Source organism: Cygnus atratus, chromosome Z (genome assembly GCF_013377495.2).
Source record: "Cygnus atratus isolate AKBS03 ecotype Queensland, Australia chromosome Z, CAtr_DNAZoo_HiC_assembly, whole genome shotgun sequence".
Classification (NCBI taxonomy): domain Eukaryota; kingdom Metazoa; phylum Chordata; class Aves; order Anseriformes; family Anatidae; genus Cygnus; species Cygnus atratus.
Genome location: NC_066396.1, coordinates 36,872,574 through 37,144,346, shown reverse-complemented (window position 1 = coordinate 37,144,346; position 271,773 = coordinate 36,872,574). Strand labels below are relative to the sequence as shown.

The 271,773-nt window shown below is 40.4% G+C and overlaps 5 protein-coding genes across 13 annotated transcripts; 4 read left to right on the top strand and 1 right to left on the bottom strand.

Annotated features, from left to right (window-relative positions):
• The first annotated feature begins 3,197 nt into the window (after nt 1–3,197).
• FXN (frataxin) lies at nt 3,198–15,023 on the top strand. 4 transcript variants are annotated; one of them, XM_050716292.1, is made up of 6 exons: nt 3,198–3,341; nt 4,435–4,517; nt 5,918–6,038; nt 9,505–9,602; nt 9,999–10,107; nt 12,243–12,260. In XM_050716292.1, exons 1-5 carry the CDS (start codon nt 3,225–3,227, stop codon nt 10,105–10,107), a joined length of 528 nt encoding a protein of 175 aa, XP_050572249.1. In that variant the 5' UTR covers nt 3,198–3,224; the 3' UTR covers nt 12,243–12,260. The 4 variants fall into 4 exon arrangements, with proteins under 4 accessions (XP_050572249.1, XP_035414414.1, XP_035414413.1 ...); XM_035558521.2 differs by lacking the exon at nt 12,243–12,260 and adding an exon at nt 12,921–13,062 and having other exon boundaries at nt 3,199–3,341; XM_035558520.2 differs by lacking the exons at nt 9,999–10,107; nt 12,243–12,260 and adding an exon at nt 10,153–11,361 and having other exon boundaries at nt 3,203–3,341.
• A 3,019-nt stretch (nt 15,024–18,042) lies between these two features.
• Nucleotides 18,043–83,186, top strand: TJP2 (tight junction protein 2). 5 transcript variants are annotated; one of them, XM_050716289.1, is made up of 24 exons: nt 18,043–18,150; nt 31,250–31,370; nt 59,495–59,548; nt 61,563–61,687; nt 63,821–63,923; nt 64,666–65,239; nt 66,682–66,785; nt 66,941–67,094; nt 68,118–68,226; nt 68,323–68,462; nt 69,131–69,197; nt 71,229–71,379; nt 72,126–72,234; nt 72,929–73,139; nt 74,351–74,538; nt 75,629–75,724; nt 75,832–75,911; nt 77,060–77,270; nt 77,695–77,795; nt 78,170–78,382; nt 78,751–78,861; nt 79,852–80,187; nt 80,633–80,718; nt 82,268–83,186. In XM_050716289.1, exons 3-24 carry the CDS (start codon nt 59,504–59,506, stop codon nt 82,434–82,436), a joined length of 3,483 nt encoding a protein of 1,160 aa, XP_050572246.1. In that variant the 5' UTR covers nt 18,043–18,150; nt 31,250–31,370; nt 59,495–59,503; the 3' UTR covers nt 82,437–83,186. The 5 variants fall into 5 exon arrangements, with proteins under 5 accessions (XP_050572246.1, XP_050572247.1, XP_035414416.1 ...); XM_050716290.1 differs by lacking the exon at nt 18,043–18,150 and adding an exon at nt 18,332–18,710 and having other exon boundaries at nt 79,852–80,139; XM_035558523.2 differs by lacking the exon at nt 18,043–18,150 and adding an exon at nt 18,332–18,710.
• A 21,497-nt stretch (nt 83,187–104,683) lies between these two features.
• Nucleotides 104,684–106,899, top strand: LOC118253811 (interferon kappa-like). Its single transcript, XM_035558599.2, has 2 exons — nt 104,684–105,254; nt 106,697–106,899. The coding sequence occupies exon 1, from the start codon at nt 104,699–104,701 to the stop codon at nt 105,251–105,253; it is 555 nt and encodes a 184-aa protein (XP_035414492.1). The 5' UTR covers nt 104,684–104,698; the 3' UTR covers nt 105,254; nt 106,697–106,899.
• An 8,422-nt stretch (nt 106,900–115,321) lies between these two features.
• HACD4 (3-hydroxyacyl-CoA dehydratase 4) lies at nt 115,322–135,419 on the top strand. Of its 2 annotated transcripts, none has more exons than XM_035558603.1 (7): nt 115,322–115,478; nt 119,582–119,685; nt 120,616–120,743; nt 128,312–128,424; nt 131,002–131,108; nt 131,907–132,038; nt 132,776–135,419. In XM_035558603.1, the coding sequence occupies exons 2-7, from the start codon at nt 119,589–119,591 to the stop codon at nt 132,841–132,843; spliced, it is 645 nt and encodes a 214-aa protein (XP_035414496.1). In that variant the 5' UTR covers nt 115,322–115,478; nt 119,582–119,588; the 3' UTR covers nt 132,844–135,419. The 2 variants fall into 2 exon arrangements, with proteins under 2 accessions (XP_035414496.1, XP_035414495.1); XM_035558602.2 differs by having other exon boundaries at nt 132,756–135,419.
• A 2,519-nt stretch (nt 135,420–137,938) lies between these two features.
• On the bottom strand, nt 137,939–254,821 carry FOCAD (focadhesin). Its single transcript, XM_050716575.1, is given in 46 exon segments — nt 137,939–138,404; nt 139,929–140,004; nt 141,144–141,395; nt 142,208–142,305; nt 143,739–143,916; nt 144,999–145,088; nt 145,698–145,958; nt 147,593–147,708; nt 150,441–150,569; nt 151,701–151,781; nt 153,019–153,121; nt 153,289–153,360; nt 154,336–154,413; nt 154,929–155,051; nt 156,035–156,154; nt 159,586–159,733; nt 162,752–162,841; nt 163,542–163,780; nt 165,503–165,597; nt 165,600–165,618; nt 166,707–166,815; nt 169,286–169,327; nt 170,313–170,401; nt 172,541–172,633; nt 184,885–185,006; nt 185,275–185,463; nt 187,323–187,455; nt 188,944–189,027; nt 189,779–189,829; nt 190,205–190,339; nt 200,357–200,483; nt 202,129–202,259; nt 202,788–202,889; nt 203,325–203,429; nt 221,255–221,512; nt 223,660–223,862; nt 224,522–224,609; nt 225,064–225,270; nt 227,709–227,913; nt 230,005–230,106; nt 238,361–238,465; nt 243,634–243,788; nt 245,253–245,327; nt 248,461–248,549; nt 248,986–249,094; nt 254,715–254,821. Coding segments are annotated over 44 exon segments (5,409 nt in total). The 5' UTR covers nt 248,518–248,549; nt 248,986–249,094; nt 254,715–254,821; the 3' UTR covers nt 137,939–138,330.
• Between the last annotated feature and the right edge of the window lie 16,952 nt (nt 254,822–271,773).

The following is a 271,773-nucleotide window of genomic DNA, read 5'->3' as shown; positions in this document are numbered from 1 at the left end:
AAGTGATTTTCTTTTCCAAAAATGTAGAGTCTCTGGATTAACCTAGAGCCTATGTCCCATGGCTACACCCTTTCCAGGCTTTAAAATTAGATTGCTTCATCTTAGCAAGATAATTCTGCAGCATTCCTCTTAGAAATGCAAGAGACAAATCTGCATGCCCTACGGGCAAAAAAATTTGTACATCTACGTAAAGTGTCTGCTCAACTATGTACGGTGTATAGTATATTTAAAAGGTGTCTGTGTGCAAAGTAGATATTTCTGATCAGTTTTATTTGTGGAGGAAAAAAAAAAGTTCCTAGTTTAAGTACCAGAAGGCAAATATATGTCACTTTCTCCCCAGTTATCTAGCAGGCTGTAGTGTCCAAATCATTTGTCCTTTGGAAGACTCCAAAGGAGACACAGCTTAAATGTAACCATTCTGACCCAAAACAGAATGTCTGTATTCCTGTACTAAATGATTCAGAACATGAACTACCCTTTGTGTACAGTCTCTTTTAACAGTCATTTATAAATGAAAACGGTAATTAATACTTGCAAAAAGTAATCCTATATAGACTATGGAGCGTACTGGGAAAACCTTCTCCAAAGCACATGGACTTAGAACTCTGTGGTTGCACTGAGGGGGAAGAGAGATTACAGCTATGCAATGTTAATGATCAATAACTTGGAATCCATTTCTTTCTCTAACACATGAAATGGTGTAAAACTTTAAACATCAAAGATTACAAAAGGCTTTTAGGATGTGTATATTTAATGCCTGGGTATTTGATTTCTCTTCTTTTTGCATTGGTAGTACTTTGATAAAAAAATCGAAGATGTTTATCTATGAAGAGGATATGGCAATACATGTCAAGTAAAAATAAAATATGTACAGAAGGCATAGGCATAAATAGTCAGCTTCCTGGGGTATTAAATTGATATATTGGACTATTTATCCAGGTCTAAACAGATGGAACTCACCACGGGGAGCAAAATTTGAAGAATGAGGGCACAAATGTGGTGCAGTGCTATCTGAATGCTCTGGCCCTGTAAACTGCCCAGAAAGAAAAAGCACAGGTTGATGCCTGCTTATTGATACATAGAGAATAACTCCAGATACGTGTATTTGATGTTGTAACTTAATCATATAGTATTCAGAGATTGAGCTCTGCCTTTACCAGTAGCATTGAACAGTCATCCTCAGTTATTAAAAAAAGAGTACTTTGTGTCCTTGCACTAGAATTCAGCAGTTTGAAAACACTAACTCCTATCCCCTGTTTTCCTGTTGCCTTTCCTTACGCTTCAGGTAAGTTCATTTCATATAACTCAATATTACTTGCCCAAACCCAGAACGCTAGACAGTGATAAAGGTCGTATAAAAGAGGTCATACACTCCAGCTATACTACACAGAGGCCATTTGCTGACCCCTTTTTGCCACGGTGCATGCAATAGCTCACAGAAAGACACTGACTCTTTGCAGACTAAAGGCACAAGGCCTGACCCTGCAGCCACTTTGCATTTGGAAATGCTTGGCAGGTGTTTTATGCCAGCCTAAAAAGGTACTGGTAGCAACGTGCTGTGGTATGAACATTAATCTAAGGAACAAGGATCATGACAAGAAACGAATCATTGCAAAAATCACATTCTTCATACCCTTTCAAAGTTGTGGAAACAATCGTCTCTGGTAGTAGTGCACTGTGAAGTTCATTAACGTGAACATTGTTATCAATTTCTTGATAGTTTTGAGAGTGAGATTGCTAATAATGAAGATAATGCTCCATCTACTCTAATTCATTGACTTGTTATTAACTTAGCAACAAGAGATGAGCATTTCCTACTGAGAGTTGCATATGACCTTTGACCATTAAAGAAAAATCACTGAAACTACCTGGAAACTACCAGAAAATGTTTTATAGAAATGGCAAACTATATAGGATGCTGTATAGGAATGGCAAAGTATAAGCAAGCACTATCTTTTACTAAAACAAACAAACATAAGCGTTCTTCCAGCTGCTTTACCCTCTCCCCACCAACGTACGAAAAAGGAACTGTTTGCTTTACTAACGTATTTTTTTGACTGATAAAAGCTATTTCTCCCTGCAAGCCTTATCTCAACATTTAGACCACTATAGCTGCAAAAACACAACTAGTTTCTTCCAGTAGTGATAAGCATGTGGGATCAGTCTTCAAGGAACAAGAGAGCATCTTGTGTCTAGATGACATATAAAAACTTCAGTGGCAGAATGCAACAAGGACGCAGGCCCCCATACAGTCTGAGAGAAGGCATTGGCAACTAAACAGCACTCAGGACACTGCTGGAAAGAGATGGGGTGGCAGAGCTAAGTTACTTGGTTTGGTAAAACCACTTTTAACTACACACATCAAAGTCTCAGTTGAAATTTGCACAACCTACTTGAATTCTCTGGGTTTTTGGCTTAAAGGGAAAAAAAAAAAAAAAACAACTTAAGTTTTGCTGAAAAAGCTGACGGCTTATTTCCTAAAGCATTGCAAGGTGCCAGCTGTTTACTCGAGTTAGAGTTTTAGACATGTGAAAATGCAGCACACAGTAATCAAACAGTAGTACTTGTACATTTTATGTATTTATGATTTTACTTGCAATCTGTTGCATCTCACAGTCCTGTTCTGCGGAAAGATCTGAAGTAAAATTTTTCTGTGTTCTCACAGATTTGTTTATTTTTTAATAAACTTTCACATCAGAGTTAATTTTTCTCTCTCATCTCCCTGGTGAGTCTTTTTTTTTTTTTTTAATGTAAGTAACAATAAAAGACGCCTAGCTGCGACTCCTGGCAGCCTCGCACATCATTAATAATGTAATATAATCGGCAACAAAATAACTAAATAGGAAATTGACCAGCCCTTCTGCTCCTTTCTGAAGCAGACCGACAGCTCTCCTCAGACGTGCTGCCAAACACACGCCGGCTGTGGCAAACAGCGTGCTTCGTTTCCCCTTCACAGGACAACGGGTAACATTTTTTTTCCACGTGTAATTTCAGACTCTTTTGCCGGGCCTGCGGCCCGAGCCGGGGCAGCCCCTGGGGGCGGCCGGGCCCAGCCGCGCTGCTCCCCGCGGCGCCGGCGGAGGGCGGTAGCGGCCTCGCGGCCTCCCGTTGGCCGCCGCCGGGCCGAGCCGGGCCGAGCCGGGCCGAGCCGAGCCGAGCCGGGCCGGGCCGGGCCGGGCCGTGCTGGCTCCTCCCCGGCCGCTTCCTCAGCGAACGGCAGCGGCATGTGGAGGTCGGGGGCGGCCGGCGCCGTGCGGGCGGCTCGGCGGGCGGCGGCGCGGCGGCGGAGCGCAGGCCCCGGGGACGCCCCGCTGGAGGGGGCCGCCGTCCGCGGCCGGGCGGTGAGTGCGAGGCCGGGAGGGAGCCAGGGCACGGAGCGGGGCGGCCTCGGGCCTGCCGCGCACCCGGGGGGCTCCTCCGTCCCGGCGGGTTTGGAGCCCGAGGTGCCCGAGTGTGGCTCATGGGCGGGCACGGGGAGCGGCGGCGCGGCTCGGCTCGGCTCGGCTGCGGCGGCCGAGGTGGGTGTCCTCGTACGGAGGGGTGCCGGGGTGCTGTGCCTCCGGGTGCAGGAAGAGCTTCATCAGCTTCATCAGCCGCTCAGGGCGTTGTGGTGGTTGGCAGAGCCCTGTGTGTGTGCACGTGGAAAGTCAACAGGAGTGCTGTCCTAACCGTTCATCCGAAAATACGCACCTTCGTAGCGCGGGCGGAGAAGCAAAGGGCAGGCATGCCGCCTTTGTTTCTTGGCAGGTAGCACGGGTGTTCCCGCTAGTGTGTTGGACTTGGGGATCAGCGTCACTCATACCCACGTTGATGTGTGCCTTCCTCAGCCTCAGGGGGGCTGCCCATCGCTCTCCTTTGTCTCAGGTTGCCAACACGTTGACCCAGCTTTTCCGTCATTTTGATCTTTATTAATTTCCTTTAAACACGAGAGAAATTACGAATGAATCAGCTTGTTGCAGAGAAGAGATCTGGAATATGACAAGTGGTGAAAGTCAGCTCTTAATTCCATAAGCGAGGAGCGCTCGGGGCTTCTGTTTATTTCAGGTGGATGTGCTCGTGGCTGCTAGCAGGGGGACACAAGGTGCTGACGGTGAAGTGTCCGAGTAGTTGATGCTTGTGGAAATCCTGGCCTAAACCAGTTGTCTGAGCCTCCTCTGTAATTCTGTGTTACAGCGATAGAAAATAGCTATTTTATAATTAATTTTTTTTCTCACTAGCTTGTAACAGAAAACAAGGATATTATGGATTGGCTCTGTCATCCAGGGACTAAAGCTGCATAATTCTTTCCGTATTAGCTCTGTAATACAGAATATAAATATTTTACTTGAGGATGGCAAGGTCTTCCAATCTATTTAATTTGTGTGACCAATATATAACTCATAATCTTCATGTTTTAACTTTTAATTCCCTTTTACTTACACATATTTTCAACAGCAGTTACAATGTGCTTCAGAGCTGAAGAGCAGGACTGTTCAGTTTATGAATATAAGAAATGCAGGAACTCTGAATGACAGAAGGTAAATTTTATTCTGAGAATATTCTGAGATAATATTATTCATATGAAAATATTGCCTTTGCGTTTTAAAACAATTGTAGACATGGTACAGCTATCAAATTAATATAATGTTGATATGGTGGTTCACGGGAAAAGTATAGTTCTAGGGAAAATCATTTTGTGTGAGTTTGGGAAGTTACATAGGGAACAACTCCTGTACCTAAAGGTGGGTGTCTAGCACCATTTCATGTATGTCAGGGAACGTGAAATTCGTGCCTTTCACAGACAGGATGTGACATGGTACCCATGACAGACTTCTCCCTGTACAATGCTGCAGTTGGAGGCCCAGTGAAGTATTGTGCAGATGTCTAGAATGGCGCTTACCATTAAGTACCTGAATTGCATCCTGAATCAGAACATAAGTCCTGCCTAATCCTAAGGCCTTCTGTTCTCCAGAACTGTAGGTATTTCTGTGGTATCCCTGACATAAGTGGTGTGGAGTGTGCTTTGGTAATTGACTAATAAGAAGCGTTTTTAAAGAGTACATTCTACATCAGGTGAAAGATACCAAGTCCCCATAGATCACAGTAACTGCTGTTTTGCCATATCTCTTAGCAAAACAAATGATTTCACCAAATTGTCTGTTAATAGAGATACCAACTACACACTCAGTTAAAAGTTGACACTGCTACAGATAGAAAAACCTAAGTGATTTGATTGCATTTCTAGACTGCTCCCACTAACTTTTTTTTACTTACTTTAAGAGGATAACAGAAGCGGTTTCATAAGTGTTGTAAGCTTTATGTAATGACTACCAGGGTGTTTGGAGACGCTGAAGAAGAAGTTAATTGTAAAAGCATTAGTTCATGTGTACATTTTAAATGATATCTAATTACTGGGCTGCATTGGTAATTCCAGGGGAGAAATCACATGCTTCATGTAGATGTGACATTTGACATTGATGTTTCTAAATCTCTGCTTGTAGCTACATTTGGTTCCTTATAGTCAAATTACTTGTGCTTCTAAACAGGAGAGTCTTATGTCTATCCATAGAGTTTCGAACAGTAACTATGGCTTAGTTCTTGCAGAAAGTCCTTTTATGAAGATGCCTTATTTTGACACCTCACTCTATCTTCCTAATATTCAGAGGTCACTTAAAAAAAAGAAGTACACGGTCTTTAATTGGCGTTCTCTACTACCCAAATTTTAAAATTCCACCTCCATTTATAAGGTGTGTTGTTACCTACCTACATCACCTTAAGAAAAACAACTACTTGTTTAATGTGATTGTTTCGTGGTTTCTGTGTCCTCCAGGGACACAGTCTTGGTATTTTTTATTATATGAAAAATTCTGAAAATGAAAAATTATATGAAAAATTCCATGTTTTCCCTCCTAATTATGTGATTGTATGTTGTTTATAGCTCTTTAGATGAGACCACTTACGAAAAACTGGCTGAAGAAACACTGGACTCCTTAGCAGATTTCTTTGAGGACCTAACAGATAAGCCTTTTACCCCAGAAGATTACGATGTCTCTTTAGGGGTATGTTCTAAAGATTCTGTTAATACTTTTAATTACTGTAGATTTTTTTCTTTGAAAGAGAATTTTAAACTAGTCACCTTAGGGACAGAACTTAAAAAGTATTCCTTTTACAGCTTTACTGCTAAAAATATGTCCTCTTACTGACTATTTTGGTAAGAAGTGACATGCAGTTATTTGATTTGACAATTTAAAATGTTTAGTCTGTAGGGAAAGGCATAATATAGCATAATGACTGAGCCCAAGAGGAGATAGAAACTGATTTCTGATTCGACAGTGTCCTCTACATTTTTCTAAACTTACATTGACTTCTGGAATCAGCAACCTGTTCCCTCAAGGTAAATGCTAGGGCAGGCCTATGTGGCGTAGTATGTGTAAATCATGTTACTGGTAGAGCAGTTTCATTGATGGCCATGAGTACTGAGAGGGAGCATGTGCCTTCAACAGCCATGACAGATTATGTTTTATCTGGCGCTGATGAAGATTGAGCCTGTGGGGGAGAGAAGCAACAGAGGATGTCTCAACAGGTTGTTGCACAACTGAGAAGTGAGCGTGCACAGGGAATAGGCTCCGGTCACATGAGACGCTGGGTATGTGATAGCCTGATAGTTGGAGCCTTTAATAGATGACCCACTCAAACTACTTTACAAAGTGACAGATCAGAAATGGCCATTGTATTTCTTTAAGGAGTTTATTAGTTTTATATAAAATTCCTGAAATGGGTTGTATCTTACAGTCTTATACATGACTTGGAGGAAAGTGCATTTCTCCCTACACCGCTGTCTGCAGCATAGGTCTTTCCATAAAGCTTTTTTTAATTATTATTTTGCGTAACTACTGCTCCCTGTTCATATCTTACCATTTGGAGATTGCTTTCTTCCAGCTCTGTCAGTTAAGGTTTTATGCTCAGGACATTGAACCAGATGGTTTGGGTTGTACAGGGGTTGGGGGAAAACAAACAAAAAAAACCACAACTGTAGTTTTTAGACCTTCTCCTGTGTAACTTTGTGTCATCATAATGTTTATTATTTATTTTTCATAGCTAAGATAAAAAGTAACGTGTTGTTAGTTAGATTCTGTTCTTGCACTTAGCAAATATTATTCCTTGCTTTAATCGAATGTGTAATAACATTATGTCTAATTACTTTTCTGGTGAATAGCAATGAATTGTTTAACCATTACTATTCAGTATATTTCAGCATATTATCGTCTATTAGACTGATTTAAAGAGCTTAAGACAAAAATTAGCAAAAAGATTATCATTAACCTCTTTAGTATTTTTAAACAGTTTGTTATCTGAAGGTTATGAATTGTTTTCTGCCATAATTTTATCTCCAGGCACTGCAGAGTGTTTTGTGCTTGACATTCACTCCCTCTGGGGATCTAAAGAGTTGTTTGTACATCCATCCTAACTTTTACGTGTACCCCTTTGTTGCACAGACTGTATGATGACATACTGCCTTGAAAGTTTCTGTTCAGAGCTAAGGGTTAAATAGTGCCAGGTTTACTGAGGATAATTCCAGACAAACAAGGCTAGTGCTGCAGCAAGCCACAAGGTGGCGAACGCGGTGAAGGTCTTCCTATACCCATGAGTTCTTAATGAACTTCATGTCTTCACAAGTTATATATTCATGTCCAGGAGGAGGAAAAAAAAAAGTCTCTTTTGAGGAATATATATGTTTTACCAGCAGCCCCAAAACATTCATATGATAGTAAAAAACACATGCAGTAGAATTTCTTAAAATATGATCAAAGTATCTTGCATTTAAAGTTCCTAACAGCTCAGGTTGTCTTTTCTAGTATTTCAAAAGTACTGCCACATGTATGGTTAAAAGTTTTAAAAACCCAGCACTAGAAGTTAACCTTTACTTAATTTGCAATGACAGAGCAACAGTATTCTGCCACAGCTGACACATAATGTAAACGATAGTATAAAATTTTGTTAACTCTTTGGAAACCAATTTATTTGCAGTGCTTTTGTAGCATACAGCGTAACATCATGCTGAATACTTATATATGGCACTAAGGAATGCACAGAAGAATACTGACACCTTTATATCTGGATTCAGGGCACAACATGCTCTTACTCTGCTGTCTATCTGCAGATCTAAGACTGATGATATATAGAAAAGATTGAACTGATGACAACCAGAGAAGTAGGCTCTTCTTGCCCTTCTAAACCAATTCCGAGTTAACATAACCAGCAAGGCAACCTTATGGCAGTATTAATCAGGGATGTCTTTATTTATATTTTATTGCTCACAGCTGTAAATCTATAATCTAGCAGTACAAGTAAGAGCGTGGAGACTGGAGTAAAGAAAAGTCAGACCTTGAGAGTATTATTTCATTGCTGGTAAACCTCAAGATATGTCAGAAACTAGTAACATTGAATTACTTTGTAAGAGAAGGGGGCTCTAAGCTGCTGCACCAGCTACAAAGTAAGATTGTAGGCAGTCACAAATGAAAATGTTTTTTCCCACAATTAAGTGTTTTTACATAGGTAATAGCCTTAGTAGTGACAGTAGCTCTAGTAATGTATTCTAAGGTGTGAAAAATATGGATGCACCAAAGAAGCTTTTTTGTGCTATAGCGTGTGATGTGTTTGAGGAACTGTAGATTAAATATGGCTAAGCTATTAACTGACTCATAAAATTATGTTCTGCAGGGATGCCATTTTTAACCAGCATAAATTCAGATCATCTGTAGGTTAACTCGAGTCCCAGTGTTGTTATTCTTTTATGCTCCTTCGGACAGAAACATTTTTGTCAGCTGCTTTTCTGAACACACTTGTGAAAATGTCAGAGAAATATGAATCATGTTGTCACTAAGAAATGTGAGTAAGATAGAGAACAGAAATGCTTACTAGGATAATGGTCTGAAGCTGGCATAACTAAAACAAAACAGACCTGGAGTTTAGAAGTGGGACATTTTTTAGGTATGATTCAGGATCTAGGCACTTCATCAGAATTACTGGAGAAAGGGTTGTGTTTATTCACTTGGAAACTGTTACAGTTACTTTAAGAAAAGTTAGGTAAAAGCAGATGGATCAGGAATTTAGTCTCGACAGATAAATCTTCTTGATTTGGAACCACACCAGTTCATGGGTAGAAAAAGTTGGGTTTGAGTGATGTTTTAGTCACTGCAAAATAAACTACCAGTTTCACAATGACAGGTCAAAGCTCAAGAGTATTATTTAAGTAGTGCTATTGTGAATGGTGCAAACACACTAAATCAAACTAACCAGAAGTTTCAAAGTCTAGGTCAGGCTTGAAGATGTGCAGGTTGTCTGAGGTATTGTCACACATTGTTGATTCATAACAATCATTCTTCCAAGCTGTTACTGTTTGGAAAACAGTTGGGAATGTGATACAGATGTGTAAGTTTCTGTTTACAAATTGCAGATCATGTAACTCTTGTCAAGTAACAGGATACAAACTTAAATTTTTCACTATTTTCTTTGTGATTTAAGAGTGGAGTTTTAACAGTTAAATTAGGTGGAGACATGGGAACATATGTAATCAATAAACAAACACCAAACCGGCAGATTTGGCTGTCCTCACCCACTAGGTAAGTTATGTGTAAGGTATGTAACATCTGAAGACTGAGTAGAAATGTACTTCCCTTTTTTCTTAGCTTTGCATGGATTATGTAATGCCATAAATAGCTCTTTTCTCCAGTATATACCCAAAACGTGATTTAGTCTAAATGTTCACTAAGATTTTGTTACTGAGGTGCGTGGCATGGTGTAGTATACTGATATGCCCAAATCCAGGAAATGCTTAACAGAATTTTCATACTCTGTTCCAGTCCAAAGCCACTATCTACAGGAATATAGGCTACTCAGGAAAAAAAAAATAATAATAAAAAAAAAACCACAGCCATGATTAAAAAGGAAAACAAAAACTTCTGTTGGAAAAAGAAATGATGATGTTATAATCTAAACTACTCTTTGTATTTAAACAGGGTGGCTCCTTCCCCTTCAAGCTTGTGGGATTTCCTGCTTTATATGTTTATGTGCTCACCCACTAGTTGTTTTTGTCAAGCTCCTGCACTTCATGGAAGCCTTGGCTAGGTGTGCCCTCTGCCTTCTCTAATGCTATATTTTGATCCATTGTAGGTTTTCTGGTTGGTTTCACCTGCCGGGACAGCCAGATATGTGGGAAAATATTGAAGCTGATTCCCCCTTCAAAAAAAAATGTGTCCTCTGCCACTGTCCCAAGGAGAGAACTGAGGGAGTCAGTCACTGTTACTGGTGAAGGAACCAGCTAGCTGGAAAATATGAGCACACCCAGTAACTACGCAGGCATACTTCTTGAAGGCTGTTCATAAAGAATGTAGTAATTGCAAAACCGGGAATGGTTTTGCAGTAGTAAAATGTCGTAGTAGGGTTTGCATGGAAAAAAAAAATGAGAGAAGCTCAAGGGAATTTAAGATTTCAAGAGAATCAATTTTAATAGATAAAAAAATTACCTAAAGAAAATTTTAACTTCACTTTAGGGTAATTAAGTACTGATTGGTGCACATTTTATTAGTCATTTTTCTCTACTGTTAACCTCCTCTCCAGTCCCAGAATCCTTTTTTGTTAAAAATAATTTATTTAACAGGTATGTGACTTTTTAAGGCACTGGCCTAGCAAGCGTATCATTCAGACAAATGCGGGCTGTGTGTCACTCATTCATTTCATATATTTTGCAACAAACAATTCCTGAATCTGGATTCTGCTTAAGAGGACTTTCGGGTCCCTGACACAAAGTTTTCAACCATTTATGGAAACCAAAATTCAGAGAGTTCTGTGAGCAAAGATGTACAAGCACCAGAACAGGGAATTTGTGAATGAATATATGTTAAAGCGCTAGTATCTTTGGTTGTTCCATTGGTGAATAAAAATACATGCAAGAAACTTGAAAATTTTCTGATGGTGTTTTTCAGCATCTGTTGTGAAAAAGGATTCAGCAACAAGCATTCCATTTTGTGCTTGCTTAACTGGTAATATAGTAAACAGTAGTGTTTCTTGAAATACAATCACATGTTCACTTATTTCCTAACCTCTGAAAATACATGTTGCAACTCCAGCAAATACTGTACGATCTGGAGGGACGTCCTGCTAAAATGCAATATACTAGGAGGGGGAAGAAGCAAATGTTACTCTTAGTGATCACTTGCAGTTGATATTATAATTGTGAAATTTGTACAGTGAATGGAGAATTTTGAGTCTTTGAGAATGTATCCCAAGGGAGACAAATTCTGAAGATATGAGAAATATTTTTTTTGTATCCTTTTGACCTTCTGTTTGCTATCATGTATCATACATGCAGATGAACTTGAGTTTCCATAGCTTAATTTAGTTGACAAATTAAAAAAAAAAAAAAAAAATGCCTCTGTAACTTGCCAGCAGTGCAACTGCAGTAATTTCTTTTAGCTCCCTTGACTGCAATGAATTTTGAACCTTAATAATACCTTTAGGTGATATTTTGGTTCTTCTGTCTTATTTTTTTTAAATGTATGCAGACTTTCCCTGAGAGAGAAATTAATACTTAGCCTTTGAAGGCATTTATTAGTGCTCACAAGATCATTAAATGATAAATGTAAATGAAAAAATCGCATTTCTACAGAATTTTGAAGAGTCAGAGAACTGTGGAGGTGTTTCATATGTCAACCTTATCACTAATACTTACTAAGTAACATTTAAAAATAGTTCAAATGACCAATTTTTTTTCTTTGCCTTTGTTGATTAAACGGTTTGTCTTAGCCTGGTTTTCATGAATGGCTGCATCCCATTCTGTTGCTCTCTGGCTGTAGGGCAGTATAAACATATACTTGTTCTGCAAAGACAAGTGAGAAATGCATGGTAAAGTGACTGGAGGACGTAATCCCAATTCAGAACAGTTCCCAGTTCACATACAGCAAGTGAGACATCAGTGGAAGTCATTCTGATTTCTGTTTGCATCTGTGACTTCATAGTTTGGTTAGTGGTCTGAAAGTTCGTCATTTAAATATGGTGAATAATTCAGGGTATTTGAGGTTCAGGTTAGTGTTTATGTTTGTAGAGAATCTGCAGATTGTCCTCATGTATGTGTAGTCTGTCTTCTTAGCAGACCTTGTATGCAGTCATCTGAGGTCGAAGGCATTTTGTCCTATCAGTTTAAGTTCAAAGATAAGAGTGATGTTTATCCCTGCTGAACATTCCATTCCTTTCTCTTTTCTTAGCTTCTGTAGCTGATGTTAACAGTAGTGAGCACCTGTCAGTCATTGCTCCTGTTTCAGATGTGGAGAATTAGGTGGATACAAAGGTCTGTAATGCAACCCAGGTGTTCAAGTTATTTCCTGATGTTTAATGTAAGGCTGAAGAATCAAGCCAAAAACTATATGATAGCATAGAGGAAAACAGAATTTTCATGTAAATCTCCCACATGGCAATGTGTGTGCTTTCGGATGGTAAATTCTTTTATTGCATCCAAAAAGAAAGTGAGATTGGTGATATGTGTTCTGCTGTGTGTAGAATATCTGCACGTAACTCTGCTGTATCAGCTAATCAACAGCATTAATTCAGCCTCACACAAATATCCTTTGTAATAATTGTGTGCAAGAAGATTATGGGGGTGAGGGAAGAAGGGGAGTAAGGCAGGAAAGTGGGGAGATGAGTGCCAAAAGCAAGAAGGAAAGGAGCATGTGTCTGCTTGTCAATATTGAAAGATCTTGTCACCTTTCAGATACGTCTGTTAGATGGCTCAGGCAGGTCTGGCCTTTGCTGCTCCGCTTCCCCACACAAATCCTTCTCCACTCTCTTTCCTTGTCCTGGGCACTTTCTGGGTTACATTATAAGTACATGCTTCCACCAGCTCCCGGTGAATAATCTGTACTTACAGCATGTGTTTTGCTTTCTAGTGGGCCCAAGCGCTATGACTGGACTGGACGGAATTGGGTCTATTCTCATGATAGAGTATCCCTTCATGAACTACTATCAAAAGAGTTTTCAACAGCATTAAAAACTAAATTGGATTTGTCCTGCTTAATATATTCTGGAAAAGAAGATACTTGATGATATTCTACCTCATGGAACTTTAAAGACTTTAAGCACAAGCCCTTCCTTGTTTTCTGAGTACCTGAGCTTACTGTTTTTCTTGACATCACCATGTTGTGCAGCAATATGAAAATAATACATTTTTCTCAAGTGCTCAGCATTTGGGTTTCTGTGTCAGTGCTTGAATCTATGCCCATGGTTGAACACATGGTTGAGGTCTCCCTTCCTGTCACTGCATTTCTTACTTTCTTACCGCAGAAGCTGTGGATTCTTACTGTCTGTAGTTTTGCTTGGACTGGCCTGCCTGGTGAGTTCTGACAAGCGCACAAGTGTCAAACTTTTTTGTTGAGACATTAGCCCAAAACCAAGAAATGCCTCTGAATTACAATGATGTAAGCTGTGGTACTTTGATGCGTTGAAGTAAAAGTTGCTGCTATTGATGAGATTTTAATGTTACTGCAGGTAAATAAGGCATAGGAGTCAAATTGAACGTGTCATAAAGGAAATGACTGTGGCAGATGGAAACTTTTCATTTTGTGTGATGGATGTAATTTTTTTCTCAGTATTGCAGAACTTGCTCTTTTCTCCAAATTCTCGTTTTTTTTATGTTGGGATATTTTTCTGAGCTAAACTTAAAACTATCAACAGGTCTGTATGGTTGTAAGCATCATATGAACTCAAAAAGGCTAGTGTGTAATGTTTAAGCTGTGCAGCAGTCTTTCTGCAAATACTTTATTCTCTTACTGTGAATTTCTCTTCCTGTTTTTACTCTCCACAGAGTAAAAAGATGTAATTTATTGCCTGTTTTTTAGTTAAGGTAAATGGAGATCCTTGCACGATAGCAAAAATTGCACCACTGCATTTCTTAGGTGAGTGGGCTTGGATTATCTTTTTTAACCATTATATGAGACTTCCCTTAATACCATGTTCATGCAGAAACATTTCCCTTTGGGTTTTCAGATAGGTTTTTAAAAAAAGAAAGAGATAATGAAATAAATTATTATGCTCCAGATCTTACACCAAAAAGTTTTAAAAATGTTGAACCACAAGAACACTAACACTTGCACTGTTGTATTGAGTATCAGTACTATTGCCACTGATTATTCTTGAATTGCCTATGAAATGGGAGCACAAAGTTGTTGTCTGATTCTTGAGATAACTTATACCATATTGTTAACATATTTTTATCATTGGGTGAAAAGATGTTCACTGCAAATTACTTTTCTTCGTGGTTCCTCTGACACTTCTGATTAGTTTGTCATGATTCTCTGGCTAACTGGAATTATTACAGGTGCGATTAATTCCGCTACAGAAGAACAATAGCTAGATAGCATCATTGTCCAGTACTTACATTTAAAATATATGTTGTTACTAGCTATTTCCCACTGTTAATTATAGAACACCATTTCCTTGGAACCAGATCATGATTAAGTGCGCAAACTGTGATCATGTTAATTGTGCAAACTGTTACATGTTTTTCAATCAAAATTTTACATGGTCACTATTATCTGAAATATATACTCTACTGGATGAAGTAAATAAAATGACTAGCAAGTAGTGTAAGAATAAAAGAGGCTTTTTTTTTTCCCTCAAATGAAAGCTAAAAACAGAACATCTTTTTGCTGTTTTGAATTTAGAACGGTAAAAATAATTTACAGCACATGGAAAACAATAGTATTCCAATCAGTCTCCTAGTAACTAAGAAGGTTACTTAGATACATCTGGATAGATGTTAATTATCTGATATTAGAATCAAGGATACTTCCTCTTGCTTCTTTCTTTGCATGATCATATATAACTTGTGTAATTATTTTTTCCTATTGACTATTCCAAAAACTATTTCAAGTAATTTGCATGCAATTGATTCATTAACATGCATCTGATTCATATTTTGGGGTTCATTCTCTGTGCCTTTTCATCTGGTACAGTTGTTCACACCAAAATAAAATTGCATGTAGAGTTCTGAATTCATTGTGTAAAGTTTGATTTCCCACTATGACGATAAAGACCGCGGTCGGGCATATTGTGCTGCTGGATTATTTGTGTTTCTTAAAGCGCTTACTGCAAAGATTCTATTCAGAATTTGGCCAACCAGGGTGGCTTTTTTAAGAGCACTCCAACCTTCATGTTTGAAGTGCCTTCCCTTTCATCCACAATGCTACTTCTATTTATGCAAACAATTTCCTGGTTTTAGCTAGCTGAGTAACGGTTGGATTTATTCCAACTGGGGAAGATGAATAGCATCAGCTTGTTAGAATGAGGGTTTTTTTTATCCCCATATACAAAATGAATCGTAAGACATAATTCATTTGTGCTCTAATACTTGCATGAAATTTTAAGTAAGGATGAGGACTCCGTCAGTCACCATGCTTGTGCAGTGGAGGCACTGGAGGAGTTCAGATCTTGGTGTCAGACTGCATATTGCCCCAAGACAAATAGGGCTTCTGTACTATTTTTTACTTCTGTAACTTACTTGTATTAGCAGATTGCTCCACAGTTACAAACCTGACAGACATCATGTCAATTGCTTCCTGCTTCACTCCTCTCGAAATAGCTGAAGGAAAATCCTCTGATACTCACTATGAACGGTTAATATCAGTGAGAATTGGTGTATTACTGGTGGCTTTTTCCCCACAAGACAGTTGCTCTGTCTTCAGTGAAGGAAAGCACAGAGTGCTTTTGAAAGATGAATATTGACATCTAAAACCATACTCAATACTCAGAGAAAGTGAGCCGTGTTGTTCTTTTTTAAGGTACATCTGAATTTTTACCAATAGCTAATTGCCCTTTCTGCAGTCGGTGATCGTGTTTGTCTGCTGCTGTCCTACAGCTCCAAAGTCCCAGCATTTCTAACCTTGCTAAAATTGTTTCCTGTGTGCCAAGGAGTTCTTTGGAAATCTTGATAGATACATGTAGTTCAGCTAAGCTTACAGCAACTGCTCCCCATCTGTGGTGGTCATGAAATGCTACATGTGTTCAGCAGGAGTTACATGCCTAAGTGCTTGTCTGGTGTTTTTTGGTTCATTTTCCTTCCTGCTTGTGGTAATTCTTAAGCAATGGTATCCCTTCCTTGCAAGGTTGTTTCATATGACAAAATCAGCCTGTCTTGTTTCCTTAAAATTCCCTAAGTCCTTTAGCAGCTTCAGTAAATGGGATTTATTGGCTGGTCTCGAAGAGCTGATAGCTGAGTAAGGGTAGGGGAATTGCAGGGAGTGTTTGATTACTTTTGGCTTCTGGTTAATGGTTGAACTCTGTGATTGTGGTAACCAGTTCTGGAATGTGTGGGAGTCTTGCAGGCATGAGTCCTTGGAAGGCAGAAGCTTGCCAAAATACCTGGAAGAACATTCAAAATAAAAAAGGAAGCATGGGAGGAGCAGAAGAAAAGGCTATCAGGAAGAGATTAACTGTGCACATTGGCTGAAGTTGGTGGCAGGGCAGCGAAGAGACCAGAGGCAAGCGTCATCATGTTGTGGCACCTTAGGGGATGATATTTTAATTTCACACTGCACACCACTGCTTACAAGTGTAACCAATCAAGCAGATGTTCCAGTCCATGTTGCTATTGAGGCTTTTTATTTAACTCCTGTTTAAAGATAAGAAAAAGTTGTCCAGAGTTATGTTCCTCTCTATCCCAAATTGCCTTTTATGTAAACTGTACTCTTGGCCATCGTAAAACAAAGGCAAGATTCATGACCTCTACCAAAGGAGACAGGCATTGGAGACTGTTTTCCTGGGGGAAGAATAAACAGAGCTGTGAACAAACACAGTTTTTCAAACAGTTATTAATTACAAACCTTTTTTGGAGTTCAGTGTAAGGAACGACAGACACAGTTTAGATGAGGAAACAATACATGTTTAAAACAGGCCATATAGCTGCCCTCTCCAATTTGCTGAATTTTTAAAAATTGTGCCATGGTAGTTATCCTACGTGATCAGTATTACAATGAGTACTTTTGTAAACGCTGTTAGTTTCCAGATGTATATTCTTGTGCAAGCCGCCGGTGTTCTCTACTGTCCTGCTAAAAAAAAAAAAAAAAAAAAAAAAAAGGAATACATTAAGTATGATATTATTACTCCTCTTCAGAACATTTCAGAGCCATTAACTAAGTATCATAAAGCCACTGTTAGAAAAGTGTCTTCAGAAAAGGAAAACATTTATAGAACTAACAAATGAAGTTTTTTAAACATTCATTATGGAAGTAGACACCGAGCACAGCGTAAACCAAATAGTCTGACACATACCTGGATATCAGACTAAGTTTCCACTCCTTAAGCCTCGATTCGGGTTGCTTGAACACAATGTTGTAGTACTTACTGATCCCGGATCCTCTCCATAGCTGACAGAAAACATCAAGTTACTGAAGTCTCTTTTTCTATTTTTTTTTTTGTTTAGGGCGTTTAGACTGGAACAGTCAAAGACTACAGCATGCACATGCATGTTAATTATTAACTGTAGCTACAAGCAGGACTTTTCAAAATAACATTTGAACACAGTCTGGTATTTGCTATCAATAAACCGGGCTCTTTCTGCTCGCTGGGCCTGCTTCCAAAGTCCAGCGCCTTCACGAAGAGCGCTGTTTGCCTTCTTTATCTTGGTTTCTGTATGAGGCATGCTGCACAAACATGCTGTTCACCTGCTTAACGAGGAAGAAACTAGGTCGGAACTAAGAATGCTTTGGGAATCTGGAATATTTAGCAACTAGAAAAACCATCTGCCCTTTCTCAAGGGCAGCTAACGCGAAGCCAGAGGAGCGCCGAGCAGGTTTTATTCCTCAGATCTGACACTGAGGGAGAGCATGGCTTAACCTTAGAGAAGCTGGCGTGGGGTTCAACCGCGGAAGAGGGCAGATAAGGAATTCTTTGTGACATTTCGTGCTGCACAACGGAGAAGAAACACGACTCCGAAGAATCCAGTTAGGGCTGTTCAGTCTTGCCTTCCTCGTTCCCGCCGCAGGACACCAGCGATCGCAGAAAGCCGATACCGGCGGCACTGCAGCCCTCAGCGCAGCTCGGACCGGGGCGGTTTGGGAGCAGGACTCGCAGGGTGACGAGTGCCGCCGGGGGACCTCTGCCGAGGCTCTCCTGGGACAAAAGGCAAGGAGCACGCTCAGAGCCACGCGTGGCGGCGCGGCCGCGCCGCCTCCTCGCACAGCTCCCTCAGAGGCCACCAAGCCGGGGAAGTTCGCGGGGCCGGGGGGGGCGCGGCGAGAGGCCGGGGGCGAGGCGGCCGGGGCGGCCCCGCCGCCGTGAGTGACTCAGCGGCGCGGAGCCGGGTTGGGGCCGGTATTTCCTGTTCGCCGCCGCGGGGCCGGCAGGGCGGCAGCGGCACCGCAGCCCCGCCAGGCGCGGGGCGGGGAGCGAAGGGGAGGCGGTGGCCGCAGGTGGGGCCGCGCTTCGCACCCCCCACCCCTTAACACCGGCACGGCTCAGCCTGACCCAGCCCGGTCCCTCCGCCCCACCTGGGGGCGAGGCCGGCACCTGCGGCGGGGTGGGAGCCCGGGAGCCCGCCCCGCGCCCCGGCAGGAAATCGCCCGGCGGGGCGGGAGCGGAGCCGGAGCCGCGCTCCTCGGCGGGCAGGGCACCGGGACGGGACGAGAGGCGGCGTGAGGCGAGGCCGCCCTCTGCCGCTGCACCGGGGCGACCTCCGCGAGCAGGCGAGTAGCCCCGGCGGGCAGGTGCGTCCTGCCGAGCCGAGCCGAGCCGGTCGGGGGAGGTCTGAGGGCGAGGAGCTGCGGGACAAAGGGGCCAGCCCGGGGCTGCCGCGGTACCGGCACCGTTCCCGGTGCCCGCGTCGGGGCGGGTCACCGCCAGCTCGCCCCCGCCTCAGCCCTGCCTCCCCGGGTGTGTTGCTCGGCAGGGAGACAGCTGCGGGCTGCCCGGGCGCGCAGGAGTTTCGGGCCGGGTATCGGAAAACTTTCTCGCTCCCCCCCCCCCCCCCGTGTCGCTTCCCGACTGCAGCTCGCTGCGGGCGCCTGAGTATCGCTGCTGGGAGCGCTGTGCCGGCTGGCGCCGGGTCCGGGTGTGTGAGCGCCCCGCAGCTGTGCTCCAGCAGAGGCCACCCAAGGTCTGCTTGGGTTTGAACTTGGGGTGTGATTACCAGGGTGGGATCGGGGCAAATTGAAGTGACTTAGTCTCTCTTTTATGCAGCAAAATCTGTTTTTTTGTTTTGTTTTGTTTTTTTCGAGGCAGTTGTTCAGGGCTGTGATTCAGCTGTGATTCAGAGGGGGAGGGGAAGAAAAAGCAACAACCACGTATGCAGTGACCGATAAAACTGCTTCTTTTTTTTTCCTGAAGTGTTGGTAGTCCAAGGCTTCGTGTGCGAGCTGTTCCAGGCAACACCGCCTGTCAGGATCCATGGGATCAGGTATTAGGAAGCACAGGAAGCTCGTGTGTGCATATTCATATCAGCCGATAGGACATCAGGGCGATTGAGAACAGTTTGAGCTGCTGCGCGTGGTGCAAGCACGTGTGCCATTTAGAGACAGTCAGTAAGATTGTACTTAGTGTAAACTAGTGCTTAGGAGGGCTTTCATCAGTCTTCTGAGGAAGCTTTCTGCATGTATTTGACTTTTAGGTAAGTTTACGGTTATAATTGCTTACAGGCTGTTGTGTGCAAACACCTTGTTATGCCCTGTGCCTAGTGTTCAAGTAGCGGCAGGGACTCCTCTTCCCTTCTTCAGAGGTGGTGACAGGGCATTGGAGAAGCTGCATCCAACTTCGGTTGCATTCTGCATTGCCCCAAATTACAGTGCCAACAACTGCTGCTGCACTCAGTGCCCCTGCGCAGGGCTTTTGTGAGACTAAAGACAAGTATTTGGAAGTATGCGGTGGCGTTAGAGTGATCCTGATTCTTTTCATGAACTATAATCTCAGTAGAGCTCTTCAGAATGAAGCATCAAAGTAATTAAGTTTCTGATATGTTTTGATTGCTTAGCACACCCCCCCCCCCCCTTTCCTGGTTCAGTGTCTTGTAAGGACAACCAGGAAATCTTTTGTAGTAGTTAAAATAACATACAGGCTCACAAGCTGAGATGTACCTTTACAAAATCTAGATGCATAAAAGTATCTGAAAGTTCCTGAATTTTAGTAATCGTCAAGTGGGGAGTGACAAAATATTCCAGAACTACTTCAAACAAGCGTTCAGCTTGGTACAAATTTTGGCAATAGTAAGCATCTGTGTGTGCACGTGTATGTTGAGTTACCAACATTGTCTGTCTCCAAAACTTCCTTGTACAGCAAAGGAAACTCTTGTTACAAGACTGTTCTCATTTAATTGCTGAAATAACAGCATTTACAGTCTCAAGGACAGTCTAGCTTTTATCAGGCTTTGGCTGTGTTGATTTCATGCTTTTGTAGCAATCCTGGAACTAGTTGTTCCAATAAAGGGGAAAAGAAAGCACTGACATGGTATAGGAGGTACAGCTTGATGAAGTTAGAAACTTTCCGGTCTGGCTTATTTTCAAGCAGGTGTGAAAACACTCATTCCTGGGGGGAAAAAAAAATAATGTATTAAATCTGATAGTTGATCTTGGATAAGATCAGCAGCTTAAGGCCTGTGAGTCATAATCCTGCGTTGCAGTGAATTTCTGTGAATGGCTTCTTGAAAATGAGACAATCGATTTGTAAAACACACATTTACGACAGTGAGACTATCGGGCATAATTTTTAAGTCTGTCTTCTACTGTGGATCTTGCCGTAGTGGAGGATGCCTGGAAGTGGGGAGTTTCCCATAAAGACGGCAGCACCCGAGTGGGTGTTGCTGGTTTTGCATGGCCATGCTGACACAGTGCACCGGTGCATGTCGTCATTCACAGTTAAAGGTTTGGTTTCAGTCCCATGAGCACGTACTCTGAATTGTTTGTCAGTCCTCAGGGAAGTACTGAAGTTTATCGTTTCTGCCCAGGTTTCTCTCCCTGATGCTTTTGCCATAACAGAACTGTTCAACCACTGTCTGCTTTTTCAACTATCTGAACCTACCCTCTTCCTCAGAAAGAGCAGCGTTGTATTAGGCTCTTGTGCCAGTTCCCTTCTCAAGTATGTCTGCTCCTTGTCTGCAGATTCTCCATAGCTGCTTCTCCTTCTCTAATGGCTGGTATATTTCACCAGTACTGAGGATGTCCTTACAGCTAGGTCACACTTCAGAAGTAAATCCTTTTTCTTTTTCTTTTTTTTTTTTTTTTTTTTGGGGGGGGGGGGGGCGGGGCGTGTGAATACGTAAGTTGTGATTTATAACTTGCTTAAGACCACTACAGATCACTTTACAACTTAAACTATTAATGTTTGGGTTGTTTTTTAGTGTGTATTTGCTTGTTTTGAATTAGATAATTGCTTTTTGAAAGTGCATGATGTTAGGTAATATTTTGTATTTCTGTTTCAAATGAGAATGTGGAGTGTGGCTTCTCCTTTCTGTCCAGCATTACATGACTCTTGCAGCTGTGAGCGTACTTGAAATGTTTATGATCTTAAAAATCACAGAGCTGTGGAAGCTCTGGCCTGATATCTTGTATGGCATCTACCCTGCTGTATATTCATGAGCTGCATGCTTTGTTTTAGGGAAACATGAGCTACCCAAGGCTTCCTGAAATTAGGTCAGGTTGTCATTGTGTATCTGAGTGTTGGAACCTCAGAGATAACCACAGTTCCTAATCTGGAGCCGTGGAAAGAATGAAACTCATTAGTGCTGTATTTTCACATGTATAACATCATAAGACAAAAATGCTGTGTGATGCGATATTAAGTGTCAGTAAGAGGTATGTGAGGAAAAATATAAAGTAAGCCTGTCTGAGAATCCCTTTCTGTTCAGATTTTTTTTTCCTAGAGCCTGCTCTCTTTCCATACTGTTGCCTGCATCTCTTTTGGACTAGCAATCCAGAACTGCTTTTGAGAAATTTCATTTTATTTCTTCAAGGCGTGCACGTTATCTCAGGCGTGGTCTATACACACATGAAATTTCAGATTTCAGATCTCTGTTTGGCTATGTTTCCACTAAGCCAGGCATGAGATCAGATATTTTGGACCACTTTGTATTTTTCCTAAGACAGGCTCAGTAATACTTCTCCCAGAATCTTTTTGCTGTCATGCCGAACTAATTCTTTAACATCAGCCCCCCTTGTATTGATAAACTGAGCCTGAGCTCAGCAGTGCTTTGGCTTCATGTAAACCAAGGTTTCATGTGTTTGTTCAACCTATTTGCTGTTTGCTTTGCCCTGCTAGTACTTTTTTTTTTTTGTGAGAGATCATTAGAGAAAACTGATAAATCTCTCCCGTACGTCACTGACAGCACGGCTGTCTATAGTCCAGCGTGCTCTCTCAGTTCTAACATCTGATTCATCATCTAGCTCTGCTTAATAGCTGGCAGATTTGACTGCTGGTGTCTCTAGCCTCCTTAGCACAACTTTGTATAAGCTGATTCTGAGAATCTCCAGGAACATATGGGCTGTTCGGGCAAGGGATGCTCTCCAGGGAGGGGCCAAAAGCAGTTGCAGCCACTGAAGCTGTGTGAAAGAAGCTTCCAAGTCCTCCTCTTCTCTTTCCATGAAACTGTTTCCCCTATGACCCCCTTCCCAAAAAGAAATACAAAATCTGAACCTTGATGTTCCTTTGCCTCAAGGTTGTTTCCACAGATCAGGCTTTACATAGGCATTGACTTGTTTCCCTTGCTGTTTCTTAGCTGTGTAGCCCAAACAAAACACTTGCTCTGGAAGTTTATTGTCTGTTGTTGTTATTCTTGTCACCCAATAAGCGCGTAGGAGAAGACCTTTGGTTTTTTGCTCTCTTCATGACAGAATTCTTCGGTCTGTAGGTGTTGGAGAGATGTTTTGTTGAGGGATGAGGAAAAAAAGAATTTTCTTTCTTTCCAAAGTAATTTTTGGCTTCAGTGGACAACTGTTGTCTCCTTTGGGGTTGGGTCTGAAGTGACTGAAGATATGATCATGCTTCTGTCATCAGTTTTACAAGAAATATGCACTACATCTAATTAAGAGAGCATGACTCGTTTTCATCCATTGTGGATTAGAGTAAAAGGATGCCTTCACTTTGATGTCTTAAGTGTTTCTTCAATGCAGAAAAGAGCTTTCATCTTTCTTTCCCCTTTCCCTGAAATATGTCTTAGTTTCCAAACCATGCACTGCAAAAATTTTAGACTCAGTTCTAACATGAATGAAAATACATTGAACAATACAATGAAAATACTCCGAACTGCTTTTGCAGAAGTCCTCTGTAGAAGTTCACCAGGGTAGAAATCACTGCCCCAGCACATTTATTTTTTCTGCTGCAGCTAAGGAAGCACGGAAGAGAGTAAAGAAGGAGGATAGAAAAGAGTAGGGGACTTTGAAACAGGTATAGGAAAAGCTTAAAGTTTGCATGCGTCCTTGTTTCCTATAGCAGCAAAGCTTGGTAAGACAGTGACGGGTTCCAAGCCTTGATATAGTGCAACAGTGCACTGTGGCACTAAATGTCACTGTATCAATTTGATGGAAGTGCATGTTACTGGACTTTCTTTATGTTGTAAACTGATTAGTAAGTAATTAATGTGGAATCTATGGGGAGAAGGTTGGCAGAGTGCAAATACATTGAGTAAGCAAATAATCTTTTTAGCTGAACTCTGAGGTGGTTTGCTGTTATCTGTGTGGATATAGCTGAGGACCATGAGTTCTTGAAGTTGACACATACTTTTCTTTAACAGCTTAATTCTTAGATTAAGTTTGTACACTTGTATGTTCCCAGTTAGGAAGAATGTGCTATGTTCTTTCAATAAAACTTGATGTTTTTTCCTGAAAAAAAATACTAAACCAGAAGAAGGGGAGTGGATGATAACTCCTCAACAGGAAACAATGGATGAAGGTATATTTTAAAGCTTTTGTTTGCTCTGCAAAAGTAGTCCTTCAATAACAATGGGTGTACTAGTAGCTTTGAATTTCTATTTTCAAACAAAGTTGAAGGAAGTTGATAAGCGGTGAGTCAGTCTTTACTCCCTCTAGATATCTGAAGATTTCATGATACTTTACTTGGAAGAAGCTTGTGGAAGAAGCTTGGAAGAAGCTTGTGCTCCTTGTAGGAGTATGGTTGTGAGCTTTGCACAAGGCTAACCGTGTGGCACCTGTTCTAGTCAGATTTAGTTCCCCAGGGAGTCAAAGAATGGTCCAACGGTGCACTGAATGGTTTCTTAACTTTGCTTATGGCTCTGGCTTTAAAAAAAAACACTTTCAGGAAGTTTTTATAAGGGAAATCTGTTCCTTAGGTCTATAAGGGGAAAAATCTAGGGTCAAAAAAGTGCTGAGGAGGACAGAAAGAAGAAGAAACAGCACTTCAGAGGAGAAATTGCTGTAATACTGATGTTGATGACAAAACTGACTTTGAAGGAAGGTTGGGTTTTATCAAACTGTTTTTGTGTTCTAGTAAAAATTTTCTTGAAAGGTTCTTAAAAAGGTTCTTGAAAAGATGTAATTGCTGCCTCCTTCTTGTCTTTTCCTTTCCTAGTCAATACTGCTTTCACAATAGATCTGACAAAACTATCAAAAGCCAGGATGCATGCAAGCTTAATGATATTAACTGTCCTTAGAGACTTCCAGTAGTACTTCACTTTAAGCTTCTTAATACTTTCTATACAGACGTTTGAAGTTGTAGTTAAGTGCTTTTTTGGGACCTGCAAAAGTTAATTGTTTTCTTAATTTCATTTCTGTGTGCTTAATATGTTAATTATCTTTCTTAATACATCACAAATTTTCAGACTCCATATTTCTTACAAGTCAGCATGCAAGTAGGTAGGTGGAAACTGAATGCTTCCTTTCGTCATTTGTAGTTGTACTCCCTGAATCTAAAAAAGGCTTAGTTTTGTTTTGCTCTTCTAAGATCAGTCCCACAGATAGCCTATTAGTATTCATTTGAGATCACGGAATTATAGAATGGCTTGGGTTGGAAGGGACCTTCAAGATTGTCTAACTCCAACACCCCAGCCATAGATGGGGATGCCACCCACTAAATCAGGCTGGCCAGGGCCCCATCCAGCCTGGCCTTGAACACCTCCAGGGATGGGGCATCCACAGCTTCTCTGGGTGTCGGCCTGTTATCGAAGATAGCTAGTGACAGGACTAGAGGGATTGGGCTCCAGTTGGGCCAGGGGAGGTTTAGGTTGGAAATTAGGAGGAATTTCTTCCCAAAAGGAGTAGTTAGGCATTGGAACAAGTTGCCTAGGGACATGGTGGTGTCACCACCATCCCTGGGGGCGTTTAAGGAGAGGTTGGGCATGGTGCTTAGGGACATGGCTTGGTGGATGATATTGGTGGTAGGGGGTTGGTTGGACCGGATGATCTTGAAGGTCTTTTCCAACCCTAATGATTCTGATTCTTTGGGCAACCTGTGCCAGTGCCTCATTATCCTTACAGTGAAGATTTTCCTTCTCTAATCTAAATCTATCCTCTTTTAGTTTAAGACCATTTCCCTTTGTCCTATCATTATTATCTGAGTGAAGAGTCCCTCTACATCCTTTTGTGTAAGACCCCTTTAAGTATTGAAAGGCTTCAGTGAGGTCTTCCTAGAGCCAGGCTGAACGCGGCTCCCTTCTCCAGGCTGAACATCCCCAGCCCTCTCAACCTTTCTTCATCGGAGAGGTGCTCCAGCCCTCTGAGCATCTTTATGGCCCTCCTCTGGACCCACTCTAACAGCCCCACGTCCTTCTGGTGCTGGGGGCCCCAGACCTGGATGCAGCACTCCAGGTGGGGCCTCACAAGGGCAGAGCAAAGGGACACAATCACCTCCCTCCACCTGCTGCCCACCCCTCTGCTGATGCAGCCCAGGACTTATGGGCTGCAAGCACACACTGCTGGCTCATGTCGAGCTTTTTGTCCACCAGAACCCCCAAGTCCTTCTGTGCACGGCTGCTCTCAGTGAGTTCTCCCAGTCTGTGCTCATGGTGGGGACTGCCCCGACCCAGGTGCAGCACCTTGCACTTGGACTTGTCCAACATCATGAGGTTCACATGGGCCCACTTCTCCAGCCTGCCCAGGTCCCTTTGGATGGCTTCCCTTCCTTCTGTTGTGTCGACTGCACCACTCAGTTTGGTGTCAGCTGCAAACTTGCTGTGGGTGCACTCAGTCATTTATGTCACTGATAAAGATATTAAACAGCTCTGTTGCCAAGACAGACCCTTGAAGGAATAAGAGATTAGAGAATAACTTAGGCAGTGTACAGAGGGAGTTGTTGTAGCTGAAGGCTTTAGAAGAAGTACTTCCTGTCCCATCTGTTCTTGTAACATTTCTGTATAACACTTATGCACCTTTGTAGTAATATAGTTAATACATTAAAATTATATACAAAACATTCATATTTACTCTCTTAGTGTCTGAATAGCATCAAAATAGTTCCTGAGCTGGTCTTCTTGCAACCCACAAAGTCTCCTTAATACTGTCGTTTGGCGGTGCTGCAGCACTTCCAAAACATCGCTATTATTGCAACTTGTATATCCACATCCGCCTTTGTAGTTAGTACCTGAGGCTACCTACCTCATGGCTAAAACAGTTTTGACATAGAAAGTGGCGACAGGCATTGTGTGAGACGCATCTGAATGACTAGTAGGTATTGTAATGGAGTCTTTAGCTTTCTTAACTCTGCAACAAGTAAAGAAAGGGAAGGTTTATCCATGTCTTTTCTGACTGGATATCACTTCTATTGCGTTCTGGTGGCGAGGAGAAAGTTTGAAGAAAAATCTGTTTTTGTCTTCCAGTGTCTAAAAAATGTCCCAAGTTTTCTGTGCAGATCTCTCTCATTCCCTGGATTGATTTGACAGAGAAGTTACCTAGGGCTCCATTAGTACTTGGAAGATTATAGGCAGCAGAGATTTAGCAAAGGATTAGTCAATTGAAGAGTGTGCATTATCCGGCCAGGCTTAGAACCGTGATTGTCTCTTCAATCATTTTCATTAGTGTCTTATTCAAAGATCGAATTATGTAACAATGACGTTTCAGGGGAATCTGGTGGGAGTTTTTCTTTGGTTTTTCTCTCCTGTTAACTCTCCAAGCCTGGGAGAGGGGGGAAAAAGCATTATTTATGTGCTTGAAACTTGCAGCATGTTTTGAAAAACAGCAGTTCAAATAAGTGAAGAGGCATGACTTCAGTTGCAGAAACTGCATTTGGATGATAACTTAGCGTGGTGAAACTCCTGAGAGAGGCAGGATGCGGTACAAGAAATATATAACTATTTTAGAAGCAGCAATAGGAATTACTCCCCTTAACAAGAGGGAGCTGCTTCCTGAGGGTAGACATGCAAACCTGTGGCAACATCCAGGGTAAGTGTTAAAATACTATCAGGGAATAATAATGGGAAAATCTGTGCTTGCCTTGCCGTTCTGAAAACTTTTCATCAGAAAAGAGGTGTATCGTTCATTGAACAGGTAATCTTTTTTTGTAGCTTCTAAGCAATCTGTTTTCTGCAGTTGTAGTTAAACTTTGTGGTTTTGCTTGAGATTTCTGTGTACCTTTTGTCCTTGGCTGGCAGAATAATCAGAAGATGTTATTCCTAAATCAGGAATTTGCTTGAGAACAGAAAAGATAAACAGGTATATACTCATCAGAAAGAAAACAAAATAGTTGTTCAGTGTTTGCTGGGCACTACTAAACCTGCTGTATGGATGTCCGTCTGCTGTCCCCATTCCTCTTTTTTTTTTTTTAAAAAAAGTGTATTTTACTCTTACCTATGGGAGAACTAACAGCTTGTAAAAGTGGAGAAGAACATTTTTCTGCATGTGTGCAACTTTCCTTCTCTGCTAGGAAACAGGAGTTGCTCATACTTAAGAATTCGGTTTTCTGAGGGGGAAGCATTAATTATTAAAAGATATATCGCTTAAGGGTATTAAATATTCCAACTCTGAAATACAGACCATTCTGGTTTTTTTATATAACAGTATAGAATGCTTTCTTGTACAACACAACTTGAGTATTAGACTTGTCTTGTTCATCACTGTTTCTATCAAAAACTAATAGTGTGAAAAGGGTGTTGATTATATTTCACTCCCACTTGCCCCAGTGTAAGTAGCGCCGATGGATGGGCATTGTCACAGCTTTTCTAGCCTCCCATATTCTTGTTCTGCATTAGAAGGCTGTTTCATTTTTTCAGGCACAGTGCAAGATGCAGCAGGCTTTTGTTCAAGACCAATTATTAGATAAGTTTCTACTGTTTTGGGATAGTTCTGTGTAAGCCAGCATTCAAACACAAGTTTGAAGTAAAAATGTGATTATTTGGCTGTGACTGAACTCAGATTTCTCCTGTAATTTTTCCACAAGAGCACTTCCTCTAACGGTAACAGCAGCAGTGAAAGCAATTCAAACACAGAGCACAATATGACTTTTCAGTTGTATCTCCAAACCCACAAAAACTAGTCTAGAAAATACACTGATGCCAACAGTTTCCAGGCTCTTACCAACACAAGAATTCTGCAAGTTTGTCCTAGGGTTTTGGTATTGTATTAATGAGTAGTTGAGCTTTATATATATATATATATATATATATATATATATATATATAAAAATAAATAAAATCTGAAATCTGCCTGGTAAAAGGGATTCTTGGTACAGTGTATTTGGACATGGGACAGTGGAGTGTCCTAGTCCGTGACTTCCTTTGATTGTTTCATGTAAGTTATCTGCATGCCAATCTCTTCGAATTTTTCGGCCTCTCTTTACATGTTGACAAAAGGCTTACATGATTGCTCTCAATGCTGTGAGGAATTGTGTTGGAAGGTAGCGGTACATTCTTGCAGAATTCCTCTTTGTTTTCAAGTGGGCTTGTTTGGCCAGAGTCGCAGCCTGAAACAAGCCGTCCAAAAATGAAACTAGCTAACTTTAGCACCCATTATTTTTTGTTTTGTAACTCAAACATGGGGTTGCTTCTCTTTCATCTGCTACTGACCATCAGTATCAAAGTGCAAAAGACACTAGCCTGTTAATCTTTGTTTTTCTTTCCAGTGTCCTTAATCAGGCATCTCCTCCTTTCACAGAGAGGTTTAGTTGATACAATTGTTATATATGCCTGGAATTCCAAGCTGTTTAAGATGTATCTGGATTACACTTGGATTTGCTATTCCAACTGTTTCACAAAAGCAGAAAAGCTGTTGTCATTGGACTGTAATCGGGATCCCTTTTATGTTTTCATTAAATCTTTTGGGGAACTAAAGGCTAGTGACAAATTATTGCTGCAAAGTGAACTAAGTTCAAGAAAAAAACACTGATCTTTTTGTAGCTGCAGACTGCTTGTTCTATACAACTGGAATAAGGAAATTAATAATTCACTTTGTTAACATCTGCTTCTCATTCAGCTTCTAGAGGTACTCTCAGGTTCATATAAAAATCAAAATAAGCATTTTAAAAGCATATATATGTTTCTAATAATAATATATAATTATTTTATATATAGATTAACATCATGAGATGGCTTCCAAAAGCTAATACTGAATGTAAGGTGCAGAGATCCTCATCTGACTCCTTACTGCACAAATTCATGTGCACTCCTAACTTAAATTTTTCCTTCACTGCTCTTTATTATTCTTAAGACAAAAACTAGCATTAGAATGTGACGCCAGCTCCAGTGCTATCACTTGAAAGCTGTGAAACGGAAATACATTATTTTGCTAAGGTATTCATTTACATTTCCGTGTCAAAGGCATTATAAAGTATGTTTTCCTATTTCCATTTTTTGCTTGGAATGGTGATTTCTGTGGCAGATGGATTTTTTATAAGTTTTGGCATCTTCACAGAGAGGCAAATTATAACATTAATAGTAGTATAGTTTTAGCTTCCTTGTGTAACTTTCCTACTGCTTCCAAAAGAGTATTTATTCTGCATACAGCCTGGAACAATGAAGACTGGAACAGTGAATCTGATGTTTGTTCATAATGTGTAGCTCTTGTTGCTTTTTGGTGATAATAGAAATTAATATTAAGCATTCTCTTTTTCTGTGACTTCAGAAATCCTACCTTGATTGAAAAGAGTAGCATATTACTTTGAGAAAGGTGCTGGAAGAGTCAGCAGAGATGGAAAACAACATTTTAGCTTGACAATGCGACATCTGGCAAGTGCTTGCATTTGTGGGGTTTTGAAGAAGTTAATGAGACCAATTGTAGCTTTTAAGAATGTTAGATGCTTGAAGTGTCCTTTTTTGAATCTGGGACCTCATTATGGTTGTACTCAGGGAAAAGTGGGTGCTGCACAGAAGACACTTCAATAAAACATGGTGTAGACTGTAGTTCTGCAAAATTCCTTCATTATATTTCTTATGGCTTTCCTGCTATACAGAAGTAGCTATGGATTATTAACCAAAAAAAAAAAACACTAACACTTTTTTTGAAATACAATATGCTTCTAAGGAAGTCTGGCTATATCTTTGAAGGTGGGACACTTTGGAAAGATGCTCTTTGAGAGGAATTAAGGCAATCGAAATGTGCCGGGAAAAAGAAATTTCTAACTGCTAGCTTCTGTTTCTATTCCTGTCAAAAGTCTGTCCTTCACTGTAGTTAAACCACTCGTTTTTCAGTTCTCCTACACAGGATAATGAAGGGCTGTGACGAGGGGTGGGGAGAGGTGCAGCCCTCTGGCAGGAATGCTGAGTGGAAGCTGACACACAGCTTGCGCGGCAGAGGGGTAACGGAGGCCTGTTAAGCAGCCCTGGGAGGGGAAGGAGTAGAAAATGAGGTTGCAATTGGCAAGTGGAGCTGTTAAATTATCAACTGAAATAACTTGAGCGTATGCATCTGTTTTTAGTGAGGTTATACTTAGGACAGAGTGCTGTTATTAGCTTAGCTCTGTACAATCTTGTGTGAACAAAGCAATCGGAGTAAAGAATAAATCAAAACAAAAGGCCCAAATGCCTTAAGGAGAAGACAAGTGCAACAAATGGAAAATAAGCATGCTTCCTGTCTGTACCTTATTTAGCTTGCAAGAATGCATTTTTTTCCTTGCGTGCAGGCCTGTGTGGGCGCCTGATGGGGAACAGTGCTTGACTTGAAGTTCATAGTGTTGCTGCAAGTGTAAAATGGATGGACATCTCCCTCATTCGACACTGCTTCAACCTGACTGCCAGGGAAGCTAAAGCATGCCAAACTAACCGGGGAAATGTATCCTCTTTATCTCAAGGACTTTAGTGTCCCAGGCTTTCAGTCTGTTCTTTTGTGATAACACAAAACTAAAATGAGGCTTTGTTTTTCAGGGAGCACAGTGCTGCATTGCCATCTCCTTGCGAGTGGGACTGGGAGCACAGCTGTACATCACACCCGAAGCATCTCACAGCAAGTAGACCAAGACTCTCAAAAATCAACATTCCTCACAAGGTAGTGGTCAAGTTACATCCGTAAGAACCAGTCATTACTTTGAAATGATGGATTCTTGTCATTCTCTGTCTGTCACGTTCATTCTTTAAGCTATGCTTTTAAAAGGTTTTATGAAGCAGTACTCACTAGAGTAAGTAATATATTGAAATCAGAACTAGTTCTTCTGGATTTCCGTAGCAACTTAAAACAAGCACACGCACACTTACTGAAAGCTTGATGATGTACCACAGGCCTCCAGAAGAGGAGAGACTTCTGCAATGAACTCAATATTGTGCTAAAGTTATGCAAATACTAACGCACAGGCCTGGACTAGTTCATCTCTTAGCTAAACATTGGTAAAGAATGGATTTAATCTATGGTGGTGTCTTCAGCAAATATAAATATTTAGCGTGGGTTTGGGAATAAATAAATTACTTTAAGCACAGAGGGTAATATTAATGGGAATTGCTTAGTGACTCAGTAGAGTCCTGGGAAACAGAATAGCCACACACAAAGAGAGTTGTTTTGCTGCATATTTTCTTATAGTACATCATTAAGGTAAATATAATCCTTTTGGCATCTTAATCTTACACTGGAAATGTTTTCTCAAGTGCTTCCAGAGAATATAAAATGCGTACTTAGTTTTTATGTGTCAGTCAAGCACGCTTGGCTTGTTTTTGTAAGTCATTAACAGATGACAATTTTAAGAGAGCAAACGATCTTTATGTTGGTTTTATGAAGCTAAAATTGACTTATCTTTCATTCCTGAGAGATGAATAGCTATTGCTCCTTTAGTTACTTACTTGGAAATGTGGGTATTAATTGGTCTTCCTAATTTGTGATATACTTAAACTAACAGATGAGTGGCTTTGGTTAATGTTCTGGGAGTAAAGGGAGAGGATGCTGGTTAATAAGACTCTAAAGACATGATAGAAAGACCAAACTAAAAAGGAAAAAAAAAAGATAAGATGTTGGCATTATATAAGATAACAAACAAGCAAGCCCTGTTTTGACAGGGAGCTGTGTGGGGGAAAATATGACGTGAAAATGTCACTGAAGCATGGATAGGCAGGAATGTTCTAGCTGGGTTCTGTAGCAGACTCTTTAGCACTGTTCCCTTGAAACGAAAAACTTTCAAGTTGAATGGTAAGCAAGCCTTACAGCAGGGAATTTGGGTACATGTAAGCGCAACTCTGAAAAAGATGCTTCAGAGGTTGCATCCGGCCACCCAGCTTGTGAGCTTCCAGGAGTCACAGGATAGGCAAGCAAATGAGTGGGGTGGCTGTGTCCATCTGCTTTCTCACTGATGGTTCTTCTCTCTCTTTTTCCCTGGACTCTCAGTCTAGGGGGACTGATTTCAAGCTAATTCCAGTCCTTCCTGAAAAGCAGCACCCAGAAAGTGGTCACAATACCTCAGTCTGTGTGCGACCTTGCTATTACTAAATAGGGCTGCAGAACTGCTTTTGTTTCTTAACGAGCTCTTCAGCAGGAGGTTTGCCAGTATAAATAGGATAGGGAGAGGCAGAGCTTTGAAGCAGAGCTTTAGTGCTCTAAAGAACGAACTTGGCTGAAGAGCTGCTGTCTGGAGCTTTGTTTTTTAAATTAACCTCTGTATCAGAAAAAAATGGACAAGAATGTTTTGAGTATGTTATGTCTTGTGCATTCTGCATATTTTTACTTGTTCTTAATAAGTATAATGAGCTGCATGAGAAATGGATCTTTCTTTTCTTTACTGTGCTGTCTTAATTTGTGCCATAAGAATTGATTACCATGGTAAAGTTTTTGATGTTGTAAGGGCTTGACTTCTAGTGAGGGAAGGCAGATAAATTGCTAAAAGCAGAAGATTGTTTCACTGCTTTGCAAGGAGCAGTCAAGGAAAATGGAGGATAGAGGAAGGAAATGAGATGTAAGCAAAATGAGCGTTCAACCAGAATGTGCTCATGTGGTGCCTCCTGTGTAAAATGAGCAAGTTGAGGGCAAAGAAGAGAGATTCTTTTGAGTGTTGATATGCACTTTTGTATGATGTTCGAAGAGAAACACAGTGCATGTTTATGTGGTTTGACTTTGTTTAAACTACTTTGTTTTGTTGTTTTAGAATAACAGTACTAGCTTCTTAAATTAATAGAGGTCGAAATGTATATGCCAGAGGAAGTTGTTTTAATTTTACTTACTCTACTGGTAAACTTATTTTATTATAAAGGATGAGAGAGAAGGTTTGAGATAGTCACTGCTACATCCCGGCATCACGCTCTAGCATTATGTCACAGTAGTTCGTTTGCTTACCAGTATACTTTTGAACACACTGTACAGTTTAAAACATTGCAGAGAAGAAAATGTATTGTGTAAACATGCTTAGGATAAATAGAAACTGTATTTCTTTATTTTCAATGCTATCATTTTTGTTAGTGCCTGTTACCAAATGCCTTTGCTGTTTTGATTTTATTTATCCTGTGAAAGGTGCTATGCATCTATCTACTAATTCACACGTTCTTTTCAAAGACAAAGCAACATAAAACAAGCAGTGTCTTCTGCTGTTTTTCAGCAAAATAAACCTCTGGAATCTTTGTGTGACATCTAGCAGACTTGATGACCAAGATTGCAAAACCGTTGAGAAAAATATACTATAAGTTACAGAAATTATCAGTAAGAAATATTGTAGTACTGTTCCTAGTCCTAGTTGTTGATCATGTAACAGATCTGTCAGAGTACTTTTTTTCCTGTTTTTGTGAACTTGAACTTCATTAGCTCAGAATGACGCTGCATCTTACTCTAAATCTTTACCAAGGTCTTTTAAGCTTTGTTGATTTGAAATTTCTAGGTTGCAAAATGTCTAAATCTGTATGTCTAGGTTGCAAAAAATAAAATCCCACATGAAGGTCAAAAGAGGTGGCTTAGTGAGCCGCGAATAATTTTGTACTGGTTATTACCTCAGAAAAAATACATGTGGAGCATGGGATACAGTTTTAAGTGGGGCAGTGTTTCTTACAAGGACACCTATGCTTTCTAAAATAAGAGCCTCGGAATTACTGCTTTGGAACATGGAGAGCACATATATTTCTGCATCCTTAACAGTAGATCAGAGGTGGCCAACATTCCTGACTCTACAAGCTGCATAGCTTGTAGCTCCAACCTCTCTTGTTTGAGCTTTTGCTCATTGTCTCCTGTCCTCCAGCCATGTGCAATGTTAAGAGCCCGGCTGCATCTCCTCGATCCCCTCTCATCGGTGCTGATGGGCTGCTGCTCGGTGCCCCTGCAGCCATCCTTTCTCCAGGCTGAACAAGCCCTGCTCACACAGCCTCCAGCTTCAGGGTCAGTTCTTCAGCCCCACCACCTTGGTGGCGTGCCACTGGATTCACTCCTACACACAGTAACAAGTGCCAGGGCAGCATTTCTTGCAGCATTCCCATCCCCTCAAGACAGATTAAGATCACTGTGCCATTCATGTAGTTTAACTGCAGTGTAGAGCTGTGTATTTGAACCATATGTATGTCCTGAGCAGGTAGAGAGTCAGAGGTCACCTACCTACACATCCTGTAATCCTGAAGGTTGAATCTGTTAGGGCCTAGCTCGCTATATAAAGAAGCGGGCATAATTGGATTTATGAACCATTTAAGTAGGACTGGGCTGACTGATTTGTGTGATTTTGCAGACTGATGACAAAAAGCAGTCTAAAGAGATTGGAAGGGGGAAAGGCTGTTTGGCAACATGGTGTTTTTAGAAACTTCTACAGTGCCTTTCATTAAAAGATCATGAACACTTGCTTAAAAACAAAAGCAAAACTGATGTCTGTGTTCAGACAGTTCAACAGCTGGACTAGCAGCGTACATTCCCAGTGTCTCTTACTGAAAACAGTTCCCACTTCTTTAAGCTTGCTTATTTGACATGCTGTCTAGCACTGTTAAGTGTTGAACTCTGCTTACAAACAAATGACTAAATATGCATGATTGTCAGAGGGGCCGCTTAAAAGGCTTGATTGGAGGTGTGGAGAGGATGGGAAGGAAGCAGAAAGCACCTATGTCACAACACCATAACCGCTCGTGATTGCTGCAGGCAAATTGCTGGACAGCCTTGCTTGGTTGGCAGGAGTAACTGGGAGGCCGCTGCTTGTTTTAAATTTGCATCCTGTCATGTAATGGTAAAAGGGTGTTCCTTCTGCTGATGGTAGAAGCAGCACAACCACTACATTCACAGTAAAATTAGATAATTTCTGGAATACATCCTAGGTTTTACATGACTCAAGCTGCAGAAGCAATCTCTTTAAATTAGCGCTACACAGACTGTGGATTGAATCTGATCCTAGGCAAACAATGTCTGCCTTGATTACTTAAGCTGAAAGTCTCAGTAGGAAAATGTGGTCATTAAAAGTTATTTCCATGCTTCTCATACAATTAATAATGATTAGTTGTTCCATGGAAGTTCATAGTAAACTCTCTGAACAACTATGTAACATTTCATGAAATCCCTGGAATGTAATACTGCTTTTACAGTTGTTGCACATGCAGAATCGCTGGTCCTAAACACTGCTGAGGACAGAGGTGCACATTGTTAGCCTGATTCATGTAATTTTGACATGGTATTGGTAACCAGCCATTACTTTCCATGAAACAGCATCCTTTCTAGGACTGACTTCAGTTGTACCTAGACATTCTCTTTGAAATAGAAGGAGTGAAAGATGAATGCAGCCCTGCCTCCAGACACTCACTCTTGAGCATGCAGAGACCTGCATAGACAGAACAGACTGTCGTGCTGGGTCTCTGGCTCCTTTTCTGCTTGTGCTGCTGTCCCAAGCTAATTTTGGCTAGATTGCACATATTCTGTGTAGTCACTCATGATCGATGGACAGGGTCTTGTAGCCTTCAGTACAAATAGTCAGGAAGAGAAGGAGTATCTAATTGTACACTTAAAGATGTGCTTGTTTGAGCTGTGATTTAGGTTTGTGTTGTTTTTTTTTCTTCCCTATAGCTTACAAGGGAGGAGAATGGGGATGCTGTCCTCCAGTGGAATAGCTGTTAGGTCAACTGGGTGCCTCGAGTACCTGCTCTCCTTTTCCTGCTGTAGGAGTCCTGTAACTTGTGCCAGAGGAGTAGTTCCTGCAGCTCTTGTCACTGGTTAAACTGTACTGTATCCTTCCATTTCTGGTTTCAGTGGCGGCATCATCTCCTCCTAAGGCCCAACCACATACCCACCTTGGGAGGATAGCTCCATCAAAGGGAAGAAAGTACCCAGGAAGGCCTTGAAGTCTGTTCTCTGTGGACTAACTGTAGGATGAATAGCTTGTAAATTGTGATTGCACTGATTGTCACATCAGTATGGGCATCTGGGCACTTGACCAAGCTCTAGTGTGAGCCTGAGCACTAGGAGTCACTGCTCACTCTTTCAGGCTGTTACAGGACAATTTATCTGCCTGTTGTGGCAGGGTAGCTGTTTGGTTTGAGAAAAGAAATAAAAAATCAGAAAAAGTTACATGCCCACTATACTCTTGTGGACAAACATAGGAAATATTCTTATAAGCCCAAATGAATTGTTTTCCATCTGTTATTGCAGGAAATTGAGTGGAGACAAACTGATAGGCCCTTCCCAGGTGATGATTTGTGGTAAAGGATTAAAAACAAGTCTGTTTTGCTTGCATAACTGTGGTCAGTTCCTGCATTTGTGTTGCACTTACCTCAGGCTAGCGAAGTGTGTTAACCATGGTGGCAACCTTGCAGCTCAGGGAAGTGAAGTCAGATAACCTCACTGTTAGTGTTAACACCATGTTGCTTTGATAGTCACAAAACACGATAAAATGAGGCTTTAGGCCAAGCCATGGCTTTTGCATGGAATGAGAAGTAATCCTCCTTGGTCTTGTCATGGGACAGGCTTACATTGCTCTGCCTGCACCCCCAAGGGGGCTGTGTCAAGGAGGGGGGCTGGCAGAGCTGGCTCTTCATCCCCTGCCAGAGCCTGTGTGGAGGGAGGCAGTTGCAGGTGGCTGGTGCCGTACTTTTTGCTGCCATGAACTTGATATGTGTGTGTTAAGAGAATGCGTTAGTGATCTAGTGGCTTCTCCTTTCCCTGTCCCACTTTGTGCCTGTCAGCTGTTTTCTTTGCAAAAATACATTGCCATCAGGCTGAAACTATACTTGCTTTTAAAGCTGTCTACTTATCTGCAGCAAAATTCTACTGTATTCTATCAAAGTAAAAACTAGCCCATATAATTGTCATCATGTCCAGTCATTTCAGGGAGGTGTGTACTGGGTAGTGGCCTTCCCTGCTGAAGCAGTGGCATAATGTCCTATGCTGATACTGCCAGCCTGTGCTAGCTTTTCAGAAAGCTGTCTTCAATTTCAGAGATATGCAGAAGTGCTCAGCAGTGCCTAGAGCAGGTTTGTCTTGCCCTGCTGCATCTCACGAAGACATTCTTGAGGCCAGATGCTGTTCTCGTATCTCACTCTACCCCATGCTGCTCTTGTATCTCACTCTGCCCCATTTATGTGAGGAGACTGGCCTCTGTGCTTCATTTTCCTAGTGACCTTGATGTTTGCACATATACTGGACTGCTAGTACTTCAACAGAAGTTGGGTGGTGTCAGTTACTTGTAAAACTTGAGGGTAGGAACCAGATGAAAGAAGAGCCAACTTAATGCTTTGGCATTTTCCTGTCTTTTTCTCTCCAAATTTGAGGGTAAGCCACACAGAGTAACATGCTGTTTGCATTCTTTTTTTAAAGTGTTGGCTTAAGAAATCTCTTCCCTGATGGTTTGTCCTCCTTAATTTCTTCCTTCCCAGAGTTGATTCAAATATTGACTCATCCACCCAAAATAATGCAGCCCCAGGATGACAGTAGCACTGGGAAAAGAATCCGTGTCTGTGAATACAACAGTGCGGCTGAACTTCTGCCAGTCTTCTCCTTTTTAATGCCGAGTCATTTCTGAAAGCCCTTGAGAATACTGTTACCTCAAGAGCATGTGGTTTTGTTTTTTTTTAAATGTAATAATGGCCTCAAAAACAACATGGTCAATCCAGCCTCTGAATTAACTGCAGCACTGCTGTATTTGGGACAGATATGGAAAGATTGTTAGGTGATGGGAGGGTACCTGATGGAGGCTGTGGGGTTGGGGATGTCAGCAGGTGTGGGGGGTGCTTTCTTTCAGGAAGCATATGGACCGAAAAGGTAGAAGTGATGGGTGCTTTTCTGCTTGATAAAGCAGGTCTGTGGGTGCCATCCAAAAGCTTTGCACTACTTCCAGAAATCCCACCCAGGCCTGAACCCAGGACATCTCTAGTTTATCCCGTGACACGCGTCAGCTACTGGCAGCTGCCAAGGGCAAGAAGACAAGAAATATTTTTGTAGAGGGAGAATAACAATTCTTTTCATCCCAGGGAGAATGACAATGTCTCTTCGCCTCCCTGGGGCCTCCGCAGGCCGGATTGGCCGGCGGCTGAGGGCGGCTGGGCCCCAGCGGTACAAAGTCTCTCTGTGGCGGGCTCCTCAGTGCCGGCTTTGTCCCTGCCGGGCTCTGGCCACCCCCGCCACCACCTCCCCTCGGCTCCCTCCAGCCCTTCCTGGCGGGGGTGTGCGGGGTGGTGGGCTCGGCCATTATCGCCCGTGGCAGCGGGTGGCCTGGCCATGTCACCATGGGAGCGACGCAGGGCTCCGCCGGGAGAGAGCCACGCGGGCCCGCTGCAGGGGAGGAGCAGGTCGGTAGCCTCCCCTTGCCTGCCGCGCACATAACGGGTGCAGCGGGTGTTCGTAGCTGCTATCGTGGGCCCTGGTGTCCCGCTTAGCAGCACACGTGCAGCCGACGTGGAGGACTTGCACAGGGTGGGCTGGAGGATTGCTGGGTCACTCTTCACCCAAGCTGGCCAGCTGAGGCTGAGAGACCGTGGAAATCCCGTTTTCTGTGTTTTTCCACACACCCCCAGTTAAATCGGAGCTGGGAGGTTCAGGCTGGTGAGCAGAAGTGAAGAGTGTTGGGGGCACGGCTGCGTGTGGCATAGCTGGCATGGGGCGCTGCCTTCTTCCTTGCACTGTGGGAGGGCAGGGGCGGAATTTTGTGTCTCAAATGTTGGTTGTGCTCAGGGGGCGTGGGTCAGCGTTTTAACCAAAAATAATCCTGCTTTTGTGGAGAAGCAAACTCCACAGTGTAAAATAAATCAATCTCCTCTTCTCCCGAGCCCCTACTAATAGTCTTTAGAGGGCTGTGTGCTTTAGTGGGAAAACATGCTTTCTGACACCTGTCTTGTAAGGGAAGCAGTTGATATGCTTGCAAAGCACCCGAGGGTGGTGGAGGCCGCCTGGCAGGATGGCAGACCTGGTATGGTGCGCAGGCAGAAAGCAGAGCTTGCCTGTGGTCAGCCCACCATACACACACGTCCACTCTGCAAAAGTGTGAGTGGAAACCATGGTAAACAACAGGGTTTTTTTGTGGCTTCTGGAACAATTAGTACTGTAAGTAAACTGCTTGTGTATGGTGTTTCTCTGTGTTAACTGTAACACATGCTAGGTGGGATATGGGTATTTATTAGCCTGGAGTGAACTACCTATTAATACTTTGTGTGTTTGTTTGGGGAACAAAAGAAGTCCTACAGAAAGGTTTACCCAGTCAGTCTGGGTAACCGTCCCACTCCTATTCCACCCATCTTGTTCTGTGGTTTTCCTCATCTGCTGTGTTTATCCATTTTGCCTCTTCTGAATCCATCTTGTTGGCTTTTTGATGTGGTTCCCGTGGTGCTTGAACACTTCTGTTGCTGCAGTGCATCTAATAAGTAGCTGTGTGCTGGTGGTTCTGTTGAGAGAAATTTGGCATGAAGTACCCACAGCAGTAGGTTTTGGTGACTTGCTTTGAAGGGGTTTTGCAAGAACGGGTTTGAAGCATGTTGACCCGAGGTGAGCGGAGAGGCTGACACTGTGCAGTTACCGCCTGAGCTACAGCAGAGTTGCTTTTACAGATAAACACTTTAGAGGGCTATTGTTTAAATTATACTCACCATCAATTTATTTCAGTGAATACTTGAAAAATTGAATTGTTTCCAAAGTGGAAGACTTGCAGTGTATTTCAGCACAGGGTGGGTTGGTAGACCTGTTGCCAGTCTCTTTCTCCTTACCTCGAAATGGCTGGTGCTTTTTGGACCTGATTCCGTCAATGTTGGGTGGCAGGGTTGGGGGGGAAAGCTGTAAGCCCTTAAGAGTTTGGAATTAGTCTGTTTGGGCTGTGAATTCAGTGGCAGTGTCTATATTAGCAAAAAAGGGAGCTCTGGCTGATCTTTTCTCCTTCCTATTATTGTTAGAGATTGTGAAAGACCTAAAGTTTCTTAAGTGTACTGAACGTTCGTGGTGAGAAATTGTAAGTGTGGCTCCTCCAATGGTTATATTCTTTATATTATGGTTATTAAAGTCCGTAATTCTGTTTCTTTTATAAAGACAACAATTTTTTCATTATTTTATAGAAGACAGAAAATGATCTAGCGAGATACTACAGCTATGACTTCTAGTTTCTGCTATATTTTTTTAATGAGACTATTCCAACAATATAAAGTTCGAGACTTTATTTCTAGGAATTCTGTTTTTCACAGCTTATGGTTATTAGAAAGGTAAGGCACATGCAGATTTAACTGACACTTGAAATGTTTTAAAGAGCCCTTCATGTAGTAGAAAGTGGTAAGTTACAGTGTTTTCTTGGGAAGCTAATGCCATTGATGCTGCAGAACTCTTTTATGAATGAAGTGAGCTGTATATGGCTTAAAAGCCAAATAATATAGCGGAATTCAAGGCTGTGTTTAAAGTGCAAATGAACTTAAAATCATGTTGTATTTTAAACCTGTATTTGGAATGTATTTCATGTCATCAAAATGAAGAACTTGACAAGAATTTTGTGTGACCCAGGCTGATCACAGACAGGGACTCAAGTATCTGCCTTAAGGCAGAATTATATTCCCAAACACATCTTAGATGGAATGTACAATGGAAACTAATAAATGTATGCAATTACATTTGATGCTATGCAAGAATAAAGTCTCATCTAACTTCCTTAACAGTGAGGGAGATGCCTTCATGAACCCTCCAGGCACCTCTATCCAGTAACTTAAAACTACAATGAAGATGAAAATGCTCCTTAAAGGCCTGCACTTGTAGCAGTTAATTTGGCAGGCAGATGATTGTCAGCAGCTTTCCAGGTGTGTGTGTTTGTGCCTTCTATCACGTCCTGTGAAGCAGAGAGCAGTATCTTTTTACATACTCTTCTGGTGGAGTCTCTAGATTTGATTAACAGTGCTTAGTGTTTTCACTACTGAATTTTCAATATATGATTCTTGTTTAAAGAAACAAAACACAGCACCAAAAAAAGAAAGCTTTGCAGAACCACAGCTCTGATCTAACAACATCCTTATGTATCTACAAGAAATGATACACCTATTATTTATGATTTCCTAATATATCTATTCAGCCTGCTGTATCCTTTCCTTTGCACATGCATACCTAGTAGATGGTAGGAAAGCATTTCAGGTGCTTGCTCCTTAGGATATGTAGCCCGTATGAGCTTTTTGCAGAGAATGCAGTATGTCCAGATAGACTGTCATTCCAGGCTTTGCAAACAGAGTTCTCAGAGACAAACTGTTCGCCTTTGAGCTACAGAGCTTGCTGTCAGGGTCAGCGCTTGGCACCGATTGCACTTATTTCTGCATCCCAGCACTGCAAGAATCTGCTGGATAATGTGCGTTTCTTCTAGTGGCCAGGGCTGATGGTTCTTCTGTACAGTGTTTCAGAGGCTTTTTGAAGAGTTGCAGGACAGAATGAATAACAGTTTACTTTATCAATTGGTTTGTTTTCCTACGTAATTTTATGTTTCATAAGTAGAAAAAATGGTCAGTGGTTTTGATTCTTCTGCTCAAAGAGTTGCGTGGGAACGTTTTTAAACAACCAAAGTGGCAGTAGCATAGCTGATTGGTAATGTGTGCACATGTGTTCCTTAGAGGGTGCCATCAGAACTCCTATTTCTGTGTATATCTGTACTAGCACTGTTTTGCTTGAGGACCTATGTAGTGGTTATGGTTTGGCTGTAAATTTTTATTTTCCAGCACTTCACATTTCCTGGAAATGTTTTGCTGTTCAGCATCAAAGGGGGTGATGTTGTTCCTGACTCTGCTCTTTGTCAGCAACTCCCCTCCAGTTGCTGACCAGCTTGACAAATACTTGTGTGTGCTTTATCTCGGCGTGGCTGGTGTACTACAGTAGGTCAGGCTGCAAAAGGCCTGGGGTCAGACTTTTAATGCAGAGTGTTGACTGCAGATGGATGCCTGCTGGCATTTCCAAAAGCTATCCTTTGGCAGTTGCACTCACCTAGTTATTTGTGGACAGTGCCCAGTGAACTTAAAGTAGAAGGATACAGAAGATGGAGGAAGAAGGTGGGGAGTTTTTCTGTCACATGCCTTGGACACACTTGCCAAGCTACTGATTAAATGTGGAAAAACCCTGTACCAGTGTACTGTTGGTACATCAGCCTCTGCTGTCCCTTGGGCTTATGAGAAATATTTATAATCCAGCCTGACACACAAGGATGCTTCAAGTGCATGGTTTGTTGTTTTCTGTGTAGCTTTTAATTTGACAGGTTATTATGATGCCGTTTTAACAGTATTGTGGTGTTAAACTATGGAATTGCACTCATTAAATTTCATTTACCAACTTCCCACTTCTTGTAATAACTTGACTCCATTTTCCATTCTTTTCTAAGTTTTCCTGCTTTACCTTGTAGAAGCTAGTGAATACTTTCCTTATGTCTTCTGCAGCAGTAAGGATGGACTTAAAAGTCATGGGTCACAATGATTTGAAAATGGATTTAATTCTTCTTGCCTTCTTACAAGGCTTGTTCGTCTATAGACAGGTACGTAATGTTTTTTTCTTAAGAGGGGAGGAACCAGAACACTTCATCATGGTTTGCTCCTGCTCGTTGTGTCAGAAAATCCTTGAGCATAAAATATTCTTTTATGTGGATAAAACTACAAGAAGAAAACTCTTTGTTCTGAATCGTGGTTGAGACTGAAGTTGCTGCTGAACTGAGCTTTGCTGTAGGCAATAACCAAATGGAAGCATTTCTTGATCCTGGTGATTCTGAGCCATGCAATTTCCTTCTAGCCACATGCACAGAAAGATTTTCGCTCTTTCCCGGTTCTTTCAAAGCCTTGTGTGATTTATGAAAGAGACTAGTAGTTGTGAAAGGAGGAATAAAATTTGCTCTGTCACTCAGCTGATTCAGTTCTGGTCAGTTTATCCTTTGTGCACTTCAGTGTGCAGTTCAGTGGAAATGACACTGTTTTGTAGGGGTGAGACAGTTTGGCTTCACTTAACGTTTGGAGAGATGCCTGAAGTTCCTTACATTGACGTTGCATGCATGAGAAGTGTTGACTGGGCAGAAAGATTGCATCAAGGGTTGTAGTTTCAAATTGTTCTGCTGGCATCCTTTCAAGTGAAGCAAGAATGGCTGCAGATAAACTCAGATTAGCACTATGGGAACAAATCAGCCAAGTGGAAGTTACTTGCTTGATATTAAAGAAAAAAGGGGTGGTTGACTTCAGTCCACACTCTTCCTCCCTCCCCACCCTCCTCCTGTGATTGACTGACTACTGTCATGAAATTACTCCGGTATTTTACGTAAGCTGGGAGGGTTCAAATGTTCTTTATGTCAATGTGTTTGGGTGTTAGCAATGTCATGTGCTAGTCCATAACTGCATGTTACACTTCAGCTTCACATCCTCCCTTGCCAAAGGACTGGGGAGAAGGAATGGAAAACACTTGAAACTTTTCCATCCTCATCTTCCCTTCTATTGCTTTCTTATCTTAAAGTATTCTACGAGTATGATCAGGTAAGTGGTGAGGTTCAGTGTAACGCAATTTTGTATGGGATAATAGGATGCTGGAGGAATTGGCCCAGAAATATGCAGAGCTGAGGGGAGTATTTATGCTTAGTTTTACTGTTTGAAAAAACAATTATAGTCCTCAGGAGGCCCCGAGGAGGAAACTTTGCTGTGAGCAAAGGGATTCTGAATGTGGTTTGCTAAGCAGGTGCGTCTGGCTTAACCTATTATCTCATGGTAATTGACGCATTGGGACAAAACTGAGTGATATTTTTGTTTGTTTGCTTGTTCCTCCTCTTCCACATGTACCGGGAGGAGTGTCAGTGTGAGACTTACAACCCTTCAAATGCAATCCCAGGAGACATTGTATGGATGTCAGGAAAAAATGCTGAACTCCTTTTGCAACAGATTTAGGTCTTGTGTTGGATACGAGCAAGATATGTTAAAGTTTAGGAGTGAACTTCAGCAATGTTTTCTGGCGTGGCTGAGTATGCTGTTGAGACACCTTGAGAGGGAGAGGTGGGTTGCTTAAGACATTGGGGGCAGGAGTGAGGTGGCAGAAGGAAAGGAAGGAGGAGAGGTCTGAGCAGTGGGACTAGGAAACAGAACTGTAAAAATTCTTTGAGAGCTGGAATATCAGAGAAGTGGGAATCTGCTTTACAACAAGGGCAGCAGAACAATCAATAATTTTGCTGTGTGGTGATTAAGAAATTTAGTGGCTCTGTAAGAGCTAGATAAGAAACAAGATACACAAGCCATTGTAGTATTTATCTGAGTGATACTGAAAGTACAAATTCACTCAAAACTACTGAATTCATTTTACAGAGATTTGAGTTTTTTAATTGTTAACTTTTAACATTTTTTTAACAAGTCTGAATTATATTCTTAGTATTATGGGCATTCAAATGAAGTTGCAGCTTTTTTTTTTTTAAATCTACCTTGTGTGACAGTGACCTTCTCTTACATTTATGTTGTGGTAGTAGTAGGATGTAGTCTTAAAGCTCAATATACCATCAAAACTTCTGCACTATACAGAACCTTATTCAAGTTTATTTCCGCCAGACAAGAAAAGAAAGCTAATGTGGCCATACATAATTGTACTGCAAAAGGAACGCTTGAACAAAAGCAAAATGCTTGTAAGAATATGGTGTATCACTCTCCTATTAATAGTTAGAACAAAGGAAACTAGAAAACTTAACAGGGAAAGAAAATCTAATGTGGTTTGGGACTGAGCTCAACAGCTAACAATTGTACAATTGTTTGAATTGTCTTGTATTATGACCGGATAATTAAATATAAATGCTGACCTGATTGGATTGTATCCCAGCAATGCATAGATCTTTTAACAAACAAGTTACATGAAGCAGTAGACCAATAACCAGGTTGTTTTTCTCAAATTTGGAAGTTTTCTTGGATAACTAATGACATTCATGCAATCAGAGTCTATAAGGGTCATGGAATAGCAGAAACAGGTTTTTGCAGCAGTAGTTGCTTGATGCTAGAATTGGTTGCTTCTAGGCCTTGATTTCCTGTTCTAATATGGGTGCCAGGAGCAGAAGCATTCAGAAACAGTAGCAGTAGAAGGTCCATCACTGAAGTTGAATAAAAATTGTAAATTGTATCCATCCACAGGATGGATATCTTTGGGTTTTGTTTCTTTCAAATTTTGAAGATGCAAGTGTAAAATGTACACTTCGGCTGCGCAGAATGGCTGATTCCGAAGTGGGACACTTGGGTAATAGCAGCTGTACTGACATTTTTCAGTTAAGCTGATAAAAAAAAACATTTAATTTACCTAGTGTAATGAAAATGGTTGTTTATGCCTACTGAGTTTTACCTCCCCATCCCACAGGTGCATCAGTACAAACAGTTTTTTATGGCTGCTAAGGAAAAAGTGTCCTTCTTAACTTATATTGTGCACAAACTGCTACTGCATTTTGTTTCTCGGACTTTGTTTGCATGAGCATCTTAAAGAGCAGAAAGTACAGCAACAATGTGAACAGAAATAAATGCTTTAGGTTTTACAGTTGAAGTAAGTAGAAGTGATGAAGTCAGACAACCTTTAAAGCCATTTTGGATTAGGGGGACTGTGAGTTTAGCGACCTGTCTGTCGTTACCTTCTTTGTAGAATTCAGAAAAAAATGTGTACAGCACCTTATTCCATACGGTATTACAAGCGAAAGTCCAGGAAAACTTTGGAAAAAGAAACAGTGCATGTGTGTGTATATTATATATACACATATATACATAAACACACACACACCCTGGAAAGTGAAGATGATTTATATGCTGCACACTCAAGTGCTATTGATCTAGCGGCCTTTTACCTAGATTAGTTTTGATCTTCAACTGAAATTGCTCTATTTGCAGCTTCTTATGTCCTGAAGCATTTATTTTGAAAAGAGGTGGTGGGGAAAAACACTTCATTGCAAGATTGAGCACACACTGAGCTGAGAGGTGAGGCTTGTGCTTTCCTTTAGGACCCCTGCAGTGCCTGTGGGAGAGTAAGTGAACGTTCCAGGGCTCTGCTGCTGGAGTGATGCTGCACGTCCCAGAACACTAATGGAAAGCAATTTCTGTTGTTCCTCTGAAACAACATGAACAGAAAAAAAAAAAATTAAATATATTTAAAAAAAAAAAAAAAAAAGAAGAGAAAAAAACTGATGGAAAAAATGTTAGTTTCCAAAGTGTTATTTCTCAAGAGGCAGAAATTACTTTCTGAAAAAATGAAGAAAATAATTTAATACATTTTTGCTCTTCTTTTTTCCCCCTGGAAATGGGATATGTTTTCTCCAAAATGGCAATTTTGTGTTTCAATTGAAGCTGTTCCCTGCACAAATTTTGAACAATTGGTTGTTTCCTGCTGGGGGAAGCACCAGAACAATTGCTGCATAATTTCAGTACGGTAATGACAGAACTGTTATTGGGCAAAAGATACTTGAGGGGACTTGCTCCTGAAATAGGTCTAAGCTGTATTTCTGAGAGTCTTTAAGTTTTTGGTGGGTATGACCTGTGGATCTTACAGCTGTATTCTGGTTACAATCAGTTTTTTCTTCTCTTGAATAGACTTCTGTTTAGTTTGTAATGAGATACTGTACTGTTCTTTGATGCATATGTATGTATCTAAGCTCAACAGAATTCAGCTGTAACAAAAGTAGTCTACTCTGCTCATCCTTTCCACCCCCTCCCAGGCTTTTTAGAACTTTTGCATGTATATTCTTGGTGTAGCATGCCAAGGTTGTAAACTGATCATGAGTTTACATTCTGAATTTGTTACAGTCTACTGGGAATATACCTCTTTTTGCCCTTCACATTGTTTTTTCCTTATGACAGTGCTAAATAAGGACTGCTCTTTGTAGCATGTTCTCAGAAGAGCTCAGGTGGCTGTTTTTGCATTTGTCCTCTTCTAATAGTTACAGAAGGAGCAGTTGTTAAAAGCATAGTTGTGCAATAAACATAGTTTTAAAAAACACCATATAATCCTATGTAGTTTCTAGGTACTGAGTTGGAATGATTGACTCTCATTCTTACTGGCAGAGAAAACAAATACTGTGGAATACAAGTGAATGGACTTCAGAAAGTTCCTGTGTGTGTTTTGTTTGCCTTTTCCAGTTTAACAAGAAATTACACCTTTGTCTGAAGTCCTTTAAGGTGTCGTCATTCTGCTGATGAGAAGTAGGAGCAGGCAAGTGTAAAGGTACTTAACTACTTGCATTCAGGTCCAACAGTAGGCTAGAATAAAAAGCTTTACTCCAAAAACATGACAGTGATTCTTTTTATTGTTAGTACTGAAATGTAGTGTTGCTAACTTTATATGAGTCATTTTGTATTGGTTTAAAATTCTTGTTCAGAATTTTTCTGCTACTCATTTCCATGGGGTCTTGGTAGGATTGATAAGTAATATGCATGGTTTATCTCTAGAGTACTAAATGTTTCTCCATTTTCAGAGCATAAATGTTCTGGGGGGACGTGTCTATTTCCTTTATATAAACTGTGCAATTAATCCATGACATAGTTGTGGAAGAAAGTGACTTAACAAAGCTGATTTAAAAAAAAAAAAAAAAAAAAGCATGGTTGCCTGATAATATAAATATGTGCTCCTAAAAATTGAGATTAAATAAAAAAAATAATAATAATTCTGTTAAAACAAGGTATTAGTATTTTAGAATAACAGAATAAGGTCCCTTCCAACCCAAACCAAAGATCTCCCAGTTCCAACCCCACTGCCATGGGCAGTGACACCTCCCACCAGACCAGGTTGCCCAAAGCTCCATCCAGCCGGGCCTTGAGCACCTCCAGGGATGGGGCATCCACAGCTTCTCCGGGCAACCTGTGCCACTGCCTCACCACCCTCATAGTAAAGAATTTCTTCTTTATATCTAATCTGAACCTACCATCTTTTATTTTAAAACTATTACTTCTATCACTACACCCCCTGACAAAGAGTCCCTCCCCAGCTTTCCTGTAGGCCCCCTTTAGGGACTGGAAGGCTGCTGTAAGGTCTCCCCAGAGCCTTCTCTTCTCCAGGCTGAACAACCCCATCTCCCTCAGCCTGTCTTTGTAGGAGAGGTGCTCCAGCCCTTTGAACATCATTGTAGCCCTCCTCTGGACTAGTTCTAACAGGTCCATGTCCTCCTTGTGCTGTGGGCCCCAGAGCTCAGCGCAGTGCTCCAGGTGGGGCCTCACAAGAGCAGAGCAGAGGGGGAGAATCACTTCCCTCACCCTGCTGGCCACACTGCTTTTGATGCAGCCCAGGATACAGTTGGCTTTTCTGGGCTGCATGTGCACATGCATGTGCACGTTGTCAGCTCATGTTGAGCTTCTCATCCAGCACCACCCTCATGTCCTTCTCCTCAGGGCTGCTCTCAATCCTTTCTCCACCCAACCTATATTTGTGCTTGGGATTGCCGCAGCCCAGCAGTAGGACCTTGCACTTGGCCTTGTTGAACTTCTTGAGTTCCAGAAGTTTCAGAAGAAGGAGTTCAGAGAACCACCTCTCAAGCCTGTCCAGGTTGCTCTGGATGGAATACCTTCCCTTCAGTGTTGACTGCAGCTTGGTGTCGCTGGCAAACGTGGTGAGGGTGCACTTGATCACACTGTCCGTGGCACTGACAAAGATGTTAAATAGCACCGGTTCTAGTACTGACCCTTAAGGAAGACCACTTGTTACTGATCTCCACTCAGACAGTGAGCTGTTGACCGCAACTCTTTAAGTGCGACCATCCAGCCAATTCCTTACCCACTGAGTGGTCCATCTGTCAAACCCATGTCTCTCTAGTTTAAAGACATGGATATCATGGGGACAGTGTCAAATGCTTTGCACGAGTCCGGGTAGATGACATCAGTTGCTCTTTCCCTATCCACCAATTCTGTAACCCTGTCACAGGCCACCAGAACATTCAAGGTAATCCCTGAATATTAACCAGCTTTCTTGGATCCTATTTCCCTTCGGGGCTTTGTTCCACGGTGTTCTAGCAAGAAGATCCCCCAAGAGGATATGTCACCTGTCCCTGCCCTCTCTTTAATCCCGACCCACAAGCTCTCTCAGCGCCTCACACATCCCCAGGCAGGGCTCCACGCACTCCAGCTGCTTTTTTTTTTTTTTTTCCCTGCCTGTCCTTCCTAAAGAGCCTGTATTCCTCCATTCCAACACCCCAGTCACATCTGTGTAATGTCGATGAGGTCATAGCCCTGCAGGCGTGCACACATCTCTAACTCCTTGTTTACTCCCCGTGCTACACGTGTTAGCACTGAGACACCTGAGTCGGCCCCGATGAAGCTGGCCGGAGTGGCTGGAATTCCTTTGTGCCACTCTTCAGGTGCTCTTCTCCTGCGCAATTCTTGTCATTTTTAGTCTGAAATAAAAGTTTCAAAGTAGGATTTCAGCCTAAAAAGATATTGGGCCCTTCTCAAGATTTTTTTTTTATTTATACAGATTGTACTTATGAAAATCGCTCAAATGCCAAACTATTCTGACAAATAAGTTAAGATATTGTATAATAATGAGTCCAGCTCTTCACAGCAATTGCCATTTTGTGTGCGAAAGTGATAGTCTGAAGTTGCGAACTTGAAACAACTGCTGTGCTTAACTTTCTGTGCAGCAAGGGGGACTGCGTGGGCCTCTGTTACAGCATCACCGCACCACCTAGTGGCTCTCTGGATTAATTGTGAATCGTGCACTGAATCTGTGCTCTGCGTTTTCCCAACGTGCATGGATTGTCGACATTTTGAGGAAATAACTTGTCAGCTTGTCTTCTACGAATTTCCCAAAGATGCTCGTTTCTAGAGGCAAAGAAACAAAAACCTTGGTGGGCATGAGTAGAAGAAATCATCTTAAGAAAACAAGCAAACAAATGAACAAAAATATTTGTGGGGGTTTTATTAGCTTTTTCTAAAGTGACCTGAACTCAAAATGCTTTTGGAAATTCTTAATACTCCTCCTTCTTTCTCTCAAAAGGGTTAGTCTGCTTTCTGAGAGTCTTCAATATAATTGGTGAGTGTCAGGCTTTAAAGGTTAGGGAAACAAGTTTCCCATGCAGTATCTTTTTGACAGTGACAGATTAAAAAAAAAGTTCCACGAAAAAACAGTTAATGTTTTTTCCAAATGATATATGCATTGCACAGACAATTATATGCACAGTATATGCAATTATATTGCACAGTACAATTATGTACAGCCTCCCTGGTTTTGTTTAGGAGTTTCTTTAATACGTAATTAAAATCAATAAAACTATTCGGAGATTATGTGCTTTACTCAGTAATCCAGCAAAAGGATTTCTAATACCACATTCTGTAGTGGCTTTTTTGTAGCATCCAGGCTATTTGTTATCCCCTTTATTATAGGGAATTGAAGAGTAATTAAATATCTGCAAAACTCAAATCCTGTGTTTCTATTTTGATCTGGCTTTAACTGTATCCAGGCAAAATTCTGCAAAAAAATCTTTGAGCTGAAGATACAATTTTGATTTCACCACTGTGAACCACTCTAAGAGTTCTAGTGCAGGGACTGCCATAATGGGCAGATCGTGTGATATCCTTCATTGCATTTAAGCTTCATGTGTCACTCACACACCGTGAGCTGGATTAAGTGATACAGTTTGAATTAAAAAGCACACAATTTATCAGAGCTCTGGATCAGTGGAGATGTTGTGTACGTATGCAATTTTTTCATCTCCTTTGGCTTTTAAAAAAATAGTAGTAGTTGTGTACTAGAAGATCTGGAACGTTGCAGTGTGAATTAGTAGCAGGGCTACAATGAAAATGGGACCGGGATGTGTGTTCGTCACTTAGCGTTCCAAGTAGTGTAGTGAACAGTACTGTTGCCATTTGTCTCTTCAGTTCTGCAACGGAATCACAGAATCATTAACGTTGCAAAATACCTCCAAGATCATCTGCTCCAACCATTCCCCTACTACCAATGTCACCCATTAAACCATGTCCCTAAGCACCAGGTCCAACCTTTTCCTTGAACACCCCCAGGGACGGCGACTCTACCACCTCCCTGGGCAGCCCGTCCCAATGCCTGAGTGCTCTCCTGAGAAGAAATGTCTCCTCATTTCCAACCTGAACTTCCCCTGGTGCAACTTGAGGCCATTCCCTCCAGTCCTATCGCTAGTTATCTGCGAGAAGACACCAGCCCTCAGCTCCCCACACCTTCCTTTCAGGTAGTTGTAGAGAGCAATAAGGTCTCCCCTGAGCCTCCTCTTCTCCAGACTAAACAACCCCAGTTCCCTCAGCTGCTCCTCACAGGACTTGTGTTCCAGGCCCTTCACCAGCTTCGTAGCCCTTCTCTGGACACGCTCCAGGGCCTCAGTGTCCTTCTTGTAGTGAGGGGCCCAAGACTGAACACAGTACTTGAGGTGTGGCCGCACCAGAGCATTGTACAGGGGGATGATCACTTCCCTGGTCCTGCTGGCTGCACTATTCCTGATACAGGCCAGGATGCCATTGGCCTTTTCTTGCCACCTGGGCACACTGCCGGCTCATGTTCCTAGTAAAAAAAATCTGATAATATGGGATCAGTCTGCTTGTTACAAGCAAATTACCTTTGCTATGTCCTGTTGCAAAGTATTTGTTTCTGTCAAGTAATCTGGGAAAAAGCAAAGCTATATCCAATGTATAGGCTTTAACTGATAAGGGGAAGATGAGACTGTTGCAGTGCTTCTTTCCACTTGAAAGAATTTTTCTTCTTCAAAGGATGTCATTCCAGTGCTGAGCTGTAGGTATACTTACTTGTACAGTAAGTGACAGGGCTTGTGTTTTCTTTTTTTTTTCTTTTTTAGCTCCTGCATCCTGATACATACCCATCTTGACACTAGCAGCCATCTTGATTTTACTCGAATGTGGGAGTAGGACTGATGTTCCTAAATACAGTGTGTCTTTTAACATGGAGTTACCCCTTACGTGTGTTTCTCTTTCATGACAATACGGGGGAAAAAAAAGGTTTTCTGCCTTGATGAAGAGCAATTTAGTGTTACTCCTAGTGGTTATCTTTTGCAAACCACCTTCCAACACTTCTCTTCCCTTAATCTGAGCTGTTCACTGTTCTGGAGACCCATTTTTTAAGTACAATCCGTTGCTCTTTTGGGAATTGCACTATTCCTACACAAAAAGTAGGAAATATTTCAATTAAGTGTTTTTTTTTTTCTTTTTTTTTTCTTTTGTGAGATGTTGCCTTTATTATAAAGATCCACAGATAAATAATTTTTCTCATCCTCCTAGATCCTACACATACATCTGTATAATATGCAGATACTTAATGAAAACACTTAAGTTGGAGCCTTCTTACTTCAAAGTGGCTTGAGTACCCTTATTTACAACAGGGTGAAAGGCCTGGTGAAGGTGCAGTTCCTCTTCGGTCATTTTTCAGCGTGGTAATCCAGAACGCTTGATAGCTTCTGGATCCACTATTTGTGTTAACTGATTGTCTTTTCATAGTCAACTTTAATTAGCCTAGAACGCTACAGCCTACAAAATTCCTGCTGAAAGAGAGCAAGTGTGAGCCTTTATACCACAAACTGGTACAGAGCTTGCTTCTTTTTTTCACTAAGCCTCTACTGTCTGTTGAGGAAGTCTCATGGGGGTCCTCCAGAAGCTGAAGTGGATCAGAATCTTGGAATGCCCATAAATCTAGTGTAATCCAGTTCTGTATCATATAATTGCCTTGAAACAGGCAGGCAACATGTGGGCAGTTTCTCAATCCTTTGCTGCAGTCTACAGCCTTTGTGGCCAGGAATGCTGCTGACATCTTGAAACAGCTATGGCATATTTCCACTCAGCTGCTCATGTCATTGAAAAGCCTCTATTGCCAGAACATCGTGACATTCTGAGGTTACTCTGCAGTTTTCTTGAAGTTCTGCCTCTCTTCTCAGAGTCCCGGTTTCTAGAACAGATCATCATGGTTAGTTTTTAATTTATTCTCCCCACATGAATCACAAATGCTTTATTGTCTCGATAAACTCTGGATAGACTCTGGATAGACAAAGAACCAAGGTGTGGTTCACTGCTTGGTGTTCAGCTTTTCTTCAAAGGGAGCTTCAATTTCTAACGTTTGTAGATAATTGGGAAATGGATATGAATGTCAAAGGCTTGTAATTACAACTGTAATCTTGTGTTGTGTGTGAAATTAGTCTTTAGATAGTTTCCATTAGTCTTTGCAAAGAGTCAGGCAGGTAAAGTCAAAAGACAGTGGTGGTTGTACCATTAAAAGTAGGTACCATGGATCTACTGGGACAGTGATTTAAAAAGAAAAAAAAAATCCTCCAGGCCACCTCCACCTGCTCCACCGGGGGCTCCTCCACGGGCTGCAGCGTGGAGATCTGCTCCATGTGGGACCCATGGGCTGCAGGAGGACAGCCTGCTCCACCAGGGGCCTCTCCACAGGCTGCAGGGGAACTGCTCTGGAACCTAGAAGGTCTCCTGCCTCTCCTTCTGCACTGTCTGCAGGTGCCTGCAGAGCTGCTTCTCACTCCTCTCTCTTCCAGCTGCTGTTGCACAGCAGGTTTTCTTCTCCCCCTTTCTTAAATCTGCTCTCACAGAAGCGCAAACAACATCACTTACTGGCTGGCTCTGGCCAGTGGCAGGTCCCTTTGGGGCCAGCTGAAACTGGCCCTTATCTGACATGGGGCAGCTGCTGGATTCTTCTCACAAAGGCCACCCCTGGATCCCCCCGCTACCTAAGCCTTACCACGTGAATGCAATACAGCGATGATCTCAACTATTTCCACAAAGCTCCCGGGACAGTATTCCATCAGCACACTTGCTCCAGAGCCAGGGGTCCCCAGCCAGAGGCCGGTGTCAGTGCACTTCCCTGAATAGTGTTTGCCCTCGATAGCTGAGTGCTTGGGTACAAAGCTCTGCACACTCCAGTTCTGCTGGCTTGCTGAAAGTGCAAGAGGTCAATGGGGTCACACTTGAAATGCCAGAAGTTGAATTCGGTTTTTTAATGGAAGAACCTTAAACTCCACATTTTCCACTGTTGTCCATCTTCAGCAGTTAAAACTCCTCTGCTCTTGAAAAAATGTGGTCTGTGGATGGGGTTTTTGCAGGGAGAAGTGTTGTGCACTTGGCATGGCTTCCTGTCTGTTTCACATTTTAAATTGCTTGCTCTGTGCCTTCTTGCTTTCTGGAGCCATGTCACCAGTCTTGCCAATGTTTAAATGTAATTTTACATGTCCAGATGAAGGGATTACTCGCACATTTACACTTATTTCTGCATAAGGACTTCCAGATTCAGCAGTTGAAGTGTTAAGAATTGATAGAGGCTGATAAACACAGTTTAAAATACCCTTCACTCCATTAACTTGAGTAATTTTTACTATGAAATGCTATAGTCAGAATATAAACTTGCGGGTAATCTGCATTGTGCTTCTCCACATGTCTTTCTTGAAATTGCAAGTACCCCGTTTCTTTAAAGTTTCAGATTGGTTTGGGGGGGAGAAGGGGGAGGGCAATATGTGCTTACAAGAAGAATATCTTGCTAACTATTGATCTGTTTCTGACACTTAAAATAGTAATGACTTTTATTATTTTTAAACATAAGGATATGCTCCTGGGTTTCTCTGGGGCCACTGAAAGTGAGAGTTAGTGAAACTCCGAGCAGATTTCCCTGCTGTGTTTTTGATGTGTTTCTGTGTGAAACGGGCAGCAGGATTTGTTTGAGTATGTAGGCCACTATTGTATTAGAATTACATAACCGCGTTGAGTGGTAGAAACAGATGAAAAGACTGAGATGCACGGCGTCCCCTAACAGATTATATCCTGCAACAATGAAGACGGCTCAAGCTCTGCAGAGAATGTGGTCACATGCAGTCAAAAAGTTGAGGATTTTAAGGGGGCACGTGAGTTGCTTTTTGTTGCATCTTGCTCCAGGTCTTTCCTCCCCCCCCCCCCCCCCCCCAGTGCCTTCCTCCTTCCCCCTCCAACTCACTTTCATAGCCAGATGACTGCAGTGGCAGGTCTTCTGGTGGTGTTTTTCTTTCACTGTGAAAGAAGCTGGCTTGGGTCATCTCTCAGTAGCAAGGAGGTGCATAAATAAATCTCTGACGACTGTCAGTGGGAGTTGCAACAGCTGCCTGTTCGTAGCACGCGGGTGATTTTAGCACTTTGCATTGTTTCCTGCCAGAGATTCAGTTAAGCGGTCTGTTCTGGGCACATAGAAAGTACCTATCATTTGGGTATAGGAGAATTAGGCAGATTTAAGCAAATCCTGAGCACAGTGTTCTTATTAGAAGTGGACTGACTTTAGTCACTAATGAATACAGACAAGCTAATTGCAGTAATTTATGTTTGCTGCAGCTAGCTGCTATCTGTGTGAAACCTTGCAAAGCAGTTACTGTTGGTAATTGGAGGTGGGATCCTTACTGTTTAGCCTGTCTTTCTCTCACCAGTGTTTTGATGCACAATCTTGCAGTGAAATGGCAATGCTACAAGGGATATCCAGGCTGCTCAGGATGCCTTTGTGTTTCCCTATCGATGAAGTGTGAAGAAATTGGCAAGGGTGTGGGGGTTTTTGTAACCCACCACTTGATGCCTTCAGAGGAGAGTCATTATTAGATGTGGAATAACAGGAATTTTGTTACTGTGGTGGAGACTTTAATTGTAGTTTTGATGAAGTCCTCAACTGGTGATTTATGACATGTCTCTCCCTCCCTCTCAATCTTCTCCATTAATCTGTCAGTATGGGTTAGTATCGTGGCAATGGCAAGCAGCAGTACTTTTTATGATGTTAAAGAGATTATTGCTTAGAGATTTGAGGGAGTACAGATGTGTTATGTGCCTTACGGGCTTCCAAGGTGACCACTCAGTTCTCTGAACTGTGTTACATAGCCTGCATAGCTTTATCAGTATGGCAGAGCTGGCCCTGTTGTCTTGGTAATTATGTTGCACAAAATCAGCTTGCAAGTACATCCTGTACTTTCCTTCACTAATATAGCACACAGCAACTGGGAGGCAGTTTCCCGAGGAGCAGTTCCTAAAAATGTATTACTTACAAATTACAAAGTGAATTATTTAATTGGCTTTTGTTTGATGCTTACTAACAGCTCCAAGCCAAAAATACACCCCCTCCCCCAAATTTGCAAAGGAAGTACTTGAAGACCATAAATGATACTCTGAGGAACTCCTTCAAGGTACAGATGCGTGATGCTGTCGGCTCAACATCTTGGAGGTTCTTAATCGTAGAGGCAGTAGTTTCCTTTCCTTTCTTTTACTTGTTTTTGTTTCCAGATACCGCAAGACTTGCTTGTCAGACCAAAATAAACTTAAGTACATCAGGTTACAATGCTTTGACTTACTACACAATGAATCTCTTCCATTGTGTAGAAGGTTCTACTTGTGCCACTACGGATGGGAGGTATCATGTTCTTGAAGGAAATTCCTGTCAGCTTAGCCATTTCATACCTATAAATCCATTTTTCAGTATCTTTACTATGCTTTCCTCAGTCCCTTTGCTGCACTGTTGTACTGAATAAGCAGTCATTTCTCTCAGAGTGTCCTTCAGCAGATGGAATATCAAAGACCTGATGTTAGAGTTGCTGGAAGAGCAGGGTGAGGGTGCTGCTCTCCACCCTTAAGGGCAGCAAGTTCTTGCCTGTTGCACCCTGTTTTGTCTGCGCAGAGCTGGTCTCAGTGTGTTGGGTTGGTACGTAGTGTCGGTAAGGTCCGCAGGCAGAGCAAATTGAATACAAGTGAAGTTCTTGTCACACCTGTAAGTTGTTTTGGGCTTGTGTACAGTAAGAAGGATGGAAAAGATTTTGCATCTAACCCGCATCTGCAAAATTTGAACCCAGATGCTTGTCCTTTAAATTTTACCCATCATTTGATCCTTTCATTTCTAAAATTCTCTTCAGTGAAGCCAACTGGAATTTAAATGACACTGAGGCCTTTCTTTAGATCAGACTTTTTCTGCAAAGCTTAAAAATACCATATAGAAAAGTAGGACAGTAATGGTGTAACCAAGGGTCACTAGTAGGCAAACTATCCATTTTCATACATGCAAAACAGGCAATCCAAGTCACTTCTATTTATCACAGTGGCTCAGAATAAGCATGTAGTTAAGGAGGAATTTATTAATTTATTTTTACCTTATTTTTATTTTACCATAGACATCCTCTATGTAAGGGAATGTATGTAGTGAGACAGTTCAGTGTCAGCTAGCTGAAGGGTCAGATATGTCAGCTGCTAACATGGAAATATCAGAGGAAATAATTTCACCATGTGCTTCAGCAAACAGAGTAATTAACATATCCATGGACATGTATGTTTTAATAAGTTGTAAATGCCACTCATTCTTACCTGTTCTAGACAAGTAGAAGTTTAGAAATACTTACTTGTGTCAATTTTAATACGATATCCTCTCTTAACAGCCATGTGAGATGTGTTTTTAATTATACCTGAAGGGTCCTAGAAACTGGAAAGTGTTGTCCATTTTCTGGGCGAAAAGTATTGATGCATATTTAACATCATTCAGTGTTGTTAACTTGCTGATAAGAATGCTGAATATTTTACATTTTCCTTCAGGAACTCTAAGCAGGACTTACACTGATGTTTGGTTTTTAATGTGGTGACCGTGCAATGGAAAACATAAACTTCATTCTGCTTTGGAGTGCTCAAAATCCATTGGGAGAGTACTTTGTGGTGTTCCTTGCATTTGATAAATGGCTTCCATGGCTCGTTAAATAGTTGCTGACTGCCAGGCAACAGTTACTCTTGAAAAATAAGGGATTCTTTAAAACAGAGGCATACTCTTCTTGTGTCACATCTCTTATCTGTTTTTGGTTGTTTGTTTGGTTGGTTGGTTTGTTTGCTTTTTTTTCTTTGGAGTTTAGCTGCCAGTAATCCCTTTAAAGCCTTTATAAAGGCCATTAAGTCAAAAGCAAGCTTCTGTCTGAACTTCTGCTTCCTGACAAAACTCTTACCTTATCAAGAAAGATGTCCTTTTTCAGCAGTAAAAACACATAAATCTATGGCTTGAGTATATGCATGCACATACTCATGCAGTGCTTGGATTTTTCTACTGCAAAAGTGTGCTTTGCTTTGTGAAAGTTTTCAGTGTCAAATACAGTGGTTCCTTTTTTCTCCTGGTTTAAAGGCCAGAAGCTGGCTATGTACTTACTGTATGATGAATCACAGCTGGGTGATTATTCTGTATTGTATTTTAAGCTGTGATGTTGGAAAGATTTCAGGTTATATCATGTAAGATAAACTGGTCAGTTCTGGATCAGTTTTAACTGGAAACGTGGGAGGGGGAAAAAAAAGGATTTTTGAGAAGTGTCATAGAAATGGATATACCAGTGCTATATAGTGATAACTGTTTTTTGTAAAACTGAATTTCAGAAGGGGAATTAAAATATTTAATTGTGTAATTTGGGGTGGATTTAGCATTTGTTAAATCCACATGTACTAAAAGGAAAAGATCCGAAGGCTTATTGGTTTTGAAGATCCCAGTTTCAACTGCTGAATGGTATACTGGTATGGACAGGTCTTCGTTAGGGAGTTCGTGTTATTTAAATCTGGACTATATAATGCTAGTGTGATCTGAATGAATTGCTTACGCTGAATGAAATGTTTCCAGAAAATGAGGATGAACTGTTAAACCAGTGAAATTTGAAGACAGTCTACCAACCTCAGTCTATTAACATTTTTTTCCATTTTAAAATAAATAATCATTAAATACATGCACTTCATACTAACTCTACCAAATGCTTAGAATATATATATTTATTTTTATTATATTTATATCTGTGTTTTAATGGGGTATTTCACAGTTTAGATTGTTGTGTGCTTTGTGTTTTGCTAATTGGTTTCTGTGTGCAACAGGCCCCAGGCATGGAAGAGCTGATATGGGAACAGTACACTGTGACCTTACAAAAGGTGAGCGCCTGTTATATTTTTGGTTTTCAAATATTCAATTACTGCAGTAGTCTAATTATGTTTTACTATAAATGTCATTATCATATATGAGTCAAGAATATAATTAATGTCTTGTGTAAATCAGATATCTTTTCTATTTTAAAGCTTAATTGCTAGTTACTCATACTATAACGTGACTCTAATGGTAAGAGTAAATTAAATTAACCGTTTAAGTGCTACACTTGCTTTTATTTCATGTTGGTTATGACAGTCTAATATACCACATGCCAGCCACATAGCTAAATTCATCAATGAATAACCTTAAAAACAAAGCAGATGGCTTTATCAAGCAGTTGTGTTTAATGTCCAAGCTTTATAATTATCACTAAACACATTTTCTCTGATTTGTTCATATCTTGCATATCTAGCAGTGTAGAATCTAGTGGAAAATTACTGTTATCTAAATTTCTAAAATATGTGGGCTACAGATGCCACCTTAACAGTTACATTAAGAAAAGATGAATTTATACTCAATGTATACTAAGTCCTTTTGAGTTAAAGAAAGTACATCTCTTGCTTCTGAGTTCTGTCATGGCTAGGCCACCATAACACAGTACAGGATGTGTCCTTCAGCAGCAGTGGTGGTCTTCCCAACTGTTTTGATGATCTGGGTTCGATGAGTAGGTTTTCCTGTGCTGTTAACATTTTTTTTGCATTCTGCAATGAAATCACCTTGATGACCACGGCCTGAGGTAAAACAGTCATCTTGCCTACAGAACCTGTCTTATGTGCTGAGATTTTGAGGAAAAATTGTTTTTCATTTTGCAGAGGTAGACAGGAGAAAACACTGCAGAAGGAGACCTTAGTTGTTGTAATTTCAAACTTTTCAGATCTTGAATAACCTGTAAACTACTTCTTTGCTTCAGAGATAACCGTTTGCCACTTACGCATTATGAGCCGATTGGACTTGCTCTGTCAAGTCCAACTCAACTACCGATGAGTTCTACCATTATTTTTAATTCTATATTGCTTTGGCTTGAAGTGTCAGTCTGCTTCCTGTAAAACTAAGGTACAGCAAGTGTGAAGCATTGCTTTTTTACCTTCTCAAATAAATACCCACTTAATATTGAAATTAGTGGAGCACAAGCTAGCATGTGATGACATAAACATGCTGAGTTGTAGGAAAAGTGCTATTTTAACCTGGAGTATTAATTCATCTGTAAGTTAAAAACATTTTTTAAGTGTTAAATGTGGCGTAATTTGTGCTTTTGTTTTTGTTTTGTTTTTAGTGATAGAAGGTCTATATTGAATAGGTAATAACATTAAATCTGTGTTTAAAAAAATGCAGTTTTGTGGACACCTTCTTTTCTGCAGTTCTGTTGTACTAACACTTAAGGTCTAGTGTTACAGGAATGTTTCCTTCACATGTACTTCCTTAATGTTATGAATGCAAAACATAAGAGTTTATAGATCTGACATTTCTGTGAAGGCAGGTTGCACATGAATTACATATTTAAAATGCTTGATTGTGAGAGAGGATAATTACAGACCATTCACAAGTTCACTGCTTGCTTTTTGTAGCCAGCCATGATCTTGATTTTACTGACAGAGGGAGTAAGTAGTTATTAAAGACTAGATAGCAGTTGTAATGAAGGCAAGACACTGAATATGCTTCTCTGGTTTCCCCAAGCATCACAAACACAAAAGAGTCATATATCTAACAATAAATTTGGCATGAATAACCAGTGGGATGATGTAGCAAAATGTAGGCTAAGTTAGTGAGAACTTTGCTTAATTGCTAACCATCACAAGGCTGTAGATTTAGGTTTTGGAACACAAGAACATGTCTTCTTGCTACATAAATCCATTATTTTTTAAATCTAGAGGTATTGCATATTTCTGCAACTCAGCATGTAACTATCATATTTCAAATACTGTCTAGGTAGAATGCCATCACAGAACATTCATGCTGCTCTTCTTTCTCTGTATCAAAATGTCTTCTGTTGGAATTGAATTTTGTTGTTTGTTTTCAAAGGATTCAAAACGAGGATTTGGGATTGCGGTTTCTGGTGGCAGAGATAACCCACATTTTGAAAATGGTGAAACCTCGATAGTCATTTCAGATGTTCTCCCAGGTGGCCCAGCAGATGGATTACTTCAGTAAGCAATTTCTTTTTCGTCTGTCTGACGTATTTTGAGGGTCATGGCTGTAGAATACGTAAAACCTTCATCGGGCTTGGTTGACATCCTGCTGATTTAACCCAATTGAGATGTGATAATTTCTTGAAGACCTAGATGTCTGTTTTAAATGAGAGGAAAAAAAAAAACCTTGGTGGTGTTTCTTTGCTATTTTTAAGCAAATAAATTTCAGTGGTGTTGAAAAGCTTTTGTAGTCAGCTCTGTCTTTCTTAAGATTGTATATCTTCTAAATGAACTGTAGAAATACTTAGCATCTCAAAACATTCTTCCTGTTGTTCCTCCAGGAAACATATTTATTGGTCAGTCATTACTTTTCAAGAGAATGGCGTTAAGTTGGATAGAGAGCCCAACAGTAGGTCTCAACCTTTATCGTGTTGGGCATGATAATGGTGCAGGGAAGAGAAACAGAAGCCTTTGCTAAATGTTTATTTTATAGTTGGAATAAACAAATATGAAAATGCAGGTTATAGGTAGTCCTTCTGATAGTGCATTCATTGGTGAGGCAACATCTATCACAGACAAGTATTTTGAAATCTGTAGGCTGAGATGAACAATTTCTAGTCCTCTGCTGATCAGTTTTTCATCCTGGAATACCTTGATAAGGACTAGACAGTTTGGAAGAATGATGAAATTCCACAGTAATAGTAACTCAAAAGTGTGGGTGGGTTGTGGCCATTTAGCCAAACATAAATTTGGCGTGGTAATGAAAAGACTGACTGAGTAGTTAATGAAGGACTAGATAAGAGATGTGTTGCAGAGCATGTAACAAACCATTCTCAACATAAGCGTGCAAAACCTTCATCTAAAACAGTGACTCCTATACAATACCATGATAATAAATATTGATCCATAATCATCTATGACTGGGGAATAAAATCATGTCCGCAAATTATGTATGATCGTAAGTAAATCGGTGATGACAAGGCAATGCTAAGCAATTTGTGGACATGCAGACACAACACATTCTAAAGAAAACTGAAGGTTAAGCTGTTCCTCCGGCAAACTTCAGGAATGTAGGCCCAACCTTCAAGGTGTGGGGTATTACAGCCCTGCAAGCCTTGCTAGAGTAGAGTGAACCCACATGTGGGCTCTCCATGTAGTGTTGTAACATTATTTAGTGTTATATTTGGGTACACAGACTGTGAAGAGAGCTATTTTAACTTGTATAATGTGCAGATTAAACTGATATTGGAATATAGTGTTCTGGAATACTTTTCCAGTAAGAGGAATTGGAAGGTTATGAAAAGAGGCACAAAAATCAGGAGTTAGAGAAAATGCCTTATAGAGAGAGGCTTAAAATAAGTAATCTTCTTATTTAAAAAGAAGATTGTGATGTGACTTGATTACAGTTAAGAGAAAATAATGGGTACTAAAGATTTCTCTTACCTAGCAGAAAAAGGCACAGTAGCCAGTGTTTGTTCGGACTAATGCTTTAACTGCAAGGTTAGTAACTGAGTTATCACCAAAACAAACTAATATGAGGAGTGGTGGATTTTTTTTTTTTTTTTTTAGTTTCCTCTACTTTGGGGGCAGAAATCCTTTTGGGAAGAAACATTTTTTTGTAATTTATCATGTATTATGGGTTTGTCTCTTAGTGGTGGCTAAGTCTTTCTTAATGGTCTATTAGACATGCAGGAGGTTGGAATAGATGAACCTGTAATCTCTTTTGGTCTGTGTGGTTTGGTGGTTTTTTGTGTTTGTTGTTTGTTTGGGTGGGGTTTTTTGTTTGTTTGTTTTTTAGGTTTTTGTTTTTCTGTTTATTTCATTTTGCTTTGGGGGAGTTTGGTTTTGTTTTGGCCAATCATGTTCTTCCAGTGTAGATGGGGCCTGAATACCAGTCTTTCAGAAGAGTGTGCTGTGTGCTACAGTGGTACTTTGTAGAGATTTGTCTGAATACTATGGTGTGCAGCAATTTGAAGCTCTCTTGAAATCCTTATGCTGCTGTGAAAAATACTACCTAAAGTGAATGAAATCCTTTGGTCTGTCTTCACCCCCATCCCTGAGAAAAAAAAATAAAATTGTATTTTGCTGTTTTCATGAAAGCCTCTCTTAAATACTTTTATTTTTTCTTTTTTCTTCTCTCCCCTCTTTCAGAGAAAATGACCGGGTGGTCATAGTTAATGGGACCCCAATGGAAAATGTTCCACATTCTTTTGCAGTCCAACAGCTTAGGAAAAGTGGAAAAGTGGCCACCATTGTAAGTAAAATACAAATGTATTCACTGTACAGTGGTATGTACCTGTGTAACCAACCAAGATTTTGATTTTCTTCTATGAAATGGACTATAAATGCATAAAGCAAAGCATTTGCCCAATAGAATATACAGAGTAAATAAACTAAAGCAAAGACATACTTCATACAGGTGAAGCAAATGGAAGTTAAATTACAGCATCACAAAGTTATCTTGTTGAAAAACTGAGAATAAAATTTGTCTTCAGTTTTTAATTTTACTGAATGATGAGTGGTAGTTGAAAAAAATGAAATTATTTGAGTAAAATTATGTCCAGCATACACAAACCTTGTCCAAGAATTTGCTGTCCAGACTGGCTTTCTCTGAGAGATGCATCTACATCTCTTTTGGAGGGGGCTGTTACATTTTTAGAAGTCATCTAGAGAAAGAAAAAACATCCATAGTGTATCTGTTGCAGAGGTAAAGTCACATGGTTACTGATCTGTTTTTTTTATTTTTTTTTAGTTCTCCTACTATTATTATTCTCCTAGGTAGTAGGTATTTCTTCTGTACATCTAAATAATCTCATCTACTGGTTGTTCTGTAAATAGACTGGTTTCCAGTGTGATAAGTACACTCCTGCAGTGATTCAGGGTTTTCAGGTTCTCTGTTTTTCCCCATCTCTATATGAAGTGTGAAGAATTTGTCAAATGTCACATTCTGACCATTGGAGGTTTTTTTTTGGTTTGTTTCATCCTGCCTTGAACAGGTAGTGAAAAGACCACGGAAAGTTCAGGCTGCTGCTTCAAGGAGAAGCCCCTCCCTTGACTATGAGGACAGAGCTTTAGATGTAATGGATGACCATGCAGAATTTGATGGCAAAAGTGCTCGAAGTGGCTACAGTGAAAGAAGCTGGCGTAGTGGCAGTGGAGGGCGCAGCCAAAGCTGGGGAAACAGCCTGGATCAGAGCTACAGAGATGATGAAGATAGAGGGCGCAACAAAAGCAGAGACCATAGTAGGGAATACAGCCGTGATCGCAGTCGTGGTAGGAGTGTTGACAGGAGCTTGGATCGAGACTATGGAAGAGATCGGAGCAGGGGAAGGAGCATCGACAGAGATGGTGGCTATGAACGGGACTACAGAGGAGACTACAGCCCACCCAGTTACAGTCATGGATCTCAACCTGATCCTAGATATGCGAGGGAGGTGAGGAGCCGAAGTAGAGACAGGCTTCATTCCCGTAGTCCTTCGCCTGAAATGCACCATCAACATGAGTACCTAGGACCGCAGGATCAGAATGGACCGATCAGTGTTCTCTTAACAAAAGGCAAACACAGTGAAGGTAGGTACAGCAGGGGAATAGAGGAATTGGCTTTTAATGCAGCGTGTTATTTTGCTGGGGGCAGGGATGGCACTGTATGTAAATGTTGGCCTTTTTCACTGGTTGCTTAAGTTGTTCTTTCATTTTCCGTGACTGGTTTTGGGTGCTTTTTTTTTTCCCAGAACTGTGGACTTCACCTTTGAACAACAAACTGCTCACCCACATAATTTCAGTGTTTTCGAGCCTCTGTGTCCTTTGGTTTTCCATTTTCTCCTCCCTATTCTTCTGAATATGGTGAGAAACATGGATCTGATCATGATTCAGATTACACTTGGCACATCTACAAAAGGGGTAATTGTAAAGGGTGAAGAGTAGACTCTGCTTTTAATAGAGCATTTAATTTAATTATACTGAAGGGAAGAAGTGGTTCCAAGGATTGTTTGTTTCTGAATGCTTCAGAATGTAATTAATGGTTACTGAAATAGCAACAACTGAAACAGCCTTTCCTTGCTGAGTGTTGGAGTGTGTAGATGGTGGCCAAAAGTGTGATCTTATAATGTGCTGTGAAAGAAAGACTGTTGTGCTGCAAAGCATATCTGAGATTAGGTTGTTCCACCTTTTCTGTTTTTTCTGAGTGTTGGTGCTGCTGTTTTTCTTTTTTTTATATACCTTTAAAATGTGCCTGTTGTGATTTGGAAGAATTTTCTGCTGGTGTAATCTTTGTATGCAGAAGCTAATCTCTTTTTTTTTAATCAACTCTGGCAAGGATGCTTGTCCCTCCTTCTTGTTCTTCCCCTGCACAGAATGTTTAAAATTGCAAAGATAATGCAGATAAGTATACAAATAAGGAGAAATGTAAAATGTCTTTATTAAAAACATGTAGCCAGTATTTCTGTAATAATTTCTACCATTCATATGGATACTCTGCAGATTCTCTCAAACATGGTGACTTTTTTTTTCAAGTAGGTGACTGTGTTTCTGTCCTTTAATGCTCTAGGGCATGCTTGTTTTAAAACCAATGTTATCTTTCTTTTTTCCTTTTGCCTGAAACAACTGTGACATATTATTGGGTTGTTACAGATAGGAGATGGTCTGCATGAAACAACTGGTAAAAGAACCAGGTCTTCTTTTAGCACTTTCTGACTCTACCATGCCTTTCTACGCCATAGAAAATATGATATGGAGAGAATCTAGTCTAGTGTGTTTATGAGCACCTCTGCAACAAAGGCATTGTTTTGCTGTTGACTGTGTAGGCTAATCATCTGTGTGTGATTGTTTCTGGGCTGCTGATTTTTTGTACTATGGTGACAGTGCTGAAATGGGAAAAAGCCTGAGGTTAAGTAGGTTTAATGGGTCCCCATTTTCATTTCTCTTGGTATAATACTGCATGTACATAGTGTTGTTTTGAGAAATGCATTCTTGCTCATCATCTAAGCTACAGCGGGTTATTTCCCTGATTCTAGAATATGGTCTTCGGCTTGGAAGTCAGATCTTCATAAAAGAAATGACCAGTACTGGCCTAGCAACAAAAGATGGCAACCTTCATGAAGGGGATATCATTCTTAAGGTACGTTCTGGTTAAACTGCTAGCTATGTTGAAGCTATTTGTTAAAATGGCTTCTCTGGATTATGTCATGTTATAGTCAAGTTCACTATCAAACTTCAGTGCAATATGGACTTTTTTGTTTACTTGTAGTGTTATTGTTGCCTTTTTATGTCCAGATCAATGGTACAGTGACAGAGAACATGTCTTTATCTGATGCCCGAAAATTGATTGAGAAGTCACGGGGAAAGCTACAGCTGGTTGTCCTCAGGGACAGAAAGCAAACACTGCTCAACATTCCTTCATTGAACGACAGCGACTCAGAAATGGATGGTGAGGTTTAATGGGGATAAAAAGTTCTTGTCTCTTTACAGGGATAGATTAGAATCTAGTGTTTTTCTGTGATATAGTGACACGAGATTCTTAAAAAAAATAAATAAATAAAATAATAAAAATAAAAAAACACTGAATGCATACACAACTAAATACTATCCAAATAAGCATCAAGCCAATTGCCTTTCAGGTGAAAGAAGAATTTTGTAGTAATCATACATTTTGCGTGGGAGCAGAGATAGAAGAAGCAATGGTGGTCAGGCAAAATCAATCTTTGTTCTCATAACATTCAGATCAGCTGCTTTAATAAAAGGCTTTAGTTTTAGAACCAAATGGAATGGACTGGTCTCTCCTTCCAAGGGCATTAACATTCATTACAGCGTTCAGTGGGAGGGAAAAATGGTCAGGACAAAAGAAAATTAAATCCCTTGGAGAACTGGTTTCCATTTCCAGGATCTGTTCCATACTAGTGATCTCTGACAATGCATGAGCTGTATCTCACAACATAATCGTGCTGTGGGAAGGCCTCAGGATGTTTGGGGGAGCAGGATATTATATTAAATAATGCAAGATACTTGTTTCTGTGATGTCAGCATACTCAGAACAACTCTTCAAAGGTTTTACTGTGATGACTGAGATACAGTTTGAATCTGAGGGCCATTTTTTTTCATGACTGAAAAGCAGTAACACGGATGGTTAATGTAGTCTTCTGTTTCTGTGTCTCCAGAAGAGCTCAAATAAAAGTCTGTTAATGCTAGCTAATCAGGCTATTTTGTGGTCATAGCTGTTGTGTGGTGTGTCCATGTTTACCAAAAGTTGTGTGAAGTCTTCCTGAGGTATTTTCCAGGGGGAAGAAACACTAAAAAGCATACAGCATTTTTTGAATCCTAGACAAATCCAGCTTGGAAAGGAAATGGTCTTGAAGTGTCAACTTACTTTATATTTGAAAGCTTTTGTAAATAAATGTGGTGATTATATGCACAGATAATATAAGCATTTCTTGTTTTGTTACTGTTTTTATAGATATTTCGGAAATAGAGTCAAACAGATCATTCTCCCCTCAAGATGACAGATTACATCATTCTGATGTAGATTCACATTCATCCAATGAAAAACTAAAAGAGAAACCAAAGTAAGAAGTGTTCTTTTCTAGTGTTTTGCGTATCAAGGAAATGCTTAAAATACATGCACTGATAACTGGTTTAACTGCATTTTTTTTCTCATTTAGTGCAAAAGATGATTCATCCAGTAGGATGTCCAGGATGGGAGCAATGCCTACACCATTTAAATCGACTGGTGACATTGCTACTGCTGCTGTCACAGTTGTAGACACAAACAAAGAACCAAAGTATCAAGATGATGCGGCAGGTCAGAGTTGAAGTTTTCTTTCTTTTTCCTTTTTTTCTTCTTCATCTTTGTCGTCTTCTTCTTCTCCTTCATCTTTGTCTTCTCTTCCTCCTTCTTCTCCTTCTCCTTCACCTTTGCCTTCACTTTCATCATCTTCTCCTCCTTTTTCCCCTTTGTCTTCGTGTTCTGACAGCAAAATTCTATTCTCTCAATCATATCCACGTGTTTAGTGTAGTTTTCATGTTAATCCCATCCTGGCACACAGAAGAGGTCTGTCTTTGCTTTGTGGTGCAGAGAAGGAAGAAACACCTGAGATTACTTGAAGGCAGTTGTCTATTAGAATTACAACCTCTAAAAGCAAGTACTCATCTAGAGCTTCTTCTGCTGTAGCCTCGTACCCTAAACAGCCAAGTGAAGCTATTTCTGAAGTCTGATCTGGATTGCCTGAGAGTTCTATATTCCTCCCTTGACCTATTTGTATTTTCAAGAATTAGAGGGGAAAAAAAAGGGGGGAAATGGATGGGTGGAAAGTAAATCAATTCTAGGGAGAAAAAAAAAAAAAGCCTTACATTAAAATCTGTATTAATCTTTGGCATGGGGGACATTGATTGCTATCTGATCACTAAAAATTCCTGCTATAACTTGTTTTTAATAGCTTAATAACTTCCGTTGGCTTTTTTTATATACAGTGTCTCAACCCAAACCAGCTGCAAGAACAATTCTTAAACCCAGCCCTGAAGATGAAGCAATATATGGGTAAGGAGGCACTTGCTGTATTCTTTTGCACTCAGTGTTCTTCATTACCTTCACCCATTTCTTGATTGTGTATGTTTGGACTTTTTTGCCCATCTGGAGTGATACCCTTCATAGTTTAATGCTGAGAAGAGATGATGTACCTTCTAACTGACAGTACTTGGGATGAACTTCATTTTAGAATTTTCTGTGTGGAAGGTATGGACTTGCCTTCTACTTGGAAGGCATACAAACACCCTGTGCTTTTGTGCTTGCAGAGGAACTGACAAAATGGTATATTTTTATTTTTTTCTACTTTGGACTTATTAGATAGCATAAGGAGTATTCTGTCCATTTGGGGGCTCCCTAGGCCAAGAAAGACATGGACATACTGGAGAGAGTCTACCTGTGGGCCATCAAGAGAGTCAGTGGCTTCAGCGTATGACATATGAGAAGGGACTAAGGGAGTAGGGGTTGTTAAGCCTGGAGAGGAGAAAACAGAAGGCAAAGTTGACTGTCTGCAACTACATAATGAATAGGTGTAGAAAAAACAGAACCAGACTCTTCTCAGAGGGACACAGTGGTAGAATGAAGAGCAACGGACCCAAGTTGGAACATTGGAAATTCTGGCTTGATATAACGGGGCAAACTTTTTATTATGAAGTGGTTAACCACTGGAACAGCTATCCCATGTATGTTGTGGTATCTCCACCACCAGAGATACTCAAAAGCTTATTTGACCAAGGCCCTGCACAACCTGCTTTGAGTAAAGGTCCATTCTAACCTGCGCAATGCAAAAAGAGAATTTTACACCTCTTCATTATTTTATACATGCACAAAAAACAAACCTCCTCTTTCTCCTAATACAAAAAGAATGTCCTCTATTTAATTTGGAAACAAGTCTATTGCAAGAGAAGGCCAAACATATATGTGTTTCTGTAAAAGCTGGAAACTTGTATACAGAAATTTACATTTCTGCACAAGCCTGTGCAGGCCATACTGCAGTTCTAATCTCTGCTCTAAATGAACAAAATATTACTCACAAGGGGTGTGCATATGTGATGGTTTTTAAAAGTGGGTAAATTCAATCTGGTACTGTTGATTCCATAAGAGTTAAGATACTAAAAGTTATGCACTGTATTGATATGAAATCAACCTACATGTTTTCTTTGAGAGTTTCCAAATACTGAAATTAAAGGTAGAGGAATACTAGGATTGTAGGGGAAAACCTAAAGATTGTGTAGCTTGAAGATTTTTTCTCAAATAGATTCTCTTCTCAGATCTTTCCTGAGGTTGGACCTTGCATGTGTTGTCATTGATGTACAAATTAATCAAGTGATTATTTTGGTGAAGGGGAATTTATAATACAGGCTTAGGGTATTACTGAGGAAGGCTGACAGATAAGTACTATCCTCTGTGTTGGAAGGTCACTTAGGCACACAGCTTTTCTGACAGGAAAAACACTGAACCTATTTCAGTAACCTCTTCCTCTCTGCAATATGAAAGGTATGATTGTTAACACAGCAATAGAATATACTTGGAAGTATTTCTCTGTACAAGAAAACTTAAAGCGTTCCATGTAATCTAATAAATGTTAAACTGCAAAGAAAATAGGTGTAAATTTGTATGACATTTCTCAGATGCTTAGAGGAAAAAACTGTTTGTGATTACTCATAACTCAGGCTGTTTTCACAAACAAAACCAAAATAAACCCAAACAAACCAAGCTGCTCAGTTGAGAGAAGATGCAATAGGTTGGGAATGATCTCAGGACTTCAGGAACTAAGAGTCATTTTCCTGCTCTGTCAAGTCTATGTGTGTTACCTGGTCTCTCTTCCTAGTTAAGTTTCCACTTTGAAAAATGCAAATTCTCTGCCTTCTGTTCTCTGAAGAATTACCTGAGTAAATGTAGCCTATCTAATGAGAGAAAGGGGATAAGAATGTTACTAATATGATTTTGTTGAAACGGTTGCAATTTTTTGCCCTTGACAACCTAGTATTGTCATATGCCTAACATCTGGCCTTACTTCCTTTTTCTGGCTTGTAAATCTTGTAGTCCTAATACAAAAATGGTGAGATTCAAGAAAGGGGACAGTGTGGGTCTACGACTGGCTGGTGGAAATGATGTTGGGATATTTATTGCTGGAATTCAAGAAGGGACCTCAGCCGATCAGGAAGGACTGCAGGAAGGAGATCAGATTCTTAAGGTATGAGTATGTGTCCTATGTGTCCCTGAAATTCAGACCATTTTTGTATTCTTCTGGTGTGCTTCTTAGTGGAAATATGGAAGAAATTATGTTCTCAGGCAAGTTATTTGTTGATACGTGTATGTGTGGTAGAGGGATTTCACTGAAATCAGCTTTTGAAGGACAACTCAAATTAAATATCAAGTATTGATTTGTGTAAGCTTCTGTGGAAGGGGGAGGTAGGAGAAATATTAATAAAAAAAAAAAAAGTCCCAATATGAAAGAGAATAAATTTTCCATCCCAGTCTTGGAGGGAAAAAAATGAGGCCAGTATTCTTTTTAATCTTTCTCTAATTTCCCTGGGTAACAGCAATTTAATTTTCCCAGTTGCTGAATGATTTTTCTATGCCATTTTGTCCTCTTTTTTTTTTTTTTAATATTCAAATAGGAGGCTAATCAAATTTTCTCTTCTGCTTATTTTCTCTTTTGATAGCCTTTATTTTAAAGGCCTTATGGAGACTGTTCAAGTAGAAGAACAGTCTAGCAGTGCACATCCAGGATGTTGTTATTTCAGAAAGATTACTGTGAATGGCTGGATAAAATATCTATATTGACTTTATGAAAATAATTATATATATGTATATGTGTGTGTGTGTATAAAATAAAGGAAGATAATATTTAAGATTTTTTAAGTGAAACAAAGCTTGGGGTGTTTCTTTTAAATTGTTGGGTTTTTTTCAGATGTTATTTTCTTCTTTTATACATAGGTAAACACTCAAGACTTCAGAGGCATTGTTCGGGAAGATGCTGTTTTGTACCTCTTAGAAATTCCCAAAGGTGAAACAGTGACAATTCTGGCTCAAAGCAAATATGAAGGTAGGTGCTTTGAACAAAAAGTGTGTATATCCATGAAGCTTCTGCAGTCATCAGGAGGATGTTAAGCTCTGTTTTGTCATTGAAACCACAAATACATTCTCTTGCTTATTCTTAGTAGCATTTTAGTTACCCTCCTTTTCAAAGTTTAGAAGATAGCTGTCTTCCATATCACAAGAGTCACAGAGATGCCTACGTGATATGTTTATCAGAGTATTTCTCTACCTTTTTCATTACTAGCAAGTAGCATCTCTTCTTAATCTTCCAAACATACTGCTTATTCCTTCTGCTTTTCTGCACGTAGCAGCTGGCCTGAGATCTGCTGTTTACATTCCTTTTCAGCTGTGCCTTGGCAGTCATAAGGTATTCACAGTCAGGCAGCAGCAAATGGACAACTTGATAAGCGGCTAAGGAACAAGCAGTACCTCTTGCTTTCCTGTTTGGAGACATAGCCTGCTGTACTACTGAAGTACTCTAGCTGCCTTTTGCTCTGTCACGGCGCAAGTTCTGCTATAAGGGCTATATGTGTACAAATACAGAACATTTTTGGTAATTTTCGTGAAGAACAATGGATGTGGAGGCTGATTTTTGCGTATTTTTGTTTGGAGTGGAAGAAGTTCAAAACTCTTCTCTGGAATAACTGGTTAATCTTTCTTTCAAGTGTAAAAATTATCAACTAAATTGAGTTCCTGTTCAGTCTACAGAGACATCATGGCTTGTGGCAGAGGAGACTCGTTCTTCATCAGAAGCCACTTTGAGTGTGATAAAGAGTCACCACAGAGCTTAGCCTTCACCAGAGGGGAGATCTTTAGAGTAGTTGATACACTGTATGATGGCAAACTGGGAAACTGGCTAGCTGTGAGAATTGGAAATGAACTTGAAAAGGGCCTCATTCCAAATAAGAGCAGGTAAGTAAACATTCTGTCATTGTTAATGTCTGTCACTGTTAATGTCAAGTAATAATTCTGTTAATATTTTTACAAAATATTTTTGCTTCCTATGTCATACCTCTTTTTTTTCCCTCCTTGCAAGAACGAAGAACTTGTTCTGTCTTTATTTTCACAATAGTTGTGCCTGCAAAACTGTAGATTTTAGAACCACGGTATTATGTGAGGAGAAGATGAGAGGATTGTGCTGCCTGGACACTGGGCTGGATCTTTGCAATACAGACCTAGAGCTTCTGATTCAGCAGTCAATCTTTGGCCATTAGTGGCTTCAATTCCTCTTCTACAAAATGGGTAGAGGGTCCTTTTTTTCAAAAAAAAAAAAAAAGGAAAGCTCTCACTACTGTATTTGCAAAGATACTCTGATAATTAATCTCTTAAAAGAACTTCTAGTGCTTGAACTTCTTTTGTTAATTCTTATGGAAAATGTTTCAAGAATGTATTCCAAACTAATATTTCTTGGTAACCATAGTACTTATTTTTATAAGTACAGAGTAAAACACAGCAGTGGTTTTTGCTTAAATGATACTTCCCTAATAGAAGTTACTGTGAGATCAAAACAAGTGTCCATAATTTGTGCATTGAGTAAAAGATTTAAAATTCTTCAGCAAAAAAATCAGTAAGGCTATTTTTAGACTGTAGGCTTTCAGTCCTTGAGTATGGTCATGGTTTTATGATGGGGAAAAAAATAAAAGCTCTAAATCGCGTCATACAGAAGTTCCTGAAATATGCTTCTTATGAGATTCCCCTGCCCCTTTCCTGGTTAGTAAATTCTGTCCTTGCTGGTAATTGATCTTACCAAACCAGCCTTTATTTCTATGCTGCAGTGACTTAAGAGGTCTAATGGAGCAGAGAATAATGGCAGTAACTTTTTAGGCCATCAGTTTCTCACCAGCTCTGTACTGTTGCAGTATTTTATTTATACTTGTATGAGTTTTCAGTTTAAGACCTGTGAGCTGATCCAGCAATCTTGTAGCTGCGGCAAATTGGATCATCATTTTGACTCTAACTGGGTTTGTTCCAAGGCAAAAGAACCTGAATTCCTGTATTTTTCTACTTCCCGTTCATGGCTGGCAAATTACCAGTTGCAAGTTCAAAACCCAGCTCTTCAGTGAAAGATCCTTTGCCTTTTTTGACTAGATCCATACAAATGAGCTCTGTGCTTTCTCTGTCAGAGCTGAGCAGATGGCCAGTGTTCAAAATGCTCAAAAAGATGGCTCAAGTGACAGGGCAGACTTCTGGAGAACACGTGGCCAGCGATCTGGAGTGAAAAAGAATCTGAGGAAGAGTCGTGAAGATCTGACAGCTATTGTATCCGTGAGCACAAAATTCCCAGCTTATGAGCGAGTTCAGTTGCGTGAGGGTAAGTGAGACTGCTCTGAACCAGGTGCCTATATATTGCTGGCTGTTTTAGTGTCCAAATGTCTGCTTAGCAAAATAAGTGATTTGGAACAACTTAGGCTTAAGTGTTAGATTTGAACCACAGAAAGGGATAATGTTCTTATCAGACTGCAGATTTCTGGATGCTATTAACTACATTAAGAAGAAAGCTTTCTAGGTTTTCTAAACTGCTGTTCTCCTTTGCCTCTAAATTACACATGCCAATTTAAAGGTTTAAAATAAGGGAAGGAACAAGCAGGGGTTTTTTTGTTTATTTCCTCAGCTTCTGTGTGTCTATCTTGGAAAGTACCATCCATGTGCCGGAGATGAATCACCATCTTTACTTTGCTCATAAGCACCACTTAACAGTATCTTGAGAGAAAGTAAAAGCCAACTATCTTTAGTAGATTGTCTGGATGTCATTAAGGTTGATGTCATCTATCTCTTCTGGATGCTCTCATTCTAAATTAGCTATATTGCTAGTGATGTTGGGCAAGTCGAGATAATTTCCTGGATATTTGCACATGATAGTATTGTGGGGAAAAAAAAATCACAGTAAAATATATTTTAAAGAAACTCACAGATGTCAAGATGAAGACTGAGTAATGGAATGGCATTCACGCACTAATTTGTAAGGACTATGCTTACAGTTGTTTTGACATAAATATAACAGAATTATGCATTTCTTTTGCTTCTTTAGGCTACTCTGCAGCTGATATAGCATTTGTATCTTTATTCACACAAATTCCACTAGGTCAAGGTTCGTGCTATTTTGCTGGATGGAAAGATAGCTGAAGATACACTGTATTTTTAGAATGTAGAATCCTCTCAAACTGTCATCATTAGGAGGAATAACAAAGCTGTTAAATTAAAATATGCTTTCTCAGCTGATAGCTTTCTAAATGAATTATACTGTTGCACAAACTAAAGAAATGAAATCTGTTACATGTTTTTTAGTGGTATCTTCAATGAGTTCCTAACCTTGTGTACTAGCTGAAGATCTTGCTGCTTTATATGTAGGTATAAAACCAATCTTACCAGGCTTATCTTTTCTCCAAATATTTTTCTTTCAGCTGGTTTTAAGAGACCTGTTGTGATATTTGGCCCTATTGCAGATGTTGCTATGGAGAAGTTGTCAAATGACTTGCCTCACCTATACCAGACAGCAAGTAAGCTCTCCTCCTAGCTTCCTCATCATCCTTAAATGAGAGAATGGGTAACTTGATAATCATAGCCTCTCTGCTGTTATAGATGAACTGAAATGTTGTCTTTGCAGAGACGGAGCCCAGAGATGCAGGTTCAGAAAAGTCAACTGGGGTAGTGCGTTTGAACACTGTGAGGCAAATCATTGAACAGGTAGAGTATTTCTCTATGAAAAATGCTTATACTTAAAGGCATGTTGTTTGATTTGTTTGCTCCTAAAACTTGAGAGTCCTCAAATCTTCACTACACCTATTTCTGTGATAAGCAGAGTTGGCTTAATGATAGGGCTGTCTTGAAATGTGTTCAAGAACAATTTCTGTGATTCTGATAGCTGTCCTCTAAATGAAAAGTTGAACCTAACACTAGAAATTAAATTCTCCTATTTCAGTCCTTTCTAAATTCTAAAATTCTAAAGTCCTTTCTGTGCCTTTCAGAAGCACATCTACTTTGTACTGTATGCTTCCTGAATTTGCCAGGGTGGCCTTACTGTCATCAGAAATGTAGCATTTTATATAGCTGTCACAATCACTTCCCATTCAATTCATACAGTGGTAACTGTGAAGCAAAGTGACATCTACTGGGACTGCACTGACTGTTTTAATAATACTGTTTAGAGATCAAATAGGTAGGTTGTAATCAAAGCACTTAAAAAAGTAGGCTAAGGAATGTACCCTGCTGCTTATTGCCTTGAGCCCAATAAAAGCAGTACCAAAGGGGTTAAAATGTCACACAGAAGTCTGTTCAGAGCTCAGGCCCCACCACAGCACACATCCCATTCATCTTGACACTAGAGTAGCTGAGAAGGAATACATATATATATATATATGTATATATATATATGCATATATGTATATATATGTATATATATATATGTATATATATAAAGAAAAAAAATTGAGATTTACTTCAATTAGTAAGTGTAGGTAAAACTCCACAGTAAGTACCCAGAAGAGTTGTGACAGTGGAAGCTGTGGAATGGACAGGTAAAGAGAAAAGCTAGTTAAATTCACAACTTATTTTAAAATATATATATATGGTGGAATATGTACATTTAACTTAACAGGAGAGTTAGTTAATTAACATAAGAATGTGGACATTCAGGCAAATGTTGTTCAGAAAAATGGAGCTGAAGGGAAAAGGTTGCCTGCTGTGGTTTCTGAATGTAATGTAACTATGGGAAAAAATCCAACATGTTATGGCCTCGTGGAGGAAAGCATCCTAGTTTTCCTAGGGTGCTATGTTCCATTCATTGCCCTTTGCTCCCCACAGGCAGAACACTGACTGAGCTTTCTTGTTTACAGGATAAACATGCTCTCTTGGATGTGACTCCTAAAGCAGTGGATCTCCTAAATTATACCCAGTGGTTTCCAATTGTAGTCTTCTTTAACCCAGACAGTAAGCAGGGTGTGAAAATCATGAGACAAAGGTTATGTTCCACATCTAACAAGAGCTCAAGGAAGCTTTATGAGCAAGCTAACAAGCTGAAGAAAACTTGTTCCCACCTCTTCACAGGTAAAGAAGAATGTGTGTCAAACCTGTTTACCAAGAGAATAGTGGATGCGACTGTGTAAGTCTCAGACATCCACTTACTGCTCTGTATATTAACTCATATGTGGGCTGGAACTAAATGGGTGTGAAAGTGAAGTCATGAGCAATATCTTCTTTGACTTCCTCTCAAAGTTCCTTGTTTTGCCAAATTATAACACAAAAGAAATTGAAAATCGGCATACTGTCATTCAAAGGCGATGAGTAAGTCAGTTAATAAGCTTGGGGTGTGGACAAACAACAAAATAAAAATACTTTAAGTCAGTGATCTAAATGAAGTATCTGTTTAACACTCTCACCTTACTAAAACAAAAAGTTAAACAGAAAAGACCAAATAAACGATCACATTGCAGTTGCTGTGTATAAATACTTTTTCATTCAATTTTTACAGCCACCATCAATTTGAATTCAGCCAATGACAGCTGGTACGGTAGTCTGAAAGACACAATTCAGCAACAGCAAGGTGAAGCAGTATGGGTATCAGAAGGAAAGGTAAGCAGCCAGTCCACACTAAGCAATACAGGTGTCTCAAGGTAATTTCTTGAGGGAAAAATTGTTCAAATTTTTGTTTGCCTACGCTGGATAAATTGGACAAGGAGTGGGTTAATGTCTGTCTTTGTAACCAAAAATGATCTATTATTGTTCTTTCTGTTATAATTTGGAGCTTTCATCACTAATGCTGTGGCTAAGGGAAAGTGGCAAAGAGGACTTTTACAGGTCTTTCCTTTAAGATTCTACATTAAGATTTCTTTTGGTTTTGGAAGATCATTTTTAAGGAGCTGTTCAGCATGACGTTGAGACCTAACTAGACTCTAATTCTTACTTCTTTAGTCTTTATTCCTTAATTCTTAATGACTTTTCTGTAGATGGATGGCATGGAAGATGATGCAGATGATCGCATGTCTTACCTTACTGCCATGGGTGCTGATTATTTGAGTTGTGATAGTCGGTTGATCAGCGACTTAGAAGATACAGATGGTGAAGGAGGTGCATACACCGACAATGAACTGGATGAAACCTTGGACGAACCAAGGATTTCATCTGTTAGCCGGTCCTCCGAACCTGCGCATCACGAAGAGGTGAGATGCCTGGATTTTCAACAAGGCTGGGTTTTGGACTTCATGAAAGCCCAGTATGTATGGTGTAGGAATAAAAAGGAGATTTCTCTTGCAGTTTCTTTAAACTGCAGCATTATGTAGTAGTGTTTCAGAAGTACCTAGTGTAGAGCATAGGTAATAATAGGTCTGCTTTTCTGCCTAACTGTATAGGTTTCCTGATGATGTCTCATCACCTTGAACTTGGCAATTATATCTGCAGTGGTTGTGATCAGATGGCTGTAAGTCATCTGACTCTCGGTTACCGTTCCCAAAATAGTAAACTTCAGAGAGACCAGAAATGGCTGAGTACTGGATACTACTGTGATTTTACCTCTTATTTTCTTCCATAGAACGTAAGGAAACTTAGCTCGGAACCAAGAGCTCAGCTGAGGAAAGCTGGTAGCAGGGAGATCCTTAGAGAACCTAGTCCACCTCCAGCATTCAAGCCAGAACCACCTAAGGTAAATTTGAAGAACCAGATCTGAATACAGAGTTTGCTTTCTGGAGAAACTCCAGGGTGGCACATTAGGAAAAGCAAGGAGAATGATCAGATACTAGAAAACAAGAAAAGTGTGGAGAGAGAGAGAAAATGAAGGAAGGGGTTGCAGAGCCTAGCAGAAAGAAAAGGGATTACAGTTGTCTTCAAATACATGTGATCTCTATTTGGAAAAGGAACAACACTCCTCTTTGTTTATGCTAATTAATTGAAAGGCACTTTTTTAGAACAGCAAAAACAAATCTAAGCTAATCATCAGGAAAAGTGTATCTGATGGTCATTATTGTGAAGTACAAAATTAAAATCTACCGTCTCTGAAATCAGTCTCCATCACTAAAAATTATTGTTGACTGGCTATGCAAACCTTGCTCCAAAATGATACATGGGAAAAAAAATAAGAAAAAAAACAGTGCTTGGAGTCCTAATTCTACTCCTTCAACTCCTGATTTCTTCTTACTCCAAAGTCTTTTCTTTATGAGGGTGGGTGCCCTTGCAGTCTGCATTCAAAATACATTCAGTGTGCTTTGACAATGGAGGCTGGGCAGAGTTGGACACATGTATGGAAAATAATGGTGGAACAGAAAACAGGCTAGGCTCTGGTTAGGCTCCCTAAACTCCAGGGAATGGTATTCTGCATTAGGCAGTATGGACAAATCACCTGGGAGGTCCATATTCTCTGTGTTGTCCCCTGTAACATGTTATAGTTCTGGTGGTCTTTGCAGAACTGTACAAACAAATCTAAATGTGCTACTCTTCTATGGGGTGATGTGTAGTTTATGAATGTATGGCCAAAATGTTGCAGCAGTTCAAGTACCTTTTCAAATGTTACTTTGGATGAAAATTGACCTGTTAAATACATAGGGAAAATGATTAATTTCAGATTAAAGCCTTCATTTGCAATGAAAAATCATGAAATTGCTATAGTAAACATAGTTTGCATTTTTAATACTTCTAGGGGAAGTTACAAAACAAAGAGGATCAATATGACTTCCCCAAAAACTCTGACTCCAAAACGAGTAGCATCAATGCCAGCAGTGAGACTTCAACTGCATCAGCTAAAGCAGTACCACCACCTGTTTCTGTGAAACCTGCTTTTGGACGGCCCATCCTGAGAAACACTCAGCCAGCAGTCCCAACTGCAGAGGAAGAGGAGGAAAAGTTGGAAGAGGAAGGAAGTGAACAAGAAAATACTCCAAAATCTGTGCTGAGGAAAGTCAAAATATTTGAGGAGATGGATCATAAGGCAAGGATGCAAAGAATGCAAGAGCTACAAGAGGCCCAGAATGCCAGGGTATGAAGAGACGCACTCTCCCCGTGCTGTACTGTCCAGCATACAAAACAGCCTGCATCCTGAAAATGAAAATCTTGCCCTTGCATTGTGTTGATGCTGGGGGGAGAAGTGTGGTAACCCACACAACTAGAAGTATCATTTCTTTCATACAATATAAAGATTTGGATTTAAAAAGAGACTATATTTTTTTAGGCCTCTTATTGTAGCTATAGCAAGCTGTCTTTTAAAAACCCTCCTGCTCTTGGCACTCCATCATTTTCACATGTAGTTTTAATTAGTACTCTAGCAAAAGATCATGCAACTGTAGGAATATGAAAAAGAGTAGTTTTCAGTTTATGCTTTAATTGTTTCAGATGTAGCTGTGACCTGCTTAGATCTACAGTCTAGGATTCTTTAATGGATAGACTAAAAAAGAACAGTTATTTTCTCTAACTTTTTTTTAAAGCTTGAAATAGCCCAGAAGCACCCGGATATTTATGCTGTCCCTGTCAAAACACAGAAGTCAGAACAGAACTGGCCCCAGCCCATGAGGTAAGGTATATCCAATTTGAAGTTTTCTGTCTAAATTGTTTACTTCACCAGCAAGAAGGAACTGATCTTGCCAGTTTTTTTTCATAAAAAACAATCCTACTTTGGTACATTGCTTTGTTGTGGTGCCTCCAAGCTTACTGTATAGGTGGGGCAAAACTTCAATGAACTTTTTGTTTTCAGGATTTTTTTTCAGTTTCTTCATAGTATTTGAATTACCTAGGAAGAAACACTGTAATTACTTAACGTTTAATTACCTAAGTGCTTAGTCAACTGCAGATTTATTGTGTCGGTAAGGAAACCAAGGATGAAACTTTGCTGAAGTCACTCATCTAGGTACAGCTGAGGAGAGAACTCTCTTTTTTGAATCTGACCGGAGTCTCATGAAAGTTGGAGAGTCTTTCTTTAAAATTCAGTGAGTTCTGGATTGGCTGATCATGGTGTCAGTTTACCCCTGGGCAGTCACCTATGCAGGAGCTAATACACTGTGTGATAGATTTTGTTTTCTGCTCTGCAGAGGTCTGAGTTTCTCTTGCTTCTTAGTTACAACCAATAGAAGTGGGACATTTTCTTTCTAAAGAGTCAAATCCTTTGATGTCATAGTATATAATTTAAAATGCAAAAATTGAAAACAAAGTAATAATTACAGGTTTTCTTGCTGGATTCAAAACAGCATACTTTTTATGTAGGTTTACAAGTTTTTTAAGAAGTAGTAAAAAAAAGTCACCTTTAACTGCATATCCAGAGTTATTTGCTTAATTACAGAAATCAATGCTGTTGCCATGTTGGAGAAATGTTAATGACTGACCTCGAAGAAGTGTCTGAGCACAGAGGCAGTATGGAAAGAGGGCAACATCTTATTTTTGTACAGCATGGAATTGCAAAAATCATCGCTTTTGAAACTGGAGAAATGCCCTTCCTTGGCAGATTTTATCTATGTATATCTGCTTAGTGTGACAGTAAATGGATAGCATTGCAATGTATAAATAGCAAACATACGGGTTATTTCTGCTTATTTTTTAAGAATAAGAGCCCTAGTAAGAACCTTGAATGAGGAGAGAAGTCTGTCAAGTTAAGAAATGTCACACAAGAAGTCTTCAGACCTTGAGACAGGAGACTGAAGATGCATAAAAAGGAAGCAGGCATAGAAAGAATGGTTCAAGAAAGTGTGAGGAAAATGTCAGTCAGTTGGGGTAGCAGCAGGAGCTTGAAAACCTCTATGCTCAGGGAATAAAGCACTGTAAAGCTCTTGAACAGGGTGGGTGAGGAGTGGAGCAGTTAATACTTTTAGATTTGTCATTCTTCCAGGCATGTTGAGTGGATCAAATCAGAACATGAAGCTCTGGCTTGCTGGAAATAACATGCCTCTGTGTGGAGGCTTACCATGGCCATGCAAATGATGTTGTAAAAAGGGCTAGGAGGGGCTTCATTTGCTCCATGTGCCTTTCTAGGTTGTATGTGGCCGTAAAATCAATATTGGATATATATTTTTTCAGCTTTTCAGAATAGAAGTAAACACTCTCTCTCTTTTTCTCTTGTCTTGCTGTGTTAGCTGCCGACCTCCAGAACCACAGAAACCTCCTACCAGACCTTACCTGGAGAATCGTGGCAGTTGTGGCAGTGATGCAGAAGAGGAGGAAGAGTACCGCCGGCAGCTATCAGACCACTCTAAAAAGGGGTATTATGGACAGCCATCCAGATACAGAGACACAGAATTGTAGGCTTTCTAGTATGTGAAGTATAACACTGTTTTGAGGTTTCTTCTTTCACAGCCAAAGTGGAGCAGTAGTTAGTCTTGAGAAGCTATGTTTTTGTTGGGGATAATTAGTAGGTATGCTACACAACTTAGACATATCCATACACTGAAACTGGAAGACTTCATTTTTTGGGGATATTATTTTGTTAGCATCTAAGAAAAGAAATCACTATTGCCTAAATGCTGTTGCCTGTTATACAAGGACCAAATCCTGTTTAAAAGTTTGTGTTAATTCTTAGTATTTTAATATTTTAACACAATGAAAACCTTTTCTTTTTTCCTTTTATTAATGCTGCCTTTTGGGGCTGTTCTGCTGTGTTATGAAAGTATGATCCAGGAGATACACTTTTTGATGCAATAGAACTAAATTTGAAAGTGTATTTAAAGAACAGTAAGTGCCTTTAACAAGAAGCATTTTAAATTGTGCATTTTGACATCTGATACTTGTGCAAAGTCATAACACGCTAAAGGGGGATTGACTCTTTTACCTAACTTTTTTATCAGTTTCATGGCAACAATTTACCTTGCGTGTTGTTTTTCTAAGTTCGTAGATGTATATGCAATATTTCATAAATTCTGACTGTACATAATAAAAGGTGCAATTGACTGGGTTGGTTGGAAAAGACCGGGATGTGCTGAAACTGAGAAAATGATGTAGAAATTCAATCATGTATTAAAATTTACACAGACTGCAAATAATAAAGGATATATTCTAGACAAACCTTGTGTATCGTAATTTTCTTCTGAACAGCATTAGTCTGCTAGAACCTCTGACTTCTGTAAATGTATTTGCAGCAGTGCACTGTTCGGTTCCAGGTCTCATCTTCTGCTATTCAAGTAACTGGAAAACTGTACTGTTGATATATCTTCCTAGTGTTTTGAAGCATCATATCTATTTTTTTCTTCTATTTTAAAATAATACCAACACAGAACTATGACATTTAGCTCTTAGCATATTAACTTCTGCCTCCCCGTTCCTTCTTTTAATCCTTAATTTGCTATATGGAACAGAACTTCTTGAAAAGGTTGTAGAAAAATTATTTTTACTCGTTATAGAAAACATGGTTTTCTAATGCTCTTTAAAAAGTACAAAGGGTAGAATTTTCATGCTGAAACAAAGGAATAGATGCATCTCAGACGAGGAAATGGCTGCTCACCGTAGTTGACTTTCATTAAGCCTTTTTACACTTGAGAGAATTTGTTGACATTAAAACATTTTTTGTATTAGCTGTGGGTTCACCTAAATATCCATACCACAACTCTGTCTCTGCAATGGTTATGTACTGCAAACATCAGATTGTAGCTAATAGCTTTGTTGAGTATAAGAATGCTAAAATGAGTCACGATCATTTTATGATCAGGCGATCGGCTGCGGGGCAGACATGTTCTGCAGCAGAGCGGGGGATCGCAGCGGGCAGGGAGGTTTCTGCTTCGAGGCCACTCGAGGGAACCATCAGGACCTGGCAGCTCTCACAAGGGTGGCTGACAAGGCGTTGGTGGAGTCAGGGGGGCCCCTCCTCTGTTGTACAAAGGCAGCCCCTGGTTCAGGGTGCATAAACTGGGGCAGTCATAGCACGGCATGGCAGTTTGCGTGGCACTTCGTGTGGTTAGGTCACAGTGGCGAGCTTCTGTGAGAGACTGGTCATGGCAACTGGTTGGCAAAAGGCCATGATCACACTTGCCAAAAAGAAGGTGGGGACCCAAACTGAGCTTCTGAAAAAGTCCCTTCTCAGGCTGCAGGGAGTGCCAAAGCTTCACGCTGCCTTTGGGCAGCTGCAGAGATAGCAATTGCATGAGATGTGAGCAGGTGGAAGTAGCTGCCCAGCATCGTAGCTGAGCTCCAAGAAGAGGTGCAAAAATTGAGGGGCATCTGGAATACAAAGAGAGAGATAGAATGGTGGTTCCAAGCTCTGGCCTCTTCTAAACAAGAAAAGGCAGCAGGAATTCCCCAGCGAGAAGGGAATGCAGTATCCGTCCCTCAGCAGACACAAGGCAGAAGCTGCAAAGGTGTGAATGATTGGAAACAAGTCCAGACTTGAGGTGGCAGGAGAAATCCACCTTCACCCATCTCACCCTATCAGGTAGACCTGAGCAACAGGTACTAGGCCCTGGAGGCTGAAAGGCAATTGATGGATGGAGAAAGCAATGATTCCCCTACACCAGAGATACTGCCAGGGTCAGAAAGGCTAACCCCCTGTATCACGACTGCACACAGGAGGAAGAAAAGGTGGGGTTTAGTTGTGGTAATTCCACGGTAGGGGGAACAGAGGGTCCAACTTACAGAAGGACCATCCTCTAAGGGAAGTCTGCTGCCTTCCTGGGGCCTGGGTTACAGACGTCACCAGGAGGCTTCCCGGCTTGGTTTGATCCTCAGATTATTATCCATTGCTGGTCCTACATCTGGGAGGAGAAATGGCAAAGCATAGCCCGAGAGCAATCAAAAGGGACTTGAAGGAATTGGGACAGATGATCAGGAACTCGGGTGCGCAAGTCATCTCCTCCATTCTCCCCAGTACTGACAGCAACGGGAACAGGATAGTGTCCATTAATATGTGGCATCGTGACTGGTGTCATTGCCAAAATTTTAGGTTCTTAGGCAACAGGAAGCCTTACATGACACCAGGCTGCTGGCATTGGACAGGATTCATCTTTCCCAATGGGGGAAGAGGGTCCTTGGTCATGAGCTGGCAGGGCTCATTGATGGGGCTTTAAACGAGATTCGATGGTGGAAGGGGATATCATCAGGGATGCTGGCGATAAGGTACGGGATGACGTGCCATCCCACTCACGCCAGCTGAACACCAGAGCCAGCAAAGGATGCCCAGAGCCTAGAGAGGGAACAGAGCTTAACAGGAGAGCTGCTGTAGGCCCACACGGACGAGTTATAGTTGCCCCATCCAGAAAGGCATTGGGAGCCCAACTCAAATGCCTCTACGCAAATGCACACAGCATGGGGAATAAACAAGGGGAACTGGAGGTGTGCGTGCAGTTGCAGGTCTATGATCTTGTCGCAGTTCCTGAGACAGGAGGGGACAGCTCTCATGACTGGAATGTGGCCATGGACAGCTTTATGCTTTTTAGGAAGGACAGGCCAGGAAGGTGAGGTGGTGGAGTTGCTCCTTACGTGAGTGAGCGACTGGAATCTATGCAGCTCTGCCTAGGGGGGGTTGAAGTGCAAGTCAAGAGCCTATGGGTGAGGATTAAAGGGCAGGACAACAGGGGCGACATCGTGGTGGTGGGTGTTTACTACAGGCCGCCGGATCAGGAAGAGGAAGTGGATGAGGCCTTCTACAGGCAGCTGCAAGTTGCCTCGCATTCACAGGCCCTGGTTTCTTTGCAACCCTGGATTTCAAGAGAGCAAACTTTGACCTTTTCAGGGACCTAACTGGAGGACTCCCTTGGGCCAGGGCCCTAGAGGAAAAGGGGGCCCGGGAGAGTTGGCTAATGGTCAAGCACCACTTCCTCCAAGCTCAGGATCCGTGCATCCCTACAAGGAAGAAGACAAGCAAGGGGGCAGGAGACCTGCGTGGATGGGCAATGAGCTCTTGGGAAAACTTAAACAGAAGAAGAAAGCATACATGATGTGGAAGAAGGGACAGACCACGTGGGTGGAATATAGGAAAATTGTCAGAGAATGCAGGGATGCAATGAGGAAGGCTAAGGCCTGCTTAGAATTAAATTTAGCAAGAAACATCAAGGATAACAAGAAGAGCTTCTTCAAATACATCAGTAGCAAAGGGAAGACTAAGGAAAACGTGGGTGCGCTGCTAAATGAGGCGGGTGCCTTGGTGATGGCAGATACAGAGGAGGCGGAATTAGTGAATGCCGTCTTTGCTTCAGTCTTCACTGCTAAGGCTAGCCCCCATGCACTACCGGAAACCAGAGAGAAAACCTAGAGAGAGGAAGACTTTCCCCTGGTTGAAGAGGATTGGGTTAGAGGTTATTTAGGCAAGCTAGACACCCACAAATCTATGGGCACCAATGGGATGCACCCAAAGCTGCTGAGGGAACTGCAGGCGTTATTGCTAAGCCACTCTCTATCATCTTCAAAAGGTCTTGGAGAACAGGAGAGGTGCCTGAGGGCTGGAAGAAAGGCAACATTACTCCAGTCTTCAAGAATGTGAAGAAGGAAGACCCAGTAAACTACAGGCCAGTCAGCCTCACCTCCATCCCTGTAAAGGTGATGGAACAGCTCATCCTTGAGGCTACCTCTAAGCACATGGAGGAAAAGATCAGGAGCAATCAACATGGATTCATCAAGGGGAAGTCGTGTTTAACCAACCTGATAGCGTTCTATGATCAGACGACTGGCTGGATGAATGAGAGGAGAGCAGTGCATGTTGTCTACCTTGACTTCAGCAAGGCTTTCAACACTGTCTCCCGTAACATCCTCCTGGGCAAGCGCCGGAAGCGTGGGATCCATGAGTGGACAGTGGGGTGGATAGAGGACTGGCTGGATGGCAGAGCTCAGAGAGTTGTGCTCAATGGTGCTGAGTCTAGTTGGAGGCCTGTGGCTAGGTGACACCCCAGGGGTCAGTACTGGGTCCAGTGCTATTCAACTTACTCATTGATGACCTGGATGAAGGGACAGTGTACCTGCAGCAACTTTGCAGACAGTACAAAGCTTGGCAGAGTGGCTGACACACCAGTGGCCATTCAGAAGGACCTGGACAGGCTGGAGAGTTGGGCGGAGAGGAACCTCATGAGGTTCAACAAGGGCAAGTGCAGGCTCCTGCACCTGGGGAGGAATAACCCCAAGCACCCTTACAGTTTGGGGGCTAACTTGCTGGAGAGCATCTCTGTGGAGAGGGACCTTGGAGTTATGGTGGACAACAAGTTAACCATGAGCCAGCAGTGTGCCCATGTGGCCAAGAAGGCCAGTAGGATCCTAGCCTGAATCAGGAGGAGTGTGGACAGCAGGTCGAGAGAGGTGATCCTCTCCCTCTACTTAGCTCTGGTGAGGCCACACCTGGAATACTGCGTGCAGTTCTGGGCTCCCCAGACAAGAGGGACGCAGAACTTCTAGAGATGGTCCAGCACAGAGCCACAAAAAAGATTAAGGGATTAGAGCATCTATGTCCTATGAGGAAAGACCAAGTGATCTGGGCCTGTTTAGCTCAGAGAAGAGGAGTTTGAGAGGGGATCTTACCAACGTCTACAAATACCTGAGGGGACAATATAAACAGGATAGGGTCAAACTCTTCTCAGTGGTGGCCAGTGATAGGACAAGGGTTAATGGGTATACATTGAACCACAGGAGGTTTCATCTCCATATGAGGAAGAACTTCTTTACGGTTCAGGTGACAGAGCACTGGAACAGGCTTCCCAGAGAGGCTGTGGAGTCTCCTTCCTTGGAGTTATTCAAAACCTGCCTGGATGCCATCCTGTGTAACATGCTCTAGGTGACCCTGCTTGAGCAGAGGGGATGGACTAGATATAGGTCCCTTCCAACCTCAACCATTCTGTGATTCTGTGATCATCAGTTCTTCAGAGTGATTTTTGCCCTACCCAGGATCCTTGCTGCATTCAATTCAGGGACAGTAATTACTTAGTGAATAATTATTCTGTTCTTTTTTTTTTTAAATCTTGTCTGTATCCAGTATGTGACCTTACTGGTTATCACAGTCCACAAATAGTAGAAAAATATACATTTACCTTTCATAATTTCAAACAAAATTCTCAGTGTACTCTGGCTCAATTATTTCTCTAAACCTAGAGAGAAGCATCTGTTGAAATACAGTGCTTCCTGATCAAGATGCTATGTCTTAGTATCTGCTTGTTCCGAGTAGCTATAAAAACATCAGGTAATACACTTTCAGAACAACTTTGTAGTGTGGATGACACACAAAACTAAATGTTGATGTGAAGCTCATCTGTTTGCTTTCTTTGGTGTAGGAGTGAGAGACAATTCAGGATTGCTTCTTCTACTTTTATTCTTTCCCTATGGAGGAAGAGTGGTCCAGAGGGTTGGTGGTAGAGGGATGGGTTGACTCAGAGTTCATGTGGCGTAGCAGAAATGAAGACAGAGCCATTTCTCCTAACCTGCTCTTGAGTTTGGAATCCAGTCTGTAAAGAATTCTGGCAGTATGTGGCTTTATTTTGCTCAGCCAATTTTTTAGTAGCAGGTGTTGGAACTTTCTGAAGTGCCATGTAACACAGAACAAGTACTACTCCTTTACAAGTTAACAATGGAGTTAAAGGGAGAAATGTTCAGCTTTTGCTCTCCTTGGAGTATTAGGGTGTCTGAACTTTGAAAGAATGTTTTGGTATTCTGTAGGATGAGGGCAGTCTGTTCAATTTTGCTAGTATAACCTCCTTGTCTGAATTCTAAGAGAAACCAAATCTCAGCTAGCATCCACGGAATAGACTTTGATCTTGGAATGGCCAGCTTTCTCTATGCCATGATAGAATGCGTAAGACAAAGTAGCTCTTTCTTTATTGTCTAGTTTTGTTGGGTTTTGGATTAGTTAAGTTATATTTTGTGACATAACTCAATAGAGCCAAACTTAAAAACTATTTGCTCCTGTGCTGCTCAACATGTGTAAGTTCATTGCTGCTATTAAAGAAAAAAAAAAAAGAAGAAATTGCACTTGCTTAAGCAACACTGAATTTTCTTTGTTAGTTCCCCTTGAACATGGTTGTAGGCTGGAATTTTACCAGGGGGTTTCAAACCTGTTTCATTTAATTTAATTCCAGGGTATGGAATTCAGTTTGGTCTCCACAGCATAAAAAGGGTGTTCAGGTACTTGAAGGCACCCATAGGAGGGCAGCAGGGCCGGCAGGAGGGCTGGAGGGCATGCCCCGAGAGGAGAGGCTGCACACACTCGGGCTGTCCGGCCTGGAGAAGAGGAGGCCGAGAGGCGACCCCACGGCTCCCTGCAGCTCCCTGAGGAGGGGAAGCAGCAGGGAGATGCCGCTCTCTGCTCCTGGTCACTGATGGCAGGGTGCATGGGCATGGCACAGAGCTGCACCAGGGGAGGGCCAGGTGTTAGGAAACATTTCTTTGCCATGAGGGTGGTCAGGCACTGGGACAGACTTCCTAGCCGGGTGGTTGGTGCCCCATGCCTCTCGGTGTTCACAAGGCATTTAGACAATGCCCTCATCAATTTACTTTAACTTTTTGGTTGGTCCTGAAGAGTTCAGACAGTTGGACTAGATGATCTCTGAAGGACCATTCCAACAGAACTATTCTATTTTAGTGCAAAAGCATTACAATAAGTCAGTCTGACAGCCCAATTGTGCCCAGTTTGGGAAACATGGTAGCATTTTTACAGTTATTGTGGTATTTTGGGCCTCTGAGTACAAACATTGTAGTTGTGTATTTCATTTCTGTCTGCATTTACTATCTTTTGCTGTAGTCAGTCTTAACTAGTAAAACTAAACCCTTTCAGAGTATACATCTGTGTTATTTTCAGGGACATTTCTGTCTCATCAGTTGTTCCAAAATACCAGAAATTTAACAAAAGGTAACTGAAACATGATAAAAATCCTTCAAGAGAGCAAGCTAGCAACTTCAGAGAAACTCGACTTTGTTTTGCTACACTGCTTGGCTCTGTCTCCACCTTTCTACTAGGTTATTGCATTGCTGGATCACAGACATTCTTAAATGTTCACTCCTTTTGTGTGACTTAACAGACTGCACATATCTTTATCAATGGCATTAGCAGCATCCTGATAAAGATGCAAATCTTTCTAGAGTTTCTCTTCATACAACTCAATTACCTAGTCTAGAAAACAGATTAACAAATGATAAATAATCCAAACTGAGTAGAACAGTGAACTTTGTTGGCCTCTGCTGTCTCAAATATAATAAGACATGTTTGGAAAAACAGGGCTGTACCTGCTTTTCAAGATAGTGGGCTGTTTGTTTATATTGGATTTTATCAGATTTAATTGGATTAAAATCCAATTAATTAAGATCCAATTAATGGATTTGATGAATAGCTGGACATAATATTTTGCAGACAAAATTAAGACACTAAGAATATCCTTGAGGTTCTTGTACCAGCTGAAGAGAGGGATGTAAGTTTTTACTGTTCCAAAGAAAACAGTTTGTCTAAAAGAAAGGCTTGTGCAAAGAAAGGCTTGTGCTCGGTGCCCCTCATGATCTTAGGGGAGCCTTTCTCCTCTTCACTGCCCAGAGAAACCAAGCTCTCTCCCAGCTGATGTCCCCTCCCCTTCAGCTACAGGAGTGCTGTCTGTGCAGGACAAGGACACAGAATCATAGAATCACAGAATCACAGAATCACAGAATCATTTAGGTTGGAAGAGACCTACAAGATCCCCTAGTCCAACCTCTGACCTAACACTAACAAGTCCTCCACAGAGGCTGGCGAGAGGCATACTAAATGGCTGCTGCTACACACAGCCCTGTGGAGGACACACCAATACAAGAGGAGTTTCTTCTCAAGTACTACACGGTCAGCCTCTAGCCAGGGGTTGCTGGTTGCACTTCTCTACTGCAAGGGCCCTTCTCCTGGCTGGGTCTGACATAGCTGTTTCACGTGTGTTCATATGTCTGTCGGGTGCAGATTCATGGGAAGATAACGCAAACAAATGCCATTGGGCAGGAACATCTGGGGACATTATAGAAACAATTATTAAAAACCAAAAACAGAGCAGTGGGATGTGTGAGTTAATGTGATGCAGAGCACTACTGCTTCGTAGGCTTTCTCCAAGCAGCCTATTTCTGCCTGACACAGAAATTCCTCACTTTCACTCTGACCCCGAGTGTTCTCCGAACGTAACTAAAGGAGACAACGCTGCCATAAAAGACACATAAAAGACATTTAGTCTTTTGGCACTCCAGGTGCCCCCATCTTGTCCCAGGATGGCGTTGCTGCCAGTCACTATCTGGAGGTCATGATTCCTCACAGCAATGCCCCCTTCCCCTCAGAGGGTGCCGTGGCTCTGCTTTTGCCTGTGCAGCTCTTGGTGCTGAAGGCAGGCTGGCACCGCACGACCAGGGCCAGGCTTAGGCCCTCCTCTGGCCACCCCCTCACCTTATGGTGCCCTCCCTCCTCACAGGGTCTGGCCTCCATCTCTGCCCAGCCCGAGCCGCACAGGGGACTCTGGGTGGAGGGGGCCCACACTGGGTGAGGTGGCAGGGGGTGCACTGAGGGGATCCGAGAGGTGTGAGGAGGCCCTCAGGAGCACTGGGAGGTGTGGAGGGTGCCTGCCGTTGCCCTGCCCAGGCATTCATTCCCTGAGCATTGGAGGAGGAAACCTGCTGGTCCGTTCAGAGTGGTGGGTCGGTGGTGTCTGCTGCTGAGCCAGCTGGACCCTGCTGTGACTGGCTCAGGGCAGCCCCCAACTCCTCCTGCGCTGCCAGCATGCCACCCCTCCCCACCCTGTCCACTCCCACAACACTGCCAGTTGCGCTCAGCATGAGGCCAACACCCGCCTCGCTCCGAACGCTCTGAACAGGTGAAGGGGGTTCAGACTGAACGGACACCCGCAGAGCCGTTCCCTCTTCCCCCCCACAGCGGGCTGAGGGGTGGAATGGTAACAGCAAACGCAAGACAACCTGATGGCTGTGATAAAGACAGTTTAGTGAGTGAAGGAAAACAGGGAAGAAAAAGAAAAAGAGTGCGATGGCAGACACTCAGCACCTACCACAAGCAGGCCACTGCTCAGGCAATCTCCAAGCAATGGCCGATTTGGAAAGACTAAAACCGCAGTCTCACTGAGCAAGACATTAAATGGCATGGACTAGCCCTTTGGTTGTTTTGGGTCAGCTGTGCCAGCTCTGTCCTCTCCCAGCTTCTTGGCTACCCTGAGGCTACGTTCCTCAGTGGGCACGCTGAGAAACCAGGGAAACCTGACACTTGGGAAGCACTGCATTGTTTAGCAGTAGTTGAAATTACTGCGGTGTCATGAACCGTGCTCCTCCTGGTGAAGGAACTTGTGCTGTCCCAGTGGCTGTGTGCCCGTGGGAGGCGCGCTTCTTCTGGGGATTGGTCTGGGGCTTTTGCTGTGTGTCTTTGCCCTGGGCCGGCAGCATTCCTGTAGCTGAAGGGGAGGTGACATTAGCTGGGAGAGAGCTTGGTTTCTCTGTGCCCTGGGGAGGAGAAAGGCTTCCCCAAGACGACGAGGGGCACTGAGATCCCCAGCAGGGAGAGGAACTGGCAGCAACCTGGCAGGGGCAGAAACCAGGACCTGCAAGCTTCTACAGAGCAGGTAGGAGGGAGGTTTGTTACTCCTGGAGACATGAGTTGGCCCTCTGTGCTCCACTGCCAGGTGGCTGGCTCTCAAGGGCATAACCACAGCCCTGCCCCTGCCCCTGGAAGGCTGTGAATAGGTCCAGCTCCCTGCAGGAGTCTGACTCATTCCCTGACAGGTGTCAGGGGCTGAACATGAGGGGCACTGAGATCCCCAGCAAGCAGAGGAGCTGTCAGCAACCTGTCAGTGTTTGTTAATCCTGGGGACATGAGTTGGTAGGCTGCACAAGCAGAGATATGGTGCGGCTGGACAGGACATGGAGGGGTTGCCAAGAGGGCTCGGGGCAGAGCAACAGCCATGGGTCTTCCCAGGAAGCCTACTGTGGGCAGGGAAGAAGTTCAGCTGAAAGCGCTTCCAGGTTCCTCACAACTGCACTGGTGCTGCTGCTGGCACCGGCTCAGGGTGCCATGGGAACATGGAGTGAGGTGCTGCCTGGCTGCTCTTGCTTCTGCCATTTTTTACTGTGGTGGGGATATCTCCTGGGAGGCTTCCTAAGATGTGCCTTCTGGCTAGCGCCTCCACACTTGCCGATTCAGCCTGCCTTGGCTCCCATGGCGTTGAGACGTTGCACAGCAGGGCTCTGTCATTTTCCTCCTGTAGGTTCACCCATGCTCAGAAGGCCCAGGGCATGATGCAGTGAGGCCAAGCCACCTGCTCTTGTAACACTGCAGAAATTCAGGGTAAGTTCTGTGCTGCCTCATTCTGCCAAGGCTTTGTAGGATGGTGCAGCAAGCATGGGGTACCCAAGTACTACAGGAGCTGCGAGGCCAAAGCCTCAAGCTGACCTCTTACCCAGGACATGCCATCAATGCAATGCCTGTGAGGGGATCCTGCCTGGCCCTCGGTGCCCCATTGCCAGGCTGCTGGCCCTCCAGGACATAACCACAACCCTGCCACAGCCCCTGCCCTTGCCCCTGCCAGTGCCCCTGGAAGGCTGCGCATAGGCCCAGCTCCCCGCAGGGGTCTGACTCATTCCCAGACAGGTGTCCTTGGGAAGGATCCTCAGACTTTTTTTTTCTGTATCTTTGCCAGGAATGGTCTTCTGGGTTGTATACACTCTGACTTCATCCCTGGTCTACCTCCAGGGACACCTCAGCACCAGCTTCTGCACTGTGTGAGTACAGCACTCTAATGTGTTAACCACCTCTCTAATGTGGCCATAGTGTCACAGATGACAGTGTGTTAGGGCAGGTACAGAGGGCTGCCAGTGCTCCCCACCAGGAGACTGTGGCTCTCACTGGCAGCAGGTTGGGTGCTGATAGGACTATGGCAGCTGCCTGGGAGAGAATGGGAGCCAAGGCCTCGTACTCACACCTGGCAGTAGACAAAACCTCTCATCCAAGCCTCTGGCTGGGAGGTGAGGGTGGGGGGGCTGTGTGAGAGTTGCAGGAGTGGAACAGTAAATGGCTGCATCTGCTATGCCCTCCCAGTGGAGGATGCCGCAAAACAAGAGGTGTTTCATCTCAAGTATAACAAGGTCTGCCTCTGTAGCAGAGGAAAAATCAAGCACACTACAAAGACTGACCAAGAGCTGCTTTCCCTTGGTAGACCTGCTTTTTGCCCTGGATTACTGCAACGCCTTTTCTGGAGGTGCTATTGGAACAATTTTTTGGCGAGTTCTACTCATGGTGTTGAAGTTAGCTTAGAGAAAGCCTGGTGCTTGGGGGGGATGCTCTGCTGGTTCTTTGTCAGTGGCCAACCTCCAAAATTGCTGCTGTCCAACTTGTTATTTCCCCTTTAAAGGGGTCTGCTCCAAAACCTGAGCACAGAGAACACCAGGACTCCCTTTTCCTTTTTCAGGAAAGAGATGACCAAAAGGAAGAGTAGGCTCTGCATGCTCCTTTGTCTGACCTTTGTAGCTGCTCTCAGTGAGTATTCGCCCACTGCAAGCAGTAGCATGGATGCACTGGATGGGAGCTCCAGCAGGAGGGGGAGCTGCAGGAGCGCCTGTGGGGCTCTTCCCATCTCCCACTTCTGCCACTGAGGAAGCTCCCACTGTCTGCAAACAGATGCCACCTGGCCTGGGAGCCAACACGGAGCTGTTTCACAGCATTCCTTTCTTGATGCTCAGGGCAGGAGCTCCTGTGGCCCCACAGGCCTGTTACCTGTATACCAGTCAGTGTAAAGAGACTCTCCATGCCACGCTTCTCCTCCTGCCCCAAATCCCTTGCTTAGCCTGCAGGCCTGTGGGGGGAGGCTGTGGGTCCTTCTAACCTCCCTGGCAGCCAGGCAGAGACATCAGGAGCAAAAAGCCTTTGTGCTGTGGAGGTTGGAGGAGGTCTTCCTCTCTTGGGAAAACAAGTGCCAGATTGAGTCTTGAGGCCCAGCTCCCTGCAGGGTTCTGACTCATTCCCATGCAGGTGTCCTGGAAGTATCCTCAGGCTTTTTTTCTGCATCTTTTCCAGGAATGGTTCTCTGTATTTGTTACTGCCACACTCTTGCCCCAGTTTACCTCCAGGGACGCATCAGCACCAGTGTCTCCACCATGTGAGTCAAGCACCTGTCCAAAGTTGCCATAGAGTCGGGGACGCCAGTTGGGTCAGGGTGGGTAGGGGAGGCTGGCGGTGCTCCCCACTAGGAGGTCGTGGCTCTCACTGGCACCAGCTTGGATGCTGCCAGGGCTGCAGTTTATCTCTGTGTGCATAGGTCATTGGCCAAAACCCCAGCCACCAGGGAGTTAACTTAAGCGTAGCTTAAGGAGTGTTTGGTGTCAGGGCTGGGCCCCTGCCGGGGAAGGCTTCACCACTGCTTTTACCAGCTTCTGGCTTGGCAGAGGTGGTATGGAGCTGCAGAGGCTGGTGAGAGGCATACTAAATGGCTGCTGCTACACACAGCCCTGTGGAGGACACACCAATACAAGAGGAGTTTCTTCTCAAATATTACACAGTCAGCCTCCTTAGCAAAAGAGAAGTCAGGTGGACCACAAAGACAGCCCAAGTATGTCTTTCCCTGGTTAGGTTTTCACAGTTCTACCTGGTTGATTTCTTCCCAGAGGAGGAAAGCAAATTTCTGAGGGTGCTCTTTTCTGAGGGTGCTCTTGTAGCACTTCCTCTCAGCCCATTCTGCCTGACATGCTGAAGCGGGCTGACAGGAATCCTGCACCTCTGGGGCCTGTTCTGTCAGTTCTTCGACAGCAGATGACTTCAAAAATTACTTATTCTCAGTTTGTAAGAGAAAATACCCCCTAAAGGGGTCAAACACACTTCTTAAGCACTGGTAACATCAGGAGTCTATCCTTTTCAGGTAAGATATTGTCACACTGAAGAAGAGGACCATGACAGTCCTCTCCTTGATGGTCATAGCTGCTTTCAGTGAGTATTCACCTGCTGCCGTTATTAGTGCAAATGTGCTGGACGTATCAGTTGGAGTCACTGGAGCACTCATGGGGCCAATCCAACTCAGAAGTGTACTGGTAGAACCAGAGACAGTGACAGGCAGGGCGAGACTGTTCGCAGTAGCACACATAGATACCCCATGTGCAGGAGTGCTCCACAGCCACATGGCCCACACAAAGGACACAGGGAAGGGAAGGTGTGGCAGGACAGGGATCAAGCACCAGCTGGTCAGGAGGTGGTGGGGAGGACAGCTAATACCTTGCTCTGCAGCAAGACATTCCCATGGCCCTGTTTCCCTTGGTATCAGGGATCCTCAGCCTTCCAACACTGCCCACCCCGCTCTCAGAGGCCAGGTGTGGGAGAAGGGAAGCAGAGAGAAAGCATCTCCTCAGCCAAGGCGGGAGCTGGTCCCAGAGCAGGGGCCAGGCTGGCAGAGGAAGACACTTGTAGACCACTGTGGCTACTTCCAGCCCTGGAGTGACACTTTTCCTCTCTTTACTTTGCAGAACAAGACCCCCAGTGCCTTTCGGTATATGAAAAAAGTATATGTCATTCAGAGCAACTGGGGAAAAGCAGGGTATACCTGCATTTATTGGGTGCAGATTCATGGAAAGATAATCGAAAAAAATGCCGCTGTGCAGGAACCTTTGGGGACATTCTAGTAACAAGAATTAAAATTAAAAAAACAAACAAACAAAAAAAACCACCAACCAACAAAAACAACAACAACAACAACAAAACCAGAGCAGTGGGATGTGTCTGTTAACGTGGTACAGAGTGCTGTCATTTCACCAGCCCTCTATGAGCTGCCAGTTTCTGCCTGCCTGAAGCAGAGGCCTTTGTCAGGCTTGCCACTTTTTGTGAGCTCCAGGGGTGTCTCCTAACCAAGCAAAAAGAGAGGATCAGCCACAGCCTTTCCTTGTCCTATGTGCCCTCCTAAGCACAGTCTTCTGCTCTGCCAGACACATGGCACCCTGATGCTCTGGCCCAGTCTGTGGGGGACTTGTGCAAGCACACACACATGTGAAGGCTTGTGCTATGTGTAAGGGCTGTGGGCAACCTTCATGAGGGTACCCAAACCTGAGAACAGGGCACTGGTGTTTCACAGTAGCTGGAAGCAGATAGGGCAGTCAGGACATGGGGGACTATGGAGGTTTCAGGTGGCCCAAGGTTCCTCAGGGGTAGGGAGGTACTGGAGGAAGTCCTCACTGTGGTGTGGCTGGGAATACTCTTGGGACATTGTGGTTTCAGGAGAACCAAATGGTCTGATGGCAACCTGGGGACACCTAGCAGGGACCACGTGTGTTAGGTGGTGCTGGCAATGTTATGAAAGGGATGAGGTATTTTGGCAGGGGGTGGAGAGTCCCCCACCATGCCCTAGGAACCCAAGTATATGGTGGGAAGCCAGCACCACACCATCACTTGGGAAGCAGAACCCACCTGATGTGGAGCTTCTCTGAGGCACCACGCAGGGGGACAGGTGAGGTCTCTTTCCATGCCTGTGCATGGAGGGGATGTCCACATGATTTTCCCCAAGTTAGCTGGAAGGAAGATGACAAATGGCATGGAGAGAGATCACCCACAAGGTAGCTGCAAGAATTCTTTAACAAGGGCTCTTTTTTTCTTTTTTTCTTTTTTCTTTTTTTTTTTTCTTCCTGCATTTCTGGTATTTATTGCCTCCCAAAGTCGGACTTAACTAAGAAAGGAAGAGGAATCATCACAGTCCCCCTTTCATCATTTCCTCATCCATTTTATTTCCACTGCTACTAGCTTATGATGTCCGGATAACTTCTGGTAGTAGGAAAAATTCCTCCTCTAAATGTCCATATCACCCTTCCCATGAGGACTGTACCAACAGAAGGAGGATGGTCAGTAAGCCAGGGCCAATTCTCAAAACTACATCCCTTTTAGTCTCAGCTGACAGATCTGCACACATCCTGCAAAGCATCAGATAGGTGGGTAGTGTTGCATGAGGTGTAGTGACCAAAGTGCAGGACCCAGCACTTAGCCATGTTGAACCTCATCCCATTGGCCTCTGCCCATCAACCCGTCCTGTCCAGGTCCCTCTGTGGGGCCTTCCTACCCTCCAGCAGATTGACACTTCCCCCCAACTCGGTGTCGTCTGCAAACTTACTGAGGGAGCACTCAATTCCCTTGTCCAAATCATCGTTAAGGAGGATGGGCCCCAACACCAGCCCCTGGGGAACACTACTCGTGTCCGATTGCCAGACAGATTTCACTCCATTCACCACCACTCCCTGGGCCTGGCCGTCAAGCCAGTTTTTAACCCAGCAAAGAGTGTGCCTGTCCAAGCCATGGGCTGCCATCTTCTCTGGGAGAATACTGTGGGAGACCATGACAAAGGCGTTGTTAAACTCTAGGCAGACTACATCAACAGCCAGGTCACATCAGCCTCATCCACCAGGCAGGTCACCTGGTCATAGAAGGAGATGAGATTGGTTAGGCAGGACTTGCCTTTCATGAACCCATGCTGACTGGGCCTGATCCCCTGGTTGTCCTGCATGTACCATGTGACTGCATTCAAGATGACCTGTTCCATCACCTTTCTTGGCATCGAGGTCAGGCTGACAGGCCTGTAGTTCCCCAGTTCATCCTTACAATCCTTCTTATAGATGTGCATCACATTAACAAGTCATTCAGGACTTCTCCGGATGACCCTAACCACTGATAGATGATAGAAAGTGGCCCAGCAATCACATCCACCAACTCCCTCACCCCCTTGGGTGCATCCCATTGGTGCCCATAGATTTGTGGGTGTCTAGCTTGCCTAAATAACCTCTAACCCAATCCTCTTCAACCAGGGGAAAGTCTTCCTCTCTCCAGGTTTTCTCTCTGGTTTCCGGTAGTGCATGGGGGCTAGCCTTAGCAGTGAAGACTGAAGCAAAGACGGCATTCACTAATTCCGCCTCCTCTGTATCTGCCATCACCAAGGCACCCGCCTCATTTAGCAGCGCACCCACGTTTTCCTTAGTCTTCCCTTTGCTACTGATGTATTTGAAGAAGCTCTTCTTGTTATCCTTGATGTTTCTTGCTAAATTTAATTCTAAGCAGGCCTTAGCCTTCCTCATTGCATCCCTGCATTCTCTGACAATTTTCCTATATTCCACCCACGTTGTCTGTCCCTTCTTCGACATCATGTATGCTTTCTTCTTCTGTTTAAGTTTTCCCAAGAGCTCATTGCCCATCCACGCAGGTCTCCTGCCCCCTTGCTTGTCTTCTTCCTTGTAGGGATGCACGGATCCTGAGCTTGGAGGAAGTGGTGCTTGACCATTAGCCAACTCTCCCGGGCCCCCTTTTCCTCTAGGGCCCTGGCCCAAGGGAGTCCTCCAGTTAGGTCCCTGAAAAGGTCAAAGTTTGCTCTCTTGAAATCCAGGGTTGCAAAGAAACCAGGGCCTGTGAATGCGAGGCAACTTGCAGCTGCCTGTAGAAGGCCTCATCCACTTCCTCTTCCTGATCCGGCGGCCTGTAGTAAACACCCACCACCACGATGTCGCCCCTGTTGTCCTGCCCTTTAATCCTCACCCATAGGCTCTTGACTTGCACTTCAACCCCCCCTAGGCAGAGCTGCATAGATTCCAGTCGCTCACTCACGTAAGGAGCAACTCCACCACCTCACCTTCCTGGCCTGTCCTTCCTAAAAAGCATAAAGCTGTCCATGGCCACATTCCAGTCATGAGAGCTGTCCCCTCCTGTCTCAGGAACTGCGACAAGATCATAGACCTGCAACTGCACGCACACCTCCAGTTCCCCTTGTTTATTCCCCATGCTGTGTGCATTTGCGTAGAGGCATTTGAGTTGGGCTCCCAATGCCTTTCTGGATGGGGCAACTATAACTCGTCCATGTGGGCCTACAGCAGCTCTCCTGTTAAGCTCTGTTCCCTCTCTAGGCTCTGGGCATCCTTTGCTGGCTCTGGTGTTCAGCTGGCGTGAGTGGGATGGCACGTCATCCCGTACCTTATCGCCAGCATCCCTGATGATATCCCCTTCCACCATCGAATCTCGTTTAAAGCCCCATCAATGAGCCCTGCCAGCTCATGACCAAGGACCCTCTTCCCCCATTGGGAAAGATGAATCCTGTCCAATGCCAGCAGCCTGGTGTCATGTAAGGCTGCCTGTTGCCTAAGAACCTAAAATTTTGGCGATGACACCAGCCACGGTGCCACGTGTTAATGGACACTATCCTTGTGTTCTGATCGCTGTGCTGAGGGCCAGCTACAGCTTGTGGCAGCAGGGCAGATGGGCGAGAGAGGAGCTTGGGTCCCCCAGGAAGAGGTCACCTCTCCATCTCCAGAATATGGTCCCTTGGAAATACTCTTAAGGCTGCAGTTGGTTCCCTTTCCTCTCCCAGATGCTTCTGTTCAACACCATGCCTCTACACTGGCTTCTTTTTACTCCTTCAGCCCAGACTTGCACCTCCAGGAGCCAACTACCCTGCTCTGCTGCCTCAGAACTTTCTGCAGGGGACACCATTTGGTGTTCATCACCCTTGTGATGCTATAGAAAGGAAAAAATTGGCCTTTAAATGCATCATGCTAAGAAACTGCCTGTGACCTGCCAAAATGGTCTGAGCTGAATTTTGCTATTTGTCTCTGTAACTGTAAAATTCCATCTGCCTCAGGTATTTTTATTAATTTGCTTATATACTTGCCTCTCTTTTTTTTTTAGGTTATTTTTCAGTGTTTTATCTATATATGGATTTATTTTTTTCCCATTTTTCTTTTATATACTCAAATATTTTTATGGCTTTTGTCATGGTATTCTCCAGGGCAGCCTTTATTCTGTTTAGATTTCAATAAAAGCTCTATTCCCATGCTTACCTATCTCTGATAGTGTCTGACTTTTTGTGATAAATAGAAGAGTTTTAAAATCATTTTTATCTTGTGCATTTGCTTCTGTCAAGAAGTGTTTGAACAGTGCTCTCAGACATATGGTCTGATTTCTTGGGTGGTCCTTTGGGGGCCTAGGAGCTGGACTCACTGATCCTTGTGGGTCCCTTCCAACTCAGGATAACCTATGATTATATGACCTGTAATTTTTCTCAGTATAAAATGAGTGTGAGAGTTCCTCTATGTTATGAAAGCAGCCGTTGGTCATAGTCCGGTAATTCTTTAAAAATTTACTTACTAAAAAATGAAGGCCATGTGTACTCAGGAGTTTAAGTCTGAGTATTCCTACACAGCAGCAAATGCCCATTCAGCCTTGTAAATCAAGGCACATCCAGCAAGGCAGCCAAAGACCCTGTCTATGCCCAGTGGTTTTGACTGCTCTTGTAGCAAGATGCAAGAGCCTCAGTCAGGGCAAAAAGACACCCTTGGTCAGTGCTGATGTCCAAGTTGTCAATACAAGAAATTAAATGTACTGCAGTTAATTTAGTTTCTTACAAAATGGAGTTTAGGTCCTGCTCCTCTTTATGCAGAAAAAAAAAATGCTGGCAAGCCCACAGTATATTTTATAAGTAGGGCAACAAATCTTTAGTGTCATAAATGGAAATTGTAATATTTTCTTTTTTACTTCCATGCTTCTAAAAGGTAGGTTTTGATAATTCCCTTTGCTGCTGCTTCATTGAGGACTGCTTTGTTAAATCTCTTTTCTGGTAAACTTTATTTGTAGTACTTTTTGTTAGTTATTAGTTAATACCTCTATTTGTAGAATTGTATTTTATGAAACAATACTTTGCAAAAGCAAGCAACTACTACACAAATTACTTATGTGAATTACTCCAGCATAAGACAAAACAGTTATATGGTATGCCAAGTTGGGAAGGTCACATAGCTGAGTTAGATCTTATCTTCTTAATGCAGACTGTGATATTGATGGTGAATTAAATTGTAGCATGTAAACTAAATTAACCGTGTTTTAACCATTTAAAACTACATAACGTATTCTTCATATGGCAGATTTTGTACATAAATTTGCTATCCTTATCCATCGTAGTGCAGCGGCTCCAGAGATGGTATTAATCATGTAAAATTCCCTTATTAAGATACTGTGTGTGGTGACAAGCTCAGCCTGTTTGGATTCCTTGGTGGCATGCTGACCTCTTAAAATCAGTGTGTTTTGAATGAGGTAAAGGAGAAAGGAAACTGAGAGTAGATGAAATGTTGAGAGGAACTAGTTATTTTGATTGGAGAATCAGCGTTTCTATTCTGCAGGAATGTTCCCGTGCACGGCTCCATTTGCCAGCATAAATGTAGCTTAGACTTAACACTTGCCTTGGTGCCTGAGATAAAAGACCCCATGTAATAAGGGACAGCAAATAGTCATCCCAAATATTCGTTGCATTACACAATGAAATTACAAACTTCCTTTAGGGAAGTGAATTGTGGCAATTTGAAGGTGGTAGAAATTCATAGAATTGTGCATATTTTTTATCTCTACTCTTACACTCCTGCAATGAATACATGCAGCAAGATGACCTTTTAAGACAGAGTTGCCTGCATGGAATCACAGATCAGGTACTCTTTTTACACGAATGATCTATTAGGTCTACTTGGAAATACAGTTGTGCTTTGTAAACCTATTTCCTCTTTTCATTCTAGGTTAGAGTGGGCTTTGCTTCAACCACAGAGAAATAACAAAAGCATTCTGTGCTGCAGCTTCATAGCACTCAGTTGCCTCTTCCAGTAATTACTTTTAATGAACTGTTTCTGAATTAAGCAATAAAGATGGATGATTAGAGAAGACTGTCGTGAGTTATGCAATATTATTACTCTGCACAGTACAAAAGATAAGAAACTGAGTGGGAAAGAACAATTTTTTGTTATAAAAGATACAAAATGGGAATGGCATGTACAGCTCTTTGTTCAAAGGGAAACCTGTAAAAAGTATTTTGGAAGAGGAAAGAAAGAACTTGTGTGCCTGGGAGATATAATAAATGTGAACGAGTTTATCTGTTTAACATTAGTAGAAGAATTAAGATCATACAATGATTATAGCATTGAAAAATATACTTGAGTTTAACTTACGGAAGGTGCTGTAGTAGTATAAAACATTTTTCTTAAACTAGGTACATTTTTAATTGATCTAATGATGATTTTAATATGTACATAACTTCTACAGCTGTATTTTTGCATGTAATATGTCACCATGGCCATTTTGTATCTAATGACAGCAATGCACTTAAGGCCCATTTTTCCAAGTATTGAACATTCCCACTAAGTGAAAAGATTTGGTCCCATTTTACTCACTTTATGTCCTGCTTTGGCTGTTCTTACCCTTTTTGTTTAATACTGCTGTTCCAAAGTGATGACAGGGGATTCATTTGTTCTTCACAGTGGCAGTACATCCAACTCAAGCTTGCTTAAGTAACAGGAGGAAATCAAAGTAACAGGAGGAAATCAAAGGATTTTCCTCATGCGAACAATTGCTCTCATCTTAATTTATAACATTTCAAAGCCTCCCAAATACATATGTGCTGAACACAAAGGAAGCCCTAAAACAGTACCATAAATCTGCTCAGAGTGATTACCAGACTAAGAATGAAGCCAGCCACATAGCGATGGGTGGCATTGCAACAGCTGCACAGAAATACAGAGCCAGATCTCAGACTAAAAAATGTTTATTTGGACCTCTTGATCCAGATGATCCACTTGCCTTTGTAGACTGCCTTTGTAGTGAGCTATGTTTGTACAGAAGGCTTGGAGAAACAGCTAAATGTTAATTTAAGACTTGCTTTCATCAAAATAAAATCAAAGGCAGGAGCAAGATTTCACAATGTGCTGTGATAGTGCTGACCTATTCTACTATATGGCTAAAGAAAGCAAATGGCTGAATTTCAGAGCATTTTTTGTCTCTGTGTTTGTTCTCTCTCCATTTAACATCAGAATTCAGACCTGTGCCCTACCGGCATTGATATTATTACTCAACTGATCATATGGAGAAAAAAGTGTGTGTCTTATCTAACATGTTTCCATATGAATATTTGTATTCTCATGACACTTACAGTCTCTAAAAGGCCCTGTATAATTACCATCATACGTGTATCAAAATACATATAGTTATATTAATACTAATACACATATTTTTATATATACATGTCTTTTAGTGATATATTCAAAGGACTATTGTCCTTTGAATTTAAATGGATGAGAGAAAGGTGAAGAGAAAGAGAATAATTTCCCTGAATAAAAATAGGTAGAGAAAGCTCAGCTGAATTTTGGGAGTGTAAATCCTGTCAAGGAGAGAGGCTGACAGTAGTTTTTGGCAGGCCCCTGGCCCATCATTGACAGTGCTGTGTTTCAACATGTTTTCCCACTGCTAAAATATTAAGAAACTAAGGATATTTCTCTAACATATTCTTTTAAATTCTCAGTACAATTACCACAGAATTTTTGAGGAAGAGGGATCTAAGATACACATACAGCCTAAGATATACATAATATTCTATAGTCCAGCTGAAATAAAAAGAAAGTGGCAAAAAAAAGACAATGAAGTCATAAAGCAGAAAATGAAAGTGGTAAGTGTCAAAAGCATACACAAGGGGGAAGACCTTCAAAACCAAAAAATGATGAAAGAAAACTTCTCCTACAGAATAATTAAATTTCAAGATTTTGAAGAAACAGAGACGCCTATTAATAACCTTCAAAGCAATCCAGCCTGTCTCTCAGGATTCATACACAGGAAAGGAGAAGCATAGCAGCTTATCTGTACCATGAACACTTTTGGCTTGGTACAAATTGGCCTCATTCTGTTGTACACCACCACCATGTCAAGTCTTAACTGTAATCACCTTCCTTTACAGCAAAGAAAAGTGATTGAGAACAGCCTGCAACTTTTGGACAAAATGGGCAAAAAGTTTCCTCAACAGTGTCTAAGAGAGAAAATGTCCTTCAGATTTCCTGAGCAGGTTTTAAAGCCCAAACAGAAAGAAACTGTCAAAATGGCCATTGAAGAGATCTTCCAACACATCTTCTACATCTTTAGCAAAAATCTCACTCTAGCTGCCTGGGATGGGGCAGCTCTAGAACAATTCCAAAATGGACTTTATCATCAAATTGAGCAATTGGAGGCATGTGTAACCAAGAAGCAGACCCAGTATTTTTGGAGTAAAGAAGTCAACAGGCTGAAACTGAAAAAGTATTTCCAAAGGATAGACTGTTTTCTTAAAGACAAGCAACACAACCTGTGCTCCTGGGAGATCAGCCGTGCAGAAATGAGGAGATGTCTTCAATTGATTGATAAAGTCGTGAGGAAGCTTTACAACTAAGGTACAAAGATTTTGACCTGTTATAATTTAGCTTTAAAATTAATTACATTTAATATTTTTTCTATGTTCTATCTTGTGTAAAAGCTTCTAGCCCTCTTTAATCATATTTAAATGATTGTGCTGCTAATATTTATTTTTGAAAATATATTATTCAATGTCAGTTTATTTGGTGAGCAAGATGTATATACTACCTATAAAATAATTTGTATGACTTTTCAGTGAGGGTTACTCCATAGGAAAGGATGATAATTATGAAAAATAAGGTTATTGCATGGTGTTTTCTGCTGTGAAAATGTGCTGTTCCTTTCCATCTCATTTCACTGATATACAGAGAATCATTTATTTGTGAATGGACTACACATCATCACTTTAGAGGAATTACTAGATTTGTACTGAATGAGTCCTCATCAAAAATAAAGTGGTGTACTGTTTATTTAAATGGGCCTGGTTTAGGTAGATACCATTTATTATTCTTTCAAGTGCTGTATGCTCTTTTCTAAGAATGTATCTTTTTAAACATTTGGTCCATTCTAAGTTTGCTTTGTTCAAAGAGGTAAAGTAATTCTAGAAGGAATTGTCCACACAAGAAATTGTTTGCAATAACTATAGCTTCTGCAATAACTTCTCAGTTGCATACTCTTACTTTTAATTAAAGTATCTTTCCTTCATCTAACTTTCTGGGGAGAAGGCTTTTTTTCCATCCTGCTGTGTTTCCAATTCACTTTAACTGCTTTCTCAAATTTGATTCCATTCCAATTCACTTCCATTCAGTGCTGTCCTTTATTGTTGCTTGAAATCTACTGCCTCATTCCCTTTGCTCATAAACTGACCCACAGAAACATGTATTCCAGCAAATTTTCCCCCAAAACCACAGAGCCTCGATTAGCAATATGAACAAATTCCTTGGAATAACCGGCTTATACTTGGCAAAAGTCCACTGATTTCTGCAAGGCCAAATCAGGATTTTACCCTTGGGAAATTGTCCCTGGTTAACTCCATTTCAAATGATTGTGTTTTCCCTAGTTTCTTGCTATATGTTAGTCAGAGGGAGAAGAGTTACATCCAGGCTGTGTTACCAATTGAATTATGGTAAAAAGATGTTTAAAAAAAAAAAAAAAGCTACTATTTCCCGTAGCCAAAGCTGATGAACTCTGGACACAGGCTTCTGGTTCCAGCATAAAGAAACAGGGCAGAGTTGGCATGGCCATAGTTCCCAAGGAAAGGAAATGTCAGTCACAAAGGGCTGACATTGCTAGGGGTTGCTTCTAGCATCTAGCGAGGAGCCACTTTAAAGTTTTCCCTGGTCTCTAGCCATTTAAAGTAGTAGTATTCAAAGCACTGATAATGCAAGGGTGAATCTAAACAAAAATGGACTGGTAAGAGCAATAGCAATGGTAGTCCAGATGTCATGTACCGTATCTGTGACACAGGTCTCTTTTGCAGGGTATACCTGCCCTCTCTCTGCTAGCATGGATGCGAGCTAAAGGAAGTGTTGAGAGCAACGGATACCAGGTCTGAAGCTGAAATACCAGACAACCTGATAACAACTTCACCATGATCCAGAATAACCGGAAAGACTAAAGGGAGAAAGAAAAGAATCAGAGCCATTTTTCTGCCTGGTGAGATCCCACCAGACATATTATAGCCTAAATTGTATTTCTTGTGCTTTGTAACTAACAGTGCTTGGAATGACTGTCAGACTGTTAGAAATCTGATTTCCACTGCTTGGTTTTTGGTTTTGTTTTTGTTTTGGGGTGGGTTTTTTGTTTGTTTTTCTTTTGTTTGTTTATTTGTTTGTTTTTGCACCTCTGCAAGCCTGTGCTATAAAAGGACATTCAGCCTATTGAGCTTTCTGGTTCTGATATCCTAGGTGACTTCTGAAATGCAGTAAACCCATATTGAAACAGCCCCATTTTTACTGAAACTTGGCATGAAATATTTTCAACTGCCCTCTCATGAAGGATCCCAGGGTTTTCTGCCTCACTTGCTGGAAGTGGGAAGATGTTAAATCATGGACCACTGATTGTTCAGAAAAGTTCATCCCCCAAAACTTCCTTTATGGTTCATAACTATCCTTAACAATCTCATCATCAAGTGAAAATATGTTTTGAAGTATTTCAGTCAACAGGGCACAGGAAACAACAGAATGGGCACTAGAGGGCAAAGTGAGATTATAGACAAGTGTAAGAATTGCAGGTGAATGTTTTGAATGAATAAATGAATAAAAACGAATATTTTAGCAAGACGTCATTTCAACTTTTTATGACTTTTTATGACTGTGTTGCTTATCAATAAATTGCTATTGGGTTCACAGAAGGGACTTGAAAGAAAAATGAACAATTTTTGAGGAAAGGAAGAGGATCTCAGAGACAATGGCTCATAAGCCAGCATTTGATTTCATTTACTTTTCAGCTGTGAGGTAGTAGAAATTACTTGTAGTGAGACAATATCTAAAAGACCCTCAAGCACAGGGACTCTGGAACAGACACGGGTGCTGAACAAGTAAAAGAGAAAAAGCAAATACCAAGCAAGCCTTTACAATATTTCTTTGGTTTATTCTTACTTTTTAAAGAAAGATGTCTTTAAGGTAAAGAAAGAAAGGTAAAGATCTTCTCTCTCCCTTGCCATTATAACGTTCTGGAGAGAGCTGTATTTTGTCACCGTTGTGGTACCAGGTTAGCTGTATGTGATGCCCTTGGCCAGCTGAAACTCTCCAGTATTTCTTCCAGTTAGTATTTTTTTCTAGAAACTAAAACATATGCAGCAAAATATAATTTTCAACATAAATTATTTTCAAATGGAAATGAATAAAATAGTGAACACAGAGTCTCAAATCCAAGTAGAAAATTAAACATAGATAAAACAAAATCTTTCCGGGCTAGGACTGCTCATAGACCAAAAAGCATAAGACTTATGCACTAGTGCTGTGCAGCACAGGTCCAGGTCCCAGTCCCAGTCCCAGTCCCAGTCCCAGTCATGGCTGTTTTTCATAGCTAGTCCCACAGCATCTTGTTTACATGTGCAGTGCTGCACTTTTAGGGAAACTTCATCAAAATTGATAGGGTTTCATCTACGTAGAGGCTGTTTTCTGGAATGGATTTACAGGATTGGGTTCAAATGCTTTGTATCCAACAAGAACCTTCAGAATATCTACAGCAGAACTAAAGAATGCTTATTCCAGACTTTACTCTGGAAAAAATTATTCACAAGTCACAGTCGAATACAGCTGTCCAAAGCAATTTTTCCATGGATCTGGTGTGCTCTGCCAGTTCTGGCTTTATTTCTTTTTTAAATTTAAAGAGAGAGAGAAAAAAAAACAAGCCAAACCAAACCAGAAAAACAACCATGCAAAACAGAACAAAAGCCTACGGAAGTAATTTCCCAGTCATTCAGGATTAGCCCTTGCTGCTAGGAAGGACAGCAGGACTCCTCCTTTGGAACAGCTGTAGGGAAGTTGCAGCAATGGCTGTGGTGGATCAAGCAGACCAACACCAGCGTTGAAGGGTGTGGGCTAGGAAAGGATCAGGAACGGTTCATGAGGAGATGAACTTTGCTTTAGAAAGTTAATGTAATGCAAAAAAAAAAAAAAAAGTGAAAAAGTAAGACTAAATTTGATTCTTTACAATAAGGTGACTGTGCTTTTCAATATCCAAAAATATTTCTATTATTCCTAATACAGGCAATGATGAGTCATTTATACCAGTGTTTTCCACACTTCTGTTGACATCAAGAAATCTTGGTAAGGCGCACGGGCTTTTTTGACACTGAGGGCTCCCACAGGAGCAAACTCTGACAGGGAAAGCAAGGACAATCTCTCCTCTCTGCCTGCAGACATCCCAGGGCTGGAGCCAGCTCTGCAAACTGGAGGGCAGCTGCAGTCATGCAGTGGTGCCCTGCTACTGCACCAACACACTGCTGAGCCTGCTTTGTTTCCAAACGTACTTTATGCTCCTCATCAGTTGCACCCTGGATGAATGCCTCTTCTCTCTTAACGTTTTACAACATTAAAACCAAAATCCCCAGCTCATGTGAACTGGCATGTGAAAGGCTGCAAGGTTGGTTGTTTCTTCAGGGCGAACCTTCTTGAACCCAAATGCAGTTAAGGTCCTAAAACCACATATTAGCTTCTCCAATTAATAATTCAAAACTCTGAGCAAATAACAATCTGTTTTTTGAAAGTGTGAGATTAAACACAGTTAATGTTCACCTCCATAAAATAACTGTTAAAACATGGTAATACATTTGCAAAGTCAAAAACCAGACTAGGGAGGAGAAATACTGAGATTCCAAGCAGTGTATCTGCCCCCTGCCCACCAGTTACCACAATGCCTACTCACTTTAGCTCCTACTGTCTGCTGTATTCCCCAAGTTTCTTATCTGGGTAGGCCAGAGCCTTCACAACTTCCTCTGGACTGAGCTGGAGTACTGTGTGTACAGTTCATTTTCCCAGAAAGGAAATATCTTGACAGACATATTTATATAAGACAGAAAGCTTTTCTTCTGCAACAACAACAAAAATGCCTGTTTGACTTCAAATATTTGTAAAAACATTGCTCTCTCTTTGAGAAATTAATACACTTCCTCTTCAAGTCTTTGCCTTAGAGGTGTACTCTGTTCTGGTCTCTACTTTTTGGGTAAAACTCACATTGGCTGTTATTGTAATCGGCTGATTTTTAATAGTTAAAAATAAATTTCTGCTGCTTGTAGCAGAATTCACGTTGTTGTCCTTTGGACAAGCATCAAGGCCTGCCACAGCTGTTCATGGATATTCAAAAAGAGTTTGTGCTGAATGTGATGACTGGTCACTAACAAACACTGTTTCAAGATGCTGAACCCTTTTGTCTTTTTTTTTTTTTTTTTTTTTTTAAGAAAAATAGAGCACCTCTCTCTTTCCTTCCAAGGGAAGGAAACTATTATCACAACTTCCATTATGAGTGACTTAGCAGTAGCTAACACTAAAAAAAGGGAATTCCCCATGTCCATCAAGCACTAATTTCTCCTGATTATCATAGTGGCATATTTGATGTGCCTGTTGGTCTCATCTGGCAGTTGGTGCAGTGAGCTGGGATGCGCAGAGACTCTAGAAGCATGGCTTATTTCAAAACTGGGTATATCTTTGATATTCAGTTAGTCTTTTCACTGCCTCCCTTTGCAAAACCAGTGAATTTTGCCCTCTGCTGAAAAGCAACAGGTTGGGAATGAGAAGGAAGGACAGGAAAACCTGCTAAAGGATATTTTAAAAAAAAATGTAAAACAAGGGGTGATACTTACAACACTTGTGTAAGAAAATGAAATTAAAAAAAAAATCCCCTATAAACAGATGATGTTGTCCCTGAATATGCAGATTTTTTAAGAACAGAAAGAACAGGTTTCAATGATCAGCCTGAAAAGAAGTCATCCTTTGCATTATAAAAATAAGTTGTTTCCATGTAGAAATAATTTCATGAAACACAGAATTGCACTGTATTACAGAAACACAATGTTTTGCATTTTTCTCCTATGCTGAAAGAGTAGGTGAAAGTTTTCTGCTGATCACCTCCACCTGGGGGGTCAATGCTTGAAAATAAGGAATCCCTCAAATTTACATATTCCCACAGAGCTGTTGGTCAGGTTCTGTGTATCAAGGTCAGCCTAGCGTTCCAGATCACCTGCTCCAAAAAAAAGACAGGTAAGGAGGGTGAGGCTGGCACATCTCCTCCAAGTGACATCTTGGGAGGTCTGGACACGAGCTGCTGGGAGGCCCTGTCTGGTCTCCCTCTTCCCTCCTCTTTCTCTGCTCCAGCTGCGGGGCAGTGGGGAAGAAAAGCCACCAGCCTGCTTTTTCTGAAATACCTATGCCTACAGTAGATCAGAACCATCCTGGAGGTTGGTGGATACAAAAAGTCACTCCTGTATGGCCAAAGCCAAATCGATGGGCTGGGATTTTTCCTCCAAATACATTTCCAAACATCATGCATTTTTCACCTGATGAAACTGTAAAGACTAAACCTCCTACCACCTCTGTATCTGCTTGGTGGACCCTTGTGGCACAACACTGGCTCACACAGCCCACTTCTTCTCACCCTAAAGCAATCGGGAACTTCGCCTGCTGTGACTCATTTTGTTTTGTTAGGTGAGGCCAGTGAGTCAGAGCCTGTGAGGCGGGATCTGTTGGCAAGCCGGGGTCTCTCCTGAATTTACAGAATCAGAAGGGTGTGAGAAGGATGAAGCTGGCAAGGCTGCTGCTTCCTCTTCTGCCCAGCTCAAGAGTATAGTCAACAACGTTGAGTCTTTTCCCCACTACTTGCATGCGGTGTGGAGATGACTTGCTTCCTCTGCTGCCTCCGCACAGCCTTCCTTTTCTCACTCTCTGTCGTGACCACACGGCATAGAAACAAACCAGCATGATGCAGACACTCTGCCTGCTGGCAGGACACAGGGCTGTCCAGTACTGCACCGCACCAGCCCTGCGGCAGCACAGTGGTTGCCTGCTTTAACTGAGGTCAGCAGTACTGGAGTGTGTGCCTCCAGCTCAGTGTGTGTTTATGAGATGGCATTTGCCAATGCTTAAACTAGGGCGATCCCCAGGCCAAAACATGGGCTTGAATTTAGGTGGCCAAAAGTGCTAATTATAAAGGAAAGGAGCTGGAAAGTTAATGGCTACAAGCAAAGAAAATTAATTCTAAGGCATACAGTTTCTCTCTGTAAAGCACATCTACATACTGCTTTTATAGCAAGGATTTGGAAACAAAAGCTATGCATAAAAGGAGCAGATGTTTTATTCTGCTGATGTTTCCCATTCAAAGAGAGTGCGACTGTTTCCATATCACATGAAATATTCCAGGTCTGCTATTAACTTTGTGAATAAAGCACTTTCCTGCACACACAAGCACCGTGCCCAGAGAGAACGTGTTTTTCCCACCTCGTGACGCAGAGAAACCAAACGCGATTACAATCTGTTTAGATTTTGAGAAATCCATGAGACTCAGAAGTAGCACATGCTGAGCAGTCACGGAGCTTGTTTTAAAAGATGCTGGTGGTTTTATACAAGAATTTTTTCATGCCAGCTAAGCAGGTCCTAGAAAGAAAATTGTCTGCAAGAGAAGTAGCTACAGCAGATAAGAAAGAATATTTTCCAAAAATAGAAACTACTTTTATTCTGGGATTTACCTGGTCTTCCCACATCCAGCTCATGTGTTCCAGTAGCACTATTTACTATTTGCTTTCATAGTAATGTCTTTACAGCTTACAAAATCGTTGAATGAGTTAAGGATAAAAGACTTTCCCCAAAACCTGCGTGCCTGGAAGTGTTCCCAGTTCCATCTAACAAAAGGTGTTACCTCCTTACTGATCTTCCTTTTTCATACCCTCAGGCCATCACACTACATAAACACCACTACAAATTGCACAACTAAAGAGACCTTACGTACATTGCCAACTGCAAGCTGTGCACAGAAGAAAACTGTATTTCAAAGAAGATTTTTTTCTTGTGAGAAACAGATCCTGAGGGCTAGCATCAGGCCTGATTGGCCAGATCTACTACAACCCACTTGTTGGTGTGTATTCTATATCTCCCAAAGAAGAATTTGACTTTCTCTGTAATAGTTTTTATAATAGGATTTATGAGCCCCATGCCTTGGCTCTGTCACTGCAATGCATTGCCACTCAAACGTATGTTTGTAATAGCATTTTAGTTCATGCCAGAAGGACACATTTGAAGCAAATTTTCTAGTTATTGCCATTTGCAATGCCTTCCTCATTGCGGTGCAGGCTCGGAGTGCACCGGAGGACAACATCGTTCCTCTCACATGCAATCACACCAGGAGATTTGATCCAGGAAGAAACAGGCACCCAGTTCCTGCCTCACTGTGCAGGGGGCTGCAGATGCCACGGCTGCCCCGGCCACCCCCCGCCCCCTGACAGCCTCTGCTCTGGGGGCAGCTGGCACCAACATGGGTGCCCCATGCCCCGAGCCTTCAGGGGTGCCCATGTTTTCTGTGGGAGTGCTAACTTGGCGGCTGCCCACGAGGGATTTTGCACATCATGAGGCTGGGAGATCCTTTGTTGCTTTTCCATGTTCGCCTGATGTTTGAAAAGAGCTGTTCTGCTGGGTCTTATTACAGCCATGAGCTCATCTCCTGGCAGGATTAGTCACACCAGTCGTCCTCCCAGAGGCACGCAGTTGAGAGACGTTTTGCAAGAGCCATAGGCTGAGCCTTTCGATAACCATTTGTTTGTTTGCTTAACCTTTTATTTAGTGCTGATTTATTATTTCCTCCTAAGAAAGGAATACGTTCCTTAGCCAAGAAAAAGATCATGGCTCTCAAGCTGTAGAAGTGAGTGCCACACCAGCAGGAAAGCCCTGTGTGCCTGCATAACCCTGTCACAGAGGCACTGCATGAGAGACACAGCCAGGAAAAACAAGGCGTCCCACCATGGGAAATCATAAAATTATAGAATGTCTTGGTTTGGGAGGGACCTTAAAGATCATCTAGTTCCAAACCCCTGCCATGGGCAGGGATGCCACATGCCCAGGGCCTCATCCAACCTGAACATCTTGAACACCTCCAGGGATGAGACATCCACAGCTTCTCTGGGTAACCTGTTCCAGTGCCTCACCACCCTCTGAGTGAAGAATTTCCTCCTAACCTCTAATTTAAATCTCGCCTCTTTTAGTTTAAAACCATTCACCCTTGTCCAGTCATTATCTGCCTGAGCAAAAAGTTGCTCTTTATCTTTTTTGTAAGCTCCCTTTAAGTATTGACAGGTTGCAATGAGGTTTTCCTGGAACCTTCTCTTCTCCAGGCTGAACATCCCCAGCTCTCTCAGCCTTTCTTCGTAGGAGAAGTGCTCCAGCCCTCCGAGCATCTTCATGGCCCTCCTCTGGACCCACTCTAACAGCCCCACATCCTTCTTGTGCTGGGGGCCCCAGACCTGGATGCAGCACTCCTGGTGGGGCCTCACAAGGGCAGAGCAGAGGGGCACAATCACCTCCCTCCACCTGCTGCCCACCCCTCTGCTGATACAGCCCAGGATGCAGTTGGCCTTCTGGGCTGCAAGCAGGCACTGCTGGCTCATGTCGAGCTTTTTGTCCACCAGAACCCCCAAGTCCTTCTGTGCAGGGCTGCTCTCAGTGAGTTCTTCTCCCAGTCTGTGCTCATGGTTGGGACTGCCCCGACCCAGGTGCTGCACCTTGCACTTGGACTTGTCCAACATCATGAGGTTCACATGGGCCCACTTCTCAAGCTTCTATCATCAAATCACCCACTTGGTCAGGAGGGAGGTGTGTCTCACCCCTCCAGGACACTGCAGGGGAAAGGTGGCTTTGCTGGGAGTTCCACGCCACTTGCAACAGGGCTGAGACCCAGGAAGGCATGTTTTATCCCCCTGACGTTTTGTACTTTCGCATGACATCGTGCCAGTCAGTCATTATGTTCTGGGTGACTATTTCTGTCATAGCATTAAATTTTAAACCTCCTGTAAGATGGGATGTGCTTTCAACATGTGTGCCAGTGGGAAAACACTTATTGGCAGAAAGCAGTTTATATAAGTATTATTGTTGCCAATGACTTTCTTCCTCATCTGATTTATATTGTAATATCCAAAAGACTTAAGGGCAGAATGCTGTGAGAATGTACTCTGTCAGTAGTGCCCATATTTCACAGGGGCATGAATAAATAGGTATTTCTTGGTACGAGGTGGAAAACTCTTTCCTCTGTCTCAAGTAATTTAAAGTGCATCTTTAATGCTATGCTTCCAGCCTTCCTTAGTATTTAATACTGTGTTATCAGCACTGTTGTAACACTGATGATTTAACCAGAATGGGAAAAAATGTAGTTTTGCATTTCTTCTCTCCAGTTATCCCTCAAAATATTGTACTGGCTCAAGCAACAAAGTTAGTGGGATTTACAGACTAGCTTATTTTTACAAAAGCGAGAAACCAATTTTGGTTAGGTCAGGCTAGGTTAGATCAGGTCAGGCTAGGCTGGGTTAGGTTAGGCTAGGTTAGATCAGGCTAGGCTAGGCTGGGTGAGGAGCATGTCATGCAGCATGGGGACATTTGGGGTTAGAAACTCCTTTCTCGGGCATTGCAGCACTGTTCCTGCTTGGTGCTACACACGGTGACGTCGTGGGTGGGGGAAGAGGGAGGAGGAGGGGTGATCTCCCAGCAAACAGCTGCTGCAGCTGTGAAGAGAAAAAAGGAGAAACATCAGGAGCAGCCGCGGCGATCCAACCCCTGCAACAGGTAACGTCCCCGGAGCGGAGGTGACCGAGGCAGCTCAATCCGAAAAGCAAGGGGAAATAAAGCGGGGTGGGATGTGCCTGTGAGAGAAAAGCACATCTTTGGTGCGGGTTCTCTGCAGCTCTTCTCCTGCTGAGCTTGCAGCCTGTGGCAGGGCGGGACAGGGAAGGAGCAGAAGTTCAGACCAGTATGAGTTAAAAGGAAACCGTGTCAGCGGAGGGGCTTTTCTGTCAGACCTGCCCTTCAGAAAAATAAAAAAAAAATAAAAAAAAAGGAACGTCGCTCTCTGGTTTCAGCGTGAGAGCTGCTTCCTCATGTGTGGGCAGCCAGCACGGGCTGACGGGCAACAGAGAGCGCGGTCGCTGTGGAGGCCGGGGAGCGCCCAGCCCGCAGAGGCCTGTGTGGGATGGGCGGGACCCCTGCGGCGGCCTGCACCCCGACACCGCCCGGGGACACCCCACGATGGGGCCACAGCCCGCGGGGACGTGGTGCTGCTGCCGAGTAAGGGGGGAAGGGGATGTTTGGGAACGTCCTCTGCTGCTGTGTGTACAAGACCCGAGCGGCCTGGTGATCGACATAGGCGCCTAGGTCTTTCAGCTCGGGGAGTAAAGTGAAGTGGGTAAAGCGAAGCATTTCTGCTAGGCAAGGCTGACCACTGGCATTTTGGTATAAAATCAGTCATAGTAAGTTGTGTGGAACTGAGAACCAAAATGACAGAGTGCAAGTCCAGCCTTCTGGGTACCTTTGCTGCAAGTCCCATGCCTGCTTCTTTCATCTGTCAGCAATATCAGGAGAGTACCAAAGTGTGCAGTGCTCTCGCGATGCCTTCAACCCGAACAGCATTAAAATCAATTTGGAAGCGTCGAAGCACATCACACTACAAGGAATACAGTCATTGGCAATCCCATTTTGCAAACCGGGCACTGGGGAGGCTGAGTGAGGTTTGCAAGGCCAGCCAGCCAGCCTGGGGCAGGGTTGTGAACTGAACTGCTATCTGCAGGCAGCTGCTGGGTTTGCAAATCTGTGTATTGCCTTCAAGGGTGTTGCAGAGGCAGACTCCGCAAGGTAAACATGCACCCATGCCTGCAGTGAGCCGAGGGGAGCAGGAAATGTAATTAAAGCCCATCTCTTGTGGCAGTGACCTTTCAAATAGAAGAAGATGGATGAACTTTCTGTTGTGACGCAAAACTGTTAGGACTGGGAAACAGGTTAACCTCAATTTGTTCTTGGCTACCTAGGAAAATGGACCAGCCATAACTCACTGGGGAAGAGAAAGACCACAGGGGACAATTACACTTCCATTTCCTGTGATAACACTGAAATCACCTCTTATTCTCTGCATATGTCTTCACTTCTGTCAAAGGCCTGTCTTTGGTTTTGGGTACCTTTTGTGTGATTATTAAGACAGTAGGGTGAAACCCCATTTGGAGATCCGGCCACTCCTTCACATGGTGGAGAACATCACTGTGTGAGAGGTTGGTCCTCCGAGTAATGCTGGCACAACAACAATAAAGCAAAAGTTATTAACTTTTAGGTCACCTCAACCTTTTTTGTTCCATCTCTGAACATGAGAGAGCTCCAATCTGATTTAGAGAACAAATTCAGTGACGGATTGCTTTTTCTGTATGAGGAAACAATGTCTGCAGTCAACATGCATTTGTATGCATGCAGCTGTAACCCTGGCCCTTTCAGAAGCAGGATGTAGTACTTTATTCTGTCAAACATGAATTTTAAAAGCATTTTAATATAATGACAGAGATATTGAAATTTTGCCCAGAGAAGTTGTGGATGCCCCATTCCTGGAAGTGTTTAAGGCCAGGTTGGCTGGGGCTTTGTGCAGCCTGGTCTAGTGGGAGGTGTTTCACCTCATGGCAGGGGGCATAGGAACTAGATGAACTTTAAGGTCCCTTCCAACCTAAACCATCCTATGATTCTATGATGCGTGCCAGCACATCTCTATACTTCATGGAGAGTTTGGGATAGTCTGTTACAACATCATGTGCCCACTTCAGAAGTCACAAGTATGTTTAAAAGATCATGAGTTTTAACATAAAACAGGCTAAACACTAGCATGAACTACAATTACAAGCATCCTCTTGGTTACACTCTGCTTAGCTAAAATTAAGCAGCTTAAGAATTGCAAAAATGATAATTTTCTATCCAGCTGATGGAGGAAGGGTCCAGAAAATAAGCCTGAACTGCTGAAAGACAAGTTCTGAGGAAGAGAGACAGATGTAGCAAACTAGACTCCAGAAGAAGAGAGAAACTGTGTACTCAGCTTGCATACAGTGCAAAGCCAACATGACAACATCTGACCAAAGGGACTGGTGGAGATGCTGACTGGAAAGCCTGAAGATTTTTACAGCTATTCCTGTAACTTTCCTACCCATTACAAGCTCCAATAAAAAGGCAATAAATCACAACAATTTTCTTTTTTCTTTTTTTCCTTTTTGCAATGTATAGTGTCTCATCTGGTGTTTCGCTGTTGTTTGTTTTTGTTGTTATTTTACCACAAGAGAGAAAATGTTGTTCAGCAATACAGTAGATGGAGTTTTGGGTCAATATTTATAGATCACACTGGATTTTAGTCCAATTCATCTGTATCATACTTTTTCCAAAAGGAATTTTTATGGATTGTCCCTTGTAGGGTTTTCATGTCTTACTGTCACAGTGTCAATGAACATTGACACCTCTTAGGAGGTAAATTAGCCAACAAACCTTTCTGTGCTTATAGAAGTAATTATATAAATAGCAGTCATCCTGCATAACAGAAAGAGAGGAAGAAAGGCATTTTCTATGACATCCCTAGCATATATTTAAATTAAAAATTCAGATCAGTTTATCTAGGTCAATTTGCAAAAGCACATGGTCTTAGTACAATGCTCGGAATGAAGTATGTGCATTTATCTTATTCACATATTTCTAAACACAGAAATTCGATGTGTTTGATAATGTGCAGATACAAATGAAAAAAGGGTTGGTGGTAGAGACATATGCTGACACATACACACTGTATGAAGGGACAACTTAAAGAGATCTTACTGCTTACTGGGACAGGAAATAATTGGTGAAACAGAGGAGATTAATTCTAGTAAAAAATTAACAAATTCATTTTCAAAAAAGGTAGACAGGCCTTTTTATAGCTGGAGGACATGCAAACCTCTCTCTCCAGAATAAGTGAAAAGAAAATATATGCATGGGAAAGTGAAATTTTTAAGTTTCTCCAGAACCTACAGAGTTCTGCAGAAAGTCAGATTATCTGTTAAAATTAAATCAAAATAGCCATAAAAATTAGTCTGCTTCAACAGAAGAAAATGCACTTTATTAAATGCAATTTGAAACATGAATTGTGCAGAAAGACAAATATCTGATTTTAATGTGCATTGGGAAAACCTGTAGAGCAATTTGGTTAAAACGGAAGATCAGATATCCTTCAGGCTGCGTTGAATAAAAACAGATTGAAATGTGGCTTTCTTTTCCTTTTCTTCACCTGGCATTTTTATGAACACTTGCACCTGTACTGTGTGCTGAGGACCTTGCAAATTATTTGTGTTGTACTCTAAGTTGTCTTAAGCGCATGCTAGGGGCATGTCTTCAGGGAAAAACAGGATTAACATCACCCAGATGGTGCCTGCAAGAGTCCAGGTCCCGCAGCAGAGCCATGGTGGGTGTGATCCTGCCCATCCCTCCAGTCCATCAAGGCAGAGCCAAGACCTGAGGGGGATTAGGCTCGAATCCATCACTCAGTGTCATGTCTTTGCTTCGTTACTCTCTCCTCTGGAGACACAAATTTCACTGTATGGCCACCGATCTTCCCAGTCACTGGTGAAAGCTCAGTAAATTTTTCTGGACATGCCCTAGGTATACTAATGAAGAGAGCTTTTGGTGTGTGAGGGAGAATACTGTTCTATGACTATTGACAGACACAGCCAGCTTTCATCGATCTGTTTACAATTTAGTTGTTTTGTTTTGTTTTGTTTTTGTTTTTGTTTGTTTTGTTTTCTGAATAAATTAACAAGTCCAAAGAGGGTGCAATATCTAGAGATCACAATGTCTGAATGTTTTATTAAATAATACATTTTGATTTATCATATTCACCTCCACAGCATTACCATGAACACCTACCTCTTTGTGTATGACTTAATGCAGTTCTGTGGACATTCCTGGATATTTACAAATATGATCATCAGGTTCATGTCATTTGGAAAAGGTAGGATTCCTTCTATATTTTTCTTAAACATTTTAAGAGGCAGTGATACACAGAAACATTAAATCATAGACAAAGTTAGGATTATGAATAGGGCATACATAGCTCTGTGTGTCCAATACCAGTGGCTGTAATTTCAATGAGAAAAACACTGTCTCTTTTATTGAAAAGGATGAACAATTTGATGGTACCTGCATTCTGCCTGTACTGCATCAGAAATGAAGCTCTTGTTTTACTAATGAGCTCTAATATTCAGTAGTGTGCCAGCAACATTTGATTTAGACACAGACCTAAATGTGAGTAGGTCGAGTCATTATGGTGAATATTAGTCTTATTGAAGCCACTAGGAGAGAATATCTTTGTGGTTATTGAGTACAAATTTTTATCTCCCAAAACATGACAACATATTTCTCTTTCAGTTGCTTGGAGTTAAGGCACAAAAATAGAAAACTAATGACTGGAAATTCAAAATAATTTACAGATGGTGGGATGTTGCAGGCACATGACATACCTATTTTGTCATCTACTTGTTTTAGGAAGTGTCATGGGAACAGATACAGGCAAGAACTGCCACAGCTCCTCATGTTTTATACCTTCCTCATGCATTTCCTCAGCATTTCCTCATATTTAGAAATATCCTAAAGGTATATCCCTAAACCAACACATCCTGCACAATGGTTGCCAATGCATCAAATACAGGCACCCCTGTTCTTTTCTCAGCTTCCTGCCCCTGTGTCAAAGCGGCACACACACACACAGTGGCATGCCTCCTCTCCTCCCTAAATCTTTGCTTCTGTTACCCAAAAGTTCAGTACTCTGTGAACTCTATTTTTTATTGTCTTCAGGGGCAGCAGGGCAAGAGCAAACTCAGCAGTTGGTCTGGACTTTTACTGTATAACTGCCCTCTAATTTTCCTCTACACTTTTTCTGTAGATTCATTGGCCGACACGTTTTACTCCATAGGACTTGTGATGCGCCTTTGTCAGTTGTTATCTGTTCTGGAGATCCTGCACATCCTCATCGGCATTGATAAAAGCCGTTTCTTCCCCAGGTTTTTGCAGGTATGTCCATTTCTCAAGACCCTCCTTCCACAACATACACACTTTGGCCATAGTTGGCCCTGGAGACAAAGCCAGGCTGAACTACCCTGAATGGTTCACTCGCACCCTTCCTCAGGGAGCTTGATCCTGCTAATAGTTTGCTAAGTGCAAGGGTTATATATGAGGGAGTTCTCCCCTCATAACAGAGCTGGCGTGGGAAAGAGCTGCTCTCATAACTCTTTCTGAATGAGACTGAGTAATGAGTGCCCCACCACCGCCGTAGGTACTGGGGATATGAAGGGTGCCACAGGTGGCTGGGGATACGGCCTCTCCGGCCAACATGTCTGTAGCCAGGAGGCAACATGCTCGGAGACTAGGTTTTACTCGCTAGTTCTTTTCCATGTTGCTTGTTTCCTCACTGACATGTGGATATTTATTTTTAGACAAGCACAAGACAACTGTTGTGCGGAAGCAAAGACGTGCCAGTGGGAAAACCACCAGCACCTCGAACCTCCTGAATTGCTAGAGAGGGAACTGGGTTTGCTGGAGTTCATGGAGAGTGAAAGGAAAATAAGTGGTTAAGAACAAGAAAGAGAAATTAAGGGACAGAAGAATTAATGCTGGGAGGGGGAAGAAAGGAGAATTGTCGTATTCTTGCTGTAGGTTCACACACACATACATATGCAAATTGTGGCTACATATGGAGGTTCTCATTGCTGCTAAAGGTTTTCAGGGTGTATGTTCAACTCTAGGCAGAAAACCAGCCACAGGATCAGATGCTATAGCAGAAAACAAGATGATTCTCTGACTTTTTCCTTACCACACTCTTGTTTTCTGTTGGAGTTAGACACGGGTTTGGGTATTTTTATTAATGCATTGGAAAAAGTAAAAATGTTTACTTGAATTTACCTTCAAACCTTCCCAATCCTTAGTATTTGAATAATGGTGAAACTGGTGTTGCTCTCAGCAGTCAGAAAGTAGAAGAATAAGAGTAATTAGTTGTGTTTTTAGTTTTCTGGGTAGCCCATTTTTGTCAAATGACATATTACAGGGGTGAAGATGTTCCTCTTTTTAAATCTCCATTAGAAATTGATTGACTAATAGAGATCTCTGTTCTTCATGCTGCTCACCAAGTACGGTATCAAATTTGTCAAAATGCAATTTACTGTTTTTTCCCTGCTTAAATCTACATACTTTTACACTAATCTGGATTTGGAAAGGAAAAAAAAAAAAAAGCATCAGATCTAATGTAACCTTTAACAAATGTCACGTCATTTCTTGGAGGGAAGACCAGCCCAATAGGGCTGACAGACCTAAAAGAAGGTCTGTCCTGGCAGAGTTTATGCATTTCAAGCCCTGACATGGTCTGTACTTGTCCTACCTAAGCCTTTAGAAGCAGAGATCAGGGAGGCCTGCACAAACACTGCTCTGTGCCACCACAAAAGACATTAGATGTGAACTGGATAACCTGAACAAGGCCCTGTCTTGGGCACTGCAACTACTGCAGTGCTCTCAAGGGAAGCATAGAGAAGCTGGGTCAGGAAAGGACTCAGCACAGCAACTCCCATTTATCTCACAACAAAGACAGCTTTGAATCCTTACTTGGTTATTTCCCTAAGTGTTGTCTCAACACAAAACCATCTGTTTTACCTTGATATTATCATCATTTTCACGCCGTCCAAGCAAGACGTACAGGCTCTTGGATATATATTCTGCCTTGCCACACCTTCCTCCATGCCTCTTGGAAAGAATACATACATTTTCAACAACAGACTGGGAAAGGACGCAGCTTATCTTACCACAGCCTGGTAACTGGACTACTGCAGATAGGGCACAAGCAATAGTTTGTTAGTGGTTGCCCAGTTCTGTGTTCCCATCACTTTTCTGACTCTGGGCATTAAACCCTTTGATGCATCCGTTGGGCTATGTATATTCATGCACATTCACAGTGAAGTTCATCTCAGAGGTGATCACTAGGAAGAGAGAACAGGTGACTGGCCATGCCAGGGAAACACAGGGATGGAGGTAATGTCACCTCAAATAAAACAAGCTGCAAGCGCTCCTCTCTAACAGTTGATTGTTTTGTAGATACAGTAGCAGAGAGAAGCTTTAAGCACAGTTTGGATGAAGAATTTACTTCATCAGCTTGGAGATACACATTACAGGTAGTGGAAAAGCAAGCTCAGAGGTGTTTTCAGGAAAACCTACTTGGGACAGCCTCACTGAAGAACAGTCTCAGGCTACCAGACTTGTAAGAAGAGTTAGGTAGGCCAAGGCCAAGTCACACCACAGAAGGAAGATAAGTCTCATGTGACGGGTGCTCTGGAGAAAGGGAAGCCAAACGAGGGGCACAAAGTTGGTGCAAAGGTGTGACTCTCACAGCATTTGCAGCTTGAATGACTGAGAGGAGGCCAGGAGAAGAGAATAAGTGTCACGTCATTACAGTTGCCTAAACAGAGAATAATGAAATTTAGTGTTCAAGTCTGAAAGTAAAAGCTTATGGCACTAGTACTTCTGCAAGGTAGAGAGTATTAAAGATTCAAGACTAGGGTTTTTATGAACAAAATCCACATGCTATATAAGGGTTTCTGATACTAGTTATGATACCGCACAGTCATGGTTATTAAAAAATGGAAGTGAATGTGCCTGCTCCTACCCTAGCCTCAGCTAGTCTGATCTGTTCTGTTTCGCTTACTTGCTTCAAATGCGCAGGCTGCCTTATGGAAATTTACGCTGTTTGACAGCACTTGCTGTATCCTGTAAGAGACCAGTGCTGGGAGGGGAAGGAAACTCCAGTTTAACACAAAGATCAAGAAGGAATGAAAAATGAAACCATTGTATTTATGCTTGGTGAGGTGTTAGCACATACTTCCTTTTATGAACATGAAAACACTGGACTTCTGTTCTTTCTTTCTTTCTTTCTTTCTTTCTTTCTTTTTCTTTCTTTCTTTCTTTCTTTCTTTCTTTCTTTCTTTCTTTCTTTCTTTTTCTTTCTTTCTTTCTTTCTTTCTTTTTCTTTCTTTCTTTTTCTTTCTTTCTTTCTTTCTTTCTTTTTCTTTCTTTCTTTCTTTCTTTCTTTCTTTCTTTCTTTCTTTCTTTTTCTTTCTTTCTTTCTTTTTCTTTCTTTCTTTTTCTTTCTTTCTTTCTTTCTTTCTTTCTTTTTCTTTCTTTCTTTCTTTCTTTCTTTCTTTCTTTCTTTCTTTCTTTCTTTTTCTTTCTTTCTTTCTTTCTTTAAGCAAGAGAGTAGTGGCAGATAATACCATATTTTCATTTGTGCAAGTGACAGATGATTGATAAAAAATGAGCTGCAGCTTAGCGGATCATATATAGTGTATGTAAACATAGGTGTATACACAAGCCTGCATGTGTGTGCCTCTAAGGGCATAACACTAAAGGACGTTTACTGGAATCTCCTCCTCTTCAGGTAGCAGCCTGCCACCCCTTGCTGCAAAGCTCCCCAGCCTCTCACTAACAGCTGCTTCTACCTCTGATTTCTCTGAGTTAGAGGAGGTGTGAGTGCTATGAAAAAAAAGGTCACAATGTCTTGAGGGGGAATAGAGGTAAACAAGCAGGCAGCCTCCTAATTTAGATGGAAGGGAGGTGTGATGCCACGGTCCATCCTTGTGAAGTCATGACATGTGCACTGGGCAGCCAGGCCTGCGTGCTGCCCAGAGAGTTTGCTCGGGAGCAAGGTCACGGATGGTGTTCAGTCTCAGTCTCTGTGGCTGCTTAGTGCATCCCACGTCTTGTTGGCTGAGGCTGCAGTCTAGCAGGAGCAAAAAGACCGGCAGGGGACCTACTTTGTGTTCCCTGCTATTGCAGGTGCTTAACCTGCTTTACACAGTCTGATCTCTGACTTAATTGTGTGCAACTAATGCAGCTGACTGCTTGCACCACTGCCCTGTCCAAGCAAGAGTCCTGTGGCAGAGGAGATCTGCTGAGCCCCAGACAGGTGGTACTTGCCACCTCTTGTGCATCTGCTTGTGCCCAGGGAGAGAAAGAACACTGCAGCCTCTCCCTCTCCCAAGCCATGAGCCTGGATCTCCACATCTGCTCTGTCTCATCAGTCAGAGCTCATCCTTTTGAAATTGCGGAGGGTAGTTACTTTTCTACAGCTCACCCTCCCTTCTCATTGAAATAATGATCAGCTCCCAACCACTTGATCATACAGTTTTCTAGCACTTTTCCACCCAGCACCACCTGTTGGGGAGTGAGTGACTGTTTGAAAAATCTGCCAGCTCTCACATCAAAAAAATACACTGACCTTTTCATTATCGTGATATAGCTTTTATCTCCCGGTGAGACAATTCCCTGTGGCAATTCCCTGAAGTATCTATAACACTAACGGAATTGCAGAATTGTCTCTCCACAGTCCAATCTGAATTTAGAGTCTGTAACAAATTGCTTCCACTGCCAGCGCTGCACTCCTGTACCATCTTTCACCAAAGTCCTTTTAACTCAGTCTTTTTTTTTTTTTTTCTCCTCTCTAGCACATAATTCCAATCAATACTCACACTGATTTTTACCTTTGTTTTGACTTCCCTCTTGTGATGGTTGTCCCACTGTGCTTCTCCTATCTCTGTTATAACTGGTTTCGGATCCTGCAGCAGGACTTCCAGTTTCCCCACTTTCTTGCCAGGTTCCTCAGTGTACACTGGACTTACTAACTCCACTCTGTTTCCTGGCCTGTCAACACCCTGCCTTCTTAGAATTCACTTCCAGAGTTAGGGACCAATGGGGGTCGACTGCACAAGATGACAGACTTGATAGAGAGGTTGCCAAACCATTTTATCTGTTGTGGTCTCTCAGTTCTTTCCAAGATGAGGAACTAGATCTTTAGGGGATGGATATGCTCTCTTTCTGTATGAAAAACTGCATTCACGTAATTTTGCTGAATAGTAAAGTGACAGCTGTATATTTTTGTGTCTTCTTTATCTGACAAATGTGGTTTGCAAAAAATAAAAATAAAAAAATAGTCTGTAGCCAAAATGTTCCACACAAGAACTGGTAAACATGATGCAGCAAAACTACTGCACAAGCTTGCTAAGAGGCTGATTCCTGTTTTAGTTTAAGGAAGGAGTGATGGGAAGGGGAAAACCAGTGTAGAAGAATGACCACACTTAGAAAAATCACCATGTTAATTGGTTTCCATTTCATGACTTTTCAGAGGCTTGACGTCTTACTCATAACATCATTCCAATCTAAGGTGGTTTAAGAAAACGTGACTCCATGTGCCAGTTGATATAAAAAAAAATGGAGCCATACTCATGCAAAACAGCTGAACGTATGCATGCACTTTCAAACAGACTGTAAATCAGACTGAACCAGTATGGTTCTGGGATAGTTTCACAGGACACTCTCAGCAGTACTGAGTACTACAGCTATATTTGTTTTACAGGACAGGGCATGAATATGGATATGAAACTTGCCCAAGAAAGCTGCAAAAAGATATACTTATTTTTAAATGCTTGAGCTCTAGTATTGACTAAATATTTTTTAAGTTAGGGATGGTGCCTTTTAATCTATCTTTCTACCTTTTCATTTGTAAAGGCACACCTTGTGGGTCAGCTAAGGTTCAACCACTAGGAAAATGTTGTTATAACACAAATATTATGGCAGCAACTGTCATAAATGATAAGCTGAAATCCATCTGTTCTGGCCAGGAATAAGGAGGGAAGAAAAACCAGAAATTCTACTTTTCTTCCTACCTTCTGCAAATCTTCTGTGAGAGAGATCCCTCAGGATCCAAATCTCCAAGCTATGGAAAGCAGGGCTGGGACTGTGAGACTACCACTTTCTTGCATAATGCCTGCCCAAGGGTCTTCTGCATCCTGTGGCCTCCTAGGCAGTCCCCAAGCAAGGAGGTCAGTGCTGCAGCTTGCCCCACAGGCACTGGGGCACAGCAGGTATCATCCTTGCTCACAAGAGCAAGACCATTTTAATCTTATTTTAAATTCAGCTGTCTCATCCACAGGTTTCTTGGGCTACAAACCCAGGTCATTCCCGTTGGCAAGCAAACCTCCACCCTTACCACAGTAGATATATCACTACAGGCCTGTCAGTCTCTCTTCAGTGCCTGGTAAAATTTTGGAGAAAATATTTCTGGGAGTTACAGAAAAACCCCTGAAAGACAATGCGGTCACTGGTCACAACCAGCACAGGTTCACAAGTGGAAAGTCCTATTTAACGAACTTAATTTCCTTTATGACAAGGTTACCCAACTAGTTGACCAAGGGAAGCCAGTTGATGTGATCTTCTTGGATTTCAGCAAAGCTTTCATACTGCTTTTCACAGTATCCTACTGGACCAAACATCCAGCATCCAGCTACACAAATCCATAATATGATGGGGTGAACAATTGGTGTCGGGTGGGGCTCAAAGGGTTATAGTAAATGGAGTTACATCAGGCTGGTGGACAGTCACTAGTTGCGATCTGCAGGGCTCCAATTTAGGGACAGTTCTTTTCAATATTTTCATAAGTGACTTGACTGCAGAACTTGAAGGTACACTAAGTAAGTAAGTTTGTAGATGACACTAAATTGGGAGGAGCTGTTGACTCCTGTCAAGGGTAGAGAGACCTTGCAGAGAAATCTTGACAAATTTGGGGGTTGGGCAATCACCAGCAATATGAAGTTTAACAAGAGCAAGTGCCAGATTCTGCATCTGGGAAGGGGCAACCCTGGTCGTATGTATAGACAGGAGGACGAGAGGCCAGAGAACAGCCCTGCAGATAAGGATCTGGGGGTTTTGGTCAATGGCAGGATGAATGTGAGTCAACAGTGTGCCCTGGCGGCCAAAAGGGCCTACCGTAAGCTGGGGTGCATCAGGCATGGTGGCATTGCTAGCCAGTCAAGGGAAGGGATTGTCCCACTCTGCTCTGCACTGGTACGGCCTCACCTTGAGTGCTGCGTGCAGTTTGGCGCATCACAGTATAGGAAGGACATAAAACTATTAGAGAGTGTCCAAAGGAGGGCTACAAAGACGGTGAAGGGTCTAGAGAGCAAGACGTATGAGGAGCAGCTGAGGTCCCTTGGTTTGTTCAGCGCAGAGCAGAGCAGGCTGAGGGGAGGCCTCATGGCAGCCTGCAGCTCCCTCACGAGGGGAGCGGAGGGGCAGGCGCTGAGCTCTGCTCTCTGGGGACAGCGACAGGACCCGAGGGAACGGCATGGAGCTGGGACAGGGGAGGGTCAGGCTGGGTGTTAGGGAAAGGTTCTGCACCCAGAGGGTGGTCGGGCACTGGGACAGGCTCCCCAGGGCAGTGGTCACAGCACTGAGCCTATGGGAGATGAAGAAGTGTTTGGACAACGCTCTCAGACACATGGCCGGATTTTTGGGTGGTTTTGTGCACAGCCAGCAGTTGGATTTGATGACCCTTCCAACTGAGGATATTCTGTGCTTCTATGATCACACTGCCCTGAGTTGGGGGCCCATGGGTTCTTGAATAAAAGGTATGCCAAGAAATGAAATGTTCATTGGAGCCTGTGTAAAAATAATCAGATTCACCTGTGTCCTCCTGTTTTGCCAAAATGACACAGAAATGAGAGCTACAGAAGATGGCATGTGAATTCACAATTCTTTTTCCCTTTCAGATCACTGAGAGAATAATTGTTTTATTTGTCGTGATCAACAGTCAGGAAGAAGTTCAAGGGAAATACATTGTGTGTGTTTTATTTTTCCTTTGGAATTTATTAGATGTGGTCAGGTAAGAAGTCAATGGTGAAACTGTGAAGGGAACATAGCTAATTCTTGCAAGCGGAGCCCCCCCCCCATGTTTCATGCTCATCATTTCACTCTATCAGAATTGTCAGAAAAGCGTATTATCCATTTTAAAGAAAAACTTGGACCTCATAAGCTACCTATTGATTTTTAGAATAATTAGCATATCTAAGAGACAGTGTGATTTACACAAGTAAATCACTGCATTAATATTTCTAGTTCGAAGGATTTGACATTCTTAACAAAAATGTGTATGGAAATCACAACTATCTCCTCAGGAACGGTAATTTTCCAAACTGATTTACAATCATATTTTTTTTTAATATTTAAGAGCACACCTGTTTATTTTAACATCATGTGTTTATGCAAGACTGACAGCATGGTAAGGCAGCACACGCAGAACTTCTTACTAAGACCAAAAGATTATTCTTGGTTAATTACACTGTGCTTTTCAAACAGCCAAGGAGCACCTGCTGCAGAGAGTGAGAGTTTTAGTATAGTTGGACATACATCACACCACAGAGAGAACTCACATGAGGCAAAATAGATAGGAACACAGTCCAGGATTTTTATCCCAAAAGTTCTGTACAGTGGAAAGTGACCAGTACCTCTCCCTGGTAAAATGTGATGGTGAAAATTCTATCTTGCTGATTTTTGCATTGATATCTGCAGTCAGTAACATTTTTCAAATGTTATTTAAGCCTCTGCGGATCTCAGTTTGTAGACATACAAGGAAGGCATATGAAGTTAAGAACTGTTCAAACAAGACACAGCCCTCATGACAACCTCCATACAGAAGCAAATATCTTTATGTGTTACATACCACCTGCTAAAATAGCTCTCTGCTATTTTGAATACATTATTTTCAGGACTGACTGGGGAATATGGATTTAGGCAGCAGAGGAAATGTGTGTTACAAAAGAGAGCTGAAAAAGGAAAATGACTGTTAGGATTGATAAGAAAGATTTTAAGTCAGCTTCAGACTATTTGTGCTACATGTGTTAATAAATTACTACATCTTAATTATTTGACTTATCACTCCATTCCATTTCTTTTTGAATTTTATAAAGCTAAAAAAGTAGAACTTAATCTCAAATGAAAACATTCTGTGCAGATATGGAGAGGCCAAAAGTGTAAATAATATTAGCTGTTCCGTCCTGACAATGCATAATTATTTTCCATCATTGCTAAAGAACACGGTCCAACATCACAGCAATAATGGTGACTCTTTAATAAGCAAGATACTGTGGTCTGAAGCAGCAAATGAACAATTCAAACAAGACCGCATAAAATAACTAATACTGAATTAGAAATCATTTCTGGTTTATTTTACAGTATCTGTGCTGAGCCCCAGCAACCAAAGCAACAGATGTCTAAAAGTACGCTGGAAATTATCCCATCTGTCAGCATACTAGTCTTAAAGTACTATAAATTCTTCATTCTTCAGGGACATACACATCCTGTACATTATGGCTGATGATATACTGAGGGCATATACTGTGAAGCTTCCCATATTTGAGCTTTCTTGCTTATAACAAAAACACTAATGAAAAAAATTGAGACAATCTGGAGGTTGTGGAGGGCAAGCCTGAGAGAAGATGGTACATTTCCAGTCTATCAAACTCCTCTTCTACAATCTGGGAATAATATAATATTAGTCAAATGAACAAATACAAGGCGCGTACAGGAAGTTTTTTTAATGCTGGTTCTATCTGTCAGAAACAGTTCTGGCTAACAGTGGCTTACAAATCTTTTTATTTTAGATATCTCTAGCACAACCACAGGGCAAAGAGCCTTCTAAATAACCAAAAAAAAAAGTGGTCAGATAAGTTTCTCCAGTATCTGGAAAGCCACTAGATTGTTTGTAGATCATACAGGCTCACTAGCATTAGATCATCTTTGGAGACTGAAATCCTAGGCATTCTGGTCTCCTAGTGAGCAAAACCAACACCCACATTTAAAAAAAAAAAAAAAAAAAAAAAAAAGCTGCAATACATTGGACTGTAGCTGCTTTTTTTTTTTTTAACCAGTGACCCCTTCTGATGCCTGGAGGAGGGGCAGCTGTTGTTCTGTAGAAGAGTGAGTACCTTTTACTATCTCACTGTTTAGCCTCCTCCACCAGTGCTTTAGCCATTTCAGCAGCTGTAAATCAGCATTTTGTCAATCCCAAGCAATGGTCAGACTCTATGTGCCCCTCTCAGTTGTAACATCCCTATCCGAAATCTGTTTTCTGATGAACTGATGTGAAATCTTGTTGTTTTCTGAGAGCATTTTTGGGCTGGAGAGCCATATTGCTGTCTGTCTGCTCTAGGTAGCACCGCCGACAAGGCTTCTGAAACAATGAACCATCAATTTTCAGACCTGAACACCAGCCAGCCTGAACAAAATTTCTGCAGATCTGCTCTGAAAGATTCTCAGATGGGCACCTCCACGCTCTTCTGCAACTGCCTCAGATTTTTCAATAGTATTTCTTTAAATAGAAAGAAGCTTATAAAGATGCTTATAAATAAACATTCTTTAAATGCTTGTTCCTTCTGAGTCATCTGCTCTCCTGTTGCTGCAGGTACACTTACAACATGTTAGCAAGGACAGGAATATACTACCTACCACTGACATGGCTGAACTTCTCACTGTGCATCCTGCTCTATCCCCTTTCAGTTCTGGCTAAAGGTAAGGAGGTGGCCAGGCTGTATGGGGCTTTGAGCCCCTGGTTTAGGGGTAGGTGTCCCTGGGGGTGTTGGAATTGGTGGTGGATCTTTAAGGTCCCTTCCAACCCACACTGTTCTATGATTCTGTGATTCTATGGGAAGGGGACCAACCACTTGCTTCGTTAATCTTCTCCAATAAAATTTGATCACTTTGATTGTCATTTGTGTTTTTAAGATATTTTGTGTTGCCGAAGTACTTACAAATGTTTATGCACTGTCTTATTAACCTCTGTATCACCTATCTGCCTCTTTTCTGTACTTTTTTTTTCTCCTTATTTGGGGTTCTGTTTGCTTTTTAACAGTACGGGAGAACACTTATCTTTCTGGATAAACAAAATAGCTCCTTGAAAGACACAAAAATTCCCCATTCCAGACAGACCACATCAGCCTGCAAATAGCAAAGCTGCCTGTTCCCCCACTGAACCTGACACTAGCAGCTTAGGCCATGCTTAGTTGCTTATCACACTTACACCAGCAAATGTCCCCACTGAGATCAAACTGACAACAGTGCAACCATGGCAGTGGCAGTGTTTGTTATTGAATAGTAAACTTTGCTAATTCTAGTGTTAAGAGCAATTAACATCTCAGACTTATGAAACTGAACTCAAGGAGAAAGTAGCATGTACATATGCATACAAACAACACGCTAAATTCGGTATATAATATAGCTGTGCCTTCCAGGTAACTGACTTTTTTACATGAAGCTTTTTGATGATCTTCCACCTCCTTTTGACTAAAGGTTTACTGTGTTATGTTACAGCATTTGCAATCTATGTATCGCTGCCTTATTTTGAAACCTTTGGCACATACTCCATCAAGCTACCATTACCATTCGCCTTCTCAATCTACTTCCCCTATGTTCTGAAAATGTACCTGCTAGTACTGTTTGTAGGTAAGTATCTCATCTTCCAGAAAGCCAACTCGCAACACAGCTGCAATACTTATAACAACTAAAAATCAAAATCAAATCAGCCCAGCTCCTTTCAGAAACTGTAAATCTCTCTGCAACGTCTACCAAGTACTGCAGGCAAGGTCATCACCAGCTGGTTTGAATTCTGATACCTTTCAAACACAAATAATTGGTTCTGAAACACGGCATTTGCGCTGGAGGGATTAAAATAAAATATACGTATATATATATATAAAAGTACTTTAATGATCTTGGCCTTACATACACTTATGGAAGTCTTTTTTTAATCAATTTCCATTTGGTCATATGCTCATTCTATGCTACCCTTCCTCACTCATTCCTCCCAGCTGGCAATGAAGACTTACATCTATATTAAAACTTCTACAGCCAATTTAACCATCAAAGGGATGGCAAAGAAAATCCCCAAATTGTGTATAAATAGACCTCTTCTCCTTTTCAACCATATATTGGTGAAAAATTTGAACTACAACTAACCTTACAGCCAAGCCTTTGTTCTGTCATTGGTTTTAATGCTAACTGGAATAATCTCATCATTGTAAAGTAGTGTTCTGTTCTTCAGTTCACAGAAGGGACTGTTCAGGGTTGCCAGACAAAGACTTATACTGTTCCTCCTAAATGAACTAAAGCTGCTTTGGTCTCCCCTCCCTTGTTCTTACATAATTTTGTGTTTTAATTCAGGTATGTGCTTTATCATGCAGAACCTCTTCTCAGAAAGGAAGGCTCACCTAGGGACTGGCAACATCAAAAAGAAAAGAAGCTAAGTTGATACCTTGTTTTGAAATAAGAAATACACTCCCAGTGGGCTGCTGCGTATTATAAGCAAAGAAAAATAAGACAAAGATTTTCAATGCACAACTCCTGTTTGGATGCACATTATCCAGCTGTGTTGAATTTTCAGAAAACAAAGGTCTCTAAGGCACCTCAAAAATGTAGCCGCTCAGAATAACTAGATAGTTTTTCAAGTTTTGACTTCAAATGTCAGGAATTTTTTAAATGAATATATTTTTTCTAACATATCTAAGAGAACTCTGAAAAAAAAATTGAAAAGAGTGCCTTGACCCACAATAATTACACTAACAATACTTGTTTTCATGTTAATTCTTGCCTCATCAAAAACAGGTATTCTGCAACAACAACAAAATTATTTAATGTATGATTATTCTACATTAGGCAAACATGTACGTTTATATATATATAAATATTAAATTGGTTAGAACTGGAATGTCTCAAGGAGCAGAAGCTGGAAACCTATGAGATTCACCTGCTGATGAGCCCCAAGCATTCACAAAGGATCCCTTCACTTCTCAAAAAATATTCCAGAAAATGCAACTAAAGCGTGAAGGCAAGTGACCTTGGTCACTTAAGAAGGTACTCATCTACTGTATGCCCAAGGGGATATTTAAGGGGCATAAGCAAGGCTTGTAATCATGTTTCTGGCAGACATTAAGAATCTCTTTCCTTGCAATGATTTTTCTTCCATGCTGAACAGCAAACAGGTGACCGAAAGAAACGTGATCAAGTCAGACTAAATCTATGTTGTTTGAAGTGAAGGTCATGACCATCAAAACCCATGTGCAAATTTCTACTTTTTGTAGAAGACGCAGTTTTACTCAAGTGCATCACCCCTCATACTTCTGTAGGACTACCTGTGAGAACAGGGACAAAATACAGTCTCTTTGAAACTGGGTGTCAAGAACATGGGTAACAACCCAGGGAACTCTGTAAAATAAAAAATAGACTATACTTGCTGCACAGATAACTACTTAGAGGTAGGCAGGGGCTTTTCTTACGTTTCATTTGTATTGCTTATCATCTGCATTTGAGTTCATGCAGGTGGGGAAGAAAAGTGAGGCTATTTTTTTTTTTAAACTTGAATGAAATCTGGGGGGAGGGAGTTACAAGGGAAATGAATGCAATCGCGTTACGAAGAGGCTGTTGTTACAACTTTCTAAGCCATGCAGCTTAAGAGGGTGTTCGGACTGTTGTAACTGGGAACAACTGGGGCTGGTCCTTATGAGCTAAGCTGTTATGAAAAGTCACCTACTATCGCTTTTATTTAATATATGTGGCAGACAATGCCTGCAGACTGCTGTGACTACTGGAGTATTTACGAAGCATAAGCAACAGGGTCACACATACAATAGTTTAATGGGCAACCCCGGATATTTTGAAAGCGCTGCAGACAGTTAGTTACTTGGACCTTATCAGACACACAGATGTACTTTCACTTTGCACTTCTGTCTGACCCAAACTGATTCACGTGTAGACAATCTGGATAAAGAAGAATATAAAGCAGCTGAAGAGGATGGCAGCTTTGAAGAAGAGAGCCCAAACAAGAAAACTTCATAATCAATTGACTGTAACACACAACAGGTGAAACAGAGACATATTCCCCTCTGGCAATTCAATATAATGCTTTTGCTGTAAAACTGTAGAGAATCAACATCCTGTATGAGGAAGCATGACATATATTGCATTGAGTTTACGTGGCAAGTGTTTGGCAGTGGGGAAGCTGCAAGGATGGCTTCTGTGAGAAGAGGCCAGGAGCTGACCCCTTGCCAGACACAAGCAGTTCCAACTGGCTCCAAAACAGAGCCACTGTGGGACAACACCAAGCCCATTAATAATGCTGGCTGCACCTGTGAAAACATATTTACAAAAGGGTAAAAAAGATGTGCAGCAGCTGTGAGGACGAGGAGTGAGCAAATGTGAGCTAAACAACCCTGCAGACATCAAGGCAGGAAAAACGAAGGGGGAGGAGGTGCTCCAAGCATTAGAGCATAGCCCTGCAGTCTGTGAAGACCATGGTGGAGCAGGCTGTGCCCCTGCAGTTCATGGTAGACCACATCGGAACAGATCTCAGTGCTACAGCCTGTGGAGGACCCCACACCAGAGCAGTGGTTATGTCCTGAAGGAAGATGCAGCCATGGAAAGCCTGTGCTGGAGCAGACTCCCGGCAGGAACTGTAGCTTGAGGGACCCATGCTGGAGCAGCCTGTTCTAGTTTCCACAGAAACGACGCATGCTGGAGCAGTTCTTAGCTGCAGCCCATGGGAAGGACCCATGCTGGAGCGGTTTCTGAAGGACTGTATCACATGGGAGGGACTCCACACTGCAGCAGGGGAAAAGTGTGAGGTGGAAGATGCAGAAGCAATGAAATGCTGTGGACCGATTACAGCCTCCATCCCCCATCCCTCCTGTACCACTCAGAAGAGTCAGGAATGAAGGAGTAAAGTTGAGCCTGGGAAGAAGAGGGAGGTGGGAGGAAGGTGTTTTAGAGCTGTGCGTGTGTTTCTCACCGCCCTGTTTTTATTTGGCAATAAACTGATCTTCTCCCAGTCAAGTTTGTTTTGCCCATGATGGTTACTGGTAAGGAATCGCCTTGTCTTCATCTCTATACTACCCATGAGATTTCTCATACTGTTTTCGCCCTGTCCTCTTGAGGAGGCGAGGTGGGCACCTAGCAGCCAACCAACATCGAGAACCACCACAGATACTCATACTAAGCCATGTTTATTATTTTATGATTTATATATACATATATACATACATATATATATATATATATATCAGGATGTAACACTCTCCCTTTGCATTGATTCTTATAGAAGACTGGAAATGTAGAAGGATTCTTCAAAGTCACTGTGAGAAGGAACCCCAAACAGTGAAGTTATTTTCAGGAGACTCCCCCACCCTACTTGTGCAGAGCTAACTTGGGGCAGGCCACTAACTTCAACTCTGCTTTACTTAATTTCTGGAAAAGAAAACTCAGGATTGGGCAGGCAAAAAGGTGCCTTAAAAGTTTCCTAACTTAATTTTTGGGAACTTAAACCTTTGATCAAAATTTAACTCAGTCTTGATATCCCAGCTCACCTGTATCTCCATTCAAGTCATCTGATATTGGAATAAAAATAAGTGCTTTTCTGACTTATATAAACAGACAAAAAGAACCAACTGTACAGACAAGGTTGAAGGAGCATCACTAGGAAGTGATATATAATTGAAAGTGACTAAACAGGCTCTTTAGGAATAGAAGGCTACTACCACATTTGTCTGACATTAAAAAAAATCGTATAAACAATGGTGTAAAAGTAGAATAATAAGGATTATATATACAAACATTTAATGTTTATTTTTATAAGCCATTATTTATTACTCTTTTCGTTTGCCTGCAGAACATCTATACTGGAGTCACAAGAACATGTTCTACTGATCTCTTCATCACCAACTCCCTTTTTGCTGCCTTCTCACATACCGAAAATACAGTAGCAAACAACTTGTCCACCTCAATCCTTGAAAGTCACTGTCTCCACAGGAACATGCTATTTGGAAAGAGATCACCTATAATAAAAACCGTATTAAATTCATCAGCACCTGCACACAACAAGAAGAACAGTATCTCTATCACAGCCTATGCATATTCTTGCGAGAAAAGCAGCGCAATGTAACTACAGAGTAGAAGGATTTTCATCTGCTGTGGCAGGGGGGTTGGACCTGATGATCTCTTGAGGTCCCTTCCAACCCGTAAAATCCTGTGATTCTGTGATTCACCTTAAGGACCCAACAGTGAACTTACCTGCCTTTTGGTGGGTTTTACTTCACACCATCTCTAGTTTAGTCCTGTTGGCTGAGGACACAGAGTTATAGGACTACATTGGAGTAATTACAGTGTACATACTTTAATTCAGAAGCTTACACACTGGTCTGCTAAGCAAACTAAGGCACAGCACATGGGCATTACCCAGAGTTTCCCTTTAAAAAACACATAATCTGAACTAAAATGCTAAGACACATGCAGACTCAGATGGGTAGAACTGTAAGTTACTCTGAAACAGTACACTAGAGATGGTACCATAAAGACAGGTTTGGCTTTGTTAGAGGTTACTTTGAAGTGAACGGTAATAAAAATGTCTGACAACTCCTTTCAGTGAGTCCTTCTATGTGTTCACCTTAAGATTGTCTTCTCCCTATACAGGTGCTTACAGAGCAGGAAATTACCCTCATTATACCATACTTCAAAAATACAAACAAGCACTGTGGTGATCTTGCCCACACCCAGTCGCTCAAGGCATGCATTAACAGCCAACGGCTGATCCTCACAGCTCACTGCCATGCAACAATAACCTTGGTAGGTAAGAAATGCCAATGAAGAAGTCAGAGGAGAGTTTCTGCTGCACCAGAAGTGTTATCAATCCTGAAGTTAAGAAAATTCTTGCAGTGTGGCTGCAAGATGTAGGCTTCTAGATGTAGGGACATAACATTAAAATCAATGATGCTCTCAGTAGTATTGCTTTGGAAGACATTAACGATCAGTGCCCAAGCAATTATTTTCAGTTAATTTTTGTTGAGTTTAGTGGGGATGATTACTGAATATAACCCCCTTTAAGATCTGTCTTAGCAAGACTGCAAAGTGTTAAAGTTCTTTATTCCTTCAGAAAAAGAAGGCTATTAAATAAGGAAAATGGCAGGGGCCTCATCTATGGTAAGATGACAAAGATGGAAAAGAGATGTTGTAGTACCTCTTTACCTCTTTTACCTAGAGGAAGAGAAAAGCTCTTCTTACATGTAAAGTTGTGCAGACAAGAATGACTTTAAGTGGACAGAAAATTGCAACTACCTTAGAGCTCCCAGTGTCCTAGCAGACACTAGAATCATTGACAAACGGGCTTAATAAAGCAGTTGCAAAACTGACATGCATAGTACCCCTTTCAGAAAGTCTGTTCATGTTATATACCTTCAGTGCGTTGTCATTACTGCACAAGGGCATCGTATTATTACTAAGAAAGGGTTGTCACTTAAAAACTAATGTTCATTCAAGTCTTTTATACTAAAATATGCTTTAATAAATAGGCTACATCCAAACAAATTTTACATTATTTTATTTTTTTCACTTGCTCCTAACAAAGCTTCCATGGTTAAAGGAACATTCCACTCCAGCTTTTGAGGCTCCCAGGTGTCACTGAAACAATTCAACTGAAACACAAATGAATGTGTACTTCTCATTTAGATTCAGCACAGCTCAAACCATGCCAGACAGTTTGTAAGAGAACATCACCCCACCAGTGAAAAATAAATTGTTTTTCATCTTATGAGTCTTTGGGAGGAGGAGAAAAGATTAACAATAACAAATAAACAAAAATCGAAAACCTTCTTATAGGAAACATCATTAAAATTGGTCTTCTTGATGACTGAATAATAATAATGTGCTCTCAAGTATGAACAGTTTTCTTTGTTGGATAGGATATGGCATGCAGCTACCACTTGTAAGCTTTAGTCCACACTGCTTTCTTCTTGAATTCTGCAAGAGATCTCAAGGCCAGAAGCGTAGCTGTGAAGACAAGGACAAACCACATTGATATATGCATCCAGAAAGGATGTGTGAGTATTCTCCCTGTCATTTTACTAACAGGTACAGATTCACTTCTCCTTTTACGGACTGTTTTCATGACTTTCATTTCCTAGCCTGACAGCATCTGATGTTACTTCCGCTGTTCACAAGATATACTAGTCTCTACATCCTTCTGAAATCCTCTGAAATGTGATGCTGTACTAGACCTTTCACCTGCTTTATGGCATGTCTTCCACTGAAATAATATCACACCACCATCTTCTAACTAGACTATCACTTTGAAGTGTCACATAGATCAACCAACACCGCAGGAAGCCTGAATTCAACGACAAGTGATCCAAGAGAAGAGATAGGAGGAACTGGGAGGAACAGAAGCAGAAAGTACAAGGTCTATTCTCTGTGCAATTCATTGATTCACAGTGCAGTTCACTGATTCTTCAATTTGAAAGGGTCACGCTTTTAGGCAGAACCCAGTTACCAAACCAGTCACATTCTAGTCATCCAGGAGGGATTTTGATGTTCTAGTTAAAACAAACAAACAAACAAACAAACAAAACAAAACAATGGAAGACTCAAGGAAAAAAGGACCTGTCTCAAACAGGGCACAGTGACAGTATACTGTGTGTAGCTGAATCTTGTGATTATAAAGGAGATTCCCCAATATCTCTTAGTATTAGTTCTGCTGTTCTGAGTGTGGTGAAGATTAACAGACACAATAGGGGAACTTTTATCAAAGAGCGACTAGAGACTCTAGACCCTCAAAAGAAGGCTAATTGTCCTAGTAATGCAAAGAACTTGAACTGGATTTCAAGAAGGCATGTTCAGGTACAACAAATCAGGTGATTCAAAGGAGGTGCCCTGTGCTAACAGAAAGAAGAAAAAGCACACTCCCTTTGCTTGAGAATATTTGTAGTGTCCTCTTAAAATCACTTGCACAGATTGTATCACAATGCTACATTTTAAGGCGGGCTATGTGGTGCAAGCTAGGATGTTTCTGTAATTCAAAATATGCATTTCCCATCTTTCTTTCTTTCCCTTCTATTCTGTTACTCCTCGCACTCGTTAGACCACTGTACTAGGCTGCCACTATCTGTCTCTTGTCCCTTCCCACAGTTCAGTTGCATCTGAATAAATTTTGTTTTGCAATTTCTATTCTAGTATAGTAGGGTTTACAAAGAGTATTTTTTTTAAGGGTAACTTCAAAAGCAATTGATAGATCTACCACTGAAATACACTCATAGGACCAGGTGCACAATTACATTCCTTGAATCTTCAGAAGTGAATCGTAAGAGGCAGTAGATAAGACATCAAAGAATTAGAAAAGGTGTTACAGACAGTTATGATTTCCTGTGAAGGTTGCGTTAAAGACAAAATATGGCTCTCCTACACCTGCTAATATCATGGACTCATCTTAGTCCTTTAATAACTGTTTGTTTGTTTGTTTGTTTTTCCCTCTGGACTCTTAGTTATGGGAAAATAAGGACCCAATTAAAAATACTCTACCTCTCAGCAGGTCTGTGGAAGATTTTGATAATGCTTCCTTAGGACTTTCCACCATATTGATAAGCCAGTCAATAAACTAAAGATAGAAATAAAAAGGATAAACTGAATTAAAGGAGCCTCTGTATCAAAACACCACACATTCTTTTCACTTTGATAAACAACATCCAATTGCTGCTAAACTTGAACAGTTATCTAATCAGAGGAAGTGGCCAATCAAGGTTCTGCTCAAACTACTCAAAGTGCATCTCACCATCAGTGTAATTTCTCCCACTGTTGGATCTGATACACCCTTTGTTCCCTCCCCCTGCCTCAGCAATATTCTTTGTAACAAAGGCGGCACAGTAAATTTCCTTTCATCTTGCCAGTTTATGCCTCTAATCTTTTAATATGATCCTTTTGTATCAATCTCTTGTCCAAATGTTTTAAGGCAAATCCTTCAGTACTCTTATCGGCTTTGTCCCACTTTCATCCTCTCATTTTTCATTGTTCTTCTGGCAGTGCATGGTGCCTGCAGGAGAGCATGGTATTTCAAACTTATCAGGATGATCTACAGGGCATAGACTCAAATTCTTCCCTAAAGCTTAATCATGAACTTACATATTAACAGCCCACTCCTACATTCCTCCCACATTCTGAACTCTGATTTCAGTGGAAACACAGACCACAGAAATGTGCAGGAGCCAGTGATTAATGATTCTGCTTTGCACAAGTAGCTGTGAAACTATAGATTCATAGCCATATTTCCACATATCTCAACCACAAGCAATCTACAGTGGGTTTGCCAAAATAGGCATAAATTTGCACACTTGTTTTTGTCAAATACTTGAAAATAAAATGAAACACTACAAATGGCAAAGATCTTTGCTTGTCTTAAATTGCCACTGTAGTGATGTCCAGCTGCAGAGCATCTGCCTTTTTGGTGTTTCCAAGGCTAACTTGCTCCCAGCAGCTACCAACTCTCCTCTCTGAGCTGTACCCTCAAGAGTCTGACTCTTGGAATCTTCCTTATTTCTCGCAACTCTCATTTTACTTGAGAAACTATGTTCCATTTTTTGAGACAAGTCATATCTGATTGCAAGTAAAGAAAAACAAGATCACATATCAGATGCAACAGATCTAGAGGAAATAACCACTTCACTTAAGACTTGAGCTGGCTGCTACAAACAGGGTATTTTCTGACTCTTGGAAAATGCTTACCACTACATGCAATTTTACCTTCTGTGTTTGTTCTTTCCACGGCTCTTTTGCTAGCAAAAGGAAAATGCTACTTGGAAGGAGAGTGAGAGTCTCTTGCACAGCAAGCTTGTCAGTGGCGTGCCTGCCAATGTGATCCTTAGATAATTCTGGTAACACAGTTTGGTGCTTCCATGATGACCAGTCGGCACTGAGGCCAAGCAGTAATGGTGCACCATGGTCAGCCCAGGCCACCACAGAAGCTGCAAACAGCCACAGGAGGAAATCTACGAACTAAAGAGGAAAAAGATAAAAAATACACATTATTAAATGAATTATACAGGAGAAAAAAATAACACCAAACACATGGTGGTTTACTCTTAAAAGTAATCATCAGAAAATTTAGCTAAAATTCAAAATGCAAGAACTAAAAAGGTCTTATTATTATCTTATGCTCTGAAGCAGTGTAAGCTTTTTTCCAAGCTCAAAATCAAACTGAAATATCTACAGAAAGACAAGCAAAACCACACTCTTCTAAGGTCATCACTTAGTTTAAGGCTGACCCACACTTCATTTAAAATGGGGAAACATCTTTACAACAACATGACTGTAGAGGGAAATTAGGGGTGGTCACCCTTCTGGTGCTACAAATGGTTGGGAAATATTGCGGCAATGCAATGAATGTGGCTTACTTGATGTCCTAACCAGATGACTTAAACAGCTGAAGACATGTTATAATGAACTATATTTATACCCTAAAACTGCCCCAGCCCTTTTAGAAACAGCAAGTGCAAAATTCTGATCGCCTTAGATAGTTCTACTGGAGAATTCAAACTTTCCTTTAATTGTTCTGAATAAAGCAAGTTTGTAGCAATGGTTTCTTTAGTTGCCTATAGCTCTTCTCACAATTTAGATGTCATGGTTATTTTAAAGCAAGAGTTTTAAATGCACATTCACAAAACAAATTGAAAAGAATTTCTCTATGGAAATGACAGTCTTCTAAGATATTAAAACATGGGGAATAATATGTATTGCTGAGCGAGAATGTGAATTACACCAAAAAAGCCTTTTTCCTGAAAACTGCTAATTGTTTTCACAACACATACCTCTTTAAGATCAACATTTTGTATAGGTGTTGACTTGTACGCTAAATTTCTGATGTAGCCCATCAAGTCTAGCAGCCAATCCATTCTTTTCAGCACTCCTAAAAAGAAAAAGGACATTGACTTACTTAAAACACTAGGATGTATCATTTTTCCTTAAAAATCAAGTGTAGGAAATCACTGTAGCAACAACGCACTGAATATGGAGGGACAACAAACACCAATACCATTATCACATTAATTCATGCTTGCCACTGGCAGAAAGCATGGAGGCACTTAAAGAGTACAAAAACTTTGCTTGTAATGCTGGCAACACACTGAACACACTGAGAAAGGAACGTTTAGTGAGATTCATTTCAACTAATTGCAGCGTACACTGCAGACATGACTGCTGCTGAAACCTAAAACCTTGCTGATCTTTTTGCCCCAGTACTTCATTCACTGATGTCACTACATCAGACAAGAATGTAGGGAGTGCTGGGAAAATTCTTCTACAATGCAGAGAAGATCAGTAAAATACAGTTAAGGAATGGAAATAAAACCAGCCCGCAACCAAAGGATAGAACATATTTCATCAATTCAGATTATTCTGTCCAAAATTCATTCTGTCTCTTGCAAAGTAATAACCATCTTTATCTCATCTTTGGTTTTGAGACCATGTCACTTCATACACTTCCATCTCCTGCTATTCTTTACATATGTCCTCTTCCATGTTGCCTCCTCTTTTACCCAAAGGAGGCTCACTTCACTCATTCAAAACTCACTACTGCTTGAAGTTCTTAAATCACAGTTGGCACCTAAGGCACTAGAAATATAATGCTTTAAAGTTGGTCTGTAAACAGTCAACCTAAGGTCTTGCAGCCAACAAAATGGGGAGGCTTCATTCTTTACTCCTTCTGTGCTTGTTTCTTCCTCCTTTATCCTACTGAGTGATTCTGCTACTCCTCTTCTATCAGCTCCAGTGCTTATCAGACCTTCAGGCAAGCCAACCAACTCATTAGCCTACCAGATAACTATCTGTTATGGTGGGGAGGAGGAGGAAGGGTGATTTGTTTCCTGTGTTAACTCAGCACAAGGAGCTCAGAAGAGCAAGTCGGTTCCTTGGTTCAACCACTGTCATTGAAACACCTCTATCTACTGTGTCTCACACTGATAAGTTAGATACTAGATTTGAAGGGTAGCAGGGTTGCACTGCTACTTGTCTCTAATATTCCATACATGTTTCTTGAACTGAAACACCAGAAAGACTAGGAGACATGGATCTAGTCAAAACTCTGGTCTGCGAATCACTTGGCTAAGTTAAATGACTTGTAGCTGATCCACGGAACCATAAAGAATTGGAGAAAAACATTAAAGCAACGTTTGATAGAAGTATTTCAAAAGCTGAAAAAATCTGAAGATTAAGCAGTTTCTAATCTGAAGAAGTTTGAAAAGAATTGGGTTAGACTACCTTAGTATTATTTTAAAAAGATCAGTGCAGCCCCATTGATCTTTGTTTATACTGTTGTTGATTCTTCTTTAAGGCTGGCCTTACCTGTGTTTTCATGGCTCACAATACGAGCATGATAGAAACTGTGCAAGAACATCAATGCAATAGACTCTTTCTGGTGACAGCCTGTCAAAGTATAAATCATGGCACTCAAGTTCATCAGAGGCAGTCTGCCTTGAGAAATTAAATACAATTTGGTGAAGACGGCCTTCTCTACATTGTTCTGCAAATGCAATAAAAATACATTAAATTAAAACATACCTTTCTTGTGGGAACAGTAGGAGATGCCATATTACCCTTTATAAAGACGGGGAAGGAATTCTCTGATTATTCAGCAGGCTCATTCTTTAAGATATTATGAAAGACTGTGCATTACAGAAGACTGTACATACTATGTTAATTTTACATGCATCTACATAGTAAAGTGCAACTCAGTACAGTTTGATTGTTTCCATACTGCTTTAAGTTTTACATTCCCTTTTGAACTGAAATAAGCCATCCTGACAGTTCTGGAGAAATCTTGCATGACAGATTTCCCACAGCAACAAAAAAGCGCTTTCTCAAATTGTGTTTTAAGTGTAGAAATACAAAATTAAAGAATTAGGGAAATGACAGTTCTGCTTCCCTGACCTATTTAAATGCTTGATTTATGTCATGGATATTTGCTTATAATGACCTGCTCTGAAGTCTTTCCACATGGGTCATTTCCTTAGCGTCAAGTATTTTTCAGCTGTTAAGAATTCCACTGCTAGTTGATCTGGTGAGCTGGAAGCTGAAAGTTTCCATTGTTATAATTTTTATAATTAGCTATCTTGTCCACCAGGAAACATTTTGTGTGTGAATACAACGACAGCGTATTAAGTCAAGACTGAAAGGCTGTTCAGTTGAAGTATTTGAAATTTTTAATAAAAGCACACATCCGACAGTTCAAGTACAGCTGATCACCAGGATGTATTTACAGTCTGTTTCAAGTAGGTGGTTATGTTAACACAGGAAGGCTAGTCTGATGTTTGCACTACTGGACTAAGAATATCTAACACCATTCCTATTCTGGTAACACTCCAGTTCAAAGCCCCCAGGTGGAATCAGTAGTGCTTAAATTACCTTAAAGTTTTAGATATGACTCTGATCATGTTTACTTCCCTCTGATGCCTGCAAAGTAGTGCCCAAACCCTCTTATGTGCATGATGCATAAAACAAACAATGCTCTTCAGGAACTAAAACACTCTGGCGAAAAGAAAAACGATAAGGCATGCTTATTTCATGTGATTTGGTGATAAAAGGTCAGGAGAAAAACATCATTACCTTAGAGATCCGGACAATGCGATCAATCTCTGAATCAGCCATTTCTGAGATACATTTTGCTACACTGACATACATCTCCAGTTCACCCCTCTGGAAATGGAAAAGTAAATGAATGTTTGGATGCATACTACCAGGTTTCTCCTTCACTAAAACCAGTGAGTCTGGGAACTTTATTAATGATCATGATGACTAAAATGAGGCTAGAGACTGGATTAAATATTTATTCTGTTTTACACATTCTGTATATGCTGGAGACTTCAATGCATTTAATAATTAGGGAAAAGTGATAGTTTATTTATTTATTTTCAGTTGCCATTCCTGGGAGATTTTTTTTTTGGTTACATCGTTCCATACATCACTATGAGAAGCTGAATCTTCTGGTGAAAGAGAAACACCTCTGATTGTGCTATGCTTCTGTTTCAGTAACATTTATTTCAATACTAATACTATGTTTTTCCATTACCAAATCATTTAAGATGGCAAAATGTACATTAACTTGGTTTCACAACTTGGACGTATTCTAAACAATATGCAAAAGTAATTTAAATTGATATTATGTAGGAATCTTAACTGCTCTCACCAAATACTTTACATTCTACTTCATGTTTCAAATCTGATGGGTCAGTGCAAAAAGACAGGATTTAACATCAGTAAAAATTACTAGTTACAAAGTTCATACACCTCACACTTACTGCTTACCTGAATCTCATTTGGTAAGAGCTCAAATATTTTCTCAGCAGCCTGGCAAAGAAAGCTCCAGCAATACTGGGCAGGGTTTGGAATTTTCATTGCCTCCATGAGTCCCTGCAAAACACACTGGCAAATTTCTGTTTGTTTTGTGCGGCTCTTCATTTCAAATTGTTGTATTAGAAACACCTCTGTAAAAGACTGTAGTTTGTCTTCTGCAACATGTTTCATCCACAGGGGCAGGGACACAAGAAGGTATTTCTGGGTTTTCATCTGAAAAGCAAATGCAAGATATGAGGGTCATAACGTTTGCCATAATTCCCAGATTAAGTGTCTTCATTATGTTTAGGTCTCTCTGTTTAGCCTGCATAACTGGATTGATTTCCTCTTCAGGGGTGTTCCACAACGTACAAGCAATTTACAAACAGTGAGGTATTACTTATCATTTAACAGACCAAAACAAAATTTTAAATTGCTTTGAAGTAGCCAGTGATTTTTTTTCTTCCATGTGATATAAATCAGTATGTTTCACGGACTCCAATAATTGTCTCTTGTACTAAAATTTTTGCTTAGTTTCAGATTCTAACTCTATACAGGCCTGAATCAACTATTCTTATAAAGCATGAAATTGTAAAAACAAACAAACAAAAAACCAGCTCAAATACTACTTCAAAAAAGTACTCTTAATCTAGTTAAATCAAATCTCTTCCATATATACTTCTAATTTCGTCTTCCCTCTTTTGACGAACTGCTTGAATTAAAAAGAGTTCAAACATAGCAATGTTCTATTTTCCTTAAAAACCAAGGAATTCCCTTCCAATGAACCCTACCCCAGTAAATAACATGTTTTTGTACTGAAAAGAAAATTGTGATTTCGCTGTACGCTGCCCACTGCATTCCTACATAAAAAGCATACAGACCATGAACCTGGGCAGTTAAGGACAGAAGTATAGTACTCCTAGCACCATTAATATTCCTAGATAAAATGAGCAATTATCTTGAAGAAATCAAAAACTAATACACTCTGTGGCTAGGTCCACTTTGTGACCTCAAAACCTCATTGTACTGAGAAACTGGGGCTCAGAAATCAAGTATTTTATTTCTTGCCACCTCATCAAATGTCTATCTTAAAATAGCCACCAGGTGTTTAAATATCTGTGAAGATTAATTAATTAAAAATTACAAGACAAAGATACCCCTTGAAGAACTAGAAAAGATCACAAAAATCTAGAACGGATTTTCTGAGTATTGTCCTGGAGCTACTCCTCAACTAGTATAAAAAGACAGAGCTGTACAGCCAAGTGCACTGTGGGATTCAGGGAGATTTAACAAACCATATAATTGAACTCATGTTGAACCTCCATAAAAAGAACTGCATTGTAGAGAGGATAAGCTCCAACTTGATTCCACTATAAGTGTTTCTGTTGACTATCTACAAAATTAAGGTAAAGTTTTCTAGAAGTAACACCTTTTACTAGATTAAGAGATTCTGCTGGAAGAAGCAGGTAAACGTTTTGACAAATAGGTAGTCTTTTCTACAAGTCTATCAGCTGGTATAAATAAAATAAAAGACAACTGTGCTCCCTACATGCTGTGCCTTCTTACATCTCTAGGTTTATCAAAGATGCAGTAGGAAACAAGAGAGGGAAAAGGTCTTAAGAGATATGAGTACATCTAAATAAAAACAATGCAGTACACCTTAAGTCCATCTTGTATTTCAAGGTCCCACAAAAGCCTCTGAGAGAGACTCAAAGAGCTTCTTCAAGAGACTGGAAGTCTATCACCATAAATATTTGCTAAATAATATTTCTGCATAATTCTGAACCCAGAAGTCATTTTCTAGCAAGACATTCTAAACTTCAGTACTATCTGAGCTGAGGTCCCACAGATTTTTCTGACATACATACACTGAGACTGTAGATGAGGGGAGGTGCCACCCACATCCCCAAAAGCATTGCAGCATTTTGAGATGACTGGGCTTGTGTCACAGCCAGTTCAAGGCAGAGGTGTTTTACCTCATCACCTAAAACAGAAGAAACATACAGAAATTAAGAAATAGATTATCTTTACTTTAAATTTATTCTAAATTCATAAAATAAAGGAAAGTTATTGTTCTACTTGAGCACTATATTAAATTTTGCATATGTAGAGATGCTCTTTATAGTTTTCAACATATATAGTGTAGAAGTCTCCTCTCCCCATTCATCCATTCATGCTTCGACAAATCCTGAAATGTCTTGCTAAGAGTTCACATAAGTTCACCCAATAAGAGAAATATGGAAATGGGAAGAAAATGAGAACTTATAGATATATATATGTGTGTATATATATATATATATATATATATATATATATAAGCAACAAGTTTTAATCTATAGATGGAGAAATGAGTCAGTTTTCCTTCCTGTTATATGCAGGAGTAATTAGCATTGGTTTGCATGCTTATGGTCTTCCATATACTACACGTTCATATAAAATGTCATGGAACAGTCACTGTTATTTCTGGTGGTGCTTGCTTGCAGTATTCTTCAGGTTAACATGTGGGAAGACCTTACAGTGCATAAAGGTTATGATGGTTATCAAATCCTTCTTAGCGGTTTCTCTTTAGAGTCCTTGTAAAAACTAGTACAGACTCTTAGCAGAATAACTAATCATCTTAATAGAATAATTAGTCATAAACATGTTGAGGTCTTTTGAACAGCATTGCTTTCATGTAGATCATGATTGTTACAGCAACAGAAGAACAAATAATTTAAGTATTATATCGGCATTTAACTCCTCAGACAGATTATTGCTACTTGTCAGCATAAAACTTAAATAGGTGCTTTGCTAGTCAAAACGTTCTTTCAATAATGAAAGTAGTCGTTTATATAGCATGACTTTTACACAGTTCACTAACAGCGCATGAGCAAAGCAAATCATTCAAGAATCAAGCATCAGGCTTTTTAACAAACCATAAACTAGATGTTTAGTCATTTGCAGAACCCTGAAAGGGTGAAATTGTTACATGACACTTTGGTAACCAATTCAAAACTCTCTCACTAGCTTGGACTAATAAATCACAGATTATGATTTAATTATGACTGTTCTCTTCAGAGCACTATTAAATACCAAACAGATACCACCTAAGTCACATTATATAGTTCATGATCAACAACTGCAATAAACTTTATAAGATGGGAAAGCAATCTCTTGTCTTCAATATGTTTACAGATGAAAATATCTTCACAGATTTTTTTTGAAATATATGTTCATGAATTCTCAGGCATGAATAACAGTGAGCTAGAGAATCTGAGAGAACTGAGTGTATTTTTCATATAAATATTCGTGACATATCTGTCCCAGAATAACTGTGTTAGTTTCATGTATCTGGGTTGACAGTTAGGTCATAATACAAGTGTTCTGCATCATGCTTTCTAGAACAACATGAATATTGCTCATTAGCACATTGCACACAACAAAAACCTATTTCTGCATGCATATATAACATGCAGGAGTGCAACTTCCACAGCAATACAGCAGACCAGTCAAGAGAAATTACATGTAAAAACAGAATATGACGCTGTCTAAACTTAATAAAAACATAGTCACAAAAATGATGTAGTGTTTCCTCTGGAATTCCCCTGATTTAGAAAAGTTAGACTTCCAAGTAAAAAAACAGGAATAAAAAAATTCCCCATGCATTTATAAACTTTCAGCTATTCATAAGATCGCACACAAATATGCATCAGCATGGACTGCACAGGTTAGTATAGGAAATTTTTTCACATTTTTACAAAAGGTTCCACAATCTATTGCAAGAATACAAAATAAAGCAGAAGATCCAGCCCAATTATCAGCAAAAGTATTTAGGACGTTGCCAAGTCTTTCTAGACTTTCTAGCAAGTATTTGTTCCTCATAAGACAGTTCAATTATATCTAGTGCTTTTAGAAGTGTTTTGAATACGTAAAATAAGTATCAAAAAGAAATAAGAACAACCTCTCATTTTCCAGGCTGTATAGCACATCAGTTCAAATGCAACAGCACTTGCCCAGTCCAATTGTAAAAAATAAAATAATCTGCAAGGCCAGCAATACAATTACATAAATCAAGAGAAATAAAACTCAGCAGAATCAAACAAGGGAATACAGAACTTTCCACAGTAGGTGTTTTTTTAAGTAAATGGGTTTGAAGTTCAAAGTCATTTATATCAACCAAAAGTGGCACTGACAGATACCCTCAGTAGAAAAATATTATACAAGTTGTCCAAGCCCATACTTCAAAATCAAAGCTACTCTCTGACATGAAGAAAAAGTGTTCCTAGAAGCACAGAAATCAGGGATGTGACAGAAAAAAGGGATATGATTTCCTCTGTTACTTGGTGTAATTTAGTAGACACTGTATTTCAGACTAGGGATAACTCAACGAACTACAGAGCTGTTTAAACTTGTGATAAAGCTGCCTGCATCTTCCAACACAGACACTGGAGCTGTGCTAAATGGTGAAAATAAGATATAATTAATTTCCAGTTTTGTGATGCACTCTTCTCACTATAATAGTCCAAATCCACCACTGTTCTAGGAAACTGCTCCAAACCTCTTCGTTTTGATCTTCTCTAACCAGTTCTATTAAAACAACCCGTGTCCACACACTGATTGAAAATATATGCTTGTGAATATTAGAAGTTTGGCCTTGAAAGCTTCAGTTTATGAAGTTTATGTTAGTAAAGTCATCTTGTGGCAAGTACAAGACTTAACAAAAATTATAAAGCTTACCAAAGTTTAGCCTCATCAATGGTGAAAGAACAGATGCCCAGTTTACAGGTGGATACTGATGACTTTCTCCAACTATTGCAATGGGTGCCAGTGCTACTTTCAACAGCTGAGCTGGAACAGATTCAGGGCCTGCAACAAAATATTCTGTCACAGTCTAAAATTTATACACGTTTGTTAAGTCTCTCAGAAAAGAGTGAATATAGTTTATCAATTCACACTGCACTGAAGACCAAACTGTAGCGACGAACTAGAGAGTTATAAAATTACAGGAGGGAGAAAAAAACAACCACGTAACCAATAGGTATCTGAGAATTAGCTGTCTCTTGTTCGTAATCATCAGCTGTATTTTTAACATTAATAACCTGCCAAAGAAGGCTTTTGTTACTGAGAATCAGAAGGTTTCTGGTTCCTTCTCCCCCTTGACCAATTTATGAGTTAATAACATATAGTCCTCATCTAGCAGGGAACTATGTTTGCATTTTCTTAGTAAGAGAACAGCCAAATTTACTGATACTTTTCTCACGTCCCATCCTGGAGGTGTAGGCCACAAAAAAAAAGCCAAACACATGCTAACCTCTACTACATACTGTATTACTTAAAGATGGGGAATTAATTCAGTAAAAGTCCTCCATGAAAGCAAAGCAATCTCTACCTCCAATAAAAGCAAAATGTGCTTAATAAAAAGCAGAGAGTTCACTTAGCTCTGCACAACAGTAACCTCTACTGCTTTACCTCCTTTAAGATTATAATCCAAGACAGTTCTCTTTTGCTAGCACACCTCACTTAGGAGGATACTTTCTTGAGGCTCCTTTGTATTATCACACATAGCACTAACCCACTTGAATACCAGACCATTACATAGAATCTTAACCCAGAATTGCTGAAATACAAGACAGAAGAAAGCTTCCCTGATGACGATGTATTCCCAAAGAACCATGTTAACACAAAGTGATTTGACTTTCATTCCCACAAAGGATATAAGTCATCTCACAGACAGAGGAAAGGGGAAAGGGTAAACATCTAAGAAGCCAGAAAAAATCATCACAGAAAATTATATAATTCTCTTACTCTTTAAAGTGTAATTCAGTTTTTTGTTTTAAAAGAGTTTGTGTAGAAATTTTTAGAGATATGACTGCATTAGTAAAGCTCAAATTAGTATCTAGAAAAGTTCTCTTAGCAAATAAAAGCAGGATATTAGGCTCACCTTTTAAAGCCATAATACATTTCCTGGACACATATTTATAGTTCGATCCTTCTTACCTTTTTTTCCACTTTCAATGGCAAAGTCAATGGCTGCCCTGATAAAGCTGTTTTCAGGCAAATAGCTGAAATCTGGAGGAACTGTGAAGACAAAAAGACTCTTTATATACTAAAATGTGCCAGCAGAAATTATAACTTCCAGCTCCCATGTAAATTCAAAGGCCAAACTGAGCTTTATTTGAGCTAAGTCTGCATGTGATTCAATGCAATTAGACCAAAAGATTATTGATAGATGCATTGGCCTTTCTGTTCTTAAGGTAAGTTAAATGCCAGCATTGGTGAGAGATGTCAGCTCTAAAAAACAAATTCAATGACCAGCTGAAAAGCTGGGGTAAGAATTTCCTTAAAATACAACAGACACTGCAAGTCAGGCTTTAAAATAGAGTTTCAAAAGCTTAGTAAGCTTAATACAACAAAAAACATTCCATATCTATCTAACCTCAGGCCCTTGTGTCATCCTATACAGAAATAGAAAATCTAAGATTTATTTATTTATTTTGCTGATGAGGATGTTTATTTATACTTCATGTTATTGGTTCCCAACTTGGTTCACACTGAAGTGAACAGCTTCCAATTCATTAGTTCCCTCCTTTGGTAGTTCATCACTCTTGTAATTCTACTTTTCTTTCACCTATTGGATATTGAAACAGCACCAGAAGATATTAACATATTGACAGAATACCAATTTCTGTGTTAATCACAGTAACTACATTAAAGGGGCATAGAACACCAGTTTTCAACATCAGCTCACTAGAGACCCCTACTAGTAAAATACTCATTTGAAAAATCAGCTTTTTCTCGTTGTTATGGACTAGTTTTTAAGTATTAGCTTTTTTATAAAGTAAGATGTATTTGATTACATTTTAATCTAATAAAACAAGGTACTTGATTACATCTTAATCTTGCTAAAACAAGGAGTAATTAATCAGCACCCAGGGCATAGACTGCATAATGCAGACAGCATACCTGTCATATGCAATGCAAAACTTCTTTACAATTTATCCTAGGTGTTTTAAACAGAGTACAGACAGAAGCAATAAATGAGGTTGGCCAAAACAACTGAGTAGCTTGCTTTGATACTGCAAGTACAAACAGATTGCCAGGGTGTTGAGGGCATCCTGTTCAGCACACTGATTCCTGCTGTATGTTCCAGCCTTTAGGGACACACAGGACCGTGAGGTCTCTGATCCAAAGTCTGTTGTGTCATTTAACAGGGCTACAGTGTCTAGACTGCAAGTGTCTGATGTGTCCCTTGCTATCTTTTCAGTTAGATGTTATTGCTATATGTTCTTTAGGTAGCAATATTAAAGCATCTTACCAGATGCCCTGCTCTGGGTAGAAGACAAACAGGACATATGAAGGTGTCCCAGAAGTCCTGCTGCATTTGTCTGAAGGCCAATCTGCCCTGAAAAACTGATTATCTGTTGAGACAATGAATCAATACTTAGTCAGATTTCTCTATGTTGCCTCAGTTAAGCTGGACACAGACATTACATTGCTTCTTTAAACAGAATTGGTCTGTATGTGCAAGGTGTCAAAATACCCTACTGCACTGTCCAAATAAGAAAACAAGAGGCTACCTCCTTACCTGTGTAAGGGTTCTGATGACTTCATTGAGCTTACTTTGAAACTGGGAGGACTGGATGCTCTCAGATTTCAGCTACCAGAAGAAAAGCAAGGATAAAAAAAATGTGAATTTTATAAGGGAAGAAAAACAAAACAGAATGGATGCTGAAAAGACAGATTATATTTGCACACATGCCTTTTTGTGGGGGAATAGAGAAGAGAAGAAAACCTACACAGCAGTAAACTTATTCCCAGTGACACTGAATGTGGGCCATGTGATAGGAAAACAGAACAGACTCCATCCTACACACTGTAATCCATCCCACTCGGTTCACACCCAACACAGCTCAGTATTGTATAAATGGAATGCTCTGGTAGATGGCCACTCCTGTATAGATGCAGGAGAAATCATTGTATTGTTACCACAAAAGCTGGTTGAAGAAACTCTCAAAGACTCAATTTTGGAGTTTTAGAAAGCAGGCTTTTTTTTTATTTTTTTATTGCAGCGCTGGATGCACTGAGGATAGTTCCTCCTAGAGTGCATACCTGGCTCAGAAACTCCTGAACATACACTGCAGGTGTAACACATGCAAAAGTTTTCCTGTGAGGCATATACATACTCAATACTTTACCTCAAAATCATTTACATAGTGTCTGCCCCTTTGGACACGTGCTGTTAAATGGGTCAGTGGTCTTTAGAGGTCTTTGAGACCCTCTGCTGGTTGTTTTCTTGGTGTCCTCTAGTTGAACTCTCCCTTATTGCATGTGCAGTGTGGGTCACCCCAGATGGTTCATCTCTTTTTCCCAGTTACATGGTCCTAAACTAGTCTTAGTTGGTTGTAACCACAAAGCTCAGCAAGGCCTAAGGCTTCTTATCTATTTGTGCATACACAAAACTCAAGGTTTTCTTGTCATTTTTATACATAACAACGTTTCAAAGTTGCTCAAGCAAGCATAATTTAAGCACTACAGAGATCCAGCGGAGCCTTTGTTCAAGGCATCACTATCTTGCCTTCTTGTCAGATTTCTAGGAGAGCTATAAAAGTATCATCTGCTTGCATGTTCTCACCTGTATCATGCCTCCTTCAGAACCAACCAGTGCAACCAGCCCATTGACAGCTGCCAGACGCTGCATTGTTGGAGAACCCTGGAAACGTAGTTCAGGATCAGTGAATCACTGGAACCACACAGCACTACAATTGCATCTGTAGCACAACAGATGTTTCACTTAAACAAAAGGGCTTTTCTTTCAACTTAAAAATCACAACTGTTATCACTTCTATACCCTCCATTCCAACAACCTCTTCAGGTCAGACTCCAGCATGATGGAGAACTATATTCTATCTCTTGCTGAATAAAAGAGACCTTGCTGAATATGGAGACCTCCTCCCCCCCCCCCCCCCCCCCCCCCCCCCCCCCCCCCCCCCCCCCCCCCATGGAAATAAGTACTTCCCATAAAGCAAACAGGTACAAGCAAAACAGGGCTTTTCTTCTGTAGTGAACAGCCTAACGACACATTTTTGCTTCCAAACATCAGCGAAATAGCATATCCATATTCAATCCTAACTTTTCCTAGCATTGGTCCAGCAGAAGTGAGGCAAATTATGTCCCTACTGTCAAAATCCCCCCAAAACCCTAGGATGTGAACGCAAACTCCTTTACCTCTGCAATCAAAGTTTTTATCCAGGCTGGCATTAGTTTGTTACGCAGGTCTTCAGCTTTCCCGTGACCACAAACTGACAAACCGTGAACAATTGTACCTAGAGCTAAAGCAAAAGCGGATGTCTGTAAGGTGAGAAAGACACATATTAAAAAAACAGATCTTCCAAATAATTCTGTATTCTGTTCAATGTTTACTACTGAAATACTGCTTAAGTATTTATTATTCTTTATAGGAGTCACAGACTTATAGAAGTCACATCTTTGTCTAGAACACCAGAGGTTCCTTATTTCAAGTATTTTCTCCTGTCAAGTGACACAGGATTTTCTGAGATTAGATACTGATCTTTGGCACATAGTTTGCTCTGGAACCTTTATTCTAGAGCACACTTTCTGATACAAAGACGAAAAGGAGCTACAAAAATAGTTTGTTTTGACTTATTTTACAGATGAACATACTAAACAGCTGATTAGTGTAATAGTAGGCTTTAATATTAAATATTTTAATTAATTATTTAATATTTTTTCTTTTTCCGTTTCTCCTTTTCTGGCAAACGTTTAACAAAAACAACAACAAAACAACAACGACAAAATGAACAAGTACTGGAGTAAAGAGATTATTCTGTGCATTTTTAGAGGGTAACTCTAGAACACTGAGGGATAAAGAAGACACCTGGAAGAAGTTGTGGCTGTGGTTATGATGCACTGCCTGGAGTCTAAGGGAAGGCAAAAAATCAGAAGAGCACAGAAGATATGTTAACCTATCAAGAAAAATTATTTAAAGAAAAATGTTATGAAAGACTAGAACTGATGGGACACAGGGACTAAAGACATCAGAAATACCAACCACCTCCCTTTTACATGCAATCAAACATATAAAATCTGTTTTTATTTCATTCTCTGATAATGACTATAAACGTGCAGACAATTTATCAATGGACCAAATCATAGTCAGGCTAACCATACAGCATGAACAACATACTCAGTGTTAGTTAATGATGAAAGCAGATCAATTTTCGTCAATTGGCAGTCTGGATAGAGTAGTATGCAGTATTAAATACGTAAGAGAGAAACAGAACTGAAGCAAAGCCCAAACTCTGAATCTTCACCTGCTGATTATTTTCCACTAGGGTCCGCAGCTTGTTCATAGCGTCCTCAGCCTCTGCCGCTTCTATGATTCCAACACTGAAGGCAGAGACACAGGAACAGGCAACAGAATAGGAAAGTACCTGAAAAAAAACCATTATTTAATTATGTTAACTAGTACTATTCAAATTCAGTGCAAAGATTAGAAGCCAAAGAACATTTTCCATAGCTTGCAATGCTACCATAACTTCACTGTGTCCAGCACCAATGCATCTTATTTACAAGGTCGTTTGAGTAATCCCACAAAATAAAAAAGAACCAAAACAAACACAGAACAACCAAGCAAAAAACAACAAGGAGACTTTCTACACTTACTTCCTCAGTGAGGATTTATACTACCTGGTTACTACCACAGTAAAACCTTAAAAATAATTCTTGTACAGCAGCTCAAACAGCATCTGCTGCTGCAGTTCCAACATTTGTTGCTGTTGTGTACCTTGGTCACATTTGCTTTTACTTTTTTTTATTTGTACATACTGTTTTTCTGGTGAAAATGTTGCACTTTATTATACATACTGAATTATTTTACAATACAGACTAAATTCTTTGTTGTAAGCAACAAATTTTATAAATCTGTCTGCTGTTGTCTGTTATGGCTGTTGCCCAGAGGTAGTTTGCAAAGTATCTGGGATAACACGGCCTGCGGAAGCTAAGCCACAAGCCCTTAAGCCCTTGCAATCATTCAGTGTCAGAAACTGACAAACATCACTCTAGGCTTTGTACCATTTCCTCCTGTAAGCTACTATGAAGTCTACACTCTTCATCTGACAACTCCATAAGCACTGAAAAAGGAATGGTGGTTTTACTGTCTCATCAGAATCATGGATAATTTGTGTAACAGAAATAAAATTATAAAATTCCACATATATCATAACTGAAAAGAAAATTAACTTCTAGGAAATGCAAGGTATCGCAAGAATATCTTTCATGAACAATGGAGCAATACACTGGCATGACAAAAAAGTCATGCCATTGTCAATTCATATTTTCACATGTTAAAGAAAGATTCTTAGTCTATGCCATTAAATGAATACACCTAAAGCACGGAAGTACTTCTGATTTTGTTTATGTAGGGCAACTTTCTGATCTTCCATGCAAAAGTAGTTATTTTTCTCCACGTAAGTATCTGATCATTATCTATGTGAGCACCCACAGCATGCTGTGATCCCATCAGAGCTACATTCAGGAAGAGAAGCACATACACTGTGCGTGGGCGGCTGTTCTACTAGGACAACTGCCTTGTGTAAGGAACACAGGTGACACTATTTTTCTGCTCTTAAGCCTTAGATGTGGAAAGAAAGGAAATGAAGTATGAACTTTCAACCAGGCAACTGTGTCAACCTCCTTTGTACCAAGGCAAAGCAGTGGAACAACACATGACTACAGGAATTAGAGAGCTCCTGCCTGCTGGACAGGGTTGGCAACAATTTGACCTCAAAGAAGTAACGCCCATGTTTGGCCTGCTCTTGCTGCAGTAGGCCAAATCTACCTCTCTCAGACAGAGGATTATATGCCAGGATTACATGCCATTTTATAGCTCTGAAAGAGCCTCTAGTGCATTTCATAACTACAGTAGTAGTCATCCTAGGGTGCTGGCCAACTTTTACTGATGTGATTATCTATGCAATGCCTTATATGATTTTAATTGATACAGGTAGGTTTGGCATCTCATTCCTAACTAATTCACGTTAGTGAACAGCTGCTGCATTTCATCCCAGAAGTTTCTTATTTACCCAGTTTAAATTCAGTAAAAGACTATGAGGTCTCTCAGGAGAGAGAAACAATTTCACTGTTCTAAGTCACTTTAATGCATGATCCATAAACTGAACAAGGCTAATCCCCAACACACATGTAATGCCAAAAGAAGTTAACTCCATAATCACAGAACCATAGAACGGCTCGGGTTGGAAGGGACCTTAAATATCATCTAGTTCCAATCCCCTTGCCATGGGCAGGTCAGGGACACCTTGAAGAGCTTTAATAAAGAACAAACTTTCAGGGCAGTACTAAGAAGGAAAAGAGAAGAATAGTACCGATCTCTGACTCCCTCAATAAAACAGAGGATTATGCAACTCAGCTGTTCAGCTGATGTAGTCTTGCATATGACAGGCAGTTTTTTGTTTTGCTTTGGTTGTGCAAAAACCTGCTTATCCTGATTCTTGATTTCTGTTGTAAACATATCCCATTTCATCAGCCTTCCTTCTCAAGTTCTACCTCAGCAATGTTACAGACCATGCTGAAATAATGAATGTTGCTGTATTAGTCCATGGTCAGCACATGTAAGCTTCTGTTATGTCAAAATGGAAAAAATGAGTTTGTTTATGATGCCTCATAATGGTGGAAAGGTCCCTCTTTATTTCTATCCATCTTGTTTATACCTCCTTATGACAGCAGAAAAGAGAGGGAAGAAAACTACATTCCTGCCGTTTTAACTGGCTTTTATGTCTGGTTAATGTAATGTTGAGTATTTCCAACTCACAGTTAAAATTGAAAAGCATGCTCAAATCTAGCACAGCTCAGTTTTTTAAGTCTTCAAAGCAGTTATAAAGAGAACAGCAAATGGAACCATAGCAGCTTTCACAAGCTCAAGACTCACATCAGTTTGTGACATCAGCTTTCAAAGTAGGAAGCAGAAAGCATACTGCTGTCTGCTTGCTTGTAGCTATCTTTTTACCTTTTCAGGAAATTTCTTAATGTTTGCACAGCACTAAAAGTTATTCTATTTTTTTTAAACAGATATAAAACCAGCCTGATAGAATCATAGAATCATCAAGGTTTGAAAAGACCTCCAAGATCGTCTGGTCCAACCATCCCCCTACCACCAATGTCACCCACTAAACCATGTCCCTAAGCACCACGTCCAACCTTTCCTTGAACACCCCCAGGGACGGTGACTCCACCACCTCCCTGGGCACCCTGTTCCAACGCCTGACTGCTCTTTCTGAGAAGAAATGTCTCCTCATTTCCAACCTGAACCTCCCCCAGTGCAACTTGAGGCCATTCCCTCTTGTCCTATCACTAGTTATCTGTGAGAAGAGGCTGACCCCCAGCTCCCCACAGCTTCCTTTCAGGTAGCTGTAGAGAGCAATAAGGCCTCCCCTGAGCCTCCTCTTCTCCAGACTAAACAACGCCAGTTCCCTCAGCCGCTCCTCATAGGACTTGTGTTCCAGGCCTTCACCAACTTTGTTGCCCTTCTCTGGACACGCTCCAGGGCCTCAATGTCCTTCTTGTAGTGAGGGGCCCAAAACTGAACACAGTCCTTGACGTGCAGCCTCACCAGAGCTGAGTACAGGGGGATGATCGCCTCCCTGGTCCTGCTGGCTACACTATTCATGATACTAGCCAGGATCCTTTTTCTCTGCACACCTTTCCACAGCTTTGATATTGTGAAAGAAATATTATACACCAGTTATTCCAGTACTAGAGGTATAAAACTTTGGTAAAAAGTTGAATAATTAAAGACAGCCAACAAAGAAAAAGGAAGATTTGAAATCTGTGATAAAACAGATTGTACCTCCTGGACCGATCTGCTCTGGTCCTCACTGCTTTCCAGGTATTTGCAGAGTTTTCGCAGTGAAGCAGAAACGTGCACTCGTGATTCTGTTTGGCTGCTGTAACTCATAAAGGACAGAACAAGTCCTACTCCCAAAATACATCCGGTGCTTAAAGAGAAGGAAAAAAAAAAACAAACATATATATGTATGTATACATAATATGTATATTAGCCATACCTTTGCTGCTCTGAACACCTTTTTCCACAACATTAAACTTGAGGGCCCTCTCCCCACCACTCTCTTTCACTTGGCCATCTTGTTTGTGATCTACATAAAATTAATATTTAAGCACACTTCATCTGTGTGGTATCTCAGATTTCCCAACGTGTTCTAGGTGTTTCACTGCCAGTATATCAGACACTCAGCACTGCTCTCTGTCATGACCCATCTTTGAATCCATTGTCACTTATCTCAGTAAGGTAACCTGGCAATGTACAGTGCATGACACTATCATGCCACGGAATGAAAGAATTCATTAATTAATCATGAAATAAAATAAAAGTTTTATATTTTAGGATGAAGCAAAACTGACATTTTTTAAGGGCTAAATCCTATTATTAAGGTCTGTGGAGTTTAACAGGTTTCTGAAGGTACAATAAAGAAAAGTCTGATGATGGTTTTGATTGAAAATGCCTGATATCCAAATCAGTTACTGACCTTGCGAAAAACTCCATAAAAAGTCAAATGCTCTGCCCAGCAATGTAAAGGAAGATTACTATGCATTTCAAGTTTCATAATAATCTGCTTTTTACTACATCTTTACTCAACATGTAAGCTTTAACATTTATCAATTACTCCATACTTCTCCAATATTTATTCTTGCAGATGCAAGCTAATTCTACCTGGTAACAAATTTATACAAAAAGACACATCTGCAATGATCTTGTAGAATTCATCCTTAATATACGAAATGGCAAGGCAAACCAGAAAATGCTACTGCTCCCCATGATTCTCGAAAGCTTTGCACAAGCAAATCCTTCAAACAACAGCATTAGGTCAATTTTCACTGCAACATGTTTTTCTTTGGAGAAGAGACAGCTGTCCAATACAGGGGCTGTATGTATTGTTACGTTTGTTACCTATATGCTGTACTGCTATAATTGGAAACCTCGCTTGGATTTCCCTCCAACCCCCACAACATGAAGGTTGATGTGAGAAAATCCATTCAATATGATCTACATGAATAAAAGGAAAAGTTAACAGTCATGAATGAACTTGCTTGCTGAACCTTCTATTTGCCTCTATATAAAATAGGTTTGGAAAGAAAAATGAGCTGTTATATGGCTTCCATAATAAATAACTTTGACAAAACCTAGTAGCATAAAGAATTAAGTGTCTAAAGGTAATTCATCATGCATATTTTCCATACATGTTTACACGGAAATATCAGTGTATTTTTTAAACATCCTTATTTCTGTTTGTGTCTAACATACGAGCAGATTAATGGTCTGCTCCCAGATCTCTCAATAATGTCTGAGTGCCTACCATTTAGAATCAGGAGCAACTGCAGTCCCTAAGGTTCTGCAATCTCTGAAACTCAGTTTCACACAAAAATTGAAGATGCATCATATTAACATACGCTTAACCATTTGAAATGATTTGAAATGTTTTTCTGCTCTAAAAGATTATGAATATCATCGTTATTTTCTACCGTGTGGTTTAAGACACTTAAGAGTAGTGATTTATAAGCATTATTCCCACAACAACCTTTTCCAGAAAAAAAACTTTTTAGAGTATTTTATGTAATTTAACACAGACTTAACACAGATTCTTACAGATCCTAAGTGGACTCCCACCATGCTAAATCACTGGCTCAGGGAAAAACATTCTTATTGCTTAGTATTTATTGAAAACAGGTCTGTTTACTTTATTCCTGTCACCCATAAAAAAAGAGAAAATTCTCCTAAATAGAACAAAGAAAATAATATATATAAACAACATTCCTATCAAGACTGACATGATCAGTGAAGCGTGGTTGCGTGAGATCCAGACCGTGTAGTACACACATTGATAAGCTTCTTTATTTGCCAAAAAGTCAAGACAGGATTGAAAAAAAAAAAAAAAAGCCTCTTTCTCAGTAATGTCCTCCAATGCGTGAGATGTCTCACTTAACACCCTGGAGAAGCATATTATTCAGTAGACATGCATGTTTTCTGAAACAATCAGGAGGTATGCCACATCTCAAAAATTTACTGTAGAGCCCGAGCATCCCCCTGACATTCGCAGGCATTTCTGCAACCAGGGTGGGCGAGTGGAAGGCACACAGGGAAGGGCACAGGGTGGGGGGCTCGCTCTATGCCAGATGTCAGTGTGACACAAGACTGCCTGCGACATTGCAGCGGCAGGGCAGGGATGCAGAAACCTTGTCTGCACCGTGGCAGGATGACGAATTGGCCCCAGGAGTCTGTCACCTCTCCAGAGCCCTACTGAACATAACTGACCTCAGAGCAGCCACAGGAGAGGAGAAGATTAGTGCTGGCATTTAGAAAAAAGGGAAATCTGCCCTCCCTCATTTTTACAACAAAAACTCTCAAAAAGCTTGCAATTAAACAAACAAACAAAAAAAGGTATCACCAGTTGAGTATGGGTGAAGTGGTCAATGTAAGGCGTATGTCCTGTGGTCCCCTTTGCTTATCATCCTGCTGGAGAGGCTCTTGCTTTAGAACAGCAGTTTAAAAGTTGACAAATGCCAAGCTTGGACAAAAGTCTTCCACATTTACAGCACTGCCCAGTGGTGTGTGGCAGGAGGCTGGGCACGGTCTGAGGCACAAGAGGCTCAGGCTAAAGGTGAGGAGAAGCCTTTTCCCCACCAGGACAGCCCGGCTGTGGAGGCGGGGCCCAGGCAGGTCGGGACTCTGTGGCCTGGGGGTTTTGCGCCCTGACAGTGTAAAGCCTTGGGTAATGTAGTACAACACCAAAGCTGAGCCTGTTTCAGGGAGGGATGTGGACCTCCCAAGGTCCTTGCCAGCCTGCATGAGTCCATGATTCTAGGGAAGTATTCAGAACAGGCTGTTTCCTTACCATATTGTTATACTCCTCTCTGTAGAATTTAGGAAAAAAAGCTTGAATGAAAACAACGGAACTGAAGAAAACCCCAAAGCATCATCAGGAATGAAAGAAACTCACTTGTACTCCAGACTGGAGTCAAAGCAACACTCCTCCAGCGCATCCAGGGATTTCATTAGAAGTAAGTTCATCTGCTGACCAGGTACCTCACTACGAAAACAAAACAAAAAAGAAACTGAAAAAAATTCAAAACACAGCTCTGCTCTTCAAATCACATAGGACATTAAACCTCCTGATAAGACTGAATACACCACTAAATACTGTTCTTTTCTTGCTGTAACAGGTTCTTACACTGGCCTGTAAGCAGTGACTTTATGACTGGCCATTTGTGTCACTTTCATATGAATGTACCTATGTAATTATGCAAATAATACAAAAACTTATTCAGATCTTAACTGGCACCTATTTTTTGTACAACACCCAAAAAGAAATCAAGCATTCTGTCTCCATATAGGTAACTCACATGATGCAAGTGGACACTATCCAGTGTGCAGAACACCACTTAGAAAGGAGCAAGTGAGAATTGTGAATTATTTTACAATTAAGTTTCCCAGGGCATCTAGTCCTCTTTAAAGACATGTAAGCAGTCAAATTCCAGGTTGCACATGCACTATAGGGTATCATGAAAATTAATCAATCACCCTGAAGAAATGGCAAAATATATAGAACATAACACAGAGGGGGAAAAAGGCTATTGTAATAAAAGACACCTTGTAAAAAATTCGCAAAACACCTCAAGAATCATTTGCCTATGACTTGTAAACACTTTATTCCCTAAACCATAGAAGCCACTTGCAGGAATAAAGTGGTAAGTTATTTGCACACCTACATTACATGCAGTAATTCTTACCTGACTTTTTCTTCACACAAACGTGAGATGAACATCCCCAAAGCAAGGCCGATGTGGATTTGAACAGCCTGAGACTCATCAGCATTTGGCTTCCCAGGTAACCTGGCAGTCAGCATACTCAGGACTTCCTCAACCTTCTCCTTGCATGATACAATGATAACCGGCACCAGGAGAGACAAAGCAGTGGCTGCACAGGAACGAGCTATAGCACTAGCAGTATTTTCACCAGAATAGGATTTCTAGAAAAATATTTTTAAAAGATTTGTTTTTTTCCTTTTCCTCTTTGGAAAGGATATAAAACTCATTTCCTGGTAGAAACATTCAGCAACTCATGAATTTAAAATAAATACCTATACAGCAAATGGCAGCACAGTTATTGCAATCTGGCAATGAACAGTATTTTATAGCATTGCCAATTGTACCTTTTTTCTTTGCCTTACCCTGCAGGCTGTTTATACTTATTGTAATTGCATAGGTAATTAAACTAGTGAAATTGAATATAACTTCAAAGTATAAATGAGATTGCAAAATATGGAGTTGTAAACAAAGGATAAAACAGGCGAAAACTGGAATTTAATAACTATACTACACATGAGTAAGCTCATCTGTGTAAGTCTTCAGCTTCCGTGCTAAAATATTCAGGAGTGTGATCAGAAGGGCAAACAGAAACCAGCCACAATGTCAAGGTAATTGCATAATTATAACACATCGTGAATTTAGTGAGCTGGAAAATGCACTTCTTTAGAAGCATCATACCTAGAATGAATAAACATGAGATCTTGCAAGATTACCAGCAGAGATGCTTTCTAGAAGAAAGATCCCTTACAAAGTTTTTTAATTTATTTCCATTTTAAAACAGCCTAATCTACATTTATCTTCTTGGATGTAAAGCTCTGAAAAGATGAAAAATCCCATCAGGATGCAATGTACTCTGCAGGGCCATGATTTCCATTGTGTGCCTTAGAATTCTACAAGCACAATATTTTTTGGATTTATTTACTTTTTAAACAGAATGGCGTTTAGAAATGAAATATGAACCATGTCACGCTGTTCCATCTCACAAATACCTTTTTTAAACAACATTGTTTCCAAAGACAGAAGTCATAAAAGAAAAAAATCAGCAAAAACTGCTAAAGCCAACCAAGTGCTTGAATCTCCTTGCATCCAGCCAGTCTAGCATTTATTTAACGCTCCATTTGATTTAGCGATTTGATTTTGGAGATGCCAACATCTCATTGACTGGACTAAAGGCAGTTCATGAATGCATTTAATAAAGTTGAGGTTCGAAAACATCATGATACTTCTTGTTCTTGTAGGACAAATACCCCTTTCTGTATCCACAACACAAAAAATTTCCAACCTGGTCATCTTGACCACAGTCAAGAGTTAGCAATACCTATTCTTTAAAATCTATAACAAGCTTTCAGGACCATCTCCAGGTCCTATTTAACAACTGCCTGATACTTCTATTGCTTGAGAATTTCAGGCCAGTTATCACACAGAAAGCACTTATGACAATTTGTACTAGTCCTCAGGGGTTCAAGAAGTACTGTAAAATGGGAATCGGTGGCTCTGTAACTATTAGATTTTGAGAAAGTCTAAACTTCAGAGCCCTATGGCATACTCTCAGAATCACTCAAGAATTTGATATTGTTGTATGAGGAAAGTCTGTTCCAGTTAGAAGGTTGTTTTGTAGAATATTCTGTTGTTGGTTTTTTTTTTGTTTGTTTGTTTGTCTTTTAAAAATTCCTTCATTTATGGGGTATTATCTTCTCATATAATTTTTATTACCTTGGTAATTAGGACAAAAAAACAAGGCAAAAGTAACGAAAGGAAAGGAAAAAAAATATCCTTCTATATTACAACTACTACTGGGCAAACAGAAACAGAGAACTCCAGACTAAGAATTTGAAGTATAAAATACAGATATATGCTCCCGTCTTTAATACCATAGCACATACCTGGTAGAACCATGGGAACACTTGTCCTTTAGGCTGATAGCGGCTATTCACAATACTAAAGATGGTCTCTATAACCATATAAATCCACTGTTGTGTGGGAAGAAATCAGGTTCAGTCTGCAAAAATCAAACCCAAATATTGTTATTTTTTTAATATTGTTATTTTTTCTTAAATCAGGCTCTACCCGAATAGAAGTTCAGCAGCTGATGTTCCACCTATGATCCATCCAGAATGAGATCCTACTATCCATAGGCACAGGAAGTAGCATGTTTATTTGACAACTCTGACCCTCCAGACACTACTTTCGATCAGATTATTCAGTTAAAGAAAATGATACCTGTCAGAGAGCCTCACAACAACAGCAGGAAAAACAAAACAAAACATGTTCCATTCACAACTCTGAACTCTTTAATCTTTTTAGTAAGTTACAGCTTTTATGAATCCTCTTGGCCCAAAATATAAATTTAATGTAGGCACGGAAACTAAGCATGATTATCTGAGTAACTATAGTTTGGTTGCGAAGTAAAACACTTGCCAAGGATATCTAGGCTAAGTATTTTAATCTATTGAAAGCTGACAGGAAAATCTAAATTCTAGTGAAGTAGCTACCACATAGAAGCTGACAAAAGGCATTTAAAAAACAAGACTATTTCTCCCCACACAATCTTTTACAGGTTTGGCCAATAATAACAGGCATTAGAAAACATGCCTTATGCCGCTCCTCATGTGTAAAAACAATCAGCAACCTCAACTCATCCTGTCACAAAAAAACATAACTCATAAATAATGCATAGTTCCACTGCTGCTACCAAAAGATGGCACCTTACAGTTACTGTAACGTTATGAGACACTGTGCTGATGCAAAAACAGTGAGTACGTTTACTATGCCACCTTAAAACATTCTGATGCATCCGATTAAAAGGTAACGAAAGAAACTGGCTGTGCTTCAGTGTTCACTACATGTCTATGTGATCTGTCAAAGCCAGCGTGTTTCTTGTGAGAAGGTGCCTACTTTCTCTGACTGAAATCACCAAGCTACTTTTGTATGGATCACACAGCAATTACTAGATGACATCACTGAACAGGGTGAAATTAGACCTTCAAAGTGGGAAGGACTTCATAACCTCTTACCATCCCCTCAAACACACCTGGTGATATTGCTTCCTCACATTCCACTAAGAATTTCTTTCCCAGATTGACTTACCTCAGGCATCCCTTCAGTGTCTGAGGAAAGGTTGCTTTCGTATTTGGCTACAGCAACTGCAAGACCAGTTAAGGCTAAAATAGAGTTTCCTTTCACCACTGGGCTGTCTCTGGACAGAAAAAGACAAAGAACAATCACGAGGCATGACAGACATGCCGGCAGCAAAACATGCGTCTCAATAAAGGCAAGTTATGCTACAAGTGGAAGCACTTGCTCCTGGCAACTTTACTGGGCTATCTTCTATGTATAGCCTACCATACACAAACAGATACATAAACAAAAGCCCTTTTAGCTGCCACTAAACGAAGTGCTGCCATCTTGCAGAGCATGTGCACTCACAGAAATGCATCAATTGATCTTATCTTGTACCATCTCTAGACAGGATAACAAAAAAGCTCTCCAAGTAGAGGCTGCTAGGCAGGCCAGGTGTCACTTCACGATAGCATCTGTTTGGGAGTTTTAGTGGAGAAGCCATCACTGAAATCTCTGTTCAAACTTTTTTTTTAATTATTTTTTCTTATTACTTCCCTATGTTATGAAACAATCATATCATGGAAAATAACTGGTTTCAAAGAGTAATGACTTTGACCGCAGTGCAAACCTTTACTTTTCCCTGAAAGGAACTCAAGAAAAATAATCTGCCACCTGGGCATAAGATAGAGAATATAACTATGTTCAGTTTCATGAAAAGAAAGATGCCCATTTCCCATAATTCCCAGAAAAACATGTCACAATATAATCCTGCTAGAGCCATCTTAGGTGTTTTACAATAATAGCAACTGACCGATACTACTGTAGGAGACCACTGACGACAGCCTTACACTAGACCAATACGTGGTGTATTACACTTTCTGCATTAGTCCTGCATTTCTGGAAACTTTCTCGTCTGTTGCTATAAGTACACACTTCCAAAATTAGGCATTTGCTTCCAGATCTAAAGATTTCATTTTCACAACAAAAATACGCTGTAGGTTTTTTTTTTTTTTTAAAGACACATATCTCATTGGAATGTCATTGACCTTTCCTGTTTCAAACGCTAAAGGTATATCATTTCAGATAAGAGAACTACAAATAATTAAAATCAGGTGCTTAGTTAACTTCTTTGAAATCTCCCCCTATCTCTTGCCTTAAGTCATTTCCTAATTTATGCTACAGTCTTTTTTTTTGTTATTATCAGCTTCTAAGAGGCTACACTTCGTAACGTACCTCATACTGAGAGGAATTTCTGAATCTATACATTCATGAAAGCTGGATGCTGTAAATTTAATGGGGGTAAAAAACATCATACTAACAACAAATCCTAGGAAGAAAAGCAGCAGTGCCTTATTCTTTAATGAAAATATGGAACAAATTAAGTATTTTCTTAGAAGAAAGTCAGTAAACAAAAGAAGTTCTTTCTAGAGACATGGCCTATGCACAAGAAATCCTTCTCCTGTTACCTAAAGAAAATGCACCACTTCCAAATCTGCAAAATGCTACCACCTCAACTAGTTTTGCTAATGAACTTTTATAACCAAAATCGTAATTTTCACTCTGAGACACAGAATATACTTTGATTTTTATATGTTTAATTTATTAATAATTGTAAATATATAATAAGTACTAAATAACATAATTATTATTTTATTCCTCCTTTATCTCTTGCTGCTACATTACCTTAACACAGGTATTTATTGAGTAGCTAAAATATCAAACAGATCTCCCAATTTCATCCCTCCTTAGCTGAATCCTTTCAAGATGGGCTGATATACAAGAAAATTGAGCAGCTGGAAATATCTGAACAATAGTAAGTTAAAAAAGGCAAAAGAGTTCAAACCTTTATGGAAAGTCTTGATTAAAATATCCAGAGCCTTCAGCTCACAGAAGCATGCCAAAGTAACCTTTTCTTCATTTACAAGAATACACTGAAATGGTCTATGAGTTTTCACTGTAACTCTTCCACTGATGACATTTTAACGATTTATAAGCACTTGATGTTCTGAGAAATAATTGCTTTTAATGCTTTTCCTTAACCTGGTGCAAGTGGCCAATTTCAGGCTAACCAAGGGCAAAGCATAAGATGAAAGCTGCCAGCAGAGAGTGATAGGAGAAAGTCAAGCTACCATATGAAGGAAGGTTAAGACACTTATTCCTGCCTGAAAGCCAGGTGCCAATTCTAACAGCAAATTAACAAGCTTGTTACAATCTGAAAACATGTACTTACTTGTCTTTGTGGGCTTCCAGGCACAGGGAAGTCACCTTAACAGAAACTGGGATAGTTTTGAAAGGCCACTGGTCCACTACAGACCAGCCAATTTCTATAGATACACAAAGCAATTTGAGGCAAACACAGTTTGCTGTTTAAAAAAGAAGAGACTACAGTACTATACAGTCTTTACTCAAAATATTACCCAACAGCCTTTCTAATAGACATAGGCAGTGGTAAAATGTTCAAATAACAAAGTGAGGATGAGTTCCTTTGTTGAGCAGCAGTCATGTGAAAACATGAAATTGATAGATAAACTGTTGTGGGAAGTATTTTGCATCATCTGCCACAAAAGAGAACTCATTCTCATCTGTGACAAATAAATAGTTCTTACTTTGAAGCACCTTTGATGACATCAGTCAACATATCTCTGACCCTGCAACAGAAACAGCATGAATTTAAACCACATTGTTATATTACAGCAAGAGTTCAGCTGATTTCCTTTTGTGCCTTACATGTGCCCGTTCTAGGTCAACAGTTATCTCAAATTGCTATTAGAAGGCTTTACACAAATTAATCTCAGGTATTAAAACTATAGAAGTGCTCAACTAACACTCAATGTTCCTTCATACTAATTTGCACTACCACTGCTTTGTAAATGGCCCTTATTTGACTTCATACTTTTTGCAAAATGCAGGTTTATTCAACAGCCATAAATCTATTCTTTGCACTGTTACACATAGGCATCCAAATCACCACGCTGTCTTGGCATAATAAAATGAGAACGTTTTACAATGGACAACTGTAACAATTCACACAACACTTGTCATTCTCCTGGAAACAACTATGGACAGTTATGCTATTAAGGACTGTAGAAAACTGAATCCATTTAAACGAAAGCAAAAGGAGTAGTTGCAATTTCTTACATATGACTGTACTTAATTTATAATAGGCTACTTGTCTGCATTTGTTTAGTTTTACATTCATATCCAGACAGAAGCAAAGATGCAGTGAATCTTCTACCTAGTCAGATTTTGGTGAGGAAAGAGATCTTGTACACCACAACATACAATACCTATCCATAAATCCTAGCCATGACTGTCACCCTACACAAAAAGATACCTTCCAAACACAGTTCCACAACACATTGTTAGTCTAAGTCTAAGAATTCATGCCTCATAAAACAGATTCATATCCACCAAGATACATGTTATTCAGGCTTTAAAAGAAATTCAGTCAGGGTTTCCATCTAAGTATGCTGTTTCAAACCCACTTAGTCTGGAAACACTGACATCAACTTGACAAATATCAATGCAGAATTACATAGTACTTACACAATAAAGCATTAATACTAAAGCCTACACCTTCTGCCCCCCCACTTGCCATTACAAGTCGTAAAGAGCAGGCAGGCAATTCCTTACCAGAGCCATGCTGTAAACTGCTTGTACTGTACATCTTCAGGATCCTCTTTTCCCTGCTTTAACTCCATCTCCAGCTTTGCTTGTCTCCCCTGCAGAATCACAGCATAAGTCAGAAGTAGACCTTACATGGACAATCAGTGTTAAGATTTTTTCAGGGAATGCTTGGGTAACAGATGTAACCTTTCCCGTGAGTGCTACTTTGTAAGTGAACCCCATTGTTCTTGATATGGGATCCCACTATAATTATATAAGAAAATAATAATAATAATAATAATAAAGAATTCTTGAGTGAGAAAAACACCTGCAGATGGCACAAATGGTCACAGATACTGAGAGATTTATGGAAAGAGACAAGCTCCCTTTGGGAGTGGAGAGTGTACAACAAGCAGGGAATGAAATACAGAAGCCTAGCACCTAAAATGGGTTCTGAGAGCAAAAAATTACTTTCTTGATTCACTACTTAAAAAATAATTCCTCATCCTTTTCCTTCTTATGATCTCAGCCTCCTTCTACTACAGTTTCTTCTGTACCTCAAAGGAGATGATGTGGATTCTGGCCAGGTGTTATCTAAACCTGTTAAGCAGCTTTGCCTTATGCTCATTCTCAAACCTTGAGACAACTACAGCTCAGTTTGTTTGGGTTATCAGTTGCTGCTCTTTAGTTGGATATTAAGCCTTAAGTGAAAAACAGAAACATAAGCTGTGTTTCATAAAAACCTGAGAACAAAAGATTGTCAATCCTCCAAATACAAATGTCACTCAGGAGGTGATTCTCCACTCCCAGAGACTAAAGCAACAGGTATGATACAATGACTATAGAGACAGCTGCATAAAAATTATGCCCTGCTGTCAGAAGCATAACCTTCAATGAGAAATTCCTTGGCTTTACAGTATGTTTAAATCTATTGCAATACTCCCAAAAAAGTAAACACTGGCTTAAGTTCAGGACTAAATCTAGAACTGTAGGATTATCATGAAGTTGAGTTCCCAAACATGCTGAACACGCAAATTGGCACAAGTGCTTAAGCATTTGAGTAGACATACTAAAGACAGGAGAACTTCCAGATGTCCAAAAGGAAAAAATCCTCAAACAAGTACTTTGGTGAACTGTTTAGAGTATGCCTGGATAACCCAGCACAGACTCTACAAACCTCTGCCTCCAAACAGTAGAAAATGTTACTGTATACCTGCTCAGCAATACTGAGTTATGTACTATTCAGCTTATACTATAGTGTCTTTAGGCCACCTCATACAAAATGTAGTATAGAAGTACAAGGAACAGAATAAAGATACTGGGTACCTGTTTTTTAAAAAAAAAAAAAACAAACACAAAGCAAAACATTTAAAAAAAAGCGACAATTGCCTGCTCTGTGGTTAAGATCTAAAATTACTATTTGAAAAGCAACTGCCTGCGTTGTAATGGGGCTCAGTTTAGAATCTGATGTTTGCTGATGTCCAAGGTAAAATTTCTTCTAATAAACATTACAGAAGCATATGTTTTACTGCATAGCAAAGGAACAGTCAAAGCTTCTCTGTTTTGCTCAGCAAGCTGAGCTGCTCATACTGAAAAAAACTGATGTGACCTGGAAACATAAACAGTATAAAACAGTACAAAGGGAGACTTCTATAAGGGAGCAATTTGTCACTAGTTTTTACATCATTTTTTACTGAAAAAAAAAAAAAAAAGACACAACATTGCTCTATCTACCAGGCCAGCTAACCTAACTAAAGAGTTTTAAGGTATTTCCTGTATTTCCTATCATTAGATCGGTTGGAAAAATCAGCGATGAGTCGTTACAATATGATAACATTGCATGCTGAATAAGAGAAGTTACATTCAACTAATGATTTCTCAATAGCTTCTGATCATTTTGTGGTACCATTATTGGAAAATTCCTATCCGAAATAATAGAACAGAAGCCTAGACAAAATTTCACATTCGAAAAAGTCACCTGCAATTGGAACTGACCTTAGTGGAACTTCACATAGGAAAAAGGCTGCAAGAACCAGAACTATGAGCAGAAATTGTATTTGTACAAAGCATCTCAGACTGTGCTGCCTGAAAACTCGAATTATATTTTCTTTTCATAACTTGTATTAAACACATTAAGCTTTACTTTTAAATTTTTGTTACCTGCACTGATGATTGAAGCTCTTGCTCTTAGAAATGAAAATCCATACAGCTTGAATGAGGATTAGTATGCACAGTACTATGTACCTCAGAATTACCTGTAGGACTGCATTGTAGGTTCGACTCATGAATCCTAACCAGGACTGTGGCAGCAGTATAGAGCGATGCCATTCAGAAGGTTGAATGTTAACCTGTACAACACACCAGAAAGGGTAGAATTGGTTACAGTAAGTCTAACATACACTGAATGCATGTTTTCCAACCTGTGGTTTGCAAGCAATATTTTGGTAATGCCCAATGGACATTATACATGACTGTACGAAATAAAAACTGTTCGCATATTTTATTCTCCTTCCTGGTTTTACCCGCATCAAGTTGCTTTGCAACTTCATTACCCAGGCCAGCCAAAACTATTTGTTTCAGATAGATCACTAGATAATTGATCCCAGAGAGAGCACTGGAATTGCACATGACAATAAGCACAACACTGTGGTAGCACTGATAGACAAAAATTCATACATAACAAGGATAACAGAGCAGTTTATGCTTGTGATCACTCCTGTAAATCTTAGTTGCTTCTAAAAGTTTTGAACAGATGTGTATAATAAATGCATTTAGATGACAACCTAAATATTGGGGAGATTACTGAAAAGGAATCAGTATAAATAACTGGGGTAGGTATAATTATGTCCACGTACAAAATACAAACTTCCTTTAAGGAAAATAATTGTTAAAAATAATAATAAACAAAGGAATTGTAAAGTTTCTTTCTAGGAAACGCCATTTTAGAATTAACTGGAGGAAAACAACACTATCTCAAGGACAGCTTAGATAAATACACAACAGCTCTCCCTGCCTACCTCCAAATCTCACACAGATATGACAGCTTCTGCTTCACAAAAAGAGAATGACTCAAACAGTGAGCTGTACAATCTCATGTGTGTGCACAGTTCATGGGAACCCAAGGTTGTTCTCTCCAATATGTATTATAACAAACAGTGACTTGAAGACATTTTCAGAGCATGTTGAAAAACAAAAATGAGTTGGGTAATCTCAGTAAGAAACTATTTTCTAGCCACTTGTAGCTTAATAACTACAGTAGTAGATTAAACAGAATGGGCCACAAATTCAAAGCCACAAAAAAACAGTTTTTCCAGACCTCAGGTATGTGATGTATGCACCTTCTCTGCCAGTTTGCGCATCATGCAATTTATAAATCAAACTACATTAATTCACAAAAATGTGCATCAAAACAAATAAATTAGCATAGTCTTTTTTTCCTTTCTCACTGTTTTAATTGCAGCAACTTTTTATTAAAATAAAATAGGAGTTAAGGTGTCCTCACCTTTTAAATAGCCATGCTTTCAAAGCCACAAAAAAAAAAACCAAAACACTCTATAACAGAAGCAATGGTGCTGCAATGTTGTCTCCTTGTATTCTTCAGTGGGAATACAGAATTGATTTTTGTTGATACTGCCCAATTATTTCTACCGTCTGCCTCTACCAAGAAGATGAAAAAAAGTCATCACAATCATCATCAATCCACTGGAAACAAGTTATTTAACCTCAGCAGTTTCCTGGGTAACAAGTTTTTAATAATGGAAATGCAAACATGTCAGGCTGAGGTGAGATGGGATGGATGTATTACAGTAGTCACTGTCTAAGGTCTGCACTTTTCACTTCTAAATTAACAGTACACACTAGGCTTCCTGAGTTACAGAAAAACTCATCCTGTAGCTATGATCAAACACAGTACAAAGCCTAAAGCAAAGAACCTTCTGGGATTAAACCTGGCAAGATTACTATTCCTCCTTTTTCTTATTCTTCCTGATTTATTACGAAGACTAGCCACTGTTCAACATGTAAAACACTCCATGTCTCAAGGTATGCAAAATTCCCCTTTCTCTGCTGTGTGCTCCAGTGACCTCCTCTGTACATAACAGTCAATCAAGATAAACAAATGAACTTGCCTCACCTGTTAATTATCTCTCTATGTCTTTCTCTGTCACTTCCTCTGTTTTATGCCCCCTCATGGTCTACATAAAGCAAATAATATTACTTCTTTACATGGATCTTATAACAAAACCCAAAGGACTGTGCTAAAGCTCCATGGCCATTGTTACCATGTGAAGTTAAAATGGTTACGAGTAAGCACTAAAATCCCTACACAAGTAAATACAATCCAAAGTCAACCAAAAGAGAGGACATACTCCACCCCAAAGCCAATAGAAAAACACAGACACAGACACAGATTTCTAGGTTGGAAGAGACCTCAAGATCATCGAGTCCAACCTCCGACCTAACACTAAGTACTCCACTAAACCATATCGCTAAGCTCTACATCTAAATGTCTTTTAAAGACCTCCAGGGATGGTGACTCCACCACCTCCCTGGGCAGCCCGTTCCAATGCTTAATAACCCTTTCGGTAAAGAAGTACTTCCTAACATCCAACCTAAACCTCCCCTGTCGCAACCTTCGCCCATTCCCCCTCGTCCTGTCACCAGGCACGTGGGAGAACAGACCAACCCCCACCTCGCTACAGCCTCCTTTAAGGTAACTGTAGAGAGCGATAAGGTCGCCCCTGAGCCTCCTCTTCTCCAGGCTGAACAAGCCCAGCTCCCTCAGCCGCTCCTCGTAAGACTTGTTCTCCAGACCCCTCACCAGCTTGGTCGCCCTTCTCTGGACTCGCTCGAGCACGTCCATGTCCTTCCTGTAGCGAGGGGCCCAAAACTGAACACAGTACTCAAGGTGCGGCCTCACCAGAGCCGAGTACAGGGGCACAATCACTTCCCTAGACCTGCTGGCCACACTGCTTCTTATACAGGCCAGGATGCTGTTGGCCTTCTTGGCCACCTGAGCACACTGCTGGCTCATATTCATCTGACTATCAACCAATACTCCCAGGTCCTTCTAGGCCAGGCAGCTTTCCAGCCACTCATCTCCCAGCCTGTAGCTCTGCTTGGGGTTGTTGCGCCCCAGGTGCAGGACCCGGCACTTGGCCTTGTTGAACTTCATACAGTTGACCTCAGCCCATCGGTCCAGCCTATCCAGATCCTCCTGCAGAGCCTTCCTGCCCTCGAGCAGATCGACACACGCACTTAGCTTGGTGTCATCTGCAAACTTACTGAGGGTGCACTCCATCCCCTCATCCAGATCATCGATAAAGGTATTAAAGAGGACCGGCCCCAGTACTGAGCCCTGGGGGACACCACTAGTGACCAGCCTCCAACCAGATTTGACTCCATTCACCACAACTCTCTGGGCCCGGCTATCCAGCCAGTTTCTAACCCAGCGAAGCGTACGCCAGTCCAAGCCCCGAGCAGCCAGTTTCTTGAGGAGAATGTTGTGGGGAACGGTGTCAAAAGCCTTACTGAGGTCAAGGTAAACCACATCCACAGCCCTTCCCTCATCCACCAAGCGGGTCACTTTGTCATAGAAGGAGATCAGGTTCGTCAAGCAGGACCTGCCTTTCATAAACCCATGCTGACTGGGCCTGATCGCCTGCTTGCCCTGCAAGTGCCGCGTGATGACCCTCAAGATAACCTGCTCCATGAGCTTTCCTGGCACTGAGGTCAAACTGACAGGCCTATAGTTCCCCGGGTCTGCCCTCCGGCCCTTCTTATAGATGGGTGTCACATTGGCTAGCCGCCAGTCAACTGGGACCTCCCCCGATAGCCAGGACTGCCGATAAATGATGGAAAGCGGCTCGGCCAGCTCCTCCGCCAGTTCTTTCAGTACCCTCGGGTGCATCCCATCCGGCCCCATCGACTTGCGCACATCCAAGCTCCTTAGCAGGTCGCCAACCATTTCCTCATGAATAGCGAAGGCCACATCCTGCTCCCCATCCCCTTCCGCCATCTCAGGGCACTGGGTATCCAGAGAACAACCGGTATTGCCGCTAAAGACTGAGGCAAAGGCGGCATTAAGCACCTCAGCCTTTTCCTCATCCTTAGTAACTAGGTTTCCCCTCGCATCCAGTAAAGGATGGAGATTCTCCTGCAGAAACACCCTGCAGAACACTCCTGCAGAAACACCCTGCAGAAAAAAAAAAATCTCATATTTAAATGCCTCAATAACACCAGTCCCTTTTTATTCACACACTATTTTATTAACACTAGCCAAAATTTTATTCACGGATCCTGTCTCACCTCTGCATATCAACTTCTTCAGCAAGTTGCTGAGTAGCCCAGGCTCCAGTCAGAATTCTTTGTGTTAAGTTCCCACAGAATCTGCAGAAGCACCAATCTCACACTTCGCCTCTAGTCTGAAACTAATTTAGACTTCAGCACGAAACCAGACAAATCTAAATGCACATCTACGAAATTCATCACGTAATCTACACTTGTCCAACAGATAAAGAACAGGCCTTCAAAACACCTGAGTTGCTCCCACAGGAAAAAGAAACCTTAATGCCTGTTGTTACATTTAACATGGTCTGATCAGGAATGTATTAGCAGTACATCTTACCTAAAATTTGCAGATGTACTCAACAACCAGTGGGACTGCTGAGCAGCTGTTGAGGAATTAACTTTTTTCATAGCACTAAACATTTTATGAACATTGGGAATGAGTGGAAGACAGAAGACAGTAGAACCACAAAGCGAAGAACACTAAAGTAAAAATCATCTAATACTGAAAATAACTGGACATGATGCTAAAGATTATCACATAAACTGTGTTGACACCCCCTGTTTCAGTACAGGATACTAGCTGTTTTTACTTTTCCTCTGTCACTAAACACACAATGATAATTGCATTAAGCATTGGTTAACTAACACTAGGCAAGCATAGACAAAGCTGAGCATTAGCAAAATACAGATTCTTTTGAGAGTGCAATCTATATGTAAGAAGATAGTGTTGGGGTGGGAAAGGGAAAAACACTCAGGAGACTTCTGAACCACCTGAGTGGTTGTGAAACCCTGCCACACCTGGTCCAGGGATGTTCTTAGGAGTCAGCATAGCCATATCAGGCTGTCAAGCAGCTTTCAAGGAAGAGTTGCAGCCTGATATTTAAGGCAATGAAAAACACTTTGAACTAGGTGCTAGTAATATATTCTTGTTGAACAATGCTTAAAACCTTCAGGACACATCTCATTGAAAAGACACACAAGCAGAGACTTCGGTGGCCAAATCCAGGAGAGGGAGCTCTGACAAACCGTGGGAGATGCTGCTCCTGTACTTCAGCACTTGTGAACACACATGGCACAAGCTGTGCACTCTTCTGCAAGAGTGGAAAGTCATTTCAGACTAAAAAACGCACTCCCAATAAAAATCAAACATCATGACAAGATCTGGATGAGTTTTCTTTCACAAATCCTTTTGTGTTGCCACAAATCTTTGTATATTGCTCACTTGTTTGGTAATGAGACATTGCCAGCAGAGGGCACACAAAACAAGTTTAGGTAACAGTGAAATAAACCCTGTTTCTACTGTGTCCCTGGGTATCTAGTAAAGATAATCCTGCTTAAAGAGCAAACTTCATGACTTAGAAACTGTGATATCAATATTTATGACCCATTTTAAAGTTAGTTGTTGTGCAGAAAGAATGGGAATTCCAATGCGTTCTTTATAACACAATAGGTTTCTACCTAGAAAACCTTATCAACTCAGATAGTCCCTAGGTTCAGACCATCTCTTTAACAAATGTGTGGCTATGGAAATCGTCTTTGAGGCATTAATCATGTCAGTTAAGTGTTTGGGCATGTATTTAAATGCCCTTCTCACATAGGGGACATATAAAGTGTGGCACCAATGATTTCATAAATAAGACTAGCACTACATTTCCATACCAATGAAGAAGTGAAGTAGCATCTCTTCGATTCTTAAATTTTGCTCAGAGGGTCTTCATTAACATACTTCTATGCGTACACTTGCAAACACTCTTCCCAGTATTCTTTTGTGTGAAAACACTTGTCTGTCTTCCTTGTCTTTCTCTAAACCACATTATACTGAGGAGAAGGTTAGCAAAAATCTGTTAGCAAATTTATTTCCTGAACACTGTTTCATCACTGAAGGAGATGCATTCAATATTAGTAGAATAGTGGAATAATTAATAGTGGAATTCCAATTACTGGAAGCCAGCACAAAGTAGTCCATAATCTGAATATACATCCTGTATTGGGTTTACATGGCAAGGGTTTGGTAGCAGAGGGGCTGGAGGGGTGTCCCTCAGTGAGCAGTGCCCAGCAGCTGTCTGATGTCAGGTCAGAGTCAGCTCCAGCCAGCTCTAAAAGGGACCCACCGCTGGCCAGAGCCGAGCCTGTGAGAGAGACTGGTTGGGCCCCTGGGAGAACAGACTGAAGACATGGATTTTTAAAAAAAAAATTGCTGCAGAACAGCAGCTGGTAGAGAGGAGTGAGAAAATGTGAGAGATAAACATTACAGCAGACATCAGTCATTGAAGAAGCAGAGCAGAGCAGATCTCCACGCTGCAGCCCGTGGAGGAGCCCCCTGTGGAGCAGGTGGATGTGGCCTGGAGGAGGCTGCGGCCCATGGAGAGCCCCCGCAGGAGCAGGCCCCGGGCCGGAGCTGCAGCCCGTGGAGAGGAGCCCACGCAGGAGCAGGGGTCTGGGGGGAGCTGCCGCCCACCCGTGGGGGACCCGTGCTGGAGCAGTTTGCTCCTGGGGGAGGGATGGACCCCGTGGTACGGAGCCATGTGGGAGCAGTTCTTGAAGAGCTGCTGCCTGTGGGCAGCCCCCGCAGGCTCAGTTCGGGAAGGACGGCATCCGGTGGGAGCAGGGGCTCAGAGAGGGACCGTGAGGGTGCGGTGGAGATAAAGTCTTAGGGACTGACCACAGCCCCCATTCCCCTGCACTGCTTAGGGGGAGGAGATAGAAGAGGGTGGATGGGTGGGGGAGGTACTGACTGTCACCCCACCACAACCTTCTTTGAGGTAGTTGTAAGAGAGATAAGGTCTCCCCCTAGCCGCCTTTTCTCTAAGCTAGATAACCCCAGCTCCCTCACCTGTTCCTCATAAGACTTATTCTGTGAGTATGCAGAGTGCTTAACACGATTATTATTTGTTGAGCAGTATTTTAACATTATACAACTCACCAGTAATACTCAACTATGCAATTGTGCCTACAAGTGTTAATTATTATATATATGTATATAAGTATACTATTTATTTCCAACACAGAGTAAGCACTTCAGTATTGATAAACATACACAGGCAAGACTATCCTCCCCTCTTATGTTAAAAACACTGCACCACTTCAGACTGTCAAAGCCACTATTTACCACACCTGCATGCCAAAGGCAGGCTGCCTCATGTGCTTTTTGTTTGTAGCATAAACTGTTTTCTTCACCTCCATTAAAGAAATAAAAGCTGGGTAGCTAGCTGAAGGCCTAACAGCTTTATTTCCTTAAATGCAAAACATACATTCAAAGAACCATCAAAACATATGGTGCATGATGTGAACATGTGACTCTTCATCCTCATTCATTTTTGAGAGGTAAGTGAAGCTGTTAAGAGATTATTCCCCAAAACCCTTACAAAGAATTACTCCAAAGGCTGAAACACTTGCAAGTAATTACTGGCTAATCTAGCCCAGGTGACTGTGATAAACCTCAGAGATTTCTTGCACAGTATGGTCCAGATAGCCTTAAAGAAAACAAAGAAAACACATTACCTAGGTGACTTCTGATCAGTGTGATTACAGTAACTTTAAAAGTCCTTTCAACAAGAGTTTAATAAGCTGTGTTTAATAAACAATCAAACAGCACATCTCCATTTCTGTGGGAATCATGATCTTCCTTTCTCAAGTCACTACTGACTGGGAAAGAGAAATGCAGATTTCAAATGCACCACTGTCTATTGAATGTATGTTCTGCCTCCCATGAGATACCAGTTCAAATAACATTAAAAAGACCCTTCTGTACCTCATCCCCTGCCTGACCATTCTGACAGATGTTACAGCTGTCTCCAATCCTTCATCTAGGATAACGCCTAGAAAATAGAAACAGTCTAGCCCATTAAGGTTTAACAGTAAATTGCCTCTTCACTGTTGTTGCTGATAGATTTGAATGGGAGCTAAAAACAGGTCTGTGTTAATTGTATGGTTTACAGACTTTAAAACACACAAGAAGAAATTCATTTCGCTGCATTTTTTTTCCCACAATCTCATGAATCATACTTTTATACATAAGGAATCTCTGAAAATTAGAACAGGTTGCCTCAAGCGGCACCCAATGCCACAGTATTCAAAAATCTAAGTGCAATAATGGCAACTAAGCACGCAGAGATCCAGACAGATATGCAACCTGCAGACTCATATTCTGTGAGTGCACATCCAGCCAGTGAAGAGACACAAACCTAATGGTGTTTATACCGATGACTGCTACTCCCTAACTAAGGAAATGACAACTGCTGAGAAATTCTACAGGTTAAATAAGGGGATGTTTGCAATCTCCCAAGCAATTCTCATTTCTTAGCATTTACATGTATGTGACAGTTTTCCTGGAACTTTATGCTAACTGCAATGCTTTAGAGGCAACGTTAAGACCTCTTTTTAATAAAATGTTATTTATTTATTTATTTTTAGCTTAAAAGGCGTAAGAGAAAAAAACAAACAAACAAACAAACAAAAAAAACCATGCCAGAGCAGTAGCAATGAAATGACATTCCAGTAACTTAAACCTATAAAAAAAACTGTTTAATGTGCTGTGTTGAAATCTCAAGCTATGACTTCACAGAAACAGTTAATTCCTATGGCCAGTGCACAAAACAAACATTAGGTACTACTGACATAGTTTTCTTAGACCAATACCGCTACTATTAAGCTTTATAGTTTAAGCTCCTTGTTTTTACCATTAAAATCTGCTTCCCACAAGAACACTGACAACTAAATTAATACTAAAAAGCATGAAATTCAGTCAGATGAGCTTAGGAATTGACTTCTGTTCTAGTCAATGGTCCAAATGTCTTTTTCCTGAAAACATTAACTCCAGCTGTTTATACGTACAAGGAAACGAAGGAAAGAAAATCTTTTTTGTATTTAAAAGACATGTGATCTGAAAGAACTATTAATACATTTTAGTTTAAATTTTATATTTAAGAATTATCGCCAAAAGGGTACAGTTAAGATTGCTTGAAGATGTATTCACGTATTTTAAACGTACTTCAATTTCTTTTTAGTTTTACTACACTTTGAATAAATTGACTTAGTAATGATTGTATTCCAATGACTCAAGACAGAAATATTATGTTAAGTATCTTAAAATTTTACAAACTCCACCACATTCACATAAAATATGCTTTGTCAAAACAAATCATTTTAAGGCTGTGTTTCTATGATTCAAAAGGTAATTTGCTAGCTCATGAAAGGTCAATTCTTGCTGAGCAGCTGGATGTTTTAAATCAGTGCTAGTATACAAACACAACATCATTTTACTTTTTACCAGAGATTTTAATTAATGTGTTAGTAGGGGAACAGTTGAGTGTTTACAAAACAGTAGTTTATTTGGGGGTGGGAGGATATATGACTCACAAGGCTCAAAAAATCCAGTATTCAGAATCAATAGAAAAGCAGAACTGACCTTCACAGCACTGTAATTCTGCTTATGTAATGCTTTAATATATGCCTTTTATTATCATATAATTAAATCTGTATTTTTCTCCAGAATATTTGGCACTGAACCCAGGTCCCACTACACGAAGCAACTACTCAGCTGGCAGAGCTTTTCTTTTTGGATTCTATGCAAGCCTACACTTCCTCCATAACTCATTAATATGAATCCGCTCCAATGATATTTCTCAATATTCTTGTGGACTTCCCATTCTGCTCTCCTCTACAGCATGCAAGCAGTTAGGAAACATTCATGAATTTATCTGCACGCTCCTCTCATGGCAAGGGATATCATCTCCAGTTTATGCTTTCATTCTTTAGTAGTAAAGAGGTTAAGGCAAAAAATATCTATTAAATTTGCATACTTGATTAGATGCCTTAAGATCTCTCATTACTTTTTTTTGGGGGGTAGGAAGGGAGGTCTTAGCACCTAAGGTACTTTACAAGCCTGTTGACACTACCTTCATAAAACAGCACAGGGAGGGATTTCTAAATCACAGTTCATCTGGTACAGACTGGCTTTTGTCTGTGAACGATCCAGTCTAAATTTCTACCATGACCCATGTGGTGTCACTGTGGTCCATGATTATTAATTTTTGCATTCTTTTCAGTACTAAGGACCCAAAATGATGAGATGTTGTATCACAGCCCTCTGGTGGGGTATAAATTTTATGTATATGCCAGCACGTGAAAATGTTCAAGAAAGACAGAGCTGGAAAACTGACCTAGGCAGAAGAAGCCAAATTCAGCATGGTACACATGATACTGTCTGTCTGAAAACTTCAGGCAAGCTATGCTGCAGACAGTTTTGCTAGAGAAGGAACTGCCTGGTTAGCTCCAAAGAGACCAAGGGATTAAACCAGTGCAAATGCAATGTGAACAATTAGGAAGCAGTACGTGACAGCAAAGCCAGGAGAATGTCAAGGAGTCAAGGTGACACATCTCAGCATCAGAACACAGCCCCTGTGTGTTTTCCATTGCAGACAAAAGAGCTCAGTCTTTCAGTTTGCAAACAGATATTTCCCCAAGCCCTGTGCACGCAAGCTTCCAACTCAAACCCTATGTTATAATTATTTTATAACACAGTGTTTTGTGTCAGTGGTGCCATAAACATCTTTAAGGAACTCTGCAGCACGTTGGCTCCTGGTCTGTTGTGTGACAGTTGCAGACCAGAATATCAGGACCCAGCTGGGCAGACCTGTGCGGTGTCAGGAGTTGAACTCGATGATGCTTATGGGTCCCTTCCAACTCAGGATATTCTATGATTCTATGATATACAGTTGCCACCTGCAACTCATACTTCATTCATTCCCTCTCTTCCAGCTTCTGCATCATGTACAACATGAAACAGTCCTTTTTATTACACAGTGCTGGTTCAGTCTCAATACAGGATCCACCCTGTACTCTTTCATACAAAATAGCCTACAATCAAATAATCTCTAATTGCCGGTATATAGAACAGAGGAAGGAAGAGTCATGGGACAGTTTAAGCTTTTCTACCCTTGAAAAAATACAACAGGAATTGGTATTGCTGTGGGGAGAAGACAAAAGTCTTTAAAATGCCCAGCTATTCATGCATTTTCATTTCTGGAGATTCTGCTTAAGATGGAATATAAATTTTATAGGTTTTATTATTATTATTATTCATAATCTATGCTCTCTTGCTTATGTCAGACATGTATTTTACACATTCTTATGTATGCCCTGTGAGCAGAAAATTCATCCTCAAATGCACATAATTAATCTCTGCAGCAATACAAAACGATCCTATTAACAGAATTGTTTTATGAACTTTAAAAGAAATTAATACACTTATGCATGTTTTAATAACTCCTCTCACTGGCCTAAAAATTAGGATTTTTTTTTCTAGGTCCTCTTTCATTGCAAATTTTGTCTTACTGCTCTGAAATTTTCAAAGATGAACTTTCCATAGAATCGTAGAATGGATTGGATTGTAAGGGACCCCAGAGATCATCTAGTGCCAATGGCCCTGCCATGGGTGGGGATGCCACCCACTAGATCAGGTTGCCCAGGACCTTGACCAACCTGGTCTTGAATACCTCCAGGGATGGGGCATCCACAACCTCTTGTGGCAACCTGTTCCAGTGCCACACCACCTTCTAAGTGAAGAATTTCCTCCTAACCTCTAATCTAAATCTCCCCTCTTTCAGTTTAAAGTAATTCCCCCTCGTCTTCTCACTATCTGCCCAAGCAAGAAGTTGTTCTCCATCTTTTTTAAGCCCCATTTAAGTATTGAAAAGCTGCAATAAGGTCACCCCAGAGCCTTCTCTTCTGTTCTGTAAGGCTGAGATACTCAACTCAACTTTCAAATCAATCATTTAAATACCATAACTAGTCCCTCTACAAAAAATGGTTATAAGCACTTCATTTTCTGTAATGATTAAATGGGCAGATTACTTCTTGCTCTTTTTCCAAAACCACACAAATATTACAGTTTGCCAAAGATGATTGCATGGTATTATAATAGGTCAGGGAGTTGCAACATTTAAGAGACATAATAAAACAGCAAGTCTTAGGGGAAATATAGACTTCATTTCTCAATGGAGCCCCATCGTTGTTCAGACTTTCTATTCAGCTAGAACTGGTTAGACACAGCAGGTATAAGGCAGGTGTAAATAGTAATGCAAGGCAGAAAAAGGCAAAGGCTACCTTTTTGTTTTTCTGATTTTCACAGTAAACACTCAAAAATGTATTTACCTGTTCAATTCAACCATCCTTCACAGCAACTTTTGTTAATTATGATACATTCACACATGCCATTTCTGTAGCTACTACTTACCAATTACCATAAACAAATGAGAGAAGAAGGAAGCATAACACTTCCAAAAAGGGGAAAAAAAAGCTAGCACCTTACCTCATGAATGAGGGCTACCAACATTTGCTGGAAATTGTGTCCCCTGCTAGCCAGAAAGCGATTAATAGGCTTGCCATCTTTGCCGATATGAACTGGAAGATCGTAACACAGCAGCATGCCAGCTTAAAGCGGGAGGGAAGGCAAAAAGAAAGCTCAATAAAAAATACTCTTGATATAGTTCAGAAGTTTTACATGTGACAACTGGGAACCCAAAGAGATGTTAAACTAAATCGAACCAACAATCTTAAAGCCTAAGTGGCATATGTAGACGTATGCAAGTGGCATAAGACATCACTGTTTCTTAAGCAGATTCACTCTCAGATTCTGATCCAATAAATCATTGGATTAAAGTGCATATACTTCCTTAAATCTAAGAAAGTGGCACCCTACCTGCAAGGCCTGGTGTCATTCCTGGTTGTTTGTTCCTCTCATACATTTTCAGCAAGAAATTTGGAACACCTGCCACAGTCTTCCCCTGGTCTGAGCGTGTGGCTGCTCCTCTCAAGGCGGAATGATACACACCACGGGGCATGTTGGTCATCTCCTGTTTCACAAGTGATGTTGCAAACTCTTCAAATGCTGGATAAAGCACAAAGAAGGGATCATAGAGGAAAGGCAACATCAGAGACTGGTGACTGGGAAAACAAACAAACCATGGAAAACCCCAACCGATGGACATCTATACTTCAGGGCATGTATGCTTAGCTAATCCAGTAATGACATATTTAGAATAAAGCTCAAGGTCAAGGAAAGGAGAACCCTTTGCAAGTCATTCTCAACCCATATTTGCTGCTGCTGCAACTTCAAGAAGCTCTGAATGTGTCTTATCAGACACTTGGGCAGAGAAGAAAAATAGCCTTAACTACTCTCTGAGCTGATGATTGTTTTCTTTTACTGTTACACTAGTTACACTGGCACAGGCTTGCAGAAGAACAAATGAGAAATTTAAATCATATTTCTCAACCTAGTAATAAATTTTGTCTTTGAAAACAGATTGTTCTTAAGGAGATTTAAGAGAAGTGCAATGAAAAGAGGGTAGATGGAAGTATAATGTGTCTATGCAAACGGGATACAGACAGAGAGACCATAGCAGTAGATGTTGTTTATTAGGTTCTGCGCTCTTAAGCCATTCATTTTATAGTCTAGCTAGGAATAAAGCTTACAGAATTAAAATAAAACTACTGCTCATTTGTGAAGTCAATCTGAAGTACCTCTTAGCAGCTAAGAGCCAGCATTATACAAGCATCTTGCAAACCTGATATGTTTAGGAGTCTGTTAGTGCTTTTATTATACAACCAAGTTTTAAGGGGTTTTATAATAACCAGGCTTGAAACTTTTTCTCAAATCAGATGTAGCCCTGCGTTGACTAGAAACTTGAGAACATAGGAGACAAAACAGCATTCATTTGTCTTTCTTAGGTCCCAGAAATACCTCTCACAGCTTGAAATAAAGTAGGTTTATACTGGAGCTTCCTTAAATCTCCTACTTTCACTAAGTTACCATATTTTTTGGCAATATTATTTCCCATATCAACTTCATAATGGAGCAGTAGTCTAAATCTGATAGGTTTTTATATCATGACAGGAAAGGTACCTATATCTGTGGATTTTTTTTCTACATGTAATGCCAACATATTTCATACAAAAAAACTCACAATGCATTTAGCAAATTTCACTACAGTGATTCAAGAAGAAACTATAACTCTTTGTCCCCAGTTCTCAATGATATATATTCTTCCAAGAAAACTAAATTTTATGACAGAAAAACACTACCCACCCACCTATACATTTATAAGAGCTTCTCTGTTTAGGGCAGTTACAGCAATAGAGAAAAAATCTGTAAGAGGCCAACTCTTTTCTTTCTCTGTTGTTAACTATCCACATTTACAGAGACACCCTAAGACAAGGAATACTCACTGCTGTTGCATTACTGCACTTGCTAGTCATGCCAAAGGACTGAATTGCATTAAAATCAATTCTTCGTGCAAGAGATACAACCCAAGGATTTAGGCTGCCAGATAGAAAAGCACTGAAATATCTGGGTAGATTTCATGAACATCTACATGTGCAGCAAATGACAGGAAATCTTATTTTAAAGCTTGTAATCAGTCTGAAGGAGAAAAGACGCGACTTACTTTACAGAAACAAAATTCTTCACAACTTTCCTGCAGAGATAGTCTCTGAATAACAATAATAAAACTAGTTGCTGTTTGAATTTTACAGTTTTGTTATATGTGATTTTTTTTCACTCTCTGACTAACAGGTTTCAATTCTCAGACATTCAGGACGAAAAACTACGGAAATCAAAAATAATCTGTAACAAAGATCATCATCAGGCTGCTCTTTAACATGACATTCCGTTATAAGAAAGCCAAAGGCCTGTACAGTCATTGTTGTTACAAATCTGCAAAGCAACCATAAGTACTGAAAATACTATACCTCCTAAAACAGAAGCTGGTGTTAGAAACAACAGTTTGATATATGAAGAACCTGGAACAAAAAGGTCCAGCTCCTTCTCCTCCTCCTCTTCATTCATGTCTGTCTCTTCCAGTGGGTCAATTTCTCCTCGTGCCTGAAAGATTAAAAAAAGAAATGTCAGCACAAAACCTCTGAATCCTCATTCATTTTCATGATTCCAAATGTCAAAAATAGCAACTAAATATGAAAAGTTCCCTATTCCATTAATTTCACTCCATTTCATTAATTTGAAGCTGAAAGAATTAAAGCTTTCCCTGTACCTAAATTAAATGCAGAATTGGTTGATAGAAATCACATGGGTATGTAAATCCATAATACCTGTAGTAATGAAATTGATCTTGACGTTCATGGACTGAAATAGTATTACTAAAATTTAATTTTCATTCTGATTCTTCCAGCATAGAGAAAAATAATGTTTTATATTGGCACTTTAATACGCACAGAGCATTTTCAATTTAAAAAGATAATTTTATATGAGTTTTGAGAATTTAAAGAACTACAACATATTCAAAATGCTTTCAATGAAAAAATATTTGTTTTCTAACATGTGTAAAGTAGCAGCACCGATAATACTGAAATACGCACTTAGCATTGCAGCAGCGTTAAAAGCTTTTCCTCTTTCTATCTTGTGCTCTTCTACACAAAAGCATTCTTCATTTGCAAGGTTTATGCTCAACTCTTCTCATTGATTTATATAAAGAAAGTATGGCTTTTAATTTTAAAGCTGCTTGTTTTGGCCTTTTCATAATAGGCAGTTACAACTCCCAAACAGAGCCAATCATATTAAAAGGCAGGAAATAAAATCTTACAGAAATATTTACTATATCATAAAGTACCAATGTAGTACCAATTATTGCCCAATCTACCTTACAAGGTTATTCTAAAAAGGAAGAAAATAATTCACATAGATGACCTTACATGTTCTTCTCCTTCTACTATTTCATTTTGTAAGGTTACTGAGTCAACTGATCAGACTGAAGTTTCACATTTTAGCAGCCCTCTACATACTTAACAAATTGTCCAATAAATAACTTCAATTCCTTTCTGGCTGCCTCTATCAACAAAAAAGTAAAATATCATGCTTTAAAAGTTCAAAACAAACAAAGAAAAAGTTTTCAGCTTAGTTCCAAAGAAACAAATCTCAAAACGACTTGCCCATTTCAGGAATAAGAGAGTACTAAGCACATATACTAATACTGTTCCATCTATTGCAGTCATAAAAGAGCTCCTTAGTGTCAAGGCTTGATTGCATGTATTATCAGAAGACCATAAAATGCAAATCAGGTGCCCAACAAATAACAAATAAACAAATAACCTGCTTAACTACTTAACTACTGAAAGAAGAAAAACTATCTTCTGACTGCTGAGCCCCTGCTTAGCCTCCACTTGTGGCTTTCTTCTCTCATAAACCTTAGTTATGCTAATCATATGCAATACCATCCCATTTCATTAGCAGGAGCTCATTGTCCTTCTATGAAGTTCCCAGGGTTGTCTCATACAGATGACACATCCTTCTAAGAAAATACAACTCATGTAAGCTGGAAGTGACATGTCTTCTGTGCTAAACATACAACATTGCTACCTGTTCAGGAAGGTGAAGAATTGTATGTTCTTCAGAGCCAAACGACGAGAGTGCTTTGTAAGCTGAAACTGCTACAATAGCATCCTAGAAAATTAGCAGAAAGAAAAAGACAATCACAAGCATAGCATATGGCATTGCTATATACTGGAAACCACAGACTAAAAGCCTAACCACTGAACACTGAAAAAGAATAACTGTCTTTTTTTTTGTTTTTGTTTAGACAGCAATGCTTTCCTGAGAAACTCTCCAAATTTCTTGCTTACTTTTATATACAAATGCCAACTAAAGACGAATTATATAGGCCCTGATAACATTCCAATTGCTATACTCCATTACTGTATTAAGTGTAAGTAAGTGGAAAAATAAACTACATTTAAAATAAATTTCTTTGCTTCTACTAGCCTTACAGCTACAATGGCTCAGCACTCCCACTGTTGCAATACCCCACCAAAGAAATCAGGTGTACACACCTGTGTAGTTGGTCTGTGCTGACCTATACATGTTGTACTTACCTAGTTAGTTTAAAGCCCTGTTTTTGGAATTTTCCAAATTGAGTTAGTTATCACAGCTTCAGCTTAACCAAGAGCTTTACCTTGTCAATGCTGAAGTCTACCAGGAGAATCAAACTACTTTGGTGTTGCAATTTTTATTGGGAGTTGTATATCTCAGGACCACCAGTTACCTACCACTTTTCATGTGCATCAAACTGCTTCAAAAACAGTGTTGAACAGTGGATGACAAGAAGAAAATAAGATTGCTGACACTGATAACCTTTTCTTGACAGAAACATATAAAACTTAATATTCAGTTATTAATATTTTCAGTTGTTACCTACCTTGTTTTGTGTGTTTTTCCAAAGGAAGCTTATAACTTGAGCTTTGAATTTCTATAAAAGCAAACAACACATGAACTCAGATTTTCTTTAAGCAAATAAGCAGTTGAAATAAAGGCAAGTTACCTTATACAATCTGCTGCTTCAACATGTACTGAACTAGGAAAGTGGAAGGGGCACAGGTCTGAACCATAAACACACTCACATGTCCTTACATTCTGGGAAGGGGGAAACATCTGATCAACCTTACAATGCAATTTCTCGCCTAGCTCCTCAGATTCATTAATGCAAGCTAAAATCATGAAACTCTGTGGAAATGAATTGGGCCAGGGGTGCAATTTTAAAGATAGTCAAAAATAAGCAGGCACTTATAAAACTCATATACAAAGATACATGAAAAGAAAAAGTATCACCTAAGTCCATACATACCTCATATTCATTTGTATTCACTGTTAATGAGGGAACCAGAGCAAACAATTCATTCAGTGCTTTTAAAATAAGGGGTCTTGTATCACAACTCAGCTTTGGTGACAGAGCATTCCACGTAGAACGAATGCAAACAACCTGAAGGGAAAGTTGGAGGCATCATTAATAACAGCAATCCCAACCTGCATGGCACAACATTTGCTTCCAGCACTTGCTTTCTTTCTTCCTACTCAGGAATATGAATTAATATAGGTTGCATTAAAAACAAACAAACAAAAAAAAAGCAGCTCCAAGCATGTTAAAAATACATTTGTATTAACCATCTCATAATGTATTCACTGATGTCATGCAATAATATTAGATGAAACCTCATCAGACAAAGCAGCTATCCAATAGGAATAAATAGAGTACTGCAGCAGTACAAATAAAGCTGCAGATGCAGAATCTATCTTCATATAACACAACCACTCTACTTGACTTCAGTTAGCTTATGAGCAGGCTGTCTCTGGAGTTCAACAGGATGGAGGCAGAGGAAGCTATGTTTCTCGGGAGCCCTCCAAAACAAAACGTCCTTAGTGTTTAAACACAACCAAATCCCAATGAATTTGTGGAACAGAAAGGAGGAATGTAAAGCTGCAGGAATCCAGAAGGCATTGAAAAAAAGTCAAACTAAAATAAACACTAATACCATAACTTCACGAGCCCTAAACTAAGCAGTTCATTTCTTGAACAATTGACACTAAAGGAAAAATGAACCACACACATGAAAAAAAATCATTCTGTGAGGAAGACAAACAGTAACATCATGCTTTTAACTGTTAACTTAGAAATACTGTGAAACTGGTTGAAAATCATGGAATTTATTTTTATTCTATTAATTTATTAATTTGGGGTCTTCTAATTTGAATTCCAAGTCCTCAGCAGACAGTAGCTAGGCTTACCCTTTTAAATCTCCCCTTGCAGTCCTATTAGGGGCCAGAAAGTTACTTTGCATTAAATAGAAGCTGATAGATAGAAGCCCCTCAGATATGTTTTTGCAATCCCGAGATATTAGTTCATTAAAATAAAAATCAACCACACCAAAATTTGGGAAATGCAGCTAAAACCAGGAGCATCTGCAGGCATCCATCCTACAAAGAATCCAGCATAAACTGGAAATTCATGCTCTTGTAGTTTTTCCCATTCAGAATGCCACTAGGGCTATAGGACAAATGCACCCTGGAAAACAAAGTAACTTGTCATTACAGATAATGAAATCCAATACTCAGAGCACCTTGCAAGGTGTCGTTTTGAGGCTGATATTTTTTCAGCTTAGAAAGCATGGATGAAAAAATAAATCAATTCCTCTAACAAAAAGGTAACACCACATTGAAAGAATTCTACCTTGCTCTTTAATACCTGTAGGGAAAGCTAAGTAATTAAGTTTCAAAACTTAACAGTCCTGGGGGTTAGGTGGCAAAAAAGACCATCAGAAAAGAATTCTCATTCCCGTCCAAGTTGAAGTGGAAAGTGTTACAGCTATGCTAAGCTAAAACTATGGTAAGTCTTATGGATCTGCTCAACAGATATATAAATATGTATATATCTTTATTATATACTCTAACAGCCAAAATTTATGTAAGATTCAGTTCCCTTTGAAGAACTTCTTCCCCATTCACATTCAACACTTGATACGCAATGACAAATCTCTCGACTTTTTCGCCCCAGTCAACTCCGACTTTCATGGCTCACAAGTGCATTATAAATTACACTTTCATCAACCCTTGTATTACAGTGTTGTTTCACAGAAAAAAAAAAAAGGTTCTATTTATCAAGTCAATAGATAATTCATTCCTATGCAAGATACTCAGAAGAATACTCTGGAAACATGCTTCATTTTCCAGGCCTCAATACAAACAGGCATTCTATTTTCAGCATAGCTCTAAATACATGAACAGTCTCACTAAATATGAGATCACTTTTTGTGCTTAAGTTCATGATTTTTCTTATGTACTTTACCAAACTATCTCTAATTCAAAGTCATGAGTCTATATAATGGTTAGCAACCACTCATTAAGGCATTCAAGATGCTATGCCTAGAAATTCAGAAATTCACACATTATTAGTATGAAATTTTACAGTAGAGAGAGATTAAGCTTTTGAATCATAAGAAAGGATTAGGAAGCAGGCATTAGAATTTTATTTTCTTAGAGACCTTGGAAGAATGAAACGGCTTTGATTTCTCCTAACTGTAAAAAGGAATACTGACAGAAAAGATGCACAGTTGTACTACATTCCTGCATGTAGTTCGTACTGGGTAAGACTTTGTCTTAAATTTTTACAAGTTATTTCATTATTTGTTTCCTGATTCCTCATTGCCTTAAGACCTAATTAATAGACAACTACTGGATTGCTGACGCATAAGATCATGCAAGTCACTTTCTTTGTGTGTTCATGTGTTTCTTGTATTCAGCTTTGAGAGCTTAAATCAGACCCTAAGACCTCGCATGAAAAGATCTGCTTTCACTCTCCAGCTAGAGCACAATGATTCCATAAACTGGTTTCACAAGCTGGTGCAGAGATACTGAGCAAATAAGGGATGTCATCCAGAAGGACCTTGACAGGCTTGAGAGGTGGGTCTATACATACCTCATGAAGCTCAGCAAGGGCAAGTGCTAGGTCCTGCACCCCAAGGTATTAGTTCATTAAAATAAAAATCAACCACCTGCACCTGGGTCAAGGCAATCTCAAGCACAAATACAGGCAGGGCAGATTAGAGAGTCTTTAGTCTGAGAGTGGTGGGGCACTGGCACAGGTTACGCAGAGAAGCTGTGGATGCCCCATCCCTGGAGGTGTTCAAGGCCAGGTTGGATGGGGCCTTAGGCAACCTGGTCTGGTGGGAGGTGTCCCTGCCCATGGCAGTGGGGGTGGAATTAGATGATCTTTAAGGTCCCTTCCAAACCAAGCCATTCTGTGATTCTGTGATGATATTGTATGTGGCTGTCCCACATCTACTTCTCCTGATATAAGTTTTATCAGAAGTAGTTTTTTTTGTTTGTTTTTAAGCCATTCATCTATAACTCTTTATTAGGTAAATTTATCTGTAGGACTAATGTACACTTGATATGAAAAAAGAAGCAGTCAATTCATCAACGAGCCTGTTTCTGAGAGTTGACAGAGGAGGATGTTGCAGTATCTGGTAGCACTGAGAACATTCAGGGTGAGGTGTTCAGGATGTTTCTATGTGTTAGAAGAGTTGCTGCCATCAGTGATGTCTTCAGTATTCATCCTATCTTCCATAAAGCTGAAAGACTAAGTCTTTACTACTACTCAGCTATTCAACACAACTTATTCAATTTACTCCATATAGTGAAGAAAATAATGAGTACCTATGCACACTGCTACTGTAATTACAGCACAGCAGTAACACACGATTGGCTCTACTTAGCTTTTCCTGGATATAAAAATAAGCTTTACCTGGTTCATTTTTGTCTTTCAAGATCTGTATGATGGTTCAATGAGTAGTCAATACAATATAATGTTTGGCACTTCTAGGCACTAGAAAATGAGTATAAGATATTCAGCCAGTTGCGTAGTTCTAGCTGAAGTCCAAAAGGTCACAAAGAGAAGTGCTTGTATTCCATAGGAAAACAGACACTATTATGGGTACAAAAAGTTGACCATTTTTCCTTGCAAGATTTTTCCAGTTGCCAATGTTTTCTCTCTGTAAGGAGCAATATATTCTAGCGAAAACTTCAACAATTTCCCAGCAGCATTTGATCAAATCCCACACTGCTCCCTGTGGAGAATTTCACTTTTCAGATGCTGTCACTTTGTCTAAAATAATACTGTCAGAGTAGTTATCTGTTGCTACTATTTATCTTTCAGATTTCAGACAACAACAATGGAGCAAAAAGCCACAAAGCAAAAACCAAACAAAACCAAAATAAAAACACGAACACCCAAACCCATAACAATGCAGGGCACAGAATCAAAGTCTAAAAGAAAAAAAAAGTATATACTGAGCCTTTTAAAGGGGAAACATACCCGAACTGCAAATTAAAACTTTTCCTTAAACAATCACTGCAACTGTTACAAAATTTTTTTCCAGATCTATGAAATTAAAACAAAACAACAGAAGACTCAGAGACAAATACAAATCCACCTATATAATGAAATTAAATTAAGAGATGTTTATTAACATATTCCATAAAGGCATTGAAAAAGACAGTTTTAGCATTACTCCGCATTGAGAAAAACAACATGCTCAATATCATAGCTAATTGCTGAATTAAGCAGTCATTTCACTGCCTGCAAAGAACACTTTAGCGAACAGTTTCAAAAACTGGAGATGCCTTTTGAGTTGAATCAATTTATGAATTGAAAACCCATGGGAATATTTCTATGGTAACGAACACTGAAGGCTAGAAACAATTAATCTGATTACATTGCGAGTGAAAACGATGCCTCCCCTTCCCATCTCTTGAAACACATTATCTGCAAGAATGAGAAATATCTCTTCAGTACCCAGAAGAACAGACATGTCTATTAACACAGTAAGTTCTTACTAAACTTATATGGAATTAAACTTACTAAACTTATCTTGAATTTTTAACTTGGTAATGAGCTGGTTGTCTGGAAACAGAAAATATACCTTGAATTAGAAACACAAATAAATTTGTATACTAGTGGAGTCTGATTAAAGGAGGACTACTAAATGATAAGCTAACCAAGACAGTTTCATTTAATTCTCTCCTAGAGTATTACACACATTATCCGCTTTCAGATAACAGGTAAGACCATTAAAAAGGCAATCTTTCTAACCTAAGTTATATGACAACCATATAACTTTGGAGCTCTCAGTACTTCTGGTACAAATATAAAACAGAATGCACTGTGTTTTCTTGTTCTATTTAAGTTTTACTTTAAAATGGCAAGCTTACTTCTGGACAACCTACTAAACAGAAACGTATTTGCTAGAAGGGAAAAAAATAAAAGATAAGATTTCCTGATGTCAAAGAGATAAAATGCACTCCTACTTCATGTGACCTACTGCTCTAAAAGTAGCAGATAAATAGCAACAGAAATAATGAGAAGCAAGTTACAAGGAGCAAGTTACCTCTCCTGTTGGGTGGATTGTGGACCACAACACTTGTGTAGGAGCAGTTCTCAAGGTTGTGGTTGACACAGCTGATCACTCCATGTGACCACTAGCATGCATAGTGGGACAATTACCATCTTACAGCCTATAAATTTTCTATCCTGAGGTAGCATCATATAAGAAGAGGGCTTTTCTCCTTTATTTTTTTGCAGTCAAGACATTTATTTTGCTCAAAACTTATGGCGTTTTGAAAAACTGACCAAAGCAGCATTGCTTTCTAACCTAGAAAACACAGTTGTGAATAGCCCTTATTTAACAGCTTTCTAAACAACTCCATCACCTCTTAGCAACCTTGAGATCACTTACTAATGTATGCAGAAAAGAAAAACGGTACCCCAGTACAATTGTAGTTCTTATTAAAACTGATCTGGTAGGTTCAACAGAAAGACAAACCAGATTCCTCAGTCTGTCATTGTCCCCACATGATCCTCAGGTGGCTATTCCTCAATTATTTGTCTTCCTCTCTTGCTTTTCTGTAAAATCTTTTGAATCTGAATATCCAAATAATAAATATGATGGTACCCATGTCAACATATTTTATTCACCATTTATTGCAGAGCAACCCCACATCTTTCACAATGATTGCCTGAAATCCTCCATCTCCTCTCAACTACAACTAGGACAAAACTTACTTGAATCTTTCCAGAACATGTAATTGCAGCAAAAGCCACCAGACACAACCTCTGCTATTAAATGTTATACCTAACAGCCAACTAGAGAAATACCTGCAACTTGCAAAAGTAAACGTCATACCATTGCTTTACATAACTGCAACCTACTATGTTAACAAAAAACAGACCCCTGCTGCCTTCTGAAATTTAAAGACAAATACAATACAGGAGTAAATCAGAGTAAATAAACCCATCTTTCTTTCAAATGTATTTTGCCCAATACTCCAACATTCCTCCAAAACGGGAGGTTCAGGCTGGATGTTAGGAACAGGTTCTTCACTGCGAGAGTGGTCGGGCACCAGAACAGGCTCCCTGGGAAGCAGTCACAGCAGCAAGTCTGCTGAAGTTGAAGAAGCGTTTGGACAGCAGTCTCAGACATAGGGTCTGATCTTTGTGGGTCCCATACAACTGAAGATATTCTATCAGCTGATATGATGGTGCTGCAGAGGCAGAAGTCCTTCTATTAATTCTGAGCATTAACAGCAGAACCACACCTCAGCATCATTTCCACAAAAAAAGGCTGGCTGTGATCATTCTATCCATTCTGTCTGCATTTAAATGTGAAATGCTTACAATGAAGTTTCAGCTACAAAATGGGAATTTTTGTGGACTACACAGTTTTCCAGTTTCTGCTAAGCATTTAGATCACAGTTTTCCTTAATTTATTTTGTGCCTGCAACGAATAGATGAAGACCAAACAGGAGATGTAAAATACAACTTAAAAGCCATTGTTAGTGTTTTTAAATTGCACAGTTTAAGATAACATTTAGTTTTTAATATACTTATTGTGTATATATATATTTATGTATATTTATTGTCATATTATGTGTTCTGAAGAAAATCAAATTTTCCTAAGCTTAGAAAAAGTAGTAACTTCTTCACCTAAAATACACCAATGATTTCAGTCTTCCTGAAGCTACTCATTGTCCAGAAAGCTATTGCTATATTCCATTTCTTACAAAGACTGCAAGAGTACTCGCTATTCTGTTGCTGAAACCAGAAGACGATGTTAGAATTTTGATAATAAAAATCAAATGAATTAACAAAATATATACAGCAGAAAAGCTTGGGACAGCAAAAATAAGTAGAAAGACAGAAGAAAATGTGCTAACACTGGCTACACTACATTGGTATGCCACAGAAAATGCCAGATCACTGTAGCAAATGTTTCCAAGATTAAGATGTTGGGGTTTGGCAGGTGCAGACAGAGGAACTGTTCATAATTATATAATATAATACAATCATAGGAAGAAGAATCATGTTTACACTGCGAACATACCTTTGATACTTCCAGCTTTCAAAAACCAGAAATCGCACCAGCAATGAACACACATTGAAACAAATTTGGTAGCTGACTTGAAAGTAAAGCTGGTAACGTGATTTTTATTCAGTAAGTTCAGATGGATAAAAAGAAGCGGAGGCACTTTTAGCAGCAGCAACGGGCAATCAGAAAATCAAATGTATCCTTACTATTGCAAATATTCTGACTCTAAGTGTTCAGCAGACCAGCCGGACTCAGCACACACCAATAAGGTTTCTAGGCAAGTTGTTTTACTTGTTCATTCATTGTTATGAAAAACTCCTACCTATACAGAGAGCTTATTCTGGCACAAAGCGGAGACCCTGGCATGTGCCTTCAACATCTATTCTGCACAGGTAAGACACTGCTGGCTAAAGAGTTCAAATATAAATTAGGTTGTTAACTATGGACAAGGCCAGTGATACAAAGTAAGGAAGATGAGAGTGAGCCATGAATCAGACCTGGTAAAGAGACAGAAACTTTGAGTCCAAGAAGAATGTAACGGTTTTATGATAATATCTCAGTACAAATTCATGTTTTTAAGAATACAGTTATTAAGTGTATGCTGTTTAAACAACATCCGGCTTTGTAATTCCTTCTAAATGTCAAACTCAGTCAACCTAATTTGTTTTCACATAAGTTTTCAGTTCATTATATTGCTCTGCTGTTTGCTTTCTGATCAATAAAACAAATAAATGTCGATTGAGGAAGTAAACAACAAGAAACCACTTCCACAAAAAGGCTGGAAAGGGGCTTAAAATACCATGCTTAGCATTTTCATTCTTGAATGTTTCTTGGCTTCCATACAGTACTTGACACATGAAACCAATTAGAAGCCAGGATAGATGGCCTCATAGCAGATACACTGACTTCTGTTGAAATCACATTAGAAAAAAATAAAAACAAAATTTGCCCAGAAACAGGAAATGTGGTCTGGCAAGAACTGTGTGTATTTTACATTTTTGATGCGCAAGACACTGTGTACTACTCATTAAAAAACCTTTAGTTAGACACACAAATAAAATAAAAAAGGGGCTTCGCCCTCCTTGTAAGTCATGCAAAAGCAAAACTAATACTCCCAATGCTATTCGTGTGGTGTTACTTACTTTGCATAAAGCCTTTACATTTACACCAAATGATTACTGCAGTCAATGAACTGGAAAACTATTCTTCCACAACATTTGACCAAAAAAATCAATGTTACAGCAAGTTTTTACTACAGCATTACTTTTACAAAGAAGCCTTTCTGAGACTCTCAGAACCCTGCTTTGACAAGTCACCGAACATATACAGTTCCCTCATCAACTACGTCAACACTAAACATAGGAAAATGTAGCTTGTTATACCAGTGCAGAAGTTGACTAAAAATTAGGTGCTCACTAAAATCCTGTGCCTAAGAAGCTACACGCTGAAAAGCTCAAAGAGATCAAATCCCTTTCACATGGTTATCTATTGAGACAGTGGCAGAAAGTGAGAAAGTACCGAAACAAAACCCTTTGACTACGACCTGTCAGGTTTCTGCTCTGCAGACTGGAATCTAAATACTAAATAAAAGATACACTGCATTACTTACCCCCAAATGGTTACCCAGTTTACCAAAACACAAGGGAATATACTCTATTAAAGTTTCAGTATCCCAACAATGACAGGTCTAGTCTCTCAAAGCATTACATTGTCATGAAGTTAGGGAAACAAAGCAGGCTCAAGATGGCCTGTAAGAATTAGGAAAGGAAAATGTTCAATGTCCATAAAGTGATTATTCCCTTTCTTCTACTCTGAGTACCAAGAGTGGTCTCAGACTTACCACTTCTCACCAGTAGTCCAGTACTTCTGTTCTCAAAGGATGTTTTTTTATAGGAAGTGATAGTCTATTTGTTATAGACTTAGGTCCTGGTTCTTTGCAAAAAACAAAGTCTAAACATAATCCAGCTTGGGAAAACACCACCAATACTGAGGCCAGCATTCAAAGAATGTCTATGAGCTTAAGAAGAGCCAAAGTGCATACCAAAAACAAATACATTAATTACCCTGAACAAGTTGGTTCTCTGTACCCATTGCTTGAAGCTATTTAACTATATTAAATATTAATGTCTATGGACTACTAACCACTTTCTGTGTTGTTCTTGAACTGTTGACGTGATTACACACGTATAATGTGCTAATGGCTGGCATCTTTTACTGGATCAGCTTAAATGCGGTAAACACTGCACTAAGAGTCAGGAAGCGGATAAACTTAAAATTGCTGTTTGGCAGTGAACGGGTAATCACATATTCCTGCAGGCTATCATTAGTCCACTAACTCAGACAGCCTGCACAGTCTACAGTGTGTCCAGAGGATGATTCTAAGCACGTCTGCATCGCCACGTCTGGGATGTCACTGCAAACAAGGGGTCTTGGATCCTAACTGTGGGGTTCACAGAACCACAGGACAATTTGGGTTGGAAAGGAGGTTTCTAGTCCAATCTCCTGCTTGAAGCAGGGTTACTATGAGATCAGGGCCAGTTGCTCACGGTTTTATCCAAATGCAACTGAAAAACCTCCAAGAACAGAGACAGCAACATGTTCCAATGCTCATCTGTCCTTATCATCACTAATGAATGCATTACATTAAAACAGAGCCTCCCCATTACAAGTGATTCCATTCCCTACCAGGTAAACTATGTGAATAAGAGTCAGAAGGGTAGTCCAGGAAGAAGATAAGACAAACGAGATGATTAACATACTTTTCAGCCAATCAGAATTATGTGCCAGATAGCTGTTCCTTTCATATCTGAAGGAAAAAATGCATGAAAGGGTGTTTTTGACACAAACTGTGATGCTGACTTCAATTCTAACCCAAGCACTGAGGGCTGACCCGCTGCAGTGAAAAATCACAGTACAGTCTCTCAGGAACAGTTAACTAATGCTGGAAGAAAGAAATTCTATTCACTAGAAGAAAAAATCTGTGAGAATTGAATGCGCTCAAAAAATAAAGTCTACTAGAGGAAAAAAAAAATGTCCGCAAGCAAAACATGAAACACAGTGACAAGGCAATTTAACCTTACCTCAGCCTCACAAAGTGCCTGAAGACCCTGTAATACTATAGCAGCAGGTGAAGCTTGATCGGGTTTTGTGCAGTCATTTAATACCTGGGAAATAGCAGCCAACATGTCTGCTCCATGCTGGTATGGCCTAAAGGGAAAAAAAAAAAAAAAAAACAAACATGAAGATAATAGGGTGGTATTCATGCATACACACAAATTCTACTGGATATACAAAAATTCATTAAGTATGGGTTCTGTACAAGTAACTACTAACATAGACTAAAACTGAGAGGAAAAAAATACAAGGGAGGAAGTGGTAGAGAGCTCTAAAGGTCAGACAGAAGTAAATAAACAAGCATCAAGTTTGAAATAAAAATAAATAAATAAATAAATCATCAAATAGTTAAGTTATAGAACTCTTTTTCAAGGATGTATTTGAAAATATTATACCATCAAGAAGTTGCCAAGAAAAAAAAATCTGCTGTGTGCTATTAAAGACACTACCCTCTGCTTATTTCTTGTAGTCCTCTATAGGCACTCACTGCTGTGTATCGTTGCAGATTCTGGCAAAAAAAGACTTTGTTTGGCCTGATAAATCATCCCCATCAGCTAGGAACTTTCTTTTCAAATACATTTTTGCTTCAGCTATTTCTTTGGTCTCTCTCCTTCAATGACTTCATGGGCTACCTGTTTGTTTCCAGTCCTTTAGTATTCATTCAGCCTCTCAGGGTAAAACAAAACAAAACAAACACCAAAAAAAACAACAAACAAAAAACCTTCAACTACTGACTCGGTAGATCCTCTCACTGATTCTGTAAGAACTTTGGGTAAATAGCATCTGCTGAGGTGATTTATATGCATAGAACATTCGGGCTTTCTCTAATTGCTCGCACTTTCTTCCAAGAAATTTCTAACTGCATTATGAACAGTGCTTTATACCTGAACGTTAATTACAGTATTTACTTGTCACAGAAAACACTCCAGCTGCATTTAAATTCCTCTCTTGATGTTCGCTTTTCTTTTGGATTTTTTTTTTTTTAGTATTTTTTGAAAAATGCTGTTTGATAAAACTAAATATTAAAACTCCATCTTTATTTTGACTCACTCCAGCTTTCTGTTAGTAACTGACCTTTGAGAAAGAAAGAGAAAAATAGAACCCAAAAGATAGGTGACAAACAAAAAGGATGTTATAATGCACACAAAACCAGAAGTAATTGATAATGTGTTTAAAAATAATCTTTACAGAAACCGTAAATTATTACTTAGTACTAATATTCATGGATTGTGACAACTGGAAAGGATCAACATACCATCCAGACAGATTTGTTAAACTGTGTTCTGCAGCCAGTATTATTAGATCTAAATAAAGACCACCGATTTGCATGTGACAAAAAATTACTTTTCAGAAAAGCACCCAGTCTTTCTTTGAATAGATCAAAAGTCTTAGCTGTTTCTTCCAATAATTCATTACTCTTTTTATAATTTGCAGTTGGCATGCTTCAATTTTCTGTTCTGGATCAGTATGGGACACTTGTTTTGTTTCACGATGACATCTGTTTAACGTTAATTTTAAAATTATTTATATGTACTTTCAATTACTTATTATAAAATCCAAAACTTATTAGCTGCTGTGATTTTCAATGTCTGAATCAGTATCTCACCCAACTAGAAAAATATTATCCATAATTAATATAACAAACTAGCTAGAATTAATTAGGCACCTTCTCTAAAAAAAACTTGTTTTCCCTTTCGAAGACAGATTACAAAGATTAATAACTGATTCTTCTACTTACCTCTGCCTACAGATATCTCTTATGCAGGCAGCTTTAGCAATCAGCTTTTCCCACTGAGCATCTTTGTCAACAGCCAAAGAGGGCACATCTGATGTTGCCAAGAACTTCTGTAATTCTGGGTAAATTCGATCCTAGAAGAAATTTAATTTAAAATCATTATCACACCTTCTAAATTTGATGACAAGATTTTTGATTGACAGCACTTCTGCATGACTTTTAATTCCTTTTAATTATTGCATATCATAATTTGCTTTTCTTCACCATTGAAGTCTAATGCTGCCGTGAGATCTGACTGGCCTTTACAGACCAAATCTCTATTGCTACCTCATACACAGGCAAGCAAGCTATTGCCTTTTTATTAAGCTCTTGTTCTAACTGCATGCTATGTAAAACATAAAGCTGTTCCTCAAGGACAAAAAAAAAAATCCATTCTGAGACCCACTGAAATGAAAAGCAGATTTCCTGAAAGATATACTATTGAAATTCTTCACTGAAACATAATCAATAAAGGCACCACTTCCACCATTTACTTTATAGTGCTGATAATGACACATTAGTGTAAGCTATGCTTCAGAATGAATTCCCTTCCCTGGTTAGAGGAATGAAATTTACAATTTACAGTTACACGTATCTTAGTAACGTTACAAGAATTTTCCAACCTGTCTTTCCCATAAGGAGGTCATCATCCGCAAAGTAACAGCTCTAAGCTTCGGTGTGCTACCCAGCATGTGTATGGTACGTAGAATCTGAGCCACACAAACCTGAAAGATATTATTTTTAACCAAAGGTCACTGTTATTTTTTATGTCCAAGAACAACAACAAATTTACAAATTGTTAGAACCAAGTATCAAACTTAGATAACAGTCCAACCACAGTGTCAGAAAGAAGCTGGAAGTTGTTTTCCAGAGGGAAAAAACAAAAAAAAAACAAAAAAAAACCTCAGTATGCAGTGAATCCAAGAGCACCTTTTTAAAAATAATAATGATATACTACAGACAGTAAAACATAGCACACATTTCACCCTTTAACACAAATATCATATCCCATCCAAAATATTAGAAAGTTAGGCTGAAGCTTACAAATCAATTATTTTAACCAAACTGAGGATTTCTCAGTCTAAATCACTCATTCTTTTGTAAATAAATGACTGCTTATTGATACAGTTCTTATTTTCCTAACAATTTTTCATTCTGACCTTGTGTACACCCAGTGCAGGCAAGGTATACAATATATCCCTGTAGAGTGCAGGCTCCAGAGGTCTTCCCAATTTAAATATCAGAACTGGGATCAGATTTGGGACCTAAAATAAAACAAAAGCCAGAAAACAACATCAAACCTAGGTTTTTGATATGGTGTCTTACATACACGACATAAATTTTGTGAGAACAGTGTAGAAACTCCTACCTTTTTGCATTACTTTTTCTACCAATAGAAAAAAGAAAGTTTCAAAGTTTGTAATTTTATTGGTCTTTCAACTTGTTTCTTTTTAATATGTTATCATCTTGGAAGCACCTTGTTACGCATGTTCAGCTATAACTACTGCAGTAGGCTAGAATACTAACAATTGTCCCACTGTGGCAAGAAAATCAGGTAAAAATGAATGCAATTATGAATTTGGTATGTACATCAACAGATCCTTGGGGATATTTTTAAAGGCTTTCATAATCAGCAGGTATTAATTGGCCTCATTTCGGAGATTAGTAATATCCATAAGCTCTAACTTGTTAATCATTGACATAAATCCTCTTCACGTGCCATTTTTTAAAGAAATCCTTTAATGACTGGGCAGTATTATTTAAACATACCACATCACAACCAAACGCAAATGCTGCAGGTTTTGTTACCATGTACATTGTGGTGACACCATACAATGTTCTCCTTCTGAAGTGTAATGATTCTTCAGACATACCAGTCTATTAAGAATTCCTTCCATATGGGGAATTAAAATACAGAGTAAGATTCAGCTACTTAAATTGCATATTTATAGCTATTCATATGTCCTCCACTCCTTGAACATCAGAGCATTAATAGCAAGAAGTTCAACATTTCCTCTCCAATTTCCATAATACAGTCATTTTTACTTGAAACTTCCATAACAGGCATACTGAAAGGAACCTCAAGTGAAAATGGTATATTAACAAACATAATAAATCATGGAAGAAATTATTCCAAGTGAGTTCTGATATTACAAAGGAATTCTGATGATGCTACTATCATAACCCTCAAACACATCATAATTCAATGTAATTTACTCAATTTTCCTAGTGTATCATAGTAGAAGATTGTCACAGCGGTTTCCCTGAAGTGAAAAGAAGACTTTTTTTTAACCATCATTGCCCTTTTAATTTATACCTGTTTTCTGTACTTTCAGACCTGCACAAAAAATTCCAAAAGCCTTGTGGGTATGTTTGTTTGCTTTGTTTTCCTTGTGAAGATTCTAATGTAAAATTAAATCTACTCATGATGGGCTTGGTTTTTTTCCACTTGATTCCACGGATGCTTAAAAGCAATTGCACAGCACTGATTCACACTCTGCCCTTATACAATAGTAATGATTTTCACTTAATCACATCGGTTAAACTTCCACAGATAAAACTTGTATCAAAAGATAATGTCATTCTCAAAAGCAGAAAAGCCAACTAGGAAATTTGATATTTAGCAATAACAAATACACACAATCATTTTTAATTCTTTCAGCTTTCATAACTTTTCCTTAAATGGTAAACGATGTATAGAGTTCTCCATTTCACTTTTGTTGTTTACCTCTGGAGTGGGGCTTACTTATTCCAAGCCTTTCCTCTAGAGTGGGGCTTATTTATTCCAAGCCTTATTTTCCTCTGTAAACTTAAAGTATCATAACTTTAGAAAACTCAGGAGGTCCAAAGCAGGAGAATAAACGTATATGAAATGCCACACATACAGGGCTGAACTGAAAGACTGAGCAACTGTCAAAAACAGTCTTTAAGAGACCAGATCCCATTTTCAATCCAGTCTATAATTCAGTGATCATAAATCTCAATTTTTTTCCTGGTGAAACTGACCCTTTATGTATGTAAGTGGTTTATACATACTGTGGGTCAAAAAAAAAAAACACAAACAAACAAACCACATTAATGGGAAATCCCACTACAGCATTTTCTCAATATGCGTTTTTACATGAGCAGATATTTTCAGAAGATAAAACTTTTCACTGTACAAAGGTCCATCTCAGTCCACGGAAGTCACTAAACTTCTGACACAGCAAGAATAATAAACAGAAATCCAAGAGCTCAGGGACTTTGCATCCTTCCATCCGCAATTACTGATTCTGAAGTACAGACCACAAAAATACCATTTGTCCTTCAAGACAGCACTACTTTTTATAATTGAGCAATTCAAATCTGTACTTCCAGAAATTTAAAAGTTTTGTTCTGGAATCTATAGTTAATTCATAAGAAATTAACTACAATACATTATTTATTCAAGTTTCACAAGTACCGCTTGGCATTTATAAATTAAATGAATTCCTTTATTTACCCCAAGATCTCCTGACATTTTTGATTAAGGCAGTAGTTCTGGCTCCCCTCCATTTCCCAAGATTGTTGTCTACCCTTTGTAGAAGTAGTCATCACCTGCCTAGACAGAGGAGTGGCTCTACTGTAAAGTTTTCAAAGCAAAAAAAATCAATAAAGGTAGCTGAGAATTTATGGTAGTATTCATTTGTGCAAACTTCCATATCCAGGAGCATTTTCAGTAAAAACTTAACAGTGCCTTGCTTTTTCTCCCCTGCTTATTCCAAACTGAAAGCATCCTCTTTTGGACAGAAGGCAAGTGGGGCAGTTTTACAGCTTTTTGAAGAAATTAGATTTTTGAGGTTCATACCTTTCACATAAAAACAGAATGGCTGAAAAAGAGCAAAATAGAAATAAGGTAGCAGCAGAGATACAGATGAGGGTAGAATCTGTTGAGCTAAAACTGAACTACTATTTGTGCTTCACATGCAAAGAGACAACATTCACTTCTCCAATTATAGGCACATAATGACTAGTTTTCTAAATAAAAGCTGTAGGAGCAAGTATTCTTCCTTTAGAAGGATTAAAGATTTTTACACACAGGAAATGTAAATTACAAATGGGTTAATTAAACTTTCTGTCTTAAACATGACAAGGCCTGATAGATTTATGGAAACAGCAGACCAAAATCCAATATATTTCAAAATACATCAATTAATTTTCAGAATTTCAGACATAATTAAGTTGAAAATACTTGTTTACCTGCTCCTGCATATCTTCTAGTATATATCAATATACAACGTGGTGGTGATAGAGAATAGCATATCTGAATATCCAGAGCTATAAGTGACAAATTTAGCATCTGAAGCATCTCTCTGGATTTGTCTTTATTAATTTTTTTTGTTTTGCTTCCTCTGCCTGAAACCTAAATCTATAATAGACACTACTATTACTTTATAGTGAGAGGTAAAACAGATGAGCCACAAGAAACATAAAACCATATGTTGTGGGTGACAGTATCTTAATTCTTCAGTAGTCTGCCCCAACACGAACATTCCCAACCAGACTTCTTAACCAACATTCTCCTTGGCTGAACCTTGTCTCAGCAGCCTCAATAGCCTAAGACAGTTGTAGACAGATAAATTTACTTCTACACTACCATTAACAGTATAAAGTAACACCATCTTCATGACAATTCAAGGCAGGAGAGGTATAACAAGAAGTAACATACTTCTAAGCATAACATACTCCCTGTGAAGCAACATAACTCATGGTTCTTTGATGTTCTCATATTTTCTCTCATATGACAACATATCTAAACCTCACACTGATTTCAGACCTATCACATGGGTATACACCACAGAATTCAAAGTAGTGACTCCTCGCAAAATCCATCTCACAGCATCACCTTGGAATAAGGCTTTAATGTAACCTGTAGAAGGGAACTGAGGACTTAGTCTTTACCTCCTCCAAAATTCTCTGAACTACCTTTTTTTCTCTGTTCATAGCAAGTCTGTTTTTATTCTGTAGTGTTCTCAGCATAGCTCAACTGCTGTTTCAGGCACAGGTAGCAGTTGGGATCCTTCTCCCCCAGTCTCTGGAGGCTATCCTGAATTTATGCTCCTACCATGTGCCTTAATCAGAATATTCCTCCTAGCTTAAATGTCTTTGAAATGCCTTGTCATACTTTCAAGACTGTCATGTCATAATGTTTTATTAATCCTCCACCACATTCAGTATTTTTTGTTATCACAATATTCTTTGAAGTACAACAGCAAGTGGGAGAAGTAAGTAGCTCCAAGCCCATCAGCATGTGGCAGGGTTTAATTAAATTTAATTAATTAATTCTAGGCCCACTCAAAATCCAATAATAACATCTGCATTGACATTGAAAAACAGAAAATAAAAACTTCTTCCAAAACATGACATTTAATTCATTGCTTTCCCTTCCCACCTCCAAACCAATGATTTGTTTAGCCTAACCTATGCACAACACTGTTGTGTTCTGCACTTGACCCATGCCAAAAGGACAAAAGCAATGCCTAAAAGACAAGGATGTTCATTACTACACAGGAAGAGAACATCTTCAAATCAAGAGCATGTTTTGGCTAAGTCAAATCTTAGGAAATGGGAATTTTGCAGAGAAACCAAATAATAAAGGAAGAAAAAAAACACCTTGAAGCTAGGAACTCTGGTAGATGTAAGTAGGTTTATTTCTGGGCACCTGTTGTAACTTGAGTGTTAAGAAAAAAAATAAATCACCCACTGGTTTACTGTTACCTAAATCTTACAAGTAATCTAAGGTAAATTCTTGGTGATAAACAATGGTCATTCCATACGTCCAGGTGGGACGATTGTTAACACTGACCTTAACTATTATAAGTCCAGAAGTCATCAGTTAGATCACCGCATGCTCTTTCACTGAGATACACAGTCTTCCATACAACTGTTAGCATAGCATAATGTGTTAACAGAGAAGAAAAGTCTTCTATTAACATTATCCAAAATATTTGGCATGCAGCAGTATGCCTGGAATACACTCAATTCTGAGGATAAGAGGGTTTTGTTATTTCTTTAAACCATATCCATCCCTGATTAACGCTGTCATTGGTTTGTGCTGTGGTGCACAGAAAAGCTGTATCAGTAAGAGAGATGTCAGATGTGTCTTTACAGTGCTCAACCTTCTTATCTAAGCTACTTCCTATGGATCTCTCCCATCTTTGGCTGACAGACAGGGCCTTACACTACTCCATTGGGTCTTAAGCTAGCTTTCTAACCAATAGGCTATTTCCTGCACTTTTTTTCAGTTACAGCAGCAATGGACTATGCAAATGACAATCAGACTGAATGACATGCAAAATAAATGACATTCAAAAGAAATAACATTATTAATTTTTAGTTATAAAAGCATTCGAATCCTTTAAAATCAGCCTGATCAGGCCTAACCTTCCTCAGCCGCGATGAGAAGTTCATTCCAACTCCTGGGTACATTAACTTTCTAGTTATGAAGTTTATTCTACACTAAGTTCAATACACCGAACTCTCAAGGAATTATGAAGCACTTGCAACTATAAGGACAGTTAATTATTTCCTTACAGGTATTGTCCTTTAAATGTACTTGTTTTTAACTTTACATTCCAGTTATAAGATCAGGAGAAAAACAAAATGTTCCTGGACAGCAAAACTGCTCCTCTTTCACTCAGGCAATGGACAAATAATGCTGGGACTAATTTCTGTATTACATCTATGCTAAATCAAAGGCTTAACACTCCAAAAAACTGACATCAACTCAGCACACAGGAAACGGCTCCAGAGGCAGAGAGGCACACTGCCCAGCAGCAGTGCCTCCTGCATCCCCTCCCTCCCAGAGGATGCGAACATAAGGCTAAACCTCTCATTATCTGTCTGACAAAGGGTTTCAAGACTCTAGATTTTATTAGTAATGATTTGCACCTCAAAAATTACGCCCAGGTATGCAAACACCTGATACGAGTCAAGTAAAGGGCTAAGATTAAACATATCAGAAAAAATGTCCTATTTATTAACAGGACTAATGACTTAATGACTGCTCTCACTCTGCAATTTGATCTGATTTCTTCCCCCCCCACCCCCCCCCTTTTTTTTTTTTAAGCTACGGGACAATTTTTCTTCTTCAAAAACACAAGCTATGGGAGGACTGTTGGGAAGGAAGATGATTCTTCTCCTCTTCTGTTCACATTTCCTTACACCTTATGGAAGGGAAATTGTTTCTTGTGCCAAAATAAAATAAAAACAATAAAATAAACAAAGTAAAAGACCGAAAATAGTAAATGCTGCGTCCAAAAGGAACAACCCATTTCAAACAATGTAATCCAAATATGTATTAGTAATGCTGTCCCCACGTTAACTACTAGACGTAGGGTATCACTTTACTTGATTTAGGCCACAAACTCTTTGCTTGAATACCTATTTTGGATGTTTCTTTCTGGTCAATACTAACACTAAGAGATCACTCCAGACCGCTTCCCCCCTCCCCCAAGAGCCAACTGAAAATGCACAAAATGTCACAGAACCACAGAATGGCTGAGGCTGGAAGGAACCTGTGAAGATCATCTAGTCCAACCCCCCTGCCAAGCAGGATCATCCAGAGCACATCATGCAGGGTGGCATCCAGACGGGTTTTGAATATCTCCAGAGAAGGAGACTGCACAACCTCTCTGGGCAACCTGTTCCAGTGCTCTGCCACCCTCAGAGTAAAGAAGTGCCCCCTCATTGAGCTGGAAACTCCTGTGCTTCAGTTTGTGCCTGTTGCCTCTTGTCAGCAGGCACCACTGAAAAGGGTCCGCCACTGCAACGTGTTCCTGGTTTTACTTCTAGGAAACGTAGGTCTGAATTTTGGAGATGAGGTAGGAATAACCTAGTTTTTCCAGTAGGCAAGAGACAAGTGAGCCAGTTTTTCAGTGGTTCCAGTGACCAGGTTTTCAACAGTGTTCAGCACTCTGGCACTTCTTGCTCCATTGAGCAAAACAAAAATATTGAACAGTACACACATCTGAGAACTGGTTCCTTCATTTCAGTGCACAACTGTAAATAAACTTCTGTTTATAAAGGCTGCAAAATAAACCATTCTCAAAAAACAGAAGCACTTTTTAAGAGAACATAAGCAAGGTTTTCAAAAATTACACATACTCCATTATGATCTCAACCAATAAACCTCAACCATGAAGAACCTGTCTACAAGATCAGACTACAACAAGATCATTCCCCAACAGCTGCTCCCAAAGTTCACATAATGAGACGTGGAACAATACCATCAGGCATGACTTGAGCAAGCCAAATCTATTTCAACAGATCCTTAAACCCGGTCTCCTTCTGAGTAAAAAAGTATTTTGATTTTTTCTTCCACTCTCACTCCTAAAGATCATGAAATCATCTTTGGATGTAGTCCCCTAAAGTATTTCATTCCAGCCGTTGAAAGACTGTAAAAGAATGGATGTCCTCTAGAGCCTCATAATCCTCTAATAATGGTAATACATCTCTTGCTACTATTCACCAGTGACCTCTCAGTCAGACGATTTAATTTCTTCTCCTGCAGCACGGCTGGTTTCACACAGAGTGTAATAACAGTTTTTGCACAACAAGAAAATTCATCCGATTAGAAGGACTATATTAAGTCTTTAATGAACAGCATGTGTCAGTGCAGCCTCTGCAGTCATTTGATTTAAGGCAGCCTAAAAGCCCACACACTACTCTTCATTCATCAGCCTTTTAAAAAGATTTCTGGACTTTCTTCAACAATGTTTCTGACCATTACTCCAAAATGCATCAGCTAAAAATGGATCTAATATAATTGCTCATCACAGAACACAAAAAGGTTTTCAAGCTTTTATTAAGTGGTGAAGGACATAACACACTGTATATACACTGAAGTCCTCTGGAAAGGACTTCATGGGAAGGATAAGGAAAAAAATAATAAACAAAACTGGAAAAATGCCTGCAAAACCAGTTATACTAATTATTTTTAAACCTAGCACAGCTTTTGAAATGCTCTATTAATTTATCCCAGTGACTATGGGCTCTTCATAAGAACAATATTCCGTGTGGCGATGGAGATCTTGTTTGTGAACCTGACGTGTAGAGCTGTAATAAATGTGAAAACTATATAAATGATAACATTCTAGAAGTGCATTTCCTGTTTCTGACTCTGTTTTCTCTGGAAACAGGATTCTTCAACTCAGATTTTGCATTGCAATCACTTGTGGCTTTTCTATTCAGTATTCACAGCTATCAGCTCTAATTGTCTAAACCACAAAATAACAGAACTTCACTGGCAGAATACCTTAGCACTTTCACATATTCTGCTGTAGTACAGGAGGTAGTCCATAGTTTGTCTGCAAAGCTCACACTTTTTCATTTTGCCCCGTGGACATTTTATTTACCTTTTGCAGTACTAAACTATGAGGTCTGTTAGCCCAAGTTTACTTTCTTTACTTTTCTTTTCACCGACTATCAAAGTAATGAGTTATTCCTCCCATACATGAGGAGGATGCTTTCTCCAATGCTTTCCAATGCTTTCTCCCCCAAATACTTTAACTCCAAGAGAAAGACAAGCCCTAGATAATTGTTCCTGCCTCAGAGAGAGCACTGCACCTACAATAAACAACATGATAACCTTTCATTGCACTGCTGTACTGCACTGTAATCTCTTTGGAGCCATTAAGCAGACTCAGAACTAAAATAACTTGCAGAGTCATGACAAGTGCCAGGTGATCCCAAGTTCAACTAAGCCAGGCAATAAGTCCCAGTTTTAAAAGCATTAAGATCTTTCAGAATAAAGAATATTATTTAGAAGGCAGTAATGCATTAGATAGTGCTAACAGAGGAATATGCAAGTCTCCTTGGCTGCACTTAAGTAAGGACTGAGAAGGGAATCATCAAACCAAACACACTATTCTTCTCACTCCCAATTTCCAAAACATTACCCATCCAAGCAGCAGCTATATTACTAATTATACTGATTGCTTTATGTGATACTACTAAGAAGACATCTGAATACTTTACATATTTTGCAGCAAAGTATTTGAAAGTCCAGAGTAATTTAAAAGACTAAAAATTCACCATTTGCAGTCCCTATTAGCAAGTGAAATGTTCCCCAGTTAGAGGTGATCAACAGTTTATGGCTTGCGTTTTGCATTTTAAACAATTTCTAATTCACATGGACTTCTACTGATCATTACGGACACAAAAAAACACGATACAGTTTCAGCTTCCCTTTACAATTGTACCTGGGCAAAAGCTGTTTTTCCCGATGAAGGACTTTCTCACCAGAATGAAAGGCTTCTTAGTTCTGATGTAGACAGACCATCATCATTAGCTCAAGAGGCTGTATTCATCAGTCAATCTTATTTACTGCATTGGTCCACAAAAACTTCGCCTTAAATCAGCAGAACTTGACAAAGTAAATAAATTCACTAACATCTTGCTATACAACAACTTCGGGTTAATTCTGTTCCCTGTATCTGTCAAAAGCTTCTGCAGCTCTGCTGACTTGCATTTGCATTTGTTTCTAAAACTGTTAATTTAAAGTCAGTTGTGCTATCCCCTATTGCAGCAGTGAAATTCAGAGCAGAATCATTCCCAACAGCCACAGCTCAGGCCATGCTGCCCAGGTGTCATATTACTTCTGTCATATTTTTTCAGCAGGTTAGTGCTTCTTTTAATCACTATCAAATTACATTCTGAACAACTACATCAAATTGTTAATAAACAAAGCATTATGCCTTTACTCTTTCAGTGTCTTCAATATGTTACTGACTCATCACAGAACTCAAAGAACTACCGCAGCAAGCCAAGTTTGAGATGGCCTGAAGACAAGAACAGGAGAACCAAAGTAAAAAGCCTGAGCTACCTTGATGGTTTTCACATAGTCAACCAGTCACAAGAAGAAAACTGGCTTATGAACAGCACTTCGGATCAGAAATGAAGAAAAGTTTCTCAGAATAGGACAGACATATGTCTACTGCAGGTCTACTACAGCCAAACTTGCCTACCCTTTTCCTTGACAATAATCAACTCATTTACAAAGCCTAGAGCCTGTATTCCTGCTTATAGAGTATTTAGCAGACACAGCAAAACAGTCACAGTTGGGGTGTGCTGCTCATACTAGTTCTGAATGCTTACAGAAAGAGATTTACAAGAAGAAACTACATTAAAGATGCGGCACAGGTTGCCCTCCACAAGCACTGCTGTGCTTTTACAAGTGCAATTCACTTTGCTTGCTCCTGCCCCTTGAATAGAATTAGGTGCTTCCGAATTAAAGTGAGGAAATAAAGTTCTAATAACTACCTTGCCAAAAAAGCTATGCCAATAAAGCACCTATAAGCTACCTTAAGCTTTCCATTCTCTCTCTCCAAAAAGAGTCTCATGCAGTTACAAAAGAATATGCATCTGGGAAAGTGATTTCTGACTGCTGCCTTAGGATCTCATTAGCATGGTCACACCACAACTTTTCATTACCTGCAAGTTTTACAGTCTTCCCCTTGGCATTGATTAGCCTCACTTCTTTCCCATCAAACATGTTTGTAAGCAGCATGTAAGAAATAGAAGTGTTATTTTCCAGCAATACAATCCTATTCCTAACCTGCTTGCTCATTAAAAGATTGCTTTTATGTCTCCTGGAGGTGAGACATGAGAAATTGTATCCTTTTACTCTGCCACATTTCCAGCTTGCACTTAAACATTCTTGTCAATATTTCATGCACCACAAGCTTGTAACCAGCACAATAAGCTACCTTTTAATAAGGGCTAAAATACCATAAGGTAAGGCAGGCCACTACTACAGTTGGTCAAAAAAGTCTTAACTGGCAATGCATTTCATACAATGCCCCCCTGAAGTCCATTATACCTCATGTAACCCAAAACCCCAGACCCCTGAAGACTACGCTCACGTATGAAACACTTGTAACAGAAACCTGTTAGCAATGCCTGGAATGGATGAGGGAAGATCAGTGGATATCGTCTTCCTGGACTTCAGTATAGCACACCTCCTTGGACACAACCCTCTGTAAGATCCCCATAGGCAAGTTGTTGATGTATGGGCTGGATGAGCAGTGAGGTGGATCAAAAACTGTCTGAATGGCCAGAGGTTAGTGATCGGCAGAACCAAATCTAGCTGGGAGGCCAGTAACTAGCACTGTACCCCAGGGGTCAATACTGGGTCCAGTCCTGTTTAACATCTCTATTAACAGACTGGAGGATGGGTCAGAGTGCACCCGCAGCAAGTCTGCAGATGACACAAAACTGAGAGGAGTGGCTGATAAACCAGAGGGTTGTGCTGCCATCCAGAGGAACATGGGCAAGCTGGAGAAGTGGTCTGACAGGAACCTCATGGAGTTCAACATGAAGTGTAAAGTTCTGCACCTGAGGAGAAACCCCAGGCACGAGCACATGCTGGAGGCCAGCCAGCTGCAAAGCAGCTTTGCAGAAAGGGACCCTGGAGTCCTGGTGGACTCCAAGTTCAGCATGAATCAGCACAGCACCCCCGCCAGAGACATACCTAATGGTATTTTTGGCTACATCAGGCAATGTTTGGCCAGCAGGTCAAGAGAGGCAATCCTTGCCCTCTACTGAGCACTGGTGAGGCCACATCTGAAGTACTGTGTCCAGTACAGTACTGGGGCCCCCAGTACACGGGAGACCTAGACATACTGGAAAGAGTCCAAGATGATCAAGGGAAGACCTCTGCTATGAGGAGAGGCTGAGAGAGCTGGGAAATCTTGAGCCTGGAGAAAAGGACGCTCAGGGAGGATCAGTGTGGATATATACCTGAAGAAAGAGTGCAAAAAATGGAGCCAGGCTCATTTCAGTGGTGCCTAGTGACAGGACAAGAGGCAATGGACAAAAACTGAAACACAGGAGGTTCTGTTCTAAATATCACGGAGCATTTTTTCACTGTGAAGCTGACTGAGCACCAGAAGATGTTGCCCAGAGAGGCTGTGGAGTCTCTATCCTTTGATATATTTAAAAGACATCTGGACACAGCCCTGGGCTAGCTCCTCTAAGTGGCTGTGCTGGAGCAGAGGCGTTGGACCAGATGACCTCCATTGGTCCCTTTCAACCTCAACCATTCTGCAATTCTGTAACGCAGAAAACTTTTTTTTTTTTTTTAGGAACTTTTAGTGCTTATTTCTTCCTGCCAGACAGAGCAATTACGATCCCGTATGTTTTACTATAAGGTTTTAAACAACACGCAGCATTGGTATTTTCACTTAAACAGAGTGGCAAAAAAGCTGTGTCAAATTAAAAGGAAACCAAGCATTACTTGGAGCAGCAAAACCATCTTCAAATGCCCTCTTGCCACAGCCGAGAAAAGCTTTTGCTCTGAGAATAGTGTTGTGCAAGCATGCAGGCAAATCAGAACTTAAGTTTGTTTGTTTGTTTTTTCCCACACACTTTTTAGTTCTCCTCTGCTTTATGTTATTTAGCCAACCTCTGGAAAGAAGAGGTACATAACTACAACAGAACAGAAGGATTTTAAATCTGTAGTTTTAGATAAAGAATTAATTTATGTGCAAGAAAATAGCAATCTTTACAAGAAAATAAGAAAAGATCATGAAATGGACAAAGAAAGAATGGCAGAAATATCCACAAAAGAGATGAACTACTTCATTTTGTGTATTACTGCCAGGTGCTTAGCTATGAGGAGTCAGTTCTAACTTGCAGTATCTCATCATTTCCACTGAATCCAGATCTGTAACATCCCACGGCAGCTTTTCCACACATGATTCAAGGAGTATACCAAGGACACTGAACAAATATTTCAAAAGAAACAGTCTGGGAACTAGGTCCTGTTCTTATTTTGAATTGTAAATAAACTGTGTAACCTTGCAGGTGGTTCTTAAAAAGTTCAATAAATATCAACACTGAGATTCAAGATTTGTATAAACAATATTATTTTGACACTGTAATCACCTGTATATACACAAAAATGAAATACTACGTTACTAACATTAGCTTAATAGCAGCAGCATGCACAGGACAAAACAGGAACTACAAAATACAATAAAATGAACAAAGCTCAGCACTTCTCTAATTAATTCACGTACAACAGGCACTAATATACTCCAACAGTAAATTGATCAGAGACCTTCTTCAATCTAATTGATGGCTACTTGTGGTTTGAAGTGTGCAACAGCTGTGTTGCAGACAGCTCAAGTTGATTGCATTCTTCAGTTCAGTTTGCAATTTTCTCTGCTATTATACCTGTTGCCAATATGCTACATCCATTGTTTTCTTCCAGACCAAAAAGAAAAGTCAATACTATAGCTACAGACACCACAATTAAACGCCCTTTTAATGACACGTAAAACATTCCTTTTTAAATTTATCCCTCCAAATGATTAAGTCTATTTCACTAAGCTGTAGTGAGAAATGCCATGAGTTAAACATATTTGGAAGTTACCCACTTCTTGGAAACCCAACTACACTGTAGAACAATGCATCCAAAGGCTTTTTGTTGCTTTGGCTAAGATGTAAATAATACAATTTCCTTCCCCCCAAATAATGATCTTACAGTTTGAGTAAACAAACACATTCTACACATTCTTCCATGCCTACATAATGCTCACAGTCCTGATGAGTAATTACACAGCAGAAGTCCACAACTTTTTTCAGACTAAAAAACAGACTTTTTAATCTGTTACTGTGTGTCTGAACAAAAGTCAGAATTACTTCTGTCTTGGTTACAGCTTGAATAGAGTTAATTTTCCTCCTAGTAGCTGGTATGGTGCTGTGTTTTGGGTTTAGGCTGAGAATAATGCTGATAACACACCAATGTTTTAGTTGCTGCAGAGCAGCACTCACACAGAGCCAAGGCCTTTTCAGCTCCTTGTGCAGACCTGCCAGCGAGGAGCCTGGGGGTGCTCCAGGAGCTGGGGGGGACACAGCCATGACAGCTGGCCCAGGCTGGCCAAAGGGGTGTCCCACACCGTGTGGTGTCATGCTGAACAATAAACTGGGGTGGCTGGCCAGAGGGTGGGGGGTGGGTGAGGAAAGTGTGGGTGGTGCTGTGCGGGGACAGGCTGGGCATCAGTCAGCAGGTGGTGAGCAATAGCATTGGGCATCACTTGCTTTGTACATGCTTTTACTATTTTCATTACCATCTTTCCCTTCCTTTTCTGCCCTATTAAACTGTCTTTATCTCAACCCACAAGCTTTTACCTTCCCTCCCTTCCCCCCTGCAGGTCCCTATCCCACTGGGTAGGGGGTGGGGGGAACACTGAGTGAATGCCTGTATGGTGCTTAGCTGCCTGTTGGGTTAAACCACAACATTGCCACATATGATCCAATAAAAAAAATATCTGAGTCTTTAATGTTACCACATGCTAAGTGTGTAGACATATGAAACAAACAACAACCCTTTGAAATAGCGTCTTTCAAGCCCTGAATCCCTGACCCAGGAGACAAGAGAAAGTCTAGAGAAAGGAAGCCTTTCTCTTGGTTGAAAAGAATGAGGTTGGAGATCATTTAGGCAAAGCTGACATCCATTAAGCCCACGTGCCCTGATGGGATGCACCCACAAGTGCTGAGGGAGCTGGCTAACATCATTGCCAGGATGCTCTTGACTGCCTTTGAAAGGTCATGACAGTCAGGAGAGATGCCAGAGGACTGGAATAACACAAATGTCACCCCAGTCTTCAAAAAGGGGCAAGAAGAAGGACCCAAGGAACTAAAGGGCAGCCAGCCTCACTCAGTCCCTGAAACAGCTCATCTTGGAGGCCATCTTTTGTGGGAGTATCACCATGGGGGTCGACAAGCCCCTTGGTTGGTGATAACATCGGACTCCTGACGATGAAGCCATGAGGAATGTAAACGAGTTAGAGGGAACAAAGAAGGGTGATTCAGGAGACGCCTTGCTGTCTTAATGATTGGAGAACAAGCTGTTTAAGACATGGAAATGGCTAAATGCTTGCTGTTGCCGGGCAAACTTGTTAACCAACGAACAGCTAGTGGTAAAGTAGCACTTGTAGAGCTAATGGTATAAGAAGGGAGCCTGTCCTCAATAAAGTAGTTGAAGTTATTGATCTTTAAAGAAACCCTGGTGTCCGTGTGGTCATTATGCCACAATCTTTAAGCATGTGGAAGACAAGAAGGTGATCAGGAGTAGTCACCATAGATTCACCAAAAGGAAATCATGCTTAACATGATTGCCTTCTATGATGGGACAACTGGTCTGGATAGATGAGGGGAATGTAGTGGATGTTGTCTACCTGGACTTCAGCAAGGCTTTTGACACTGTCTCCTATGATATCCCCATGAGCAAGATCAGAAAGCGCATGCTGGATGAGTGGACCATGAGGTGGATTGAGAACTGCCTGAATGGCAGGTCTTGGAGGGTTCTGATCAGTGGCACACGGGCTAGTTTAAGGCCTGTAGATAGCAGGGTCCCCCAGAGGTCAATAATAGCTCCAGAAATGTTAGTAGACATACATGGAGCTACTGGAGCGAGTCCAGCAAATGGCTATGTCGTGGTTTAACCCAGCAGGCATCTCAGCAACACAGCCATTTGCTCACCAGTGGGATGGGGGAGAAAATCACAAGCTAAAAATAAGTAAGAGCTCATGGGTTGAGATAAAAACAGTTTAATAGGACAGAAGAGGAAGAGAAATAAATAATATTAATAAATAATGATAATCAAAGTAAATGACGCACAATGCAGTTGCACATCACCTGCTAACTGGTGCCCATCCCATCCCCAAGCAGCAGCCCCCTCCGACCAGGCCAGCCACCCCATATTAGTTGTTCACCATGATGCCATATGGTATGGGATGGCCTTTGGCACTTTGGGCCAGCTGCCCTGGTTCTGTCCCCTCTCAGCTCCTTGTGCACCCCCAGGCTCCTCACTAGCAGGGTGGTATGACAAGCAGAAAAGTCCTTGACTTGGTGTAAGCACTACTCTGCAACTAAAACATTGGTGTGTTATCAGCATTATTCTCATCCTAAATCCAAAACACAGCATTGCACCAGCTACTACAAGGAAAATTAACTCTATCCCACCTGAAACCAGGACAGGCTACTAAAACAATTGAGGGACTCGAGCATCTCTCATGTGAGAACAGGCTAGGGCTTTTTCAGACGATTCCGCCTGGAGAAGAGAAGGCTTAGGTGGATCCGATCAATATGGATAAGTATCTGAAGGGAGGGTGTCAAGAACATGGGGCCAGATTCTCCTCAGTGGTGCCAAGTGACAGGACAAGAAGCAACAAGCACAAGCTGAAACACAGGTAGTTCTGTCTGAACATAAGGAAAAATTTCTTTACTGTGAGGGTCACTGAGCACTTGAACAGGTTCCCAGAGACACTGTGGAGTCTCCTTCCCTGGAGATATTCCAAAGCTGTCTGGGTACAGTCTGGGGTAATGTGCTCTAGGGGACTCTCCTTGAACAGGGAAATTGGATTACATCTCCAGAGGTCCCTTCCAACCTCAAGCATTCTGTGACTCTCTGAAATATAATTAAAATCCACAAAAATCAACTATGACACAGGAATATGATTGAATACAATGCTAGAAATACAATACAGTTTACAAAACGCAAGAAGTTCAATCAAGCTGAGAAAAAAAATTAAAGAAATTGCATGCTCCCAAATCCACTTCAATCTACTGCACATGAAAAACACCCACAAAAGAAAACAACAAAACAAAGGAGCATTTGACAGAAAATTGAACAGATGTATTTAAGAAAGTTAACAGTAGGCAATCCATGAAAGATGGAGATGGCACCAAGTTTAAAAACTTCTCTAGCTTGAGAATTACACTTATCTCCCAAAACAGTATATAATGGTCCTGTTTTAGCATAGCATTTCAGTACATGTTTAAAAGCAAGCACATCCTGGACCAGAACTGCAGCGTAGAATTCAGTACCCTAAGACATCAAGCATACACTCCATAAGCCTTATCTTTTTCCAACTTTTGTGCTACAGATTATGATAGCTATTTGAAACAAAGTAATTTTAAAAATGAAGCAAGTTTGTCTTTACAGCATATCTGAGACTTGAAGCAACACTTTTCCCTTCCCCACATTTTTCTATTTCACAAGTTAAGACTGTTGTTTCTACACAACGACTCTTCTGCTACATATTACTGTATCTACATTAAAAAGCCAGACATCTACATTTATATTTCTAAAATAGGCAGGAAAGTATAAGCATACTGCATAAATCGGGCTTGAATTCACTACTGAAGGAGGGAAGGATGGTACAGACTACGGAGATATTTTTAAAAAGCATGACTGCATACGTTATAATGGACCTGGCAGTCCTCCAGTAACCACAAAAGGACAAAGGGAACAGCAATATGCAATCAACAAAAGCCAGAAATGGTTTAGTAGCCTCCTTCCAACTTTTTTGTGTGTTGTATTTTCATACTAATTAGGTAGTTTCACTAAATAAGCCAGTCGTTTTCCTAAGCCTGAAGAACTGATAAACACTATAAAACAGAAATAATACATACGTTGCTGTACGTGACACACAAAATTTTTCATGTTGAAAAGCCCGACAGGGACCAGGGGAGTTCTGGTGAGCTTTGAATGTGTGTACATATACAAGTGTGTACACGTTCACGTGTGCGTCTCTAAGGGCACTCCCCACAGGGGAGTCAAGCTGGCTGGGTGCACACACGCATGCACAGACTTGTGTATGTTGGAGTGGAGGGCAGTCTGTATCGACAACTGCAGCGGAGCTGTAGCCTCAGTGGCTCCTAGGTCCAGATGCCAGCAAATGGGGAGACCAGGATCCAGAGGCCAACCTGCGTGCACACAGTGTCTGAGCCCTGCTGCTGGAGAGATCCATACTATGCACATGTACACACTGTACATACATTCCCACTAGCAGACCTTCAACCTGCACAGCTGAAAAGGGGCGCAGCACGAGGCCACTGATGCTCCTTGTGTTCATGAGTGCTTTGCATCTCTGTATTACATACATACAGCCACAGATACATGATGCAGACATGCTCCATGTGCATGTACCTACTGGAAATACAAGCTCAGTCTCACCGTTTGCTGGATCTGAGGGCAAGAAGCAGTGGCAGCCTTGTCCCTTTCAGGCTGCAGAATCAAGCCCTATCCCTGTAGCAAAATCCAATAACAGTAAGTTTTTACCTGAGAACAATCAGCTTTGGCTACTTCCGTAGCAGTCTGGAGTACATCTCGAAGACTGTCTCCATTTTCTTGTATCAATAGATAAGCCAGCAGAAGGAAAACATGGGCAGGGACTTGAGTTGTAATGGGTAGCAGTGATTTCACTGAAGATAACCAGCCAGTAACTGCAGACTTCTCTTTCATGAGCTCTACAATCTTCCAGGTGGTGTACAATGAACTGTAAGAGCTGGTTATCGGAAAAAGGAGTTTGCAGGACATCTGAAAACCAGTGAAACACACAAACAAAACTTTCAATCCAACAGATAAGGTAAAGAAAGAACAAAAAAACCAAAAACTTATTCAGTTCTGTCATCCAAAGCAAGTATTTTGTTTGAGAATCCCAACTCAATAAATGTAAGGAATAAGTCACAATACATTTCTTTACAATCCTTTATGTGAATTTTTGTACTAAGGATGATTGAATGCATTGATAATTCTCTACTTGGGAGATTCCTCTGTATTTGGCATCCATCATTCCTGTAAGTAACTGCAGTGCTACCTCCTCACTAAAACGTATATAATAAAATTGGAGTGCATTAAAAACTTACATTCCTGACCATGACATGTCCATCACAAAAGTATAAGCTTATAATAACAGTATTTACATATTTTAAGGAAATCCTCTTACTTTTCATAGCACTCAATAAAACACCACATTCTCTGGCTGACAAGATAACTTGGAGCCAACAATCTCCTCTGGATAAATTTGTGAAACTGCCATAGATATAGCTACTTAAACTTTATCCAAGGACACAGAGTCAACAAAGAGCATCAGTGTCTGTAAGTTATACTGTTTAGTTGTCTCTGACTCTATATCTTAGTATTTGAAAACAAGATCAGGCTGTTAAAGTCTTTTTTCTTTCTTTTTTTTTTTTTTTTTAAAGGCTGGAAAAAACTGCTAAAGTTGTTAGAGCCTGAAATATTATATTGATATTTCCCACCCCTCATTACTTCCCCTAAGGCTGTGCTACACAATTGTACTCTCTCCTTTCTCCTGTTATTTCACCTGCATGGAAAGAAGCTGTCACCATATTTTTACTTTAGAGGTGCACTTCATTCAAGCAAGATAAGCAGAAAATCTCAGGCTTACAACTCTGAAAAATATATACAAATCCCTTAATGGCAAAAATGCAGTTAAGGTTAGCCATGTCCTAAGTTGAATAATTCTCCATTACCACTACTGCCAAAAACAAAGAGTGAAGAAAATATACCATAACCAAACTAAGTTCTTAAATTATTCAGGACCATGCCCAGGTGGCTTCCAAAGTTCTCCCAGAACGTGGAAACTCCGCAACCTCTCTGCAGGCAACCTGTGCCTGTGCACAGTCACCTGCACAGCAAAGAAGGACTTCCTGACGTTTAGACAAAACCTTCTGTGTCCCATTTTGTGCCTATTGCCTCTGGCCCTGTCAATGGGCACCACCAAAATGGGCCCGGCTCTGTCTTCATTGAATCGTCCCTTCAGTTATTGATATACATTGATGAGATCCCCTCTAAGACTCTTCTTCTCTAGGCTACGAAGTCCCAGTGTCTCAGTCTTTCCCAGAGGAGAGACGACCCAGTCCCTTGATCATGTTGTTGGCCCTTTGTTGGGCCCTCTCCACTATGTCCATGTCTCTCTTGCACTGGGAGCCTAGTACTGTACTGGACACAGTACTCCAGGTGTAGCCTCACCAACTACAGTAGAGTAGGAAATAGAAGATGAAACTGGAGTGAGATTTCGGGACAAGGAAATCAGATTTGGTGTGTTTTTCTGTCTCCAAGTCATCATATCACCACGCTCCCCACATCAAACAACAGAGGTGTAAATAAGAAAGGAAACTTAGCTTCTACAGTGCTAAGTATATCTTGATCACGAGACTTACTATCACCTATTCTCAGAACAGAGGAAACAAATAGGTAGAGGGGCCCACATGAACAAATTAAAAATGAAAACACAAAAATACAACAGCACAGATTAAAATGAGCCAAGATAACTAGCTGGTAAGGAAAAGCATATAGATCAGCAGAATAAGCAAGATTCTGAAAGAGATAAGTAAAGCTAATATAGCTCTCTACCAAGTCCTGTTAATTAATCAGCAGTGCTGGTGAATTCTTTAATCTATAAGGTCTCTTAAAGGAAAGAAATTCATGTAATAAATAAAATGATATCTAACATACACACTTACATTTTACTAGCAGTCTAGTTTTATGTATTATACATATTTTTGACTGTTTCCATACAACATATTATACGGACAAGCTCATAAATGTAAAGTCTTTACTAGTCAGCTAAGCATAATGGAGTAAACTGTTACATGTATCTGCTACCTGTCGCTCCCCCCCCACCAAAAAAGAAACAAAACAAAAAAAACACAGAGCCTTACCATTTCCTTTCTATCCTTCACACCCTCCTCCTGTAACATTCCCAAAAGATTTATAGCCAGCTGCTGCCGGGTAGCTCCAGAATCATCCTCTAGTAAGCAGTCCCCAACTGATGAAGAAGATAAGATCTGTAGCACAGGCATCACCAAAACAAGGGCTGTGGCTGAGACATTCTGGGTTTCTGAAGTGGAAAGGATCTTGTAGGCTATTAAAAAAATGTGGGGACAAAAAAAAAAGATCAGTTAGAGGAAAAAAAGAATAATTTCTACTTTTAAGTATGAAACAAACATTTCCAGGAAACACTCTGGTCAAAAAAAGTAACAGTCTCAAGAATTACACTATGTACATAACAGAGACAAAATGCAAAATATTGTTGGTAAAATTCTATTTAGACACCCATACACTTCTGTTCTTTACTGCAAAGTACCTGATGGCAGCAAGAAATACAACAATGGAATGTAGCATAGTCTCTCATTTTTACTGAAATAACTCCATTAAACAAAACTGTTAAGTCAAAAGCTCAAATATCACTACAACTGCCGAGATTGCTTTAAGATCTGTCAGAAGAAAGCAATCATGATGCATGAATCTCAGTTGAGAAGGTCCTGTTGTTGACTTAAAAATCAAACATAAACCTCAGGACAGCAGGGAGCTTAGAATACAGTAACATTCATGGAAAAAGGGAAAATTTATCCTTATTGCCATCAGATCAAATGTTACTTTTTAAATCAAGGAAACATGCTACTTAAATAAAAACATTTCACAACTCAATCTAACTTCAGGGCAATGCAGTGCCTATTTTCCAAACACAAAAGTAAATACACAGTCTTCAGAGTATGGATTCCTCTTACACAAGAACTTTACCTAGACTCAGGACAGACTTCTGCTGACTTTCTGGTGTTTGCAGCAGTAGAAATGCTAGCCCTATTATACTTTGTTCCACTGGAAACACCTACATAGAAAAACAAAAAGAGGTTCAAGTTATCTTTGTTTTTAGTAGGGATAAACAGTAGAAATAAACAGCAAACAAAACTCCTCAAGGAGTTTCTCCTCGCATTGTAGTGGATGCACAAACAGTGACACAGTGTGTGCAATGAAGAATACAGAGTGTAAGAAGTACTTTAATAGAATTACTGCAACTTTGTAATTTGTTACATCGTTCAAACCTTTTTAACTTAGTTTAAACCAACTTCCATGCTAAAAAGCTAACTTACACATTACAGCACCAGTTAATTTCTTTCCTCCTGGAGGTTTTTAACCAAGAAAAAAAAAACGGCTTTCAAAACAGCACTGGTCACTTGCAGATTAATGTCATGCATCAACATCATGTCTTTGACACGACATTCTTAAAATTTAAGATTACTTTTTTTTTTCTTTTTAACCCTCCCTGCCCCCCAAGCTCTTACCTCTTTTAAAAGCTCAAAGTTGTCCTCTATTAAGGAGATCAAAGATGAACATTCTCCTGTTATATTTAAACACACTTCACAGAAGCATATCAGGTGCAGACAAAATTGGGATAACTGGTCTTTCCAAAACGCAGGATAGCGCAACAGGCTGAGGAATAGCTCTTGCAGAAAAAACAATGCTTCTGTAACTTGTGGCAAGTCTTTAAGCTGTAAACAGGTAATTAAAAAACACATTCTGGTTTAGTTGCCCTTCCCTGTCTATGCAGGATTCCCCCAGCTTTAACATTACTTCTACTAGCTCTACAATCTTTTCAGTGCAAATATTAGTAAGACTTTGAAGAAATATCTATGAACTAAATTCAGGAATCTCTGATACAGATTACTACAGAGCTGACTGATTTAAGGTCCTAAAACAAAATTAGAAACACATGAATGAATAAAAAGGTTTCTTGGTAGCTGATGAGAAAAATCCCATGCTCCTCAAATGCAGTAGCAAATAAATTCAATTATTGGGGTTCTATCAGGCAAATAAAACAAATTGTATGGGGATTTCACACAGCAGTTATATATTCTCGTAACAGAAATATCATAGAAATATCCTACTCTAGGATATTTCCTTGTAATGCAACAAAGATTTAACATATGTCTCAAAAGAGAAGGGTAGTGGTATTTTCTTCCTCCAGAGCACTATGTAATTTAACAGTTAAAAAAACAAAAAGCTGTACTCAAAGAAGCGGCATACCCCAAAGCACTTGGTGCTATACTTAAAAGCCAAGCAAACAGTTTTCAAGTAACAGGTTGCCTTAAAATGCTAATTTTTCAGATATGCCTATAGCACTTCTACATTTTTGCACTTGAAAGTTCCAGTTCCAGGCAAACCTTGCTGTTCTGCTACAAACCGTGGAGCCAGCATTAGGATAACACAGCAGCCTTGCCTATTCTTGATTTTTAGTCCCTTTGAGTAAATTCTGTGAATCATCTGCTCTAACCAGAACCCTCATGCCCACTGAATTCTTCAGCAGAAAAGTCTGCAAGTGACCAACTGTACTTCTGACCAGTGGTTGATATGGTAAGGCAGTATGATTAGGAAGCATTTCAGTATTTCTACAGTTACAGAATGACAGAATCATTTAGGTTGGAAAAGACCTTCAAGATCATCAAGTCCAACCATCAATCTGACCTACTGAGTCCCATCACTAAACCATGGCCCTTAGCGCCACGTCTACACATCTCTTAAGTACCTCCAGGGATGGGGACTCCACCACTTCCCTGGGCAGCCCGCTGCAGTGCTTGACCACCCTCTCCAACAAGAAACTCTTCCTAGCATCTCAGTACAGAGGATTAAATGAGGCTGACCTTAAAGGAAATTTAAGAAGAACCCGGGGTTCAGAGAAGAAAGGAGAAGGAATGACAGTACATTAAACATGCTTCTTCAAGCAGTATTTCTCTTTCCATTGTGAAATTGTCTCAGGCAAGGCAGAAACATACAGTGGATAAAACTAAAGTATTTGCAGAAGTTTAAAAAAATGTAACTGAATGTTAGTTAAAAAAAAGAGCAGAAGTACCAATGAGCACAGAGGAAAGAAAGGTTCATAACTGAGCTTACAAGTTGTCTTCAGCGCCATTGTGTGGCTAATTTTTACCAAGCCAGAATCTTGGTCATACATTAAGGACACAATGTTACACTGAAAATCTCGTAGAATAAAGACAAAAAGTCAGAAGCATCCCTATGACTAAAAAGGACAGCAAGTACTTGTCAGAACAAAGACTAGACCTGAACCGTGACAGATGTGTATAATACAAGTTATTTGTCCAAAAGGTTGTGAGAAGTAGCTACCAGTAGAAAATATACTTTATCCCTAAGGAGGAAGAAGTTACCAGATTCCTTGTGGCCTATTTAGTTTGACATTATGACTACTTTCAAACCCTCTCTCTAAGACAATAATACCACAACACATCATGTTTACTTGAAACTAAAGATGGTGTTCTAACTGTATTACAGAGGAAAGAAAAAGGTACACAGAGAACAAAAAAGCTTGACCAATGTCACAGTAAAGCATGAGGCAAAGCATAGCTATTAACTTGAATCAATACCCTAGACCTAAAGGAGACAGAAAAATTAAATCCTAGCTCCAAGCAAATGTCGTTGTCAACTAAAAAGTACATTCAAAAGCTTCAGCACATTACAGAAGGGCTAAGTTTTGCTTTCAGATCCATTAATTCCTTTTGTTACAAAGAGGGACACAGAAATACCTAGAAGTACTTAAATCACGCTTCTCATATAGTTTGATTCATTTTAATACAATTTTTAAGTTAACAGAACAATATGTTTTTGGCAAATAGACTACAATTTAACAATATTCATGGGTATCTCCTATAAGTTTACTGTATGTTTCCTGAGCAACTAATGGCAAACAGTTGTTGTAAACATCTTTCAATTTACATCTTAATAGGCAGATTTAAACACCTAAAAAAATAATCACTTTTTCCTAGGAACAGACAGTTTATTAGATTTCTTTACTATCAACAAAGGAGGTCTACAGGAAATGGAAGACAGTGCTATATTTGCACACTTGAAATGCAGTAATAGTACTATCACTGCCTTGATAGCATTCATAAAAGGTAAGGTCAGGCAACAACTCTACCTGAAGGTGTGGAATCAATTCACATAGAAGTTGTTGAATCTGGCGTTCCAGCACAGATGGTGCTTCAGTGTGCTTTGGACCACGTGGCTGAAGTAAAATCCTAAGTAATCCCATTCTCAATTCAGCATTTTCCCGTAACTGAGATGGTTCACAGTACAGGTATCTTAGAAATGGAGCCATTATACCAACACAAGAACTCTGTGCCCTGCAGTTCAAAAAATAAGTTTGCCAAGATTGCTTTCTACTATAAACTGAACAAGCTACAAAGAAAACCCAAGCAATGTGACATTCCCTGGGTCTGCAATAATTTACAGGATACAATTAACAGGAAGGTTCTACGAAAAGCATTAGTAAATCTCACCAAAAAAAGTTTGACTTACTGGCACAAAGAACTTACATGAGATCACAAACAGCAACTATACAATGAAGTGCATTCAGATAAGACAGTATTTAAGCATGACTATGATTTCTTGCAGATCATGACACACGGCTTTTTTTTTTTTTTTTAAGTCATCAATTCAAGAAAGTGACTTTCCTTGCTGAATGTTCCAAGACACTATTGTATCATACTGAACCAGTACTTGGATAACACTATTCAGAAACGCTTTGAACTACAAAAAATGATTTCATTTAAAAAGAGCCATCCATTCCTTCCTAGTTGTTTCCTATAGTTGTTAAAGACCAAAATTGGCCAAAAACAGGTGGTTTAACAAACATAGCTTCCTGACAAAGAATTTATCACAGAATAAGTCTTCCAGTTTGACCATGTTACAAATACCAGCTGATCTTGACATTAGAACAATCAAATTAATTTAGTGGTCAATACATTAAAAATATACTGAAAATCAAAATTGTTTCAAACAAGACTCAGCCCTGATGTAGAGCTTGAACATGACTCCGTAATAAACCCACATCAGTGTATTCTCAGTCTAGAAGTTAGTCCACAGAAACCTTTATACAAAAAGCAGCAAGGAAGTTTAAGATGTCTGCCATTTCAGTAAGATTAACTCCTATTTTAATTCCATATAAACAACCAGCAACAAATTCACAGCTCATTCCACCAGTCAGACCTCCGACAAGACTCTTCATGAGTCCTGGATTTAGCAGCTGAGAAACAAATCTGCAAATAATGTTTTAATGACTCTGATTATTTAAATTGAACAAAATGGTTTTTTTTTAATATTCTTTTTTTACTTTTTTTTTTTTGTTTGAGAGTCTCACTGCTGATCACATAGCTAAGGCCTACCAGAAATTTAAGAGATTAACGAACTTATTTTACTTGTTTAATCAGAGCAACAGAATACAGAAGCCAGTTTCACTGTACCATTACTCTGTTGGATTTGCGCAAGTCTTTGAGAAAACAGGAGGAAGGAGATCCTTTTTTATCTGAAATGCATACATATGGCTGTAAAATCACTGAAAACATTTGTCTGCAAGGCTGCTGCAACATTTGGTATCTTATACTGAAGATTTATTGGACAAGTTTCTTGGAAATGAGCATAAAAGAATGTTGAAGTTGTTGGTAACTTGGATATTTGTTTGTTGTTAAGACTTTTTAAAATATGACTGTGCCATTGATTTTCAAGAATTATGCACCATTTGTAGACATCTCATCCATAACTATGAGATATAATCTCCCATGCTTTCTCTGCATCATTTGCATGTTTTGCTTATATCTGCATACTAATCATCATCTTCATCTAAGCAGTCAAAATCTTGGCAAACATTGATCATTTTTTATCCCTGTAAAACTCCACTTGCCAAAATACGCCGGAGAGCACAGTTTTCAATGGGATTAGTAAACTGTTTTTCCACTAGTAGCTCAATTACAGTATCCATGGTATCTGGCATATAACAGGGATCCATTTTTTTTTTTTTTTTTTTACTATTATTCTCTGTAGTATATTATACTCTAATATATTATTTACTATTATGAGACTTTATTTTTACCTCTGCTTACAAAAGCAAGTAATCGAAATTGATTGTTTTCAAGCAAATTTCCCAAAATATTCAACTTCGCACAAATTTCTCCGAATCCATAAAAAAAAATTAACACAGAAGAGTTAAGAAAACAAAATTAAAACCTGGATTCTTAATGGATCATCTTATTACTTCGTTGTTCTGTTTTTAACCTTTAGATTGTGTCATTACATCTTATAATTATCTGTTTTGAAAGACATTCTTCTTACTGCTTACATACAAACCTTGACCACTGCAGCTACCTTCAAGAAAAAAAAATACACTGACACAATTCAGTTATCTACATTTGCTATTTTTCGTTCATTCATTTATTTACCTCTCTGGACACTGTTGGAAAAATACTGTTATCTGTTGCAGTAGAACTGGCCAGCAATCAGGTCTGTTTTCAAGGACAGTGATTAATGGATGAGGACTGTTCCTGAAATACAGAGAAATCATATTTGGATCTACAGTGCAAAAAGTAAGCATGCAAGGTAACTATGTTCAGAATAAAAGCAGCTGCTGAAATAGACAGTTTAGTTGACTCATATTACCAGTTCCCTTTACCAGCTTTGCTATGACTGTTACGCTATCAAATGAGCACATTTTACTGGATGCTTGGGAAACATGATTAAAATGAAGAGTCTATTTGGAAAGCTTTGACCCACTTCTATTTTAGTTTAAAATCAACACCTAAGGATCACTGTTTAGTTGTGTTGCCTGACTTGCACTGGTAGCAACACTAGGCTCTAGCAGTAGTGTCCAAGTAATACCCACAGAATAATTTCAACCAAGGCACACTTCACTCCAGTCTTTCAAGCACATGTACAAATATCCAGTGTGTGGAACCAGAGAGACCATTTGTCCTGACAAATACTTCAGATCTGCTCACAACTGACTATCCTTCCCCCCAGTCCTTTTTTAGGGGTAGGGGGAAGAGAACGGCTGGCCACACCAGCAGCCTAGAAACGTGCTCTTTTCTGCCAACCCTGTGACAACTGTCACACTTGAAAAGGCCACTGAGGCCTCAGAGTCACCTGCTCTTCTCAGATCAATCTCTTATCACTAACACTGCCCCCACCTCCAGAGTCCATGACTGAAGGCCACCTACAACACCCAGAACTGCTAAGTTCCCTTTAAACAGTAACTACCCTTAAACACTGATTACTCCCACCAAACAGTGATAGGAGCAAGTGGGAAGAGAAGCTGAGCAGGAGGTGGGGGGAGCCTGAAGTACACTTTTTGTTCTCTAAGAAGCAAAAACGAAGTTATTGAACTACAGTATGCTTGCATGAGAAAGGAAAACGGAGTACTGGAGCCTGAATATTAAATTTCCTGGAGAGGTGGGGCACTGGAAAGAACTGCTGACGTGAAACAAATTCATCACTACCTCCAGCACCTTTTTCTGGAGTCACCCACTGTCCTTGCCATGACTGGCTCCCTTACTCTCGCCTGCTTGCTAAGTATCCTCTTTCTCCCCAGTTCCCTCTTCTGCTTCAGCCAACTACAAGCACGGTCGTGTAGACTCTTTTCCGGGACACCAACAGCTTAACAGCATGCATCTGTACACCTCCCTGCTCTCAGAGCTGAAACAACATTCCTAATAGCAAGACAGAAAAGTTGCAAGGGGAAAGTCTTGCTGATTCCTACAGATCTGCTAGACACAAGAAGAGAGAGCACAGCTATGGGAAAAAATGGAAAGGCAACAGATGTGCATATACTACATAAGGCTGGCAGACAGAACGGTACCATAAACCTAGAAACTGCAGCTGGTGAAGAACACCACCTTCGGCTTGGTTAAGCAGCGCTCCTGTTTGCATGCTCGTCAAATCTGTGCTACATACTAAGAGACTTGGTATGTGTTGATTGTGTACTGACTGTCTACAGTCAGCATTACCTATAAAGCACTGAGTTATCTGAAACCCACCAATTTAAGTGGTACATCTCTTCTCTTGTCTCAGACACCAGGCCTTTTAAATAAAACAGTAAGAAGGAATTGAGAGGGACACATCCAGCACACACATATCCAATATATACTAAGGCTCCTTGCAGTTGTTTACAAGCATGATTTTCATGCATGAGAGCTGAAACACTGCACTGGAGAAGCTGTTCGTTTTCTTAATACACTGTTAATTTCACTACTGAGTGATGGAGTCAAGTGAGTCTTTTAGAGAAGATTTATAGCAGCATTTGTTTTCTTCACTGTTGTTTTTTAAAAAGTAGTGAAGACCAGAAAGGCTGAGATCTGTAGCAGTCTTTTTGTCACAGAAGACAACAAAAAATTAATTTAGACACACTCATATTCAACGACGTCGTGCTACGAACACAAGCATTTTCAGCAGCACCAAACAAATCCAGCTACAAGTGAAGTGAATTGAGATCTGCAGGAATCCCATTTAGAAAAAATAAAATAAATAAATGCAGTGTCATTACATACGGCAACTTTAATAAACAATTTTAGATTTTGAAGAGAAAGTAAGTTTTGTTCAACTGTTTCTTTCTTCGAGTGCTTCAAACTACATTGGATCTTTGGGTGCAAATATGTAGAAATTCTTGCTTTGATTTAAGAAGCATCTTTTGTTATGGAAGCATATTCACACAGCAAAAAAAAAAGTTTTGTAATATGCTTTTAGGCATGAAGAATAAGTTTTTTTTATTGATAGAGACATAACTGAATAATATGAGCTTATGGATCTGAGACCAACTTCAAGGTTATCATTCCTAAAGACAAGTGGAAAATGGAAATGTCTTCCATTCTTTAATTAATCTAAAAGGAGTGCAATTTAAATTACTGTATTTAAATCTCTAAAAAAAGAATTAATTCACATCACCAAAGAAAGGTTGAGGTAGGATATGACCTCTGAAGGCCATCTGGTCCAACCCCCCTGCTCAAGCAGGGACACCCAGAGCAGGTTGCCTGGGACCATGTCCAGGTGGCTTTTGAAGATCTCCAAGGAGGGAGATGCCACAGCCTCTCTGGACAACCTGTGCCAGTGCTCAGTCACCCACAGAGTGAAAAAATGCTTCTTGATGTTCAGACAGAGCTTCCTGTGTTTCAGTTTGTGTCTGTTGTGTCTTGTTCTGTCCCTGGGTACCACTGAAAAGAGTCTAGATCTGTCTTCATTGCATTCTCCCAAGTAGCTTTCAGCTTACTCAGGTAGCTAGCTTAAAAAAAAAAAAAAAAATCAGTCACTGGAACAATTCATGAAGCACAGAAGATATTTTTTTTACACTGAATTCTTCCCTCTGCTCCTCAAATAATTCTTCTTCTAAAAAGGTGTGATATTCTGTGAATATTTTGAAATTACAGGGATTTTCACAAGACTGACCAATGCGATTGACTACTTACAGCACGTTCAGAAAACATACATTAAGTAAGATCATAAGCATGCAAGCATTACAACTCTGGCATTCATTTGGGAGCTAGAGGTGTCACACTCGCCATATTCATTACCCTAAAATTTGTTTACTTATATATGTGGTCTTCAAATGTCCACCATCCTTGATTCTGCAAACATTTGAATTAAGAGTATTCTACAATCTGTGTACAAAGACTAGAAATAGTAAGGTTATTGTCACATTGTAACTTTCCAAGACCACACACAGCATGCCAGAAACAAAAATGTAGTTGCCTGTCTATCACTAGAGTCCAGCAAATCATAGACAGGACCATTTTTGACACAGCAAGCTAGAAATAGCACAACTCATATCACGCCAGAACCTTGAAAGAGTACAGCCAAGTACACGACATACAGTGTGACAGCACCTGCTTATTTCATAGAATCACAAAATCATAGAACAGCTTGGGTTGGAAGGGACCTCAAAGATCAGAGTTCCAACCCCGCTGCCATGGGCAGGGATATCACCCACTAGATCAGGGACACCTCCCACTAGACCAGGTTGCTCAAAACCCCAGCCAACCTGGTCTTGAACACTTTCAGGAATGGAGTATCCACAGTTTCTCTGGGCAAAATTTCAATACCTTTGTCATTATTTTAAGATTTAATTAACTTTCCTAACAAGAGGAGTGTATCTTCAGCCATTTAAGTGCTCCTATGATGCTGAGATTAGTGAAACCTTTAAAAAGCAGGCACACATGACAGGTCAAGTTCAAAACTGAGTATCCAGAAAAAAGCTTAGTATCCAGAAAAAAACAAACCTTTCATGGCAAATTTTGTGTGCTCTGATACTAACATAACTGCAGTGAACTGGACACTAAAAGAAAGCTGTTAAGCTCCACAATGAACAGTGATTAATAATGAAACATCAAAACATGCAAACCAAAAAAGTTATACTTGGTAACGTTTTTGGCAGTAGGAGAACTAGGCACGTACCAAGAAATTTATCTTCTGAAATTTATCTTAAGGATCCCTCACACAACAGTATGAAATGCACATCATTATAATTCTTCTATCCTAAATTATTGACAGTGGCTTCAGAATAAGGTAAAATGCACAACCAGACAAAGCTATCCAGCTGTAAATACGTGAGCGCCTAGGGAAACAATGAGCTGTCTTATGGAGGGACAACAATAAAGCAAAAGTTATTAACTTTTAGGTCACCTCAACCTTTTTGTTCCATCTCTGAACATGAGAGCACTCCACTCTGATTTAGAGAACAAATTCAGTGATGAATTGCTTTTTCTGTAAGAGGAAACAATGTCTGCAGTCAAAACACATTTCTATGCATGCCACTGTAACCCTGACCCTTTCAGAAACATGATGTAGTACTTTATTCCATCTAACATGAATTTTGAAAGCATTTTTCTACCTTCTCTAAATTTTGATTTCAGAAACTTTGTTACAAGCTAAACACATGGGAGAAACAGTTCTCCAGAATTTTTAAGACAACAAAACCATGCAAAGTGAATTATTAATAATAACATAAAACACTAGTGCATTTAAAAAAAAGTCAATGGCTTCCAGCAAAAATGTGTAGCCAAGGTTCTGCGAGTGTCTGCCATAACCCAACTAGACTGAGGATGCTGACAAATGTTTCTCATAAAAATTGCTCTTCCCTGCCCTTCCACTCCATTCAGCTTAAGGTTGGGTTACTGGACAGGCATATTAATATTCACAGGAAACCAGCGGACAACTTTATGCCAAACCAGAGAGAGAATTAATCCACTGGGAATGCTCAGTTCTCACCCAAAGTGAGAATAACTTCCAGGCTACTTCTGTCTCTGCTACAGCTGGTCCCAACTTCATCACAAAAAATGCAGACCATCCCATATGTGAATTTAAAAGTCACATCAATTATTTCACACATCCTTACAAAATAGCATATTTGGTTTGCTATTTATCCGCCCTTGGAACACTAGTTATTCAGAGAGACAGCAATACTTACACAGCTTGTGGAAACAGTTAGGAACTAAACGATATATGAGGCTGTTCTCTACCAACTTACTAGGGTAAAAGGAACATTTCCTGCTTTCTATGAGACAGACAATCCCTTCCCTATTTTCCAAGGTAGATTTGCTTAAAGAAATTGGAGAATCCCAACCCTAAAACTACAAGGGCTTCCCCAAAAGAAATCAGAAAACATAACCAGACAAAATTCCCTGAATTGCACATTATTTTCCCCCATTTCTTTTCAAGATCTGTTCACAGTATTGTATCATCACAAGAAGACGTATTGTAAAAGTAGTTCTATTATCCACAACTAACATTGGCCTTAAAGTCAAACCTACTTTTTAGCCCATAATATTGTTTCAACAAGCATCCAAAGAGATGAGAATCACAAACTCCTTGTGAACACACTTCTACTTTTGAATCTCCATTAATGATTTCTGTGTAGAATATTTTTGCATAGCTGACAGCATAACATGATAATAACATAATGGGATGTTTCTATTGGTGAGTACAATTCTCAAATTTCTATCAGAAACTAAGTTTTAATGACAGTCGCACTTTAACACTCTGGTGCAATACACTAGAAACACTACAGCGTATGATAGAACTCAACTATAACATTTGTTACTTAACAACTCATTGAATAAAGACATACCTTTTTGTAAACAAAAAAAACAAATGCCAGATGTCAAAAAATCAGAGCATTTTGACCTACTAGGTACTCAAGACTAAGTCAAACAACCAATGTAATGTTTGTCTTCACTGGAGTAAAGCAGAAGCAAAAGGAAAAACAAAAAAAGGTATTGGCTAAGTCTAAGATATGCAAGTCTGCTGTTGATTCTCAGTTCTCTATTAATTTAAATAACCGTAAACAATTTTGAATTATAAAACTTCACCTTTTCCTTGTATGCTACCAGCACTTTTGATTTTGCAAGGGAAAAATAAATAGTCTTTTTTTCTCAACTGGAGAGAGGCTGTTCCTGTGTTCCAACCACATCCTACTACCTACCCTTTTTTTCACATGGAGCCTGGATTAAGCCCCTTTAACTTGGCCTCTTCTACCATGAGACATAAAAAAAAAAAAAAGTTAATTTACTACAGAAGAAAAAGTTTTCAAAAGACTTCCATCTCACTAGCCTTCATTACCTGCTTTTTCAACTAAAATTGTTCTTTAGAAGTATGGACTTTGTATAAAGAACTGATGTAACCAGAAAAACAAAGACACACAGGAGTTCAGGAATGCAAATACATCCAGCTCTCCAAAAGCATTTTCCACTTTACCTAAGCAAAATGAAATAGTGAGGAAAAGACATGACTCTCCTCTACTTAACAGTGCCTTTTATACTCTTATAGCACTAGAGCTACAACATGTTGTTGTATCTGTTCCCTGAATAAAATCAAATATGAAAAACATGACCAGAGCTTGGATCTTCTCCAGATGAAGAAGACACAAAAGTAGCTGTTAATATCAGCACTGACTCATGGTTTCTCTAGAGCTGGATGAAATAACCAAGATGTACCCTCAAGAAGACTGCTACTGCACGACAAGCTGCTTTTTATTAGTAGCTCTGAATGCATTTTGAAATCATTTATTTTTACATGGCAACCACTTTAACAGTAAAAGCATTTAGTAACCTCACTTTGATAGCAGAAACAAAGCTGGAAAAATAGGTAGAGGAAAGTGGCCCCCAGTCTACCTAACATAAAAGGACCATTGGCAATCATCAAGCTACGGAGTATGCATAAGTCCCAGTATTTATTTGTTCTTTTTCTCATACAGCCTTCCTTGCCATTGCCCCTCTTGAGCTTCTGGTGGTTGTCTTATCTCTCTACTATTAAACTCCTTAAAACTTTCAACCAAATATCACAGAATCAGAGAACTGTTTAAGTTAGAAAGGACATCCTGAGATTACCTAGTCCAACCCATCTGCTCAAGCAGAGTCAGCTAGAGAAGGCTTCCCAGAACTTTGATCATCTCCAAGGACAGAGACTCCACATCCTCCTAAGCAACCTGCTCCAGTGCATTGATCACTTGCACAGTCAAAAAAAAAAGAAGTATTTTCTTGAGTTCATATGGAAACAGCTGAGTTCCAATTTGTGCCCATTGCCTCTTTTCCTGTCAATAGACATGGCTGTCTAGGTAACTCTTCTTCGTTCCCTTCCATCAGGTATTTATACACATAGATAAAGTCCCCTTGAGCCTTCTCTTGTCCAGACTGAACAGTCCCAGTTCTCTCAGCCCCTCCTTATATGAAAGATGCACCAGTCCCTCCACCATCTTTGTGGTCCTTTTTTGGAGTGTCTCCAGTAAGTCTCTATCTTTTCTTGTGCTGACAAGTAAGCAGTAGACCCAGCACTCAGATGTCCTTCACCATGGTTGAGCAGAGGGGAGGATCACTTCTGTCAGCCTGCTGGCAACCCTCTTCCTTATGCATCCCCGGCTGCTATAAGCCTTCTTTGCCGCAAGGGTGCATTGCTTGTTCATGGAAATGAAGAATATGCTGTTCTAAGTTATTCATGAGTTCCCTGGAGGTGATGAGTTCGCATGGAACTTTTAACTAAAGCATGTTTTGTTTCAGTATTTTGTGAAAAGAAAAAAGCTCAGATATACTCCATACTTATCCTAACGAGACACTCAGATATGCCTAAGACCTTAAAGGAATTCCAGAGCTGGGTTAAAAAAAGCAGCAAAGAATCATCTCAGACAATTACACCATGACCATCAGATATCCTCACGAACCTAACTTGTTTCATGGAAGCCTTCCCCCTTAATGGTAAAACTGTCTCATTTGTTGCTGCTCACCCAGAGGAATGAATAGACTACTTCTGAAATAACACTGGTTCTCTGTGTATTAAGGATTTTTACAATATAGGTTAAGCATGTGCAGTGATGGCTGTGACAAATTATTCCATTAATATTACAATTCTATTAATGATTTGTATCACGAGGACTGTTAATTATCAATAACTTTTTTCCAAGACATGACTACTTTATGTCATTGAGTTTTTCTACAGGTGGGAACTTTGAATAACATCTTCCCCCACAGCTAAGCATTTATGAAGGTGATAAAGGCTGAGCTCAAAAACAAAGCCTTTTTGTCAGCTAGGTTGAGTTCTACCCAGTCACCCGTCCTGCGACTCACCCAAGAAATATGTAATACTTAACTTTCTTATATACCCACTACTCTATCAAATTTGGTCAGAATTGGTTAGCAGGATCAAAATTACCAAGATAAATAACAAATAAAAGGACTGAAAGCCAGTATTAACATTTGTGGGGTTTGTTTCTGGAAATCAAACAAGAAGTTGTTAGGCACCTAAATAAACCAATGTGAAACTAACCTGATTCCATACAGATTCTGAACAGCCTCATCTCCGTCTCTTCCCAGTTGTACAGCTTGAATCTGTAGTAATTTCCAAATAGTTTTTACTAAACCATGCACATTCCTGTTGACAAAAAGAAATAAATTACTATCAGGTATTGATCCAAGTTAGTTGATTCTTTTGTAAGAGGAGGAATACAACTGACAGTCAAGAAGCCCTGAATTTTCCTTATGGACCTCTGCACACCTGTCTACACAATTTTGGACAGGTTGTGTATCCACACATCTTTATTTTCCTTTTCACAAAATGAACAAAATAGCAGAGACAAGAATTAATGCATCAATTAACACCTTTGATGGTTTCTTTCCACCCAATCTGACAAGCACACGTGCTGTCCCCAGCTTCATGGACATTGGTACTGTTAGCACGTTAAAACCTAAAAACAGCTATTCTCTGAATACAAGCACATAGGCAAATATTCAGCATGGTACACAGAAATTTCCACCATGCCTCTGACCACAAGAGAAATCACCCAAATACCCTACACTGAAACTTATGTTCTCATAAAAAACACTTGAGATATCTAGTTTATGCTGACTTCGGATTTCAAGAGAATGTTATGTACAACAATTTTATCTCCCTCTGCCTATGTTAAGTACACTTGCAGTGAAAACGCAGCAAGTATTTCTGAAAGTTTGATAGGATTTCCCCCATTTTCCAAGGAAAATGTTAATGAAGGTAATAAAGTCCACACAAGGGGGAATAAAAGCTCTCCTGAACATGCAGTAAGGACCTTAACAATTCTAGAGGTTGAAACAGCTTGGCTGAGCTTGTGAGGACAATCTTCAAAATTTTGTTTGCTTCTTCATAATCAAGTGTTCCACACCTTTCAAACCAGACCGCATCAAATCCAAACCAATCCCTGTTTTAGAAAATAGATTGGATTCTATAACAAATCATTCATTATAAGATGAAAATGGAGACAGAGAGGAAAAAAAGTCATGACTGATTCTTGGACTGTTCATCTAGAAAACGCTATATAGTTTAAACATCATCCCCTAAAAATCTATTAGATAGATCACTACTCATATCACTAAAACACATTTATTCCTCCCTTTAGCAGAAGCAAAACGAACAGGAAGAGCTAACACAATATACTATTATAAAAGATCACCACCTGACAAAGATAAAAAGTTGATTTTGTCATATATGGCAAAATACAGAAGGAAAAAAGAACTGAAGGCTAGAGGGTTTTTTTGGTTTGATTTACTATTTCCCGTCTTTCCTTCCTAGCAGGGAAAACACAGATTTATCTGTAACTCCACTTCTCCATCAGTGAATGTAATACTGCAGGAACTCCCTGAATGGCCAGCTGGAAACACGAAGTTATGCAGAATTCATGCAAGCCTCTCGCAGGGCGGACAGAAACCATCATTCTCACTTAGCAGATGAACAAACTGAGATACAGTAACATCAACTGTTTGGCACAGAATGCAGTGTGCTCCATAAAAACCTCCCTAAATTATGGATTGATCTACGTACATTCAGACTTTGAAGTGATATCAAAAAAATCTGAACAAGTATAAGGAATTTACATCAAAGGCCACTGAGACCTCATATGAGCACTGTTAAAAGACTGGAGTTTGCACACACTGGATGGACCATCATCAGCTCAAAAACATGGGTTAACAACATGTAATCACAAACAAACATCAAGGCTTGATAGTTACAAGTACTTTACTGCAGAGTCACAAATTGAAAATGCAAAGGATCATGTGATTATAAAATCAAAACCTAAAATTCACAAAGAAAACGGACAAACATCACTTCTAACTGCCATATCTTAACTGAATTTAACATCACCTGCAGACAGACTCTTCCATAAGTTGGTAAGGTATGATAGGGAACATCTGGAGATTCCCACAGTGGATATCCCACCAATAAAAGTTTAGATTCATATACCAGACACAGACAAAGACGTATATGCACTATTCTGTGCCTTTCATACTCTCGCCAACAGTGCTGGAAAACACTGACCCCAATCAAAACAGACAGAATGTGCTCCTGTTTTCCTTCTTTCTTCCGAAAATGGATCAGTTACAAAATGTGCCAGTAATCATTAAAATTACTGGCTGCCATGACACCTGCCTCTTGAAACACTGAAATCCAACCATACACGAAAATATGAGGTTATGCAGAAATCTGTTGCCAAGCAACAAAAAGAAAGGAGCGGAGCAGGTCTCCAGATCCCAACGCATCCAGCCTAATGCACGTAGGGGAGCAGGTAGAGGGATCTTTTGGACAGCAACAGGGAGAAACAGAACAACAACCTCTGAGCCATTTAAAAGTAAATCTGCTGGCACGTCCCCCAGCTTCAACAGAGTAACTATTCAGCACAGAAAATATAAAAACAGTAAGAAAAGAAGCTTGACTGTTCTGATATTCCAGTACTGCTGGCATGAATTCCCTGATGGAGGGTGGGGTGGGGGGACACAAACGCCTGCTTTAGGCTTTGCACGCCACTCCTGAACTCAAACAGCACATTGGCACGACATATTGCAAGAATTTCCCTACAAGCATACATGCTCAGGTGACAAAAACATTCAAAGAACATATATACACAAAAATCCTTCTGACAATTTCTTGTAGAGTACAATAATCCATTGTTTCACAGGTTTCTAGTAGAATGATTTGATTATTTATGATGATCTGTAATAGAATACAGGCCAGTTTTTCCCTCTGCTACAACAGAAAGGACTGTGATGATTCCTACGAGCAGAGGACAGCTGTTTTGCTGAATCAAAACACAGGAAGCTGGAGATCAATGTGAAAAACAAAGTAAAATCATGTGTGTATGTATAAATGTACTTATGTACACGTATTTTTGTATTTGATGTATGTGTATACACACAAAAAAGTATGCATGCATATACATATACACACACCCAAACACACATAGAACATTCCATCAGGTTTAGATTTTAAAGGCATCAGAGGAAACTGAATATTGAGTCTAACCGACAACAATGCACCAAAGAATAGCTTCTCATTTGTATAATGAGCAGATAGTGTGAACCACATAAAAAGTTTACACAGACAAGCACTGGATGTGTGCCTCTGACAGCACAAATGTCTTTGTAGCATGCAGAATTTGATACACCTGACAAAATAAAAACCACCATGTATACTAAGCCCCTGCTAAATTCTCCATAACATAAGGAAAGGAAGAAAGAACACATCAACAGCCTTTGCCAATAAAACATTTACTTAACTCCATCCAGCACTGACAGGTGCTCGGCAGTTGCGTGTGCCTTTCTGCTGGCTGCTAATCTCATATATATGTTCTTTTAAAGACACTGTGCACACAGCAGTGCAAAGCCCCGGAGCAAACCTGGATGTAAATTTGGCTGGGAATAAGATGGAACAGCAGACTAAGACTCTAAAATAGTCAAGAGAATAAAAAGCATCAGTATTGAAATGAACCAAGCACAAACCATCAATTTAATAAGCTACTGAGGCTGCAGACATTTTAAACGCAAAGACTTCTATGTTTGGGATAAACCCTACTTTGCAGTCCATAGTGGATGTGGTTTGAACTGTGGCAGCTTGAGGAAAGAAATGCCAAAAGTATGCATATAAAGGGTTCCTAGGTAATCTACCAGCACTTACCATAGCAACTAACCATTTAAGTTGGTTTACCACATGGAAAAAAAAAAACTAAGAATGGCGTGGAAATGGGGCAGAGCTTTTTTAACAAACTAAGAATGGCGTGGAAATGGGGCAGAGCTCTTTTAACATTTGAACTCTACTTTTATTTCTAAGGTTAGCTCAGTCTAAAATATCCTGATTTACACTCACTTTTTTTCCTTATGTAAAAATGGTATTAATATTTAACTTCCCCATGTACTGCTGATACTGCAACAACTCTTCGTGGATCACGATTTCAATATTTTTTTGTCCACAAGCCACAGCTAAATTGAAGGGAAAGTTTCATTATGTCTCAGTGTTCAGATTCTCACAGTCTATAGCACAGGTGCTTTTGCTTTTTTGTTAACAATGCAGATTGCTCCCTTGACCCCAAATTGAAGGTCCTTTGGAGGACAGTGGATTACAGAAATTATTCATACTATAAAAATGTACTTACAAAACCTTTACTAGGAATCTGTAACCAACTACTGTAAACTGAGCACAGTCAGCTTCACCACAGCAAGATCCTAGGAGTAATCCAACCTCAAACAACAACAACTAAGTCACAAGGACAGAAAGGGTCTTTTTTTTTTTTTTTTTTTCCTAAACACGTGATTTCTTCAGGATTTCACTGCAGTTTACTCACACCTAAACTCACCTTTGGCTCAGACTGATCAAGAGAAATCTCAGCCTAGAACTGATTCTTTGAGGCAAGAAGGAGTGAAAAACTTGAATAGCATGGTTTCTGCAACCTCTGTGCTGAGCTCACCAGCATAATGCACCACAGGTGTAGCACCAGTTAGAAGGTTCGGCTAAAAATGACACTAGCATTCTCTAGAAAGAGGACGAGAAGGCTTAGTGCAGAAATCCAGTTATCTTCCAAAAGTCAGAAGAGACACAAAGTCAACTTTATAAGGTTGGGAGAGTTGAGTGGAAACACTTTCCCTAACATTTTTGACTTTCCATTTCTAAGTTTAACGCCCAGTTCCTTTTCCCCCACAACAGCTGCATTCTCCCAGTATGTTGGACAGGCCAGCTATCTCAGAACTACAGTGTGAGATGTAGGCATTATATTTGCAGAGTTTTGTAAGAGGAAATAGCTGTGAAGTTAGGTAAAGTGATTTCTTTTTTAGCGGACATGGAAACAAAACCCATCATCTGTAATTCCTACCCAGAACTTAATGGCAGTTCCATATGAATAATCAGTTATTTGGACAGGCTGATTAGGAAGTTATTCCTCCACCTCTTATCATTATGCAAGTTACTGCCATTTTTCTCCCCATGGTACACACAACAAACCAGGCAATGCCATGACTTCTGAGGTTCTCCAGTTTCAAGTTCAAAGCATCAGCCTAAAATTCTACCAGGTTCCACTCACATGCAGAGGATAGACTATAAATTCTTCCTTCAGAGTCAAACCCACACAGTCACTGCTAAGATGAAAGCAATACAGAAGGGCAGGGCACAGTCAGCCCTCAATGTCACAGCCTCTTTGAAAATACAGTCATTCACAGAGCCACTCCTCTTCCACTGGATTTTCAAGGAAAAAGCAAAGACTGACAAGAAGTTGACAAAAGGCACGAAATCAAGTAAACAAACGCTACCTTGCTGAGGGAATTAGGTTGAGAGCTCCATGAAGAACATAGTCGAGCTCGGCATGGTTCTCTACAACAAGTGCCACCAACCCCTCGGAGCAGGCTGTTCTCAAAGCAACATTTTCACTGCAGCACTTCTCCCAGAGCAAGTTCAGAGCAGGAGTCTGAAATCAGAAGTATGAGATGAGCAATAAAAAGGCTGACATTCATTTCTCTTTTCATTTCAAACACACTTTTAAGTAAAAACCTGCTCAACAGCTTCCCCTGAAGTCTTAGAGATCACAAAGAGAAGCTGGGATACAGGTTCTTCACCTAAAAAGGGCTTCCTCAGGACGATTCCCATGTTTCCTGTCCAAAATTACCTATATTCTCAGTATGGACAGGACTCTCTCAAAAAAGAATAAGGTGGAAGAATTTTTCAGCTGTGCAGGTAAGCTAGCATCCATTTTACTTTCCTTGAAAAATTAACTTGTAATTAGAGACATCTCAGGAACTGCTACGTCAAGCAGTGTCTATAGCAGGGTGTTGTGCAAACAGCTAGAGGCAGGCATGCAAACAGCCATAGAGGTAAGTTGCCTTTATTCACCAAGTGAAGCCTTCAGTTCTCTCCATTTGCTAGTAATGACAAAGATTTGGCATTATTTACTAAACCCACTGTCTGTTTTGATGATAAATTTTCATTTATGAGTTGGTTTACTGACTTTGTGGTTTCTGAATGGAGAAACAAGGAAAATAAACGTTTTTAATCAACTGAATACTGCAAAATCCTTCTAAAAAAAATGAGCATATAATATTAAGGGGAACCATCTTCTATTTCTTACTGTTTTAAAAGGTGTTCCTATGTTTCAGTTCAATAACTTCATGGGGCAGCAGAAGGGAAGAGTCAGCTTTTAGCTCAAGACATAATGTCACTTAGGAATACGACAATGCTCAGGAATTTGTAGGAGCTACTGTTGGAGAAACTATGCACCTCAAACACTCCGTCACATCAAAACTCAGCTCCTTTCAGGTTTGATTTTGGGTTTGCTTGTTTGGGCCTAGGGGGTGTTGTTAATAGTTCAGACTAGAAGGAAAAATCCACAGGCTTTTTTCCTGCTCATTTCTGTACAAATCAGCTTCTGGAGAGGACAAATGGAGGAAACCTTACTTAAGACCTCTCCTACACTGCTGTGACACCAGCATTTCACATCTCTCACTTAAGAAGACAGACCCACCATGTTCTCTCAAAGAAATGTGAGCTTTACGTAGCTAATATGAAAGAAAACACCAGTACAGCCACATGAAAGGATATTCTTTATGAAATACCTATTCTGATGTAATTTTTTTTTTTTTTTTTTTTTTTACTCAAATGGCATTATCTCCCCACGTGACACTTCACTTCTGGTAATGTAAATAAACTTAAACAAAACTTCTTTCAATTGAGCATACCTAGATGTTGCTATTTGGCAAAATTTAGGCTTCTGCCTTCTAATCCAGAAGACTTCGCCACCACCTGTATGCCCAGACACGTATTGCCAACATACTTTACTTAACTTACTTAGGGTTTCTTGAAATTACAGAACAGAAATCCACCGAAAAATGTAAGCATCTATGTATAGAAAATAAAGAAGTTGAAGAATGGCACATACCTGGTGAGATGCCTGCTTGATCTTCCCTGAAGAAACATTTTCTTTCAGTACTGCAGCAATCAGATGACCCACAGCCTAAAAGAGATAAGTAAAAAGCACACACAGATGAAACATTATTTTTCACCCCACTGGTAGGAAGAATTTATACTTCTGTTGCCTATGATCATGATTTGAAACACCGTACTTATACTAGTATGGAAGATGAAATACATCTTAGAGTCAAATAACCCCCTAATACTGCCATACTTTTTACATCTTACAAGATTACTATTAGGTATATCCTCAGGAATTGCAGGTATTTTAACGTATCAACTGTAACAGACATTTACAGCTCCACCACTGCACAGATCTCAGTGTACTTTGCAGCACTGACCATCTGTATATCCTTTACTATACAAGGTATTGGAAGCAAGAGAAGAAACAAGAGAACACATGTAAGAAACTTCTGCAGCACAGGTTTAGCAAAACACTGACGATGAACATAGCCTCATAGCTTAAGCCCTTTACATACCCTACAGCACACCTACTGCCAGAAATGTTTCATTCACTTTAAACAAGACATTTGGATTTAACTGTATTCCTCATAAAGCTATTCTGTGGTGTAGAAATCATGAACAATACTCATTTAAATTTTCAAGGTTCTCCACAAAAATGTTCTTGAGACCAGGGCTTCAATTCTAAAAACAGTGTTTGTTCATTTGAGCAGTAAGAAAATAAATTTCTCATTCTATTTCAATAGAAGAAATATCTGATTTCCTCAAACTGCCTTTAAAATGTAAATATAGACTTAAACCTTAAATAAATTTCAAATGCTTCAGGGTGTTTGGATCTCGACTTTTGTTTTCTCTCTAATGCTTTATTCTGTCTTGCTTCATAATCATTGATACAGCTACACAGACAAGCTTTTCTGAGACAGGCAGAAAGACATCTTTTCATAGTAAGCAAATAAAAATGTTGCAGATTATCAATGTACCCAGAATAACAGCGGCATCTGCTCTCCTGCAGTAAGCACTGATATTTACTTTTGGAAAAAAAGTGAACTAGGAAGCCAAGATGAAAAAAACAAAACAAAAAACAAAAACATCAGTAACATTTCTATTTCACTAGCGTATAGAAAGACAAACAGAGATTTTAAATGATTCCAGGTTTTTTCTCCCTTCAGGATTTATTTACACCTCCTTTAGATGCTAGCTGCTAGCCTGACATGACAAACTCCAAGAGAGCAGGTCACATTTCCAGGAACAATGTCACTATAAGCCTTCGTAGACTACAGGGACTATGCCTTTCAAAGGTTTTGATATGTACTCTGATATATTTGACTAAAAAAAAAATAATTATTTACTAAGAGAATGCTTTATTATCCAAGAATCTTACTGTTGTGAAAACAAAGTGAGTAAGTAGAACGAAGTCACATCTTTGTTTCGCTGCAGCTATCCCATTGCAAAAGCAACAACATGCTCCCCAGGTAAATTAGATCTTTTCTTAGAGAACTTAACAAGCAAATCTTCTATTATTTTTCTTTTTCCTGCTCATAAGGAACTTCAGAAAATGAATTCACACCTGCATCCTTAAAACCACTTTTATTACACTGGGGAAAAAAAAGGTTATTAACAAAGAGCCTTTTGGAGTACATATATATACATATAGAGTACACGTGGAGTACAGTATATACACAGAAAAGTCAAAACAAAGATTAGCCCATTACATTCCAAGAACTTGATTTATCAGTAAAAGTTTTTGTCCCAGAAAACTGCTCAAGTCCATCACTTTGCTGATCTTTTGTCTGTGCAGGCTACATGCTTTGCAGAGCAGATGTCTGATGACAGCTGGAAGATTATGGTGTGCTTTTGAGCAGTCAAAGAATAGAAGTGCAAGCTAGAGAAATGACCAAAGCACAGCACAAACTCCTTAATGATGAACAGCTGTAGCGATAAACCAAGAGACAGCAGTAGTGAAAAACCAAGAAATATCAGCAATACTTATACCAAAGGAAGTTCTGAAAACTGGTTAAAAGATACCGAGTCCTACTCACCAAGGCTAGACAACATGAACTCATCTGCAGTACAAGACACTTTGCTAGACTGAAGATGAACTCTGGCAATTAAGTGAAGAAGGTATGTCCCTGAAAGCTAATCTGTTTGCAAGTGGACTTCTTTGTCTCTCTTTCAAACTCAATCACTGTAAATCAATGCAACCTCAGCTAAACTGAAAAGGCAGAGGAACCATGTTGCCCAGTCTGAATTCACATCAACTAAATCCATCAAATAATTGGCTGCAAATTTAATCCTGAATTCAAAATAAAATAGGAAGAAGCAGATAATGCGGGAAGCTAGCTCTGATTCTATAGCTAAAGGGAAGGATTTAAAATACTGAAATAAGAAATGATTGAAACTGTAAAGATCTACTGAAAAATAGACGTAATAGGTCTATTAAGCAATAGACCTAATAACAAAACTTACTACTTTCTTCCTTGCTGTCCACCAAAAATACTATGGTAAACACTTGATTTAAATTAGAAAGTTATAGGTGGATATGATCAGAAGCCAACAGAAAGAGCTGAAAATAACAGCATTTTGGTCTGCTGATGACAGCGGAACTGCACAGTTATTGAGGACACAAGACTGCAGTAATTCAACATCAGTTCTCATCAGACAGGAGAAAAATATGTCATACAATCACAGAATGCTTTGGGTTGGAAGAGACCTTAAAGATCATCTAGTTCCAACCTCCCTGCCACGGGCAGGGATGTCACCCACTAAATCAGGTTGCCCAGGGCCTCCTCGTCCAACCTGGTCTTGAACACCTCCAGGGATGGGGCATCCACAGCTGCTCTGGGGAACCAGTTCCTGTGCCTTATCACCCTCTGAGTGAAGAATTTACTCCCAACCTCTGATCTAAATCTCTCCCCTTTTAGTTTAAGACCATTCCCCCTTGTCCTATCACTCCACTCCCTGACAAAGGGCCCCTCCCCAGCTTTCCTCTAAGCACCCTTTAGGTACTGGAAGGCCACTAGTAAGGTCTTCCCAGAGCCTTCTCTTCTCCAGGCTGAGACACCCAGAACACTTGAAAATAACCTACTTTTATGGTTTTCTGGCCTTGCAGATAAAAACTCATTCTCACCACCTTCTGAGAGCCAGGCAGCAGGACATGAAACAAAGGTTTCTACAGACAATGCAATTTATTTAATGTTTTAAAAAATAAAAATTACCTGTGACTGAATAACTGCATTAGGAAATTCAAACCTCTTCTTGATGTCGTCTGACATTTTGGCTATGTCATGTGACACTAAATCATACTCTGCAACAGAGATTAAAAAAAAATGTGTTTGGGACTATGTTTGCTATTTGCCAGAAAATTTGCTCAGGTGTTTGTTTACACATAACAGCAGGTGTAAGCATTACATCTTTTTCTTCCCCCTAAGCATACCACATTACTTTGTTTTATGGCTTAAACCCAGGAAATGCTGAATACTTAGTGCTCTCGTCTGAAGAATGAGTGATCAATATGTCTTAAAGATGAAGCAAATACACAGTTCTGCATGGTTCCACAGTTCCACATGTGTACTCTGAGAGCATATACTTAAGAATGCCCTCAAGGGCATTAACTTCATTGACTTAATAATGGGACAGCTCAGGAGCGTTCTGTTTCTAAAATATTATTTAAAATGCAAAAACCTCCATATATTTTTCAAGTATTTCATGCAAAAACAGAAGTAAACAAACAAAAAACCCACCTGTAAGACTTTAAATAGTAACTGTAGTTAGGAGCTGGAAGACTTGAAAAAAACTTTCCAGAGTTCTCTAGAAGTTGGAGTATGCAGACACCTGCAAGCACACAGGAACCTAAATCGGAGAGAAATCAGAACTCAGTTTACCTGGTTGCACACCACTGACATTGATGAAAAACTGCAAACATTAAAATATTTCAGTTCGTTGTAAACACACCTTCAGTAGCTTTGAATAGCTTTTTTAGAAAAAATACAAAAACCTAGCACTTGCTAAAAAGCTAATTTTAACGCTTAGCTATAAGAACCAAGATAAAATATGCATGCACTCTATTCCAATTTCAAGACATGCTATTGGTGCAATGCATTCAGAATATTGCCACCAATTTTCCAAAAGACTGTATCAAACAATCTGGAAACATGCAAACGCATGATGTGCCGCAACAAATTCCATTCACAGCAATAAAACTGAAAAATAATATTTACCATCTCAATGAATATAAAATTCCTGGCATTTAAGCAGCTAAAGAAACGACATCTGAAGTTAAGCTGAAAGGGCTCAGCTGTTTTAGCCTCCCCTTGTATGCCTTGTGCTCCAGCTCCCTGACCATCCTGATGGCCTCTACTGGATGTAGCCCAGTGTCCTTCTTGTGCTGGGGCACCTAAATCTGGATATAGCACTCACGATGCTGTCTCACAAGTACCTGATAGAGAGGAACAATCACGGTCACAGACGTCACATTCTTACTAACACACTCTGAGATGAAGCCAGCCTTCCATGCTGCTACCCTGCACTGCTGACTCATGTTCAACTCGGCATCTGCTAAGACCGAGTGCCCCAGGGCCTTTTCTGTAGACCTGCTTCCTAGTCAGCCGCTGCCTGTATCAGTGTATGGGATTGCTCCATTCCAGATGCAGGACCCTGTACTGCACCATGCTGAATTGCCAAATGTTCCTGTCAGCCCACTTCTCCAAACCGTCCAGGTCCTTCCAAAAAACAGCCTGCTTACCAGTCCTTCGAATACTCCCTGCAATTTGACGTCAGCCACAAAGCCATGGAGTGCACTCCACCCCATCGCCCAGACCATTAATGAAGACAGTCAGCAGTACCGGGCCCCCCAGCTGATCCCTGCGGGGCAGCATCGCTGGACAGCCTGGTGCACTTTGCACCCCTTGGGCCCGGCTGCCTAGCCAGTTTTCCACCAAACATGCTACCCACTTACCCAGGACATACCTCACAAACTGGTGATAGGGAGACAACAGAAGACGTTTTCAAAGGTCTTGGTACAGCGTACAACATCCTGCTTGTTCACAGCACCAGTAACTTCATTAGAGAAAGCAATGAGGTTGGTCATGGGAGCATGATCTGTCCTTGGTAAATCCATGCTGACTGCATGCAGTCACCGTCTCCTTCCTGCATTTAAAAATGGTTTCTACAAGGGCATACTGCCTAACGTTCCCAGGGACCGAAATGATGCTGACTAGACTATGGTTCCCTGGATCCTTCTCCTCCTTCACATCCCCAAAAATGTGTTCCAGGAGCACACTGAGTGACCTTCCCATAGACTGAAGTGAGGCTGACATGGCTACAGTTCTCCAGGCTGCTGAGCTCCCCTAACTTCCACCCCTTTTAAAGGTTAAGAAGAGCAACTTCACAAGGGCCTCAACCAGCTCTTTTAGCATTATAAAAATGTCCTGCTTTCCCTTGGTCAGTCATTTACTATGGGTGTGACCCTGGGGGCTCCTCTTGCTGCTGCTGCTGTCCTGTGCAACGTTCAACTCCAGCTCAGCCTTGGCTTCTCTGACAGCATCTCTGTATGACCAAGCAATATTTCTAAACCGTGCCTTCGTAGCCTGTGCCTGCTTCTCCCTCCTGCATACTGCTCGTTTCACACTGGAGCTCCCTCTTTAGCCTCCCAGTACATCTGGTTGGTCTCCTGAACATTAGCATCATCCCTTCTTGCTCCTGAAGGACACTACGCTTATAGCTCTGCCAGCTGTCCTGAGCTCCTTTACCCTGCAGTGCTACCTCCCACAGGATCCTACCCACATGACCTTGAATACATCAAAATCTGCTCTCCTGAAGTTCAGGGTCTGTACTCTGCTACTCGCCTTCCCCATCCCAGTTGCTGGGCTCTAGCCATTTACAGCTAAAGGTAGCACACGGAAATGCAATCTCACTGTAGAAAGAGGAATAAAGTCACATCCTCAGTTGAACAAATATTTGCATAGTTTCTGATCTGAATTTTGTAAATGGGAAACTGGTGAATCAAAAATAAAGATGACACCCTGCACACTACTGCAAAACTTAGACGGCAACGCAATTGTAAAACATTGTGGAAAATGCAGGAATCCCGTGCATCCAACTCTTAATGGCATTTTTGGAAGGCATATCAGAAACACGCAGTATTTAGAGACCTGACAAGCTAGAAATCTAGTGCTATCACCATTAACTACAAAGAGAACTTCAAGCATCACAGTAACATCGCCATTCAACAAAGCACACCTGCCCATTCTGAAAGACACTGTTGAGCAGGCATGGAATTGCTTACAGGCTTAATGCTAAGCTGAAGGGCTTTTTTTTTTTTTTTTTTTTTTTTAAGAAATCACACAAGAATTAGAAATCATAAAATATATGAGGGCTGTAACATTTAATGTTCAAGTACTGTGAATAAAAAGAACAAAATAAAGCTTATTTTTAACAAATTGCTTTATTTTACTCCCCAAGATTTTTTTTTATTTTGCACAGGCACAAAAACCAGAAAGTTTTTCATCTCCCGGACATACTTAATAGAATGTCTCTTTGTAACCAGGCTGTTACGTGAGTGCTATTATTTCACACTAGTACAACATATACATGAAATGCTATTTTACAGTCCAACTAACCTATGCATATGATTTCATAGTTATTCACCTCCACAAAAAGAAGCCTTTCTTCTCACTGTGCATTACTTGGAACACCTAATTCCCTTCTGCTGACTTTGCGCCCCTAAATAAACAGATGATGGAAGATCATCACCTGCAGTGTTGTCTTAGTATCATTGACATCTCACCGTTCTGACAAGAGGCAAGAAGTTGACAGGTTAACCTTTTAGTAAATTTAGAAATGATCCAAAAAGGAAAATCATAAGGAAGTAGGACCCAGTCAAAAGTTAGTGGCTACTATCCTTTGAAAGCTTTGGAAGAGAGGCATTTTTATTATATATTTGTTAGCATTTGGTAGTTAACCAAACTTAGCAGTTCAAGACTTTAATCAGAAAATGGTTAGGAACTGCTAAATATGCTCTTGAATCAGGCACACCTTCCCAGCATGACTTTTATTCATTTATATCCCACTTCTCCACGTATCATTTCCAGTTTTCCCATTACAAGAAAACCCTCACAGAAATGTCACACAATAATTTATGCATGCTGAGAGTGATGACATAACGAGACAAAAAAAGAAGAACACATTTAGGAGAAGAACAGCTGCTGTAGATAGTAACTGAAGAGCCAAAGGCAGCCAAAATCTTGCTGCAGACACTTCCATTCATGATTTATAAAATGGAACTTCAGCACTACCTAAACCTAGAGTTAATTAAAAACAAACAGAAAAACACCTCCACTACTGCCAAAAAGCCTTTTTTCTTAAGCTAGTGCCTTGCTTTTTGTCACTGAAGATCTAAAAGCTATCAAGATTAGGTCAAGACAAATGCTGTGAAAATAAAGAAGTGAAGCAAGAAGGTAAGGTTTCTTCCATACTTCAGTTTCCATACTTTAATTTGGTGAGCACTTGCTATTAATAAAAAAATTTGAGCAACTGCTTCTTCACCTTTTGGGAAAAATGGTTACTGCCCACTCTTGTCAGCATGCCAAGCCACTTTTATAGACAGGACTAAGTATCAGTTTTTCGTGCAACTCCTTCCTCTCCCATGAATGGCAAAACTGCCACACAATAATCCCAACAACTGGAAAAGCAACCGCAAAGAGTGTTTCCTATTTTTATCAGGCTTCTGCCACAAAAATAAGGAGGGCCAGGCTCATGATAGTTGACAGAAGTCTCTACGGCCTATCAGAAACAGCCCTGAAAAGCACTTACAAATTCTACCCCAGCCTACAACCTTTGGGACAGTGCTGCTTCTCAAAAAACACCTAGCAGAATCTCTTTTAACATTAACAACTCCTGTAGCATTGTTTTCCCCATGTTACAGCTGACACGGATTGTTAGCATTATACAAAACACAACCCTTGCAAAGGAAGCATCAACACCATGAAACAAATCCATCCATATCCAAAACAGGTTCAATGGGAGCCGATCTTTCTCATTTCCCTGTCTCCAGAAAAAAAAAAAATAAAATAATAATAATAATAATACAGGAATGCTACGAAAGGGAATAACTACCTTGCAGATTGTTAGAGCAACCCTCTCCTAACAGGCTACAAAGTACCATGCCAAAACAGCTGGTCTCAGCTGGGTGCGATACAGTAGCCACTAAGTATCCCCCAAACTTTCCCTGTGTAGGTCAGCAGCCTACCTTGCTAAGTTGTAACTAATTACATTTTGCTTGTCCTGAGGTGTTTTTTTGTTTGTTTGGCCTAAGTTGTTTTTCTCCTATCAGCATTGCTGAAGAGACACTTTACACTATCAACCAGGTAAAACACCCACCAGTGTGTCTCCAACACACTGGCACAAACACACAGATGGACTAATGAAAGAAAAAAAAAAGACAAAAAAAAAAAAGACATGAATAGGCAAAGGGACTCCTGCTTTGTTTTCCTAACAGAGAATCACTGAATATCCGAGCTGGAAGGGAGCCACCAGGATCATCAGGTCCAACTCTGGGGTCCCCAACATAATCAGTATGAAAATCCTAATGCTAAGTACAAGCAGTACTAGTGCAGCTGAGCCAGAGCAGGGTTACCTTGGTATCACACCTTCAGATCTGGCCCATGCCAGTTTGCTAAAAGTCTTTATTACAAGTTAAGCTAAACTAAACAACAAAATGCAGTTAACCGTCACTCAGACCACATTTAGTGCGTTTTGCTTATTATTAAGGACTCACGACCCAAACTGGTGTTCCTCCCAAGCCAGAGCACGAGGACACACGTGCATACTGTCAAACACTGCCCCTGCTCACACGTGCCACATCCACAGCACTTACACCAGAGGAAAGCCTCAGAAAACCTGGCCGTGCTGGTCCTGCCGTGCTGGTCGTGCTGGCTCCTGCGATACCTAGCGCACACTGACCCTTGGCAGCAGGGTGGGCCCGCTCGCACTGCGGGAAGACAAGGATGAGCTGCAGAACTACATCCCAATGTGTTATTACGGTCATGTGTAAAGGCCCAGAGTAAGGAAGAGCGAGTCGTCTGAATGAAAACAGCTCCAACAGTCACTAACGTTGCAGGATTTAAGCTGGGGCGGGTTTGGCAGCACCAGCCCCATATCCTGTCCCGTGCCCTGTAAGGCCTCAGGCACTCAGAGGCAGCACACAGAGGCCTGCCAGCCGGCCGCAGGAGCAAAGGAGACAAAATTCGGTCCCCCACACACCCGCTAACAGCCAAAGACAGCACAAAGGCGGGCGCGCAGCACTTCACGGCTTCTCGAATTTACTTGTCGGGGCTCCCTGCTCTTGTTTCGGGTCGCTCGTTCACCGTAAAGCGCTGAGTAACGGCGGCAGCCGCCACGACTCCGCGCCTGCCCACGGCCGTGCCTGCACCGCCCCGGCCTCCTCCCGCTTCCTCACCCCACCTCAGCTCACCTCGCCCGGCCCGGCCCCGGCACCCGGTGCCCGGTACCGGCCAGCTCCCGGCGGCGGGGCCCGGCAGCGTGCGGCGGCGACAGCCCCGGCGGCCGACGGCGGCTGCGCGGAGGCCGGCGCCTGCGCCCCGGCTCGGGGTGGTGCCCGCCCCGCCTTGAGGGGAGGGAGGTTGGGGCCGCAAGGGGCTGCGGGGAGCGAGGGATGGTGTTTCGGTGCGTGAAGGTCGGCACGGAAAGTGTCGGGACCCGTGGGTGCCTGGATGGGCGGCACTCATCGGCAGCACCGCGCCCTGTGCAGGCACTGCCCGGCAGTGCTCGCAGCCGGGTAAATCTGCCTTGTTTTCACACAGTGCTGTCACAGAATCGTAGAGTCACTGGCGTTGGAAAGACCTCCAAGATCATCTGGTCCAACCGTCCCCCTACCACCAATGTCACCCACTAAACCATGTCCCTAAGCACCACGTCCAACCTTTCCTTAAACACCCACAGGGACGGTGACTCCACCAGTTCCCTGGGCAACCTGTTCCAATGCCTGACTGCGCTTTCTGAGAAGAAATGTCGTAGTGGGACGGTGCCAAGCCACCACGATGCCTCACCACCATGACACCTCACCACCACAATGCCTCATGGCTGACCCATGGTGGTGGCACCTCAAGGGCAAGATGGCTTCCCCAGGGAGCTTCCCCAAGAAGCTGCATCAACAGAGCTTGGCCCCCGGCCCAGGCACTGGCCCACATAGGCACTGCGGGTCCAGGATTTTGCGTGGGACGTGGTGGAGTGAATTCTTGAATTCTACCAGGGAGCGTGAATTCTGCCAGTCTTCTGGTAGGTTGGTGCCTGTCAATCCAAAGTTAAATGCAGGCTTAACTCCAAAGACTTACACAGAAACAATAACAATAAGTTTTACACAGAAACAGTAAGACAACAATAAACAATAATAACAACAATATAATAACAACAATAATAAACTTACACAGAAACAATAAGATTTCTCGGGTTGAAAAGGGTAAGGGAGTTCGTGATACGTTCTCTAAACATGGAAATTAACATCTTCAACAGATTCAAAATTACTGCAGAATGAGTCTCTTCAACCTTCTAAACGGTTTGAGAGGAACAATGATCAGAATGCTATGCAGAAATCAGGAAGAGACTGGACATGAAGAAAAAATGTTTTCCTTTTTCCTTTTTTAGACACCTTTCTCATTTACAGATCCTTCCAGACCTCAGAGAGAAGAATGGCTTAGTTTAAGCTCCGCTGTGACGGGTTTTGGCAACCCCAGTGTTACTAACAAGTTGAAAGCTCCACACAGCTAAGACAGCTGAGGGGTTGTATTCTCAGTTAAGATTGCTATTTAAACACAAAACAGCACTTTATTCCTCAACATGGAAGCAACAGGAAACTTCTGCAAGACATGTCATTAATAACATCAAAATGAATTTCTCTAGAATTTTCGTAAGAAAAAGCAAAAATCACAAATGCTTTGAGAGAAGTTATTTTGGAAAGGACTATATTATTCTGCAAAGTAACTCAAGGGTATGTACTGCAAATTGGTTTGAGTTGAAGGTAGTAAAATGCCAACAAACGTGAAACAGAAGTAAATGTAAGTAAGTCTATCCAATTTTTAAACAGTTGCTTAGATAGGCATTGCTTAGAATCTTAATTTATTGAGACCAGGTTCACCAATAAAAGCTATACACAGTTTTCCAGAATCCCAAAGGTCCTGTCCTATGGAACTGGTGGGAATGCACATACTGGTGTTTCAAGAGCTAGAAAAAGCCCAAAAAGCACCCAGAGGACAAAACTATATTTTCCTGAGCTGCCTACGTGTGTACATGCACAATGAAGATCAGTCAGATGCCTTAGATTGTGTAGACTTTTGTTTTGTCTACGTGACTTCACAGTAATTTTTTTTTTTTTTTGCAAGTGGTGTGTACAATTATTTGTAGTGTGGCTTTGGGCTTGTTATACTGAGCCCACAATGGGCTCACAACTTACCTTGCTGCTGAAACTGCCATACCCCAAGATCACCTGAAAGGTCGTGTAGGCCCTTTCACAGTGGGTACATTTCAGTCTGTCTCCAGGTAACCTTTAGCAATGGCATGAATCAAAAATCATTCAGTCTCCTCTTCCCAATTCCTCCTTTCTGCCTCGTGCGGGGAGCATCTCACCATTGACCAGTTGGTTCGTTATTGTTCTGTTTGCTTAGAACGTGTGATGCTTCAGTTCTCATTTTCTCCATTTAGTTCTTGTATCACGGCAGGACATTCATGGCCCTGATTTATGCCTTCTGGTACTCTGTTGTGTCAGTAGTATAAATGACAACTAGACCCAAAGCCTGTTAAATTGGTCTATGAAATCATTGAATCTTAAATATGTTTAAAAAAAAAAAACATTTAATGGTGTTTTATAAGTAAGTATAAATGGATGTACAACATTCAAGGTGTGTACTTAGGAAGTCTTTATTATTTAGTCAGGGTTGAGAAATAAAATCTGAGCAGAGAGTGAAAAGCCTGTACAGTGGACCAAGTAATAATTTTGGACATTGCTAGTTTTCCTAAAAACAGAAAAAAGGCATAATGGACTTGACTTTCTTGAACGATTTCAGGCCTTTATGTGCGGACCAGATTAAGTTGTGGGAATTTTAATGTGGGTTTGCCCCATCACAGTAAGTTTATCTCTGCGAAGGGGTTGCATTGCCAAGCATTTTTCCTGTGGAAGAGGGCACTCAAGTTCGCTGCCACTGCGTGGGGGGCCAAATAGCAGGCAGAGACGGTGTGGGGCTCTTTTTGCCTCTCCGTATGGAACAACCAACAACAGATGGCTTAATAAAATAGTTGTTTTAATAATATAGAATAAAAAGAGGAATACAGATAGGAAGTAATCTCACATCCCTTCAGACGGTAGAAATTCTGCATTCATGCAGATTCAAGTCTGAGATGGATTTTCCTGCAGGGCACTGCACAAATCCCATCTATGGAGAGGATTTCCTCCTTTTTGGTTGTTGAAGCTATTATATAGTATTCTTTCAAGAAAACAGCTATGCTCAAAGCAATTGTTTGCGTGAGAACTTTCTGCTGTGCTTGAGGTAAGGGCAAGGCCGTGCAGGTGACAGTCACTGGCACCAACTGGGAGCTGCCTGCAGGCTTCTATGGTACAATGGGCTGGCTGAGGTTGTCCTTTGGCCAGGGGACCTGTGCAGCACAAGGCGGGCCTAAAGGCCATGTTGAACATGCAGCACAGCACAGGTCTGCACCTACTGAGGCCAGATGTTACGCGGCTCACCGACTTACCAATGTACAGTGGTCTCTGGTCAGGATCACTGCATTCCACTCCTTAATTCATGTAGAATCACAGAATGGTTGGGATTGGAAGAGACCTTAAAGATCATCTAATTCCAATCCCTCTGCCATGAGCAGGGACACCTTCCACGTACCCATCACCTTTCCCAACAACGTTGTAAATTACAGAATATATAGTAATATGCAGCCTTCTTCAACCCAAAGTATAAGGCCCAGTAGAGCAGACGTGGCCTCTTCAAGGTCACTAACTCCTCAGATGCACTGTCTTCTGCAGTGCTCCCAATACACCTCATCAGGTTCTTGCCTTACATGCTGCTGGGGCAGACAGTGGGTGAGTCCCAGCTGCAGTCGGATACAGTCTTGCAATGGGATTGTGGATGCCTTTGGTGTGCTCCTCTGTTGTTTTGCTTCCCATTTATTTTACTTACCACTGTAAAGATTATTTTTTGTTGGTGTTGCTTTGTAGCCTTTTGCGTAACCAGCTTTTCTGTTTTAGAATCTGCCACTTTGCAGAGCTTGCCTAGACTGGTAAATTGTATCCCAGTAGCATATTAACCAAGGAAACTTCTCTGTCCGTGTTTCAGCACTGTTTTATTCCCAAGAGCGGAGACCCCTGGTCTTAGTACAGTACTAAATAAAAGTCTGCTATTGCCCAAATGAGCACTGGCCAAAGTGGTTTTCAATTAGAATAAAATTGCAAAGACATCTCTGAAGAGGAAAGGAGTAAATATCCTTTTAATTTATTTTTTGGTGCTGAAAGGTCTAATTCTGTTTATACTGAGAAGCATCTATCTTTGAGAAGCAGATCACCAGAGTGGCTTCATGCTTGGTTCATGATATCAGTAATACCACATTCGTTCTCTGGATTCATTAACTCTGTCGCCTAATTCCCAGCACTGTTTCAAAATCCTGAGTTTCCTGTAAGTCAACTGAGGACATTAATGAATCATGGTATTAAATGTAAGAATATACATAACCCAAACACTCTAGCAAAGGGCTTTTGTTAGCTCCAGCAAGTCATTTTTGGCTTGAGACAAAGGGGATCTATCTAATCCATATGGAGCCATTTACGGTCCTATGGTCTCTATCTGTTTTAATAACATTTTTTTTTCTATACCTGGATCTCAGAAAAAGAAACAAAGCACAAGATCCTTTAATGGACATGCTTAAATTCATGAATAGTGATTTTTATTTGATTTGATTTTTTTGATTGTCTTCCAACTTTCATGTCTTCTGGAGCCTGGCTTTAAACTGAGATATATTTTCTGTAGTTCCTTCCTTTGAGTGACATCCTTAGCTTCCAAGGTCTTCCATTAAGATAAAAGAAATACTAGGGAGTCATTAGGGCAGCATCCGTGCCAGAGTTATAATTGGGTTCGATTCAAAGCCGCTTATACCCACTGCAGATTATGCTGCCAAATCTGTGTTTGCTAGTCATATTTGGAAGAAATTTGACGCCTCTGGGAGGTGTCGCCAACATTGTTTCCTGACAGTCTTAATGTGGCCTATCTGTTATACAAAAAAACAATTAAAATAGAACTCAGGTTGGATTTGGCTCCCAAACAGGATTGCCACCCTTCAGTTCCTGAGACAAGAGACGTTGTGAAGGTCAGTGAATCCATGAAAACTGCCCTACTCACTGGCCTGTGAATTCTGTTCCAGGGAGAGAAACTGCACAGGAGTCATTGGCTCCAGTTACACTTTTTCTATGATTTTCTGGGTCGTTTTATCAGGGGACAGTCATCCCATGAGGGGTGATGTGCCAGCAGCACCCTTCAAGAACTGCCAGAAGGTTCTCTTGGCAGCTTTTTAATGTGCTGTGAGATCTCCCAGCGAAGAATATTATCCAAATGAAAATCATACAGTCACAACACTGATAATGGCCCAATCTGCATACCTCATTTCTTGTATCACATTTCATATATGCCAGAAAATAATTCTGTCTTTAAAAATGAAAAAAAAAAAAAAAAAAAAAGGAGCAAGGAAAGTCCCAGTTTAGAAATCAACAGCAGCAAAGCTTGCTATTATTAAGATGCATTTATTTAAAATCTCTTAGGCCTGGTAATAAAACACAGTTTTAGCAAATGGGCCTAATCATCTAATACAAAGAATAAGGCTGATTTAAAACACATTAAACTTTTAGATGCAGCAGTTTCTACTGCAAACTGTAGTCAGTTATGAAGAGCCATCACAACACACACACACAGCTTCCATGGACTTACATGAAAATTCAGCATGTAGAATGAGGGTAGAATTGAACTGGAAGTTCCTAATTTGTATCCTCCAGCCTGTTGAGATTAATGAGAGTTGAAGGTGCTTAACACATGCCAGGGAGTGCTCTTTAGCTCACAAGGTTAGGTTTGAAATGCCTTCCAGAACCTTAAAGTTACATACATAAAAATTCTCTTTGTGGTAGTGCAAGCAAGAACTGCAAAAGAGCTTGGATGCATATAATCATCCATCTTTTGTTTTGTTGAAGAGTGATGTAGAAAGTTTGAGACTAATTCTTGGCAAAGGCTAACCTCTAACACTGGAGCATTTCAGTTTCCCATTGATTGTAGTGACTGGCTGAGAGTGCCAAGATTTGGGGTATTAAATCCTAAATATGTCAAGATTTTCTCTAAAAATAAAAAATAAAAAAATATAACCTAAATTGCCTTTTCTCATCTGATATTTTTATTGGATTTAGTTCTCATGACTTACCTGATGTGAATTGTAATACATATATTCGTAGTTTTTAGTTCAGATATGCCTATAAAATGGATGCCGAATTACATATTTCATCCCTTACTTTTGGTTAGTTGCTCCAAAAACATCTAATAAGCCCTCAAGGCAGTTATACTTATGTGTAGGGGCATATTTCAAGGTCTTGTTGGCAAAGATGTGATACTTCTTAATTTCATGCGCACCGGGAATTTTTCTTCGTGAATCCTGTCATCATTTGATATTGCTTGGGAGATGACTGAATGAGCATCTACACCTGACCTACCACTACAGAGTATTTCCATAATTTATTATATATTAAAGATCCGGTTCTTGTGTGTGTCCTCTTCCCCAGGGGAAGGGGACCTGACACCTGCTACATGGTTGCATGGTGAAATTTTCTGTCTACTCCATCAGTGTTACTTGCCCTCGCCCTTATATTTGAGTAGCGTGCCTGAGCATTACTAAGTCATTTATCTGGCTGAGCAATATTCTAGAATTTAAACATTTACTGATTTATTAATCTGATTTTGGTTTTGAGCATATAAGAATGACAATTGCAAGTAGATTTAAGTGGGTAAGACGTGACTGTGGCTAAAACAAAGGGAATCCAAGAAGTTTTTAATACTGTGCAGTTTCACTTTATAGATTTCCTTTCTGCATTTTGTGGTCTCTTATTCTTGAAAAACTCTAGTTTGCTTCCAGTATTCCTGTCTGTAAAGCTGCCAGTGGCTTTGGGAGTGCATAGTGGAATCTACGGAGAGTTTGGCCCCAAGGAAATGCACTTGTCATCTTGTAAGCTACATTTAAAATATCCTAATTCTGAATTTCTTTTTCAGCCAAACATGCATGGGCTATCCCACTACTAATTTCAATAAAAGTTTTCAGTAGAATCACAGAATCATTATGGTTGGAAAAGACCTCCAAGATCGTCTGGTCCAACCATGCCCCTACTACCAATGTCACCCACTAAACCATGTCCCTAAGCACCACATCCAACCTTTCCTTGAACACCCCCAGGGATGGTGACACCACCACCTCCCTGGGCACCCCTTCCAATGCCTGACTCCCATAACATTCTCACAAACTGGAGATTATGGACCAGATAAGTAGAGACTGAGGTGTACTGAAAGTTGGCTGAACTGCCAAACTCAAAGGTTTGTGATCTTTGGAAAGTCTAGTTGGAGGCCAGTCTGCAGTGGTGTAGACCAGGGGTTGACACTAGGGTGAATACAGCTTGACATTGGCAAGAGTGATTCAGGTAAGCTTAGCTACATTCTTAACAATGATTTGTTGGATCTGATTTTTAGAAAGAACATTAAATGTCTTTCCAGAAAGCTAGAATAGTACTTTGAAGTAAGAATTGATGTTCCATGTGCACACTTACACAAACATGAAGTTAAAATCTCAGTGTTGATTTGTAACATGGGCTGATCAAAGTTACAAGATAGCATGTCTTCTGGATGCTCATTTGTTGACTATTAATAATTCTGAAGTATCTTTATTTGGACACCAGAATGCATGTGGGAAATCGAAACCTGAGCAGTGACTTTCAAAAGCATGTAACATCTTTAAACAGCCAAGCGTTTTGAAGATATTTCTGCAAATTCTTGATATCCTCCCTGCCAACTTTTACATTCCCATAAGTTTCTGAAGTCCCCTGAAGCTGTAATTTTGAAAATATATTTCATATTATGGGAACACTTTGATCAGTAAGGTGTTCCCATATTCGATGGAAATATAGTCTATATATTCTAATCCCTATTCTGCAACCAAGATAAAAGATTGCCAGCTGTAGCAAACCAAGGCATAAGACTGGGGTACAAGTGATGTCAAAACAGCAAACCGTGTTCTTCTTTCACATATACAATGCAGCAGAGCAAGACCTGAGAAGGATTAAAGGAATGCTGTTACGGATGTGATTTAGATTGATTTATGCCTCAGCTACACTTTTAAACATAAAAGTGCCTACTTGAAACAAACATACAAACAACAACAAAAAAAACCTTTCTTTTGTTTGTTTGATTGGTTGTTGTTGTTTTTGTTGTTGTTTTTACTTTATCACATTTCAGGCTGCATGAGATTAAAATTACTGTCTTCATCATCCACTTGCCTAAGTCCTGGTAGTGTCCCAGTAACCTGAATTTCATGGACAGCTTACTTCAGAGCAATATGCCTATACAATTCTGCCAATTGCAAATGCACAGAGATTTCAGAAAGGAGGACTGTATTGTGTCAGCCAGCACAGACATTTCAGTTATCAGAATAATGCTCTGTGATTCTTATCCAAGAGCAGCAGGGTCTAGTTATCTCTGCAGCCAAGCGTGAAGGTGAAGCACTTGAGTATTTTGAGAAAAAAAGGCTTATTTTACAAAATATGTAAATAATGACTTTTGTTTCTATGTGCTCAAAAAGCTCTGCAACCAGATCAGTTTTATGGGTAGCTTCTGAGTTGGGGTGAAGGGCAATACTGAGAATTCCTGTGATGAGGACAAACCTCTGGGTCAGGTTTTATATGAAGGTTAGAACTGTGATATAGATCTTCAGATACATACTTGTTGGGTGCTGTGCAGAGTCACCACTTCCCTGCTTCCCTGCAGCCAGATTCAGGAAACAAGAGAGAAGAGGACAATGCAGGTGGTGCCTATGGTGCACAAGGAAGCACGGATCAATGGCAGGGATTAAGGCCTCCTTAGTCTTAAGCGAGAGTTTAATTTTACTGTTCCCATTAAAATCCACTGGATTTCACCTGAACTATCAATACAAAGATGAAAACTAAGAGCTGGTGTGAGCCTTTCTTGGCCAATTCTGTGAGTACTTCTTTCCACATAAGCAATGGTAATGATATGACAGGCACCAGCAGTGTAAGGGAAGACTAATGAAATGAGTGAATTTTTATACTTCTGTCTTTTACTTGGTTGTCATTATTACTATTATTATTATCATTATTATTATTATATATTTTACTGTCAGTTACATTTTTCAGGGACCTTTTAGAGCAATGTTTCTGATGGCTTATGTTTTCTGGGCTTATTGGAGTTACCAGTTCCTCTGTCTCTGTTTGAGACAGCAATCTGGAACCTTCAAGATTTTCATTCATTATTAACTCAATCACTTGTATTGAAACTATTTCCAATGTTTCCACTGAGATCCATTATAGTAGTTTAAACACTTCTTGTACCCAAACTTTCTACCTTTTGTTGGCCCTACAAAGTGTCTCTGCAACTTATTCCCACCAAACAGAGGCCTTTAGTGCAAGAAAGTTCTGGAATCTGTCCCCTCTTTCTAGACTCTAAAAGCAGATTATTTACGATCCAACTACTCCCCAAAAGACTTGTGTGCTTTGTGGCATCCATTTTCATAGTGATGCCCCTTTTTACCCTGGTTTCTCTCAAATATTTCTATTCACAGAGGGATGCAAGTAAAGAACCATGATCAGTAATGCTCTAGAAAACCATTGCTCTCTCTATTTGTGTATATAATAGTATACATATGTCACACATATATTTGTATGTACTTGCACTTTGACGTGGATAAAACTGACAGTTGTGATCAGCTTAAAATACACTGTAGTGAATGGATAAATGAGGAACAGGTTAAAAAGAGGCAATGGAGTACTGATAGGTGGAAATTGCAGTTGATCAGGACACCATGTTTTTGCATTTGTATCTTGTGGAGAGCTGGCGAGTTATAACCGAAATTATAAATATATGGAAAAGTATCTGGAATTAAAGTCATATGGTGATGGAAAGTCTTCTGATAGGAAATTCATTGTGCATTGAGGGGTGCCTATGGTTAGGAGGAGCGTAAACGGAGTGCAGCTGTTCTAGTGCTAAGGTCTGCTGAATTCAATGGACCACACAGAGCTTATATGGAAGGGTTTCAGAAATCTGTGTGGCAAATAAGAATGTAGAGGCTGCAGCTCCCCTCTGTCCCCTTCTAGCAGCTGGCAAAGCATTTCCACCCTATCTTAATTCTGCCTTGCTCCCCTCTGTGCCTTCATAAAAATTATGTCCAGCTTTCGTGTAATGCTCTGATTACTAGCTGGTTCCCAGCCTGGCTCCCAAACATCCATATGTTGAGCAGTCTTGCTTTAAAACTTCATCGTGTGTAGAAATAGCTATTTCTTATTCATACGATTTCTATTTAGATTTCTGATATATGTCCACCTAGCTTCTAAGACCAGACTTCTACAAATAGGCGGAATATATTTCTCAAACTTTGCAATGTTCTTTCAAATTCCACGTTTCTCAAACTTTTCTTATTGTTCAGCTAGCTGTGAATTTTTGTCTCTGTGCTCTCCCATGCTACTTTTGATTATAAATTTTTTCATTTTTTTTTTCTTTTTTCTTTTTTTTTTTTTTTTTAGGGCCAATATTTGTCTTCACTGGTTTTAACTGCTTGCTCTACTGGAAAACATTATTTTTTTTGTTTTCGTTAGGCATGTCATTTAATCTCTTTTTGTTCCAATTACCCATCCATTAAGTGGGGCTAAAACTACTTTCTGAGTCACAGTATTGATGTAATGATGAGTTCATTAAAGATGAGGACAACTGAGACCCTATGGTTATGTAAGTACATGTCTCTGATACATAATTTTGCTTTTCCTCATTAGTTTCTCTCCAAGGTAATGGTAAGCCATTCTAGTTTCTCACTCACTTTCTGGTAATACTGGCTGTTTCTTGGTTCTGGCCACAGAAAGAGTGAATACAATCTACCCAACCTCTCTGATACTCTTGTAACTAAGCTCTAGCATAAGACAAGTATTCAGTGCCCAAGACACAATGATCATCTTACGTGTAAACTCCTATCTTGGGCAATGTTAGCTTACATGCATAGTATAATGGCCAGGACAAGAACCTGATGCAGACTGAGGACAAATGCATAAATCCTTTAAATATTTAGTTTATTTCTGGCAAGGAAATCTCCTTTCAGGCAAAGAACTGAGCAGACTGATTTTGGTACAGCTATTCCTTAATAAGTTCTTTGCATGTATGATCAGACTCTGTCCTGGCTACACCTGTGGAAATCCAGAGGAGGGTCTCTGAATTCATTCGTTACCCAGGCTTAAACTGACTGCAGAATTTGATTGTGTTTCTTTGTATAACAGGAATATTTCCTGTAGGGGCTACATCGTTGTGAGGAAATCAAAAACTAAATACTTCCTTGTAGGTCTCTCAACATGACTTTCCACTCCAAACAGATTTCCTTGTGTGTCCCTAGAGGCCTTTAATTTTTTTATTATATTTATTTATTTTTTTTACCTTGCATACTGTAATATTGTGCATAGCCAATACTCTCTTTGTACATTTACCCTTTGTCATTACTACCTCCCCCTGAGGTGGCTGGTGGTGAGTTATAAACTATTTTATATTGTTTTCTAAAATACGCAGATGTTGCTCTTAAAGGTCTTTCCCACTGACTAGTGGTTTAATATGTTACCAGCTAAAGCGCTTATTTTCTTTTGATTTGTGAGTAGAAATGGACAAGCCAATAAAACCTCAAAACAGGCGCACACTTGGCCCAGGCTGCTTGGCGTTTGTCCAGTCTATATAGCTAACTCAGAAAAGAGCCAGCCCAGTGAGAGTATTTTGCCATTAGTTCCTGGCAGCCAGAGTGGCATTACAAAGCAGCTTATACATATCCTTTGTCATATGCGTAAGATCAGCTGTAGGCTCATTTTAAGTTTTGGCTCTGGTTCAGACTAACATCTTAACATTGCAATCAAAGTATCTGGCTTGGAACAGGACCGGGCTATGATTTTATATATTGTCTGCATAAGGAAATTAAAAGATCTCAAATAAAGAGAAATTCTGACTGATGATATATTTAGAAGGCATTGTGGTTTCCTTTATCGCCAGTAATATTAGCTGTTTCAACTAGTTGCGTTTTTAAAACAAGGCCCACGTAAGTCAGTCCATACATTTGAGTCACAGAAAGTGAACTTTGAAAAGTTAATTTTAAACAGCTGCATTTGAAACACTGAAGACAATTTAGTGTGTCCGAGTGACTTGGGAAACAATTTCATTTTTTAGTGACACAAGATATTTTTGGCTAGTTTAAGAAAAAAATAGAAAAAGGCCATGTTCCTTTCAGCCTTGTGTGGAATCAACAAGAATATAGTTATGAAATGTGGCCCTTGTTAGGTCAATTGCAGTGTTGCATTCACACAGCTACATGGCTTCCAGAGTTAGCTGTGCACTGAGCCGAAATGTTTACTCATGTTCCTATCATGTTCCTTGTAAGAGAGGGAGCTGGGATCACACTTCACAGTATGTGTGAAGGTGTCTTGATATAGGGTCTGGTGCCTACTGGGAAGCCTGTAGCTACATCAGGTATCTCAGCAGACATAAAATGTACAAGGATTTTTAGCATTGCAGCAACTGATCGCATGAACAATAAAGGTAGTTAAATACCTTTAAGAATATGACCCAAATGTCTCCAATTTTCCGAAGGGAAACTGCAGCTGTACAATTATTCCATGGTAAGCCCTTGTTTAGCAATACCAGACAGTACTACTAGAAAATTGCTGTAACCTTTGTAACTCTGTAGTTCTTTGACCCAGAGTCTCTGCACTTTAATATGCACATAATTGCATCCATCTGCCATAATAAGATCAAAGAATGGTTGTTTTAACTGTTCATCCAAAATGAAAAAGTGATTGCACCGGTTTGTTGGTTAAACAGCTCAGGATCATTCTTTCATTCTGCTTCTGTCAACTGAGGATTATATTCAAGTGTAAAATTGATACATTTTTAAAATGTCTGTAATGGCGTCACAACCCCTTCAGCTTAAATACAAATGCTATTTTTTAAAGATTTTTGTTGTTGTTGTTCTAAAAAACAACATTGCTTCACAACTGACATACTAAATAATTCCATTTTCTCTTCAAATTTGAATCTGAGTCTGCAGGCATTTCTGAGTAATCATTAGTGAACCGACTGCCCTCAGTTAAATAGTTAAAAAGAATATAAGAGCGAATAAAGTCAGGTTGAAGTGTTTCCAGTATTACACTGATGTATAACACAGGAAAACGCCCTGTATTGGTTTGGTACTGCTTGTATTATTTCAGTCCTGTCCCAAGTCAAGAGGAAAATACTTCTGCCCAAATACATAATAAAAATCAGCAGAGAGGACTCCAAAGGACCATCCAGCCCCATTCCTTCCTGTAGAATCCCAAGTTATGGAGATGAGTATGGTGTGTGAGTCTCTGCCAGAAAATGCACCAACTTAAGGGAATACAGAAAAGAGAATTGTCTCACAGTTATCTTAAGAATAAATGAATTTTCCACTTACTGCCTGACAACCTTATTTCATCGCATTCACAACCAGAACAAAAGTTAGAACCATCCAAGAAAAAACATCTCGCTTCAGTGGAAGTTGTTTTTTTTTTTTTCTTTTTTTTCTTCTTCCCTCTTTCTTCTATGGGTGAAAGTTAAAAATCCAGCAACCCCAGCTATATAGTGTAGTGGATACTCTTCAGTGTATCTTCAGTGTAAAGTAAGAGCTTTATTCACTCTTATATTCTTTTTAACTATTTAACTGAGGGCAGTCGGTTCACTAATGATTACTCAGAAATGCCTGCAGACTCAGATTCAGATTTGAAATTTGACACCTTCTCTCTCGTTAAACAGGTTCTAATTTCACCACCTGTATTGGAACTCCTGGTAAAAGCCTAATAGGTATTCCGTTTGCCTACACTGTCATGAAAATGTCTCTCACTCTCTTTTGAAGTGACATGAAGTTTTTTTGAAGCTTTACTAATCTATACTCTAATTCTGTTAAAACAAAAATGCCAAAGATGTCATAAAGTAACAAGACAAGACTGCCATTGAAGTGGTTATATATAGTTTTATAGTTTTCAAGAAAAATCTGCAGAGATCCAAAAGGCACTTTGGTTTCTTTACTTCAGCGTAAAATCTAGTAGGAGCACAGAGTCACAGACTTTGTGGAGACAGACGACAGTTCTTTCATATGTCTTATTTGTTCTCTTTTGCAGTATGTAGACCTGATGCTGCCAGGTCTAAAGGAATTGCTCTCATCTTAGAATTATTATACTGTGGGGAAAGAAAGAAATCAAATCGTATCTTTTGAGCCTTCTGAGAAAACCAGAGCAAATAAATTTCTGTGTACAGGTATATCTTTTCTAAAAAGTGTGTTATCGTGGCTTTTAACTTGTAAGACAGTAATCAGCTTTGCAGACCTTTAGAATGGGAAATGGTACTTCCATTTCTACTGTGGATCCTGGCAAGTGAATATGCATTCAGGATCAGGCCCACTGTGACTTTTCCTCAAATCTATAGCTGTAGATCATTTGTGCTGTTATACAAAGGGAATCATCAATCTGAGCAGGCCCAAAGCTTATATTGACTAGTAAAGATTTCCACAACAAACTTGGGAAGAATGATTCAAATCTTGGCAGAAGAAAAAGAGCAAGAAGGAGGTGGACAAGAAGTAGAAATATTCCAACTGAAGTGATAGTTTTCTGTTTGTTTAATTTGTTTCATTGTCTGCCTTGGTCTTACTTGACAAAACTGTGATGACTCACACGCAGAGATTGTCCATATTATTTTTTACCATGAAAACTGAGTTTAAAAAAAGTGTTTTATTTTTATACGGTACTGTCTTGGTTTTGGCTGGGATAGAGTTAATTTTCTGTCCTGGTTTCACATGGGACAGGGCTAATTTTCTGTCCCAGTTTCAGCTGGAACAGAGTTAATTTTCTTCCTAGTAGCTGGTATGGTGCTATGTTTTGGATTTCAGATGGGAATAATGTTGATAACACACCAATGTTTTGGTTGTTGCAGAGCGGCACTCACACAGAGCCAAGGCCTTTTCAGCTCCTTGTGCTGACCTGCCAGTGAAGAGGCTGGGGGTGCACCAGGAGCTGGGAGGGGACACAGTCAGGACAGCTGGCCCAGGTGGACCAAAGGGATATTCTGTATCATATAATGTCATGCTGAACAATAAACGGGGGTGGCTGGCTGGAGAAGAGGGAGGACACGCTGCTCAGGGACAGGCTGGGCATTGGCTGGTGTGTGGTGAGCAACTACACTGTGCATCGTGTGCTTTGTAACAAACAAACAAACAAAAAAAGTATTTTTTTTGCTATTATTATTATTATTTTCTTTTTCTCTTCTGTCATATTAAACTGTCTTTCAACTCACAAGCTGTTTTTTTTTTTTTGTTTTGTTTTTCTATTGTTCTCTCCTCCGTCTCACTGGCAGATGAGGGGGTGAGCAAATGGTACTTAGCTGCCTGTTGGATTAAACTGCAGTAGGTACCCCACAACATAACATAATTTATTACACAAAGAAGACACGACTTCTGCTGCAGCATAAGAAGCAAATATATTCTTCATGATGTCAAACTATTATGTATATAAGGAAGTCAAAAACAAACTGGCAGTCAAGATCTTTGAAGAGTTGCCCAGGAATGTGGAGAGAGAATGTAAAAGGATTTATTTTGTAGCTAGCAAGATGTATCGAAGACAGAAGTTGATATATAGTGGGATTTTGAACTGCAGTGTCTCCAGCATACATTTCCGTAATAAAATTATGTCTGTACCTGAATATTTTAAGGCAACAAGGCAACATTCTGTAGTCCTCAAGTGTTAAAGATGAGGGTACACAGGGAAAAAAAAAAAAAAAAGATTCTTAGGGACGATACTACAATCAGTGAGTATGGAAATCAATCTGTAGATCTGTTTCAGTAACAAATCTGTATCACTGAGCATTCTTCCACTTTCTACTTTACTACTGACAGTTCAACATATTCAACGTGTTGAGCATGAACATGAATATGTTCAGTGTTGAGAGGGGAGATTTAGATTAGAGGTTAGGAGGAAATTCTTTACTCAGAGGGTGGTGAGGCACTTGAACAGGTTGTCCAGAGAGTTTGTTGATTCCACCACCCTGAAGTGTTCAAGGCCAGGCTGGATGGGGCTTTGAGCAACCTGGTCTAGTGGGAGGTGTCCCTGCTCATGGCAGGGGGGTTGGAACTGGATGATCTTTAATGTCCCTTCCAAACCAAACCATTCTATGATGCTTCTATGATGAAATGCCTACAGGAATGAAACTACATTCATATGAGACACATAATTTTAGGTGACTATGTTTAAAAACTGTATCATCTTTATAAAATAAATTATGCTTTACTTACTACTAATTCAACTGCACTTGTGTAATTTTTAAAGGCAGAAATAAGAAAGCAGAAATATGCATCATGATTGTCATAAAACTTACTCTATCTGCCACACTGGCAAAGGAGTGGAAGCCCCACTTTGACAGCAGAGAACTGCATCTTCCCTGTCTTCCCTGTGAATTCTCTGCACAGAATGGCAGAGAGGTTAATGTATTACACAAAGTGAGAATATAGGCGTTGGAGCGGAAGAAAGAGGAATGGTGTAGTATTGTCATGACTTCAATATCATGCCCTGTTACTGCTCGGAAGTCATTGGTGCTCCATGTTGATTGTTGGAGTAAGTTCATGCTCTACTCAGCACTGGTGTGGCTTCACCTCAAGTACTGTGTTTAGTTTTGGGCACCACAGTACAAGAAGGACATAAAACTATTAGAGAGTGTTCAAAGGAGGGCAACAAAGATGGTGAAAGGTCTGGAGGGCAAGACGTATGAGGAGCAGCTGAGGTCCCTTGGTTTGCTCAGCCCAGAGCAGAGCAGGCTGAGGGGAGGCCTCATGGCGGCCTGCAGCTCCCTCACGAGGGGAGTGGAGGGGCAGGCGCTGAGCTCTGCTCTCTGGGGACAGCGACAGGACCCGAGGGAACGGCATGGAGCTGGGACAGGGGAGGGTCAGGCTGGGTGTTAGGAAAAGGTTCTGCACCCAGAGGGTGGTCGGGCACTGGGACAGGCTCCCCAGGGAGTGGTCATGGCACTGAGCCTGCCGGAGTTCAAGAAGTGTTTGGACAATGCTCTCAGACACAGGGTCTGATTTTTTGGGTAGTCAGGTGGGGAGCCAGGAGTTGGGCTTGATGATCCTTGTGGGTCCAGTGCAACTTGGTATATTCAGTGTTTCTATGATTCTAGTTCAGCAATTGCAAG

Coding starts and splice junctions, on each gene's coding strand:
- FXN (XM_035558519.2), top strand. CDS start 3,225: ATGTGGAGGTCGGGGGCGGCCGGCGCCGTGCGGGCGGCTCGGCGGGCG. Junction 4,518..5,917: donor GGAACTCTGAATGACAGAAG/GTAAATTTTATT, acceptor TGTTGTTTATAG/CTCTTTAGATGAGACCACTT. Junction 6,039..9,504: donor ATTACGATGTCTCTTTAGGG/GTATGTTCTAAA, acceptor TTGTGATTTAAG/AGTGGAGTTTTAACAGTTAA.
- TJP2 (XM_050716289.1), top strand. CDS start 59,504: ATGGAAGAGCTGATATGGGAACAGTACACTGTGACCTTACAAAAG. Junction 72,235..72,928: donor GGCTCAAAGCAAATATGAAG/GTAGGTGCTTTG, acceptor GTTCCTGTTCAG/TCTACAGAGACATCATGGCT. Junction 78,862..79,851: donor TCAAGCCAGAACCACCTAAG/GTAAATTTGAAG, acceptor TAATACTTCTAG/GGGAAGTTACAAAACAAAGA.
- LOC118253811 (XM_035558599.2), top strand. CDS start 104,699: ATGAACACTTTTGGCTTGGTACAAATTGGCCTCATTCTGTTGTACACC.
- HACD4 (XM_035558602.2), top strand. CDS start 119,589: ATGAACACCTACCTCTTTGTGTATGACTTAATGCAGTTCTGTGGACAT. Junction 120,744..128,311: donor TCTTCCCCAGGTTTTTGCAG/GTATGTCCATTT, acceptor TTTCCCTTTCAG/ATCACTGAGAGAATAATTGT. Junction 132,039..132,755: donor CCTGCTAGTACTGTTTGTAG/GTAAGTATCTCA, acceptor GTTTTAATTCAG/GTATGTGCTTTATCATGCAG.